At 36.5% G+C, this 288358-nt stretch overlaps 10 protein-coding genes and 1 long non-coding RNA gene across 28 annotated transcripts in view; 6 read left to right on the top strand and 5 right to left on the bottom strand.

Moving 5' to 3' along the window:
* dicer1 (dicer 1, ribonuclease type III) overlaps positions 1-11194 on the bottom strand; it is a 30372-nt gene extending 19178 nt beyond the window's left edge. Inside the window, exons 1-9 of one of the 4 annotated variants that reach the window (XM_052580495.1) lie at positions 11020-11194; positions 4419-4471; positions 3375-3478; positions 3005-3194; positions 1885-2038; positions 1669-1784; positions 1408-1542; positions 331-491; positions 1-152 (exon numbers count right to left, since the gene is read on the bottom strand). The exon at positions 1-152 is cut by the window's left edge and continues 17 nt beyond it. In XM_052580495.1, coding sequence (XP_052436455.1) covers positions 1-152; positions 331-491; positions 1408-1542; positions 1669-1784; positions 1885-2038; positions 3005-3154 — 868 coding nt within the window. In that variant the 5' untranslated portion in view covers positions 3155-3194; positions 3375-3478; positions 4419-4471; positions 11020-11194. Of the gene's footprint in view, positions 153-330; positions 492-1407; positions 1543-1668; positions 1785-1884; positions 2039-3004; positions 3195-3374; positions 3482-4418; positions 4472-10785; positions 10889-11019 lie in introns of those variants that run through there. The other 3 variants (XM_052580492.1, XM_052580493.1, XM_052580494.1) reach the window with 3 other exon arrangements.
* A 2340-nt stretch (positions 11195-13534) lies between these two features.
* Positions 13535-21131, top strand: kif11 (kinesin family member 11). The gene is made up of 23 exons (XM_052580986.1): positions 13535-13687; positions 13901-14027; positions 14557-14689; positions 14798-14895; positions 15082-15160; positions 15447-15632; positions 15749-15873; positions 15974-16064; positions 16164-16406; positions 16499-16594; positions 16719-16807; positions 17195-17282; positions 17408-17596; positions 17676-17883; positions 18012-18184; positions 18554-18679; positions 18759-18917; positions 19247-19386; positions 19461-19740; positions 19967-20189; positions 20301-20467; positions 20596-20706; positions 20871-21131. The coding sequence occupies exons 2-23, from the start codon at positions 13954-13956 to the stop codon at positions 20979-20981; spliced, it is 3189 nt and encodes a 1062-aa protein (XP_052436946.1). The 5' UTR covers positions 13535-13687; positions 13901-13953; the 3' UTR covers positions 20982-21131.
* Positions 21132-22058: 927 nt separating this feature from the next.
* slc22a15 (solute carrier family 22 member 15) lies at positions 22059-28966 on the top strand. The gene is made up of 12 exons (XM_052579748.1): positions 22059-22295; positions 22631-22777; positions 22970-23102; positions 23484-23648; positions 23734-23863; positions 25254-25475; positions 25581-25721; positions 25814-25896; positions 26694-26802; positions 27043-27115; positions 27336-27494; positions 28039-28966. Exons 1-12 carry the CDS (start codon positions 22212-22214, stop codon positions 28093-28095), a joined length of 1503 nt encoding a protein of 500 aa, XP_052435708.1. The 5' UTR covers positions 22059-22211; the 3' UTR covers positions 28096-28966.
* Positions 28967-35517: 6551 nt separating this feature from the next.
* LOC127976006 (cytochrome P450 26B1) lies at positions 35518-42353 on the bottom strand. Its single transcript, XM_052580102.1, has 7 exons — positions 42175-42353; positions 41124-41490; positions 39661-39885; positions 39179-39454; positions 38862-39017; positions 37658-38083; positions 35518-36874 (listed from the first exon to the last, which is right to left on the bottom strand). The coding sequence occupies exons 2-7, from the start codon at positions 41325-41327 to the stop codon at positions 36497-36499; spliced, it is 1665 nt and encodes a 554-aa protein (XP_052436062.1). The 5' UTR covers positions 41328-41490; positions 42175-42353; the 3' UTR covers positions 35518-36496.
* Positions 42354-81924: 39571 nt separating this feature from the next.
* Positions 81925-90675, bottom strand: reep3a (receptor accessory protein 3a). The gene is made up of 8 exons (XM_052580820.1): positions 90317-90675; positions 88030-88102; positions 87535-87611; positions 86736-86856; positions 86283-86396; positions 85211-85346; positions 83725-83861; positions 81925-83567 (listed from the first exon to the last, which is right to left on the bottom strand). Exons 1-8 carry the CDS (start codon positions 90346-90348, stop codon positions 83493-83495), a joined length of 765 nt encoding a protein of 254 aa, XP_052436780.1. The 5' UTR covers positions 90349-90675; the 3' UTR covers positions 81925-83492.
* Positions 90676-91806: 1131 nt separating this feature from the next.
* Positions 91807-135089, top strand: rgs7a (regulator of G protein signaling 7a). Of its 2 annotated transcripts, XM_052581219.1 has the most exons (18): positions 91810-91980; positions 92634-92756; positions 119436-119532; positions 121943-121993; positions 125541-125647; positions 126003-126054; positions 126670-126734; positions 127278-127354; positions 127791-127872; positions 128871-128945; positions 129292-129390; positions 130606-130667; positions 131580-131690; positions 131781-131906; positions 132030-132216; positions 132322-132411; positions 133380-133419; positions 134431-135089. In XM_052581219.1, exons 2-17 carry the CDS (start codon positions 92679-92681, stop codon positions 133398-133400), a joined length of 1380 nt encoding a protein of 459 aa, XP_052437179.1. In that variant the 5' UTR covers positions 91810-91980; positions 92634-92678; the 3' UTR covers positions 133401-133419; positions 134431-135089. The 2 variants fall into 2 exon arrangements, with proteins under 2 accessions (XP_052437178.1, XP_052437179.1); XM_052581218.1 differs by lacking the exons at positions 133380-133419; positions 134431-135089 and adding an exon at positions 133060-133371 and having other exon boundaries at positions 91807-91980.
* Positions 99849-103720, top strand: LOC127976634 (retinitis pigmentosa 1-like 1 protein). Of its 6 annotated transcripts, none has more exons than XM_052581217.1 (3): positions 99849-101046; positions 101935-102123; positions 102682-103720. In XM_052581217.1, exons 1-3 carry the CDS (start codon positions 100318-100320, stop codon positions 103120-103122), a joined length of 1359 nt encoding a protein of 452 aa, XP_052437177.1. In that variant the 5' UTR covers positions 99849-100317; the 3' UTR covers positions 103123-103720. The 6 variants fall into 6 exon arrangements, with proteins under 6 accessions (XP_052437177.1, XP_052437176.1, XP_052437175.1 ...); XM_052581216.1 differs by having other exon boundaries at positions 99849-101118; XM_052581215.1 differs by having other exon boundaries at positions 99849-101166.
* Positions 135090-136921: 1832 nt separating the features above from the next.
* Positions 136922-145939, top strand: grem2a (gremlin 2, DAN family BMP antagonist a). The gene is made up of 2 exons (XM_052580871.1): positions 136922-137584; positions 144741-145939. Exon 2 carries the CDS (start codon positions 144742-144744, stop codon positions 145324-145326), a length of 585 nt encoding a protein of 194 aa, XP_052436831.1. The 5' UTR covers positions 136922-137584; position 144741; the 3' UTR covers positions 145327-145939.
* Positions 145940-147048: 1109 nt separating this feature from the next.
* Positions 147049-186691, bottom strand: fmn2a (formin 2a). Its single transcript, XM_052580855.1, has 18 exons — positions 186650-186691; positions 183041-185168; positions 181215-181393; positions 175754-175864; positions 172718-173631; positions 172426-172570; positions 168365-168452; positions 161739-161800; positions 158064-158155; positions 157566-157695; positions 157283-157429; positions 155468-155527; positions 154713-154833; positions 152201-152293; positions 149466-149517; positions 148790-148939; positions 148562-148643; positions 147049-148451 (listed from the first exon to the last, which is right to left on the bottom strand). Exons 2-18 carry the CDS (start codon positions 185145-185147, stop codon positions 148425-148427), a joined length of 4560 nt encoding a protein of 1519 aa, XP_052436815.1. The 5' UTR covers positions 185148-185168; positions 186650-186691; the 3' UTR covers positions 147049-148424.
* A 209-nt stretch (positions 186692-186900) lies between these two features.
* Positions 186901-271734, bottom strand: chrm3a (cholinergic receptor, muscarinic 3a). Of its 4 annotated transcripts, XM_052580860.1 has the most exons (5): positions 271496-271734; positions 263558-263597; positions 253196-253307; positions 244358-244479; positions 186901-190662 (listed from the first exon to the last, which is right to left on the bottom strand). In XM_052580860.1, the coding sequence occupies exon 5, from the start codon at positions 190641-190643 to the stop codon at positions 188856-188858; it is 1788 nt and encodes a 595-aa protein (XP_052436820.1). In that variant the 5' UTR covers positions 190644-190662; positions 244358-244479; positions 253196-253307; positions 263558-263597; positions 271496-271734; the 3' UTR covers positions 186901-188855. The 4 variants fall into 4 exon arrangements, with proteins under 4 accessions (XP_052436820.1, XP_052436822.1, XP_052436819.1 ...); XM_052580862.1 differs by lacking the exon at positions 263558-263597 and having other exon boundaries at positions 253177-253307; XM_052580859.1 differs by lacking the exon at positions 263558-263597.
* LOC127976446 (uncharacterized) lies at positions 202974-207977 on the top strand. Of its 6 annotated transcripts, none has more exons than XR_008157792.1 (9): positions 202974-203076; positions 203171-203223; positions 203690-204032; positions 204217-204329; positions 205262-205370; positions 205518-205607; positions 205722-205785; positions 206083-206320; positions 206388-207977. It is a non-coding gene; the product is annotated as an uncharacterized LOC127976446 (long non-coding RNA). The 6 variants fall into 6 exon arrangements; XR_008157795.1 differs by having other exon boundaries at positions 203006-203076; positions 203171-203217; positions 203962-204032; XR_008157796.1 differs by having other exon boundaries at positions 203062-203076; positions 203962-204032.
* Positions 271735-288358: the final 16624 nt, after the last annotated feature.

Here is a 288358-nt window from a genome sequence, read left to right as displayed (position 1 = left end):
TGGGATCTCGATCTTCTCGATGAGCAGGTAAGTTGCAGTCATTAAGAAAATGAAGGGCTTCATCCAGCTCACTCAAAAGCCTCTCAGAGAGCCCACTCTTATCCTGATATAGCCCACAGTCCAAAACAACCTCACGAGGCTGGGACGCATACCTGGAAGTAAACACACATACAAAAAAAAAATCTATAATACATGATACTTAAAGGACAGATAAACATTTTTTCAGTCCTACTGTGTTAATTAGATACAGACAGTTTTACAAGGAAACAATTCTGTTCTCCAAGTTGCAATAAAAGCAGAAATACACCAGAGCTGAAATCAGAAACATACCGATCAAGCACAACAAGATCAGTGGCAGTTTCTGCACTGCTCTGCAGAATCTTCTCCAGGTTCTGAATCTTCTCCTCCAGATCACAAGGGTCACATTTGCCATTTAAAATGGAAGCAGTCAGACCCAAAATGCGAGGACAACCTGGACAACCCTCGCAAATCTGTAAACAAGACCGACTCTGTTTATTAAAGCATTATAACTAGGTATTCTCATCACCAACTACCTACAGTATGACAGCCATATTGAATTACAGTTGGACAAAGCACTCAAAACTGACAGCAGTGATCAATCATGAAAACAACCATGTAATCTGATTCATGTTTCCACCAAATATGTTTTGATATCATGAGAAAAAAACATTAATCTCAATGCATTATTGCATTGTTTCAACACAGCTCTAATTATAACTAATGTGTTATTAAACGTATCTTTCATAGTGATGGCCTCCATTTCATAAACTGGCTGGTTTTATGACTAAAATATAATATTCTCCTAAGAAAAGAGAAGTCAAAGCATCTGCATTCAGCCAGTCTTCAAAGTTAAAGGGACAAATTGACCAAAAAATTCTGTCATCATTTACTCATCTGCATGTTATTACGAACCTGTATGACTTTCTTTTTTCTGCACAAAATAAGATATTCTGAATAATGTTGGGAACCAACACTGAAGCCAATTGACTTTCATTGCATGGATACAAGTCTCAAAAATATCTTCTTTTATGTTCCACGGTCAAAAGTCATTCATTCAGATTTGGAGCGAGGGTTGAGTATATGACGACAGAATTTTTTTTTCTTGTGGGTGGACTATCTGTCTTACTCTGAACTTAGGATGTGCCACTAAGTGTTAGCCTTCAAAAATAAAAACATCCAGTTTTAATGGGTTTCAGATGAGCAACAATATCTCATCTGTGACTATGTTCAATCTCCAAGACTAAATACATGCCCATTAATACTATACTAATGGATCGACATCTTTTTAGCATCTCTGTGCAGTGACAGTTAGATGAGACCTCTCTTTACACTGATAGATGTGATTTCATAGCACCCGTTCAATGCTGTGAAAGACTGCAATTTCACCTTCATTATTTCCCGATAAGGATGGTCTGTGATTGCAAGGTGGCATTCGTCAAAAACCAGCAGGTTGATTTTTGATAGTGGCAAGACTCCATTTTTTAACACGTGCAGGAAGATGTGGCACGTCATGACCAGCACCTGAAAGAACAGACATTATGAAAAAAAAGAGAGATGAGGACGGGAGAACATGACACCTCATCAAATCGTTCAACAATTATATGAATAAATTCATAGGCTTATTAAATGGAACATCTATAATCACACCTGATTCTCTATCATCTCTCTGTTCCACATCTCCTCGGGCCATGATGTCATGTAGTCGCCCACATGGAGATCAGAGTGGGTTCTTACAGTAGAAGCTTGCTGAACCACAGATGATGCTGCAGTCAGGAAATATGAACAAAATATGTTTATGAAAAAAACATACAGAAAGAGTTTGATGATGTTTTAATGTTTTTATGTGACTCGACCATTCCTCACCTGCATTCACCAGGAAAACTGTTCTCTTTCCGTTCTCTCCACGGATTTGGTGGGAGAGTTCTTTGATTAGGAGTACTGCGATAAAGGTCTTCCCTGAGCCAGTATTTAAGCAGACTATAGTATTGTGTTCAAGAGCTGCTTCAAGAAGTTCAACCTGAAGGGAGAGTACAATTAGGTGAAACTATTCAAAATCAGCAAGAAGTTTTAAAAGTCTGGGGTCAGAAAGATTTTCAGCAAAGCTGCATTCATTTGATCAAAAGTGACAATAAAGACATTTTTTAATATAACCTTTCAATTAAATGCTGTTCTTTGAAACTTTTTTATTCATCAAAGATTCTTGAAATAAAATATAGAATGGATTCCACAAATATATTACGCACAACTGCTTTCAGCATTGATAATAAAAAATGCTTCTTGTGATTTCACTGCCAAATCGGCCTATAAGAATGATTTATGAAAGATCATGTGACAATGAAAAAGGAAATAATGGCTACTGAGAAAAATCAGCAGCACCAGGACAGGAATAAATTACATTTGGAATATATTAAAACTGTAATGAAATCAAAATCATATTTCACAGTCTTACTGATTTCATTGTATTTATGACCAAATAAATGTAGCCTTGTAAGCAGAAAAAAAATATTATACATTATTTAAAAAAAAAAAATAACATATAAATGATATGAATCGTAATACAAATGAATTGTGATTACTTTGATGCATGATTTTCATTTCATTTTCAATGAAACCTAAATGATGTTTAGATGTTTAGAAAAATGTCCAAGCTGCTCTTTTCCATACAATGAAATTAACAAAGTGAAGCACCTTCAAAAACATTGTAAAAACAGTCCATATAACCTGTGCACAATATTTCGAGCCTTCTAAAACAATAGCTTTGTGTGAGGAACATCAAAACATCTTCACACATCAGGTTACGTTGATCTTCAATGGATAACGGCTGAAAATTTCCATCTCTTCCTCACAAACAGCTATAGTATGTCTCCAGTATATTTGAAATATAGGCCATGAGCTGTACAGAGTATTTGTATGCTACTTTAATGGAGTTAAAATTACTCAGACTAGCTTAAATATCAGAGTCTAACCATTTCACAGGACTTGCCTGATATTTCCTCGGTGTGTATATGTTGTCATGTATAGCTTCCTGCTGCCACGGGAGACCGAAGAAGGGCCCCATGGGTGAGGAGGCAGGGGTCACCAGCTGTAGGCCAGCCATGCTTAGAGACTGTTTAAGCAGGGGACCTCCAGTCATCCAGTGTTTATCTCATTGCAGCATGGCCTTCTAATGCTCACTGCAAGAGACAGACCACATAACATCAGATCAGTAGGATGTCAGGAACAACAGCGCTAAAATCAACTATGTCACGTTGCTGTTACGTCTGGTGATATTTTGAGCGACATGTTATTTAGTTCTTGTTAGAGGCCATCTGGATCAGGTGGGTTACTGATTATAGATGAGAGTGTTTACTCACAGCGTGTACATTTCCCACCTAGCTGTGTGACCGGGCCGCACTTATTCTGGGCATCATTATCAGAGCTCTTAAAATCAGCTCATTCTTTTCCCCCTCGAGTCACTCTGCTGGGAAAAACAGACATACATTTACAATCTGCACAACTGTAAAGCAAAAATATTTAGAAGATTTTCCTGTATTTATCAAATTATGGAATTAAGCAGCTTATTACAATGATACAACAAAACATTTGTTGTAAGAAAATTTTACTTTTGGCATGAGGTTGGGTAAACATTTTATTCTGGTCGAAAACCATCCAACAAACGAACTGTTTGACATGTAAAATGACCAACAGTTTTGTTTTTACAAGTTATGTAAGGCTAATTTGACATTCAGATTTTGATTAAACAAACTTTGCCATATCTAATGATAACTTCTTCCTCAAAGCACTATTCATACTAATCATAATTTATATATGTGGAAGCAAAGTTCACCTAAAACTTAATTTAATCATTTAACAACGTAATAAAAAAAAAATACTACTTTTCAAGTGTGGGATCAGTAAGATTTTAAGAAAATGCAAAACCTTAGAGCTTTAAAAAATTCTTAAATGAAAAAAAATAAAGCAGCATAACTGGATTTTTCAGAAATCATTCTAATACGGTTATTTGGTCCTGAAGAAATATTTTTCAACTGCTTAAAATTTTAGAGGAAAGACATTTATTTTGAGAATACTTTAGTGCGCAGAAATTTTAAGTAACAGCACTTATTTAAAATACAAATCTTTGTAACATTATAAATGTCATCCTAAGTGAAAGTACTATTATTTTATTTTTATTACAAAAATTAAATAAAATAAAAACACTTACTGGTCCAAAATGTTTGAACAGTAGTGTATCTTCTAATAAACAGACAATGTTAACTCAATCTCATTAAACTCATTAATTTCTTACTTGCACTATAGAGTTTTTTAAGCATACATGTATATTTTCCATTGCTCTGACCAAATAACAGTCAACTAAACATACTGATCCTAAAGAGAGCAGAGAGAAAAGATCACAGTACCTTAATGCTGGAGATGGGGGGGAGGGGGCCGGAGACTATATTCTTTTAATAATCTGAAAATGGAGAGAGAGGAAACATAGCTTGAGATAATGGACATATCTCTGGCAAGGAGTGTACAGCTGAATTTGGATGACAACTGGCTTGTCAACACATTTTTGCCACTCAGGATCGAGTCCACACTCTCCTCCTGACCACCGCTGTTCGACACAGCTGCAACAAATCACCACAAGTCGTTTCAGCTCAAGTAACACAAGGCTTCATTTTCAGTGAGCGAAACACATTTGCTCTTGGTTAAAAATCTGCTCTTAGACTCCATGTTCGGGTTCATGAATGTCTAATGCAACCACATAGGTTATTTACTTTCAGATTTTAAAAACGCTGACATACATCTGTTTCGGTGAACGAAACATTCGATGTTAAATGCTTGACTGCAAAACAGCTGGCCAGGTCACAGCTGCCCGATTCGACTACGCTCAGGAGATTTCCAGTGTTGAAAATCAAGGCACAAGACAACTTGTTACTGGCACTTTATCTTAATTAGTGAGATCAATACCATCACAAAAAACGTTCCTACAGTAATTAAATCATCATAGAGCCATACAAAATAAAATCAATGAGATCTCATTCAAATAGTGTAGGACCTTCCAGAAACTGTCTTTTTAAGCTTCAACAACTAACTGTTCAATTAAATGAAAATCAACAATAAAAATTATCCACAAAAATATTAATAACTTGTGCACAAAATTGGAATATCGCATAAAATACTTGTGAATAAAGCATCGTTTTAATCCAGTGAGATAAAGAGAGAACAAAACCGTCACCACCTGATTAACTTGCAGTAAATATCAAGAAAATTCCAAATTTGCTGCAGTATAGTAGAAGGCACTGTATTTAACATTTTTTGTATAGACTGTTTCAACGACATCAACATAAACAAACATTACTACACGTGCGCGCTTTTGTGGACCTAACTTAACTTCAGGTAGACTCCCAAATAGAATCAATAACAACAGCCAAGTCTGTCTAGAGTAGATATTTTTTTGATAACAAACTAAATATGTTTGCTGCGTGGATCAGGCGGACTTAATGAAAATGCAAATTCATTGTTTGCCAGCAGGAGATGTTTTAAAGCATAGACATAAAGTGCAAGAAATAGAGGTTTCCCCAGTAACAGCTGTAAACAAAGCAGAGCTACGCTCACACGCGTGTCTTTATCAGGCATATAACATGCAAGTCCTCCTTCAGAAATACAGCGATATTAAAACACCCGTGCCTCGTTTTGATATTTAAACATAAATGTAAGGAATTCTTATTATTAAACGTGCAGTGCGTAACGTTACGTTACTCATGTTTATTTAACGAAGCCTTTTTGAAAATCGATCAGTTTTAAAATTGTGGCGAGTCTATAAAAATAAATAAATGTATGGGAAACACATCCCGCAGCACAACCACCTGAGCTCAACTTCAGTCTACTCATCACCTTGACTTTAACTGTGTTTGTAGATTGCACCGCAGCCAGACCGATATACACAACACAGACCGGAAGTTAACTTAGGTCCAGGCGTGTGCGCCCGATGAAACCGCCTATACAATAAAATTAGGAGCTTCAGAGCACACAGACAAAACAATGTCATCTTATTTTCGTAGCCTGCTGTTTAGGAACGCAGTTCTGGGTAGTGCTTCACGATTATGACAAATGTATGTATGGCTGCCTATGGAACTGGTTCTCTTGTATTTATTGATGATTGTGTCTGCTGACAAAAGCAGCAATATGAATTCGTGTTTCGGACAATATTATCTGCTCATATTCAGCCAAATGCTTCAGAACTAATTGGACGGCCCTTCACAGTGCAGATGGACAATGGAACGAAGCTTACTGCGAAAGCAACCAAAGAGTCCAAGTCCATTGTGGTGGTGCATCGAGCCAAAAATTAGAATTGTGTCGATGTCCCAATATTTATGGACCTGACTGTATATATATATATACACATACATACATACATACATACATACATACACACACACACCATTATAGACAATGGTTAATTTTGGTAAAGCCAGCAATTCTAAATTCAACTTAAGATCATTGACTATTTTCAATGTAGATTTACTGCTAAGAAGACTAGTAAAATTAATAGCTGTTATTTCAACTTAGCAGAACTACATCCACTTGGTCAAAATGGCATAGACATCTGTTAACCTCTAGCTACACTGTAGGCAAAACACCAGGCCAGACTGGCTGCATACCACTGACCCAGTCGAGTTTCAGAAAAAAAGGACTAGGTATGACCTGTACTGCCATGGGAATGACTCTGAATATAGCAGCAGCTATGATCCTGTGAGTACTGACTGTTTACTAGTAACATTCAGTCCAAGATAAAACAGCTAAAATCTCTCAAAATACATAGTGATTACTACAGCAGAAACATGCAGACAAGAAAGGTGAAAGTGCATGATGGAACAAAAACAGAGGCAAAATGAGCTGAACTTAAATATATCCAATCAGAGAAAAATCTATATATGAACCATCAATTTAGGAGACTTCATTACCAATAGGAATATATTCACTGACAAACATGACAAAAACCAGTTTAAATGTAATTCCACATGCAGGAGTACCAACATAAATGTGCCCAACACCTGATTTCCAACACCTCCTCCAAACCTGTCACATGAAAGGACCCCTCGGGCCAACTTATTCAGCAGAGCACCTGATTTGACCCTGGAAATAAAGGGCAGGTCTCTGTAACCCTTGTCTCACATGCACTCATAAATTCTCATCAATTATTCATTCTGCTTACTTTACTGTCACTTTATTTTGAAGAATGCCACTGGTTGATTCAGCGGGATATTGCATTTGCAGTGCATGTGTTTGCAAGTGTGAAATATTCTAATGAGATGCTGCAGTGAGCAATTTATGAACTTGGGGAACGGGTACACAACTTTGCCATTCATATGTCAGCAGCATAAACCTGATGGTAAGATTCAACTTCAGAATAAACCGGTCATGGAATAAGCACATATCAAATGGCATCAAACTTTATTTCGAGTTTGAAGACATATAACATAGTATGTTCTATTCTAATGGTTCGATCCACATTAAAAATAAATAAAAAAAGATTAAAAAGTTTCAAAAATGCTCATACTGCTATGCGGAAGACAATTTATGACACTTTTTTTTATATAAAATTTTTCCAGTCTAAAACAAATTGCAGCTTTTAATGACAAAGCATTTTTAAATCAATATTAATAACTGGTTTAAAAAGTGTGTATGTATGAAAGCAGCATGCATGTAGATATGTATGTGTGTGTGTTAAATATATATGTAGCTCAATTGGTAGAGCACTGCTTTATCAAGCGCAAGGTTGGGGGTTTGATTCCCCGGGGAACACATGATAGGTAGAAATTGATAGCCTGAATGCACTGTTAGTTGCTTTGGATAAGTAATCAACCTCACAACAAATATTAGTCAGTTTACATGTTAAAATAAACCATATTGTAAAGGTTTATCCTGCACATTATACTCAATCTGTTTCAGGACCATGATTTACATCAAAGTACTACAGTACCACCTAACTGTACCAGGATACACCCACAGTACTAAAAGAAAATGGCATTATAGTTTTGGGACATATAATCTGGAGTTCCTTGTCAACATTTAGTTCTACAATACATTTTGAAGTATCAGGGTCATAAAACAACCACGGTACTTTTTGTTAAGCGATATCATAATCACCAGTGTTGAGTACTCGAGACTCGGACTCGGTCTTGGACTCGGTCTCGAGACCGTATTTTAATGGTCTCGGTCTTGTCATGGACTCGTGTGCATTTTGACTCGGTATTGACTCGGACTCGAACATATTAGGAATCGGACTTATGCCCGAGTCCACTCGAGTCCCAATCAAAATATTTCATGATTATTACTGTATGTTAATGTTTATTTAAATTGATGTATGTTTGAGACATCCAATGACTGGTGATTTTCTTTTGACGTGAGACGTTAGGCCAGCGACACACTGGATGTGTGGCGCAAGTGCCTCAGCTGCGTGGCGTGTCTGTTTTTAATTCGGCTCCCATGTTAACAGGTTAGATCTTGCAGACTGCCTGCGTGAGACGCGCGGAAAACCCGTGCATGCTAGAAATAGAACCGACGCCTATTTTTCACGCGACACGCGTGCATGTTAGAAGCGTTTCCAGGCAAAAAAGTAAAATATGTTTATATGTCATTTTGTACACAAATACATATTAATTCATGACATTGTGATATTTGAAAGTCTATTCTATAGGTTGGCATAAATTCAGATATAAATGTAATTTAAAAAATAAATTAATAATGAACGATTTTCAAATATTGCACCTGTCAAACATACTCTATTGTGCTGTCAATACTGTTGACGGTGTCCTATCAGTAGGTTTGTAAAAAAATAAAAATAAAGTTGATATTGTTGTCATGAAGACAAGAGTCTGGTTTTTCGGCGGCCTCCCTCTATGTCTCCTACAGCCGCAGCAGCGCGCCAAGCGCCGCGTGCAGGCACGCTTCTGGTGTGTAAAGACACAGAAAACGCGAAGCAACCACCACGCTTCTGGCACGCAGCAGAGATGCCACGCAGCCAGTGTGTCACCGGCCTTAAGTTACCCTCCTGCCATCCGCCTGTAGTGATCCCGCTTTCCAGGAAGCCACATTGCTACATTATTTCTCTCAACTGTGTTATTTTTACAAAGTAGGACAAAATGGTCAAAGAAAAAAAAAACAAATATCGTTTAATAAACTTATATAATGAATACAGACACAGACAGACTGTCTCAACACTATTCATCTCCCCCCAAAAACATGTCTGACAGAATGCATTGAATTTATATGGCATTTCATCCAGCTTTCTTCCCCTGGCACATACACACTTTTGCATGAAATTTTCCTGGACAGTCAGTCGGCTCTTGTGTGTATGCCCTCCGTAACTAAAAAAAAACTTCGTCTAGTGTGTATTTTACCCTGCATTAAAATGCACCATCCAGGGAAATTAGCATTAGATTATCCGTTGCTGTTACAGAAAGTAATAAAATGGTAACTGTTGTCGGTCCCCGCTTCCTCTGCACCAGTAGAGAGAGTTTTTAGTCGGGGTGGATTGATCATGAGACCACATCGTGCTTGGTTGGGTAGCAGGATGGTCTCCTCACTTATTTTTTTGAAAGGTAATTATGCCCATCTGTAATCTTCACAACATCTAAAGTGCACATAATCCAAGACATTGTAAGGATATTAGCAGTCATTAGTTAAGCTTCAAGGTTAAAAGTTATGTAAAAGCTGTTACAGTTGAACATTTACAGGTATAGTGCTACAGTAATGTTACTTGTACTAGAAAGGTTATATGGATGTGTATAGTGGTACAACGATGTTATGTGAAAATGAGCACTTAATATTGACAAGTTACAATTCATAATACTAATAAAATTACCTTTACACCACAAACTATGTGGCCCTTTTACCCTTTATTGTTTCCACCAAACATTTTACATACTCTTGAAGATTTCTTTAGGTCTTGTCAAAGACCCAATCTCTCTGGTCTCGGTCTTGACTCGGACTCGACCCTTTCTGAACTCGGTCTTGACTCGGACTCGACCCTTTCTGGACTCGGTCTTGACTCGGACTCGACCCTCTCTGGACTCGATCTGGACTCGGACTCGAATGAGCTGGTCTCGACTACAACACTGATAATCACATTAATTTACCATAGTAATAAAGACACCTGTAGTTTTACTAAATGTCCAAATAGCATGGAATTAATTACCATGGTATGTCAGAAAAAAAATATAATCATAGATAATTGAAATGATAATTAATAAAGGATCTTAATGCAACACCACATTCACTATATTCTAAAATTTGAAAAAGCATAAAACCCTTTTAGTAATCCTTTGTGACACACAAGAAAAAAGAAATCACCCACATTTCAGACGCCAACCAGATGAGATGAGAACTTGATGAGATGTGAACAGATGAGAGCAACATATTTACTGTACTACACCAGAGACAATTTGACTACACCCATCATAACAATCACAGATGCATACAAAAAATTGTTATTCATTCATATCAGTTAGGCCTCATTGCGACCTTGGCCTTGAAAACCAGTAACACACCCGAGCCCCCCAAAAATCATCCATCTGTCGCTTTGCCAATCACAAACGTGTATCTTGCACTATGCTACTATTTGAGTACATAAATAACACATCACCCTGTCTAACACTGCCCTAATATTCAATACTAATCAGTCCATGTGAATCAGTCTCTCAGGGGCTAACAGACGCGTGTAGCTAAAAAGGCACCGTCATGCAATCAGAAATCACATTATGCATTGATTTAACTTACCTCACTTAAAACATCTTATAATAAACCCCACGTTGCATTTACACCGCCAGGGATTAAATGCACGAACCGTTTTCAACAAATGTACGCCTGACAGCTCGGTTTTTGGGGTGATAGTGGTTAGCATGCGAGCTCGCGTTAGCTTCGGTTGTTTTTTATTGATTATTTCAAAATCACGAGAGAAAAAACACAAGCGATCAGGGCGCAAGGAATTTGTAGATCGAAGTGTGTGCTCACCGATGGTGAATTGTTTTACTGGTCGTGTTGTGTTGAAGAGTGTCTCGTTAAACGGTGCGTTGCCCCTCTCTCCCCATTCCTTCCTGCTGCTGCTGTTGTTGTCAGGCCACTGCACGCGCGTGAAGCCTGCGACGACGAGGAACGCCAAAACGTGAGACCAGCTACTATGACACCACATCTAGTCCATAGCATTGATATTACTTTAAAATAAAAGTCTCCAGCGTTCGTTGACAGAAAGGGCACTTTTGGCCCCGTAAACCTTTGAGAAAAAGAAGCGTATTTCCTACACTCGTATGGAGGACCAAACCTGCAGAAATTCAAAAGAAAGAAAGAAAGAAAGAAAGAAAAAGAAATGTACGAACGAATAGACAGACAAATAAATAAATGTAATAATAAAAAAGTATTGTGATTAATATATAATTTAATAAAACAAAAATATATTGTATTTTATATTACATTTAATTGTACATTTGTTTTTGTTTTTATAAATTTCCCTTCATTTATCATGTTCTGCATTTAGTTTTTCATATGTATTTTATTTACTTTTACATTTAGTCATTTAGCAGATGCTTTTATCCAAAGAGACTTACAAATGAGGACAATGGAAGCAATCAAAATCACAAAAAAGCAATGATATGCAAGTGCTATAACAAGTCTCAGTTAGCCTAACACAGTACATGTAGCAAGGTTTTATTTTTTATTATAGAATAAATCATAAGAAAACAGACAGAACAGAAAAGGAATAGAGCAAGCATGTGTTAGAGGCCTTTTTTGATTTTGTTGATTGTAAAATAAATAAAAAGAGAGGAAACAGACAGAATACAAATATATATACAAATATATATATATATATATATATATATATATATATATATATATATATATATATATATATATAATTTTTTTTTTTTTTTTTAAAGAAAACAAGCAGTTAGTAAATGAATAGTGCAAGTCTAAATAGGGCATTTTTTTAAAGAATAGAATTAGAATAGAGAGTGCTAGAATTAGAGGGTCAAATAAAGATGGAAGAGATCGTGTTTTTAGCTGATTCTTGAAGATGGATTCAGATGCTTGGATTGAGTTGAGCAGGAGTTTTAAACTTTCATTTTTCCACTTATTTTTATATTTATTTACACTCACACTGTATTTAATTGTCTGCTGACATTGTCTTTTTTTTTCTATTTGATATACGATCATAAGAAAAAGTCTGTAATTAGTGTCATTCTTTCATCACAATTCCACAACATGTTTTTTTGTATTGTTTTTTAAACTAATCAAATAATATTTAATTTTCTTTGATTTCTTCTTTGGTTCACATAACACCTCAAGCATGTATTTTTAAATCACACCGTTTGTCTTCACTTTTAATAAAAGTGAATAGTTTTTAAACATCTACTTTTATGTTTTTAATATTTACTTTAATGTCTGGATCTAATACAAGGCAATAAAACAGTAACATATTTACACAGATGGCATTTAATAGCAAAAAATAAATTATAATAACATGATAACTTAGTTGAAATCTTTCTTTCTTTTTTTAAATTAAACCCTGTGTCATAAGTGCTCAAGCTAGTACAAAGTAAACAATAATGAAAAAAAAAAAAAAAAAAATTCTGCAACTAAGAATAAAAAGTACTGATATAAGAATTATAGAAAATTAAATTATGATATGTGATGATCATGAATACATTTACAAAGAGTATTTCTGAAGAAGGATATTTCCTTAAAATAAAATTGGTGTGAATAAACAAATCTTCATGCAGTTGATAAATAGATGACAAAGTTACAATTAATCATGCAAGACTACGGCTAGAAAAGGGCCTGAATATATTTATACAAATATGTATTTCCACTGTATGATCTGGTCTGCAGTCCAAGTACGATTAAAATAATACCAGTAGTTAAATGAAGGCCTAAAATGCCTAGCCCTGTTTACTAGAACACAAGTGAGTCATGGTTTCTTACCACCATCTACTGGTCATTATAGGAACTTCAGTCGTTTCAAGCAAAAGGCGGTGTCAGAAAAACAAACGTTATTTAAATCTCGATCACAAGTTCCTGCTTTGTTGTAATGAGAAGTGCAGTGAAGTAGGAAAATAATTTTAGAGCATATTAAAATGTGACATAAAACACCACATTTTAAAGCAATCATAATAAACATAGTACAAACATTCGTCTAACAAAAAAGACATTAACTATTATTAAATAAATATGAATTGGTTATGACTTGTTGTGAAATGTTCATTCTTTATCTTATTATTTTTTATTTATGCCTTGTATATTTCCATTTAAAAAGGCAGAATTGTTACGGCAGCTTTATTGAAAAATAAATGTACTACTGTTAAAAGCTATTTATTAATTAAACGTAATTTATTAATTCAATCTAGCTCTCGTGGTCTAGTACTATTTTAAAAACACTGCACTTTCCCGAGATGCATCCGTTCTAGCTCGTCTCCTTTAGACCAATCAGAAGCATGGTGAAAAAACCCTCTTCTCTGATTGGCTTAAAGCTATAGATGCGCAATTTTCAAAGTCAGCAACTGCGCTCGGAGAGACTCATCAGAGCGTACAGCTAATATAGTGCGTTCCAATAATCTGCGTTATTAGTGGGCTTTTAAACGACTTTGGCATCTTATTTGATCTGCTTTTAAAGGAGATCAGGTGAACGGTACGTGAGTTTGATCATTTTGTTCTTATTAGTTTGATTTTGTGATTTATTTTGGCTAAACGCCTTTTAGGCTAGACAATGCCATACTAATGTATCTGCGGGTGTTTGCAGTATATTTGTGTACGTTTATATCTTTTAAATGGCTCAATATTTATATAAAGGATTTCCGGTGTGACTTATGTTTACCTTTTTAAAACTTAATTTTATTTAAAGGTTACATTTAAAGGGCTTTTTCAGACCTGGAGCACAGAAGACGCTCCTTCAGCATGGCTTCATCACAGTTACCAGCAGTTAAAAAAGATGAAAAAGGCAGGAATATACAAGTGGTTGTACGATGCAGGTAAATGATACAGGCTTTATGTGTAACCGGTGACTGTATTTACATTGTTCGTAAGTAGTGTAACGTTAGTTGTGCCTCAATTGCGAATTTTGTATGTTGTGCTTTTTGTATGACCAATAACCAACCATATATTTATGGTTTTTATACTCCCAATTTAAAATCCTCTTTATTTATTAAATTCTACCCTACAAACAGAAGTTTTAATATTGTGTTTATTTATTATTGCTCTGAGGCCAAGAGTTTTATAACTGGCAGATTGCCGCACACGACACGATTTAAATACCAATTTATGTAACGTTAAGTTAATTGTTTGCTGGCTAAAACCATGGTTTGATCATTTGTACGTTATGTTTCAATTGCCTTTTCAATAATATGTTTTTTTTTTATATAGTTGCTGATGTTTTAGCTGAAAAGCCTAAAATAGGATGTTTATTTTTTTTTTCTAGTGTCTACTTTTGAAAATAAAACTGTGTTTATGATATGGAAATTAATATCGATACCATTCTCATATCTAATGTGCGATTTACAGACCTTTCAACACAGTGGAGCGGAAATCTGCCTCTCATACAGTTGTTGAATGTGACCAGAACCGAAAAGAGGTGTTAGTCCGTACTGGAGGCGCCACAGACAAAGCGGCAAGAAAAGCATACACTTTTGACATGGTGAGTGTTTGGCTTGTTTTCCACGCACATCCTGAGTATTAATGCCATTGAATTTTTTTTCAGTGTGTAGTAATGCTCATTAAATTTGTCACATTTCAATTGGTTTAGGTTTTTGGTCCTTCTGCCAAACAAATTGACGTTTATAGGAGTGTGGTTTGCCCCATATTAGATGAAGTTATCATGGGCTATAACTGTACTGTCTTTGCGTGAGTATCTGCATTTAAATGTCAAATCAATCAACTTTTATTTCCGAGTTTTTGGACCTTTTATTTGGTGTCAATTCTACATTTTAACTAAAGTTAGATTTTTGCCATTAGAATAGTTTAAAATCTGACATGGTATAAAAAACAACTTATGAATTAATATAGTGAATTATTTCTTATCGGTTTAAGATATGGACAAACTGGAACAGGGAAAACCTTCACAATGGAGGGCGAAAGATCACCCAATGAGGAGTTTACTTGGGAAGAGGTAATATTTGAGTCCAACGTTTAACATTTCTTGCACCAGTAACAATTTTAAGTCCTAATTTTTGACTCCCTCTGAATAAACTGCTTGTATTTACAACTTTACTTTTGAGGATAATGTCGTATGCTCTTGCATAGATTGCATTTGAAATTAAGAAATAACTACTTGTTTATTGAGGTTTTGCTCTAGGGCCACTATATAAATGCCATTATTTGCATGATATGATTTGTTCAGGAATTGATCAGGGGTATTCCCTCCTTCCTCATTTCTTTGATGGTTTCTCTTACAGGACCCTCTGGCTGGAATCATTCCCAGAACTCTTCATCAGATCTTTGAGAAACTGTCCAGTAATGGCACAGAGTTCTCCGTGAAGGTTTCTCTGCTGGAAATCTATAATGAGGAACTGTTTGACCTTCTCAGCCCTGCTCCGGATGTCACGGAGAGGCTACAACTGTTTGATGATCCCAGAAATAAAGTATGCTTTTTGTTTTGTTTCTGTAATGTAAAATACCTAAAATATCCATAGATGATTCCTTTGAAAAATGCCATGTGTTTGTTTGCAAAAAATAAGACATTCTGTATATCTGTCAGAGGGGTGTAACCATTAAAGGTCTGGAGGAGATCACTGTACACAATAAGAACGAGGTCTATCAGATCCTGGAGAGAGGAGCTGCAAAGAGAAAGACCGCCTCCACGCTCATGAATGCTTACTCCAGGTAACCCATGCTTCCCAGTTTAAATGGACAGAAGACTAAATGTATACCTTTGTGGTGTTTTAAGGTTTATAACTTCTCTCTTCTCCTTTTTTTCCACCAGTCGATCTCATTCAGTGTTCTCTGTGACTATTCACATGAAAGAGATCACGTTGGATGGAGAAGAGCTGGTTAAGATTGGAAAACTAAACTTGGTGAGTTAACTTTATTCAGACACTGCGTTTTAATCTAAAACTGGTTCAAAGTTCAGTGAAGTGTTTTTAAACCAGAAACTCCTGTTTTACTCCGTTTAGGTGGATCTTGCGGGTAGTGAAAACATTGGGCGATCTGGTGCCGTGGACAAGCGTGCACGTGAAGCTGGCAACATAAACCAGTCTTTGCTGACTTTGGGTCGTGTAATCAAGGCTCTTGTGGAGAGAGGGCCTCATGTACCCTACAGAGAGTCCAAACTCACTCGTATTCTGCAAGACTCACTGGGAGGACGTACCAAAACCTCCATTATCGCCACTGTGTCTCCTGCCTCCATCAATCTGGAGGTGTGGCTTGTGCTGCTAGACTTTGTGCTGTTTTTTTTTTTGCTTATTTTGTCCTTGTTTTTAGGAATATTGATTTAAAATTTTAATTGTAGGAAACTCTGAGCACCCTGGACTACGCTAACAGGGCCAAGAGTATCATGAATAAGCCAGAGGTCAACCAAAAACTCACCAAGAGAACTTTGATCAAGGCAAGTTTCTTTTATTGTTTGTACGTTTATACATTTTCATAGATTTCCTGAACTATATTCCCAATTTCTACTTGTGCATGCAGCATTGACCAAACGATTGATGTTTCTGAAATAAATGTTGTAGGAATACACAGAGGAGATTGAGCGACTGAAAAGAGATTTGGCTGCCACCCGTGACAAACACGGAGTGTACATCTCTGTTGATAACTATGAGTGAGTTCTGCATGTTTCTTTTATTTAAATTTTTTTTTATTCTCACCATGGCTGCATTTGTTTGATCAAAAAAAAGTTAAATATTATTAGAATTTAATGACTTTGTACATTTTAAAATGTAGTTTAGTCCTGTAATAATTTTTTTTAACTGCCATTACCTCAGTCGTTAATATTACGTGAATTGTACATTCTATTTTTTTTTTTTTTTTTAACTACGTACAGTTTTACTGTCACTTTAATGTCTTTGCTTAAATTCTTAAAACTGCTGCTGACAGGATTCATCAAATTAAAGGGTCAATATTTTCTTTAGAAAACATTATTTTCCTTCCTTGAATTGACTTATTTTTAGTTTGATTTGGAGGTGATAATTCAGAATTCTATTTACAGGAATATGAACAGTAAACTGATGTCTCAGGAAGAGCAGATTACTGAGTACACAGAGCGGATCGCTGCTGTGGAAGAGGAGCTCAAAAAGGTCAGCGTCTTTTGAATTGATCTACTTCTGCTTTTCTGTTTGTACAAGTCCTGCCAACTTCCACTTTTGAATGTGTGTGTGTTTGTGTGAGTGATGCATCTGATTAATTGTGCTTGTGTTGGCAGATTATGGACTTGTTTACAGACAGTAAGCAGAAGTTGGACCAGTGCACTGAGGACCTTCAGGACAAGAACCAGAGACTGGAGGAGACTCACAAGGACCTAACAGAGACCAGGCACCGCCTCACTCAAGAGGAGTTCATCTCTTCACAGCTCCAAAGCAATGGGTGTCAACTTTACAACACTGCTGACCAGGTCTGTGTATCAGATGTGGTGGTTGATGCAATTATAGGATAGTATGCACAAATCTGAACTCTCTCTCGCTCTCATCCAGCTGTTGAACACTGCTGAAGTCACCACTCAGGATGTTAGTGGTCTCCACGCCAAGCTGAAGAGGAAGACCGATGTGGAGCTTCATAACGGGGAGGTCCAGCAGAGCTTTGCCCAGCGCATGGAGAACAGCTACAACAGCATGCAGACCTCGCTGCAAGAGCAGAGCCATAAACATGCTGCTATGATTGACTATTACCGCTCTTCTGTGGGTAAGATGTGTTACGTGGCTTCACTCTCCAATTATAATCTGCTCGTTGGGGGGGGGGTTAAAATCACTTCCAGCTAGAAAGTATTTCCAGGAAAACAGTCATGTTAATGTCCATTTATGTCTGTGTAGGTGAGCTGCTGAATACAAACAGAACGGTGTTTAAGGAGACGCTAGGTGCTGTCTGTGAGTCTTACAGCAGTATTAAAGGGGCTGTGGGAGAAGGTGTGGAGCGCTGCAAGGAACGAGTGTTACACCAGGAGAAACTCTCTCAGGAGGCCCAGAATAGCATGCTGGAAATACTGGTAAGAACTCCGTGATTACAAATCGTGAAGGATTTGTTTGACAACCTTTTGATGTTGGTAAATGCTTCTTTTTTTTTTTTTTTTTTTCTTTTTTTTTTTGCATGCAGTCTTGAAACCATCAATGGTCGGTCTTTTCAAGGGTGTTAGATATGAGTAGTGGTTCCCAGTGTTTTTGATTCCAAGGCCCTCCATTACTTTCAAAAATATTCAAAGACTGCATAAACTTAGCTTTGTTTTCTAAACTAACTTTAAACTATGGTCCTACTCCTACTTCCATAAATAAAGTGATTAATCGTTTAAAGAGATAGTTCACTCAAAAAAATTAATTTAACATTAATGGTTTTTTATTCATTTAATTTTCTTCTCCAGGATGAACACAGACAGCATTTAGAGGAGATTTTGGTTGCCCAGGCGGTGCCAGGTATCAGATCTGTCATGGCCATGAACGATAATCTGAAGCAAACCCTTCACAGATACAACTCTCTGGCTGAGCAGGTATGTTTCAGAAGAATTGACATGTTCTTATGGCAGTTTGAGTATTTTGAGATTTGTTAAATTAAAATGTCTCTTACAGATGCAGGGTCTGAAAGCAGAGATGATGTCGTTTTTTGACTCTTATGTTGAATCGTTGGCCAGTATGCGAGAGTGCGCTGAGCAAGGCTTCAACACTCTGCGTGCCGAGCACGACAAGCTCAAGCAACAGATCAGCCAAGCTGGAAACAACCATCAGACAGTAAGTCTACTCCCACTGACAGTTTCTTGAATAGGAGGTTTGTGTTTAAACCAAGTGATCACATTTCTTTATACTGATTGCCTCAGATGTTCACAAGCTTTGTGGGTGATGTAAATGTCACCTATTGGCCTCAGGGAGGTTGGTTCTGTATATGTTGAATTTCTCAGCAGGCCTCAGAGTTTTAAAAAGATTTTCGTTTTCCAAACTAGACCAAGAAAAACACTTTTTAAACCTGAGAGAACTTGAAGAGAACATTTGGTCTCCTAACTTGCCTAAATCACTTTGACCACTAGAAGGCTCTAAAACTGCTAAATTGTTCCTTTCTGCAGCGTGTGGCGGAGCTGGTTCAGTGTTTGCAGAACCAAATGAATCTCTTGGCAGTGGACACTCAGACTGATTTTGAGGGTCTTGCACAGGCAGCATCTGCCCAGATTGTTCCACTAGAAACGCTACAGAGATCCATACAGAGGTGAGAGTGCATTCACAACAAATACCTTAAAGTTTTCTATAACAAAACTCTAACAAACTTCATCATTATTGCAGTAAATGCACTGTGTCTGAGGAGCACACTGTGTCTGTCCGTGCACGGCTGGGTTCCTCCGTGGATGGAGTTATAAGTGAGATGAATGGGGTGACTGAAGAGGGAGAGAGGACGCTGGAGGAATGTGCTGGTTACTGCAGACACCTGCAGACATCAGTGGACTCATTGGCTGAATTGGGACTCAAGTGGTGTCAAGATGCCAGAGGTTTAACTGAAAATAAAGCCCAGGAACAGTTCAAACTCATCAGGGAGACAGACGCAGCTGTGCAAGACCTGCTAAAGGTTAGTTTGAGCTTGTCCCAAAAATGCCCACATCTGCGGTCTTTTCACTTGACCACTTGTCTATTTGCATGGCAAATTTCCTGTGGTTGACAAGTGTTCAAGTGGGTGTGTAGACCTCAAGTGTCTTGCAATTTTGGGACTTGTGATTGAATATGCTTCGCCTTAATGGTGTGCATTAAATAAAGTGAGTTTTTATTTTTAATATTTACTGTTTATGTCCATGCAGTCTGTTGAAGAAAAGGGTGAGAAAGCTGTTAAAGACTGTGAAGCCCGTTTGAGTCACATGCAGCAGGAAGTCGAAGGAATCCTGGGTCGTGTGGAATTGCAGACAGGCAAAGATGATGCTACCTTGCAGGAGCACAAAGAGATCCTCTCCTCCATCAACACTCAGGCACTGGACACAGTACACAACTTCATCAGCTCAGAGCTGCGGCAAGATTTCCCAACAGGTACACATGAAGCTGTGAGGGAAATGTGGCATTTTGAATGGAGACACACCTCAAGAGCATGTAATCGGTCCATGTGTACTTGGCACTGATGTGATTTTTGTATTTTCGCAGGAACGACTCCTCAGCGGAAGGAGTATGTGTATCCACGCGTGCTGAACAAGCCGAGGAGTCGAGAGGAGCTAGAAGATGAGTTCAGAGCTCAGCAGGAGCATCTTCAGTGTGCACTGAGCCAGTGTGAGATTGTCATCGAGACAGAAGAGGAGAAACATCTCGACCAGGTATTACTATCATAAGTTTTGACCATCTATGTTCCAGAGCTAGTCAGTGGAAACACTGTCTGCTTTTAAATGTTAAGAAGCTGTAGATGCTCTTATGTGGACTGGTGTAACCTCTGTTCTGTTTTTAGGACTCTCTGGAGGATGAAGTCAGTGTTTCTAGCGATGGAAATATCATTGAACAGTCATGTGCTGATGAGAACCTGATGTGTTACGAAAACGGAAGGGTTCCCTTTTTCAAGGTGAGGCAATTTGGACCCATTTATTGTCATGCACAGGCTTGGCATATTTTCGATAATGTAGCAATGTTTTTCCCTCAAGCAAAATTGGCAGTTATTGACAATACTTTGTTCTTTTCTGTCTCCTTTTTATTTTTTTATTTTTTTTTATTTTTTGGTCTGATCAGAAGAAAAGCAAGAAGGAAAACTGCAATAAGTCACTGAACCGTTCAAAGGTGGAGAATGAAAGCACGTCTACGCCACCACGTTCTAAACTACCACTCAGGTGTCAGAACTAACAAATAATATTCTGGTTTTTATTCTTTCTATGTATGTCTTAAAGAGCATTGTTTTAACTGTTTGTCTTTTTAAATATGACTTGTCTTTGTATTTAGCTTTCATATATCTGTTTCCTCAGTCACAGTTCAATAATAAATGTTTTAACCTCAGGGTGTTTTTTTTTTTCTTCCCTTTCATGTTGTTGTTACTTTTTTGTTAATTTCACTAGAGTTTAGAGCTTGTTTTTGTGTTTAAGAGTTAAAAGAAAACGATCCACTCCATAAATGAACCAATATAAATATTTTAAAAGTATTGTTTTAAAATGTTTGTATAAAGTTTATTTTTTCTATCACATTAAGTTTGTTGACTGCAACATTAGTGATCTTAATAGATGTATGTTTTCCTCAAATTTAAGAGACATAAGGTTCTTTTTACAAGAAAATCATGTTTGCGGATTGCTGCATTTAATAAATAAATTAAAACTCAATAATTGTTGTAACCTTATTTTATGAAACTTTGTATAGTGTAAGAAATGCGTAATTCAAAGTTTTAAAAAAATCTGGTGTTTTAATCTGAGAAGCCAAGCATAAAATCATTAAATCCTATTGATTTATTTCACAAGAATCATTTAGCAGACGCTGTACAACGCAAATTAAAGTTATTTTAGATGTTTCTCTCTTTTACATTTACGATGTTTGAGGGTTGTTTTTTTTTGTTGTTGTTGTTCCTGAATTTGTGCACAAATTACCTTTTCAAATTTTGATTTGCGTGCACTAAGGCAGGCCTATCTCAGCTTAAATATGTGCTTTGTTCTGTACTGTACTGTCTGGATAGTAATTTACACCTGAATGATGACATTTATTATAATAATGAATGGATAGTCTTTAACAATAACCGTTGATTTGAAAATACAATGTATAAAAATGACATCACATTTAGGGACTTAATTTTTAGTCTAAAATTGTACAATTAAAAACAATGTAGTCACTAAAAGCGCTCGTGTTAATTTATTTTTCTACTAAGCGTTAATTCTTGAGGTCCAATCAAAGCAACGGTCTGTACCACGTGTTTGAATAACACAATCTAGCCCAATCAGGACCGCTCTGTACCACGTGGTTTCAATCCACGTCTGCGAAGCGAAGCAAGCCAGATCACAGCGGAACATCTGAAACCTCAGTTGTTTTCAAAGTCATTATTAAAAATGTAAATATACACACAAATGGAATGCAGTCGGATGATTTGAAACTGGAATGGATTTAGAGGAGGCTTACCAGGTGGTTGGAGAATTCGGTAGACACCAGAAGCGGATGGTCACCATCCTGGTTCTCCTACAGGTAACAGATGATAGATGCAAATCCATAAATACTGGGCAGACGTGTTTGGGTAGTTAAATTCCTTTATATTTCTGATCCCACAAGCCGGTAATCTATGCAAAATTTATATTTGATGGATCAAACCTTTTGAAGCCATTTCGTATTTGCATCTTATCTTCAGGCGATGTCTTTGCTTTAATTCGACCTTGCTTCAGTGAATCATTTACTTTAACGTGTGTTTACTTATGTCATTAGTTGTGGGTTTGCATTTTAAGACCCTGGAACTGATTTTGAACTGATTTGAGGGCAGATTGGAACCTAGATCATTAAACCTGAAATATTGTCTTGTTCTACAGATTTACATGGCATGTCAGACCATGCTCATCATTTTAGTGGGTGCTGTTCCAGAATATCACATAGATATACCGGTTACTGGACATCCGAATGATGATATAACACAAAGTGTGAAATTCACAGAGGACATCAGCTCAATCGTCACTGAGGTAAGAGACTGTCATCAGTTTAGCACATTAAACTTCTTTGTCTTAAACTTTGCTCATCATTTCAAATACAAATCACTCCTATACTTGATCTCAAATAAGAAAGAACTGTCTATTAATCTGTGTGTTTGGTCAGGACAACAGGTATGTGTGTAAATATTTAAATTGTGTGTTATTCTTGTCTTTTTATTGCAGTGGTACCTGATTAAGCATGAAGCCTACAAAGTAAACTTGGCTGGGTCTCTTTTCTTTGCTGGTGTGCTGATCGGAAATGTCCTGTTTGGGCCACTCTCTGATAAGATTGGCAGGAAGCCGGTTTTCCTTACTGGTAAGATGGAGCTGAACTGGTTTCTGTACTTTATAATAGTCTATGATAAAACCCTAATTCTGCAGTCTGGGTAAATGTTTCATTGTAGAATGTCATTTTAAATATAAAGTAGGAAATGTAAATATTGAAAATGTGTCAATTGATAAAATGTTTTATAGGGAGGGATTACATCATTGTAATATTTGCATACTGCTTTGTGATAGGTCTTATCATTTTTGCATCTATTTAATCAACTATAACTGTTTTACATGTGATTTTCATGCACAACCAGCTGAAAACCACAAGTAAAGAAACAGACAAACATGAGGCCTAAACCTTCCTAAAGCATCAGCTGAATGTGTTGCTGTTCTGGTGACCTCTATTTAAACTGTTCTCTCTCAGGTCTGTTTTTTGAGGTCTTGTTTGGGTACGGAACAGCATTAGCGCCAAGTTATGAGGTGTTTGCTGTGTCTCGGCTGCTGGTGGGAATTATGAACGGAGGAATGGCGTTGGTCTGCTTTGTTCTTACTCAGGAATATGTGGGAAAGTCCTACTGGGCTATGACAGGTACACATGAATTAAGATTTAAATCAGTTGTGTTGTTTACTTTCACACTAGTCATGTAAAGCTAACGTGATTGTCTGTGTTTCAGGGACCTTGACTAATATGACCTTTGCAGTGGGCATCACTCTGTTCGCTGCGTTGGGTTATTATGTTCAGCCGTGGAGGAACCTAGCAACTGCAGCCAACTGTCCGGGACTTTTGCTCTTCCTGTTCTGTGTGTAAGTGTTTAACTAACAGTGCTTTGTATAGCTGCACTTGGTGTTGCTTTTAGGATTTGTAAAAGTATATCTTGAACAGAAACAAAGTTTAGAAGAGTTTTTTTGTTTTGTTGTTGTTGTTGTTGTGTGTGTGTGTGTTCTGTTGGAGGAAGTGCAAAAAAAAAAAAAAATGATACACACTACCATTCAAAAGTATGTGGTTCTTAATATTTGTAAAAATGTTTGGAAGAAGTAAATTAAGTCAATGTTTTTGTTCTGTAATCTAAAAATATATTTATTCCTATGGTAGTGTAGCTGAAATTTCAGCAGCCGTTATTCCAGTCTTCAGTGTCACTCTCAACAAATGATCAAATATTTATTAAGAAATAGTTATCACTATCAGTGTTGAAAACAGCTGTGCTGCTTAATATTACTGTGGAATTGTGACATTGTTTGATGATTTATATCCTTTTAAATGTTGATTTATTGTTTATATACGTGACCTTGGAGCACAAAACCAGTCATAAGTAGCACAGGTATTATTTGTAGCAATAACCCAAAATACATTGTATCGATCAAAATTTATTATTTTCCTTTTATGCCAAAAATCATTAGATTATTGAGTAAAGATCATGTACCTTGAAGATATTTTGTACATTTTCTGCCATAAATATATAAAAACTTAATTTTTGATTAGTAATATGTATTGCCAAGGACATAATTTGCACAATTTTAAAGGCAATTTTCTCAATATTTTTATTATTATTATTATTTTTTTTTTTTTTGCACCTTCAGATTCCAGGTTTTCAAACAGCTGTATCTCGGCCAAATATTGTCCTTTTCCAACAAACCATGCATCAGTGGAAAGCTTATAAATTGACCCATTATGACTGGTTTTGTGGTCCAGGGTCTCTCTCACACACACACACACACACACACACACACACACACACACACACACACACACACACACACACATATGTATGTTTTTGGGTAAACATTAAAATGAACATTTCCTAAATTAACTATAAAGACTACATTTACATTTTACATTTTGCCCTTACAACAAATACTTTTGTACAAAAAAAAAAAAAACCTTATACAAATGTCATTGTCAGAAGGTAATTGTTTGCTTAATAGTCATAGAGCCAATACTTAGGCAAAGCAAGTTTAAGTCTGACTTGCATAATTTCTGATTTCATTCCCCTGCTTCCCAATCATTTTCTGTGATTTTTCTTGTATTCCTTTGAATAAATTGGGCAAAAAGCTCCAAGAAAAAAATGAAGCCTGTATCAAAAAATATTCCCCCTCAAAATGTTCAAATCATATTGGAATCTTGTCTAAAATGTCGCGAGGTCTCTTGAACTTGAGAAATAAGAAAATGTCTGTCAAATTTCCATGACTGTGGCAGGACTTTGCCAGAATCTCCACGCTGGCTTTATTCTCAAGGTCAGACGGAGAAGGCTGAAGACATCCTGAAGGATTTTGCTCTGAGGAACGGGAAAGGCAGAATTTCAGTGAAGCTCCGGCGGACCGTCAGCACCAGCGCTATGAAGGGATCCAGCCCTGGGGTTTTCCAGCTGGTCACACATCCCATACTGCGCTGGAGGACTGTGGTGCTCATGTATGTGTGGTGAGTAATATTTTCCAAAAGCTATGTTTATTTCACTCTTACAGTATTATGCCAAAGATCTGTGTATTTTAATATACTCATTCTGTCTGCATGTGTGTATTGCAGGTATGCGTGTAGCCTTGTGTATTATGGGTTGACCCTCAGTGCCAGTGAAGATAAAGGTAATCGTTACCTTACCGTTGCCATGTATGGTCTGGTGGAACTCCCTGCATACCCTCTCTGCATGTACTTCATTAACAAACAGTGGTAAATGCACTCGCACGATCAACTCACCACGCTGCAGTATCAGACTCTCACATTCTTAACCTAGTGTGTTTTTGGGGTTGTTTTGCTTTTAGGGCAGGCCGGAGGAAGTCTATGGCCAATTTTCTTGCATTTTCAGGCGTATCCTGTCTGCTCACAATGTTCGTACCTGTATCAGGTGATTATCTTTCCAAATACATTAGGCTTTGATGCCACTTGGTTTAATTGTAGTTTTTTATGCTTCGGGAATGATACGTTTTAGGTCCACACACACACACACACAATTGGTCAAAAGTTAAATAATTAACATTTAAAAATGTTTTTGAAAGAAGTGTCTTATGCTGCATTTATTTGAACAGTAAAAACGGTAATATTATGTAAATATAATTACAATTTAAAAGAACATTTTTTTATTATTATTAAACTGTGAAACGTAATTTATTCCTGTGATGGCAAAGCTGAATTTTCAGCAGCCGTATCTCCATTCTTCAAAGTCATATGATCTATTAGAAATCATTCTAATATGCTGATTTGGTGCCTAATTATTATATAAATCGACTCAAATTATTATTAATAATGATATTTATTATTATTCTGGAAGCCATGACACATTTATTTAAAGGTTCTTTGATGAATGAAAAAGTAAAAATGTATATATTATTATTTTTTCTTTTAAATAAAATATTTTGTAATTATATACATAAATATATTTACTGTCACTTTTGAATTTAATGTCATTGCTGAATAAAAAAATAGAATTTTCTCCCTTTTTTATTTTAAATCTTCTATGCCCCAGACATGTGCATCAAGGTTTCTACAAAAAATATTAAGTAGCACAACTGTTACCAACAAAAAAAAAAAACATAAAAAAAAAAGATCTGTTTTCAGTATTTTGACCTGTAGTGATAATATTCTTAAGCATACATGATGCATTTCTAATCTGGTTGTCTAAAGCCGGTTGTTTGCTTTCCCCAGGGTCCTTATTAAGTGTCACGTCACTGGCTCTAGTGGGAAAACTGATGGTCAGTGCTGCATTTAATATTGCGTATGTGTATACGTCAGAGCTCTACCCAACCGTGATCAGGTACAGCCATTGCTTTTGCTGCATATGTGATGTCTTTTCTACAATTGTCATTGCGTAAAACATGATTATTAAAATGTGTTTAATTGTATAAAATGTGTTTAATTCCTCACAGAATGAGATTCTGTACTTGAGCAAACAGCGCCCTCTAGTGTATGCTGTTATAAAATCACCGTACAACCCAGAAGTCCCTCACTGCATGTGCTGGGTGAATTCTAATGGAAGTGTGTTTGTGTGTGTTAGGAATGCAGGGCTGGGTGTGTGTTCCATGTCCTGTAGAGTTGGGGGAATTCTGGCACCGTTTGTGCCGAGTATGGTAAGTAGCTGTAACCTGTCTGACTTAAGAAAAGCCATTATTTTCTAAAAAATATTTTCTTGTGCGATTTTAATAATTATTAAATAATAAATATGTATTCTTAGATGTTATTAATACATTGTGAAAACGTTCTATAAAAATAATTAATATTTTAAATATATTTTATCAGCTTTGTTGTTATATTGATTGATTATGTACTGATTTATTGGTAATTATCCAGAAATCATTGCACACCTCCATGCCATTTATGGTGTTCTGTTTGAGTGGGATTTCCGCGGGCTGCCTGGGGCTTCTTCTGCCGGAGACACTTAATAAACCTGCTGCTGAAACCCTTGATGAACTGTCCAGCCCCACCTACCAGCGAATCTTACAGCCGCAGGTAAACATGAGCATGACAGAATCGTAATTTCAGAAGATTATTAAACTAATTACATAACTCCCTGGAATACTTACTTCTGGTTGGTTGATCATTGCATTCTGCCGCCAAATGTTTTTGAATAGATTCATGTCTCTTATATAACAGTCTTCTTACACTTATATTATGGATCTATATTGAATACATATTTCATCGAACCCGTGACTTTGACATTGGTATGCACCATGCTGTGCTGTTTGTGATGCAGGAATACATAATGAATAATGGTTGAATTCATAATTATTTATTGTAATTATTATAATAAGTGTATTGTAAATACAATTACAATAAAAACTGCAGTATAAATAAATTCAGATGAAATCCATGTTTCATGTGTCAAACAAACTTTTATATATATATATATATATATATATATATATATATATATATATATATATATATATATATATATAATTATTATTATAATATATATATATTTTTTTTTTCCTGCTGTAGAAGTATCCCAATGAGACCTTTTCTTCATAATGTATTTTTGTGTGTCTTATAGGTTCACCTTTTGGAAGAAAAGCATTTAATTGACCACAATGGGGCTGATAGTGATTGAGACCAAGACCTTGAAAACATTGTATTACACCTGTTTACATGCATTCCTTGACCATGGTCAGAATGTCGTGCCATATACTCACTCACTGAAAGACTAAAGGTGCCTTCCAGAAGAAATCTGTCTGCTCAAAGGATCAGTTCAGCAGATTTAACTGTCAGGACTAATTTAAAATAATGGAAAAAGGACCAGATTCTCATTTGTTAACTCTTTTCTCATAATGTCTGACAATTATGACGACTAATTTCATGTGTTTAATGCCATTTGTGTACAAATGTCTTATTTGACATTTCATTCACCAGAGTTTATATATTAGCATTCAACTAATAATCAGTAATGGCTGAAAATGTCAGTGATACTGAATCTTAATTTTAGGTTGTTTTAAAGAAATAGTTCACTCAAAAATTACATTTTTCATTTATTTACTATTTTAAATCTTACTGAAATATTTTTCTATTATACTCATATGCTGGTATTTTTTCTGTGCAACACACAAGTAGTTCGGTCATTGGACACTTGATTTGAAATTCAATAAATAATATCAGTGAATAAATTAGATTTAGGATTTATACTTTTATTTATTACTTTTTTTTTCTTTTTCTTTTTTTTTTTTTCTTTTTTTTTGGTGTTTTACCAAGAAAAAAAATATCAGCATGTTGATTTGAATCAACACTGGGGTGAATAATAGCATAAATAAAAACATTTTGGAGACCCCTTTTTTTTACCATTATTGATTGCTATTTTTCTCCACATGGTAAAGTGAAGTGTTAAACACATATATAAGTGTATATTTCTGTACAGTGCTCAACATGCATTTGTGTTTATCTTGAGAGTTAAGGGAAAGCTTTGAAATAAATGCCTTCTGTATATTGCGCATGAGCGTGTATGTCCGTTTGTCACCAGTAGATGGCACTGTGTTGAAGGCCACCGATCCCGAACTGAAGTCACCTTTGACCTGTTCAAGTCCTCGTGGAGATGATGTCAGCTGTGACGCAGGCGTGCAGTGCCCAGGTAAACCACAGGATTCAGAAGCTGGGAGTTTCAAAGAAGCTGGCAAAAAACATTCAACCACAAACCTGTTTTTCTTTTTTCTTTTTTGGTTTCCGTCTTTCTTTCCTTGCTGTAATCGCAGCCTGTGGCGCTGCATGTAGCTGACGGAACAGGTTGAGAGAGAGCAAGCATTAACTATAATAACTGTTTTCATTCTGTAAGTCTTCCTCCAAGGCCTGGCGGGCGTTATATCACCCTGCACAAGGAGATAAACAGCACAGAAGGTGTGGTCTCTTGGGTGCATCATACATACCCTGTACAACATTAAATTATCTTAATTTTTACATGATTATTATTTTAAATTCTGGATCAACATATTCTAAGGCTCAGTTCTGGTTAAAAAAGTGCGATCTAATCCTGCTTACATGAAAAAGGCCTGCTCGCAGGTTTTACGGACCTGTTGCTAAATACAGCAACTCCCAAGATCACCTTCGAAGAACCAAATGATCCAAGATCACGTCAAATCATCAACAATCAAATCCAGCTGAGTTAGCGACGTACGAAGAACGGACCCCTGCTTTCAGCTCATCACCACATTCAGAAAGCACAACAACTGTCACAGACCTGTAGCTACAGAAAATTAGTTCAGGTTCAATATCATGTCAGTATAATTGAGCGCGTTTAAATGCACGCACGTGGTCATGTAAACACGGTAACCCGTTTTCTTTTATCGGAGTAAGGTCACAAACGGTGTAAGCCAGGGGTCAGCAACATTTTTCTGCATGATGTAACATTTTTCTGGGTAACCTATCCACTGTGCCAACACCCCCAACCATTCCACCCCCTCCCCATTATACAGAATGCATTAACGCTTGAACTATTTGATTTTCATGCAAATAGTTTAAATTGTTTTTTAAACTTGAAAAAAAAATGAATAAAAGATATACACAGTGACCATACTGAACATCACTGTGTGTGTGTGTGACAAAGCCAATGCATTAAAACCGTTCAGTTTAATCACCGCTCTATATTAATGCGCTGCTTGATTGATGCGCGCGCATATTATATCTATCGTAAACGTATTGTGTAAAATTGACTAATATTAAATGATTTGCGGCTTTATCTAAACTGACGCTTCGCGCTCTGCTTCAGTGAACAGTAAACCCCTTCTACTTTGATTTGATTGGCCATCAGTCATTTTGACTTTGACGGTCGCCATCAGACCGCTGAGGTTTTGAACTGAGGGCCTAGAAGTCAGCGGTGGCGCGCGTATCCGTAAACTGAAGCAAGTTAATGCTCACACTTTAATAGTATTTATACCTGCTAACAAGTTATTACCTCAAAATGTATGTCAGTATGAAGTTTTCCGCTTGCATGGCAGCTAAGATCCCTCTGCATGCCACTGTTGGTATGCGTGCTGTATATTTTGCCGACTCCTGGTGTAAGCAAAAATCCAGACAAGGCAAAAGTTTTCCAGTAAATAATGAAGGAAATATACGACAAAAGCAAACTAGATCATGATAAAAGTGTTCTCATCTCGTGCAGTAGAAGAGGTTCTGTCAAAACACTGCATCTATAACTGCATGAGAGGATCATGGGACCTAGAAGTTTAAAGCAGACACGTTGAGAGCTTTATTCAACATCACTCATAGTGCGAACTACGGGGGGAGCTATGGGGAGCTCGGCTCCCCTTAATAAGACATGGGCTCCCCTGAAAACGAGAAATGTGAAATTTTGGGGATCCCAAAAAATATTGACAATATGAATATTTTGAAGTGCAATTTCAGTTGTGCAATGTGATCATGATGGATTATTAAGTGTAAAATAGCAAAAATATTATTCAATCATCTATGACGGCGATTAAAACCTAATTTACTTCAATAAAGATTACTATACATGCTATTCTTGTAATGAGCATCAATGTGTGGGGGCGCTGCGCTGCAAATTCCCCGTAAGTAGGCTACGCCATATATTCGTAGAAAAAAAATAAACGTTGGAGGCCATTTATCAATTAAGTCCTTAATTCATTCTGCAGTTATAGCATCATAGCAATGATAGCAATGGTAAAAAGAAAACAAGGCAGTTTAATTAATTTTGGTTTTATTAAGAAATTATGTAGTGATGACATTAATAGCATGGTTTTATTAAGAAATTATGTAGTGATGACATTAATAGCACGACTGATTCACTTGCTGCAAACACTTATTAGACCTCCCGCCGTGCGCCCACTGTGACAACCAAGAAGCTGAAGAAAAGTTATCTCTGGCTGTAGATGGTAATAGCTTGTCAGAGGCCGGTGTAGCCGTCGATTCTGTTCCCCTTGAAATGTCTGTTTCCCCTCGGGTTGCCAGGTCCGTGTAATAAACCCAACCATATAGTTAATCAAACATTTTCCCAAAGTACTAGCCTACATTCCGCGGATTTGGCAACACTCCCGCATGCAAACACACCGAACACACCTGGATGTAAGGAAAGCAAAAAGCGACACATTTCTTGCTACACTACAACATAGTAAAATGATTCTCACACTCTATTTTCTTATTCATCTTGCAGTTGTTCCGTTATTTTTGTCTTATGTTTTTACATTTCAAGTTGAAAAACCTCTCGTCTTAAATTTATTTTCAAGTTTAGGATTTAGGACGGTATTTTTAACTATTTGACTTGCCGTACATCCAGTCATGCTTCTTGCGCACGCTAGTTCTGATCGTACGTATAGTAACTCGGCAACTACGCAAGAATTGTAGTATGTTTGCCTAAAGGGGAACAGAATCGACTGCTACACCGGTCACTATCCTAACCCCTCTTGCTTCGAGTCCTCTCTCCCGTTAAACTGGAACAGCCGGCAGTGGAGAGACTGTAAGAACCGATATACATGGCTGTTTGTTAAAGATGGAAGCTTGAGGTGCATCTCTTGTAGGGATGCAAAAAACCTTATTCTGTCTGAAAAGTTACATTGGCACGCACTTGTTTGAGGAGTGGATTAATGGGGAAATAAGCAGCGCTGCTCAGAACAAGTTGCGAAAAAATATATATAAACACAGGCTTTTTGTGAGTGGCTGTTTGTTTGCTGTCTGACCTATCAATTTGTGTCGATAAAGTATATACATATACAGTAATGCATATACAGTTGTAGCTGTTATGTATCTTTGTAAGTCATTGTAAGTCCTTTTTTGAGCCACTCGTGTCGATAAAATATAGTAATAGTGCATACACTTGTAGCTGTCCTTATTTGAGGCACACGCAATCACCCCCCCCCCCCAAAAAAAAAGTGGGCTCCCCCAGAGGACACGGTAGCCTATAGCTCGAACACTGAACATCACAACTGGCAAACACGCAAATTATTATATTTTGACGTCACTAAAGGGGACTAACTTATTACTAAAGTCATGTAAACGCAGCTTACTTGCGTTTTCAGGTTACTGGTGTGCATCTAAACGTGGAAACCTGGTTATTTTAATAAGCTTATATTTATGAGTTATCAGTTTACTGGTGTGCATGTACGTGCTCATTTGTCTTTGTTCGTATAGGGGTGTGGGAAGAGTGTGTTCGAGAGGTGAGCCATCAACACAGGTATGAAGCCTGAGGAGGAAGCCAGATTTCTGGAAAATCATATATGACCTGAGACTGAACTCGCATGATCATTGCTGCAGGCCTACTGTACCGGTTCTGTCTGTAGAAATAAGCAAAAGAACCTGTGAAAATAATGTCTTAAGAATAAACGATGAAAGTAACAGAGATAAACAAAATAAATAAACATGTTATTTCATATCTCAGCATTTATTTTATTTTTAATAATCAAATATTGCCTTTTGTTATTATGCTATCTTACATATTTACATGTATTTCAAGACATAACAACAGTAACTATATAAATAATGTAAATATAATTAAGAGTATTGAAAAGTTACAACAACATAAAAAAAATCTTAGGATGTACTTCAAATATTAAATTAAAATATTTAAGATTAGAGATTTCCAACACTAATCCTGGATGGCCGCTTTCCTGCCTGATTGATCTCTAACCTTAATTAACACCTGAACCTGGTAATCAAGGCCTCCAAGGTCACTAGAACTTTCCACACAGGTGTGCTAGAAACGGTTGGAGCTAAACTACACAAGAACGCTTTGGGAGATTGGGAATCCCTGTCGTTTAGATCATCCATAATGTGCATTTTGCTTTCACGCAGCATTTTTTCCAGAAACTGAGTGATGATTCATGTGTCAAATGCTTGAATGGAAATGAAGGAATTAATTCAGAATATTATTTAGTAAAACATGCAGACGCAAACACATGTAATGCAATGTAAATGCCTGAAGTTAGCCAAGCTCTGAATGACATTTGAAAAGCTTCTTTATTATTATGTGACAGTATCACTACTAACCATCAGGTCTGATGACAGATTTGTGAATTGGGATGCCACTGTACTGTACTTGTAATCCCATTCGATTTTAGCTCTAAAAAGTGCATTTAACCATGAAAATCCACAGAGTTTTCCCTAAATTTTTGTAGACACTCAGTCGAGCTGAACCTATGCATTCATAAGCATTTTTGCTGCATCAAAAGCTTATGCAGATGTTCTGACAGTGGGTGTAGCAATATTAGTGCTTCTTTATTAAAGCATGTCAATCACTCTGTTACTGAACCCTGAAAACCCACCCAACTTCTGTATCTGTATCTGATGAATGACTTTAGAAATGCAGCACTGCCGTTTGCTGTGATTCACCCAAAGGCTGTGGGAAGAATTTCTGTATAACTCAAATTCAGTCAACTCGGGTCAACTGCAAGCCCCATCACAGTTAGCTGGATATGTTCCCTCATAGTTTCCCCGTGAATGAATATTACCTTTAAGAAAAGTACAGTAGGCAATAATGTGCACCTGAGCTGAGGATGATTATGTTCCAGAGAACAACAGGAAATAAAGTGATCTATAGCCTGTCACATCTGAAGTTGCAGTAAGCTGTAGGAGTCATGTGGAGGTGATATCCTCATTCTTACGAAGGCTGAATTGTCACCAGATACCGTTTCACTGTAATGGGATGCTTCGAGAGTGAGCGATCTATCTATCTGTCTGTAAATCGATCTATCTAATAATATATACACTGGATGATGAAAGGTGTGCAGCTGAGAAATGTCTATATAAATATGTGTGTACTCACCTTTGCCCTTGTTTTCTGAACTCTTGAGTACAGAGGGGTGGTGTGAGTACGTGTAGCTGAAGTGTGTGTGTGTGTGTGTGTGTTTGGGTCAGGAAGCATTTGTGCTGTGGGGTAATTACAGTGTAGACACCAGCTGCTGCTTCTGCATTCCAAAACACACCGATGCTGCCAACAGAAGTCATGACACATCACACACAGCTTCCACCACCATGACTGATCCCCGACAAACACTTCACATCTTACCTGTAGCTGCCGACGTTCATGCTTCAATGAGTTTATTTAGCTCAAAGATTATCTAGAATGTTGATTTTGACATCTAAACTCTTCACCAGCCCACATTTAGAGTAGGTTAGTTAGGATGGCTGATAGTAACCTTAGTAATGTGTTTGAGTCATTGGCACTTACAAATCATGCTGTTTATCCCGCTGGCTGTCAGATGATTGAAAGTGTGGCATTATGTATACACGCATACACAAAAAAAATAATCCGGTTCAGAAGTTCAGCTGAACTATGATCCTGCCTCAAGGGCATGATGGAACAATAAAGAGAGAAATGGGATGATCGTGCATGGATTTCAATGGAAAGTTGATTGTTAGATCAAACAAGCTGAAAGGGAAAGATAAGAGAGGCTGCATGTCTTCTGCAGGTGGATTCAGGCACAGCTCTGCTTTATTGAAACACCACGGTCTTGTCCTTCATGTTCTCTTAATGCTTGTTGAGAAAAAGGGAAACATTTACTCAGTAGAAACTGAAGTAACGTAGCAAAATTAGTTTTTTGTTTAAAAAACACCAGTGTATCACATATAGAGGCCTCATATTGTGAACAAGGCTGCATTTATGTGATCAAAAATGCAATAAAACAGTTAAATGTTATTATAATACAAAATTTTTTTCTAATGTTATTTAAAAAATGTATTTATTCCAGTGATGGCAAAGCTGAATTCTCAGAAGTCATTACTCCAATTGTCTGTTTCACATGATCATTCAGAACTCATACTGATTAAGAAACATTTATTTGCATTATTTCAGTGCTGAAAACAGTTGTGCTGCCAAAAGTTTTTGTGCAACTTTTTTCAGGATTCGTTGATGATTATAAAGTTTAAAAATGTTTATTTATAACATAATGTCTTTACTGTCACATTGGATCAGTTTAACGCATTATTGCTGAAAATAAGTATTCTTTTATATATATATACATATATTTTACTGACCTCAAACTTTTGAATGGGAGTGTAAATTATCTTGTTAAATTTTTACATGTAAAATACTGACCCCAAACATAATGCTCAACAAACTGCAAATAAACGCATCAAATATCTTTATTGAACAGAGACAACTTAAACACTATAACAGCTCCAAATACACATTTCAAAATAGATACCATAAAAGATATAAAATGAACATGAGCACTATTCAAAAAGACAAACACGTGAGCACATTAACTACAAGAAGTATTACACAAGTATTGAACATATACAACATGTATACACATATACTCCTAATTTGGAGAAAAAGTGCTGCTTGTTTTCTCCTTCCCTGTATTTAAACTGATCCCCCAGTTCACAGCGCAAGGGTCATTTTTCACAGCTTACATTCATGATAAACACAAATAACTATGCATTAGTCATCTATTTACATGGTTTAAAGCAATATGTAACTTCTGTAAGTACTAGAGCCGCAAGGACAGCATGTATAGATAACTAGTCATTTTAGTAGTACAGTGGCCTAGAAATTAGAAAGTGGCATAATATAAGTTTTTATTTAGTGAGCTATCCTATTCACTTGAGAAAAAAATATAAATAGAGCTTATTTGTGTTCCTACTTCATGTCATAAAACAAAAACAGGTTTTGTTTATATATCACATACAAGGCTGAGATGAAAGAATAAATGAATTTAAATGCATTTCTATTTTTATAGTTTTTTTTTTAAGTTTTCTTTTTCTTTTCTTTTTTTTTTTTGTGATTTCCTAATGCACATCACAATGGCTTGGCTAATCAAACCTAACAGACTTTTACACAGGTTTAAGTAACTTTTACATGCATTCTAGTGGATATGTACCTTTTCCACAAGTTCACTAAAAACAAGAGTTCAAGACCACATTATTTAATGAATGGGTCAGGTTCATCATTTCATCCATTTCCAGATGGTTTGCTTAACATAAACATTATAATGTTAACTGTATATGTTTCCCAAAAGCAGTTTGACATCTATGCATTGGCAATCTATGTGGTACAGTGTCTAAATGAAGCTTTTTGTCTAAATATGTGTGGATTCCCTCCGATTTCTCTCAACCCCGTGGGTTCTGTAGTTAAAAAACACATGCAATCCATTGACCGGATGCACAATTGGCACAGTCTGCATCCTTGGATATGTTTCTGTTGCCAAAGTGCACTCTACTGTGGCGAGCAACTCCACCGCAAGAGTTTTGAGCACAATCAAAGCGAGCTCCCGGCCGACGCACCTCCTCACACCACCTCCAAATGGAACATAACTGAAGCGTTCGGTTTTGCTCTCGTTTCGATCTGCGCAGAACCGGTCTGGGTCGAAGAGCTCTGGGTTCTGATATGCTTCTGCTGTCTCGTGCGTGTCACGGATGCTGTACATGACGCTCCAGCCCTTCGGGATCTGATAACCCTGCAAATGCACAACATACGAATGATTATGTTAGACAGCTTTTTGTGTAAAATTGTACATTTTTGAACATTTTTTCATCAGCAAAATCTATATTAGTATTATTATTGACATTATATCATGTTCATGATTTTATTATTAAAATATATATATATATTTTAAGTCTTATTAATGTTCCTAAAATAAATATAACTGACTATTTTTTTTTTCCTTTTTTTTCAACACCATTTTCAACGTCTGATAATAAAAAATGCACATTTTTTACCACTTTAATTATTATTAATTAATAATATTAATTATGATTTTATTTTTCCACACTATATTGTGATTTAATACTTTTATTATTAAAAATTATAATTTAATACATTTTTATGATGCAATAATTTAAATGTATATTTCTAAAATAAAATGTAAAATAATTTTTTATAACATTTTAGGGTTCAATTCACAAAAAAAGTATTATTCTGTATGAATATTAACACTATATTTATACATTCATTTGACATATTTCATAATGTAATAACTTTAATGTCGCACAAACATTTTTTTTTTTTTACCAACAACATCTGATTTAATATAATAATTATTATTATTATTCGCGCAGTATCGTGGTTTTATTATGTACAGTGTCACAAATGTTATAATATAGTAATTTCCATTTCTGATATAAAATGTTACTGAAAAAATTAACTAGCTTTTGCAGACAATGTATGAATGCACTATCCATAAAACTGTATTTTCATAAATTATTTTGCACAAAACAACAAAAGACAAAACAACACTTACATTTAATTCAAATGTTTGCAGGGCTGTCCTGTATCCACCAGACACTGGTGGGAGGAACCGAAGCACCTCTTTGACCACACAGTCCAGGTAAGAAAGTTGACTCAGTTTCTCCAAACTCAGGTAAGGGACGTGGATGCGAGAGCGATGCTTCTCTTCCTTGTCTCCTGCTTCAAAACACAGTGTTTTATTCGTCGCTGATCTTCCCTCACTGGTACTCTTCTCAGCAGCATCACTTTCCTCACTGACGACGTTCCCATGGCAATGAGAGCAGCAGTATCCGTGCACATCGCCGATCAGCCCCTCGCTTTCCAGCTCTGCTCTAGCACGCTCACTCACATCTGGATGACGCAGCAGCTGCAGGATGAGGGATGTTGATGCGCTGGCCGTAGTGGAGTGAGCAGCAAAGATTAACTCTACTGCAGTTTCCTGAAATGCATTTGCATTTAATTATTTTGCAAACATGAATCTAAATGAAACTGAAAGGCAAAATTTTTTAATGCAAAACAACTGAGATTAGCAATTTTTTTTGATTTGCTCCTATACACACTCGCTATTATTCGGAATTATATATATATATATATATATATATATATATATATATATATATATATATATATATATATATATATATATATATTTTTTTTTTTTTTTTTTTTATTATTATCAAAGCTGAAAACATATTTTTTGTGAAAAGCATTAAACATTTTTCAGAATTCTCTTATGAATAGAAAGTTCAGAAGAACAGCATTTATTGTAATATACATGTATTTGAAATACAAAATGCTATTTTGTATTTAAATACTTTTGGGAAAAGTCAAATGTATTTTGTATTTAAATACATTTAATCTTAGTATTTTTGTATACTTGTTGATACAGGAAATCAGCAGTCTAATAAAGAGGTTGATTGTCAAAAAATATTTTATGAATTTTGAAACTACAAAAATACTAAGATTAAATGTATTCAAAAACAAAATAGTATTTTGTATTTCAAATACATGTATTCAAAATACTGCCCATCACTGCCTTTCAGTGAACAGTTCTTAAAAGAGCCAAGTTTTTTATTTTATTAGTGTGAAGAATATTTGAATAATCTAAAGAACCTTTTTCCACTGTAAAGAACCTTTTGCGGAATAAAAAAAGTCTCATTAGAAACTCTATTTTTAAGAGTACACAATAAATTTGGATTCAGCCCTCTATGGTTTACCTTTAGCTCCTGCATTGTAAGCTCATAGTCATCTTCCTTCGCACTGCTCAGCATATAGTCAAAAGCATCACAATAATCGCTGGTTTGCTGCTTTTTCAGTTTCTCCTCTATGATCTTCTCCATGGCAGAGTGCAGAATCTCACGGGCCCTGATTCCCTACAACAAAACAAATAGACTATATTCATGAATAAAAGTTCTCCAAAGTAGATGAAATTTAGACAATCATCTATTCTAGTAATTTAGTTTGCTTGCTCAAGCTGTGAACCAGTGTGACTTTTGGCTTGTGGATGAAAGATCAGAATTGGACTCTTTCTCACCTTGCGCAGGCCGCTTATGGGGGTGTCAATAGGAAGAGAAAAGAGGTTGTTCATGAGCTGCTCAAAGGTTTTGGAGAGAGAAGTGATTTGCTGCTCCTCCAGACGCAGACCGAGCAGGATTCGCACTGCAATGCGGAAAGTGAGTGACTTGGCTGCGGTGTAAACATCCACAGACCCGGTCTCGGAGCACCACTTAGCAATTTCAGTCTTGATGACATCTTGAAGGCGTGTCAGATAGGCCTCCAGCGCCCCACGACTAAACACTTTTGCAAGGATCTAGAAAACAACATTTGATTGATCATAAGCTGAGCTAATCATTGCAATATAAATGGCTGAAAATAAAAGTTTTTTATTATTATTATAATTGTTTTTTTGTGAGCTTTCATCTTTACAGGGATATTTAGGAGAAATAAAACAATTAATGGATTAATTATTTCAATTTAAAAAGTCTTCCAGGGTGCATGTCTTTCAGATACACTTACTTTTCTCTTCCTCTTGTGCAGATCACCAACTGAGTTTACCAGAGTGTTGGGCCCCAGGATGATGCGTGTGCTCTGGGGCCACTGCGTGCACACCAGCGTGTGTTCACCCAGCAGAATCTTACGGATGTTTTCTGCACCGGTCACTCGGATGAGGGGTTTGCCCAAAAGATGAGTTTTAAAAACATTTCCGTGTTTCTCGCGTCTGGAGATGTGAAAGCTGGATCCCTGTTACAACACAAGAGTTTCATGTCAAACCTTTTAGATGCAATACCCCGAGTCCCCACTACTTCCCCAAGACTTTTCCAGTCATTTGTGACTATAAGGATTTTTTTATTTTTTTATTTCCATACTAAAAATATTTCCATACAAATTTCCCATACTATTTTCTAAACTTTCCAGGCCTACATATTGTAAGATTTATTTACATTATTGATCGATTGATTGATTGCATCTTCTGGGATGGATTAATCAGTTCTGCCACTCTGCATGAAATCAAGGTGAAAGCATCTGTTTTTACCACAGTGAAGAATTACACCCTTGTCAAGTTCACACATGCAGGGAATAATTCACCTTGTGGAGTTTGCTCATCAGGCCAGCAGAGGAACTGGCTCACATGCATGCATCATATTCCTTTGACAAAGCATTAAATATTGCACTAAATGTATTGCAAAAAATATTAGCTAAATATCATAAAATGTAACATAGATCACTCTAATCTACATAAATAACAACATAAAATAATTAATTTAGGCCCTAAATAAAATCTAAATAGCCAAAATGTGGTGATTTGCGATGGAATTCAATTTTTTCCTCATAAGTTAGCAAATGTCGTTTAATTCTTGCATAATTTTAACCGGAGGTTGCATGCATTGTTTTTAATAGCTACGTTTCACAAGTTAGATTGCACTAGCCTAAATGTTCATCCTCGTAAAGAAACCGACTTTGCGTACGGAGGTAACCATAGCAACACGTGCTTGATAGCTGTAAGGTGCATCGATAAAACATAAGTAGCCTAAAACCACTATAGATCTGCACAACATAGGCTATATCAGAAAAGGTTAGTATTCTGTTTAAAACGCATTGTTGATAGTTAAATGCGCTGGGGGCGCCAAAACATTTTTCGTAAAACGAATAAATAAAATTACTAGGCTAATTTTTATTATTTATTTATTTTTATGTATTTTTTATTTTATTTTTTGCAACGATGACCCCGCCGAAAAAAATTAGAGAACTAATTTTAACAGAATAAAAAAAAAGACTAAATCATAATTAGATTAGAATCGTGTTTATAGTATAAAATTACAATATGACGCATAGGGCTATGCTTATATATATTAGAACTCAAAATGTTACTTTTATGATCGAGGGAACATACTATGAAATCCATGATCGATAAATCATAAATAAGCGCAAAAGAATTGAGAGAAACCGAGTGGAATTCTATGTATATGCTCCAGTCTTACCTGGAAAAGCCAGTGAAAGGTTTCTCCTACCAGCGGCCAGCCCATAGAGCCCTGTGGGAGTGGGAGTTTACACGTCCGATCCCGGGTGATGCTCCACCTGAACTCCCACAGCAGCCGCGAAACCGCGAGCAACAGCAGAGCTGGTAAGACAGCACCAGCAGCCGCCAGAAACACGGACACGAGGCAGATATCGTGCCCGAACATCTCCAGCGTTGAACAAAGCCACAAAAAAAAAGAAAGAAAAGAAAGAAAGCAAAGAATCCACGTGTGGCTGTGCGTGTTGTTCCAGTGATGATTTCTTCTTGATGGAGCGCCTCCAAAAGTTGTGTAACACGCAAGAAGATCCCTTTACGCGCTCATTGGATATCTAGGAATGGAATAAGAATAGGACATTACACGGGTCTTTATGAAGAGAGGAGATCTATCGTGCTGTCATCCTCTCCAGCTTCCCAGAGAAGGACAAGAAGCTGTTAACTATTCCAAACAGTTTTACAAGTTGCATGCGCTGGCATGTCGTTCATCCGAGTTTATCCACCTTTTCTTGGGGTGCAACCCCTTCAACAGCCCTGCTCTCACCCACTCCGACTGTAAATCAGACTCCAACTGAACGTCAGATTATGAGAATTTGGGAAATTAGCATCCATTTTTGCTTAAAACAGAAGATCCCTCTGCTTATAAACACCTCCGAGTAAGTAAAACACATAAATCCCTAATAACATCATAATATAGAGTATTTAACATCAAACTAGCCTATATTAATTTTTCAGTTCCGTTCTGTTGATCCAATTTTTATTCTTATCTGAAGAACATAGTGAAACATTAAGAGATTTAAATCTCCGAGGTATGATACAAAATGACTCTTTATATGATGGTTCTTATAGCCTACCTTAAAATCAGTTAAAATACTTTTTTTTAAGGGTGTAACAAAAATCTGTCTCCCAGATAAATTGCTAAAACATGCAATCTGTAATCTAAAATAACATCATCTTAATAACAGAGCTAATGATGAATTTACAAGTGAATCAGAGACAGACAATGAATGTGTACTCACCTCAGGAAGAGTGTAAAGTCATAGTGAAGATATCCAGTGGAACTTCGAGAATCTCTTAGAACTATGTGTCTTCTGTGCATCTCGTGCGCTCGAGCTTTATAGGTATTGGCACATGTTGTGATCCACCTTAACCAGTGACGTGTGAGCAGTTTTCTCTAATAGTTGAAGAGGTCGTGGATAGATCACAGGGGATGGGAAACGTTTGAGATCGTAGGTTCCACAAAGAGAGAGAGAGAGAGAGAGAGAGAGAGAGAGAGAGAGAGAGAGAGAGATAGGGGTTTTACTTGGTTTACTTATTTCCTCAATGGAATTCCATTCGATCCACTTTTCATCATTTTCATGCATGTATTTTTAGGCAGTCGTTCAGTAGTGTCTACATCTAAAATGTTTCATGTAAAAAAAAATATTCTATTAATTATGTCAGATAGAATTATTTTCAGACCATCACAAATAACACGATTACATGTGTTTACAGAAGAGTTCCATGCTACAAAACGCGAGAAAAAAAAGCGTCTGTGGATTACTTCCAGAGGGCCAACTTTTAAAAATAATTGGCAAATCAGTAAGTTTCTTATCGCAGTCGGTTAACTTTCGTCTATGCGCAACATTTTTTATTTGATTTTGTTGCTCCGAGAACATTTAACTCATTTTTTAACTTATTTTTTAACATTTAACTAATGTTTTTGGAGTATGTTTGTGATGTTTAAATCTATAAAAATGTGTAGGCTAATTTGTATTATGTACTGTCCAATACAGACAACGATCATTGCTATAATCGTTCAAGCATTTCTCTTCTTGAATGTATAGGCCTATGTATGGCAGTGTGACTTTAAATCTCATTTTTAAATGTAAATCGCATTCTTAATTAGTCAGACTGCGCTAAATACACAGTCTAAAGGTTTACACTTTTTAGAAACTATAATCACCATGATGCGGCTCAATTTTTACTGAGATTCTTTCAAATTCTGTATATTATTAAGCTATTAGAATTTTAAAATTATGCCAGAATTCATTATCGCATGCTCTGGTATCTCTGGCTCCAATCGTCAAAGCTTGCCGATTTGTTTATTGTCATACACATATATATATATATATATATATATATATATATATATATATATATATATATATATATATATATATATATATATATATATATATATATATATATATATATATATATATATATATATGTGCGAGCAAATAGATAGCCTAATATATATATAAACTTATAGATACACACACACACACACACGCACACCCACACACACACACACACACACACAAAGAGTGCTTCCAAGTTGATAGTTTGCATTTGTTTTTCTTGAATAATTTCAGGTCAGAGTTAGAAAGGGCAGGAGATATAGAGGCACAGAAGACAACCATCCCTGTCTGGGTTGGTTGAACAAATCCCGTTATTAATTTTAACAACAGAGACTCAGAATACCAGCTAAAGCTCAAAGTCAGGTTAAAAACAGGCAGGGACTTGCCACATAGTCACACACTCATGGCCAGGTCTCCTCTCACATATATCTGCCATGTACATTAACATTAACATTAACATTCAGAGGCACTAAACACTCAAGGATCAGTGATTCATGAGAAATTAGTTTCATCTTAATGCATAGATTTACACCAGAGATTGAAAAATCTGTAGTTTTTACTGTTTTCATAATATCCAGATATATTTCTATTCATGTTCAGATAAGCACATGAAAGTCGATGATAATTCACCATTCTTATTCCACATGTGCCAAATACAAGATTAATCATTTGCAAAGCCAAAGGAACCCTGTGCCATTTTATATACATTTTATAGCAATTGTTGTTCTTCTCAGTTCTAATAAATACTTTGATCTTATTTTTTTTATGTTAAAGGTGTCATAAGTTGATGGATATTTTTCCATACATATCAATCTTACACAAATATATATATATAAAAATCTGACCACTTACCCATCAAGATGCCAAAGGATGACATCACCAAAACCACATCACAACTCCAGATAAATTAGAATGGAATTGTACCTGTGTGTGAATTTATCATAATTCACATGAAACCTGAAACTGTTGATGTTGACTAAGGCAATAATATAGTTTTGTTGATATTTCCTCTAGCTAAAACACACACAGAAAGAGTGTTGGCCTAAATGACAATGCTGATCTTTGATATCATAATTGTCTTTGACCAACTTCGTGTAATGACACACATTTTAGAGGATCATTTTGCAGTGGCTGTTTAGGTGATGTGCTGAAAATGTCCCTTTTTTTGTTCAGGCTTGCTCTTAATGACAGATATAACCTACTGTCTGCTTTCCACGCACACAAACACACACCTTTCTAAAATCTGTGTCTATTGTGCATATAGATAAAATCTCAAATTCTGTGACTATACTTTTAAAAGCGACAATTTATATTTCTTTTCACCTGGCAGATGGTAAAACACACTTATATTAAAGTAAATACCATAGGAATATCAAAGTATCAGAGAATCACACAGAATTGGGGGCTCTCTTTGCTAGCAAACAACCACCTAGCAACTACTCAAAATACCCTAGCAACCACATAGTAATGAATGAAAACTCAGAGTATCCCTGTAGCAACAGCCCACAACCCCAGTGATCATGACAGAAAGTTTGTCATTTAACCCTTGTGAAACCTTAAAGTTGACGTGAAATGTATTTTCTACAAACATATTATAGGTTTTATTGTGAATGATTGATCTGTGCAAAAACAAAAATTCTTAATCGAAATGTTATAATTCTCATTTTCTGCTCTAATCATTAAACCACATCTGTTTCTTACAATCAACTGCAAACTCGCATTCAGTCGAGGCTAAGTCTCCACCCTATATATATATATATATATATATATATATATATTTTTTTTTTTTTTTTTTTTTTTTTTTTGATGTACGTCACAATAAAGAAGAAATTAAGATCATTTGCTACTTCCATTTCATTGCAACTTCAAACCTGCAACTATTTCAGATTTTAGAAGTGAATACATGCTAATTTAATGTGTACACAAATAATTTCACTTTAGTTAAACCTTCAGTTTAGCTAGTTTCTAGTGATATTTTTCAGAAATTTTGATGGTGTTCAAGATAAACTCCAGTGAAATACAACTTCACTGATGTGGAATATTAGGAGCAAACCATATAGTGTTTCTGTGGAATCTAGAAGCGCACACACAAATTCTTACCAACACAGATACACGCAGAAGGAGACACACACAACTGCGTTTTAAGTGGTCACCTTATCCCTCGCTCTCTAATGCTGCTCAATCATCAGCTCCTGACCGCAGCTTCTGGACTCAGTGGAGGGGTCAGGGGGAGAGAAAGTGTCTCGGCCGATGATCAGAGGTACAGCCTCATCTGTCAACGGTACAAAAAACCCTTCCTGTTGGACACAGAGACACCCCTCAGTGTGAACAGGCTCCATCAGATGCTATAATAAAGGTGTATGATAACTAAACAGAATGCAGTGAGAGAATTATTAGGACTACAAAGCACTATTAATGAAAGATAACGAACACTGAAAAAGAAAGAAAGAGAGATGGGAAAACAACATTTCTTCACTTGCAGATATCTTTCAACACGGTAGTCCCCAATCACCCTTGTGTCTCTCTCACACACACAGAGACACAGATGCATACTCGTCTCCTGGATGTCCTGCTTTGATTCTTAAGGGTTTTTCCCTCCTCTCAGACGTTGTCTGTCATCACTGTGTGCGTTTGAGAGAAAGAGAGGGCATTATACCAAGAGGACTTGGTTGGATATACTGCTGGGTCCAAAGTCTTAATAAAGTCTACAGTTCTATGCAAATTTGTCAGTTTTCCTCATAAGCATAATAGTTTAAATTAGAGCTGAAAAAAAAACATGAATTTGAAACATCTTAGAATTTAGTCCCTCGTTTGCTTTAATGAAAGAAGCACTCAAACTCACAAGTTTGGGTAAAGACTGATGATCGTGTTCTCCAGTTTTATTTTAGATGATCCAAAATTCAGCTAACTGTCTGTACAGAGTCACATGATCAGTGGCACAAATATACATATTTTATTAGTGCAGGATCTGAAACATTATTATTCATTAAATGGCATAATGTTTCTTTGTTTTAAAATGTTTAAAAAAACTTTTTCAGGTTTCAGTTAGATTTCGAACCCCATACTTTTGAATCTCACTGTATTGTGAATTGAGTTGAGTTGAGGGAATTGAATTGAGTGAAGCACATTGAGCCCCTGGGGCCACGATGGAGGGTTTTAGATGTGTACCAACTTCTGACCACCCGACTGACTTCCTTATCTGTCAGAGGGGTGTGACGCTGAGCGGGTATCAGGTTCTGTTCTGGGTGTCGCTCCGTGACCTCACACGCTGACCCCTGAGGCCTACACTTCCTCCTGCCGCAATAGTGACACGGCAATAACAATACCGCGATTCATGTTTTTGCGAGAATGCTGAATAGTCGAAAGTTTGTTTATTCAAAATCAAGATAGTAAACTAAACCTAGATGAGCAGGTCTTGTATCACCCTGAAATGGTTCCCTTTGTGAAAATAACCAGCTGACTGTGCATCATTTTGCTAATTAGGCTAATTATCAAACAAGATAAATGGACATGACTTATGGCAGAAAATAATGTATTACATTTTTTTTTTTTTTACAAGAACAAGACAATAGAAAACTAGCATAGTTAAATAGGATAGTGGTTGCCTGGGATATCAGTTTAAATAAATTAAATAAAAAACAATAAATGTATATATTTAATATTACTACAATGACTAATAACTGTTTTCTATTTAAATATATTTTATAATTTAATGTATTCCTGTGAAGGCAAAGCTAAATTGTCAGTGTCTCATGATAAATCATCCTTACATGCTAATTTGGTGCTCAAGAAACATTTGAAAACAATTGTGCTGCTTAGTATTAGTACTAGTATTAGTATTAGTATTTGTGGAATTAACACATATGCATCCATTATAATGGAATTTCTAGAGATTTTAACACGAGGAAGACACTTCTCTTTTCCCGTGATCATAATGACATGGTCGCTGTGCTCCAGGATAGGATCTCCCTCTCTTCTCACAGTCTACAATGGCAATTTGAAGAGGCACCCTGTTTACATTCTTAGCCACCAACAATCTATATGTGTGTGTGTGTGTGTGTGAGCGAGAGGGAAAGATCCATTAGCCATGTGGAGCTCACCTCAGGCAGTGATTAAGAGGTCAAATGCACCTCAGTACAAAAAGGATAGACAGACAGAGGGATAGAAGAGAGGAAAGAGGAGGACAAAGACTTTAAAAGGCCCTCAAATGGTTTTTTAAAGCTTGCTTTCAAAAGGTGTTTCAGTAAAAAAAAAAAAAACTGAATCCATTAAAGCTATCTGTTGTCCGTCTACTCACCTGCTCTAGATGTGTCTTCAGGCCTAAGGGGTCAGAAAGGTTTTAGGCTGTGCGTATATGTTAGATTGGTGGTTCTCAACTGCTTTTTCTTCAGAACTGGATTCGGTGTGGTGTATTCATGGTTATTGGGGATGAAGGTATCTGATACGACCTGTAGCATTTGTTAAGCTTTTGCCTAGTTGAATGAATTAGCGCAATAGTCTAATTTGATGGAAAGGCTCTAAAAATCTAAAACAATCTAAATCGAATCTAGGTCTAAGTCTAAATCGAAATGCATAAACCCATTCCTTCATAAGCCCTCAATTCTAAGCTTACCTGCATCCTAATATTTAAAAAAATATATATTTTATTTTCAGAAAAGACCTATGACCTATGTATGTGTGTCAGAAAGAAGGGACTTGATTTATACTCCCAAGCAGATCAAATATCATAGCTTGACTTAAAAATGCGAAACACACATTTATATACACACACACACACACACACACTTATCATATATAAGAGGAAATACATTGTCGGAATGTCTAATGTTCCAGCTGTCTGAACATTCACCCTTAGCTACAGTAGGAGGTACCCAAGAATATATCACACAGACATATCTGCACAGACACACACTGTCTGGAATGTGTTTCTGACGGGTGTGAATTTGATGTCTGTCCAACCCACCTACACTCCAGCCTACTTTACCTATGCACCTCACTTTCTGTCCTTCTGTCTTTCTTTGTACAGATAGATTTACTGAAAGTTCAATCCAAACATGCAGGATGTTGGCTTAAAGCTGGTACTGAAATAATTAAATTGTAAAAGCGCAGAAGTTTCAAGTTTGAAAGTTATTCCATTATTGTTTAGTTTTTTTCACATTAAGGATGTAAAAATAATAGACAACAACATAGAAAATGAGTTTAGATTATATATGGATTTATGTACAAGAATACACATTATATATTCAGTAATTAAACCATATCTGTAATCTATGTAGATCACTTTTCTAGAGAAACTCATGGAAAGTTACTGTCTTGAAAGCAGGTAGAGTTTAAGAAGACATTAGAAAGGCAGGTTATTTTGACCCAGACATTTTTATGTTCTTCCTCCGACCAGAGGAAGTTGTCTGGATGACCAAAACGCCAATCACTCAACATCCCGCCTCCCCGCTGACAGGAGTTTCCTGTAGTGAATGACAGGCCTGGACTGCAATAAAGAACTCAGTTCAGTTAAACCCTCCAAATCATTTTAAAGTCTCTACTTGAAATGTAGAATATATTAAGAAGTGTAAAGTCCTCTGGTATTTCTCCAACAAGGTAATTGTTTAATTGCATGTCCGAAAAAAGGGCTTCAACACAACCAGTTATTGTTTTGACAGAAAATCTCTATTTAATTGAACACGCCCGAGATATCCTTTTTAAACATGACATCAGACAATATAACAGATTTACCTTATTAACAACCAACAGGCAAGTTAGCAAAACTTGCTAATGTTTACAGAATGACAGAATGACATTTAATTCATGGAAAAAATTTGGCCATTTTAAAGTGCCCTTATTGGCCTGAGAGAAAACTCAGTACTGGATTTGTAAAAGTCAGGAAGAAACCCATAGAAAGGTACACACACACATACACCCACACACACACACACACAAAACCCCCACCGTGGTTACCTTTAAGCCCTCTCCATGACCATCAATATGAAAGAGAAAAGGAAGGAAGTTTTTAAAGGAAAAGCAATGGGAGGGGGGACCGCAGCTCATTTTAAACCTCAGTCCTGGGCTGGCCTGACTTAATGAATATGTCGTTGTACTCTAATGGATTGAGTTAAAGGGGTCTGTGTGGCTTTACCCCCCTTTCTCTGTCACCTCTCCAACTGATCCCATTCATTCTAGCCTAGTGTAATCTAATCACAGCTAACTGGATTTATCTGCTGTCCTTTCACATTCAAACTCACATTACACACATGTGGCCCCCTGTTACAGAGACAGATGAATGAGCTTCTTCGGAATGAGAGTCAATCGAAGGCAGATCAGCATCTTGGATCTGAGGATGGAGAGCCGGTCCACATGGAGCTAATCCATCAGCCACATTCGGATGCTCTCTGTAAAATCCTTAAGTATGCTTTGACCGATCCATTATATTCACATTTGTGGCATAGAGATTGAACAAAGCAGAGAAAGAGGCACTTAGTTTAATTGATTCACAGACTGGTCAGCCTTGGGTTCCAATTAGAACCAAACCAGTGTTTTGCATTCTGATGACATCAGGAGAATGTTTTTCAAGTTCCACAAAAACTTTTTATTGTAGTCCTTATGCTACTTATTAGCAGTTCTTTAGAAAGATCCAGAAGCTGATATGCTCATTAGAAGAACCTGAATGAAGCATTATGTTCTAAAGAGCCCTATAGCAATATGTTTGTAAGATAAATAAATGAAAGATCAAATTTAAAAATACACATTACTGTTCAGAAGTTTAGGGTCAGTAAGATTTTTTCTATTTTATTATATTTTAAAAAGTAGTTTATTCATGTGATGGCCAGGTTGGATTTTGAGCAGGCATTACTTCAGTCTTCAGTGTCACATGATCCTTCAGATATGATTCTAATATGCTGATTTGGTGCTCAAGAAACATTTCTTATTATTATCAATGTTGAAAACAGCTGAACAAAAGAAAATAAGTTAAATCTTTATGACCACAAAGTTTTCCATCGTAGTTCAATTCAATTCAAGTTTATTTGTATAGCACTTTTAACAATACCGATCATTGCAAGGCAGCTTTACTGAAAATATTAAAGTTTCTACATTATATTTAGGAGTATATTATTAGTCGTGACAATTATCGCATAAATGTATAGTTAGTATCACACAGCTATAGTTACAAATTACAAACAGATGGTGAAAACTAAAAACTGCAATGATTATATTATTATGGTAGAGTATATTACATTTTATATTTTAAATCCAAATAAATATATAAGATCACTGTAATCTAAAATCTTAAATAAAAAAAAATCCAGACATTGCATTGACATATGATCTTCTCCAAACTGTCAGATATCAGCTATTTTTTTTTTTTTGTAAACCGCCAGCTCAGTTTAGACTACATCTGCCATATCTATTCTAACGGCTGACCTAAGTTTCACAGTGCTGAGTGAATGTTATTCTGAAAGGAAGACTCCACTCCCTGTCTGTCAGTGCATGAGATTCCCGGTACTCTCCTTAGCTACCAAACCTTTAGCAGCACAGATAGGTCAGGCTCTCAAAAAACCCTGCTGACTCAGGTGCCCTATTCAGACAGAAGCTCAAAAGCTTTTTAAAAACCGACAAAACAATTACTGCAAGAAATACATTTAAAAGAGAAACACTCAATGGGGGGTCCCCCACACACCCATTCAACACATTCCTCTCACTCACACTTACTTTCTTTTTGGTTAAAGGATTAATTTGCTGCACAATATAAATTCTGTCATTATTTACTCACCCTCACAATGTTACCAACCTGTATGACTTTATTTATTCTGTAAAACAGAAAGAGGAAAATATTAATGACAAAGTGAAATTCTTCAAACTTTAAAAAAGGATCAATAAAAACACGTTTTCTGAAACTGAATGCGCGATAACTCTCTGTGACAAACATCATCCCTGATAATCTTTCCTTCAACTGCATTGTTTACTGTTTTGAATGGAAAACTGAATCAAAACTCAAGAAACAGATCAATCTGAATGAATCATTCAGACTAGATTCGTGAACTGGATAAACCAATGTTTTAAAAATATCTGCAGATTCATTCAAAATCCAGACATTTTCAGTAGTCAATAGTGTAGTGATATAAAGAGAAGTCAATCTCAAACCAATCGGCTTTTTCTAAATGCACCGACTTTGTGTGACCAACTTAAACCTTTAGGGAAATCTGGAAACACTTTCACCATTACACAAAATTCAATATTGCATGGATTCCAATGGAAATGATTGGATTTGACACATAAAAATGTGCAGAATAACATGGCCAGACATAATGAACACTTCAGTTTCAGTGAATAGCAGCTTTAAATTTGTTTTATTTGCCCCACAAAGCTATTTTGTGACTTCATAAGATTTGGAATATAGATCATGAGTCATATGGACCAATTATATGATACCTTTAAGGTTTATTTATTTTTTTTGGGATCAATTTTTTATTTCTTTTTCAAAGAAAGGGTCATATACAATTGTATAACAATTTCTTCTACAAAATATACCATACAAAAATGACCCTCTAAACCCCTCCAATCACCCACCCCACCCAGCCCCCCAGCGGTCCCCAAGTCCAACAAAAAAAATAAAAAAATAAATATGCAATCAAAAACAATTTGCCTACAAAATTTAAAGAAGAGAAAATAAATAAAATAAATAAATAAAATAAAATGCAATATAAATAATAGATACTCCAAAATTAAAAACTTTTTTACAAATAAAATATGAAATAAATAAATAAATACATACAAAAATAGAGGCAATCTACAATATGATAACCTTAGGCTAAACAAAGTACCACATAAATCATGTTAAACATTCAAAATATACCCCACGTTCATTTCTACTAAACTTGAAGTTTTTCTGTTAAATCCTTTGCAACTACTTTCCATGCCTCAATGGTTGAGGCTCTAGCCTTATTTATTCTGGCTGTTGAGAGTTCTAACATTACTATTTCATGAAACTGAAGTAGCCAGTGTCGCACAGATAAAGTATGAGGAGGGAGCCATCTTTGTGCAATTATCTTTTTGGCCGATGTTAGTCCTGCCAACCAGATCTTTCTTTGTAGTTCAGTGAAACCTAAACTGGAATCATCATTTAGAAGAAGCACTACTGGTTGCACTGGTATATCTTTTCCTATCATATCAGACAATATTGAAGAAATCCTTTCCCAGAACTCATAAACTTTCTCACATTCCCACACCATATGCATAAATGTTCCCACTTGTTGGTAGGTACAGAAATTGCAATGGGGACTTAGAGATAGTTTAACGAGAAAACGTTTCTTTGGTGTCCAGTACAATCTATGACAGAATTTGTAATGAATTAATTGGTGGTTTGGATTTTTTGATGCACCGAATATATTCCCCCATACAGTCTCCCAATCAATCTGGTCAACAGACAACTCCCTTACCCAAATAGTATGCAATGGCAGTTGTTTTACCTTAACTTCAAGAAGGCGAGAATAGATAGCTGACACTACATTTTGTTGAGAAAAATTAAAGAACCAACTGTGAACAGGATGTGTTTCGAGAGCTAAGCCCCAAGGGACTCCGTATGCTCTGAGTGCCGAACGCAATTGCAAGAATAAAAAGAAGGATGATGCAGGTACGTTAAATGATACAGCTATATTTTGAAAACTAAGCATACCATTATCATCCCATATGTCAGCAAGAGTCCTTATTCCTTGCTTCGACCACTGTTCTGATGTGAATGGTTCAGAACCACATTTAATATTCCTATTGCGCCACAAAGGAGTCTGCAGATGCCATTTGTTATCATAGCTTAATAATTTCTCCACTGTTTTAAAAGTGTTAATTGTGTTCGTTATGATGGGGCCAAATGATTGTTTGCAGTACTTTAAAGAGAGTCCAGAAAAAAGTACATCTTCAAGTCTAATTGGTTTGACAATTGCTTCTTCTATTTCTCTACAGGGTGTGGGAATCATAGTGTTAAACCATGTCTTGACTGCACGTAGTTGGAAGGCTTTATGATATAACTCAAAATTTGGCAAAGAGAGACCTCCCTTCATTTTAGTACGTTGTAATGTAGCCAATTTTAACTTTGGTTGTTTGCCATTCCAAAGAAAAGTGCGAATTAAAGAGTCAAGATTTTTCCACCATTTTGATGAAGGTGGCAATGGAATCATGGCACTAAGAAAGTTAACCCTAGGTAAAATATTCATCTTCACAGTTGAGACTCTGGATTGCAGTGATGCAGGAAGTGTTCTCCATCTGTCAATATCTGTTTTAAGCTTTTGAAAAACTTTGTCGTAATTTATATGTACAATTTCTTTTAAATCAGACTGAATAAGAATCCCTAGGTAAGTTATCTGATTTGTAATTTGGATATCTGTTTTTATCTGCATACTCTGAGCTTTTTTGTTTAATGGTAAAAGAGATGATTTGGACCAATTGATCCTATATCCAGAAAATTTCCCAAAACAGTTAAATATTTCCAGTATGTTTTGGATTGTGCCGAAATCTGAAAAATACAATAAAATGTCATCTGCATAGAGAGATATGGCATGCTGGGTACCCTTAATTGAGATGGAACAAATTTGGTCTTGTCTTATTTTTTGAGCTAAAGGCTCCAGGGATAATGCAAATAACATTGGTGAGAGGGGGCATCCTTGCCTTGTTCCTCTTAAGATATCAAATGGTTGGGAGTGTAGGCCATTTGTTGCTATGCTTGCTGATGGATTGTTATAAATTATTTGTACCATATTAATAAATTTCTTATCAAAACCAAATTTATCTAGCACCTCCCATAAGTAATCCCAATTTAATCTATCAAAAGCTTTATCCGCATCTAAGGATAAAACTGCATAAGGGGACTTTTTATCTTTACTTTCATTAATTATATGTAGCAACCGACGTATATTATCTGCAGCTGAACGATGTGGAATAAAGCCAGATTGATCACTATGAACTAATTTACCAATATATTTTTCAAGGCGTCTAGCTAATACCCTAGCATATACTTTTAAATCTGAGTTTATTAAAGAGATTGGTCTAAAATTGAAACATTTAGTATGATCTTTGCCTTTTTTTGGAATTAAAGAGATTAGAGCTGTATTCATTTGTTTTTCAAAATGGCCATTTTGGATTGCCATGTTTATTGCTGCAAGCATAATTGGTCCTAATATATCCCAAAAATGTAAAATTATTTCTGGAGGGATCCCATCTGGCCCAGGTGATTTTCCCTTCTTTGCTGTTTTCAACGCTGCATACAGCTCCACAAGTGTTATAGGTTGGCTCATTTGCTGAGCTTCACTTTGCGTTAATTGTGGTAGATCAAGGTCTTGTAGAAATTTATAACATTCAACCATATCTGCACTGTCCTTAGGTTGATACAGATCTTTAAAATGTTCTACAAAAGTTTTATTTATCTCTCTAGGATTGGTTACTAAACCTTTTGTAGGTGAATCAATGGTATCAATTATAGCTCTAGCTTCACTTTGTCTGAGTTGTAAGGCCAATAACTTGCTGGGTCTTGGCCCATTAAAATAATAGTTTTGTCTAACTCTATGCATAATAAATTCAGCCTTTCTTCGAAGCAAATCATTTAACTTGGACCTGGAACTCTTTAATGCACTTTCAACTGATTTTGAGAATTTCTTCTTCAACTCTGTTTCTTTGGAGAGGCAGATTTGTTCTAATTCTTCAATTTGTGCTTTTCTTACTTTATTTAAATGAGATGAAAAGGAGATAACAAAATCTCTGATAAAACCTTTTGTAGCCATCCATACCATCATGTGATTATCCACACTGTTAAGATTTATATTCAAAAATTCTTTTAACTTGTTTCGAAAATCCATTAAAAACCCAGAGTCTTGTAGAAGAGTTGTATTAAATTGCCATCTTGGAGATCTATCGTGTGAGCAATAACTAAATTTTGTCAGCAGTGGATTGTGGTCAGATATTACTGCAGGTAGAATTGTAACGCCCTCAAAACACATCCTAAATTCACGAGAACATAGAATATAATCTATTCTAGAATATGTCTGATGCCTCGCAGAAAAAAAAGTATAATCTCTAATCGATGGATTCTGAACACGCCATACATCTATGAGGTTAAAGGTTTCCAGAAAAGACTTAAATTTTTTTGATGTTATCTCTTGTGATTTAGTAAATATAGTGGTGGATTTATCAAGCATCAAATCTGCAAGTGCATTCATGTCTCCTCCAATAATGAGTGCATAATCACTTAAAATCAGCAACTGATTTGTTAACCACTGAAAAAAATTAACATCAAAAACTGCTGGTGCATAGACAGAGACAAAAGCTATTTCCTTTCCTTGAATATTTGTGCAGAAATAGCTCAACCTACCAGATTTATCGTTACTACATTTTTTAATCACAAGGGGCAAACTCCGTTTAATGAGTATAAGAGATCCTTTTGTTTTTGTGCCATCACTGCATGAGGCGACAACTTTATAATATTTATTTTGCATACGAGGAACGTCAGTTGCTTTTAAATGAGATTCTTGTACTAAAGCCACATCTACACAGTGTCTACGCAAACTATCCAGAAACTTTGTTCTCTTTATGGCACTATTTAAGCCTCTAATGTTGACGGATAAAACGGAGATATTAACCATTATCAAATAGACTGTAAACTTGAACTATATTGAAGGTCAAATAATGAACCGTTTTAAACATGACTTCTTTGATTGCACATTTCGTTACCAACATAAATAAATAAATATATGGCTGGACGAAACTCCCCCCTCCCACCCTCCCCCGACCGCTGGTAACTCCCCCGTTTGTGTATCTGATCCGTGACGATATCATACGTTCCACTGATCTGAGACTCAACCGCTCCCTCCCATGTGTAAACAAACAAACTCTTATGTTAAACACTTCAAAAACTCTAATGTCCATCTGGAACCAAAAAAAGTAACCTTGACGTTAAAACCTGAACGCCACAATTAGAAACAATAGGCTAATAACCTTAAAGACGTAACAATATTTGAAACTTGTCAGTTTCATCCATAGTAACACGGAATGTCCTAACAAAACACAGTTCCATGAACAGCCCTACCAGTAATGATGTCAGGTTAATTATCGTTTCAATTCTTGTCCATTTCGTATGGATTAACATCGGCGAAAGTCAGCTGCCGCCTTGCCCGCGAATCATCCGTGATCTGCAGTCGAAATTCCTCTGCTTCTTTTGGCGAAGAGAAGGACAGTTTCTCCCCGTTGTGCGTAACCCGCAGAATGGCTGGGTAAATCAGAAACGATTGGATTCCTGCTGCTCGCAACTCCTTCCGTGTATCAGCAAAGCTTTTCCGTTTTTGCGAGGTGCAGGCACTGTAGTCGGCGAAGAATTTTAGCTGTTTCCCACCATCCAGAATTGGTCCCTTCTTGCTCACCTCTCTGGCCCCGTCTAAGATAGCCTGACGGTCTTGATATCTCAACACTTTAAAGATCATAGTGCGGCCTGTCTCCGTGGACTTCTGCTGTCCGTAGATGCGATGGGCTCGTTCGATCTCTATCGGCCTGTTTGAGAGCGAGGGGATCCATTTTGGAAGCATTTCCTGGATAAAACGTATCGCATCACCTCCCTCACGGTTCGGTGAAAGGCCAACAATTCGGACGTTATTACGTCTTTCTCGATCTTCCAGTTCTGCCAGCTTTACTTGAAGCTTAGATACATCCGTTTTGCATCCGACGACATCTTGTTTCAGGCCTCTCGTCTCACGCTGAACATAATCCACCTTGTCGATAAGCCCACGCACAACTGTCATCTGTGAGTGAAATTCCGCCGTTAGGGACTGCATGCACTGTGTCACATCTTTCATCGCAATATGTACCGCGTTCCGAACAACTTCTTCCAACGTATCTTGTTGTTTCGTCAGTGCTAGCGCAATGACGTCCGTCATGTCTTCGCTGCAAGTCGAAGATTTCATTCGTTTCCCGGTCGGGGTTTTCGCAGGCGAGGATGCAGCTTTCTTATTACCATTCATCTTGTTGAAAGGTATATTTAGAATGCTCACTTTGATTACTTTAACCTGTTAAATATCAAAGAATGAGGGAGCTTGCTAGGAGCTCTAAAGATCTGCAGCCATCACGTACGAGGCGTCACGTGATCTAAGGTTTATTTATTTATTAAATGTTTTTTGTTTATCAACTTAGAGCTTGACAAACCCATTCACTTTCATTATATTTCAAAGACTGGCCGTATTCTTCATCAAAATCACCTTTTGTGTTTAATGTAAGATATAAGACTTATGGGTTTGGAATGACATTAGTGTGAGTAAATTATTTTGGTAGAACTTTTCCTTTGAAGAAGAAAGAATAGGCTATAATTTGAGGATAGAGAGAGTGAGGGCATGTAAGAGTTCAGAGAGCATTACACAACTTCTTTTCCCTGGTTAAATGGCATACAGTCTTAGAGTGTTGCAGGCCAGCTTTTATTCTCTGTGTCAGTGTCACTCAGTATGATTTATGGCAGTTATTCAGACTCAGGGAACTCCCAGACTGAGAAATATGACTACCGCTGGCTAACTACTTTAGCATCGACGTACCAAGCACCTGGTGCATTGACAGGGCAAAGTACAGAAAGGAGGGGGTCTCTCAATACACCATCAATCCTCATAGTCAAGCTGTCAATCACACTCCATTGGGGGGCAGATGGAGGGCGGGCTTTTTTCAGCTGGGGGTCGACTGGAGGGCCCAGGCCCAGAACCGCCTGATTAAAAATGATTGACACCTTAGTGGAGGGTTAAAGGGTGCATTGGTGACCTTGTGTGTGTGTGTTTTAGGTCTCAATATGGTACGATATACACCTGTCAATCTCGCAAGCGAACAATGACCAGCAGGAACATCTTTAAGTTTCTTTTCGGCTCTGACACACATGCACACAACTGCAGGCGATCAAAAGCGCTCTCTACTCCACCCATCCACAGCCATCAATGATTATGTGTAAATGAACACGCAGTGTTTCTGTGTGTACGCGCACCTGTGAGAGTATCACTAGCATTGCCAAAGGTGTCAAACCCTATAGACATGTCTAGTGCCCTATTCAACGGAAGGCCACTCAGGTGAGAAACTATACCTATCACCTGCACTGCTTCATAATGAACAAGACCTGATGTATATCTCCTCTCAACTAAAAAGTTCTCACGAACTGTCCGCGAGAGGCCCGCTATCAGTTAGACAGGTGTGCCGGGGTGTGCCAGCATTTAATGCCCGACTGTCTCAATGGTTAAGCCTCCGGCTCAGACTATACAGTCTTCATCAGGCGTTACTAGGGTTAAGGTCATAGCAATACGTGTGTTTGTTTACAGAAGCTGTATGCTATGATTACACTCACCATGCTAGTTATAAATGAGCATAACAGAAGGGAAACTGCAGCATTGTGTGTAATACACTGATTCATACAGGCTTATTGGTGATGATTTGATGGATACTAACCCTGTAAAGCCTACTGTATCCTATTTGATACACACATTTCTAAAGCCTCTAAACCGTCCACATGATCAAAACTTTGAAACAGTATAGCTTGACTATGTAAAAACACTGCATCTCTATGCATATAATCATATATCAGTAAGATCTTAGACCTAAGAATGTTAATGTTAGACTTAAGATTGTTAGAAAGGGTTTATTGAAATTGTGTGCACTACAAAACAGTACCTTAAGCTCATTCTGGTCTTATCAGTGAGATGAAACTTCTGTTGGTACTGGAGCAGCAGGGGGTTCATTATAATCCCAGATAAACTGCTACATGCTCATTAGGCTAACCAAACTGAAGGGAATTTAACCCTCCTGACTTAATCTGTGATGAGTGTGAAAGTATGTGTTGTCTGTTAGAATTGGATTAGAAATTGAGCTTGTGTAAAGAGAGACGTTTGACAGAATTTAAGTGGCACCGCTTCTGTTTGCTGTAAGACTGTGATGGAGGGAGCGAGAGAGAGAAAGAAAGAGGAGCCTGAGCTCGAGACTAAAGGCCTGGTCATGTCACAAGAGTGATGGTCAGATAGATGTGGCTTGGTGAATAGTTTTAAAATAATCAGGCCAATATAGGTTTTTAGAAAAAAAAAATGGAATTTAGATTCAAACTAATAGATCTGAAGTAACGTTAATTATATAAATATACACTGAAGTTCAGTAGTAGCAAGGATGCAATAAAGGCATATATTATGTATTTTTAAATGCTTTCCACAAAACTATTAAGCAGCACATCAGTTTTCAGCATTAATAATAATTACTATTATAAATAATGTTTTTTGAGCACCAAATGATTATATTACAATGATTTCTGCAGGATCATGTGAGACTGAAGACTGAAGTATTTGCTGCTGAAAATTTTAAACTGTAATAATAAATGCAATAATAGTTCACAGTTTTACTCTTTTTACTGTATTTTTGGTCAAATAAATGCTGCCTTGGTGAGAATAAGAGATTCCTTTCTAAACAACTTCTGAATAGTGTTAACCAAAAACAATTTAGGTAGTTGGGTCAGTGATTTTTTATTTTATTTTATTTTTTTGCAGCCCATTATATATATATATATATATATATATATATATATATATTTTTTTTTTTTTTTTTTTTTAAGAAAAAAAAAAGAGCATCTAATGTTCAATATGACATCATTGAACCCCGATTTCTTTCCATTTCTATCAATCTCCAACATATACATCCATTGGAAAACAATCATTAAATGTGTAACATCGACAGAATTAACCTCATCAATCTTTCCTTATCATTCATTTCTCTGTCCTCACCCCAATAACCCTTGCCCCCTTGACCCCGGTTCCTTGCTTGGCATCTCTCTCTTAACAACAGTTATCCTCAAGTCATCAAAACGAAGGTTCCTTACATCAGCAGGGCTTGAGTAAAACCTACCAGAGCGACAAATATACATGCTCACCCAGAAAACACTGACAAAGACACCCAACACAGCTTGCTTCACTACATTATGCTTAGATTTTTTATTTATTTATTTATTTATTGGTCAGAAAGGTATATACATACATTAAAAAAAAAAAATACAAATATGGCGCAACTATTTGGCAACTGTTGCATCATTGGTATTAACACATGGCTGAGCATATGTTGCTAAAATAAACTGTGACAACAAAGATCTAGTGAGACAGAATCAAGCTGTGATTTAACAACACCTTTGATGATTATATTAGATATGCTGTATACACAACGCCCACAGGCGAACAGTCCACCCACACGCACACGCATTAAGCTCCAGACAGTGTTGTCATTTGGCACAGTACCAGTGTTTCCAGAGCTTTGTGGTCGACTGAATTTCAAAAACATCCTCACCCACTCCCCTCCTTCCCTGTGCGTACCTGACTCTAACCTCTGCTCTCACTAAAGACGCCACTGCCTTTAATTACACTAATTACAAGCAGTTACACGACACTACCCATGCCTGCCCCAAGGCCTGTTTCCTTCTACCACTGCACTGTGCGATTCTGACGATCTTCTCTTACAGACCCATGTCATGATGGTAATTAGTCTCCGATGAGTGTGAACTTGACGCTCAGAGTTTATGACCTCAGGAACAACAGAAGATAATGGCGTATTCTGGTGAGGGCTGACTATTTAAACAGTGCACTTGTCACGGACTGTTTGTGTAAGTTTGAATGAAAACACGATTGCGGAACTGCTGTCACTGGGACGGTTGTTGTGCTGTACGGATCTGGATTTCAAAAGGGTGGAGGATGACGTCTGACAGGATTATTTTCACAACCAATTATCTATTGCAGATGATGTGGTCTGACAACTAATGAACTGTTTTAGGGAAATTTTCTAGACTGTTATTTTTCGCGTTGGTTTATCTGTATCTCAAACTGTTATTCATGACACCGCCAGTCAAATTACCTGGAAAAGCATGTTGTTTTATGCAGTGCTTCTTCTATGTAATCTGCAGCATCCTTCAGCAGAGTTAAAGCTAAGCGTGCTTATCTTGTCTTAACATGGCAGGAGTTGAGTGAGCTGATCACCATTTTCTGAGGGGTTTCTCACCCACAGCTGTAGTTAAGGGGCTTCTGGTCTCAGTCATGGTAAATATTTACTGAGGGTTAATTGGTTGGTCATTGTGGAGGGTGGGATTGTGGGATTGATTCTCATTCAGATCTGTGTGATTGTCTAAGTGTGCACCGCGGCCTGTAGGGAGCTCCACAGGAATAGCTGATGTCTTGACTTCTGCATAGATAAAATCTGCTGATACAGACACAACCCCCCCCCAAACCCCCAACCCCCAACCCTCATTTAATGCAATTAAACATTTGCAAAATTAGCTTAATCGGTCAACTGAACTGTTTTTAGGACAAAAGGTTGTGGTCAAAGATGGAAAGAAGAGAATAGAGATAACTAATCAATCTATAAGGGTTAACTATAGTTGTCATAAGCATAAACATGAAGCAATTTAAATCAGCAAGACATAAAACAATGCTATATCAGCAACTATAATTCTAAGCAAATAAGTTAATATTTATATACAAATAAATACATTATATTATTAAATAAAATAAAAATTATATATAAAAATATAATATATATATATATATATATATATATATATATATATTAAATTTAATAATAATATATATATAATGGCATGTAGTATAAATAAATTGTGTTCATTTACTAATACTACAATATACAACATATATACATAAAATATTTATTTAGGAGTTAAAAAAAATGTAAAAACAAAAAAACAAAATCTAGTTTGTCTCTGTCTCTCTTTTGCAAGAACTGCAGAACCATCTATATATTATATTCTATAAATAAAAATGTTTTACCTTACCTTTTTAGGATTACCATCAATGCATTGTTAAGTATCCTAAAGGTGATATAACACAATATTTGTGGTAATACTCAACAAAACTTTGCACCACCTCACAAGACAGCACAAGAATCACTCTTCTCCAGGCATGAGCTAGCACGCTGAGGCTGCTAGGATCGAGCTTCCATAGAACACCACAAGAACATTTAGACAACAGACATTTCACCATCCAACTGATGTTTACTCAATATATAGCTGATGTCTTTCTGTTGAGAAATATGTTTACACTCAGGAGAAGTATGAGATTAAAAATAAAAGGTTGTTTTGAAAATTACAAATATGCTAAAACAATTTTCCTTGTGTGCATGTTAGATTATGAAAGTTCTTTGGCAAAGAGGATGATGTGTATATACACATAGATGCAGTCAAGACATGCAGAAGATGTCAAATAACATGACTCAGGATCAGGAATGTCCGGAATGGAATACTAGCGTACAGCTAACTGTTCAATATCCAATAGATACTGCCAACTCATATTTAAAGAATAGTATGTAAAACATCATTCTACATTGTGTAACAAACATTTAAAAAAAGTCACATGACCGCAGCGTGTTTTATTCAGTAAATTACATGATGTTTTCATCTCAGAAATAAACAAAATAATTTAGTAAAATCCAGAAGTCGAATCTTGGCAGGCCAATTAAATGGCTTATATTCTGGTTTATATATCCCAAAGGAAATTGAAACCAAGTGCTTTGCACATGTTCTTAAATGTAGCATATTTGTTAAATGTTTTATTCAGAATTGAACCACAATTAACAACTTACTTAACACTTACACCTTAAAACTTTAGTGATAAGATGTTTGAAATGGCCATCTGGGGGCAAATAAGCATAACTCTGTGTTCTGTTTGTTAAATAAAACCGAGATACATAAAGTGTCATTTATAAATATTTTGGAATTAGACCCATATGTTCTTTGGCCTCTGATGTACTACTGTACTGCATAGCCTGTTTGTAACTAAATCTGAAAGAAGAGGTTTTAAAAGAGAAATGCTAAAAATTGCATTTCTTTGTTTTAGTAAAATAAGTAGCGATAAACACACTTTAATGCTGGGAAATTTATTCAGTATAGATCATTATGGTTACAAACAAGTTGTAATGTGCTTCTTTGTTTATTTACATATTCTGCTTCAGAAAGCATTCAGACAGAAATATGAATATATTCTTAAAATAAATGCATCTTAAGCTAGTTCACTAGGCTGATCACTGAAGCAACAGCATCTTTTGCCTTGACGTTTGTTTATTTTTTCTTAAAATGCACTTATTTTTATGCAAACCATAAACTTATTGTTTTTGTATATTGTGTGTATAATGTGTATTATGGCTTGATGTTAGTTTGTATAGATGTTTTTTATACATTTGACATTTAAGCATTATGATTTACACGTCTGTCTGAATGATCTCTCTGTGAACATTGAAATTTTTTTGTGTCTCTACTTCCTAGATCCCCATTACCGTCTTGTTTGGAAAATACTGGATTTGAGCCATCATCACTGCCTTAGCCGTATGTAATTAGTGAGAGGTCAGAGGTCAGTCTGATCTCAGCTAGTCTTGATGGGGGTTAGACTGCACCTATTCTGAGTGCGCTTAGTTAGACTGAGATGACGGACATCTGTCCCACCCTGTGGCTTTAGTTATGAAATTGTGGAGGGGGCAGCTGGGGACAAACACTTTATATATATGTAAAAATCCTGCATGTCCTGCAGATTCTTCAGTTTTCCAGCATCCTTTGCATATTTGAACCCTTTCCATCAGTGACTGTATGATTTTGAGATTTATTATATTCACACTGAAGACAATTAAGGGACTCAAACACAACTTTTGATAAAGGTTTAAACATTCACTGATGCTCCACATAGAAACAAGATGCATTAAGAGCTGGCGGTAAAAACTTTTTGGATTTAAAGATCAAGGTAAATTGTAGTTAATTTGTTTTCTGGGAAACGTGCAAGTATCTTCCATTGCTTCCAGAGGGCAGTACTAAATGGAATATATATATATATAAAAATTTGGACATCATCCTGTTTGAAAGTTTTCACCCCCTGGCTCTTAATACATAATGTTTCCTTCTGGAGCATCAGTGAACGTTTGAAACTTTTTTAATGGTTGTATTTGAGTCCCTCAATTGTCCTCATTGTGAAAAGAAATCCAAAATCATATAGTCACTGCTGGAAAGTTAACCCCATTCATTTAACCCCATTCAAACTTTTGAGGGTTATTTTAATTATTTCAGCTATTTTTATTTTGTCTTGTGGACTAAATGTAAACATCTTTTATGTGAAATATCATACCCAGGACAGCACTAAATAAAAATAACATGCATTTTGTATGATCTTTCTGATTTTGTTAAAATTACTAACATTTTCTCAGATTCTGCAAGGGGTTCACAAACTTTCAAGTGGCCCTGTATATATATATATATATATATATATATATATATATATATATATATATATATATATATATATATATATATATATATATATATATATATATATATATATATATATATAGTGATGTTAAAAGATCACTCTTGTTTGTATTATATAAAGTGTCATATTTGAATAATACCAATTGATTAAATATGTGTAATAGTGTAATTTATATGTTACTTACATAATCTGTTTTACTTGAATAATAACACACACACACACACACACGTATATTTATATTTATTTCAGGTATACTATTGTGATTTTCAAAGATTTACACACACCTAAAATTAGATTTAATAATTTTTTTATTATTATTGTTTACCTCGGTTCTTATATAAAGTATACCTAAATCTAAATCTTTAACACATCTGATTGCCGACTGTGAAGCCCTACTGAATTGTTGAATTGACTTTGCCTCCTTATTTAAACATACACTTATTGGACATAGCAAACACACACCTCTTGTCTCTCTAGCATTACACAACAGGGAAGCATGTTAGATCAGACTAATTACCTGGTGCCGAAAGATACAGAATTGCCTCAGGATGCAACATATATGCACACAAACAGACACTCGAAGGCTTTGCCTTTGCAGATATTTGGCATGAAAGAAGCATGCACAGAAATGAGGTAATTTGGCAGAGCACAGACAGGTCAGATGTGGGAACGTTTATCCTCAAACGTGATTTAATCCCAGTACCACACACAGACACAGAAAGCAGGCCCCTATGCCATTATGTGTGTGAGTTTGTTAGCATCAGTGCATGAGTGTGCATTAATATGTATAGAATGTGAACATCCTGAATAGCATGTAAGCTTCTCTTTGAGCACAAACCAAACGGGGCACTGAAGTGTGTGATAGGTCAGATGCCACACTGAGAGACTGAGTGAAAACGTGCCACAGAGAGAATGAAAGAATAAAAAAAGGAGAGGTGGGGGATTTGGAGTGTGATATATAAAGAAAGAAAAGGCGAAAAGAATGTCCTCTCAAATCTCAGATGTTCTGTTCCGCACTGTTGCACTCACGCACTAGTGTTGTGTACCAGGTGTTGAGGAACCGTATACCGGGTTTAGGGAGGTAACCGTACTGACTGCAGTTTACCCTGGTGGTCTCAAATGGGTCTTTTCACCTAGTAGCAGGTGGTCAGAAAGCATATAATAGTTACAAAGGAAGGACTAAGTTAAAAATGGCATGCCTTAGACCAGTAGTGTAAAGCTTGAGTTTGCTAAACAGTTAAATTAGTTCAAATAAACATCATCGGAATGAAGTATGCTGAAGCAACCTCATAGAAAACACTAAAAGAACAGCTTAGCAACTGCATATGTGCTAAAATACGCCTTAGCAACTGCATATAAATGAGCAAACACACTAAGAAAGCCTCTGAAACTGCACAAAATATGCAAAAACACTCAAAACACCTTTGCAACTGAAGAGAAATGTGGAAAAACATTAAGATAACTCTAGCAACTGCACAGAAATGTGAAATAATAGTCAGAATACCTTAGCACTGTTCTACGTCTTCTTAGCCCTGTGTTCTATGTGGTTGCTAGATATGAAGGGTATGAAAACATTAGTGAATCAATTGATTACATTTTCACCTTCACTGTGAAATAGTCGCAATAATATCCAAATACTTGGCAATCAGAAGAAGCACTTTATCAGTGTTGCTTATATTAAACATTTGTGAAACCGCCAATTACTTTCTGTCACAACAGATATATAGCCTTGAACTTCTGTCTCTCTTTTTTTTTTTCTCCAGCAGACGACTCAGATTCTATTTCAAGTTAAAACAATAGCTGCCTGTGGTGGTAATCTAAATTGAATCTGCACTGAGCCTCCTTTGACCTCTGTTGGATCAGACTCGCTAAGCGTTAAGCAAGAGTTCATCACCTCATACACACGTCTCTCAACCTGTCAACTCTGCAGAGACATTGAGGAATTATTTACGTTGGGAAAAAGCCCATATGAGAGAGAGAGAGTGTGTGTGAGTGTTAGAGACTGAAGTTTAAAGGAAAACAAGGAAGGAGAAAGGAGATGAATAACAGGAGTGAATGACAGAAAGAACGGAAAGGAAGGAAACACCAGGAAAGTTGAATGAAGGACCAGGCAAGGGTCAAAAAGTTGGCATATGTTAAATCTAACTGAAATCTAAGACTTCTGTGCACACACACACACACACACACACACATACACTTTAGCAATGTCATGCATCTATAAAACAATAATAATAACAATAGCTCTAACATTATTATTATTTTTTTTTAACGAAGACAGAAATGCCACTCATTCAAATTAAATTTAATAGATTTACAATAAAACATTAGTTTAGTAAATAATAATAATAATATATATTTTCTTTGAATTTTATTTATTTTTAATTCCACTTCTTTACATTAAAGTTATATACATTTAGGAACAATTTCAGTTCACTTCTAAATGGCTAAGAAAATACACTAGATTGGACTGATGAATTTCTGACAGTGTTTTAGGAAAACATATTTAACTACACTAATCCTGCAGCTAAATTAACAAAGACACAGATTATAGTTTGTTTTTGAAAATTGGAAAAAATTTGAGGTTCCATGCACTCAGACTGAACGAGCGTGACATGCTGTCTTTAAGGCAGGGAAACATTCATTCGGTAAAATTATGTGGTAAATAGAAAAAGATTCATGGCTTGGTGGTGAAAGAAAGAGTGATGGGGGAGAAAGGTAGAAAAGAGGTGCTGTGAGAGATAAAGGGAATGATGGGAGTGAGATCAGAGGGGATTTTTCCTCCACTTGGGTGAAACAGACATGCACTGCCTGAAGGCCTGTTGATTAAAGCAGTCTTGCTGTCTCTGCCTCTGTCTGTCTGTCTCTCAGTTTCTCCATCTGCAGGTCTAATTAAAACACATTTGAGGTTCATCCAGTTCTCGAGATGGAATGGGAAAGAGATGTAAAAAATCTAGGGCTGATACTATCAGGATAGTTAATCTCAAAATGACAATTCTGGCATCATTTACTCACCCTCATGTTGTTCCAGAACTTTCTGTATACTATGCAACACAAATGCAAACAAATACAACTATACAGGTTCAGAATGACATGAGGTTGAGTAAATGATGACAGAATATTCATTTCAGGGTGAACTGGCCCTTTAAGGTAAACATATTTCATCTTTCAACTCTTAACAGTTTCAAATTTTCTAATTTAAGGCAAGACAACCCAGGCAACATAAGGTTTAAAAAATTAACCAATATATAAACCATTCTTCCACGGGTGATTGATCACACTAAATTTTTGTAGTTTTAGTTAATGTTTATATAACTACTTACCTAATTAAATAAGCACTAATTTTCATAATTGGCTAAAGCCAGGTTATTTAATAATAACTTAAAAATAGTAACTTAGGTAATTATTTTTTTGACATATTAGAGTCATATGTTTTTACAAAGGGGATTTTGGATATTTCTTTTTATCACCCCATCATAAAATAATGTAAACAGCCAGAAAATAAATAAATAAAATAAAATAATCACCTTGTTTTTAGATAAAATGTTAAATGAATCTGGCAACTGATAAATGAACAAACCCCTCTGAGTATAAGACCTTAAATCAGATAGGAATAAATCTGTAAAGACTTATTTTAGTATTGAGATTTAGTATAATTGATATTTTGAAATAATTTTAATTTTTACATTTTCTGATTCAATTTTAGTTATTTAAATTTTGTTGTGTAATTTTGTAATTTTTATCCATTCTTCGTTCTTTTCATTCATTCATTCTTTTTTAATATGTCTATATATTTAATTATTCTTTTTAAATTTAAGTTTTGGTTTTAATTATTTTAGTACATTAAGATGAAAACCACAAAAATCATTGGCATAGCAACTAGCTGAAGTAAAATAATTTAATTTTCAGTTAAAGTTTATTTCAAGTAAAAAAAAAATACATATAATAATAATTTTATACATACATATATATATATATATATATATATATATATATATATATATATATATATATATATATATATATATATATATATATAGTAATAACCCTGATAATTACTACAAAACTGGAGATTTTTGTCTCAGTGCATGAGAAAATAACTAAATAAATCTGAGAAATATGTATTAGTCTGAAATTGACCAGTGCATTAAAAAAAAAAAGTTTTTGCCTTAACCTTAAATGTACAACAGCATTGATAAAGCTATTATCATTTAAAATATATAATACAAGTCATGCAAATCTATGACCAAAGAAAGCATATTAAAATCACAACAGTCGCAAGCGTAATGGTAAAAACAGGTTTCCCTTTGAATACTTGAGCTCAGTGTGTTTTTGCTGCTGGGGGTGAGTGTGCGGTCACTCTAATTAGGAGCTGGTCTTAAGAACACAGGATTACACTTGCTCCATCCTATAGGCTTATGTCTGCAAAAAAGGACAGAGAGAGAGAGAGAGAGAAAGAACGAGAGCAAGCAAGTCTCCAACTGCTAAACTTCAGTCTAGCCTTGCTATGTTGAGCTCAAAGCCTTAATCAAAGGCAGAGATTATGCGGCCCACTGACCCGCTAGAGTACAATAGAAAACAAGGACAGGGTCAACTTTATTATAACTGTCTGAGGCCTCCTCGCCTCTTTGAGAATCGGGTCATAGAGAATGAAGTTCTTTTTCTTTTCCTGAATGAACTTTTTTAGTCTTTTATATGGTATTAATCTTCGCATATGATAATGAGAAACAAAATTGTGACTTTGGAAAACAGCGTGAGCTCCAGGAAACTGCAGTCATTCGATATCACGACAAATATATTCACATTGTTAACCAGTAAAATGTATATATAGCATAAGTCAATTTTCTGTTTTAAATTTTTTTTTTTGTCTGTGTTTTTCACAACCACACAAATTAATAATAATAATAAAAAACATCTACAACCATTCTGACCTATGTTCATCTGATGAAATATCTTTTCAAACAAAACTTTCTATAGACAAAAAATTCCATAAAACAGTTCTTAGTTGTGAAATGAATGTGATCTAGGATTGTAAAGACTGTAAGTTTCTCCATCACAGTTTCGTTTTCATCAGTGTTAAATTCAGTATGACATCTAATCAGAGAAAGGTGTTGTGAATGTTTATTTATACATATAAAAAGCAGAAATTGCATTTCTTAGCACAGTTGTGCTCTGAGATTAACCTTCGCTTTGTTTGAAACTGCCTTTGACAGAACATGGAAAGTCCCAAAGAATTCTGCCTTCCAGCTGTAAAGCATACACCACATTATTACAAAGAGAAACAGGAAGATTTCAACCTTATTTGTCCTTTGATAACATGATAATAGGGTCAGTTTAATATTTCAGATAGGAAATGTAAATTGTTCATTGCTGCCACGATTACAATAAATTTTGAAAATAAACAACAAATCAATCATGCAGTAAAATCAAGAGAATGACAGGAATTATTATCTTTCTGTGTGTATAACCAAATAATTTTGGTTAATTTAAATTAAATTAATATTTTTCTTCGGCAAGAATGCATTCAATACATCAAAGATTAATTCTTAAAAAAGTACATTTCATGTAAATTATGTTCTATTGAAATTTGCATTCATTAAATAATCACAGTTAAATGTATCACAGTTTCCACAGTTTTTCTTTTTGGCCTGCTATCAAGTATATTGTGATTGGCCGAATACCGGAGCGACGAGTAATAAACATAAAAAATTGTGTTATACAAATCTTCCCACATAGTGACGTAGAGATGTGTGGGCGTGTAAGAACTTCTATAAGTCTTAACTTTTATAAAGAATATCTTTTTGCATTTGAGGCTTTAGTCTTTGCAACTTTACAGATCTTCTTTATGCACCAAGAGCTTGTAACACTCCAAAAAAGAAAGGAACATTTTAAAATCGCATCACATGACCCTTTAAATAATGATTCAACACTGGACTCCTCTTTGATGTCAAGAGGGTTTTATATTGAGGAACTCTGTCATTGTGCAGACTTAGCGAAGAATGTTTCAACATGTTTCAACTGACTAACCACCATTCAGAGCTGAATTCTGCTATGAGCGACCGTGAGCTAGAGCTTTCAAGTTGAGATGTGTTAAGGTGTGTGTGTTTGTGTTTTGAAAGTATTGCACAGTCATTTGTGAATAGCAAACCACAATACCCTGTGACACATGCCACACCCATGCTTGAAAGTATGAGAGGAATTTCCTTTATTCCTGGCCAGGAATTTTAATTTGCAGTTGTCCTTAAATCCCCTCTTTTCCTGTAGTTGATAAACTATATTTGCATTTATATTTACATAATCTGAAAGTTTCCAAAAAGTGTTTGGCTTCTTAAGCCAGACTTAAAGGAACAGTTCACTCAAAAATGAAAAATTGCTCAAAATGAACGGACCATGAAGCCATTCAAGATTTAGATGGGAGAAATTGTGCGTTACATTATTTGCTCACCAATGGATCCACTACATTGAATGGGTGCTGTCACAATGTGAGTCCAAACAGCTGATAACACAATCACAATAATCCATGAGTAATCCACATAGCACCAATCCATAAATGTCTTGTGAATCCATTAAAGTTCCATATGATCGGTGCTTGATCTGTGCATATTTCACTCCTGATTCAGACAAGATGAATTATTATGGATAGAGGACTCTTATTTCAGCAGGTCTGTTCAAAATTAAAATGCCCATATTATGGGTAATGAAAGGTTTATATTTTTTTAGGGAATCCCCAACAACATCTAGACATGCATGCAAAGTCAAAAAAGACTTTAATTTGTCTTATAATATGCATTTATTTTTTCACTTTACTTGCTCAACGACCTCCAAACAATTCACTTCTTTGCGTGATGCTAATCTGCGGTGATTGGCCCGACTTGTCTCATTTCCATTTCATCATGCCTGTAATGCATGATATAGCAGTGTTTGTGACTGCAGTGCTGCTTTGTGTACAGCGTTAGAGGGAACCCGCTACTTTAGCTACTAAAGAATGAATTTGCATTTTAATTCAGACCAATGCTAATGTTTCATGTTGACATCAACATGAAAAAAGCTTGGGATTCGTTTTAAAAATGACTCGTTTCAATGATTCAGAGTAGACTCTTTCGTTTGAGAGACAACAACTTTATACAAGGTGCACTTTCAGATATCAAACTTTGCAGGATGTTTCCATTCACTTAGAGCTGTGTTACACACTGCATGAAAGATAATTTTCAAAAAACCATAATTGGGGTGAAAACATTTAGTATGTTGAAATGTACATAGTCTCTGCACAGAAAAATGCAGAGATCTAGGACCGATCAAGTGAATACATCCCAAAACAGTTCTAAACAAACATTTTGGTGGATTTTTGATGTGAGAGGATGATAGGGGATGGACTTTTTTACTGGAGGAAACATTATTTTGGATGATAGACATTATTTTGGCCAGAAGGAACAGTTTAAAGTTAAAATACTTAAATTATTATTTTATATATTCACACACACAAACACACACACACACACGCACGCACGCACACACACACACACACATATGCATGCAGCTTTTCACTTCACAAGGCATTAATGAATGGATTACCTGTCGATTATTGTGATACTCTAAGCAGCTGTTGGACTCTCATTCTGACGGCACCCATTCACTACGGTGGATCCATTGGGTCAGCAAGTAATGTTAAATTTCTGGAAGTCTGTTTTGATGATTAAACAAACTCATCTACAGTCTATCTTGAATTGCTTGAGGTGTAAATGACTCCTTTAACACATGACTCCATCGTACTAGACAAAACCATAGCACAAGCATAATTTTCACAAAAAGAGGTTTTTTCAAATTATAAAACAATTAATAGATTGTTCACAATTAGAAATGTTCTGCCTTTCAAATGCTAGTGGATCATGTCCATAGTTAACGTGATGAACTACACCTGTGGTTATTCTGATTGTGTTAACTTCACACATCCATTAGACCTGTCTGCTATACCTGTGTGTATGGAAATGTGCGGACTGTGATAGTAACAGACACAGTGCGGCTAATTGCCTCCATTACAGTGTGGCAATGTGACAGCTGCTGAGGAAGGCCACACAAGGTCAATTGTGCCCTGTTGGAATGGCTGCACTCTTCCCTGATCTGCCACAATAGATTTAACAGACAGTGATGAAAGGGGACAGGTCTTTCAGTGAGAGTTCAGTATGTACCCTATGCACATGGACCCTCAGTCCCAAGCCAAAAACACATTTACTGTAATCTCACTGTCTGTCCTTTTGACGTCAGTTGTTTATGGATGGAGTCACTCAAGGTGCTGGATAATAGTGGCTTTGTCGCTGCTTAATGGTCAAATTATGCCTGAAGGGGTGAGAAAATATGCTAGAAGACACAAAGGCCAAATGTACAGGACCAGTGTCAAAAACAATGACTGTCAGAAGTTAACAGAATATTTTTATCTTGTTTAAAATTAAAATTGAATTATGCTGCAGATCTTCTCTAAGGACTTCAGTCAATTGATTGATGTGATTTAACATTATGTCATTATAAAAAAATGTATGTTAACCCCAGTAGCCCACTTTAATAAAATAACATTTTCATTAATGCAAAGAATGAATAATTCTTGGGGGGGAAATGCAGTAAAAAGAGTTATATTGTAAAATAAAATAAAACATCTTTTTCTATTTGAATAAATGTAATAACATTTAATTATTGTGATGGCAAAGCTTAATTCTACATGCTACATTTTTTCTTTGATGAACGAAGTTCAAAAGAACGGAATGTATTTGAAATCTAAATCTTTTTTAACGTTACAACTATCTTTACTGAAACATTTGATAAATATAATGTATTCTTGCCCCCCAAAAGTTTTATTTTTATTTATTTATTTATAAACTTGTATTATCTTACTAAAACTTTGATTCATGCATTGATTCATAATTGTGTCTGGACAGGGTGAGTTACATGATTGTATTTAAGAATTTGGTAGGGAAAATGTACTTAATTGTTATTAATATTACAGTAAAAAAAAATCATATTTGTTGTTCAAGCAAATAATAATCTCGATTTTTTGTTCTTTCGGGTGAAAAACATATTTCCATACGACATTCAAGTGCAAGGAAAACAATGTATCAAGCGCTGACATTTTAAATAATTTTTATGCACAGCACAACAACTAATTTACACAAAATGTAAATGCAGCAACAGTACCAGTGATCTAAAGATCTGGATTACACTTTATTTTAAGGTCTCTTTGTTATGGTGTTATTATACATTTAAGTACTGAGTAATATCAATTAACTACATTTACTTAATATATGGTAAGGCTTAGGATTGGGGTTTGGTTTAGGGTAACTTGCATGCAATTATGCATAATTTATTGTTATTATAATAGTAACATGTAACGTGTAACAAGGAAACCTCAAAACAAAGTGTTACCAAAATTTAAATAAACAGTCCTAAGAACTTTTTCTCCACCAATACCCATATACACACCCTGTCAAGTTCAACTGCAAGTTCAGCTCAACAGTTGCTCCTGTCACCTTAAATTACTGAGCTCATACAATGGCATGAGAGACAAAAAGAAAGAGTGCCAAAGGAAACTGACAGACTGATAACAGCCCTAAATCACTGTTAGCAGACAGTCTTCACCAGCCCTGTGACTGACACTAGCTCACAAAACAACTCCAGACAGCACCGAGCCAATGGGGCAGTGTTCATCGCCGTAATTATATCATGCCTGAGGAAGGCTGAGACACAGAGCCATGCAAATTCAGATTAAACCTGCAGCGGCGGGGGCCAGTGTGTGTGTTTGTGTGTAAGGGACAAGACCTTTTGATCATTTGGGGCGCTTGGAGGGTGTGCTAATCACTCCTGACAGGCCCATTCCGACAGATTCAGCGACAAACTTCTCGATTTTGCTCTGGTTTTTGAACTCTACTCTGCCCTGCGGGAACTTGTCAAGCAATCTGATGTCAATGACCCAATTGTCCACTGGGCCCTTTCGGGTAACCCCAATGAGGTCCATGCCCCATCTATTGTCTGCGAATGAACTCTAGCGCTGATTGCATTTTCTGGTAATTAAGCTTGTTCTTTCTCCCCACTCTTTCTTTCATCGCGGGGCACCGTTCGGTGGGTTCGCATTAGCGAACAGGGTTCAGCGCAGTGTCACTTGCGTGATCGCACAGGTGCTGTGTTTTCCCACCGTACCATGCCGCTCATTAGGTCATTGTGATGACGGAAGCTCATTTTGTTTAATTGAATTCTCATTAGTGCTGCTGCAAAAGACCGGCCGCTGACCTCGTTGTTCCCCGGGGCACCAAGCTTGTTATATGCATATCCTTTTGCATAGGGTTTAATCATGTTGTGAATAAACCTACGTGCAGGAATTAACGGCTGCTGGTGTAAAGGGAGCTAAAGATACGTTCATACGCATGTGTCGGTGTTATTGCACTCATAAACACATATATAGTACTGCAATAGACATGATTCTTTGCCAAAAACGCAGCTTGACTTTCTCAGAGTCACTTCTGATCACCAAGGTTTAGGAGACAGGAGCCACCAAAACCCACACGTATACTAAATATACATAAGCATGTGCCTTTCAAGGCTCCAAGAATATCCTTGATGGTAGTGTTCTCTTCCAAATATGTCCCAGGACACATTATTTCTGAAAAATGAACTCGACCATGGGACGCCACCCCAGTGATCTGTCAGGCACCTATTCAAACACCATACTTACTCTTTTTCTGCGGATGAATATGAATGTGTGGTGACAATAGCATTTGCTCCCCTGGAAGTGCTCATGTTTTATTGTTTTACACCTTTGAACCACAGAGAATTTCATATGACTCTTTTGATACTGAAACTGAACATTTTCTATTATTTAAAAGCTACAGCAGGGCCTTGATGATTTTTGTTTATTTGATTCAAACCAGTTTAGTTTGTCTGCATGAACCTTGGACTTTTAAATTTGGTTTGAAATTAAATGAAAGAAATATTATTTTTACTTTCATTTTGAAAGATAAGATCAGATTAAATTTTTTTAACCATTCATTGTGTGATGGCTTGTTACAAGATAACTACATCAAAATAAGCATCCAAAGTATTAACCTGTGCTATTTATGCTGTTGTCTGCAACAAAAATAATTAGATATGGATACTAAGCAAATAAAAATGCGGAAGCTTTAGACAAAATCGTAAAAATAAATAAATTAGTACATAAATAAAATACATGAATGAATGGATAAATAAATAAATAAAGTTAAATAAAGAAAAAACTAAGAAATAAAGAAAAAATACCTTTTATTCAGAGGCTCAATATGAGAAGAAAATGTGCTAACTGCATATTTATATGGACAAAAAGTAAGATGAAACTAATAGTGTGTATCTTCATAAATGCATAAAAGACTAATTACAAAAGAATCCTACTGTATCAGTTGTCAATCTATATCTCGCAATAATGTCTTCGTAAAGATCAAGGCTTATACGCCTATCTGGCTTTTTAATCTTTTTTGGTAACCCTTTATAATAATAATAACAATAATAATAATAATAATAATAATAATAATAAATTATATATATATATATATATATATATATATATATATATATATATATATATATATATATATATATATATATATATATATATATATATATATATATATATATACATATGTAAATACACCGTGGCATGCGAAAGTTTGGGAACCCCTAGCATAATCTGTGAAAATGTGAGTAATTTTAACAAAATAAGAGAGATCATACTAAATGAATGTTATTTTTAATTTAGTACTGTCTTGAGTAAGATATTGTACATTAAAGATGTTTGCATATAGTTCACAGTTTTCCAGCATCTTTGCATATTTGAACCCTTTCCAGCAGTGACTGTATGATTTTGAGATCCATATTTTACACTGAGGACAACTGAGGCACTCAAACACAACTATTTAAAAAGATTCAAACATTCACTGATGCTCCAGAAGGAAACAAGATGCATTAAGAGCTGGGGGTGAAAACTTTTGGAATTTGAAGATCAAGGTAAATTGTACATACCGGTAATTTGTTTTCTGGGAAACATACAAGTATCTTCTGCTGCTTATGAAGGGCAGAACTAAATGGAAAATTTTATTTCAACAAAATAAGAAAAAAATGGACATCTTCATTCTGTTAAAAAAGTTTTCTAAATTTCAGCAATTTTTTTTGTCTTGTGGACTAAATGTAAACATTTTTAATGTACAATATCTTACTCAGGACAGTACTAAATAAAAAATAACATGCATTTAGTATGATCTCTCTTATTTTGTTAAAATTATTCACATTTTCACAGATTCCGCAAGGGGTTCCAAAACTTTCGCATGCCACTATATATATATATATATATATATATATATATATATATATATATATATATATATATAAATGAGAAATAATGTGCTTGTTAATGATTACTAATAAATGTATGATAATAAACATGACCTAATAGTTAACATTTCATGTAAAAAATGCTTACAAATAATTAATATGATCATGCACATCTTGAAAATCTACAAATGATTTTAACAGATGTTATACAATGATTAAAAGCTTTTTTTGATGTACAACACCAGTGTTCAGGTGTGTTGAGCTGTGATATGGGTAGGGTTAGGGACAGGTTTGGTGGTTTATGGGTAGGTTTAAGGTTGGGTAGTGGTCAACAAGTGTACAGGGGTCAATTTGATTACTATAAGGGAACACAATTCAATATGTTTTCTTGAAAATGGGTTTGTTTCCCCTCCTGTTGATGTATGACTCAAGGAATATTCTGTTTAATGATACACAATAGTATACTAATTTAAGGGTTGAGGTAATATGTTTTGCACTCAAATTACCATGTGTGATAGTCTTTACCAAGCATTTAGCTAAACTTAACTTACAATCCTTTTCATAAACAGTGCTAAATAAGCTCAAATCCAGTGCCAAGAAATATAGTAAAAACGTAGTAAATGTTTATAAACATTTACAAATTATTGGGTACTGCAAAAACATGAACAAATGATTCATAAATGATTTGTAAAGTGAAAATAAGGTGAATTCTAGTCATTTGGGACACTTTTGCCATCAAAATGACTGCTCGTGAAGGTACTAATAATAATTAGTAAATGTTTATAATCATTTACAATTGATGAATAGTTTCCACTTAAGATTGGGTACTGCAAAAACGTTAACAAATTATTAATAAATGATTTAAGATAGTAGAATTCAACACAACAAACAAAGACCAAATATATGACCTTTACTGACTGTATATGAGCTAATGAATGTGAAAATTAGCATTAGCTAATATTTGAACTGACATTTAATGACATTCGTTAGCATTTAAAATACATCAGCAAATAAGCTTGTAAATATTGTATAATTTCTGTAAAAATAATTTGTAGATTTTTTAAACGCATTGAAAGTTTAATGACATTTGTAAACATTAACTAATGATCCGGTAAGCATTATATAATGATTGTTAACGATTAAGCTTTAAATCATTGTAAACCATTTGTCAAAATCATTTGAAGATTCTTTTTTTTTTAATTTTTTTTTTAATTTTTTTTTATATAAATCAATGATCATATGAATTGGAAGTTTAATGACATTTGTAAGCATTTCCATTTACATAAAGAAAAGATCTGTTAATCATTTGGTAATGTTTAATAAGTTCATTCAATAAGCTCATAGATAAGCTTATAGATATGTGAATATATATTAAGTAATGATTAGTTAAACATTTGTTAATGATTTATTAATGAAAGGTATTATAGTGTTACCCCCTAATCAAAGTTCATTTTAATTTAAATGATCAGTCCATATCACATTGCAGAAGTCATTTCTAATATGAAAAATGCTCAAGCTGAGTCAATATAAAGTATAAAAGTCCACTACGATCAATATATTTTAAAAGTCACCATACATAGAAAAGTTCATTTTTTCAGTCTTTTTATTTTGTGGTCTTGTCTTCACACTTGCTGCCTGCCTCTTACATTGCTAACCCACTCCAGGTGGAGTGGCGCTGGCGCCCTAGAGAGATAGTTGGGAATTGCAAAGGGGGCAAGAGGTGTCAGATCCTGAAAAGAGAACGAGAGGAACCCGATAGTGGCTGGGTGCTGGAGGTCTGGACCGGGGCAGAAGGGTCTGGGGCTCCGGGTATTGAAGGCAGGATTATTGGGGACAGGCTGAGGAGAGATGAGGGCAGAGAGCAGTCTGACCCAGCGGGAGAGAGAGAGAAACAGAGAGAGAGAGAAAGAAAGAAAGAGTGGGTGAGATGGGGGTTAAAAACTCAAAGAGAGACTAAGGAAAGGATTGAGACTCAAGGAATGCTGGAGAAACCACAAGGTCAAAACAAGAAAAATCTATGAATGAAAGAAAGAATCTAAAGAATTAAAGAAAGAAATACAGAAAAAATAATGACTGTATCAGCCACCCTTTTAATGAAATGAAAAACAATAGTGTATATTGCTGTTTTAGGAATATTTGATTCTGATTAGTCATTCGTGACATTCAGTGGTTAGACTTTTTGTGAAATGATCTCGAAACTGTTCCTGCAACCAATTTCATGGTTGTGATAGTTTTGTGTCTCTTGTATGACTGTGCTGTCTTTCTTTTACATAATGAAAGTATTTACAATTAATCTTTCACATCAATTTTACATTTATTTGGTAAACACCCATGTAATCAGTGAGGAATTATGTATAGTCATCTGGTAATTATCACCAAATAAACTCCTTTGAGGTGATATCAGATTTTTTATACATCATAATAACATGGTTTATTTTGAAATAATTCTGATTAATTCAAATTTTTTAATGCAATCAAATAAATCATGTTTTTTTTTCAACTTACTATTTATCAATAAATCCTGAAAATCACACAAAAGATAAGATACTTCTTTCAAAAACAAGAAATTGTACTGACCCCAAGCTGTTAAATGGTAGCGTTACTCTTTAAAGACACACATGTTATTGTTTTGGGATTAAACAAACTTTACCCGTTCATCAGTGATGTCACTTCTACACATCAGTGCTCATGAAAACACAATTGCACAATTACTGTACGTCAATACGCAGTATTACCTCCACTGCAGTTTAAGCCCTACAATAACACACAATGAAATATCAAATTGATAGAGATCATTGCAAATGTCCAATGGGCCTTCAAGGCATGTTCCGGGTTCAATCCAAGTTAAGCTATGTACACTATCTGTGACATTTGTAAAAACATGCAAACAAATTGTATTGTTTGGCAATGCATTTAAAATGTATTTGGTATTATGTTCATTGTTAGCTTTTAAAGGAACAAACAAGCAACACTTTAAACATTATAATTGCTAAGATGTAACTAGTGTAATTAAATTGCATTCAATTAAATGCACAACTGATTAAATCAAAGCATGTTCATTATTCATTTATATACTATTATAGTTTTTAATATTTTTATTACCCTTTTTATACCTTTTATTATAGATTTTTAGATTACATTTCATAGAATTTTGTATTAATTTGGTGCTTTCGTCTTTATATATTTAGTTAGTTTTATAGTTCACTTTTAGTTCTGGTTTATTTCCAGTTAGTAATTCAGATTCATTTACAAATATTTTTTTTACTTACAAATCATTTATGAATAGCAAAAAAAAAAAAAAAAAAAAAAAAAATCATTAGTTTTAGTCTCCAATAATAAGTTTGTCCTACTATAACAGGACATCTCACTAATAAAAATACAAGTTTGTATAACTTTACAGTTGAAATAATACACACATTTGTATGGAAGAATAAATAAAAGCAACAGACTACACATTTAAGTTATTTATTTATTTATTTATTTTTAATGCAGTTTTTGTATGCAACAGAGGCTGTCTATAGAGCATGTTTAGTTGTCCAAGAAAAAGAAAGAAAAAATAGAATGTTTCAGATATACATGGTTGTGGAACAACAGATAGTTTCACTCTCTCACTGATGTCTCTGCAAACACACACTCATATTCCAGGAGGAATTGACCTCCTGACAGATGAACCTATTTCTCTTTCATTCTCTCCCTTATTCTCTCGTCCTTTTCCTCTTCTCTTCCCCTCTTTTCTCTGATAGCGTCCGAGAAACAGGACGTGTCCAAACTAAAGTGCTGAAAGAGTTGGACACATCCTGTGACAGAGACCTCAATGAAACAACTGCTGTTGGACCACACACACACACACACACACACACACACACACACACACACAGAGAGAGAGCTACCTCAGTCTTTGCATTTATCAGTGGACATGAACACGGAAATCACTGTCGAGTCTTATTGTAAAATATTTTCATTGTCATTCAAGTTAAAATAAATATAACTATAGCATTAAAACAGGGTGTTGTTTTCAGCACAACACGTGGCAGCTTGTTGTTAATATCTTTCTTATTTATAGCCTAAAGACATAAATATTCAAATCAGGTGATTCCTCGTAAAGGTTAAACACATATTCACGCACATGCACAAGTGCCCACACACACACACACACACACACACACACACACACACGGTCTCTAAAGGCACCTTTCAGATGCACACACTCAACATCTCACTGTTAATCTAAAAGTGAAGCAAATCCCGTTCTGTTTTGCATGCTGAACCTTAAGCAATAAGAAACTGCTGAGAAAGACTATTGTAAAAAATTTTTTTGGGGGTTAAACCTTTTAAATTATGCACCTTTGCAGATGTACTAAACTACAAATGTTGGTAAATTAATATGCTTGCCAAACCAAAGAGTGACGTTGAAAAACATAACGTGACTGCCTCTAGTGGTCAGTGGAGGAACTGCAATATGACGGACAAACATGAACTAGGTGCTATTAAGAACGTGGCAATACATAAAACATTTATTTTATTAACAAACAGACCTAGAAGAGCTTATGACTAAAATGACTAATTGGTGTATGTACTGCTAATTTATGTCATAATCTGTATACACACAATGTTCCTGTAAAAAAAAAATTTTAAGTGAATTTCAACAAGCTTTTCCCTTCAATTTGTTAAGAAGTACAGGATAATAATAAAAAAATTTGAAAAATTGAAAAATTTCACGCTCACTTTACAGCACTCATAAAGAGCAATATCTTGCCCATGAAATAGCTTAAAGCATAAAAACCAAGAAAAAATACATTTTCTTTAAAGAAATGTCTACCTGCCCCTAACATTTTTTCCACATTTATGACTTTTCCAGGCCTTTCAAAATTCCCTGATATTCTGAGTCAAAGAAAATAAACTTTGTTTTTAACCTTATTACTGGTTTAAATCCAGTTCCTAACACATTCAACGCCGTTGTTGGTCACACATCTGCATACATATCCCTAATCAACAGGTTTCCTCTATCACACAAGACAAACTAACAAACCGAATCCTCAGAGGCTTTTCCCACACATTTATCTGTCCAACACACACACACAAAGGAAAAATCATCCCATTGTTTACACAAGTACAGTACAAACGGTCTTCTGTCAACTAGTCAGATTCACTCTTGAATCTGTCACGCTTAGGATGCCTTATCCTGGCATGCTTTGCAAAGATAAAGCTGGAGTGTTTTGGTCATGATATGCTAATTACTGCATGCTGTTATTTAAATTAGAGAAGGCTTAAAAACGTTACAATGATAGACTAAGTACACAAACCAACATGATTAAAATGAAGATACATCACTCTGAAATGGATTGCACAAAATGTTTTTAAAAATACAATCCCAAGGCATTCAAACTTAAGAAATGTATTTTAAAACCACTGTTACTTAAAAACTATTTAAGATTACAGTTACACGATTTCATGACAGATTATAAAGTTAAAGGCATAGTTCACACAAAAATTTACCCATTTACTCTTCATGTCATTCCTGTATGAATGGAACATTACATTTTATTCTAAATCTTCCTTTTACATGATAGTTCCGAAATAAACCAATGGTGTCAACATGCACAGTTTCCGAACTTTCAGTAGTCCATTTTAGAATTTCAAAGATTATGAGTCAATTATCTGTTAACTTCACTAAAGAGAAAATGGAATATTGAACTTGAGAAAAATGGCTTCAGTGTTTTTTGTTGTTGTTTGTTTTTTGCATTTTAAGTGATGTACTGTCAAATAAAGCATGTTCATGACACTTTATCTGTCATTTTGGAGTATACTTGACAGGCCGAATCCTTATTCACTTTAAATTATATGCAAAAGAGCGTACAGGATATTTTTTTAAAATATGCCTTTTGCATTCCTTACAAAAAAAGAAAAAAAAAGAAAAAAAGAATATGGGTTTGGAATGACACATGGGTGAATAAATGATGAAAGAACTATAATTCTGTGTGAACTATAGAAATGTAAACATTAACAAGCTGAAACACCCAAGCATACACAGAACCCTGTTAACATGCACTATTTAAGTCAGTTTTTTCCCCTGCTCCATTTAATTACAGGCTGAAGAGCGCACACTACAGAAACCTTGACTTTGACTGCCCTGTAGAGGGAGAGCGAGGCCATCAGGGATATATCTGAGTTTCTTGTATCCACATTATGCTAATAAGAGATGTCTCTACAAAGGCATGTTCATTTCAAGTTACAGATCAGATGCACTCAGATCCACTTTTAAATGACATTTTTAGTACATTCTTAGTCTCCCTGTACTCATATTAGGCTTTGGTATTTTTATTTTTTTCTGAACAAATAATGCTGCATCCAATATTCTCTATTCATCATTCTGCATCATTGCCACTTGTACTTTAGTATTTGACATCTGTAAATCACTTTGGAAAAAGCATCCACTAAATGAATAAATGTAAAAGTCATTGTTCATGCTGTAAATCTGTTTGTAGTTTTGTGTTTAGTGCTGCTTTGAAAGAGCATTAGCATTAATCCGAAGTTTAGGATTAAACAGTTTTAAACCGAGGATTAGACTGCAGTTTTGATGCTGATCCCATGTGGGTTTGTAATGGACAATCAAGGATGGTCGAAAGTGGATGATGTAATCAACTGCCGCCTTCTGGGTTTCAGCTTCAGAGAGCCATAGCGAGGCTTTAAAAACAATACAACATCAATTCACAGTTAATTTTCAGGAAGTACTACAGCGGGGTCAGAAATTCTGAGACCACCGGAGAAAATGTTTGTATTTTATATTCTGCTTTGCATTATGATACAATTGAACATAAAATGTTTGCATGTGCAAATGTACCTCTTTACGTGCAGCTTTGGCACGGGTGAGTTTCACACTCTGAGATCTTCGCAGACCCTTTTGCACTGACGCCTCGTCTTCGGAGAATACTCCATCTGTTTCCTCCTCGTGCCCCTCCTCTGCTTGTTTATCTGGCTCTGTTGGAGCAGATGCACAGAGGAAGCAATAAAGATCTCAAACAAGAGGAACTGAACCTTGAAGGATTAGTTTACCCCAAAAATATCAATTCTCTCATCATTTACCCACCCTCACGTCGCACCAAAACCAAAAATGACCAAAAATGAAATTTTCCATACAATCACGAATGGATTCTGAAGCTTTCATGCCTCATAAAAGGATGCACAAGTGCAATGAAAATGATTGGAATAGAGTGGAAAAAGTTGCATGGAGCTAATTCATCATCTGGCTTCCTTCCATTGTAGGTTAATTTTTTTTTTTTTTGTCCTTGAAAGAAAGTAATATTTTTAGTTTTAGTTTTGTATACATGTATTGCTTGAGCAGCCGAACTTTCCACCAGGATTGCTTTACTATACTTGTTCTACCACTAGAGGGAGACATAATAATTATTTTCTGATGACAGACAATGTGCTCTGTGTGTCCTTGAGGTTTAAAAAGCTAATTTTAAATCTTGTTGCAGATCATTTGTTTCTTTAGTTTTATTTAGTTAAATCAGTATGTAATAATTATTCAGAATAACATAATCATTGATCATTATGTAATCAGCTATGATGTCAATAAAGGAAAAGTAGACCCACAAATTAAAAAAATGTGCTAAAATGTACTCATCCCAGGCCACCCAAGATTTTTTTTTTTTCACCTGAACATATTTGGAGAAATTTAGCACTACATCACTTGCTTCATATTACCGCAATGAATGGGTGCCATCAGAATGAGTGCAGTTGATAAAACATTAAAGTAATCCACAAATTACGCAAGTAATCCACAAGCTGTGTGTTTGCAATAAATCCATCATTGAGATTTTTTTTTTAACCATATTACTTCTCAGTCCTCTATCCATAATAATAATAATCCATAATAATGCTTTCTTCAGTGAAAAAGTCATCGTGTCTGAATCAGAAGAGAAATATGCATGGATCATGCAACGTTTACAAGCAAAAACAAATATACTGGTGGATTTGAATGTGAGAGGACAACAGGGCAGCATTAATATGGATTCTGGATGCATATTTTGGGCAGAAGTGACAGTTTAAAGTTAAAAGGTCTTTATGATAGATTAGTTTCTTACAAACACACAGCTGTTCAGTTCACAAGATGTAAACAGATGGACTGGATTACTTGATTATTATAATGTTTTATAAGCTGTTTGGACTCCTTTCCCAGCAGAGAATGCATTGGAGAGCAAGTGATATAATGCTAGATTTCTCCAAATCCATTTTGATGAAGAAACATCTTGAAAGTACATTTCCAGGATTTGTATTTTTTATTTTTGGGTGAGCTAATCCTTTAATGCATGTCCAGTACTCACCAGAATCGGCAGCGCTAGGGTTAGCAGGCTGGAGGGCCCGTCGGCTGGGGTTTGAGAACACTGATTGTTCAGGGGGTAACTGCGTCAAGTCTGGAATACTGAAACTCCTCAGACGTTCACTGATGGCACCCTGTCCCTGTGACATGAGTCATGTGGTCAGCTAACATGGTGCACTTAGTAAACAGAATTCAAGAACCAAAAAAAGCTGTGGCTACCTTTATAATACACAAAGACATATTTTATTTAACTTCCCAGTTAATGATGTGTTGGCGACAGGTTAAAGCAGATTGAAAAAGACAGCAAGTTACCTGAGCTAGGTGCAGCAGCTACTGCTGGAGATTAGTTTAGCATGTAGACAGAAAGAGAAAGAAAACAGGAAGATTTGAACTAGACTTTTACATTTTCTAAAGAAAACGTTAAGTGGTGCATGTCTATGCTATTCTTGTTTCTAGATAAGAATCAAGATAAGAACAGTAGACCTAAGCGGAACCAGAAGAGGCTTATCAGAAACAGAAGAGCACTAGTGATTTAGATCTTTTTTTAGGAACCAGACATGGCCAGACAGCAAATGTGATTTTAAAAAAGCAGTCAAGAGAACAAGAGAGGTTGTAGTGAAGAGCACATGTGATTTTTGCAGTGCATTTTTGTGTACCGTAATAACATGCTGTATATTTTTAAGGTCTTCTTTGTGGGTATGGTGTGCATTAGCAGAATGATACAAGTTTCCAAAAAATGATTTCTGGATGATCAAGTATCTAGTCATTACTGTATTTTTATTGTCATTTTTTATCAAGCCTTTGTGATCATTTAACTAAAAAAAGTTCTTTAATATGTTTTTTAAAATCTGGTATACCCTTTCATATCCATATTTTTATTTTACCTTTATAACAGCATACCAGAAATGAGAGAAAACAATGAATCACAAAAAAGATGTAATGTATCAATGCAAAACAATGTTTCTGCTTATGTGGAATGAAAGCTGACCAAATCAGCTTAGTTAGCTAGGTTAGCTCAAATGCCTAGTATAAACAGTGCATGAGTGTACAAATGAGCACATGTGTCCGTGCAGTACCTTCACAGCAGCGGTGACAGCAGCTGCAGCCGCAATCGTGAGACCTTGACGTCCGAAATTCACCATGGTCTCGTAACTCCTCTCTCTGGCCTGAACGATATAATCATCAATCTCCTGAAAAACAGAATGTGCAACAGTCAATAGATCTATCCTTTAAGTCCACCCTTAACCTCCAACTAGGAGTTGTTTGACAACAAATAATTACAGAGGGCCGGGAACAAAATACGCAAGTGCAGTTAAACAAACGATGCAGTTTATTGTTAGTTCATAATGGTCATGTTATCGACACATCCAACTAACCCAATCCGTCCGTCTGTTTATCTCTTAACTTAATTTATGTAAACATTGATTATGTAATCCTCTCGATTCCATAATACGTTGCAGTATGGCTATGTGTTCACTGTCAGTGAACGCCTATTCCCAGGGAAACTGATGATGTGTTTAGGTCATTACCCTCTCCTTGGATGCCAGCATAGGGTGTAGGAACTTCCTGTAGAGGACACTGGCTCCTCTGGTGTAGGGAGACAGCAACCAAAAGACAAAAGCCATTTTCAGTTCGTAGTAAACTGGAAACCTGAAACAATCAAGTGCAATCAATGTGAAAACAAAGGGATGATGGAAGACACAAGAATAAATGTAATTTATGCATTCTCTATGATTTTACAGGCTTGGTGGATCGATATTCAGTCAAATTCAATTCAATAATTTACCAGAATATTTGAACACATTTTACAAATATTTTTGAAATATTGTTATAATTTACCAGAATATTTGAACACATTTTTAAAATATTTTTGATATATTGTTATATTTCATTATTATTAATATTTCATAATTTTTTCTTTAAAAAAAATCCCCATTACAGAATAAAAGAGTCAATTAACATCATTTTTTTTTTTTTATTACAATGCCCTTTTTTCAGAACTACTACACTGCATACTACGCAAATAAAATTGATCTAATTTAGGAAAATCAGATCCAGAAAAATAAGCAGAGCTGATCTTATCTTTTTTTTTTTTCTTTTTTGAATGTCACGAAACTAATGAAACTTTAACCGAACTGAAACTGAACTTAACAGACTGGTTCCTCTAACTGGCCTGAGGAAAACAAATGGAGCTCAACATCTGCTAGACAGTGAAAAGACATAAAATGGAGAACAATGGCAAAATGTTAATAAAACCACTTGATGCATAATTACTCCATGCAATCCATTATTTATTTGCCCCTTTCCAGACTGTGTGTATATATTTACCAAGCCAAAGAAAGGTCTGTGATGGTCTCCACCACTGTGTAAAGAGCAAACACAATCCAATACATCATCCATCGCACCTGTCAAACCACAAACGCAAACAAAAAATGCCTGTTAGAGATATAGAAGTGCTACTTACAAAAACTTACCATGTACGTAGTACTATAACATTCACTTTATGATATACATCAAAGAGCAATGGTATCACATCACTGTACCATGGTACAGTCACAGTATTTTTGTAAGGAAAGAAAAGGTTGGACACAAACCACAAACAGGACACAAATGGTGGAAGAACAGTATTAAATTGCTCAACAGCTCAGGGTTTTGTTACTGACAGACTCTGTCAGATACAAAGAGTAACCAGGATAAACAGATAGTTTAGCTGAAGCTCTCCATCTATTCTGACCATTAACATTCTCTAAACTCAAAAAGATGTGAAGAATCAGTAGAACATGGACAAAGATATGCATGTGCATTTATGAATGGCGTACTCACATATTCTTTGACATTCTTGGATTTGACGGCTTTAAAAGAGTAGTATGCAGGATACAGCGTTCCAAACAAAAGACTGGGATAAAACACACACATACATACAGTTCACATAAGACATGATTTATATTAAAAAATATCATGCTTTTGTTATAGGTTGGCCAACAGTTCAGTGCCCAACCAATCAAAATTCAGATACACTGATATAAAAATGGAAGACATACAAATTTATCTATATAGGTTATATCGGGACAATATTATAAACTTTTTAATTTATTTTTGCATTTGGATTATCTTTGCCTTCATCTAACACTTAAGTCTTTAAAAAGACTAATAATTAAAATTGTATATAAACGTATTAACAGTGTTAAATGTAATTTTGAGCAAATCTTTAAGTTAATATCCTTTTTTCCTACTCTAGATAACTAAATTAACTTTTAGCATTCAAATTGATCTTAGTTTTAAGTGCTTTATTTTAAATGCATTTAGACAAAATGTTGCAAAATTCTGTCATTTATCAATTATCGGCCATTACATGAAAATTATTAGCCATGTAACAATAAAACAATTATCAGCTTATCTTATCAACCATAATTTGATTATCAGTGGATTCCTATGCACAATCTTATATTTGATGGCAATACAGATACTGAAATCCCGTTGTTAGAATTTTTTCTTTTTTTCAAAGAGGTGTTCAATTCAGTACATACACACAGTAAATTCACCACCTTCACTGTAACTGGCTTATGTTTTCCTGATCCATTTATTTTTGAGCTGTGGGAACGACATCACTGCCTGATACAGTCTAAAGTTATGTGTGGTCATGGGTGTGTGTGTGTGTGTGGTGAGGGACTGTTGGATGGATTCCATTTATTGCATAACGTTTCTCCACTCTAAAACATCTCTACCATAAAGCAAAATAAGTGCTGAAGTCAAGAGCAGAGGCCATCTCTTAACTTAAAACACTAAAACTGCTTGTAATTAAACAGCTGCAGCATCACCAAGTCACTATTTCCAAAAACAGCCTGCCTTGCTTTTACAACTAGTCCAAAGAAAGTGTTTAATCGTCGAATGCTGTGAGAACACATTAGAGTCACAATGGTTTAGTCATGCATCTCCTATTACGCTGTTCTCTAGGAGAACTCGTGAGGGTAAAAAAAAGAAGGGAAAGAATTACGAATGAATGTGTGTGTGTGTGTGTGTGAGTGATGTTACTGCACATCTCTAAAGCAGCTAGGCCTTGCTTGTCGAAAGTGAATAATTCATCATTTCAACTTACAATAAGAACACAAGAGGCGTTTCAAAAGACCTTTAGACTTTGAAACTGACTATAACCTACTATATATAAATGTATTTCTATCAGTGACAACCATAGACTCTTATCTCTTATATTGTCAGTACACTAAAGATAAACAAACCCACAGCAAACAGCAACTAGTGAGATGAGGCACAGTATGTGCTTTTCTGTGCTGACCTTTTCTGCAAAGAAAGGGACACACCTACTGTAACATTACGGTCTAGCAGGAAAACAGCAGTTCCTCTCTGGCAGACAGGGACTTTGAATAAAACAGGTCTCCAGCCAAAAACATGATGAATTTCCTGCTCTACATCACTACGTCAGCAAAACTGACGTATGTTTTTTCTTTTTTTCTTCTGCATAATTTGTGAATTTTTATTGTGGCTGACAATGATTCAGAGGTTCCTAAACTTTCGTACCAGTGAATTTCCAAGATTTTCCATTACTTTTCCTATGATTTGTGATTTGTGCACTCACAAAAACAGTGGTTTCCAGCTTACTAAATACTTCAGTTCTGAGCATAACAATACATTTATATTGACTGTAAACATTTACATGACCTTTTAAAATAGTATTAATTTCTATTACTATTCTAGGCCTGAAAATTAAGATTTTATTATTCAAATTCTTTCCAGAATTTCCAAGACAGTGGGAACCTTGTTAAAAGTTAAAATATATAAAATAAGAATAATGCATAAATTTAGTAACTGTAACAGTGTCATTTATTATATTGGGGGGGAAATTATAACATTACCTTTTGCATTTTTTTTCTTTTTAACCCCGACCAACAACAAATAAACTACACCTTGTTTTATGTACTTATAATATTGTTTTGTATTGTAAGATTGTAGATGTAGAGACAGTACAGTGGTAGAGGTACAGTGTGTGCATAGATGTTATCTGTATTAACTAAATGCGCAGTCAGCAGATTTTTTTAATGTAACGTTAGCGATACTTTAAGCACAAAAATACAAATTGTTTTCAGTAAATACTCACACGATGACCCTAGATATAATCCAAGACACCATCTTCCAACCTGTTGCACTTTTAAGTTAAGAGGTTCGATGCAGGTCCAGTCCAGAGGCATAAACTATTCAAATAAACTACAACTAATAATAACTAATAGCTGTGTCGCTTCTCCAACCGCTAAAACCCAACCACTGAGTTCCTTTTTTTAACGCATGCTTCCTGATATCCACAAGTTTGCAAGATGACATCGTTATTCGACGGATAACCACTGGTTTCAGCTGTTGTCTTCTCGCTACATGATCTTCCGTTGTTTTTAAAAATGTATGTATTGTTTTCCTCTTCGCCTGTCCTTTTCGTTCTAGGGACGATGTCGGTCACCTTTGATTGATGGCACGACTGGCCACTGATTGGACAAAGACTCTGGTTTGTCCCGCCTTCTGCGTTTACTGATTGGACTACTGACTCGGTCACAGGGCGGAGCAGCTCATCGCTTGCAATGCATGCTGTTTGCGTACTAGGACAGGAATGATTGAGTTTGAAACAGGTCATTTGGAAACGTTTTTTATTTGAAGATGTAAAATGCTCGATGTTCAGTGGATTGGTGCACAAAAACATTTTATATATTTTTTTGGTTCTGGAGAGAAATCAAATATATTTCATTATTGCAATAATGTAGGCTAGTTATATAATAGATGGTAGCTGTAAATGCAACATTGTATCGTCCTGAGAAAAAAAAAATTGATGATAATAATTTCTAAACACTCCATATCATGTGGTCCAGTAGAGTTGGTTGACCATTTATTATTTGTATTAACTCTATGCATTGTTATTGCAAAACCTGAGATTCAGGTCTCAGCCCTGAAATTTTAGGGAGTAATTATAGTAGTGTATATATAAAACAAGTGGACATTTCAGAGTTCACTTATTTAAAATATAAATTTTGAGCAAGATTATTTTTATTTTAAATTTTTTGTCTGTTAATGCCACCTGGAGACAGACATTTCCCATAGATTTTATCACTCTCCCAATAGCTGTCATAAATAACTAACTAACTATTTAAAAAAAAAAAACTATTTAAACTATTTACCAATGTTTAAAATAATAACAGCTTTCCTGTAGCTCAAACAGTAGAGCATGGAGCTAACAATACCAAGATCATGGTTTCAGGTAAACAAGAAAACTGATCAAATGTAAGATGTTTTTGACAACTGAAGTGTCTGCAAATTGTAAATAATAATATAATATTTGTATGTTTTAATAAAATAGTAGTTCAATCGTTTACTATTTTAAGTAATACAAATTATATTTTAAAATAAATGTTTTAATTAACACAAATTATTAACTAGGCGATGCAATATTTTATGCTATATTATTATTATTAATATCTAGTGACATAATTAAAAATAATTACGTTATTTACAAGACAAAAATGCCAAATCCCTGAACGAAAAGCACACCCTCCTCTTTTGTGTAGACTCCAGGATTGGTTCAAGGTTGGATGCGCGTGCCCTTGTCGCTGGCGCGTGCCCCGTCCTTCAGCAGAATCTCTGCGCGCGATAACGCGTCAGCATCAAGCAAAGGTTCACTAATATTTCCAATGAATGATACGTCTGATAGCTGACGAACTGCAGGAGCTTGATCCACTCTGGCATCGCGGATCCATATATCAGGGGGAGACGGGCGAGTTTGAGGTGAGAGTGAACAGAAGTGATGCTTTATGATTGTGATGTGCATTTTATTGGTGATGCCAGGTTTCTGAGGACTCGTGCAAGGGCTGCAGTTCCGCCTGAGGAGCTGTCTGTGGTTCTGAAAGGATCGGGTGGCTGTGCAAGACTGCATTTTTGGTAACACGAAAATTAGCTTCCTGCTCCCGTTTCTGGCGGGTTGAAGCAAAAAAAGAAAGCGAATCTCGCTTGACACATTATAAAGCGTTCGCATGCATGACATACGGGTGCAGCGCGAGGTGGAACAGTGTATGCATTCAATTGGCTGTCCCACCGATATTACAAACTGAAAAGTGTGTCTGATCTGTGATCTACTGTCATCAGATTTTCAGCGTTTACTTGATTAACCGGTTCCTTTTAACCTTGAGAGAAAATCCTTGACTGATTTTAAAACAGCCAAATATGATTGTAATCCAAATGATAGCTATGCATTTTGGTTTTCTCTAAAGTATCGTTGATAAAGCATGGTTGTAATTACAAATAACACAATTAGGTGGGGATTATTATGAAGACATTTCTGCATTGTTGTAGCATATTTGTATATCATGCAAGTTTTGATGTTTTAAGTAACGAGAAGTATCATTGTGTGTTTGTTTGTGTGCCTTGCTTCTCCCTATCAGGTGCATATATCCACTGGAGTAGCTGTTTTGCAGAGTTTTTGAACCATGGCGAAGAACAACAGCCTCCATCCAAACAGCAATGGAGAGACGGACGACTCACCAAACATGCTGGTTTACAGAAAGGTAGGATTTTGAAAAAATAAGATGGTTTTGCTTTGGGAAATGTAATGTGGGTTGGGGGTGGGGGTAATAAAGGGGCTATTTGTCACACTTTTTGTTTATTTTTTTGAAAGTCAGTTTCCGTATGGACACAAATATTAAAGGGGGGGGGGGGGGGGGGGGGGGGGGTGAAATGCTCGTTTTCACTCAATAAGATATTAATCTTGAGTACCTATAGAGTAGTACTGCATCCTTCATAACTACAAAAAGTCTTTAGTTTTATTATATTCATAAGAGAAAGATAGTCTGTACCGATTTTTCCCGGAAAAACACGACCGGCTGGAGGCGTGACTTGTGGGCGGAGCTAAATAATCACGAGCGCCAGTAGGCTTTTGCGTTGAGAGCATTTGGAAGTTGTGACATTACCTATCCAAAACAAACCATGGCTAACAGTCAGATTCAGCCGTTTATTTATGATCCAGAATCAGATCCAGAGGCTGAAACTGAATGAGAGCAGCAGCAGCAACGACTCGCTCCGAGTGGGGCTCGAACCCGGGTCTCAGGCATGGGAGGCGGACGCACTAACAATGAGGCAGACATATTTTAAGCAGTTTTACTCACCGCCTGCGGTTCCAACACACGATCGTGACCCTTTTTCGTTGGGATTGCATCATCCTTAAGAAATAAACGATACGCAAATCCGTCTTCAAACTGGGCCTTGTTTGTAAAACAAGCATCTTCGAAACGCAGGGAACAAACAAAAACACTTCCATAACTCCGTTGATGCTCTGTAAAAATAAACTCCATCCACTGGTCCCTTAATGCTGTGCAGGGTTATCTTGCCCTGGCAACCAAAAACACACTTCTTTTGTGACATTTCGCGACGCTCTAGCTATGATCAGTGAATGCCTCTGCTATACGGAGCACGCGCTTTTCCGGCAGAAGTGCGTCAGGACCCATATAAGGAAATTCCGCTCCATCTAACGTCACACATAGCCATACTCGAAAAAAACTTTCCGAAACTTGTGACAAACCGGAAGGAGTATTTTGGGAACAAAAATACTCCTTCAAACGTACAACTTAATTTTTGAAACTTTGTTCATGTTTAGCATGGGAATCCAACTCTTTAACAGTGTAAAAAACTCAGTATGCATGAAATAGCATTTCACCCCCCCTTTAAGAGCTTTTTGTAAAAAAGAAAAAAAGAAAGAGTTTGCTACCACACATTAGCCTTTTGTGACTATATGCAGGAGTAAGTTGTCATGATAGGAATAGCATTACATTTAATCTTTTGCCTTTTTGACAACTTTCCCTTGTGACATTGAGTCCCTATGGGTATTTTCTTGAGGAGCAACAGGAATGGAAGAGCTTGTGTTTTGAAAAAGGAGATAGATACATCAAAACGTTTTGGACCTTTCTTACTCTCCATCTTTCTTATGATTGGTAATTTGCTCATCACTGCTTGAGTCAAAGTCATTTGTATTGCTGATTGGGAACTGAAGTCTGTCATTTTGGCTGAGAGCCACTAATGTTACCACTCATCCTATGGAGACTCAAAAAAGAAACATGAATTTTTCATGAAGCCATTATCACATATTTAAAGACTTGTGTGGCAAATTACAGTTTGAGTCATGGTCAGTCGTCGTATCATTAATTAGTTGCCTGCTTAGATGAGTTCTGGTGATGAATCAGGTAGGCCTATCTTAGTTCTTCTCTGTGATGAATTCATAATTCTAGTTTGTATGCTGACATTAGGACTTGTTGATCTATTGAATATTTATTAAGCATTTGTGATGATTTTGCCTAGCAAATTAATCAACATTGTGAAAATGCAGTTTTTATTTGTACATTTGTTTTCTTAAAGTGTACTATAAGCAGCATTTCTCAGTATCGTTTAAATATTTTTAATAAAAATTTCAAATGGATAGTTTCAATAAAACTCAGAATAAAAATTTAGAGATTTGTGCAAAATTATGAGTTTTGCTGCCAGATGGTGTAGACACGACATCTACCAGCAGGCACTAACAAGGCCACATTAACCAGCCAAACCTTGACCCAACCCTCTGATACAGCAAAGACTTGCGACCCAGAACCTGTGCGATCACGACTACTATTTCCTCTGTTCTGTACCAGCTTGCCCTTCCGTCTCTCCTCAGCATGTTCAATTTCAATCTGTTCCCTCAGGTGATGCTGAAATATGTTGTCAGAACATGGCAGTCAGATATAGTTTGGAGACAGTGAATCATTCATCTATCAGATGCTGCAGAATCTTCCTGCAGGACTCTATTTTTCTTCCTTCTTTCAATTCATTTCCTTCACCCTTCAGTTGATTTTCTTCCACGCTGCTTCAGTTCTATTAGGTGTGCTGTACTGTGGAGGTGCATGAGCGAGCGATGCTCTGCAGTCAGAGATACTGTGGCTCTTCTCTTCACATCACAAGAAATTAACTCACCTAAATCAGAACTGATAACTACTGGTCAGCCCCTTATCACAGGCTTTTCTAACAGATCACAAAAAGCTGAATAGATTTATGAAGGACCTTAGGCAGAATGGTGCCACTTTTCCCGAAAGCATCGCAACTGTAAGTTGATTGTAAAAAGGCTGCGCAAATCATCATAGAATTACGGGCTGTTTCCCAGAAGCATTGTAAATTAAGTAGATCTTGAAAATCTTAGATTTAAAAGTCCTTGGGAGTAACTGTAAAGAGGCAGACTTATACAGTTACTTTTCAGACATATTTACACTTGATTCAGTATAAAAGTGACTTCTAATTATATATATATATATATATATGATATAGATCATTTTATATATAAATACTAAATTATATATACTGTATATAGACAGTATGTCAAAAACAGACATACTGCCCTAGACTGATCATAAACTATTGAGAGAAAAAAATATACTGTAAGTGTGTTGTGCTACAATAGGAGTATGGTGCATAAATTTGTTTCAGTTCAGTTTGAACAGATGGAATTTCTAGGCTTGGTTGCCCATTCATGAGTTTGCATTTATTTGGAAAAAGAGAGAAATACTGTATATAATGAAGAATTTTGTGTAAAATTGGCTTGGAAATGTTAAATCATAAAGTGCACTCTGTGTGATTGGCCAACAGTAATCAATAAAAAGCATGCATGCAAAAACCGCCGTTTAAAGGTAAAAGGCTGTAACTTAGATTTTTGTCGAAAATGAGTTATTAAAATTTTTGGGACATTTAAGACATCCTTTATCATGTGTATAAGTATCTTGAGTCAGTTTGGTTGTTTTTCCAAGAAAATAATGGGTTGTCTCAAACGTAACTTGGAAAAGCCTCGGGGGAAACCAAGGCAGAACAGCGTATAACACTACTTACTACTCTTTCACTTTGTTTGGAACGCTAAAATTGAGTTACAGTGTTCTGACTTTGTTTAGCCACACGTCAATATGAAGTTACGGTGCCAGTTTGGAGCTATACGGTGTTCTGCTTTTTTTTTTTTTTTTTTTTTTTACTGTTCATTAAAGTCTGCTGCATTTTAATTATGGTGTAGACATACATTTTTGTATACTGTATACATTGTATACTGAAACAGCTCCATATAACAAAGCACTGTAAAGACTAGATACCTTGACAGCAATACGTAATTGTGAATAACTTTTAAAGATTTTTTTTCTTTTTGTAATGCAGATTATACACCAGGCTGTCACTTTTAGTTGGATGCGTGTGTACAAAAATGTCATAGCTAGCATGATTAATCATAAAATCAGTAGCCTTCTAACAGTTCACAATTAAATCCATATCCTACCTTTTCTTGTAACCCAGTAAAATCAATCCATGGCGATGAACATAATGTGGACGTTACTGCCTTTTGCCTTGGTGTGACTTCTCATGTTTTACTCACGAGATTAAATGTTTAAATTCAGAGTACATTAACTTTGAAATAGTGTTTTTTTTAGTGTAGATAATTTTCATTACTAAAACATCTAATTGTTAGATTTCCAGAGTCCTACCTAAAATTAAAAATTTAAAGTAATTTTTCTCAGTTTCACACTGAAGAGAGTTAAGGTCTTTTGTCTTTGTAGGGCAGAATAAACTACAACTGTAAGACTGTTGAAATGTACGAGTGTAATTCTCAGTGGTCTACTTGATTAATTCCTCAGTTGATGATAAATTCTTATTAGTTTTCTACTGTTGGAAGTGTAGCATGTCATCAAGCAAAATGCCAGCAATATTTTTTTTCTTTCAATAAGCTTTCAATCCACATTTTAAATGTGAACACCATTAAACTGGTTTGCAGTACATTGCTCAACATGACATCCGTCAACATTGTAAAGAGGTAAAAGTCACAGGACCTAAACCTGAGCCTTGTGGGACTCCTTTTAATCCTGCAATACTTTCCAATTTTAGTGTAACTTAATGAAAGAAAATAATGGTGGGAAATCAATGACACTCTCTAAATTATTCAGCAACCTTTTAATACTTAATTTAAAGTTTTTACCATTTTTTTTCTTTATACACCCTTTTCGCACTCAGCACCTAACACAATTCTGAAATTAAATCACATTTTTGAGCTGTCCTTTTTGGTTTTGTATTATGAGGAAAAGGCAGATACAAGTCCAGAGACTGGGGAGACAGAATACTAAATCAAAAAGTGTTTCCTGTTGTCTGCTACATAGGGCCCCTCGATATGATAGACTTTTATTTATTTATTATTTATTTATCTGTATGAAAACAATGAAAACAGCATTTTATATATGTACTTTAATTAGACATTTGCAGTGAGATTTCTAAAATCTCAATTACTTTTTTATTGTTTTAAAAACACAAAAAGGGTATTCACTGTTGAGTCTTTTCTTAGCCATTTCAATTATGTTTCAAGAATATGGAAGTATACTGTATAGTGGCTGTCAAGGGCTCTGCAGAGTTAATCCAAAATGTTTCTTCATTTTCCATGGGCAAAACAAGTGACATGCACACTCGTAGCTATATATATATATATATATATATATATATATATATATATATATATATATATATATATATATATATATATATATATATATTGAGACACACCCATGCAAATGTATAGGCTCATAAATATAAACTCACATACATATTGTGGTGCTACTAAGGCTATTGTTTATAGCCCAAGGGCAGCATACATTTCTTGTATTAAAGAAGCTCAGAAAATACAGTTCTTTTTTTCTAGGAAAAGGAGCTTTAGACTTTCCAGCTATCACACTGTGTTGAAAATGCCCAGTCACACAAACTGCTGCTGGTGAATATAAAAATCTCTTTTAGCTGATGGAGACACCAATCTGTTCCAACATGTCCATCTCCACTTCTGCCTTCTTATGCATAATTCATATCTAGACCAGCATGCCTCTCTTTTTATCAAGCTGTACACCCTTTGTTGAGGGACTACTACAGTATCTTGGCCAAACCCAGCATAGAACAGCTCCATTTTTTATGCGGGCCTTCATAAAGTATGTGAAACAGGGTTGACTTAATCAAGTGTTGAATGGCTTGTCTTTTCTTATCCCTTCTTCTTGATTTGAGGATTGCACATCCTTCATTGGTGGTCCGTGACCCTGAGTGGAGTTGCCATCGGTGACAGACTATTATGACTCATCGTGTGCTATCTTAACGCTCTTCCGGCTGTTACGTCTGTATGGTTTTAAGAGTGGTAACATATGTGCTGTTAGCGGGGGTTGTAGTGGGAATGAGATAGAAATGAGGAATTGTCTCTTGGAGGAATTTTTAGACTTAAAACCATGTTGCGTGACTGACACTTAAGCGGATGTGCCAGCTTCTCTTATTATCACACTTAACGTCATATGCTCTTATAGGTCTTAGTTGATGTTTTTTGTACTGTGTGTGTGCTTGCTTGACACACTCGTGTGCATGTCCTTTCTCACAGCCAAGCATGCATATACATATTTTTAATGCAGTATTTATGGATCAGATTTACATATGCACGACCATTCAAAAGTTTGGGTTGGTAAGATTTGTTTGTATTTTTCAAATAAGTCTTTTAGGCTGTATTTATTTAAAAAAATACAGTGAAATATGATAACAGTTGAACGGATCTGCTTTTTGTATTTATATATTTTAAAATAAAATGTATACCTTGGCAAAGCTGGATTTTTAGCAGCCATTACTTCAGTCTTCAGTATCCTTCAGAAATCTGTTTTAGTGCTCAAAAGATATTTCTTATTATTATAAATGTTCATAGCAGTTGTTCTGCATAATGATTTAGTATACACTCTAATACATTTCTTTCAGGATTCTTTGATGACAATAAAGCATTTAAAAAATAGAAATCTTCTGAAATATTATGGCTTTACTACCATAATCAATTTTGATCAATTAAATATGTCATTGCAAAATAAAAATCTTACTGGCCCCAAAATTTTGAACTTTAGTAAATGCATAATTTTTGAATTAAATTTTAATGCATGCATTTTTTATGCATTATAAGAGCCAGAAAATAGACCATTGTCAACATAGGTACTCAGATTAGTTTTGCTGTGATGCATTGAAGAATTTGTTCAACCATGTCAATCAAGTCATACGACAGACTAATATAGTGCAAGATTGACTTATCTATAATATTTTTAGCAGGTGTGCTTTAAAGGGTGTGACTGTAGAGATGCAACTTTTCACAGAGCGTTGTGCCAAATGCAGTGAATCACTGACGACAGTTAACTCTGCCTGAGAAGTTGCATCTTATGTTTAATTTAATTAACTTTAAAGCCCTGCCACTACAACCATTACAGCACCACTTTTCCAATAAGTAGACCACTTTCAATAAATTTTAAGACAATTACTGTCAGCCTGACTCGTTGATTATGAAAATATATATTTTTACATCCCTGTTGAGTACCTGTTGTTTTTTTTTAGTCTACAAAAATATAAAGATACAAAGTAATACATATTTCCAAAATTTCTGTCTGGAGGTCTGGAAAATTATATGTTTTATTTATTCAATTAACGTGAAGCTGCTTCTCTTGTCTGCTGGAGTGGAGAGGGCAGAGCATGAGTGAGGCTTTCATTTCTTTCTCTGTGGGAGCCAAGCAGCAGACTTGAGTGGCATTATGGGATTGACAGCAGAGTGGAGCAAGTGGTGAGATCATGTCACAGTGTCTGGGTTGTTGTTCCCCGGGGTTCCACTAGATGTCCTCCTTCTCACGGTGCCTGTCCCAGATCACTTCCTGTTCCCTTATATGGTCACCTTCCTCCTTGTTACCTGATTGATTGTTCACCCCACCTGTCTCCTGTTTCCCAATTATCCTTCTGTGTATAAATACCCAGTCTGTCTTAGTCTATGTCACGGAGTCCTTGTCTGATGTCATTGTGTTTCAGGTCCATCAGTCTTGCTTTGTCTTACCCTATGTGTCTCATTCTCTCGTTCCACCAGACTTCCTCTACCTTTCCGTTCTTCCGAGTTCCCCGTTTCATCCGGTTCCCTTTTTGTTTGATTTGTCTCTCATGACTGTTTATTTTGTATTTACCCCTCTGTTTAAATAAAACCCTTACCTGCATTTGGATCTACCCTCTCTTTGTGTTTTTCCCCAATACCTATCGTGACAGAAGGACTCCGTCATGCCTAGATCCAGCGGTGTGGGATTTCGAATCGGTTCCCCAGCCACCATGGAGGAACGGAGGGGGAGATACCAGAACTTAATCACCCTTCATCAAGAGGGAAGTGAGGTGGGTGGCCTGGCGCAATTGTTTTGGACTATGGCAGTCGGGCTAGGTTACAATGATGCAGCACTAAAGGATTTATTTAATAATTGCCTGGATGATCCTTTACCTTCATGGGAGATGAAGGGGTTAGAGATACTGGACTTTTGGGGGTTTACCAATTACCTGCACCATCGTGCCCAGTGGAATGCAACAACCACACCAGAGTGTCCAGACAAGGCTGCCAGCTCAGCCCCACAGCACAAGATGGGCGCCAGCCCAACCCCACAGCACAAGATGGCCGCCAACCTAGCGTCACAGCCCAAGATGGCCGCCAGCCCAGCACCACAGCACAAGATGGCCGACTCAACGCCACCGACTCCCCATCGTAGAGGGCGGAGGAGGAGACAGGCAGCTGCTGTTCCCGAGGCGGAGCCCGAGGCAGTTCCCGAGGCGGTGCCCGAGGCTGTTCCCGAGGCGGTGCGCGATGCAGTTCCCGAGGCGGTGCTCGATGCAGTTCCCGAGGCGGTGCTCGATGCAGTTTCCGAGGCGGTGCCCGATGCAGTTTCCGAGGCGGTGCTCGATGCAGTTCCCGAGGCGGTGCCCGATGCAGTTTCCGAGGCGGTGCCCGATGCAGTTCCCGAGGCGGTGCCCGATGCTGTTCCCGAGGCGGAGCCCGATGCTGTTCCCGAGGCGGAGCCCGATGCTGTTCCCGAGGCGGTGCCCGATGCAGTTCCCGAGGCGGTGCCCGATGCAGTTCCCGAGGCGGTGCCCGATGCTGTTTCCGAGGCGGTGCCCGATGCAGTTCCCGAGGCGGTGCCCGATGCAGTTCCCGAGGCGAAGCCCGATGCAGTTCCCGATGCAGTTCCCGAGGCGGTGCCCGATGCTGTTTCCGAGGCGGAGCCCGATGCAGTTCCCGAGGCGGTGCTCGATGCAGTTCCCGAGGCGGTGCTCGATGCAGTTCCCGAGGCGGTGCCCGATGCAGTTTCCGAGGCGGTGCCCGATGCTGTTCCCGAGGCGGTGCCCGATGCTGTTCCCGAGGCGGAGCCGGATGCTGTTCCCGAGGCGGAGCCCGATGCAGTTCCCGAGGCGGTGCCCGATGCTGTTCCCGAGGCCGAGGCCGATGCAGTTCCCGAGGCGAAGCCCGATGCGGTTCCCGATGCTGTTTCCGAGGCGGTGCCCGATGCAGTTCCCGAGGCGGAGCCCGATGCAGTTCCCGAGGCGGAGCCCGATGCAGTTCCCGAGGCGGTGCCCGAGGCAGTTCCCGAGGCGGTGCCCGATACTGTTTCCGAGGCGGTACCCGATGCAGTTCCCGAGGCGAAGCCTGATGCAGTTCACGATGCAGTTCCCGAGGCGGTGCCCGATGCTGTTTCCGAGGCGGTGCCCTATGCAGTTCCCGAGGCGGAGCCCGACGCAGTTCCCGAGGCGGAGCCCGACGCAGTTCCCGAGGCGGTGCTCGATGCAGTTCCCGAGGCGGTGCTCGATGCAGTTCCCGAGGCGGTGCCCGATGCAGTTCCCGAGGCGGTGCCCGAGGAGGAGCCCGATGCTGTTCCCGAGGCGGAGCCCGATGCTGTTCCCGAGGCGGAGCCCGATGCTGTTCCCGAGGCGGTGCCCGATGCTGTTCCCGAGGCGGTGCCCGATGCTGTTTCCGAGGCGGTGCCCGATGCAGTTCCCGAGGCGGAGCCCGATGCAGTTCCCGAGGCGGAGCCCGATGCAGTTCCCGAGGTGGTGCCCGATGCTGTTTCCGAGGCGGTGCCCGATGCAGTTCCCGAGGCGGAGCCCGATGCTGTTTCCGAGGCGGAGCCCGATGCAGTTCCCGAGGCGGAGCCCGATGCAGTTCCCGAGGCGGAGCCCGATGCAGTTCCCGAGGCGGAGCCCGATGCAGTTCCCGAGGCGGAGCCCGATGCAGTTCCCGAGGCGGAGCCCGATGCAGTTCCCGAGGCGGTGCCCGATGCTGTTTCCGAGGCGGTGCCCGATGCAGTTCCCGAGGCGGGGCCCGATGCAGTTCCCGAGGCGAAGCCCGATGCAGTTCCCGATGCAGTTCCCGAGGCGGAGCCCGATGCTGTTTCCGAGGCGGAGCCCGATGCAGTTCCCGAGGCGGTGCTCGATGCAGTTCCCGAGGCGGTGCTCGATGCAGTTCCCGAGGCGGTGCCCGATGCAGTTCCCGAGGCGGAGCCCGATGCTGTTCCCGAGGCGGAGCCCGATGCAGTTCCCGAGGCGGTGCCCGATGCTGTTCCCGAGGCCGAGGTCGTTCCCGAGGCGGAGCCCGATGCAGTTCCCGAGGCGGAGCCCGATGCAGTTCCCGAGGCGGAGCCCGATGCAGTTCCCGAGGCGGAGCCCGATGCTGTTCCCGAGGCGGTGCCCGAGGTTGTTCCCGAGGCGGTGCCCGATGTTGTTCCCGAGGCGGTGTCCGTTACAGTTCCCGAGGCGGTGACCACAAGGCCGTGGTGGTCTTCGGCTCCGCCCTGGGAGACTCTGGCGGTGACCACGAGGACGTGGTGGTCATCCGCTCCGCCCTGGGGGACTCTGGCGGTGACCACGAGGACGTGGTGGTCGTCCGCTCCACCCTGGGGGACTCTGGTGATGACCATGAGGACGTGGTGGTCTTCTGCTCCGACCTGGTGGACTCCGGCCTCGACCACAGAGACGTGGTGGTCTTCCGCTCCGCCCTGGAGGGCTCTGGCCTTGACCACACGGCTGTGGTGGTCATCTGCTCCGTCCTAGTGGACGCCTCAACATGTCCTTCATGGACTTATGTTTTGTGTTTTTTGAGTTCTGTTTCTGTCTGTTCTCGTTAGTTTAGTCTGGCCCTCCGTCCCTCCCCCTGAGCCTCCACCTGTCCGCCTCCCTCCTGGTCTCTGTGTCATGTTTTGTCTTTAAGCGTCTGGTAGCCGCTCCGTAGAGGGGGGGTACTGTCACAGTGTCTGGGTTGTTGTTCCCCGGGGTTCCACTAGATGTCCTCCTTCTCACGGTGCCTGTCCCAGATCACTTCCTGTTCCCTTATATGGTCACCTTCCTCCTTGTTACCTGATTGATTGTTCACCCCACCTGTCTCCTGTTTCCCAATTATCCTTCTGTGTATAAATACCCAGTCTGTCTTAGTCTATGTCACGGAGTCCTTGTCTGATGTCATTGTGTTTCAGGTCCATCAGTCTTGCTTTGTCTTACCCTATGTGTCTCATTCTCTCGTTCCACCAGACTTCCTCTACCTTTCCGTTCTTCCGAGTTCCCCGTTTCATCCGGTTCCCTTTTTGTTTGATTTGTCTCTCATGACTGTTTATTTTGTATTTACCCCTCTGTTTAAATAAAACCCTTACCTGCATTTGGATCTACCCTCTCTTTGTGTTTTTCCCCAATACCTATCGTGACAGATCATCAATAAGTTGGAAAATGTGCAATTTGAGAGGGGAAAATCATTGGTAGGCAGCCAATTGCTGTGAGGTAAAGATGTCTGTCATAAATAATCAGCTTTGAGTTTCTTGTGGATTCAGTGCTTAAATCGCAACTTTTTTATATTGCTATAAATATTTCAGTATAGCTGAGCTGTGACTGTGTTAATGAGACTTTATTAAAATTAACTAATTTATTAAATTGACACTTCAAGAATTTGGGAAGTTAGCAGTTGTGCTAAATGTAATCATTCTCATACAGTAGGATCCAAAAATCAATTTAAGAATATAAAGTTTAAAACATTATGTCTAAATGTCTTATTTCTGCTTTAATGAAAGCAAAATATGAGCTGCATGATCTCAGCATGTTTTGCACAAATGTGCTTATTTGACTAGTGAACTTTTGTTTTGACAACAAAGATGTTGTCCCAGGAACATGTCTCACTTGGTAAAATCAGGTTCTGCGAACATGCCTTACCCTTAATATTCATTAGAGTGAGTATAGACCTGTTTTACTGATAGTACTGATCTGTGTTTGTTAGAGTTGTGTCCATTTTAAGGATCATAGATGTCCTAACAGTGCTGTCAGCGGGAAGGTCTGACTGCATCCGTATCATATCGAGTGTCAGCCAGACAGAAGACTTCAATATCCATAAATGAGTCTTTGCTTCTTAACACAGAGACAATCAGATGGGCACGTCATTCAATTAAGTCTCTTCTGTTGTTGTAGCCCTCAGGAGGAAAATAGACAGTTGTTTATATGACTAGATTTATGGCAGCTTGATCCAAAATGAAAATCATGTAACCCTGGAAAGTTAGAGCAAAGCTTTTGATTTCTTAATTGAGTGATGTGTATTCATGTGTTTATTTCCCTATGTATTTTGTGAAGTGAAACAGACCTAATCTAGTCATATGAACAAAAATGTTGGCTCGGTGATGTCAGTTGACCTATCTATACATTTTATAATTATTATAATCTATCTGTCTGTCTGTCTGTCCATACATTGTATTTATTTATTTATTTAGATTTATTTATTTTTGATTATTGATCATTTATTTATTTAGTCTGTGAAATCCGACCTTGAAATATGGATTCATTTCTTCATTTATTTTATGGATGGACTTACTCTTTTATTGAAACTTGAATATATTCAATATTAAGATATGATTGTTAAGTAATGCTTGGGAAGATATTTCTACATCTGAACTTAATTGGTCTCTAAGGTGTCATTTAATGTGCATAAGTTTTCATCCAAAAGGCTATTATGACTACAGTAGTCAATCACATTCATTCATCTTGTGAAGTGTTTGAAAAGGTGACCTGTAGGTTAACCACAACAGGGAGCCATTTAAAGCAACTTGGATAATTTTTAATGCACCAAAGCAATTTATTCATCCACAGTAATCATATAAATAAGATTTGTTCTTTGCATACACTCAAGCAGTCTCTGAGGGCTTTTCCAGTTTATGCTGCATATGATGTACTCATTTCCTAATGCTTTAGCACAGAATCGTTATATAACATACTGTTTTTTCCTCAGCATCTTGAAAATTAGGCGTACCTTGCAACTTCATTGGCCAGCTCATCTTGAACACATGTATCAGGCTGTTCAGCCCGTTGCACATGTCTCCCTTTCCTTTCTTTCTTATCACCTCCACAGGGACATTCAATCCTGTTTCTCACATATTAAAGCTCTTATATGAAACGGAAGTCTCCAGTCACCTGCTCTCCCTCCCTCAGTTCACTCTCTTCATTCATGTTTTTCATTCTGCCCTCTCCATCTGATCTCACTGCCATCACTGCTGCTAATCATTTTTTTTTCCCGCTTGATCACAAGCCTCTGATGTTCTCAACTGGTTTTGCTCCAGAATCTTTTACATTTTTTACATTAGGTATTATATGTTGAACCAAAACGGTACCAATATTATTGTCTATTGTCTATTATTGCTTTCTAAATGCCCAGTGCATTTTAATGGTTCTATGCTCTCGAGAGGTTTCACCTTAGACTTCCTGCAAGTGAACCTGTATTTAATGCACTTTGGGTTGTGTTTTCTTTTACTTTGTGTAGTTTTTGGGATATCATGCATCCTTTCCATGTTGACTAGCATCTAGCAATTGGCTAGCATCTGTGACAGATTAATTTAAACCAAAATAGCATCGAGATTGAGTAGACATGAATCTTTTTACATCAGTAACATATTTTATTCTTCAAAAGTTGTTAGAAATGTTTCTTTTTCCATCTTATGCACAATTTTATGGTTATTTGGATTTAATTTTTGCTTTTAACAATGTTTATTATGTACTGTATATAACATTTGCCATATTTTATATAATGCAGTGTTATATAGTGTTAAATCTAATATACAATGCAATATAGTGCAAATTTATGCAACTGTATATTAATGCATTATCTCTATTTTATCTATCAGTTTCCACCTGCCCAGCCAGTTAATCAGTTTTTTTTTTTCAGATTGTATTTATATGCTTTTATGAATGCTTTTATTGGAAAGTACAATGTATATTATACCGTGAACATATTGGGAGGGTGAAGAAATTGGAATGGGACTGGACAAGATTCAGGCTTAAACAAAACATCCCTACCAGAGCACTAAGACTCCTATGTGTACCGAGGTTTGAATTTTCAGTGATTTTTATTGTATTTTAGGCATTAAAGGCAAAGTGAAGATGATATAAAGCAAAAGGCAAGCACATTGACATTTCTAGTCTGTCTCCATTATCCTTGTTCTTCATCATTTCCTTCCCTTTGCTTTGATCTATCTCTCCACCCTCTTCTCTTATTTCTAGACTTTTATCCTTCCTGCAGAACAGCCTGGCTTTTCCATCTTCTCACTATCATCTTTAAATTTGAAATTTTTATCCTCACATTTCTCTTTCTCCGCCATTTCCTTTATATGCCACTGTGTTTTCTTCAACATACTGAGATCCTGCCTATGATCAGCTCTTCCTGTGTTGGCAGTACAACATGAAGAAAAGCTGAGTTGTCAGGCAGGAGATGAAATGACTCACTGCCACACTGTTGAGTGTGGAGAGCCGTTAGCACGTTATTGCACTGCTGACTGGGGTTTGGATTAATTAATTTCACTGCCGATTTCTCAGTGCACCTTTTAATGTATGGTTATGAGAGTCTCTAATAATTTCAAAGCGAAGATGAAAGTCAGCATCACCTTACGTTTTGTTTTGAGACAGAACTACAAAGTATCTGAACTGCTGCTCTGCTAGTCCAGTTTCAGCGTGCCACGATGTGGATTTTTTTTCTCTAGTCCAAACTATTTATTCAGTGAATTGCTAGTTGGCTTGGCTTTGTTAGCCTGTGCTAGTAGAGGTCATAACTACCACATCATTTGGACCCAAAAACATATTTTGCCATTAAAAACATAAAAAAGAAGTAAATATCAGTCTATTAAGAATTTATTTATTTATTAATTTTTTGGGCATATTGTACATTGCTAATATTTCACAATGGAGCACTGGTTTAGGATCCAATGAGATAATGTTTTACCATAAATAAAATTTAAAGCATGAACATACAAATTTGATGTGATTATATTCGGATAATATTGATCTTTACAAAATATGCATTCCAGATGCCATTTGTTAAATTATATTGCTGTTTTTCTATTGTCATTGGTTCAATGTCAATCCAATATCTGTATGTCCTAATATTAAAAAAGTTTTTTTTTTTTTTTTTTTTCATAGCACTGTACGTGCATATGTTTAAATTGAATAAACAAATAAAATGCAGACAGAAGCAATCTTTCAGTCTACTTGGATGCAATGTGAAATTCAATGCAAAGACAATTCATTGATCCAACAGTCCTTGCAGACTGGAAACTTCAACTACACACATGATTTGTAGAACTTACAAGTTGCATTAATCGACTCTTCATGTCCAGTGGTGCAGTTTTGTATTTCTCAGATGGCTGTGTTCCACTTACCATATTGCATTAATTGTTTATCATTTTAAAATGACATCTTTGTCTCTAGTTAAAGCTCTTTCAGGTCACTGAAATATGTCTGCAAAATGTGTAAACAGGCTCATGTTTTGCAGGCATGCATGACTTTCCCACCTTCATTGTGCCATATTTAAAATCTTATATTTTATATTTCTGTGTCTGCTACTAGTGGAGATATTATTTAGAACATGAATCCCAAATGTGTGAACCTGCATTGACGGAGACAACTTGCAGCTGTGGTGTCTTACTGGAGGAGACATGCGAGCCGAGTGTTTCATTATCGGTTTGGTTGCTTTGAGGGTAACTCTCACAGCATTGCAATGAATGCTGCCCCATACATCACACACCAAGCCTCCAGAGAGAGAGCTGGCGAGAACAGCAAAAACGGAAAAAGAAACAGACAGAAGAAGGAGGTGAGGGGACGCTTATTGCTTCAATTGATTGTTCTCTCCACAGCTACAGACCTACACTTTCTTCCAGTTTCCACAGCTTAAAATCCACAGTAATGTAAATGTCCCCCAAGCCCTGCCTGTCTGCACTGATACTTCTTGTTCTGTGATGAGGATTCCTGAGTAACCTCAGGAAATCTCATCATCTTACCTCTCCCTCCTCTATCGATTTTAGCTCCTAGAGCATCCGCTAACTGACAGCCTGTTCTGGACTTTTTCTGGAGTGTATGCTCGGTGTCTCTGACACCTTTGTTGAGAAACAGCAGGTGTGCTAAGAGAAGGGAAAGAGCATATGTGAAAATGTTGAATCACATGAAACCTGTCATCAAACCTGTCAAAGTATTACATCATATTTTAAATTCTATAATATATATATAGATTAATATTTTCATGAAAATCATATTTTGTTGGCACTGTCCCAGATATGATGGTTCCCTGTGTGTTTTGTTTTGTTTTTTTTGTTTGTTTTGGACTTTTCCACTTACCCTGATTTAGTTGTATGGAGTGTCTATTCATACTAAGTGCAAATAGGCCACCATGTTGGCAGAGGCTACTTACACTAACTCCACCCACCAGTTTGTGATTGGGGTAGTCAGCAGTACAAAAGATACTTACAGTATCACACATCAGCTCCAGAGGTGTGGATGTTAAAGCATGTACCGCAGTCTTTTTGACGCAATCGACCCGAGTTCGAAACCGACTCTTGCCAATCTTAGTTTTCTCCCTTTTCAAATCTCATATCACATCGGAAAGGCATTTATTTTCAATAAAAATGGAGCAAATAATCAAAAAGTTGAAAATTACGTATCGGGTAGGTTTAGGGGGGTCTTTATTGTCCCAATAAAGTGGCATCCATTTATTAATTTGAATGAACATTATAATTCACACTCATTACGTTATTATTGCATACTTTTTTTATAATGTACTAAAATACTGAGGTGTAGATAATTGCCATTATTTGTGATAAGCAGCATAAATAGCTGAAATTTCTGCAATTTTAACATAGTGTAAATAGAATCTGTAGCTATTCTCACAGTGTAAATAGCATACCGCTTAAAAATACTGATATTTTCAAATAGCCGCTGCCTTTTGTTTTGTTTTGTGTTCTGTATTTTTTTTTTCTTCGTTTTGTTGTATCTTTTTGTTTGTACTCATTTTATTTTGTATTAATTGGTCTGAAATCTTCAGCTTTTTTCTTTGTGGCCCCCCTGGGGTTCCCCGGACTCTAGTTTGACAACCCCTGCTTTAAGTGACTGACTCATTACATTTGGCTCATTACAATTACTGCAGGCGTACCTACAAATCGCTATAATATTTCATTTCTTTCGGGCTTGATAATTTGAAAGCTTTTATGTGGCTGCTACACACTGTGCAACTTTGCTAAATGTGTGCGGTTCACAGGATTTGTCTCAAGGCCAGTGGATGGATAGTGTTTAATGACAGTGTTGTGGCTTATTAAACACCTCCAGAACAGCCTAACAGAGAGCAGGTCATTTGTATGCATTTCATCTGGTCTCCCTTCTTTTCAACAAGCACTGGATGAAAGTAATAAGGCGTTCTTTCGCTGCTACAGTGAGTGGTCAAGGTCTTTAGTCTATAACTGCTATCATTTATTAATGCTAACATGTTGAAAGTGGAAATGGCTCTACACATACTGGCTGTACTAGTATATTAATAAATCATAATTTTCATCATAATAATTATTCTCAGTTGGTGTAAGCTTAAAGCTTATCACAAAGGCATTCGGCTAGGGAAGACAAAGTCTCATAATGCCTTGTTGTTATTCAAGACACATGTGTGAATACGAAGGGCCAGAGGTTTTGGGCTTCTGCTTTTTTTTTTTTATTATAAAATACCCCAAAATTTGCCTGTTTTTTCCCCATTCCTCCTTCTTGACATTATTTATCTGCTCATTTTCTCCCTGTGTTTACCTGGTTTGTCATAGAAGGACACATTTTAACCCAGAGTTCAAATTGTTCCAATTTTAAACTTTAGTGACGCCACTGGGAAATTATTTGGCTTCAGAATAAGCTTACTACTGTGAATCATTTGAACACTTCTTTGCTCATGTGTTCAGAAAATGTGCTTTAAAATGTTGCCTTAAACCATTTTTTACATATTAGCAAACATACCCATGGCCAAAAAAAAAAAAAAAAAAAAAAAAAAAAGGAACAGATCGTTCAAGCTATCTAACATATATATATATATATATATATATATATATATATATATATATATATATATATATATATATATATATATATATATATATATATGTGTGTATATGTTAGATAGTTTGAACGATCTGTTCCTAACCTTAAACCTGTAGTAGCAAGTGTAATACAGTATGAACACAATAAGTACATTGTAGTTATTTTTTGATTTAATGGCACTTAATATGAAGTGGAACCAAAAAGAAAAAAAAAAACCTCTTTGACAGATCTAATCCACTGTTATACATATTGTTCTAGTGTCCAAAGCTATGTGGTTTTGAGGTTTTTAGTGGTATTGTCGTGATCATTCTCAAATGCTGAATGTCAGTGAAGTGCCGTGGAGAAATACACAAAAGCAGGTTATTATGAGCCATATTTATTTCAACACTCTAAATTAGTGTGCATGTGAGTTTGTGTGTGTTTGTATTTGTGTGTGTGTTTTGTAGAATTGTTTGGTAAAAGGCAGCAGGTGGGTGGTCGGATTCATTTTCTGCGGAATCGTACTCTTCCAGAGCTGAGTCAGAACACCCACTAAAATCCCTCCCACACATGCTCTCATAGAAACACACACACACATGCAATCACAGAAAAACGCAAATTCACAAGCACATGCACACAAAAATACGTAAAATAGAGAGCGAGGAAGGGATGAATAGGGCTGCCCTTCAAGTCTGTCTGCGCTTGGCCTTAATTCTTAGCACACGGTTCCACCTCCAGAGATGATGATTATTTCAGCCAAACATATTACATAAAACCTGTTACAAATTTTGTTATAACTAATTAGATTGAAGCTGAGAGCAGGAGCTCTTTACTGGAGCGCTGAACACTTTCAGTGGTGTGATACTGTATATCACCAGTACGGTCGAAATGAGGAGGTGTGTGTGAAAACTACAGATGAAGTGAGATAATTGGCTAATTGTTGAGTATTGCATCCTTGTTTGCTTGTATTGCTGTATTTCCTCATTGTTCACTGTATGTGTGACAGAAAGGCTTTTGTGGTACCACCACTACATAATTAGATGGTATTTTAATATACAGGTTCCCATGGTATTTTGCACCTTAGCATTGCAAATACATGCTATTTTCCCTATTCATCATTTTAGAACAAAAAGATGAGGATGCAAGAAAAACTACTTAGGGTGATGTTACCAGATGGTAGCGCTGTGTTAACTGATACTGAGGGATTGACATATTAAGATTCAATACCATGATGTTTGTGTTACTTTATTTGGCATTTTACCATCTTACATTTAGACAAAAACATGGAGTTGTTGTGGTACACATCCACAAAACATGGTACTACCATAGTACAACGTCTAAAGTTGATACCATGGCTTTTTTTTTTTTCTTTTTTTTGTAAATGACTCCTAGCCATTCACCTGTTTAGCATTTTGGAGCAAGTCAAAGATGTTGAGGAAAATGACCTGAGTGATTGTTCTAGATGTTAATTACATGGTATTTTATTTGGTACTGTATGATTACCATGTTGAAATACCATGATATATTTCTGATAATTTGTGTTGCCATCTGAAATTTTGAAAATGTACAGTATCCTTGCAAAAAATCACTCTGGTGCTAACATTAAACAGTGCTGGTATCAGTTAGCAATACCATGGCACTTTGATATATAACATGGTACTGATAATGTATGTATTTACCATGGTATTTCTGCATGCAAGGCACATCCAATAACTCGATGCTAGATGTACCATGGTAGTTTTTGATACTTTTTTTTATTCCTACCATGTGTAAAATGTGTACAAATTCCAAAATTAATATCATCATGCTTTTTTGGAAGTGAAACATCACCATTTACCTGTTCAGCATTTTTAGTTCAAAGAGAAGGACGCCGTCAGATAAAACTCCCTGACAGAAGCTTGTGTTTGTGTGTGTTTGTTTGTGTGTGTGGGAGAGAGAGAGAGAGAGAGAGAGAGTTATACAGTGGCACCCTTTAAAGGGCATCCTCAAGCTGTGTGTGTGGGTGAAGCATTAGCTTACTAAATATGATTTATATTATGCATAATGGAGAATGCACTACAGTTTTTGGGATGGTCTGTGGAAAGAGCGTATGTGTGTATAGCATGAGCATGGATGTGCTTTTTTGTGTGCACGCATTTGTGCATGTGAGAAGAAAGGGTTGCACAACACTACACTGGAAGGATAGGGGTCACATAAACAGTCTGATTTTAGCTCGCAGGCGAGTTTAACACTGAATTAATGTCCTCCTACCTATTTGATAGCGAGTGTGTGATTTGTTTGTTTTGTGCACATTTGTGTTCTCATGACAGAATGTGTGGCCTTTTTGTGTGTGAGCGTACGGCATGTGTGAGTGCGTGAATCAGTGTGTGTGTGTGTGTGTGTGTGTGAGCAGGACTGGAGCAAAACTTCAAAGCCACTGAATCGGTTGGAAACTTTAGGTATGTGTGTGTGTGTGTCATCTCACTTAGCAGATAGTGTGCTCTCTTATGCTGAAAACCACATCATGTTCTCAGTGAATAACTGAGCAGTACTCTCTCTGATGTTGAATATTCAATCATGTGTAATGCTGTATTGAATATTCATGTGATTTTTTTCTGTGAAAGGGCACTCATACCTGTGGTCTCTGCTCTCAAGCAGATGGAAGACGAAAGATGGAAGGCCAAATATAGAGAGTAAGGTTGTATATTTGCTGTAAATTGCTGAAGGGCAAGCTTATTGTAAAAGGACATAAAGCATCTGAAATATATTTCAGATATTCTTTACATTATACTAGACTGTGGCAGACAAATCAATCAATCAATAGATGTTGTAAACACTTTAGAAATAATAATTTGTTTATATCCAATTCATTGAACGTAAGCCTCTCAATGGATGTCTGTTCGAGGCAGACATTTAGTAAGTTTCATCTTCTGCTGCTTCAGCATTAGTGCTGTGTTTTAAAGTGGTTCGACTTTGAAAGACCCCTGCACTATGTTTTGCCCGGTCCAGTGTAAACGACTCCTGACTCATTCTGTGCCACTTAGTTTGGTGAAGTGCACTGCCTGTGGTAGCGACCGGGTCTTTGTAAGATTTTAAGTGGTACTTCAAGCTTGAACTGCATGTTCAGGTGGAGATGGTGCACAATAAATAGCACAAATACATTATTTGAAGGTGAGCATTGTGCACACTATACATCGACAGATTAATTGAGTATCAGGCATTTCCATCTGTTTGGGTTTGTTTTTTTTTTGTTTTTTTGAGCTGAAATGTTTCAGTCTTTGCCCTACTATTTAGCTACTGAATATTAAAGCTGTGCCGTGAAAATTTAGCCACTCTATTGCCCTTCTTAAAACATAAAATTGCAAGTTATGTCAGCACCGATATCCTCGTGGTTAGTGTAGCGATGTATAATGCATCTGTACTTGTGGCAACAGGAGTTCGATTCCAGTGTCTTTGCTGATCCTGCTTCTCTCTCTCTTTGCCTGAAACTTTCATGTCATTTCTGTCCTATCCAATAAAGCAAAATCTGTCAGTTTTGACACTTTCCCATGGTTAACATTAATCATGAAATAATCAAATATATACTCCCTCAATGGATTTGGATTTGGATTTATATATATATAAATGCAGTAATGTGGCTTTAATCATTTAAGTTTTTTTTATGGATTTTATGTACTTTAAAAATATATAATGTAGAAAATCACTTACCCCACATGACCTTTAGCCAAAGGAACGACCTTTAAAACTTTTTTTTCTTTTTTTCTGGAAAGTTCATGACCTAAAGTCCTTTTAAAAAGTTCAAACAAAATGATTAAATAGTTTATTTCTGTTTAACTTATCATTTAGCTATCAAAAGAAAACACAAAGACAACACATTTATTTATTTTACATTAAATTGCACTCACTTATGGAAAAATATCATGCATATTTTCATGCTCCCATTAACTACGAAATTAAACGAATTGCAAATAGTAATTATACAGTCACATATTTCAAAAATGATTTAAAAAACATTTTATCTATATACACCACTGTATAAAAATGTGAGTTGGTACGATTTTTTTATTATTTGATAAATGTTCAGTGAAAACAGAAATATTGTGAAATATTATGACAATATAATTTGTTTTTTTTTAAATATGTTTTAAAATGCAGTTTACATGACATTTAACTGAATATTCAGCATCATTACTCTAGTCTTCAGTGTCACATGATCCTTCAAAAATCATTCTAATATGCTGATTCACAATTTTTTATCAGGGTTGAAAAAGTTGTTCTGTTAATGAATAGGAAGTTCAATAGAATAGTGTTTATTTTGAAATAGAAAATTGCAACATTTATTAATATCTTCACTGTCACCAATAATCCAATCAAAGGATCCTTGCTGAATACAAATAATAATTTCTTTAAAAAAATAAATGAATAATCTTACTGACCCTTTGAACGGTAGAGTAAGTACACAACAATTTGACTATTTACCATCTTAAAGCGAGTGACAGTGTCTGCCACCGCTGCTGGAGAATGACTCATATGGAAGAACATCTTGTTTATTGTTCTTGTCTGTTTTCCTTTCTCTAACTTGTCTTACACATACACTTAAAGACATCTAAATCGCTCTCTTTCTGTCTCTAACCAGGCTGACATATGTATATGATGTCATCATCACCCTGGTTGCCTAGGAAACAGAAAAGGGGGAGGTTGCAAAATTAGAGACAGGGTGAGAGGGATGGGGTGGGGGGGTGAGCAGAAGAGATCTAAAATTCATGTCATTCCTGCAATAACCTTGTCTACGTCCGACCACTAAGACTTCCTCTCTTCTCTGATGCAAAATAATCATGAAAAGACACTTGTGCTGTCACCAGCGCTCTACACTCCTGCTGTCTGCTACAGAGAGAGAGAGAGAGAAGTGATGTCACATGGGATATCAGAGCTCAGGGTTGCAGGGTTAAACATAGAGGAGGTGTGATTATGTGTGTGAGTGTTTGTGTGTGTGTGTGTGTGTGTGTGTGTCTCTATTAATTAGCTGGTATGGAAGATTTTGGATGAACCCTTTTGTTGTTGTTGTTTGTAAGTGCTCACTTGTGCTTGATGAATAAGGATGCTTTGATGTGATCCCCATTTGATATATTGGCTGTGATATTAGAGATACTTGGCTTTCCATCCGGATTTTCTATTCTATATTTCGAGTTGCCATAGTTATGTTATTAGCGCACAATAACAAAGAAGTATCATGGCATTACAATTATATTGATTATTATTATTTTTTTATTATTAATTCTTTATTCTCACCAATGATTAATTTATTTGATCAAAATACAGCATATTTTATTTTATTTTATTATTTTTATTTTATTAATTCCTTATTCTCACCAAGGATTAATTTATTTGATCAAAATACAGCAAAACGGTGACACTGTGAAACCTAAAAAAAAAAAAAAAACATTTTGTTGCTTTCAACGTTCACAAAACAAAACAAAAAAATATTATTATCAATTATCAGTCACGCTACTTAATAGAACCCGATACCTGAAACTGATCTAACATAAGTTTTAGGTTTATAATAAAATGTTTAAACTGGAAAGTAAATAAAATCTCTTGATTTTTCTTGTTTTGTACTGGAGGCATGACAAATGAAAATACACTGAAGAGTAAAACCAGACGAATGCTGAGTAGTTGAGATTAGATCCAAAATAAACGTTGAAATGCCTTCATATAGAACATGGGGAGGCAATTACTTTGGTATGCAAGGATTGTTAATATAATATATTTCAAAATTTGTCAGTAATGAGGACAGGACACAGACTGCCACGAGTCAGTGACAAAGCTTAAGTCATTTAGTATATGAATAATTTAACTGGCCATAACTTCCAAGTGTGTGAAGTGGTACATACTGTATATTGCTGGGACTGTGACATGAAGCTACAGTCTGCTCAAATACACTGCAAACAAAAATAATGCATTTATAGTCAGGATTACTGCATTCAGTTGCTCTTTAAACCATTTCTGATTCTGGTGTGAATTTACACATTTTATTAATAGATTTGTTTCTATTATTTAGCCAACACTTTAGCCTCAGAATCTGGTGTGATTTTTTATTTTTATTTTTTTTTAATTTAGCCAGCATTTTCACCTGAAGGTTTATTAATGTGTTTAATGTGTACTTCAATGATCAGAAAATAACAAAAAATGTTTTGCAGTGCACACGGTGTGCTTTGGTCTTTGACTCAATTTGCATTTGATATCTCTCTTCTGGGCAACTGATCTTATTGGCTTTTATCAGTCTGTTCAGTGATTGGCTGCAGCCACAGATGTGTGATCCCTGGAGATATACTGCCAGAGGACATTTTGTTTTGAGTGAAGTGTCTGTGTGAATGTTTCAGGTATGCTGCTTGTTAAATTAGAACTATCAATTAATCATGCACACTGACCACTGTATGCACACACTGTATATTCCTTAATCAGAGATTTTCCTGTAGAAAGCTTGAGCTATCTTCATGTTTACCACATTCAATTCACCATCAACACAGCCCACTGGTTACTACAGTCAATTAATAATTAGGTATTAAAAAAACTCTCTTGTAATACAAGTCTATTTAATGCTATACTGTAATTCTGATCTAGTAGTCAGTAAGAATTTTTCAAATATTTTTAAAAGAAGTATCTCTGATGTTCATCAAGACTGCATTTATTGATTAAAACTGTAATATTGTGAAATATTATTACAATTTTAAATACTTGTTTTCTATTTGAATTAAAAAATAAAATAAAAAATAATTTATTCCTGTGATTGTAAAGGGATTTTAGAAGCCATTACTCCAGTATTCAAATACACGAAATATGTTTATTTGATGCCCAAGCAACATTCCCTATTATTATCATCACTGTTGTGCTATGGTTGTGCTGCTTAATATTTTGTGGAAACCATGATTCCTTGTTTTAGATTCTTTGATGAATATGACGTTTAAAAGAACAGCATCTTTTTTAAAATATAATATTCTTTGTAATATTATAAATGCATTTTACTGTCATATGTGAAAAAATTACTGTCATCTTGAAAAAGAAAAAAAAAGTAAGGGAACAATTCTCACTATTAACTAGTTGCATATTGGCTGTTTTTATAAAGCCCATATTCTGTATGACTATTTTCTAATCCTACCCAATACCTAAAGTTAACAACTACCTTACTAACTATTATTAATCAGCAAATTAGGAGTTTATTAATGCAAAAGTCGTAGTTTATGGTCAGTAGTGTATATTTTATATTACTAAGTAGATTTTGTCAGCAGATATTTGCATGTATGATTAATTAGATGAATTAATCCTTATATTGTGTTTAAATAAAAGCCTTTTTTTTTTATTCACAAAAGCAACACCAGAATGTGACTTAAATAAACGATTCATTTTACTGGTCGCTGGTATGCCTGCCACCTCCACTGAAGTTAATTTTAGTTCAATCGGGAGTTAAAGTCAAGAGTTTAAATTTACCCATGAATCTCTGTGTCGGTTTAAAAGAATTCCAGGCCACAGATTGGCTGCAATAGTACATCTGATGCCAGTGAGGCTTTTGGGACTTCATATCATCACACACCATTGCACCATACAGCTGAGATGTGCTTATCTTTATCTCTCTCTCTCTTCCTCTTTCTCTCTAAAATGCTTCTATTACAGTCCTGAATGTGAGTGGAATGCTTAGATCCCTCATTACCTTAAATTAGCACTTCAGTGTTTGCTGCCCGGTCTGCATTGTCGACAAAGTGTATGTGCAATTCTCCCTCCCTCAGTGAGTGCGTGTGCACAGTAGGTGGTTAGTAACTGCCATCAGAAACATTTCATCTCTAGATATTAAAAAAGAAAGCTATTTCTGGAGTTATAAGAACGGTTTTCAAGGGAATTTAACAAGGTTTTCTGTTAGGATTCTCTCCAAAGGCTTTCCAGCCTGAAGAAACACTCCGCATCAGTGCAGCGCCCACTGATGTAATTTTGCATGTTTACTGGGCCTCCCCTTGAGGAAACAGCAACAACTCACTCACTCTCTCAATCTATCTAAACACTCACGGTACAAGCTCGTATACCTTCACAAAACGTTATGCATGTATCTACACACACACACCTCCATATGTCAGGTATCTCCAGGGCACATACTGTTGACCTGATTTCGATGTGGTCTTACACTGGAATGATGTCACTGGCAGCTGTGAAGTACTCGGTCACATGTCCAGAGTGTGAGTTCCCTGGCGGCGCTGCTCGCCTCGTTAACTCAGACACTCGGAGCATCTCTGAGAGCAGTCCAAATGTCAGCGGATCAATGAGTGGGTGACGTGATCGGTCCCACTCTGCTCTAGGTTTCTCTTTATCTAATAAATAGGGCTGTTATATTCAATGACTTCATTTACTGATGGATGAGTGGATCCTTCTGACGAGCCTCCTGTGGGCTGTCATCTCAGGTCTCTGTGGCCTCTTTGTTTACTTTCATTGGCTGTATTACTCAGGATGTTTGAGTCCTGATTGGATGTTTAATTCATTTATGTGTTCATGCATAAATTAATTCATGAAGTGTGATATCTAGCAAACAATTCTTATATTATATTATATTATATTATATTATATTATATTATATTATATTATATTATATTATATTATATTATATTATATTATATTATATTATATTATATTATATTATATTATATTATATTATATTATATTATAGCCAGTACATGAGACCATGATTTATTTCAATTAATTAATTAATTTATTTATTTTTGAAGTGTTAAATCTATTATATTATATTATATTATATTATATTATATTATATTATATTATATTATATTATATTATATTATATTATATTATATTAAAGGTATAAAGAAAGGTTTTTGTTTCATTAGATGCAATTAAAATTTGCATTGAAAATATTATTAAAAAATAAATAAAAAAATGTTTTTCCACCTCATGGAATATTGACACAAATTTTTATCCTTATTTCTGTCCCTTGTTGCAGGAGAATACCATGCACATATGTTTTCATTACTTCCGTCTTTCTCTCTCTTGTTCAGATGGAGGATGTGATTGCCAGGATGCAGGATGAAAAAAACGGCATACCTATCCGTACGGTGAAGAGTTTCCTATCCAAGATTCCCAGTGTCTTCTCTGGTAATTCCCCTACATCTGTTTTATATACACTGCTGGCGCTGAGAAAGCAGGATTCAGCAGGAGCCAGTGCCCCACAGCAAGTCTGTGGACCAGCACAACGAAAACTCGGCCAGAACTCTGTAGTGCAGCGCCAGTACCAGAGCTCTTCATCTACTGATCTGTGTTGATAGCCTGTTCTCTGTCAAAGTTCTCTGGCCTGCATTGCTCTGGTGGAGGAGCACAATGAATTCTGGGTACAAAGATCAGGGTTTAAATTTGGTTGTTCAGGAGATTTGACTCATTATAGTTATTCTAACAACCGGAAACAGCCGTTATAAAGATAGCTAATGGAATATTCTTACTTAATTTCAAGCTAATGTTTTCGGACCACATCAGTGGCGTGCTGTCATTTGCCGCAAACCATAATTATATAGTTAATTTTGAGTTGAAATTATTGTTTGTGGTATTCTATCTGTGGTCCATAACCAAGAATATCGATTTAACATCTTTTAAAGAAAACTAGAGAAAAAGAAAGAAATTATTATATCCATTATTCATTTAAATAGAATAATTAGAATGTTTAATCTTTGGATAATGGAGAATGATTGGATAATGATTGCACTATTTACATATCAGAAGAGTGCAAATGTTATACTCCTGTACATGCCATAATCCATTTTAGAAGGGCAGGATTAGGAATGAAAAGGCAAGAGAGAAATTCTCAGAAGAATATTCTTTCGTTCCTCTGACTGCGGTCCCCCGGAGGATTCATTAAAAGGCCAGCTTCAAGCTCTAACACCCCAGTCTCCGCCTCTCTATGTTTTAAAAAGTCTCTCAAGCTCTTGGCTTCTGCTGTCTCTGGGGACACACCTCTCATTGCTGATTGGCTGAGACAATAGCGACGTTGTGCATATTTTGTGAATACTGGATTTGATTCGTTTGTTACAGGGTATCTCGGAAACATTTTACTCAGAAGAACCTGTTGACAGTTTATTAATTTTGCAGTGACCAGGTTGAAAACAAAATACTTGAATGCAAATCCTCTAAATTAAATTAAACAGCCTTTTTATTCACTGTAAAATGGTTAGTTATACTTATAGGAATAGCTGAAATTTGCTGTAAATATGCTCACCCTCAACCTATCCAAGATATAGATGAATTTTTTTCTTCATCAGAACAGATTTTGAGAAAATCACTCGCTCACCAATGGATCCTCTCTGCAGTCAATGGGTGCCGTCAGAATGAGAATCCAAATAACTGATAAAAACTTCCCAATAATCCACAAGTCATCCACATGACAATCCATCAATTAACAAATAAACAATTACTTCTGGGTTATTGTGAAGATTTTATTAACTGTTTGAACTCTTATTCTAATGGCACCCATTCACTGCAGAGGTTCTATTGGTGAGCAAGTGATGTGCTAAATAGTGCTAAATTACTCCAGATCTTATCAGGTGAAGGAACAAACTTCTCTATTTCTTGGATGGCCTAAGGGTGAGCAAATTTTAAGTTTATTTTTTTTTGGGTGAACTATTCATTGAAAGGTGAAGATTTTCATATCAATCTTCCAGAAGTGTACTCTGAATATTAAGCTTTAATAATTATATAATAATCACACTTCACTTTTAAAACAGTGCTCCGACATACATTTTTGCCCTTTTACAGAGACTTTCTGAGACTTTTCCCATAATTTATATAGAGATGTGTACCTTACTCTAGGCATTCGTTTATTGTAGGTGGATAGTTCATGGTGTTGACTTCTTGGTTGCTCCAAGAGTCAGACAGAAATGGGACAAACAAAGGGGTTTAGGGGCGCAGGGATGAAGATTATACCATTCTGTTAATCCATGAAATACTGCAGCAGAGTTCTGCCAGACTCAGATCCTCTTTGGAGCATCCAGGACTGCTTTGCTTACCTTTAATAAAATGTATACAGTTCTGCTGCTTAGCAAGAGAGATAGACAAGGATTAGTGTGAGAAAATGTAGAGAGAAAAACTAAAGGAAGAACTGTAATTATAGGAAGTGGTGGACAAAAAGAATGGATCTAGTGGAGATGAAGAATAAAAGATAAAGCTTAGCTAAAGTAGACAACGTCAAAATGAAAACAATATCTTAGAAAATACATCTGTTGACACAAAGACTAAAAAACAGCAGTTCTGTCAGTTAATTGAAAGTTAATTGAAAGCATTTCTTACCATCCACGAAACAGCATTTTGCTGATTTTATTTTTATTAAATTCTAAAATGAATGAATGAATGTTTAAATAAATAAGAAAACACTTAAGTCACATTTCATGTTTTCCTTAGTAGACCCTGCTGAGACTTGATTCACAGTTTTTCTAGTAGCCAATTTGTCCTTTATCTCTTTAAAAAGAGATACATTATCTCCTTAGATTTTGAGCAGCAACCTTCTTTTCTTCTTTTCCAGGTTCAGACATTGTGCAGTGGCTGCTGAAGAATCTATGTATCGAGGATCAAGGTGACCCAGCCTTTTCTGTTCTTTAACCCTCAAAGACTGAGACATTCGTCCGCGGCTAAAAATAACTATTGTTCTTAAATGTTTATTAATGTTTTTAATTATTTAAGGGCTCCTTAGTATACATGATAATGTCATCACATTTTGACAACACAGATTCGTTAGAAGAAACAAATGCGTTTCATTACTCTGAGCCAAACAGGAATGATTGTTGATGCTTAGTCCCACCACCGTGCCCAAAATGGATCAGTCCTTAGGCGATGTCCTGGTAAAATTGATTCCGATGTAGCATACAGCCAGCTGATGGATCGATTATGTATAATTTAAATAATTCTTATATAGTTCATAAAGATTATTTTCACTGTTTTTTTTCTGTTGCACTCATATTTATATTACTCATATATTTCTCACTCAGTTTGTGTGTAGTTTGTGAATCAGTTGTCAATTTTTGTTGCAGAAGACAATTTGTGAAATAGTTTTCACTAAATAGCTGCACGGTTTGTGATTGTTGTTGTTCATACTCAGTTTAAAAATGTATTTGTCTGAAAATGTTTACTCTTTACTCCCTAAATGTTTTTTTGGACACATCTATATTGTTAGTAAACTAAATAGACCTTTTTTTTCACTTAAAAGCTCTTATAACAATATTTTAATAAATGTCTATAACTTGCTTGGGGAATGTTATATCTAGACCAAATTTTATTTGGAAGTGTAAAACACCCAGATGCAATTTTCTAAAGAAAAAAACTTCAGGAGTTTCTGTTGAAGTATACATAAAAAAACACCCAATTGTTGCTTGTGTTTTTCTAAAAGGGGTCATATAAGGGTTGCTAAAAAGAACATTACTTTGTGTATTTGGTGTAATGCAATGTGTTTATGCGGTTTAAGGTTAAAAAAAAATATATATTATTTTCCACATACTGTACATTATTGTTGCTCCTCTATGCCCCGCCTTCTGAAAAGCTCATCGTTCTGTAAAGCGAGGTGTATGCTGATTGTCCAGCTTTCAAGTGTTTTGTGATTGGCGAATATCTTCAGCGTATGATCGAAATGTTACGCCCCTTAAAGAGTTAGTTCACCCAAGAATGAAAATTAGCCCTTACATAACTCACCTTGAAGTCATCCTAGGTGTATAGGACTTTCTTCTTTCATGCAGATCCAGTTAGATTTATTTTAAAAATTGTCTTGATCTTTCAAGCTGTTTGATGCCACTCAGCAGGTCATGACGTTTAATAAAAAATTCGTCCATTAAAAAAAAGTGTCTCACACGGCTCTAGGGGGTAAATAAAAGCCTTCTGTAGCGAATTGATGCATTTTTGTAAGAAAAATATCCATATTAAAAACTTCCTAGCTTTAGCAAAGGAAAACCAGTCTCCTCTTGGCTTATATCGAAAACCTAGGGCTGGACGATTATGGCCTAAAATCAAAACCTCGATTAATTGAACATTTTACCTCGATTACGATTAATGAATGATGATTTTGTGTCTGTGTCTGGGTTTTTTTTTTTTTTTTTTTTTTTTTTTTTGCCCTCATAGTTCACTGACAAGGTTTGTGCTGTAGCTGGGGTTAGCGGGGCCCCGGTTCAGGTTGTACCAGTGGGGCCTGTTTGAAAGTGTTTCAATTGTATGTTCGTTCTGTTTATTTGTTTGTGCTATTTACACAGTGTTTAAGTTTAAGTTTGTAAGTGTCCAGGTACAGAAACAAAATAATTAAAAGTAAAATTGCATCATTTGACCCCTTTAAAATTCTGGAAATTCATTAATTCTTAGAGAAAACAAAAGGAAAATTGTGTCTTTAAATTAGCTAGACTGAAACTTAGAGTTCTCCTGTTTAAAATGATATATGAAAGTTGATGCTGACTGCTGGAACAGGTCTTAAAAAACTAAGAAAATGCAGGTCAGGTGCCTCAAAAGTGTTCTAGGTCTTTAAGGGTTAACTAAAAATACTGCAGCTGTGATCTGCATAGATTACAAATATACTGTTGTTTTGATTCATTCAAATGCACTCTTTTTATAAAAGTCAAAATCATAGCTTCAGCTGACAGGATAATATATTCAGGACTTGCATATTCATAATTATAAGTTGGCAAACAGCTAATGTCAGCATCTCCTGTTACTCCTTTAATTGAAGAAGAGGAGGGGAGGAGAACATTTTGCAGTAACACACAGCAGATAGTTGTTGAAAGAGAAGATTATGTTTCCCAAAGGCTTGTTCTAACTGCTGGATCACTTTCGCACATCTGCGTCCTCAGCAACAAGAATGGAGAAACTCCTTTGAAAATGTAGCTCGCCAAGCAATGCACTGCAACACTGAATTTTTTTTTATTGGTGTAGAAACAATTTAAACTCCCAAATTGCTAGTAAAGTTCACAATAAAATTACAAATAATAAGTAACACTTTGAATTAAATATGAATAAAATGTTGACATTAATTTAGTGTGAAATGAAGTATTTTAGTGTCAATTAGTAGTCAAGCTACTCTTCTAAAAAGAAAATGATATTATTAAAATATATTTGTTCTTAACCCATGTATTGTTGCATCTAATTGCAACTAATGTATTTTTGCTGTGGCACAGATACTAGTGAAGATGGAGAAGGTTTTGAGGAAGAAGCAAAGAAGTGTTTTTTTACACAGCAATGAGATTCGATTGGTTTCTGAGTATGGTGTATATGCCTCTACTTTAGATTTCCTCTGGCAGATTTGACAGGTGTGTGTGAGTAAGTGTGTGATGGGGGCTCTTCTCAGACAGGAAAAGAGCAACCAGATAAGTGCACTGAACCTCTCAGTATACCCAATAGACTGTGCCTGAAACAAAGGAGAGATAAAAAGTAAGAACTTTAAAAAAGTTTCTCTCTGTTCAGTTTGCTACACTGCTGATTAGAGGGATTTACCTTGTGAACATGCCTGGTGGGAAGCTCTCATCAAAACAACAACAGCTGCAAAAGCATACTGCTCCCTTGAAAGCAAAAGGATATTAATTTGTAATCAGCACAGACACATGCTCTAACGTGCACACTCAGTAAACACTGTATTGTAAAACTTTAATAGATAATAATTTATTGATGCTTAACTCCCTCTGCTATGGGTTCTGCAGTTCTGCTGGTTGTAGTAGAATGTTTTTTCAATGCTTCCTGTGGTAGATACAGTAGATGTTTATCTGGTCATACAGTATTTCTTGGAATATAATTTAAAATTCTTAAAGGATATCAGATTAGAATTAAAAAAAAAAAATTCATATATATAGAGGCATTACATTTTGCATGCATTGAAAAGAAAATGTATCTTCCTCAGTATTTTTGTTTTGCAAAACAAATATTGTGTCTTTTAAAATAATGAATTAAAAATGAGAATGTTTGGAAATTGTATTTTGCAATTCTTCTTCTTTTTTTTTTGAATCACAGTCAGTGTTTCTGAAATTCTGCTCAAATTTCATATCCCTTGTTTTGTACATTTCATTTAAGAGCAGAATTATAATAATAATCATGGCATAAAGAGTTGGGTTGTCACTTCATACTTGGACTTCTTAAAATCCCTTTATTTGTTCCTGTAGTGGAGGCTCTTCATCTGGGCACACTGATGGCGGCTCACGGCTACTTCTTCCCCATCTCCGACCATGTGCTCACTCTAAAAGACGATGGCACATTCTACAGATTTCAGGTCAGTCGTTTTGCTGATTTGAAGAGCAAATTACAGAGTGAACATTTGGAAACACTTTAAAATACAGCATCCATGCTAAATGTATTGCAAGTTATTAAAGTTAATTATATAGAAGCCAAATAACATGTAATACAGTAGCTAGCTCAGATACTGTGCGCTCCATCAAATAATTACACATTAAGTTCATGTTGTTCATTAGAATTAATCAGTACTTTATAATGTAAATATATAATAATCACTGTAACCAATGTAAAATGTGACTAAATCTTCATTAAAAACAACTGCAAGTGCCTTATTTATTATTGTATATGAGCTTTAAAAGTATTCTATCATATTTTACTCTTTCATCTTTCAGACTCCATATTTTTGGCCCTCAAACTGCTGGGAGCCCGAGAACACTGACTACGGTGAGTTTTGTGCGGGATCTGTTATCTGTGTCTTACTGAGAACGGTCTCGTCTATATGAACATATATTTAATGAAATCCTCCAGATGGCTGGAGATCAGCTGGATCATGGAATGCTAGGTGTGTGTGAGCTTTAATATAAACACAACCAAATTAAATCCTTCCAGCTGGATTGTGTGTATGCGTTTGTTGTCACTAAACAAAACCTGATCCTTCATCTTCAACATTATATCTAGGTTTTCAGGAGAACTGTACTTGTACCATGTACACTGTATTTTAATCTCATTCATTTTCATTGGTATTTATAGTTAAAATGTGGTTGCAGTAAGGGCATTTTTGTGCAGTATTATATACTTGAGAAACACATACCGACAAAAACAATTGCAATCACCGTGTTATGATTGTGTGCATGAGTGTGCCTTAGGTTAGGTAAATTATGCTTGCTCTAAATTCAGCAATCAGAACAATGCAACGCTCAGGTGTGATTCGGTACAAGCTGGTGTGAAATATGTTAAATAATTACTAAATATTTTAGTACAACTCATTTGAAAGCCCTGAGGGCTGCTGAGTTGTGTGTGAGCAGTGTTTTTTACACACCTCTCGGCATCTTTCTGCAGCTGTGTACTTGTGCAAAAGAACAATGCAGAACAAAGCACGTCTGGAACTTGCTGATTATGAAGCTGTAAGTAATCCTCTCTTTGTTTCTCCCTCCTCTCTCTCTCTTAATTGTAACAATGCACGTCTCAGGTTTTGTACTTCAGACATTATTAGATAGAAGATATTTGAAAGATAATAAGGTGATGACAATCTTTAAAAAGAAAGTCGGCCTAATCCAAGCTGAGCTTTAAATGTCAGGCTTTGTGTGCATAATCCATGTTAGTTCTTCGGAACTGACTGGTCTTATGCCTCATAGATCTGAGGTTATGCAGCAGTTTGTGAGTGGAAACATATTAGTTAAGGATGATTTTGGCAATGCTCTGCTCAGATCATTGCGGCCTATGATCAGTCAGTTCCAAAAACAATAAAAAAGCACAAAATTATCCAATTTTGGGGAAGTTATTATACTGACCTCAAGGCAAGTTTCGTTTTTTTGGAGAAAAAGAAACCCCTCTATGGGTAAAAATGACTGGTACACAACATTAAACAGATGGCTTCCTTATCTACAAAAAAGCTTTTAGTTTTTTAAGGGTTGGTCATCGAAAAATGTTCTTCTGTTCTCTTTCAGGAGAGTTTAGCTCGATTACAGCGTGCATTTGCCAGGAAATGGGAGTTTATATTTATGCAAGCAGAGGCTCAAGCAAAGTAAGTATCGTTGAGTCTTTCATATATTGTGATCAGATCATGTTTATTTTTTATTTAGTTTTTTGCATTTGTAAAAGCCAGCCACCCAGTCAGAAGAAAGGAAAGTGACTATAAGTCAGAATTTAAAAAAATTATGAGCAGTTCTTTTAAAATATCTAACAGGCTGTTGGTTGTCCTTATGTTGTCTGTGCTAATGGATTTTAAAAGTCTCTTGGACATAAATTGTGCGGTAAAATTGTTTTTGGATTGCAAATAACTTCTGCTGTTGTTCCAAGTAATTCAAGGGCATTCTGTGAGCGCTATAGTGCCTCTGAGTGCCAAAACATTAGGCAGCTTTATGACTTTTCAGCTCAGTTGCATGGTTCATTGAATGTTTGCTTTTTCTTTTAAAAGTTAAATATTTTAATTGCTTTGGCTTGGTGTTCTGTCTGTACAGAGTCGATAAGAAAAGAGACAAAATTGAGAGGAAAATTCTGGACAGTCAGGAGAGGGCTTTCTGGGATGTGCACAGACCAGTGGTGAGTAAATGTCTGTGGAAAGTCTGTGGAAGAACAATGCAGCTATTCTCTTTTCTTCTTCACAATTATTCTTTGTTGTTCTCAAGTGTTTGAAGTTGTTCCCTCACGGAAGAATGACATAATAGTGTTGAAGCCCCCCTGAGTTAATGGAATTGCCTGTGTGCTTCAAGAATGGCTGGCTATCATAAAACTGAAACACACATTTCCTTAGACAATATTCTACCAAGTAAAAAGTGAAAATATGCGTTTGTCCCCTAAAGAGCTATTCCTACCTGATCTATCATTTTTATATTTCTATAAGTCTAAAGCTATTGCTGTTTTTACCCATAGTTTTATTACAAGTGCAACAGAAACATAACTTAAGCTACCATGCAATTTCATAAAATTTCTATGTTAAATAGTCATTAAACAATATGTTTTACAGCATTATTATTATTGCACCAGTCCTTGTGGTTTTGGGTGTCTATATGTGTGAATCACCTGGTGTGTATTGCTTTATGATTTGTTAGTCTATGAGCTGTTTGTTTTGAAGGAAGCAGCAATTTCTCCCTTAATTACACCAAGCTGATCCTTCTCATTAGCAATTTCATGCTAGCTTGGCTTGATCTTTTTATGTGCAATAGCTAGATGCTGCAGTTTTGGTCCATATTTAGCCAGTACAGGTTCAAATGGGGTTTATTGCAGAACTCTAAGTGTCTTGAGGCTGTTTTCATTCTGTCTCCAACATACATTAGAGGCCTGGATCTAAAGTTCATCCTATACTGGAGAGTGTAAACATTGAGTCTAACCAGCAGGACACCATTTAATTGACAACTCCATGCCTTTTTTAAAATATCATCTCAGTTTCCCAAAACAGGAGGGAGTATGCTGGTTAGGTGCACTGCGTCAGGTGGTTTACAGTCAAAGCAACACGGATGCATGGCAACCATAAACTATAAGTCATCTAGAGAATTGACAGCTATATTGACAAAGTGTGTATATATATATATATGTTTCAGCCAGGGTGTGTGAACACAACTGAAGTGGACATAAAGAAATCATCCAGAATGAAGAACCCTCACAAAACAAGAAAGGTAACACAAAAGCCACTAGCACAGCAGGAAATCCAGCATTTAATCAAATTACTCAAGGTTTTAATATCCTAAACCATGTGATTAATCACTGCAGCAGTAATTCCACTCATTATAACATTGAGCGTTTGCATTCGATGAATCAATCAACCACTGAGCCAATCCGAATACTGAATCAGTCTTAAAACAATCCACCAATCACAAAATCCTACCAATCCAAAAATGGGTCACTTCAGCAATCATGAAGCTGAATCACTGATGCAATCACACAGAAATCTCCTCTCACATATCTGAGCCTGTTTTAAATCGATGTAAATATGGTAATAAATGATTCTGATGATTTTCACAGTCTGTGTACGGCCTTCAGAATGACATTCGCAGCCATAGCCCCACCCACACACCCGCCCCTGAGGCCAAGCAACCAACCGAAGAAGAGCTTCGGGATCAGGTAAGACCTGATTGTATGGGCAGAGTATTTGTCACATATACAGGTACAGTTGGTGTATTGGGAGTTGGTGTTTATGTGGACAGTTGAGAGGTCCAAAAGTACAGAGCCTCAGACAAGATGGGGGGAAATATACCATAGCCATAAACTAAGAATTCATTCCCATTCATTTGTTATATTGTAAAATCATGACCACTTTGTTCTAATTCATTCCCTTGTTTTAGTTGAATTGTGACCATGATTAAGCTACATTAAAATTAAGAAACAGAATAGTAAAACATAATCCATAATTGAACTAAAACGATGGAACATATTAGTTCAGTGTGGCTTTAATTTAACTTAATTGAAAGAATGAATTCTTGACCATGACATAAAATACTTGTTGAAAATAACACCCTTAGGCCATCAAAGATGTAGATGGGTTTGTTTCTTCATCAGAAGAGATCTGGAGAAATTAGGCAATACATCACTTGCTCAACAATAGATCCTCTGGAGTGAATGGGTGCCGTCCGAATAAGAATCCAAACAACTGATACTGAAACATTACAATAGTTCACATGGCTGCATTTTTGTAATTACATTTTTAACTTTAAATTGTTACTTGCCTTAAGTCCATAATTTCACTTTCTCCAGTGAAAAAAGTTATTTCTGAATTAGGAGAGAAATATGCAAGCCGTTTTACAAGCAGTTATAAGTAAATATGTTGGTGGATCGTTGGTGGTTGTCAGTGACAACATTGGTTGGACTATTAAAACAATAATGATTCATTTATTTCAAACACTCAGCTTTTCACATCACAAAACATTAATTGATGGCCTTGAGTTATGTGGAATATGGTGATGTTTTTATCAGTTTGACCTCTCCTTTTAATGGTACCCATTCACTGCAGTCCATTGGTGAGCAAGTGAAAAAATGTTTTTGGGTGAATTACTGTATTCTTTTTAATTGTTTGTGGGAATTTTTTCTAATTCATGGCCACAATATCTATTTTTCTGTAAAAAAAAAAAAGTGGTCAAAATATCTGAAACCCTACAGAGCTGACCAGCCTAACCAGTTTGTCCAGCTTGGATGACCAGCTGACTATTGCTGGCTATTTTTTGGCAGCTGCGTTGAAAACTACCAAGTTTAGTTCATCCATGGTTACATTTGCCATCAGTTTTCACACACACACATTCCCACATACACTCACCTTGACTATTACTAATATTGTCTTTCCAGATCAAGTTTGGGCAAGCACAGTTAGACCGACATCGATTGAAAATGTCCAAAGTTGCAGAAAGGTAAGTCAGAGAGAGAGAGAGAGTTTGTGCTGTGATCGATTCACAGGTCTTCATTATTCTACAGTGCTTAAACATTTTCTTATCGACCTCTTTAATGGTCTGTGTAGATATTACTCGTGCTGACAAACATGTTTCTGTTTCTCGTCCTCAAATTTACTCCCTCTGTGAGATCAATGGCTCTATTAGAATGCCACAACATCTTGAAGATTTTAGTGCAATGTATATTGAAACCAACTTGCAACAATGACTTGCAGATCAAAATATAAAATGTGCAACAGTGTTGGAGGTAACTACTTAAAAGCAATGTGTTTAGATATAATTAGATCACATAATGTTTTCTTAAATGTACGCTGTAATATCTTATATATGTAATGTAACCTGTCTAATCATTTTGTGTACTAATATTTAATAATAAAATATATAAAAAAATAAAAACCTAAATTGACTAAAACTGCCCTTCCCCATGCTAGGATTTTATGTATGTTGTTGCATTATGTATAAAGTCACTTATAAGCATAACACATTTGCATACAGTGTAATAGTTTTGTATTGTTTTATAAAATGTATAATAAAAATTCAGAAGCAATATATTATTGCATGCAGGGGACAAACACTTGTCCAAAAATACCACTTTCAAAAAAAACAAAAAACTATATATATATATATATATATATATATATATATATATATATATATATATATATATATATATATAATTTGCTTTGCTTTTTAGTGGCACAACAAATGTAAACTCAATTTAATTTTATTTATTGGTTACATTTTAATAGAAATTGAGTCACATGTTTAGTATGAATATGTAAATGCTATAGTGCTATTTTACTAATAAATATCATCCTTTTTCTCTTCTTTCCTCTTTTTATCCCTTACTTTGTTTTTGTGGTTTCCTTGTAGTTTGCTGAGTTATACTGAACAGTATTCAGACTATGACCCCTTCCTGTGTACTCCTGATCCATCAAACCCCTGGATATCAGATGACACAACGCTCTGGGAGATGGAGGCCAGGTCTGTTTCAGACACACACAGTGAATATTATCATTGTATTACAGAGAAACGTGTACTTTAATGTATAATATGTTGTGTATGTATGAACAGTAAGGAACCAGGTCAGACTAGAGTTAGACGCTGGGGTTTTGGAATCGATGAGGTTTTGAAAGATCAAGTGGGGAGAGAGCAGTTCCTCAAGTTCCTGGAGTCGGAATTTAGCTCTGAAAACCTCAGGTACACCTTCACTTCCCCTTTATGCCCCCTGCTGGCGGGTGAAGAGTACTACAAAACCGCCAGATCCACTGAGCAACTAATTTTTCATTCTTAATTAATTTTCTGTTGTTATCCAAATCTCAGATTCTGGCTGGCGGTGCAGGAGTTAAAGAAGAGGCCAATCCGTGAGGTGCCAACACGGGTGCAGGAGATCTGGGAGGAGTTTTTGGCTTCTGGAGCCCCCAGTGCCATCAATGTTGACTCGAAGAGCTACGACAAAACCACACAGAACATCAAAGACCCCGGACGATATGCTTTTGAGGATGCACAGGTGAGGAGCTTAGAGCAGCTACACGTATTATTGTTTTTCAATGAAACCAAGCCATGCAATTTAGTTTATAAACATGCAAATGAACTGTAAATGTGTGTGTCCCAGGAACACATCTATAAGCTGATGAAGAGTGACTCCTACAGCCGTTTTATTAGATCCAGTGCCTACCAGGAGCTTCTGCAGGCTAAGAAAAAGGTAAGACATTTGAAGCAATTTGACATATTTGACTGGGGGCTCAACTCGAATACATTAAAAGTGCCCTGATACAGACATACTACTGTTTAGAAGTTCGGGGTCAGTAAAATTGTAAATCTATTTTTAAAGGAGTCTCACAATTTTTTTTTTAAATTTTTTTAAAATACAGTAATATTGTGAAATATTATTACAATTTAAAGTAACATTTCTATTTTAATATTTAGAAATTTAATTTTATCCTCTGATAGGAATTTTCAGAATCCTAAAAATCCTGTTCTTTTTTTTTTTTTTTTACTTTTGAAAGTAGTGTATGTGAAGTTATATTCCAATAAAGCTTTAAATTAATCATATATATAAAAGTATTTGATGAGAGAAACCCCAAATCTTGCACATTATTTTTGTAAATCATTGAACTTCGAACTCAGTGTATTGTTTGTTTGTTTTATTTGTATTGTATTGAACAGGTTATTAGAGCCGTGTTCTTATGGCCCTTATTGAAAATAGCTAAACTTTAAAAAAAATGTGCAAGAACACACTTTCTACAATAACTAATTCAAATTGACACAAATAGATGGGCATATTAATTATACTTAAAAACCTGCAGCATGCTGTAGTCCCTTTTTTGACTCTTCATCTCGTTGACTAAAGTTGGGAAGCATACAGGATCGCAGAACCTCATTTGAAAAGTTCACTCGTAATGTGGTAAGTGGTAGTGGCCCCGCCCCCTCAATGATGGCTTACCTGACCAATCAGACAGCAGCTCTGGTCAGATGAAGCTTGTCTGGTGCTTTGTCCCGTCCCCAAACCTTTTTAATGTCTTGTTAAATCATGTTGTCATGACAGTTCCAACAGGCATAACTTGTGTTTACTTGTGGTTTGTCATTCTCTGCATGACTTTGCATTTTGGTCTATTGCTGCAACAGCTGCCAAAATCTGTACCTGTTCACTTTTCTCTATCTTGTCCACAGAAAAGTAAGAACTTGTTTTGAAGGAAGGCATTGCTTTCAGGTAACCCTGCTTTTCCTTACGTGTATGTGTAGCTCCTGTTCATGTTTGTTTAAATAGTTGAGTATACATGTTATGTTTCTGCTGAAGGAATAGATCACCCAAAAATGACAATAGAGATTTTTTTCTTCCATACAAGACAAATGGAGATGTTTGGCAGAATGTCCAAGCTGTTGTTTTCCATAAAATTAAAGTGAATGAGGAGATTGAGCTTCAAAAATAACAAAGCATCATAAGTAATCCGTATGACTAAGAAATTCCAGGTCTGTTTAATACTGTACTCTACCAGTTTTTTTTTTCTTCATACCAAGGTTTCCACAAAAATATTAAGCAGCACAACTGTTTTCAACAGTGCTAATAATAAAAAAGCTTTCTTTTGAAATCACAAGAATAAATAAGTAATTTTAAATAGTAAAAAAATATTTTAGAATTTTACTGAATTCACATCAAATAAAAGCCTGGTGAGCAAAAGAGACATTTAAAAACATAAGTCTTATTACTGTTTGACAACTTTTGGCTGGTGATGTATCAAAATAGTAAATTTTATTTTAAGTAAATGCTTCTTAAAATGTAATAATATTTCATAATGTTACTGTTTTTACTGTATTTCTGATCAAATAAATCCAGCCTTGGAGAGCATACAAGACTTAAAAAAAAAAAAAAGATTCCTATCAAAATATGGAACAGATATGGATACAAATACTGTATGAAACAGACCAAAATATAATATTTAATTTATTATATTTTCATAATAACATGACAGTGCATAAATGTTAAGAGTTTTCATTTTTGGGTGGACTTTCCGTGTAATGCAACCCCTCTGAAATTCAAGTTGTTTGTTTTGTGTGTGCTGTCATGAGGTGTCAGGGTTAAAATAACCCTCCTGTAAGGATACAGATTTATGTAAATGACCGAAATCACTGAAATGAGTCATTTTATGATGTTTCGTTACTTCCAATTTCCATTTTAAATAATTTGTCTTTCTCTTTGTTTCTTATTTCTCTTGTATTGCAGGGAAAATCTCTGATATCAAAGAGGCTGCCTGCTGTCGTCCAATCTTGCTGAGCCTCAAACAATTCACCAAGGATGAGGACGCTGTCATCTTCATCTCTGTCGTCTGATTGGTCCAGATCCCAAATACCCTGGCCTGGGCAACAGACCGAATCACATGCATGTCCAAGAAACTGAATTTTTACATCAGTTTCTTCTTGCTACTTGCTAGTTTCAGCCTTTAAAGACAGTTAGACATGGACTTCTAATATTTGGGAAATGCAGCAATGTCTTTCAAAAGAGGAAATCTTCTTCTGTCTGTCAGGACTGTCTCCAACTGTAGACCAATCAAATGATGTCAAAACCAGAAAATGTAAAGTCATAACCACAGTTAAATATAACAACGTAGGCACATTGTGTAAAATCAAGAAGCTTTAGACACAGAGATGATCTCTTCCTACTCACCTTTCATCTCTTTTTGCATTGATTTTATTGCACTATAAAGGATTTAGCACACGTTTGCTTTTCGCACATGTGAAGTCGCATGGGATATATCTGAAAGCGACTTGTCTTGCAATCTGTCTCGTCGGTTCTTTGTTGGCTCCCTCCGTTTATTTTTTTATACCATGTGTAAACACTTTTACTTGAAGATGTATTAAAGTCGGTCCTTTATCTGAAAGTCATGCACTGATTTCCCTTTCACTTTATAACCTGTTCTACTGTTTATGACTAGTCAGAGCTGTCACGCAGTGGTAGAGCAAAGGAACACAGGTGTGAGTTGTGTACTCATCCCATTTGTTCTATCACTTTCCAGTCTCTTTCTGAATTTAGGTGATGCTTGTTGGCGATTTTATTATTCATTATATTTACATACACAGGGATCAGAGAGCAGGACTTGATTTGAAGTAAAAAAAAAAAAAAAAAAAAAAAAAATATATATATATATATATATATATATATATATATAATTAAATCTTTTTAAGTAATAATAATTATTATTTTAATATTAAAAAAAAATTAAAATAATAATTGTTAAAAAAGACGTTGAATTGCTGTCTTTAGACTTTTTTTTTAACATTTGTTTTTAATTTTAGCTACTTTGATCTTCATATAAAAAATTTTTAAATAACAAGGTTTTTATTTATTTTATTTGTTTTACTTTACATTTTTATACTAGCAGCTTTGACTTCATATGCCACATATGGTGAAGTTGTGGCTTAGTGGTTAGAGAGTTTGACTCCTAACCCTAAGGTTGTGGATTCGAGTCTCGGGTCGGCAATACCATGACTTAGGAGCCCTTGACCAAAGCACTGAACCCCAACTGCTCCCCGGGCGCCACATCATAAATGGCTGCCCACTGCTCTGTGTTTGTGTTCACTACTGTGTGTGCACTAGGTTAAATGCAGATCACAAATTCTGAGTATGGGAGTCACTTTCACGTAATAATTTCGAATTTGTTACTTTTTTCCCTCTTTTTTTCTTCTTTTTTTTTCAGGTGTTAACTCAAATGAATGAATGAAAGATTTAATACACTTAATACACACATATTAATAATGGAAAAATGCTTACATGTTGTAGCCTGCCCAAATACTGACCATAGCGTTTTTAACCACTAGAGGGCAATGACTCCATCCACCAGGTCTTTTTCTTTAAGAGGCTTTGAGTGACTGTTGGAGTTTGATTATTTGGTCAGTTTGGTGAGAACAGCATGAAATCTTGAGGTCCTGAGTCCGGACTAATCCATCCAACACTAACAGTGAGCTCTGAACAGAACAGTCTAGTTTGCTGCTATCAATACAGTGAGGAATTTAACATGAAATCTGAGTATTTCTGAGTATTTCAGTAACTTTAATCAGTTACTTCAGTTACTTTAATGACGTAACATTAATTTCAACCAGGATTTTTGTGTATATGTGTGTTCGTCCAATATGTAAAATGCTGTTTTGGGTGTCTTCACTAGTTATTCAGTTATGTTTGTGAGTGTGCGTTTGAGAGAGAACAATTAACAAGAGAGGGATGTTATTCTTATTGTGGTCAAATGGAGATGAGTTCAAAACCACACAAACAACAGAATGGGAGAACGATAGACAGAATAAGCAAAGAAAACAAAAGGAGAATAGTCAGTACTGTGTAAAATCCCAAGCCAAATTAAGATTTATGGCACAGAAATTTCAACTTAAAATGATAAACTGTTGAGTGGAAGATTAATGATTTTGCATCTGAAAGCTTTTGTCTTTTTTAGGCCACATAACACATCTGCTTTGTCTTGCCTTGATGTGCTGTCAAACTTGTTTATAAAACCATTTTGTATTTGGAAAGACACTCGAGAAAAACCTTCAGGCGGGACCTCAATAAAGCCACAGTGAAAATTTCCAAAATGTTCCAGAAACCAAGCCCACACATTTTTTGATCAAACCAATATAAATATGCTGAAAATGGTCATCTGGATCAAACCCATGGGTGTATTGAATATTTTCTATATTTACCAAGATGTTTCACTGAACACTGAGTATGTTAACTGCAGCAGTCAAGAGGGACGGGGTTAAACCAGGGATGCAAACTTGAGTGCTGCAGTTCAGGGAGCGAGAGAGGCAGAGAAACTGAGGAGAGAGAGAAAGAGAGACAATATGTTTTCAGGACTGGTTGATTAACAGTGGGCTTCTGGGGGAGGTATCAGCGAGTGCTAGACCAAAAGAGAGGGAGGGAGAGAAAGAGAGATGTAGATGAATCTCTCTGTAACTTGTGTGCAACTGATGATTTTCCTTCTGCTCTCTTCACACTCACACACTTCTCTTTGGAGAGCCACTGGGATGTGACAGCAAATCAGAGAGAAGATGATTCAAAGACTCACTGGGAAATACTCAGTGAAACAGAATGCGAGCTGGATGCCACATAAATGAGTGAAACTGGGGAACTATGAGCCATAGAGCGTGACTGCTTCAGTTTGGCCTCTGCAGAGCTGGACTCAACAGGAAAGACTGGAGGAGAAGAACACGGCACAATCTTCAGGAGGGCTTTGATAGAGATTTCGTACTTCTGATGGATATCCACGCTGCTTCTCTACATCTGGAGCTCTGAGGCTTGGCCGATCTCTGACCTGCTGCTTGACCTTTGACCTCTGAGTGACCTCTAAAGGAATCACAGCAATAAAGCGTGACTCAGAACTCCAGATCTACAGGTACTCTCTAAAAGGAAGATTATTTGATGACTTCATTATTTCTATTAAGAATCTAGTATAAACACTCCTGGGTCCCATATATGCCAGTGAAGATCTTCTATTTTTAAGAGTGTTAAAAAACTTTGTGTGGTTCTTTAATTCTTCATGAAACCTTAAAAAAGAGGGGTCTAATTGGCACTTGAGAAGGTTCTGTTGCTGTAACAAGCCAAAGAACCCTGGTGCTTTTTAGAACAATTTCTATAGTGCTTTGTAAGTAGTTCTTTATGATCTAACTATGATGTAATTAAACCAATACTGTTAATCGTAGGGAACTGCTATTGAGAGCAGGGATGGAGAGAGTGAATCTGACAGTGAATGTTTGATTATGTGGACATGTGCATGAGAGAATGTGTGAGGTTCTGTGACAGTACTGGCATCAGTCCTGCTTGTGTGTGTCAGTTTGTGGCTGAAATGCATGATTGGCATTATAAAGAAGTGAATGGAAACTGATCAGCCGCAACTCAGTTCAAAGTGGTGACTGCCCCTCAGAGCGCATTAAACTGAGCGGATTTGAGCCTGACAGCCTTTGAGTTTCCCAGTGACCTTCTAATTCCCCACCACTCCGTTATTAACCAGTGCTATTGAAATTAATGGTAATGTATGTGCCTATGATTTAGGGCTAGAGTATAGGTACAATTATGATTAGGGTAGGGTATGGTTAGGGTTAATGTTATGGAAGGTTTATGCTGTTATAATAAGACTAGGTTAGGATTCATTTGTTGTAACTGTAATTATCCTACATTAACAAGAGTAGATGTGAAATACTTGAGAATGGTAGACTTGATTGCGTGTTTGAGCTGAAGTCAGACTCAAAGCATTATGTGACGACAGCCATCAGAGAATTCAGTCACTGATATAGTTGAACTGTTCAACCACACTTCAAACCTCAGCTATGTATTGTAACAAGAGTCTGACCCAACCGTCTCAAACCACAGATATTCCATCTACTCTCTCTGATACAGATACCCATAGACCACATGGTGACAAATCACACTCTGGAAACACTTCTTACTGTATCCTTAGCTGAAATCTAATCTAGATTCATCTGGAGTTTGCAAACCTCCCTGTACAATCTTACTTATCCTAAATGTGCTTTGGCTTTTTGTTGCTGGCCACTTGTCTGTAGTCTCCAGTACAATGTAAGGGTAACATTCATGTTCTTGTGCTCAGCACTCCATGTTCTCTGTAAAACATCCTGTTTGTTGTGATGTGGAATAACAAAGGAAAACAGACAACTGTTGGATTTTCCTTCATTCTTTTTGGATTGACTATATATAGATGTTTTAAAAAACAACTGGAAGTGGAAATTATATTTTTGACAGCCTGTCATGTGGTGGAGTTTAATTTGTGCTGCCATTTCTAGGTGTTTACTCAGGAATGCACCTGGAAACTGGTGGGCGGAACCTCTCATTATCGTAATCTTTCCAATATTTTCTATATAGAGATACGTGCCCACTGGTCACTAAAGTTGTTAACTTTACATTAAAAATACACTTAAAATACAGACATTTGCACAGTATGTTCAAATTACACAATGTTTAAGGAACAAAAAAAAAATCAGAGAATTAATAGGTTTAGACTTGGCTTCAGGGCAGATGTAGTCTTGACATGTTTAAAAAGCATTAAAATGTTTCTGAAATCAGAAATGACACCTTCTGCGATTGTGAGTTTTTGTGTGATAATGGCTCGTCATCTGGATTTGAATGAAAAAAAAAAACATGTTAGAGCCTTCCATGTTTCAGAACTGTAATGTTGAAGTAATTTGTGTTTAATTAAAATACTTTTTTATAAACCCAGCTTAACACAGAGACAACTCGATGCAATCAAAACATTGTTCCATTTGACCAACCAATAGCAAAAGGGAACGTGCTTGAGGAAATTAGTTTGAATGCAGTCAGTAAATGTGTCTGTATGTTGCATAAGTATTCTGTAAAGACATTGTCTTGTGGCAGAGGGAGGTACATAATTGCTGTGATGATAACTCCTGTCAAATTCATAATTTTGTGGCGCCGGTTAGTGTTTATGTGTGCGATGATGTTTGTGTTTTTTAATGTGTGCATGGGTGTGAGATAGAGAGAGATTCAGGGTTTGACATGTGGCTTCGTGTGACTGTTGTTTTGGGTTGGAGATGTTGTGGAAGTGTGAGGGAAGGTTTTGACAGTGGTTGGTCAAATGCTGGTATCACTGGCTGTGCATGCTGGCTTCTGCTCAATGAGAGATGCTGGTACTTGTGGTTTGGTTGTTTTACGCTACACTGATTCTCTTACATCAGTCATTCGGCTCAAACTGTTTTTAGCAGCTGTGTTCTGTGGGAACAAGCTCTGCAATAAATTGTCAATTTGAAATAGCTGTTTTGGGTGAGACAAACAAAAAACAATCAGGAAATTAGAAAAGGGATTCATTTATCTTATCATGTTATTTATTTATTGTTTATTCTTTTGTTTATGTCATATGCATTATTGGAATTTTATTCCATTAGTACCAGTGCCACGTTAAATACTGCCAGGATTGTGCAAAGTGTAAAAATATGGACTGGGACACGGGTGCGCTATCCTGTTCCTATAGGGCTAATGTCCTGCAGAGTTTAGTTCCAAACTAGATCCAGCACACTTGCCTAGACATTTCTAGTGAGTTTAGAGACCTTTATTTGCTGGTTCAAATTATAATTAGGAATAGAACTAAACCCTGCAGGACAGTAGCCATCCAGGAACAGGTTTAGACACCCCTGGACTAGACCCTTTTGTCACATCGTAGCTTGTTGGTAGGACTGTCTCCTCAGGGAGTGTCTCAGAAAATCCCAGGTTTAATTTCCATCTGAGCATTTCTGCTTAGAGTTTGCACATTCTCCACAATCCAGTTCTCCCATGACCCCACACTAGATTTGGAGAATAGATGGAATAGACACACACACACACACACACACCCACCCATTTGTGTTCATTCATTCATAATACGCACTTAAAGGGGGGGGGTGAAATGCTCGTTTTCACTCAATATCCTGTTAATCTTGAGTACCTATAGAGTAGTACTGCATCCTTCATAACTCCAAAAAGTCTTTATTTTTATTATATTTATAAGAGAAAGATAGTCTGTACCGATTTTTCCGGGAAAAACACGAGCGCCTAGAGGCGTGACGTGTGGGCGGAGCTAAAGAATCACGAGCGCGAGTAGGCTTTTGAGTTGAGAGCATGTGGAAGCTGTGACACAGATCCAGAGGCTGAAATTTAACAAGAGCAGCATCAGCAAAGGCGGTATGCTATGTGGTATGTACTGAAACTGTATATATTTGCTTAGCGGTTTTGGAAAATGACTAAGTTCCACTTTATGTCGTCTTTTTTTTTTTTTTTTAAGCTGTACATGTGGAAAGTGCAGTTTGATGACAACATCGCATGTTGTTTACTTGATGTGCTTACGCGCTGATAGCTAAGTTAACAACACAGAGATATTTGAAGCAGTTTTACTCACCGCATGTGGTTCCAACAACACAATCGTGACCCTTTTCCGTTGGGACTGCATTATCCTTAAGAAATAAACGATGTGCAATCCGAAATGCAGGGAACAAACAAAAACACTTGCACAACTCCGTTGATGCTCTGTAAAAATAAACTCCATCCACTGGTCCCTTAATGCTGTTTCTCTTTTGGTAATCTGTGCAGGGTTGTCTTGCCCTGGCAACCAAAAACAGACTTCTTTTCTGACTTTTCGCGACGCTCTCGTTCTGATCAGGCTGTGCTCAGCCTCTCAGTGCTCTGCTATACGGGAGCGCGCTCTTCCGGCAGAAGTGCCTTAGGACCCATATAAGGAAATTCCGCTCCATCTAACGTCACACAGAGCCATACTCGAAAAAAACTTTCCGAAACTTGTGACAAACCGGAAGAGTTTTTTTTGGAACAAAAATACTCCTTCAAACGTACAACTTAATTTTTGAAACTTTGTCCATGTTTAGCATGGGAATCCAACTCTTTAACAGTGTAAAAAACTCAGTATGCATGAAATAGCATTTCACCCCCCCTTTAATACATAATACAACTTAAATTGTTATAATGCTAAATGCTATGCTTATTTCATGTTGACTATTGAATTAACTGTTTGTAAAGTGTTGCCACATAATTCAAGGTAAAGAAAATTAACTGCATATTTATTTAATATAATCATAATCCTTTATTAATTATGCAGTGTATACTGGGAAACCCCATAACATTACTGTAGTAAAAAACAAACAGAGACAAAAAAAAAAAAAAAAGGTTCAATCAAAAGGTTTTGCTATATAATACATTACAATAATGTGTATACATATTAGTACAAAAACCTGCAGTTAAAGGTCCAGTAACCTCAGTTAAGTTTGTGCTGTAAATTCACATATTTTTTTTACAGTGTGGATGATCTGTCCTTGACTTGCTCACATACACAGGCAGATGGGAAAGAGATAGAAGGGTTTGTGTTTTTTTTTTCTTTTTTTTTTTTCAAATGTTCCAACTAGACACTGTCTTTATCTCCAAACCACAATTTTTCTCAGGGGAGATTTATAGCTGCTCTGTCTGTGTATGTCTCTGTGTGTGATTCACTCTCTCAATCTGAAATGTGTTTCAGTTATAGACAAGAGCTAGGTGGTGTGTTTGTGTATGTATGTCACAGTCCACTGAGTCACTGTCACATCCTGGCATTCCCTGTCTCTTCACACATAATATGAGCTACCAGTAAAACTGAGCCTTCTATTCAGCCTGTGGTCATCTGAAGGAGAGAAACCCAAAACTGCTAAACTTTCCACATCCTGATCTAATAATGTTCACATGGTGCTCTCCCCACTGTTTACATGTCCCCTGCATATCTCACCACCGGCATAAGCAAAGCCCTCATTATTTAACCCTGTCTCAGCAGACACATAAAGGCCACTTCCTCATAACCTCATGGCTTCTGTAGTGTTCCCTTTTGATGGGCGGCCCTGTTTATTTGCATGAGCATTCTGGGACTGGTGTAAAAGTAAACAGCATTAATGGCTGCCGGCGACACTGACGGAGGGAGATACGGATGATTAATCCATTCCCTTCTGCCACCGTGTGAGTCACAGTTAACTGTAGCCAATTCTCCCCAGTAACCCAGATTTATACAGCTTAAAGGGACAGTTAACCCAAAATATAACAGTTTTTTTTACTGTTCCTTGTGTTTCGAAAAATGTATTCTGACTTAAACTGTTCTAATCTATCTTTTACATTCAGTTACAAAGAATCGGGGCTGGAGCTTTCAAGATTCAAAAAGGAACAAAAGCACCATATATGTCTTAAAAGTACTGTATTTGATGTCTTCTTAAGTCATAGTTTTATGTGAACAGTTTGAAAGAACAGTTTGTTCGTGAATCATAGCTCTTGAATATTTGCAGAGAAAAACGTCTTAAAAGTACAATCTGTTTCTCTCATAAAGCCATATTATGGCTTCAGAAGATTTTGAATGTGGTGCTTTGAATCATTTTTCAAGTTTGAATGCTTCATTCCTGAAAGTCATACAAAAATTTGAAATGATGTGAGGATTAGTAAATTATACATTTAAATTTTTGTATTAACTATTTCCATAGAAAAACAAATCAAAAGGCATCTGTGCATGTATGGTCTTTTAGATAAAGTTAAAAAATTTCTTGAATATCGCTCAACATTTCTTTTTTTATCATGTGAAAGAATGTAATAGTTATTTATGTAACTTTCTGGTGTTGTTTAGCTCCAGGCTTTCTGTGAGCTCTTCTGGTTGGTTGGTCCTGAAAAACATTTAAAAATCCTTTAAGAAAGCCTCTGGGACATAAAAAACAAGCTAAAGACTGTCTTTTAAATAGATGAAATACAACTGTGCCTTATTCCCAATCTACCTAGCAGAGAAGATGAAAGAGGCTGTTGGCAATGAGAGGAGAGTGAACATGAATGAAACAGACAATGCCTGTGGTTGTAGAGTATCACAAATGTCAGACTCAGAGGTTATCAGAGGGTTATCTAAAGCAAAACTGACAGAGGGCGCCATGATAAACAAGATTGAGAGTTCAGACCAAAGACAGGGTTCAACTTTATCAGCATTACATAAGAACTGCTGCTTTTTAAGAATTGACAAAGTGCTGTAAAACTGCAGTTGTCCATCTATTCATCTGCCACAGAGTACCAAGTTATCACCATGGTTGTACAGATATGTCATGATAAGCTGTGGATACTGTATGTACCATGTTAACACCTTATAATAATCATTTTCGGTACCTTGGAACTTGCAATATTTGATACCATCACATTTCGTGAGTGAATTTAATTAAGTTATACAAGTTTTTACAAGTAATGAGCAAAAGACTGAGAACCGTGTTTTTACTCACAACAGTTAAAAATTTTTAAGAATGTGCGCCGTAAAAAGTGCCTTCATGCCTGATTCCATAATATTTAATCACAACCTTAGGAAACTTCATTAAAAGAAGAATGAATCTTAATAGTCAGTTCTTTTTGGTGTGAGATGTCGTTAAATCTGGGCAGGGGAATTCCATTTCCCAGGAAGCTTAGCACCGGGTTCTTATGTAGTAATTAATTTTGGTCAGTTAAATGTTACTAAATGCATGTTTAGAACAAAATAGGCCTAAAAAATAGATGTGTGTTTCTGTGTTATATTTTGTTATGCTGGTTTTGGAAAAGTATTTGGATTTTTGTTGGGGTGGTGGGTTGTTTACTATGATGGCGTTTTGTAGGGGGGATTACTACACAGCTTTTATTTTATTTTCTTCTTTTTTTCTGTTTCTGGTTTTGTTGGTTAGTTTTTTTGTTAGTGTTTCATGTGGTGAGTGAATCAAAATAAGGGCTATGCAAATTGGCTAACAGTCTTCTTTCTTTCTTTCTTTCTTTTTGAATAGTAGTAAAATGACTGGTTGCTTTTTTTTTTTCATGTGGTAAGCGAATCAAAATTATTAACCATTATTGCAAATTAACCATTCTTGTCTGATTTTCTTTTGTCTGAGTTAATGCTGATTAGGTGAATAAAACTCAAGAGTTTGCAAACTGGACACAATTCATAGTATAATGACAGACTATTCCTTTGACAATGCATACATTTGAATCCCTAACAGAAGCACTAAAGTTTCTCTCTATTTTGAATCTTTTCTCAGAATGTTCTGGAAGCTGGCAATACCTGCCATTTTGGCATGGACCCTTTTTGCATCGACAGAGACCAAGAAGCCACGGCCCCAGGGTTCCATCCCCTCCCCTTACAAGCTAAAAGGCAACGATTTGTCATCACCATCCCACACACTAGCGTCACTGCCCCAGCACACATCAGCACGACGACAGAAGGGCAAACACGACATGCTGTCGTCTAGTCATGAGGCCCTAGTGGTCACCGAGAGGAAGTACCTGAAGAGCGACTGGTGCAAAACCCAGCCGTTACGTCAAACAGTGAGCCTGGAGGGGTGCCTGAGCCGAACCATCATCAACAGGTTCTGCTACGGCCAGTGTAACTCATTCTACATCCCCCGCCACCTGATGTCTCAAACCTCACATCGAAGTCGAAAAACAGCATCCATGCCAGACCACAACACTTCATTCCAGTCCTGTGCTTTCTGTCGGCCCAGCCGAATAACTACGGTCACCATACGGCTTCACTGTCCTGGGCTCCAGCCGCCGTACCGGCAACGGAAAGTGCAGCGAATCAAGCAGTGCAAATGTGTGTCTGTTAACGTCAATGCTGCATACTGAGAAGGCACACAAATGAAACAATGCCTAAAAATCCTAAGAACCTGCCAAAGACAACAGCTAATCAGAAGACTGGCCACCTTCATTATGTCTGGACTGTACCACAGTATGCTACCCGGGAATGCTTAATAGCTGCCGAGCAGCAATGGAACACAAAGCTGCATTTTTCTTTTTCTTTTTTGTGAAATATAAAAAGGCTGAGAGTACAATTACAAAATACATACAAGACTTAAACAGTAAATAACATTCATGTGTTTTAAATGAACAGTCTTTGACCTTTGACCTCTTGAAAGCTTTTCTTAAACAAAACATGGAGCGTCTGTATTCCAGTGACATCCTGCTTTACCTCAGCAATGCTGATCCTCTATAGAGTGCAACAGTCAGGGTTCCGGAAGTAAAAATCCCATGCTTTTTCTCCATTGGGAAATTGATTTAACTCATTTTAATTGATAACTTACAAACCTTTAGAGACAGACCTGATGTTGCAAATAGATGGTATATGCCTCTGCTGAAGCCATAAACCTGTATTATACTCATTTTTGTAAATAATTGTTAAATGTATGACCTCCTGAAGAAAAACTACATTACTCATTATTCTGCAAAAAAAAAAAAACAATCAGAAAAGAGCTGCCCACTGTGAATTGTGTAATAGCCAGTCTCCATACACTCTTAAGCTACTTAAAAATGTATATATAGATAGATGCATATTTTACAAAAAACTAAATATATAATTTCTATATATAATCAACATCTTTAAATCGATAGTTTTATATTTATACATAGTTTTAATTTTGATTACGTCATTGCGATTGTAATTCTTTTTCTCATTAAAATTAAGTGCTTGTAGATTTGTCTTTTTCAATTAATTTTTTCTTTTTTTTTTCATTTTGTAATGTTGTGATTCACTTCTTAGCTACTGGTTTAACTATTTGACAAAAAATGTTTTAAAAATCCAATAAAAATGAATTGGAGAAATACTTTCGGAATCAAGGCTGCTGAAATATTGGGAGGGCACTGTTGCACTCTGTTCCTCTTGATACTTGAGAACAGTCGAAGCGGTCTGACCACCATCTATCTTCACCATCTTGTCTTACCTACCCAGCCGTTGTAAATATCAGCGCTAATGAAGGACAGGAGAAGACATGAAAGGATGCTTGGTGACTGTGGACCTTATCGACAGGAAATTAAGAGTTATATTTTGACTACGAACAGGCTGTCAGTTGGGGATAAACTATATTTTGACTTGACGCTGCCATTAGCTTTGCTGCATCTGATGGAAATAATGCCGCTGGTTTCAGTTCATCCATTCTGGGCTGACTTTGATCAAGCCTGTAGAGAGTTTGAGCCTTCCCATTGTTATGATGAGTCATGTGCACAACATAAACTGAGATTCATAATGGTTTAAACTTAAATCTTTACCTTAAAGTCTTACAGGCACGTTTGCATTAATGACAATATTTAACAAAATAGCAAAACATGTGTAGATAAAGGAAATTATATGACAAAGCAATCATAGAAAATCTATGTCTATATGTAAAATATGTAATAAACATGTCTTCTAAAAATAAATCTATTATTTCACATTACAATACATATTTTCTATGCACGTTTGTTTGTACGTTTTCTCCAAAAGGAAATGGAAATTATTTAAACGGCTTCTGCTTCAGTTCTTCTTTTCCCTAATGCAACACACAGAGAATAGCACAGCAATGATCACGCATGGGCTATAAAGCTGTCAGCTTCTTTAATTGAAAATACATTTAGGTAAATTAAAGGTTATTGAACTACTGACAACAGCTGTACACATACAACAAAGAATGGTATAAGTCATAAATCATAATATTTGCATATATTTCTCAACAACTGTTCATTAAACACCTTACAGTTGGAACAGAGAAACTCACAACATATCACTCAATTCTATGTCAATTTCATAGGCTGAAGTATATAAACAGCTATAGATGAAACTATGGACGCAGAATATTATCAAATTTCCATTTAAAGAATAAGATGGCCGTGGCTCTTCATATAGGAATCACCAAAACACACATTTTATGACTTTACACAGGTCACATAGTCAGATATTATATCCGAGATTGCCATTTCTTTATGCATTGAGTTATTCCAATTTCTTAAATGTCATTGCCTGTTCAGCATAAACAAACATCATTTAGAAGCATATTGTTTAATTAGTCTACCTGTATGAAATCTACTATTTATCTGTCATAGTTCATAAAATATTATGGCTTTCACCTACAAATAAGAATGCTATTTTATGATAATTAAATGCACAGGTTACTTTAGATCATTCGGTACTTTCTTGACAGAAGATATGAAAATAAATATGCAGATTTTGTGTGTAATTATCAATGTATACTAAATATTCAGTTTGCTTTTGTAAAATAGTGGCTAGTTTCAATCTATGGCTTTGAATTACTCCTACAGCAATATGCTTTTTTTTTTTTATTTAACCTTTTCTTTACTGCTTTATATAGCTGTTTGTGTACACGATCTGCAAAATTCATGTCATGCCAAAGGGAGTTAATCTCTCTAACAGAAAACACTTGCCTGAAATGCCTCGTTTGATGTCCTGCCATTATTTCATGACTTAGCTTGTCATCATGATATACATTTGCATAATGCACACAGACTGGCTTGCCTTGGCCCACCCTCAAAGAACAATTAGCATGGCCTTCCAATGACAATGCCATAGCTGTAGCTGAAAACTGTAAAGATAAATTTCTGACATGCTGTAAGCGGTTGACCACCAGACCAAGATCAGATTTAGCTTTTTGGAATGGCAGGCTTTAAATAGATAGAAAGTAAAAGAGAGAGGGTTTTAGGCAGAGAGTGAAAATAGTGGTGCCACAGCAATGCATGATCAAAATGTGTTCTAGTATGCTGATTTGTTTTTATTGTTGTTGTTGAAAATGATCATAATATGGCCTTTGATTGTCTTCATATAAATTCTGGCCATGTCTATGTATTAAAATAATGCAAACATTCTCATGGATATTATTATACTGAAGTAACTGTTAAGTAGAAAACAAAGAAAGAACTGGGCAAACAAGGAGTTTTGTTGGATTCAGTACAGCAGAAATTCACATCTTCTGTCCCAGCTTGGCTTTCTGAGTGAGAAGAAAGTGAAACACATCATGGTTGCAATTGGAGTTTACACTGTTAAAGAGTCCATTACTCATTGCTTGTAATGTGAATCAAGGGATTTTTAAATACTTACTATTCCTGATGCATGTTTAGGTTTTATGTTGTAGGTAGCCTTCTCTCGTGCTTGTTTAAAAGTCTCTTCTGCAGCTTTCAAACTAAAAAAATATGCAAATTTCATTCAATGAATTGCAATGACACTATTGTCTTTTAGAGCTGCTTTACAACTTTATAGAAATAAAGGTGTCTTGAAGTGAAGACAATCAGACAAACAAAATAGCAACAGAGGCATAATATTCCTCACCGCTCCTGCAATAGGCATTTATTCTCTCTCTTCCAGAGCTCCTTAAAATCTGACGAAAACTCGTGCCACACTGTGAAGAATGTGTTTGGTGAAACCTCCTTCTCTCCCGCCTTAGGCTTGACTGAGAAAAACACGCTCAGCTCCAGAAAACTGGAAAGCATTCAAAGAAAAGCATGACACTATGAACAAAATATTACAAAATAAGATTAGAACGTTTACACTGAGGAATTGTGAAATTGATCGGCTTTCTTCAAGCATGTGAAATGTGAAATTTTAGCTTATAAAAATAATGCTCTTACATTAAGAACGACAAGTGTAATTTATTTTCGCCCACAGCAATCTTAAGACTAGTACTTGGAAGAAATGGCAACATTCAGACAATGAACACAAAGACCTTTAGAATTAACTGACGTGTCATATTTGCTCTTTTTTCCAGTCTAAGAGCCAAGGTTTTGAAAAACAGCCACTTTTAAAGAAGACAAACTGTCAATCAATCTCAGCGAACTTGCACTATTAGTAATCCACAAGTGAGGGAAAATCACACAGAAATAAGAGAGATAGAGAGGTGGATGCTAATGCACAAACAGACACACACCCTCAGAGGAGACATAACCAATATGACACAATAATAAGTGAACAAGAGACTTGGCACGGTTAACACTGTAAGACAACTTACATCCTCTGCGTGCCAGCGAGCTGTTTTTCCTGGAGCTCCAGCTCTGCTTTGGCTGTGGGCATAAAAATAGGACATTGTACATGTGACACAGACTTTTATACTTTTAAAATATGTTTATGTTTTGCTTGTCACTGAATGACATGGGTTATCAGGAAAAGTTTTGTTCCAGGAGATTTGTTCCAGTTTTAAAACAAACAGACTCCCATTTCAGTCATAGTGAGAGATGTGAGATTGCACATACAGTACACGTCTCTGTAAATCTTCGCAGGTTACGATCTTCATGACAAACATAAACCCTCGAAAATCAGATTACACGTAAGCAAGTTGTAATCCGCTGACATAAAATATCAAGGAGGAAATCATTGTAAAATCATATTTGCTAAAACTCTCAGCATGAACATTTGATGAGGCGTTTGACTGCAGACAGAGAAGACGGTCTCTTAAGTCATTACCGCGGTAATGTCAGTGTCACTTCATTAACTTATGCATGGAGAGTCTCCTGTGATCCTCTGATAAATTCAATGACTATTTGGGTATTCGTACACATTTTCATACCACTCACCACTACAATTCTGTGCAACCAGAGAATCCCCAAAACACAGATTATTTCAGTTCACACCTCATAGACCCAGCATTTTATGACTTAAAACGTTGTTCAAAGCATTTGTGCTTCAAAAAAGCATTACATTTGTTATCGGTAGTGGTGATAGCTGAGGCACCCATAACTATTACTATTATATATTGTACCTGCTACCATGGTAAATGGATTATCACATTGCTTCTCAGTGTGCAGGGAAGTGGAAATAGTACAGCATTAAAAAAAAATGGTATGAGAAGACGGAGCGTAGACCAAACAGCACAGAGACGGTCTCTATCTCTCACACACATACACAGGCCTGTCTCTCGCAGTTTTTCTTCCTCTCTTCCTTTCTGTAGTTAATTTCATGCTCTGAAAAATAAACAGTAGTGGTTGAAGCGCTGGAGCCAGAGACTGTTACTCTCCTGGAGTTTCAAAATCATACAAATAACAAAAAATAAGACCAATCTTTTTTTTTTTTTTTAATCCCTGTTCTGTCTGTTTCTCTAACTGGAGGCAGTGTGGAGGGTTGAAGGGGGTCTTTCCGTGGTCATGTCACCCATCTGAGAGCTCAGTGAAGGAGACCCATGAGTCTCCAGATCAAAGGGGTAGAGATGAGGAGGGGGCCGTTCAGCGAGGACCCCACCCTGCCGCCAGAGCACATGTGGGTTTTGTTACAAGGACCAATTTGAATACAAAGAAAGAGAGACGGCAATGCATTTAGCATTTGTTTAAGCCTGTAGTGAAACAGAGAATGAAAAATAGAAAAACGTTTCAGCTAACTCCAAATTGAGCGATGGAAAAAGAGGTTACGCCATGGCAATTGAAGATGATTGGAGTGCGAAAGATGAAAAGAGGCCAATGAATTGTTGACAAGAGTAAAGTGCCGAAAGAAACAGTCTTCAGTGCTATAGACAGATCAGGCAGGTTGACTCAGACACACTTAGAGGAAATAAACCAGAGAACAGACACCATATCAAACAGAGATGGATTGAAGCAGAGATGGAGAATAGAGAAGGTAAATAAACAAGAAGGAAAGCAACTATAATAAAACAATTGCCGGATCATTCGGCTCGCCTTCATCACATAAACAAAAGACTGAAAGGGTTGAATTAGCGATTAACGTGTTGGGGTGGAACGTGGATGAAATTATTGACATTAATGAAATTAAGGACTCTCAATTTTCATGCCGCTAGCTTTACATAAATAATGTTGGACCAACTGGGTCTGGGTCAGGTCAGATGTATTTCCCAGAATTCTTGTTGACTCCCAGAGGTAGTCACAGAGCCTCTGTCACATTTATTTCTCAGCACCTCATCTCTCCTCTCACACAGGGTCACTGTACTTCCATCCCAGCATTATTATGACTTTAATTGTTTCCCAGGGTGACGTCTGTAAAAGAATATTTGCATGGCTCCTCTGTATGTAATGTGTATTTGGACGAGGGAGTGATGTAATTTTATTAATATAGGCAATGACACACAATAGGGCACACTATCTGGAGTATATATCGTGATATTAAAAAGTACAGGCATTTTCATCGGATGACTTGAATAGCCATATTTGAAAAGACTGAATCATTTTACAATGATTCTGTTGGCAAGTGCATTTGCATAGATTTTTTTCTTTTTTTAAAGCTTGTTTTTGTTGAGTGTGAACAACCCTGTATAAACAAATGATGAACAATTTTGGAAAAACTTGACAACTGAATGTTCACATTTGGGTTTACTTTTTACAAGAACCAACTCAAACCTTTTTCAGTAACCATAAAGTGAATCTTTCTAAGAAATTCTCCTTCCACTTGAGTTTTGACAGGTTACATTCCCACTGTTTTTAATAACTGACTATAAAATAACAATGTTATTTTAATTGTTAGTATTATTAAATATTATTTATTTTATTATTTGTTAATAAGTAATGTATAAAAAATATTACTGTATGTAAAAAAAAAAAAAAAAAAAAAGAATTTAAAAACAATATCAATATTTGGCTCCAGTAATACTTTTCTTAAGGCTAATACTACTTTTTGTTTAAATCCATGAGATGCAAAATGAAAATTCCTTTCGGAGTGGCAATAAAATCAGAAACTAACATAACATTCCCATGTGAAACAGTAACCTCTAACATGTTTGCAATGGATTTTTGTTTTATTTTTTACCTCTAGTGAGAAATTCTTCCATTTTGTCCTTAAAGGGCTGCAGGTTCTCCTCAGACGAGACATTACACACCTTTTCTGTTTCTGCTGAACAGGCTGAAAATAGAGAGCAGGAACACAGATATGAGAAAGAAACAAAAAAAAATGATTAATGGAACAGAAGAACAGTTTATTTTAAGCAGTGAAAACATCTCATGTCAGCCTATAAAACTACTATTCAAATAAGTAACCTTTAAAAGACTCATTGTAGTGATTCTTGGGCAAGTCAGCCAGATATCTTAAAAAGACTAGCACAGCGATGGCCCCACCAGATGGCTAAACTTCTCTCAACCAGTCTTCACTGATTAAACTGTCAGGACCAGCACAAGCATTTCAACTAGCAAGTCCATGCTAGTTGAAATGCTTGTGCTGGTCCTGACAGTTTAATCAGTGAAGACTGGTTGAGAGAAGTTTATTAGCAGGTTAGCATGTTACAGTACATTCCTCCTGCTTCCACTTCACATATGTATCACTTCAGAGAAAAATGTGCAATCTGTGACCTGTGCTAACAGATGCTAATGAATCCCATTTCATGAACCTTTCCTTCGCTTCTGTTCGCTGTACACCTGGAGTTTTACAACAGCCCGACAGGCTTCACCGCGTCACACTCCATTACTAAAGTAGGTGATGGATCACAGCATAGCATGGCAATCAGCACAATACAAACACACACATGCTAATGTCCCAGCCAGCTGGATCAAGGGCTCTGTGAAAGCAAGAACCTGCGGGGTCGCCCGCGTAACTCTATGCCCCTTCCAGCTGTCAGTGTCGCACATCTGCTTTAGCGCTTAGCTTAGCTTGCTAATGTAGTGATGATCCATTTATTGTATGAGCCTGGCGTAAGAGAGAAGCCATGCTTATTGGGCCACAGGGAGATTTTAGGGATGTGAACAGTTGAGTATTCAGAGAAACATTGCCAGAGAAGAAATATTTGCCTGCGTTAAACAAACGTAAGCTTAATCTGTTTAGCAGGTGTACGCCAAAACGATTTAGCTAAGCATACAAGCTCTGGAAAAGTACATTTACAATTTATCAACCACATGTATAGTGGGCCTAACTAATAAGCTTTTGAAAGATTAACAATGCAAATCGCCAACTAGGGACTCTAGTGAAGGCACGCGAAAATATGGCTAACAGCAGGGGCGAAGCTAATAGGCTGTATAGCAATGCATCAAACCTACCATCCTTCAATTGAAATTTCCATAAGCCAAATGCAAATCCATCTGTTATGTTTGACTGCTTCGAGTGGAACTAAAAGGGCTTGGACACTATTATCTGTGCGTGGTAGACAATCTCACTCTGGATAAGTGATTGATTGTAAAAGTGTTTTTTTGTAATTTGACCACATCAACATCCACAAGTGTTTTTTTTTAAGCATCTGAACAATCCAAACACACCGACAGTGGAATGTGAGTATTTCCAGATTTGTGTGTGTGTGTGTGTTTTTGAGTTGGCAATGAAAATGTTTGCAGGGATTTAAACTCGGCTTTGAGCATGTAATCGGATTCTTACACCTCATTCACACCATCGTGCACTTGTCGTACAACCTTTGACTTGCGGCACAAAGCTGAACCAATCTCACTAACCTTCTGAAGACCCTGATAAACTGCTTTACTGGTCAGGGAGCAAAGTGAGTACTTACAAGGCAGTGCAATCCTTTTACCTGCCTGCTAGTTTCTTTTAAAAAACACAAGAATATATGGCATTTCCTACTAATAGGACACAAAAGAGAATCTGAAATTCATTTATAGATTAATTAATTTTTTTTCACAGATGTCAAGTGAAAACATGTCTTAACCTTTAAAAAATGTGGACTTTCAAACAAAAATATGAATGGATTTATTTTGAAAACATGATTTTTTTTATTCCTATTACCAGAATGTCTAAATGTTATATAAAACTATCAAACTAAATTGAAAGAATTTGCTGTATTTATTTGATCCAAGGCTACATTTATTTGATGAAATGTACATTAATTGTGATCCTTCAGAAATCATTCTATGTTGATTGTCATTTGTGCTGCTTAACCCCCCCCCCCCCACACCTCAAATTAAGCTTAGAATAACACAATTTACAGAATAGTACTGATCACTTTTGATCAACTTAATATATATTTTATATATCTGATCAATAAAATACTTTTGAATGGTAATGTAAAAATAATGCATAAGGACAGTTCACCTGCAGAAACCTGTAGTTAAGTGCTTTAGGCCTGTCAAAACAGGTTAGACCCCTAGGAAAAGTGCTGAAATGACCCATTTTTCTCATTTATTTACATGCTGGGGCCTTTTAAAAAAACACATTTGCAGTATTGATCATTGTGGCAGCCAGCTGGGGGCTCAATAAAAATAGCCATTTGAAAGTCAATGAGCCTTCTAAAGCAGAACACGGGTCATTTGCACTGGTGTATACAAACTAAACATTTCTGTGGGTATTAATTTATTTGCTTTTGCGTTTGCGTGTGTCCACATCTCACCATTCAGATTTTTCCGTAGCTTGCGTAGGTCACATTGAAAATCCTCAAACTTCATCTGTGAAGCCTGAAACAGATCCTGAGGCTCTGGAAGTGGGTACACGCATGTTTCTTTACCTGCATCCTGACACACAAACAATGGAAAATCTTAAGTGCAATCATACCAAAAAAAAAAATAAAAAAAAAAAAAAAAAAAACAGGATGTTGTGTTTATGCGATCATAACTGTAGCAATGGTTGATTAGAAAAATAATTGAATGTGAATTCTTCAAATAGTTTGGTGTGTAAAGATCATTATGATTCCAAAACCATGAAAACATCAAACACAACAAATCAATCTCAATAACAGTCTGTCTGTTGGAGATCAGAGCCATTTGCATGCATACGCACAAGCACACACACACACACACACACACACACATGCTCTCTCCTTTTATTTGCCTGAATGTTAAAAGCACTTCAACAACCTGTTGATCATATTTAGTCAATTTGGACACAACCTCTTAATCACAACATCTGGACTGACTGCTGACGGTATTTACAATACAGTGCTTTTAATCTACGTCCAAAAAGGCCATCAAGCAATCAAAGGCCTCTGCTCATTCAGAGCGGCCATTTGTCTATATGGTGAGGGGAAAGGCAAATCAAAGTGATGAAACCAAAAACAAAGCCACTTTTTTGTCTACCATGAAGGGTGATTCTAAGGGACCTGGGGGTCTGTTAGTCAAACCAGTGAAATAAACAGTTGGCCAAACCTACCTCATCAAAGTGTCGCAGATAGTAAGCAACTATGTAGGACAGGAGGCTCTGAGAACTATCCTGATGGAGCGAGAGGAGGAGGAGACGAGAGGTGGAAATAAACACAGGAGAATAATCATTTTTCATGTTTTGGGATTGTATACACTCACTTAACTCAAAGCGTTTGGGAATAAGATGCCAGACCTGGTGGCTTGAAAAGGCGCTCACTCTCATGCACATGTGTGCAGACACACAGACTGCATGGGATGTGGATATAGACTACTGCCTTGGCATAATAAAGTATAAACCGCTCATTTTGAGCCAGAATGGGTTCTTTATGACCCGGTCAGTGGGGTCACAAGACCATCAAAGTACTGTTTGCAAATTTCTGTGCAGGTTCTGTCTAAGGTTTATGCTATTTCAGTGCTGGTCTATGTGGTGGATCTGACATTTGGCATCATTTACTTGCCATCATGCCATTGAAAACATGTATGACCTTCTGTGTAAGGCAAAATAAGATATCTTGGAAAATATTATTAAATTCATGTATTCTGTAGGTTTTTTAACTTGTACAAATCATCCTGTTATGCTGTTTGTCAACTTGTATTTGATAGCCTGAATGCACTGTAAGTCGCTTTGGATAAAAGCGTCTGCTAAATGCATAAATTTAAATTTAAATTGATAGTTCACCCAATTCTGTAATTAATTACTCACTCTAATGTCATTCCAAACCCTTAAGACCTTCATTCATCTTCAGAACGCAAATTAAGATATTTTGGATAAAATCCAGGAACTTTATGACAGTCCATAGACAGAACTACCACGTTCCAGAAAGATAATAATGACTTAATGAAAAAAGGTCCATGTGACATTAGTGTTTCAATAAAAAATGTATTAAGGTACGAGAATACTTTTTATGTGCAAAGAAAACAAAACTAATGACTAATTGCCTTTTTCCCAAGGTAATCAACCTCATGAAATGTTCCCGACATTAAGCAATAACAATGTTCAATAACCTTATATTTATTTGTTTAAACCTCCATCCTAGTATATCCCTGCATCTTCTCATTCTATTCTATACCATTCTATCATCTATAGCACAACTGTTCATACAATTGATTTATTTTTCAATTTATTTTTCAATATTTTTCAATTAATTTATATTTACATAAGTTTTGGTTTTGACATTTCGATTGTCTGTGTTGTTGTTGTTGTCTCAGTGTCCTGGACGCTTATGTCATTAAAACAAATTCCTTGTAAGAGCAAGCATACTTGGCACTAAAGCTCTTTATGATTCTGATTTATTCAGCAATTTCTTCTCTTCTTTGTAAGTCAAGCTCTCAGAATTCATCAAAAACTATCTTAATTTGTGTTCCAAAGATGAACAAAGGTCTTACTGGTTTGGAACGACATGAGGGTGAGTAATTAATGACAGAATTTTCATTTTTGGGGAACCATTCTTTTAAAATATTATTTGAATTTATTATCATAATCATTAACACACTGGTTTGGATTTTTTTTTTACTGTTCATAAGCATTTTGTTTTTTTAATCTATAGCAACTGATGAATCTGAAGTCTCGCAAATTCATATTAAATAGCTTACTTCCATTTTGCAAAATGGAAAAATAAAATGATAGTCAACAGAGTGCAATGTCAGGACCCCATTGACTTTCACTGTATGGTCAAAACAGACAGAAACATTATTTTGTGTCCCACAGAAGAAAGTAAGTCATACAGGTTTGGGATGACATAAGGATGAATAAATGATGACATAATTTTCATTTTAGTGTGGACAATCCCTTTAAACTAGTGATAGGGATCTCATTTATACTCACACTGCTCTTGACATCTTTTAACTTGGGTAGGATGTCTAGGGAAAATCCGTCTGCCTGTCCTCTGCTCCGGTTGCCCCCGTTCATAATGTTCCCAAATGCAAGAACCAAACCTAGAACCTGCAGGACGGCTTGACTTGATTTTAGAGCCTTTAAACAGAAGAGGAAGCGAGGGAGTGAAACAGATGTTTTCTTCACTGCTTTCTAGTTGAACTTTTAACTTGAAATATGACAATGGTGAAGCTGTCAGTGGAATCTGACTAGTGTGCTTCACATTCTCTCTCACCGTACAGACTCTCAGCAGTGTTTCAAGCTTGCGCTGAACTGATGTAACACATTCTGTGAAGGTGGACTGGAAGAGAATACAGAAAACCCGCTCTGAGAACTGAGGAACCTCTGACAACTGCAGCAAAAACCTACCAGAGAGAGGGGACGAAATGAATGACGCAAGGAAAATACAACAGGCAGACAGACAGACAGACAGACAGACAGACAGACAGATAGACAGACAGATAGACAGACAGATAGATATATAGATAGATAGAGAGACAGACAGACAGAGACAGTCAGACAGACAGACAGACAGACAGATAGATATATAGAGAGACAGACAGAGACAGTCAGACAGACAGACAGACAGACAGACAGACAGACAGACAGACAGACAGACAGACAGACAGATAGATAGATAGATAGATAGATAGATAGATAGATAGATAGATAGATAGATAGATAGATAGATAGATAGATAGATAGATAGATAGATAGATAGATAGATAGATACTGTTCAGGCTTGTCCAGTGGTTTTGCATTTTCTTTATCTTTTGAAGACTTGATATGTTTCTCAATCTGATCCATCTCTTCTTTCTGAGCTCTCTGTTAAAAAGAAAATCAGAATGAAAGTACACTCAAGAGAGGAAAATGTGATTTCATTTTGGGAAAATACACTCATATTCTCCTTATAAAGCATTTTATAACTATCTAATAGTTATATAAACTCTAATGTTCGGGAGTGTATTTGTTAGTGTGTGTGTGTGTGTGTGTTGCTTTATGATCGTTCTGGTCTTTGTATGATGCAAAAAACTAAGTATGATCCACACTTCAGACTTTGCTTGAGTCAGACAGTGAAAAAGAGAATAGAGAGAACAAGCGGGAGAGAGGAAAGGGGGATATACTATGTGTGTGTGTGTGTGTGTGTGTGTGAGAGGGGGTGTTCTGTGGTTTTGGTTGAAGGAGTCAGAGACAGCGTGGAGTCTTGCACACTAAAGAGAAACAACCTCAACATTTAAACTCAACAACATCGCCTCAAGCTACAGCGAGAATGGGTGGGTGGGTTGGAGGAAAAACAGAGGGATGGAAGGAAAGATAGTTTTCAGCAGAAACTTACTACACATATTCCACACACACATCACTTCATGTCTCTTTATTAGTTAATGCTCCGCTGTGACTTTTGGCTCTCTAGTGGTTGAAAAATAAAACTGCAGGCATCCTAGCGGAAGAACATTATTTTGGTTGTGATTCGGCTTTGCACGAATGTATGTGGTTGGACAGGGGTTGAAAAAAAAATGTTGTTTGTTTGTTTTTTGTTTTTACAACTGATGATTACTGGATATTTACCATTCTGAATGATTTATAATACATTTTTGCCATTTGTTGTGACAACCCAACTTCACAATACATACAGCCAGAGCTACTTTTCTCTATTTACAAATGTGACACACACACAGGTTTTTGTATGCAGTTTCCCACAAAATCTGTCCTGACACCTCTAAAAAATTGTATCAAATCAAAGGTTTATCAAAGTGTATTTGTTCATACTATTATTTTTAATAAAAAATAAAAAAAAAAAAATAAAAAACTGAGTGGCTTTAAATACAACTATTGCACTTTGTATAATATTCATATTTTTTATTTTGTTTGTAAATACAACAGGGTTGCCAACTTTCAAGTTTAGTTGGGAGTGAGATTTTGATCTTGATTCAATGTCAATACATGTGTATATATTGTGGGGCATACAAATCTTCTGTTAAATGCAGTTGAATGCCTTTTTTCCCCACTATTTTAAACTTTGGGTTAAATTCAGTATTTGCTTGTTTCCATTAATATTCACTTGTACTTATATGAGTATAATTTAAAAACGATGTAATTGATTAACTTTTTAAACTTTAATCATGTTTAATCATGTCTTATATTTATTCAAATGCAAAACTTAAAAATAAGCAAGCAGGTATAACCTTCAATACTCTTGGGAAACTAAACGAGTAGATACAGTACGTTTATTAAAGCGTAAAGCATGGCATTACAAAAAACAAAACAAAAAAACAATCGACCACAAAATGACATTGGAATTCATCAAGCTGCATCGGAAAACGCTGTGAACGCGTTTAGTGTGAGGGACTCTGAATATCATGTGTAATCTGTGTAGCCCGTGACGTCACGCTCTTCCATAAAACAGATTACACATGATATTCAGAGTCGCTCACGCTAAACGCGTTCCCCATAACGTTTTCCGACGCAGCTTGAGTTCCCGAAGAGGAACCATAATGTTGCCCCTCCATCTCTCTCCAGAATAAAATGATACAGTAAATGTCATCGATGTACTAATCAATGCTGTATGCTGTAATGTTTACCAAAAGTTGTTGCAAATAACTGTATAATGAAGCTGTCATCTATCCTGCTTAAACCCGTTCAAATGTATTGACGGCGCTGGTTTGTTTGTCTGGATCCATTAAACCACATGACCGCATGGTGGCGACGCCGGCGAGATCAAAGCTTGTCACAACTCTGATTTTCAATGGCTCTGGCTTTAACTAAGGCGCTACAATGAATTACCCTACATTAAAGGGTAAGTTCACCCAAATATAAAAATTATGTAATTAATTACTTACCCTAATGTCGTTTCAAACCTATAAGACCTTTGTTTATCTCCGGAACACAAATTAAGATATTTCTGGATGGAATATGATTGACTTTATTCAACAATTTGTCTCCTCCGCATCACTCTGCCATCCACTGGACCTATATGCTGTTCTGTGTCAGATGCGTCACACCAGAACTGTTTCCTACATTGTGATTTGATCTGAACGGAGACAAATGTTGAATTAAGTCGTTTTTTTTTTTCCCTTCGTATTATTGAGAATGACTTTTTTTATTATTGAGAATTGAGACTTTGTTTTATATCAAAAGCAGGGTTGCCACTTGGGCTGGAGATAACAGAGAACCACTTTCACTAGTATTCTGCGTGATAAATGTATAATTTATGCCATGCAGTGATTTTTACTTGTATGTATCAGAGAATCTTTAAGGAGGCAGCTGTTGTTCATGAAATAATTTGCAGCTTTACTGGCAAACTACAATTCCTGTTCATCAATGTGAGAACCAGACCAGTTATGAACCTAATCATACTTGATTTAATTAAATTAGTTGGTCAGCACTCCAACTCGTGTCCGAGGCTCGGTTCAAAACGCATAGTGTGAGTAGTCCACCCTTACATGGGCAGAGTAAGAGCATGAGACAGAGCCTGAACGCGTGAGAGCTGGCAACCCTGATATAAATTACATTTTCAAGTTTCATGAACAACTATATATAAATATGAAAGCTATTATAAAATGTTATGTGTTCTCAAAATGATACATGGAGCAAAATCACAAGAAAAGTGTCAACATATGAAGTGTTTTGGAATAATTATCATACATGTGTGGGGAACTTTTCGACATCTTGTAGGTCTTAAGATGATGTGTGGCTATGATGCCCTGTCTTTATCTCCTCATAATGACATGTGGCACACAATCGCATACAGAAAACATGTAAAGGAGCTCTAGAGTGCTGACAGCAAGATTTATGACTGTTTCAGCAATGCACATGGCGATCACAGTGTGCAAACTCATCAGCACCCACACACTTAAAGAATGAAAGAAAATAGCAGCCAGTCGTCTAAGAGTGAGTCAAAGATCTTCCAAGAAAGAGGTTTGATTTATGTTGCCACGTCTAACTGACGTAGTCTGTAACTGCCAATAAGTTACATAAGCTACAAATCTCAAAGCTCAGTCTTTTTTCACAGTTTTTGAACTGTCCTTTTTTTTATTCTTTGAGGGAGAAAACCTCATCTTCTTCATTTGTCTTCCTGTTTGTCATCAGTTGCATGTCATCGTGTTCCTCTCTCTCTTTCCCTCAGACAGTGACACGCACCCCGGCTCCATGGTAAACCTTACTCATTCCAGCGGTGTTTGTGGCCTGCATGTTTGTTTTGGTATTTAACACACATTTCCGTAGCTCTCTTTTGGAGCGGACCGAGTTGAGGCAAAGCTCCAAGATCTAAGGGTATATCCTGTCCAGTTCTGAGAGTTTTAACAGTTTAGAGATATGATAAATGATCACTTATTCATACTTCATAAGAAATGTCAGGATTCATCACATTTGCTTATCTGGACTGTCACGTCTTGTCATGTTGTGGACTTACGTTTTCATACAGCGCCTGGAGCGTCTCCAGATCCACCACGGTGCAGTCCATGTTCAAGATGGCTGTCAGACAGAGAGAAGAAAAATCCATCAATGATTGACCAATCAGGACTCAAGATCTATTCAAATGATTTCTCAGGCAAAGATCGGTGCTGCTGAGAAAAATTTGAAATTTTTTCCAAAGGAGTAAAATGCCAAATCACATTTTTCCAATAATACCAAAATTAATAGTAATTCTTAATTTACATAATAATAATAATATTTATTTTAATTATATAGATAACTCAAGACTGGAGTTATGGAAACTAACAAAAATAAATTACACTCTAAAATGCATTAAAACATTAAAACTAAAAACTAAAACATGGTTCAATAGTAACACACAGGACAATACAAACTAACTGTGACAAAAAAATGACAAAAAAATAAATAAAAAAAAATAAAAAAAAATAAAAACTCTTTAACCATGGGCATTGGTGATGATATAATCTAACAATCAAAAAAAAAAAAAAAAAAAAACTTTACTCAGTACAAAACATTTATTTGTTTTTAGATAATAAAAGCATTTGATTCTCTAGCAGGCCTGTTGTTGAGCTGGCTAGACAGAACACTTTTTCTGTGCTTAATAGAGCTATTATTGGATAACTTTTGTGTGTTCAGTCATTTGGGGAATTGAGAAATTGATCATTGGCGCGTTCCATAAACCGCACAAGAAAGAATAACAAAAACATCCATATCTTGCCAATGCACAGACATAGAAAATGGAGACAGACAGCAAAGCATTACTCCCGTTACAGATGAAAGAAATCAAAGAGCGCTACTACAGCCTTAAAAGAGCTGGGGAGAAGAAACACATGACAAGAGCGAAAGAGGAGACGAGAAGGAGAGTGAAAAAAGAATGCACAATCTATGACTGGGTAATTTAACCTGTCATCAACCTGACAACAGCATCCCACCAGATTGACACCCCAACCACCACATACACAAATAACAGCAGCGTAATCCCCACACCCCCACAACAAAGTCTCCAAACAAAGAATTTGTCTCTTGATGTCCAGGGATTTGCGCTGTGTTTCCCCAAACAACTGATGCAATTGTGGCCTTGCTTTATTCTGAGGGAGAGACATTTTGAAAGCTTCAAAGGTTTGTTGAAAAAAACCAAGCACAACAAAGTTTTCATACTGTATGGTCATAGTCTCTGAATTAGATGAACCAAAGAATTACAAATTTGAATTTGTGGTTTGCATTGATTTTTTTGACTTTGTATGTAGCAGACACTGAGGTAAAGTTAGATATGTTTAGCATTTATTATAATTTATCTAACCATACATAGACATTTTTATAACAATAATTATTTTATATGATTTGATAATAATAAATTTCATATAATTATTATTATAAAGACATTAATTCTAAATAGGTGTTCAAGCATGTGTTTTTCAACAATAATTATTACTGTTATTGATTATTATTTTTATTATTATAAAACAGACATTTGAATTCAAAAGATTGTCACACTACACTGCCGGAAACACGTAGCCGAGAATAATCGAAAGAGTCTTTATTAATCCAACACAGGGGAAAATCCAACATGGAGAACGGGAGGAAGACACACATACTTGACTGGTAGACCTGACCTGAAATGACATTGCTTATAAAAGAAAGGCTAACAAGGGAACTAAGGAGACACACCTGGGAACTAATCAGCAATCAAAGAGACAGAGAAACTGGGTCACAGCGGAAAAAAAACACACACAGAAAAGTCCTTGTCCTAGTTCTGACATTTCGGCCCCTCCCAGAAGGTGCGTCCTTGCACCCCAGGCAACAACAGGAGGAGGCATAGGTGGGAGCTTGGGAGGAGGCTCTGGTGAAGGACAGACCCACAGGAGGGGGCCGGCAGACAGAGACCATGGAGGGAGGACGATGGAGGGAGAGGAGACAGGAGGAGCAGAGCAGGACCCAGGCCACAGCCATAACAGCAGCCCAAGGTGAAGCCGACGGTGAAAGGATCGATGGAAGAGGAATGGCCAACAACTCCAGGGGGCCGACCTACAGCAGTGGAGGAAGACGGAGACGGAGAGCCATGAGCCAGGGGGGATGCCGAGGATCCGGGGGGCCAGGGTGGAGTCAAGGGCTAAGGCGGAGTGGGAGATCAAGAGATCCGCAGCGGAGCCAGAGCGTCTGAGGACCAAGGTGGAGCTGGTGGGAGGAAGGAGCCCAATGGAGAGGGTAGGATGGAGCGACTAGGCGCAGTCAGTGGAGAGGGAGCACGGTGGATCTGATGGATCGATGGTTGACGGTGGAGGCGAGAGATCTAGGAGCCGAGGTGGAGCCACTGGGACTATGGGCCAAGGCGGAGTCCGGGCCTGAGCCTAGAGGCAGAGATGAGGGAGACTCTGACCACGGCAACGCTGGAGGATGGCAGTCACGTGGGGCTCACACTGCATAGTTGGCGGGCTGAGGGGCCCACCATCAATGGAGGAGGCAGGAACGGGTGGGAGGGTGGTCATTTTGGTGGAGCGGCCACTGGAGGGCAAATTCTAGGAGCAGGGACTGGAGGACACTTTCTAGGAGCAGGCACTGGAGGATCGGAAGCCCCCTCAGGGCTAGAGGAAACCAAGGATGAAGGAGGACTGGACGGGACCAGTGTGGTGGGCTCTGTAGCCGGCTCTCACACCTGGTCTGACGGGTTGGGCTCTGGCTCTCCATTATCAGTGGGCTTAGGCGTATGCTCTGTACCATGGGGAGATGGTAGGCTGGGCTCTGGGTCGGGAGTGGATCCTCCATGGAGCAGATGGTAAGAGGCAACCCGTTTCTCACCAGAGTACACTCCACAATGACAGCGAATTCCTCCCGAGGACCATCATTGGACGACAACGCTCTGCACTCGGCGTTCAGGCTTGCGTCATAGAAAGTGCAGAGCATGTCATCCGGTTAGCTGGTGATGTGAACAAACAACAGGAACTGTCTGCTATGGTCCTCGAGAGATCTTTATGTATGGAACTGGTAGACCCAACAAAAACTGAGCTGAAAGGACATTGCTTATAAAGACAGGGTAACGAGGGAGCTAAGGAGACTCACCTGGGAACTAATCAACAATCAAGGAGAGACAGAAACTGGGTCACAGGGGAAAAAACACACACAGAAAAGTCCATAGTTCTGACAAAGATGTGTTTAGCATTAAAAATTAGTTTGATAGTAATTTCTAAATATAATATATCTTCAAAGAACTAAATAACACTGAATTAATTTGGGCCAGCAGCATACATAATATTAATGATAATAATAATAATAATAATAATAATAATAATAATAATAATAATAATAATAATAATAATAATAATAATAATAATATATTAGCCCATTCAGAGATCTTTTGTTGTGATATAAACAGAAAGGCTCAGTGGAAATTATAGTAGGAGAGTCTGAGTAAAAATTCTCACATATCTGAAACAATAAACGCAATTATACATTTTACACCCCAATGACTATAATCACGTGAAATTCATTCACTCTTACTGTTATATAGCTCATCATTTAGATGACAGTTTTATCCAAATAACACCTATTACAGGAGGAATCCCCCTGGAGCAACCTTGGGTTAAGTGAACAATGGTAGCTTATGGATCTGGCTTGAACTTTATTTCTGTAACTGCTCTTGTTACATTTTTCATAGGCCAAACATTTTTCTCCAAGCAGTTTCATAGTTCCTAGGAGGTTTACAGTGTTCAGTTCATGCCAAGCTTCCATAATTACTATCTTCCAAACGTACACAACCAGACAAAGGAAAATACACATCGAATGCTACCATGTTTGCAATTCCTCAGCTGTATGGACGCACACCACCTTCTCTCTCTAAACACTGCTAAGGATAAAACAGCACAATGTTTGGCTAACAAAGAGAAGAGAAGGAAGGATTTTATATTAGAACACGATTGTGCACATATGTTTTCTGGTTGCTTTCTTTGTGATTGCTGCCATGATTCAGAATGTTTCCACAAAACAATGTCCTGTGACAGTTCAGAAGACCCAAACAGACGGCGCAGCAGAACAACTGAGTGTGAGTCACTGAAGGAACATAACAAACAAATCGTCCGGAGGGGGTCGGCGTCACACGCTGATGAATCCAGTCTCACACACGCACAAACTCTGAGCTGACTTGTGAAACTTTGAGACTGTTATGGGTAGAAATCAAAGGCCTGTCACCAAGTGTGTTTGTGCAAGAGCTGCCTGTGCTCTAGTCAATCATGCAGGAGTGTTTTTCAGGCTCAAACATCAGATCTTATGAAAACCAGCTGAGGGAAACAAGAAAGTTGGCACAAAGGGAGCGATTCAGTGAGAATCCACCAAGGAGTTGCACTAGATTAGGTTTAGTTTCCTTAATAATCTTGAGAAGAGTGTTTTTAATGTTGTTTGATGGCTGATAATTGAATAATGAAAGAAAAGAGAGACAGACAGGCAACATCTTCTCTACTGACTGTAATAAATGCTTCATAACTTTGCTTGAACCTTTAAACTCTGCAATTAAACCAATTCATGAAATTCTTTCCTAGCTCCTCAAAGGGCCTGATCCAGGTCAGTGTGGTGAAGCGTGATGTTGAGGAATGTATTGATTCTGGGTAAATAGCTCTGTCAGAAAAACTGTTTGTTTCTATTTGGTGGTTTACTCTGCAATGGGCGGAATTGCAGCAAGACCCAATAAGACTCGGCCAGTGCTGAATTGTGGGTACTGAGCTGCATAATAGATGGGGACTGTGCCCATAAATTCTCAAAGAGCCAGTAAAAATTTCTTCAAATGCCGGCAGTTTAAAGACTAACTGAGGATGTGTGTGCATGTGTGCGTGTGTGTAATATTAGGTATCCGTTCACATAATGTGATGTGGTTTTTAAAACTGCATCCAGCTTTGCTGATTCATTAAAATGAAGAAAGAAAAATAGAATTTAACAAAGGATTGTTGTTACAGTGGATTACACTGGAGGGAAATTATGCATGAAAAAAATGTTACTGAAAGAAAACAGAATACAGCTTGTCCTGCGCCTGTTAACCAGTGAATGGCTAAAAAGTACACAATTCTAAAAATACAATGCTGAAGAATACACTGTTTATCCATTATGATACTAAAAAAAATATTGGTTCCATTTTTTCTAAGAAATCAAACTGAATCAAACAACGTGGCAGTGGTGTTCCTGAATGAATCAATGAATCACAACAAATCGTTTGATTAAAGGATTCAGTGACTCTAATAATTAGATTCACTCATCTAATCTGTAATTTGTTGCAAACTTCTGGCTCATGAATGTAACCTTTAAAATTGTCATAATGAAATATATTAATATATAATACATGGATAGGTCTCCTTTACTCTTTTTTGCATGCATAAAAACATATAATGTATATAAAAATAACTTTGCTTTCTTACGTTTCTGGGTCTTGTTATCTAATGTATGATTAAAAGTAAACGCTACTAAAATATATTGTTGAGGAATTCTCAGTTTTTCCATCCTAGAACAATACTAAGAAGTAACCATTTTTTGGTTCCATGTTTGATATGAAATCACGAACAAATCAGTGAATCACAATTAATCTTTTGAATAAAAGACTCACTCATAAAGACTAGTTTAATTCCTGAACGAATCAGTGTTTTTGAATTAATCAATTTGATTGAATGAATATCATCATTTTTTTATTTTATTTTATTTTTTGTTGTTACAAGTAACTCACAAATAAAGACTAATTCCTGAACGAATCAGTGTGTTTGAATGAATTAATTGAATGAATGACTATAATCATTTACTCTTTTTGCTTTTTACAAGTAAGTTTGTTTAATTTAGCTCAAGAAAAGCACAGCTCATCTGAGATATATGGACAAAAAAAAAAGGGACAAGGGATGTGTGTAGACAATATGAAGATATATATGTGATACAATCAACACTTCTAAAAAATCTTCTACTTTTACCAATTACTGTATGTGTCGTAGTGTTTTGGCTTTTCCCTATGCATTCTATTACAGTGACTCCTTCGTCAACTCACAAAATCCACAATCAAGGGTTCTGGATAGCTCGTGGTGCTGAGAGACAGATCTAACATTCCCGAACCTGTGATGAGAAGAAATGGCTTTACTTCCTTTTTTTCTCGATTCAAGGGGATGAATTACCAGGTAGAGTGATGACAGCAATAAGAGGGATAGACAGAGACAAATTAGAGAGAAAAGGACCCACAAGACAGATGAGGAAATATATTCAGTAGAGAAACAGGACATTGAAGCCTTATGCAAAAGCAGAGTAGAACAGTAACTATAAGAAAACAATAGAACACAACCAGAAAGATGATGCGGCTCTAATCATCACATCCATTAAGATCTACGGTATCAACCTATTCTTGAACCCTGAAATGCAACCAACCCCTCTCCCTCCAGTTTTCAAACACAATCAGTAATTGTATAAACAGCACCGAACAATGACTCTTAACTGGCTCTGACATCATATTTCCCCCCTTAGAGAAGTCACGTGCAGACAGGAGGCTGAGCAGAATCTCTCAAAGGAGTAGTAGGTCTCCTTATAATAGATACGAAAACGCACTATCAAGACTCTAATGAACAATAATAATAATTAAATGAATAAGCTCACCATTCTTAATATCTTTCATATCTAAATGAAGACTGGACATCAGAATCCCCACCGCTTGGGAACGTTTGTTACTCAGCAGCTTGACAACCTGAGAGAGAGAGAGAGAGAGAGAGAGAGGGTATATGTTGTTACTGTTATAAAACATCAGCCACTTTTTATTTAGTATTATTTAAACGCAGTTTACCCTGAATATTATTGCTGGTGACAAAAATACATAAACACAGTATTTCTTCTGGGTGCCCTCATAAATTAAATAGCACACAGAGGTACTTTGCCTAATAAGGACAGCAAAAACAGAGCCAAAATATGAGTATTTATGACTGTTTCCTCATATGGTATTATGGAGAGGTCTTCGTCTCTTTCTTTCATCCACAGCATCTATTAAAATAACTTTACTTTCTCCAGTTTCTGGCTCTGCCAAGGAACACCACAGTAATTATGCAAATGACAGACCTGTCTAGTCATATTAAACCCAGCACGATTTTGACACTTTCAGGCAGCCCCTTCAAATCAGGCATTTCCAAACACGTGGTGGATGCATGCATGTGATACCTCACATAATCAATCTTTTCATACTGCAAAAATAAAAATAATAATTCTTCTTTATTTTTGCCTTTTTGTATGAAATATATATATATATATATATATATATATATATATATATATATATATATATATATATATATATATATATATATATAAAACAATATAAATACAATATATTAAGTCTTGCTTTCTTTAAAAAAAAAGAAAGAACATGTATGCTTTATCAGTGGCTTAAGAAAAATTATCTTATTTTAGACTTTATCTTAGACTTATTTATTTATTAATTTTTTGAAAACAAGTCATTTTACTCAAGTAAATATATCTTGTTTAATTGATGTTTAGAGGTTTTGTACTCAAAAGCAAGATAAAAATACTAAGTAAAAAAAAAAAGAAACCTTGGGCCCTCTACTAGTTTTCCTGTAGTTTTCCCCATATACATTGAGTGCCATCGCAAACATCTTTTTTTTATGACCGCCTGTTAACAACATGCTAATTCTGATTGTTGGAAAGAATTTGAAATCGTGAAAACCTTCTAGTACAGGCCACACTTGAAAGCGCGATGGCGGCCCAGTGTGATCATCAGAAAGCCTCTGGCTCTCATTATCTCCACAGGCCTCATGACCACTAAACACAGCGCGACTGCAGAGTCCTGTGCTACGTTAATGATGTGGGAAACACACTAATGCTTGTGATGAGCTGGATCTCAAATCAGACGCTTACCGACCAATGACAATTGATTCCATACTTTGGCAAGATTTCGGTGGGAAGCGTGGATATCGCTGTATAAGGGAGTATGGCGGTTCGGCGGTCAAACAGTAACTACCAGCTAAAGGACCAGATAACTACTGCCAGAGCAATGGGCCGTAAAATGAATATGATTCATAAAATTAACATGATTATGTGGGCTCAAATGAAGCATCGGGCAGTTGTTTTTAATTTATACATCTAATGCACATGAATTATAAGGGGATTTGATTATATTAGCAATTTAATTTTGAGTGATCTGTGCAAACTGTAAGACTAAAGCAACTGTTCTGTGAATAATTCTGAAGAGATTATCTAATGTACTCTCTCTATCTCTCTCTCTCTCTTTCTCTCTATCTCTCTCTCTCTCTCCCCCTCTTTTGCTTACACACACACACACACACACACACACACATATAAAGTGTGGCATGACCACACTAGGCTGACTGGAGTCGCTGGGCTGGCTGGTGGTTTGAGGGTTGTGGGTTTTAACTCAATACAGACTGCCCCCCCAATTCCTCAGATCTTACAGACCACAGAGAGAAAGAGAGAGAGAGAGAGAGAGAGAGAGAGAGAGAGAGAGAGAGTACACAGAAAACTTTCAAAAGTCTCAGAATTTCTCAATATTTACATGTTTAAAAAATGTTTGTTATTTATCCTATTTGTAGACAATACCACTGTGTGTTCTCAAAACTTGTTCATATTATTATGGTACCAATACAAATATACTGTATACTCTACATATAAGACTGTTCAAAGTCTCATGTTTACCAAGGCTGCATTTATTTGATCAAAATTAACAATTTAAAATATATTTTTTTCTATTTTTAATTATTTGAAAATATAATTTATTCCTGTAAATTTTCAGTGGCCATCACTTCAGTTTTCAATATCACATTTTCCATCCAAACTCATTTTAATATGCTGATTTGTTGCTCTAGAAACAATTCTTATTATTAATAATGTTGAAAACAGCTGTGCTGCTTAATATTTCTGTGGAAATCGTGATACTTTATTTCCAGAATTATTTAATTAATAGAAAGTTTAAAAGAACTTAAAGGGTTAGTTCACCCAAAAATGAAAATTATGTCATTAGTGACTCACCCTCATGTCGTTCCAAACCATTAAGACCTCTGTTCATCTTCAGAACACAGTTTAAGATATTTTAGATTTAGTCCGAGAGCTTTCTGTCCCTCCATTGAAAATGTTTGTACGGTATACTGTCCATGACCAGAAAGGTAATAAAAACATCATCAAAGTAGTCCATGTGACATCAGAGGGTCAGCTAGAATTTGTTGAAGCATCGAAAATACATTATGGTCCAAAAATAACAAAAAACACGACTTTATTCAGCATTATCTTCTCCTCCGTACATTTTCAATGGAGGGACAGAAAGCTCTTGGACTAAATCTAAAATATCTTAAAGTGTGATCTGAAGATGAACGGAGGTCTCACTGGTTTGGAACGACATGAGGGTGAGTCATTAATGACATAATTTTCATTTTTGGGTGAAGTAACCCTTTAATGTCTTTTTAAAAAAATTGCATCTAACCCTGAATACTGCACAGAATATCCGTAAATAACTCATAATTGAAGAACACAGCTGCAGGACCATTAAATTAGTTTGTGTGATGCAGTTTGTTATGTGCTTGTTGTATAGCTGTGGGTTGTTATCAGAAATCTGCATGACTCCAGACGAAGGAACCACAAAACTCTTACCAGTGACTAATTTTCACACCACTACCAGAGAGGAAGAGAGAGAGCGAGATTAGGTTCAGATGTGAAAGATGGTAAACTGTCTTATCAAAGAGTCTCATAGTCACACTTTGTCTGAGGAAACATTAAAGGGATAGTTCACCCCAAAATTGAAATGTGATGTTTATCAGCTTACCCCCAGGGCGTCCAAGATTTAGGTGACTTTGTTTCTTCAGGAGAACACAAACAAAGAGTTTTAACTCAAACCTTTGCTATCTGTCAGTCATATAATGGAAGTGGATCGGAATCATGGCTTTGAGAGTAAAAAAAAAAAAACATAAACAAACAAAACTAAATTAAACTCTGCAGCTCTTGATGATACATGGATGTGTAAAGACACAAAATAATTGGTCTGTGCAAGAAACTGAACTGTATTTATATATATTTTTTACCTCTGCGAAGAAGACAACACATCAGGTGCTGGCTGTTGAAAACGTGCTCAGGACAGTTCGAACATTGCAGTGAAAATCAGAGTTAAAAATACTATATAAATACTGTTCAGTTACTTGCACAGACCGATCGTTTAGTGTCTTTACACATCAGTGTATCATCACGAGCCGCAGGGTTTAGTTTAAGTTTTTTCTTTACTCTCAGAGCCGTGATTCCCATCCACTTTCATTACATGACTGACAGATTGCAACAGTTTGAGTTAAAAATCTTCTTTTGTGTTCTACTGAAGAAACAAAGTCACCTACATCTTGGATGCCCTGGGGGTAAGCAGATAAATATAACATTTTTATTTTTGGGTGAACTATCCCTTTAAGTAAAGCTTATAACATTTAAAGAAGGGCTGTAAGGCTCTGATTCACAAGCTGTGCATGGGAAATCAGTGTTAAGAGTTAGTTTTGTGTGTGGTGAGGTGAGAGCCTGGGCAGAGCTAAGGAAAGACAATCAGGAATGTTGTCCTGGGAGCTGAGATGACAGGGGTCTACTAAGTTCTGCTACTTTTTGGGACATCCAAAAAGGTCCTGGACCCAGTGTTTTTAATCAGTGGGAGTATAGTAAAGTCCTCTTACCTGTTTGGCCTTGGATTTTGTTATGGTATCTGAGATAGGTTTCTTCTTTTCCTTGACTGCACTTTTGGCAAACAGCTCCACAAATTCGTCAAAGTCTACTGAAGGCTCTTGAACCTTTTCCCACACCAGGTCACTTTTGGCATCCCTATGAGCGAGGGAAATAAAAATATCAGTTTGTCTTATCACATGTGTGATCATAATCAAGCCTTGGCTGACTTTAAATAAGGTGAAACAAGCATTCAGTATACACACTGCAAAAACATGCAGCATTCAGTCAATGAGACATGATTACTTTTTGGCATTTAGCTGAAGCCGTGTCCAGTAGAGTGGTTTCATGGGCCGTGGAGGTTCGATGACAGCCTTCAGGGGGACGGACTCCTGAGTCATGCTAGACGGCACCAACCCCATGAAGGGTGGAGGGGGACCGAAGGGTGGTGGTGGCCCAAAACCAGGTGGAGGAGGGGGTGGTGGGGGTCCACAGCCAGGAGGTGGAGGAGGAGGGGGTGGGGCCATACCTGGGAGTGGAGGTGGAGGAGGTGGAGCCATGCCCACAGATGCAAGTGGAGGAACAATACCTGGGAGCGGAGGCGGTGGAGGGGGCAGAGCCATAATTTGGAGTGGAGGTTGTGGAGAGGAAGAAGCTGTACCCGTGAGTGGAAGATGGGGCAGACCCATACCTGGAAGTGGAGGTGGAGGGGGTGGGGGTGGAGGAGTACCCAGGAAAGGCAGATGGATCTGAATCGCATCTGGGAGTGGAGGTGGAAGAGGTGGAGGAACTGATGCATCTTGTTTTGAAGGTGTTGGGAAACCTGAAACAACAGGAAGTAGTGATGGTGCAGGGGAAGGGATTTTCTGTGTTCTTTGGCAGCTACAGGTATTGGGCAATCCCACTGGTGAAGTAGCGGTGTCACTTAATTTGGGAAAATGTGATTGGTCTGATAAAGGCACTGGAAGTTTAAAGGCTTCCTCGACAGGTGAGGTCTGAATGGCTGAATGAACTCGTTGTTTATTTACTTTAGTCTGTTTAATGGCTTGATTGAAGCCACCCACTTCTCGATCCCTTTTTCCAAGCTTTGTGCCAACCAGAACATTGTCTTTTTCCATATCTGAGATTTTCACAAGTAATTCTTCAATTGTTCGCTCTAGCTCCTGAATGGAAATGGACGTTTCTTCCGGAACGATTCCAGATTGCCCCGTGGATCCATCCTGTCGAGAGCAGGAAACAGAAAAGAGAGACTTCATATCTTTAAAAAGAAACAGCAGCATGGAATGAAAAACACAGACACCTCCTGTCACATGCGATCGTACTAGCATGAGTTAGTGCCTTGTTTCAGCGGATGTTAGTTTCCCCTTTGAGACCCAGTTTTCTGAGGAATGGTATGAGTGAGTATGTGTTTGTGAGTAAGGGGCCGTGTTTCTTAATAACACAGACCAGGCACGCATGTGGCGTCCCACAAGTCAATAAAAGCACTTTGGCTGATCGGGAAAATGTAGCAGTGCTTCCTGGATGAAGGGAAGAGAGAGAACCCAGGGAAAATGAATGAACCACCACAGTCAGCATGTAAAAATCAGCACACAACACACAAAGGATGCACTTGGCAAAAACACAAACACGGTGATAAACACACACACAACACAACTTTGTCACGCACACATACAATCTGGCAGCGAGGGTCAAGGAAGTCCAACAAGTCTAGACTCCAGAAGTTGTCTCTGAGGACTCCTAAAAGGCGAGCCGCAGAGTCTCTGGGAATGAAGAGGGAAGGGTTTGTGCTTTTCTATTACACAGCTTCAAACGGCTTCAAAGAGCTTGTGTGGGTCTGTGTGAAGGGTTGGGGGGAACGGAGAACATATCACACACATGGAGTCTGGTTTCATGTTGGGCCCTGTCAGACTGACATGGGTTTGGGGGGGCACTTTCATTCACAAAACCCTCTTCTACAGCCAGGGAGGCTTGGAAAACTTTGGCTCTAAACTTCATAGGCCATAATATATGTTAAATATTACAAGTATCACTGTAAAAAAGACATGTTCTGCACAAATGTCAACACAAGAACTGGAGGGCAGTAAAGCCAGTTCCAATTGCGATGGAGTCTGCATTCCTAATCACATTAAAGTATATTCCTACCAGAAACATGAGGAATAAGATGTAACATAAGGTGTTGCGTGTGTGCTTTGAACAATGGAATGCAAGCGGCCATTTATCATTTCAGAATTCAAACACTGTGGATCTTAATACGCAATGGCAGGCACTGCGCCTGCTGGACAGATGTTTAGATCAGGTTAAATGCTGTTAGGATGCTGTTTACAGAGGGTCTCATAGCAACGCTAAAGAGATGTATGGCTTTCGAAGTGCTAAAATCCTTTCTTAGCAATGGAAGGGTGTTGAACCTGAGGGAGAATGATTTAAAACTAGCTAAGTGTTTACACTCACAAACATGCATATCCATGGACGATACAGAAAAGCAAATGCATGTTTTATTACACATAGGTCCAACAAAAATGTGCATGGGTGCAGCAATGAAATCAGATGGTAATACCAAGGTATTTAACATGGCACTGAATCATTACCATATTCATACACAATGTTGTTCATATTGTACTGCAAGGTCCTTCAGACAATAACATGATTTTACCATATTACATTGAAAAAAAAAAATAATACATGGTATTATTAGGCTACGATGTCACCATGTTCAAAAAATAAGTACCATCAGTACCATTTCCAAAAACTAAAAATTAATTAATAATAAACAAAATACATTTTGAAGTTGATATTTAACACGGTACTGAATTATTACTGTATTCATACACTATACATTTTAAATGGTAATCAAATATACTTTAAACAAATATCAAAGTTTTATCACATATAACATTTCCAATAGCACAGTATTAATATGATTACATTCAAAAATATCAAAAATACAATACCACCAAAATGCATAAATCATGGCACTGGCATTGAGCATTTTTGTTACTCATACAGTATAGAAGGTACTAGGGTGTCACCATGGTACAGTGATGGTATACAGTATTAGATGGCAATACTAAGGTACTTTGAGATAAACCATAGTGCTGAAATTCATGTACCATGATATTTATAGTACTTCATTATAATTCCAAGATGTTTAGTAAGTAGGATGAAATTAACTTTGGACATAGCAATATATTTTTCTAAATGTAAGATTCTATGGATTTCTTAGAATAACCATATACAATATATGGCAATCATTCAGTACCATAATAAACATCAGATATCATAAAAAGGCAATAATAGTAGATCAGTTCCTTCTTTGGATATATAAAACTATATATGTTCACATACTTGCAGCTGTGTGGAAATGGGGGACGGACTTGGAGGCGACATTGTTTGGAGCTGCCCAGGTGTTCTGATCTCATTCTGTCCCATTGGAGCCCAGGTATACAGCTGCTCCTTCTGGATTTGTGAAAGAAGCAGAGCTGGAATTAAAACAGCTGATTCTGGCAATGCATGTTTTACACTGCATACAAGAATCTAAAATTAGCTTTCTGTTCCTGGAGCTGCTTTTCTGATTAGACAGCAAGCAAAGTGTAGAATTTTGTGGCAGCGCTGAGTGAAGGACGACCTCTGCTGGCAGACTGAGAGAAGAACAGCACAACTGACCAGGGCAGAAAGAATACATGGCATTTGTCTTATACATATTGAAATGTTGTTCCCGAGGCTGTCCATTCACAAAAGTTGGGTTTTGCTTAAGCATGCAGCGAACAGAGTTGCCCCGCATGTCTGTACAAGCTGGATATAACAGGTTTGACTGTTAAACAGTACACATTTTCCTGATTAATAAATATATATGTGTAGAAACCAGATTCCAAAAAAAGCTGGGACACTGATTGTGAGTAAAAAAGGAATGGAATAATTTACAAATCTAATAAACTTATATTTTATTCACAATAGAATTTGACAACATATCAAATGTTGAAAGTGAGACATTTTGAAATGTCATGCCAAATATTGACTCATTTTGTATTTCATGAGAGCTACACATTCCGAAAAATTTGGGACTGGGTGCAATAAGAGTCTGGAAAAGTTAAATGTACATATAAGGAGCAGCTGGAGGACCAATATGCTACTTATTAGGTCAATTGACAACGTGAAATGAGTATAAAAAGAGCCTCTCAGAGTGTCAGTGTCTCTCAGAAGTCAAGATGGGCAGAGGATCACTAATTCCCCCAATGCCGTCGCGAATAATAGTGGAGCAATATCAGAAAGGAGTTTCTCAGAGAAAAATTGCAAAGAGTTTGAAGTTATCATCATCAACAGTGCATAATATCATCCAAAGATTTAGAGAATCTGGAACAATCTCTGTACGTTAGGGTCAAGGCTAGAAAACCATATTGGATGCCCGTGATCTTAGGGCCCTTAGACAGCACTGCATAACATACAGGAACGCTACTGTAATGGAAATCACAACATGGCCTCAGGAATACTTCCAGAAAACATTGTCGGTGAACACAATGCACTGTGCCATTCCCCGTTGCCAGCTATAACTCTATCAAAAAAGAGTTTTAGCTGGCAAAAAAGAAGCATGATCCATATCTAAACATGATCCAGAAGCGCAGGTGTTTTCTGTGGGCCAAGGCTCGTTTAAAATGGGCTGTGGCAATGTGGAAAACTGTTCTGTGGTCATACGGACTAAAGAGGAAAAGGACAACCCAAGCTGTTATCAGCGCTCCGTTCAGAAGCTAGCATATCTGATGGTATGGGGTTGCATGAGTATGTGTGGCATGGGCAGCTTACACATCTGGAAAGGCACCATCAGTGCTGAAAGGTATATCCAAGTTCTAGAACAACATATGCTCCCATCCAGACGTTGTCATGGAAAGACCTTGCATTTTCCAACATGACAATGCCAGACCGCATACTGCATCAATTACAACATCATGGCTGCGTAGAAGAAGGATCCGGGTACTGTAATGGCCAGCCTGCAGTACAGATCTTTCACCCATAGAAAACATCTGACACATCATAAAAGGAAGATGTGACAAAGAAGACCTAAAGTGATGGGACATTTAGCCAAGTATGGTGACCCATACTCAGCATTTAACCCATCCAAAGTATACACACACAAAGCATGAACACACACCCAGAGCAGTGGGAAGCCATTTATGCTGCGGAGCAAGGGGAGTAGTTGGGGGTTCAGTGCCTTGCTCAATGGCACCTAAGTCATGGTATAGCCAGCCTGAGACTCGAACCCACAACCCTATAGTTAGGAGTCAAACTCTAGACCACTAGACCACAACTTCCCCTTATGACGGTTGAGCAACTAGATGCCTGTATTAGACAAGAAAGAGTCAACATTCCTATTCCTAAACTTGAGCAACTTGTCTCCTCAGTCCCCAGACGTTTGCAGACTGTTATAAAAAGAAGAGGGGATGCCACACAGTGGTAAACATGGCCTTGTCCCAACTTTTTAGAGATGTGTTGAAATTATACATTTTCTCAGTTTAAACATTTTATATGTTATCTATGTTGTATTTTCTGAATAAAATATTGAAATTTGAAACTTCCACATCATTGCATTATGTTTTTTTTTTTTTTTTTTTTTTTTTTTTTTAATTTGTACAGTGTCCAAACTTTTTTGGAATCAGGTTTGTGTGTGTACATTTTTTTACATGCAAAATGTGTATATCTGAGTGCATCTGTATGTGTTCATACAGTGTGTTATATAGTACAGTATACTCTGATAATGGCTCTACCTGTCAATCATTAGTCTGCCCTATTCAAAACACCATTGTGCATTTTTGCTCTGACACACAAAGATTCTTACTGGCTAGAGACCTACATTTATTACATCATACCTGTGTGTTTCTGACAAATATTTGAACAAAATTATGAAATCTGACTCTAGACAACAGTCAGATATTTGGCAAAGTGAATAGTGGCAATAATGCTGCTACTATACTGTCCTCGTGAAATCACAGTGTTAAGTCATGTTCTGCCATCTACCAGCACAACAAGGTTTTTGTGAAGTTATTTCAGTCACTTAGCAGCAGTGCTTGTTAAAGGGATAGTTCACCCAGACATGAAGATTCTGTCATCATTCTTTCTTTAGAAACCTGTTCAAATGTCTGAGCTGCTCTTTGCCAAACAATGAAACGGAATGGTAATAGCAATATTTAAATTAAACTTAAATTGTAGTCTGTTCCTCACATAAAGCTATCATATGACTTCAGAAGTCTTGGAATAAAGTGCACAAGTAATATAGAATACTTTAAAGTTGCCTTTAATGTGTTGTTTTGTCCTTTTTTAAACATTATGACTGCTGATTGGACAAGGTCAAGAGAAACACTTGTCTGAACAGATTCAGAGAAATAAAACTGCTCAAGGTTTAGAATAATAATAAAGAGTGGTAATTAAACTAATTAACAGAATAGTGTTTTTGTGAATTTAAGTATCTTTGGAATAATGCTTTGGGACAGAATTATATTTTTATTCAAATCTTCATTGTGAACGATGCTTAAAGGGATAGTTCACATAAAAATGACAATTCAGTCATTAATTACTTACCTTCATGTCGTTCCAAACCCATAAGACCTTTTTTACATCTTCAGAACACATATTAAAATATTTTCTGATGAAATGAGAGCTTTCTGACCCTGCATAGACAGCAATGCAACTGACACGATTGACTCATGGACTATTTAGGGAAGTCGTGGCCTAATGGTTAGAGGGTTGGACTCCCAATCGAAGGGTTGTGGGTTCTAGTCTCGGGCTGGACGGAATTGTGGGTGGGGGGAGTGCATGTACAGTTCTCTCTTCACCTTCAATACCATGACTTAGGCACGTCCTGATTTTGCCAAGTTCGATGTGTTCCTAGGTCAACATATTTTGTTGACCCTGGAACAACATTTTACTCCAAAAATATATTCTTAACCATATCCCTACACCTAAACCTAACCTTAACCATGAGTAATCCCTAAAATCAGAGGAAATGATAGATGAATGACACTGATGTACAAGCACCAAACACTGATTTTAAGCGTAAACTTCACAAAATCTAAAAACTGGTTCTTCAAATCTGATTGGTTAATCACAATGTTGTTCCAGGGTCAACAACGATGTTGTCCCAGGAACATGTCTCACTTGGTAAAATCAGGTTCTGCATGACTTAGGTGTCCTTGAGCAAGGCATCGAACCCCCAACTGCTCCCCGGGCGCCGCAGCATAAATGGCTGCCCACTGCTCCGGGTGTGTGCTCACAGTGTGTGTGTGTGTGTGTGTGTTCACTGCTCTGTGTGTGTGCATTTCGGATGGGTTAAATGCAGAGCACAAATTCTGAGTATGGGTCACCATAATTGGCTGAATGTCACTTCACTTTCACTTTATTTTAATGATGTCCTTACTATCTTTCTGGGTCTTGAACATGTCAGTTGCATTGCTGTCTCGAAGGGTCAGAAATCTCACAACAAAAATACAAAAAGTACATCCACAATAGCTTAATTTGTGTTCAGAAGATGAACGTAAGTGGTGCAAGTTTGGAATGACATTTCCATTTTGGATAAACTGTCCCTTGAGAATTATATAATGAGAATTATATGATTCCTGTGTCATATACCATATACAGTAGACAGGTGATAGCAAAATATAGAAAACATGTAGGAATAAAATACACAGCCATCTGGATAGAAACGAATAATGAATCTGATCTTTGCTACATTCAGAGATGAATACAAAGATGGAGCAGCACCAGAGGGCATGTGACCCATCTTACATAACTTGGTCAGATGGCTTATGCATGCAGATGTGTCCATTTAAGCATGCCTAAGCACCGGATACACATATTTACACATGTTTGTGAATGTGCGCTGTACTTGGTCTAAAAATATGCTGCATACTCACACAACATAAATATGTTTGTTCACACTGTTAAAGCAGGTTAAGTGTGTATGTGTGTGATGACGTAGAAAGGGGGAAGGGAAAGTCGCAGAAGCAGTGTTAAATGTTTATCTGTGCAGACACAAATCTGCTTTGGCTGGTGAAGCGAAAGAGAAAAAGAGAAAGAGTCCTTCTATTCAGGTCACATCGGGCTGAGCACAAAAGCATGAAAACATTGTTGCATGTTTTAGCATATCAATCTAACATAACTGCATTACAACATGCCTTGTGTGCTGAAACAGAATAATCTCACAATTTTATCATGCGTGAGATAATAAATACATAATGTGCATCTCTTTCTCTGTCTCAAACAACAGCCTAAAGTTGCCCTGCTGCTGAGCTCATCTCACATCTGCTCAGGCAGAGTCAACTCTGTGGGTTGTTCAACAAAGTGATATAAAATGTGTGAAATTTGGCACATTTTTAGTAACACTCATCAACAGCTTTCCGTTTCTTCCTCATGCAATCTAGTGCTGAGCTTGAAGACTTAATATCTGTGCTTATTATGTATGGGTTCAAATTTTATTTCAACATTATAATTATAGTGTGTATATGTCTGATAGAGAATTATATTAATTGAAATAATGTATGATTGAAATGTTCAGTCGTACAGACTAATTTATTTTAAAACCTAAACCTAAACATTTCGGTGGCTACCAGCAACAGTTTGGTTACCGGCATTCTTCAAAATATTTTCTTTTGTGTTCAACAGAAGAGTTAATGATGACAGAATGATCATTTGGGGTTTCCCTATATACTGTAAGATAAAAAATAAGCTCCTCAGATGCTTTCATTTTAAAAAATTATGCTTTATGAAGTTGTGCATGATAAAATATTAAAGAGACAATTATTACATACTGAGATGGTCATACATTGAAAATGGGCTTATCTGTAACATCACTTCCTGTGGGTGGTTCCTTGATGCAGTCACTGAAAGGCTGTAGAATCCCCAAAGCCAGAATATGGGAACAGAATCTTTCAACATCCCGTTCAGCAGTGCCATGTTCAGAATAACCCCACTGTACAAGACACCTCTCGAACAGAGAGCGACCTGTTAGAGAGTGAAATTGAAAAGATTATAATTAAATATTCTATTTCTAATTCTATATGACTGCTGAGGTCTACTTATCAGTAAATATATATATATATATATATATATATATATATATATATATATATATATATATATATATATATATATATATATATATATATATATATATATATATTTTTTTTTTTTTTTTTTTTCTCTGACCCTGACTTGAGTGTCTGGATGCAGTGATGCTTCGAATCAGCAAAACAAATAAAGTGGAAATTGTGGAGCTTTTGTCTTCATTATTTATTTCACATCAGAATCAAGTAGAGCCTTTTCATTTGGTCAACTGATGTGTGTGTGTGTGCTCGTTTCTGAATTAATTATTTCTCCATCCCAAGCATGCATACTCTTGAACTTCCTCTCTCTCATTTATCAGATGGACATGATAGCTGATCCCGAGTCTTCCATCATGGCCTGGTAAATTGACCGATTTCTGTGTAACATCGATAAGAAAAAAAAAAAAAAAACTCTTCCTACAAAACATGACTCTAATTTTCTTATTACATTCTCTGTCATGTGCTGTCTGAATTTGGATGTAAAATTACTAATAAATAACTTTATGCTTTCTCAGCTCACAACTGTCTCAGATTAATTTGACCTAGAAATAAAGTTAGCAATCCTGCTAAGGCTTGCAGGAATAACTAATTGTTGAATTTGATCAATTTTTTACTTTCAACCCTTCAATAATTTTGTTTGAAGCATCAAGTAAATGCATGCACTATATAAAACCAGCATGCATATTTGAAACTTGATGCAAATTAATGTGTCTAAGAGTAAAGTAGAAATTCCTAATTCTACCTACCTCCTCTACATGGCCATTACCCTCTACATTACCCCACCTAAAGTTGTTTGTAAAATACAACACCTTTAGTGTTAATCAGAAAGCATTAAAACAACTATATAACTACATGTACTTTTATTTTAGCTAGATATTCAGAGCACAAATGTGCCTTTGAGTTTCCAAGACATTAACCTTTGGCTGAATAAGCACTTGATGCTTCAGTGTCTTCAAGGCTTAGTAAAAACATTTAGATATGGATGATAGCTTATGAAATCAAGACAGGATCCAAATAGCCCCTAATTGTCTCCATATCTCCCTTTTTTATCTTTATCTATTCCTTCGTATCTGATTTGTCCTGCTGTAACCTTCATTGTCAGGAGCAGTCACTATGTATGACTGTGTATTTGAGTGACTTTCTGTGGCACTCTGATTCAGTGAGGCAGAAGCCCTAGCTTTCTTAGCCAGTAGCTAATGTGTGTTTCTGTGGGATTGTGGCTATGTGTGTAGTGTGCATTTTTCAGAGCCAGATTTTATGTTTTTTGACTGCTCACTAAACCTTGAGGGTAGTGAACCAGATTAAAGAATGGAAAAATAATACAAGGGATTTATACCATGTCTTGGCAACCATCTCTTAAGACATGGAATTACACATCTTAAAAGTTCATGGAATCAGTCATTTAAAAACATGAACTTCTGTAACAGTGATTATGTGTCTCTAAGATAAGTTCCAGTGTTTTTTTTTTATTGTTCTAGACATCAGTTCTCTTTGATTATAAGTGTGAACATTGATATTTAATCAGTCAAAATGCACAATGGCTTACCTGAAAACACATCTGGAAAGGCAGATGGTGTTTGCCTGGATCTGAGGGTTTGGAAGCCATGATCAACAAGCTCTGACTGATCATGTATGGCTTCACACCATTCTTCATGACAACCCACCGGACCTGCAATGCTACAGGACCGTTGTCTCTGTGTTCTCCAGCTTCCTGCTCTGTATGACCCCTGAACTGAGCCCAGCTCTAAGCCGACCCTGCGAGGACACATTGGGCTAAGGGACGGAGTGGTCAATGGAGATATTATAGGTGATGTAAGCTGTCTGGTGGTTGTTTTAACATAAGAAGTGTGTACTGTAGGATAAGGTTTAACCCCGAGGTTAGCGCTGGAAGTTCTACGTGGTCTTGACCCTAAGCCTAAAAAGTTCTCAGATGACCACTGTGTGATGGACGCGCCACTGCTTTTCCTTCTCTGTTGGTGAGAATACTCACAATCTACCTCCTCTACATGACCATCACCCTCTACGTTCAGCTCTACACTACTAATGCTCTTCTGTGGGACGAAAATTACCCGTCTGATTTTGGACATTGAGCTGGTCTGATTTCTTGAATTGAGGCCGACTTCTAGGCTTTGAGTCAGGCTATTGCTATCGTAATGACACTCTTCAAGAGGAGATGATAGAGATGAACTCTCCAGGATCTCCTCGGCACTCTCATAGGAGGTGGATGTTGCTGTAGTATCTTGAAAACTGTAGTTACTGGTAGATGTGGTAACAGCTGTGGTATCCTGGGCACTACTTGTGTCAGTGGTACTATCCTGAATGCAATAGTCAATGGCAAAACTGCTCAAACGTTCAGCTTTATTTGCAACATCAGTCACTTCACCACCTGCTTCTGCCTTTAGTGTGGTTATAATCACCCCTTCTACTGTGTCCCCACTATATTTAAGATCTTGTTCTTTGCTGATAGATGCAGATACACCTTCTACCTTCTCTGGTTCACCCATACAAGCAAGACTACTACAAGTAAGACCCTGAGTGACCTCAGTCTGGCCATCAGACCCTACTTGTCCACTACAGTTTTGCCCCTCAGAAATTCCCTCCATCTGCTGCTGTTGTCCGATAATCCTCTGGATATCCGACAGCAGATCTTGAGCCTCAGCGGCTGAGTGGTAGCTGTAGAGGTCTGTATCTGACCCTGATCCCTCAGTCTCTCTCTCAGCATCATCTTCTGTCGTGTCCAGAGTTGACTGCCTGCTTTCAGCCGTGAGTTGCTTACTATCAGGCGTGAGACCCTCCAGCTCATCACCCGATATTCCACCATTGCTGCTGCCGTTAGCATCCATGCTGTTAATCCTAATCCCATCGTCCAGTACATCCTCTTTGGACAACCCTTTCCGGGAGAGGCCCTTTCTGATACGGATGTTGGAAAATACAGAACCTCTGGAGCCTTCCGATTTGGATTTCTTCTTGCCCGAGTCGTCTGACAATTTACTTTTCTTAATCTTCTTGAGATGTTCATGGTCTCGGTCCTCAGTGCTTGCCCCATTCCCAGCACCTTCCACTCCTGTTGTGACAGTGGTCTTCTTCTGCTTGGCCTCCTGGTTTCCCATGCTCCTCAGAAGGCGAACACCTTTAGCGATCAGGCCATGCTGGGAACGTGTGTGATAAGACTGACTTTCTCGTTCTCTTGTCTGCTCTCTCTTCTCTCCTCTCTCCCTCTCCGTGCTCCCTTGCACTTTCTCCCTCTCCCTCTCTAATCCCTCTCTCTCTCTCTTCACCATCGGCAGCAGCTGCTTTGATGATGCAGGCTGTGACGCAATAGCCGAGGACTGCTTGAGAGACAGCTCCCCCTGCCTCCCGGTCTCTTTCATTTTCTCTTGCTCATCTATTTGCTCTACTAAGTCACATAACGGGCTGCTGGAAGAGCGGACCAACTGAGCATGTGCAGTGTGGCCCTGTGAGGGTGACAACAGCTGTTGCTTCTGATGTAATTCTGAATGTTGTTGCTGGAATAATAACTGCTGCTGTTGTCTTCTGATGAGATTTGTCAGGCTGCTCTTCCTCCGTTCTTTCACTCTCTCTCTGAAGGGAGAGGAGTGGAAACTCTCTCGCAGGACAGGTAACTGCATCTCTATGGTCTGAATGGTTTGCATATTGATTCTTGCTATACTGACCTGAGAGGAGGATACAAATTGATTAAAACTGAGCTGAATAAACAACAGAATAAGAAGTGGAATTATTTTTAAATTACATATTCTATTTTTGTATTATGCCCCAAAAAAGATTTTCCACTTTCTATGGAAAACAAGAAGTTGGTTAACTTTTCTGTTTGTTTTGCAATAGGAAAGTAAATTAGATGTTACTTCCAAAAACAATCACTTTAATCAACAATTTCTTCTCTTCCTTGTCAGTCTTCAGTGCACATTCACGAGAGACACAACGACCCACATGTGTAAATTTTTCTGCTTTTATACAAGGCACAGAGGATTTGACAATGTCCTTACTAACATTCTGGGTCTTGAACTTGTCAGAAGTGATGCTGTATATGCAGTACCAGAAAGCTCTCAAATTTCATAAAAAATATCTTAATTTGTGACCCTAGACTACAAAATCATGGGGTAATTTTATTTTTAGATTTTATGAGACTTTTTAAATCAGTTTGTTAGTATAGTTTATAGTACAATTAGGATATGACTATTTGAAAATCTGGAATCTTGAGGGTGCAAAAATAAAAATTAAATAAAAATTCAAAACATTAAAAAAAAAAATCACTTTTAAAGTTGTCCAAATGCAGTTCTTAGCAATGCATATTACTCATTAAAAACTAAGTTTTGATATATTAACAGTAGGAAATGTACACAATATCCTCATGCAGCATGATCTTTACTTGAAATCCTAATGATTTTTGGCATAGAAAAATCTATAATTTTGACCCATACAGTGTATTTTTGGCGACTGCTACAAAAATACCCATGCTACTTACGAGGTAAGAAGGTAACAAAATTAAGTTTTTTTTTATACCCCTTTTTGTGTGTGTGTGTGTGTGTGTGTGTGTGTGAGAGAGAGAGAGAGAGAGAGAGAGAGAGAGACAGTATGCCAGCAGCATCATGTGAGCTTATGTACTGATCTCATAAACTGATGTACGACTGTGGCCAACAGGCCTGAAGTCAGAGTTATCCTCCAGATTTTGGCATCAGAAACATACCCAGTGAGCTTTCAACCGATTTATACAACATTCATTTTAATCCAGTACACAGATATCGATGCCTACAGAAATTATTTTTTATATCAATAAAAGATTAAGACTAAACTAAATTTCAGAACCATATAGTTAAGTCTATGGAAGAGAAAGAAAATTTCAAAATATCTAGAAAATATTCCTGCATTTATTTAAAGCAAGTTCAACATGACCTTCATTACAAATGAAATGTTTTCCTCAAGGCATGAAACTACTGATGTCTTGTCACATACAGATACATCTCTCTATTCCTCACAACTCTCAGTGGTGTAAGAGGTCTGATTTACTGCTGTATGATTAGTCTCTAGAAGGTCACTGCTAATCCAAATTGATCTGAACAGGACCAAGAATGAACAGGAGACCTGTCAAACTATACAGAAAAGCATAAAGAGAGAAGTTCAGAAATAAAGTACATACTTGCCTGGATGGAGTCTCTAGTAAACTGAGGGAACAAGTAAGTGTTTGTGATATTCGCTGGGCTGCTCCTCTTCCTCAATCACATGAATGCTGTCATCACATGGTTTCTCTTCCTATTACATGCCACCAGTAGCAATTTATGCATCTTCTTTCATACACACACACAGTGTTAGGGCTTTATGACTTAACAATACAAACCGACATGCAAGTTTCCACAAACATATTTTTTTGTTATTTAAAAAGAGCACCGGTTCATTTTAAGATGTTACATTTATTTTGAGAAACAATCGGAGGATAAAAATGCATTTTGCACTGGGCTGTATTTTTGTAACATCCAACAGTTATCACAAATCTGACAGTAACTCTATAATTCAATTCTAACTTCTACACAGCCAATTTGGAACAAAACGACAGCACAGCCACAAACAACATACCGCACAGAAGCTCAATTTTAACTTTGATCTTACAAGGCCTTACAAAACATACAGCCATCGTTTGCAATGTAAAACATAAAAACATATCAAAAGGTTTGTGTTTATTTAATACAAATGGCGGGTAAGTTACAAATCAGGCAATTATTCATAATATTTCTTCAAAACACTAGTGTTGGAACAGAATGGCAAGTTTAAAATTGTTGTTATTTCGAATAAAGCTTTAATTTTTGTGAAGAATGTTATTTAACTGCGTGTTTGAAAAGGGAAATTCCATAAATATTTTAAATGCAATTTCCAGCAAAGAATGATAATAAACTTTATTACTGTTATTAATTACATTATTTGAGATATGATGGAAATCCACATATACATGATGTGTTGGATATTGACCACTGATTGATGACCTCTGTTGGATATTTCCTCTTGAAAAAAAAAAGGCATATGCTGTTTACGTTTGTTTTGACGCTGGGATGTTAGTTTATGCTGGTCCTTTCGCTGGTTTATGCTGGTCCTTTGCTGGTTTGTGCTGGTCCTTTCGCTGGTTTATGCTGATCTTTTGCCAGCACATGACCAGCTTAAACCAGCAAAGGATCAGCATTAACCAGCGAAAGGACCAGCACAAACCAGCAAAGGACCAACATAAACCAGCAAAGGACCAGCATAAACAAGCATCCCAGCGTCAAAACAAACCTAACCAGCATATCCTCTTTTTTTTCAGCAGGGTTGTTTGTAGGCAAATTAAATTAACTGTTTTAAGTGATTTTTATTTCTCTACAGTGCCAAAGGAGCCCATAGTTGAAAAAAGACACAATAGATCTGTATTTTGTGTGCTTTTTATAAAGCAAATCTGCAGCTGCTTTGGGAAACTAAATTGGCCTGTTATGTTAAAGCCTGGCATTCCCAAACATTTGGTTGTAAATGGAATTATGTTCCAATGCACTAATATAAAAATCTAAATGTCCATTAAACAGTTAAAAACATTCTTTAGGTTCCATAAATGATTTCACAGCTAGCCCAGTATATTCAGTGCACAATCTTAAAGTCCAAACATAAGGCATTCCAAAATATACAAACATAATGTGCACCGAAAACCTACATAATAGCTATTAAAATACTTGTAGCAAAACAAATGTAAACAACCACGCTTTATACAAGAGCAGCTTACGGAAGTGCTGTTTATGAATAGAACACTTACACTTACCGAGACAGCAAAGACACTGAACCTCTGTGTGGCACATTTTCACAGAAATCAGCACAGTTCACTTAGAAAAAGAAATATCTTCACTGTAAATACTTTGATATACATCACCTTATTTAAAAATCACATTTTAGTTTCTGTTTTACTGACAAAAACGAGATATTTAATATTCAACCCCAAAATAGTCAAACAAGTAATTGAGAGCATCACATCCAATCAGCTCTTTGAGGTTCAAAATACAGTCTCCTTTCAAATGTCCTTTTTATATGTCGCTGCTGAACTCCTGAAAGTTGGCACTGCTGATTTAGTAAAAGGCATATAAAAGTCCACCGGAAGTTCTGATGGCCACTGCACTTGCTTTGTTGTGCTTCAGTATCACTGAAACTCTTTGTACACTAAACCACAGTGTCTTAAAATTTTACAATATAGTGACCCGAAATCCTAAGTGACTGACGTCTACACTTCTACGTTGAGACTCACACATTAAAGCTTCATTATATAGTACAGATACTTGAGGAATCACCCTTTGAAACTTACATTTTAGCATTAGCAAGTTAGCTTTGCCACCAGGTTGCTATGTGGAGTCTGTAGGTATGCTCCTGTGAAATCTCACAGCCTGTCTTTGTGGAAAGCTTGGCTTGCTTTTTTTCTGGTCCCAGCGACAAAGCAGGATCATCTTGAAAGTGGTACGAAAAGTCTTGTTGCAAAGGGCATAGCACATAGGATTTACTGTACTGTTAACGTAGCATAGCCAATAGCCTAGTGCCCAGAGGTTCTCAGGTATGCAGCCATTACAGAAGGTGTTTACTAGCACCATAATGTTATAAGGTGTCCACGTAATAATGAAAGCGAAAAGGATGGCGCTTAAAGTTTGCGCCGCTTTCTTTTCTTTTATTAGCGACATACGCTTCCGCTTGGTGATTTGCGTCCTTGCACGAGCTGCGAAACGCTTTGCTAGGACTGCCTCTTTGAAAGTTATAGGCGCTGAGGGGGATTTAACAGTGGTGTTGGTTCCATCAATGTTTGGATCCATTGACGGTTGTATGGCAGACACTGAGTGAACTTTACTCATGCTTCCAACAAACCTCTTGTTCCCGTTGGTGATGGAGCGGGTGATGCTGCCATCCCTGCCGTCATTCTCCACAGGGGACCGTAATGGATCTTCCTCAGTGTCCAAATCCTCACAAGAAGTGACCTGGGAGTTTACAGCTGCCTTCATGCCAGGCAGACTGAGAACAATGGAGAATATCGCCCGCGTGGTGGATGGCGCGCTCTCGTCGTCGTCAGATGAGCCCGAGTGGTCAGCTGACAGTCCAGCGTCGTTGTTATTCCAGCTGTCGCTGCTGCTCTGATCTGCCTCCCGGTGCGGCCCACCTTTATCCCTGCCACCCGCCTTCCACCCCCAGCAGTGGAATCGGCCACTCAGGCCATGAAGGGAGCTTTGTTTGTGGCCAGGTTGGCCTAGTTCGAAGCTGCTGCAGCTTCTAGAGCTCCCCCCAGTGGCACGGAGATGGAAGCGCGGTCGCTCGACGCCTCCGAACCTTCCAACCGAGCCTTGTAATCCTGCAAGTTCCCGAGAACGGTTCTCTGTCTCTTTGTATATTCGCCAGTACAGAACACTCATTATCGTCACCGGCAGGTAGAAAGCTGCCATTGCAGTGCAAAATGTAATAATAGGCTCTGAGAGAAATTGAATGTAGCATTTATCCATTGGAACGGTTCTTTCTCCTACAAAATACTGCCAGAACAAAATGGCAGGAGCCCAAAGTATGAGCGACACAAACCACGCCAGGCCAATCATCACTCCTGCCCGCCTGGTGGTGCGTTTGGCACGGTACGTCAGAGGCCTTGTGATGGAGAAATACCGGTCAAAGCTAATGACCAGCAGATTCATGACAGATGCATTGCTGGCTACGTAGTCTATTGCTAGCCAGAGGTCACATGCCCAGTTTCCCATTGCCCAGTGGCCCATGACAATGTAGGTAGTGTACAGGTTCATAGAGATGACCCCAATGATGAGATCTGCCACGGCTAAACTTAGTAGGAAGTAATTGTTAACTGTTTTGAGCTGGCGGTTGACCTTAAACGACACCATGACCAAGATGTTGCCGATAATAGTAATAAGGGAAAGCAGTCCTGTAAACACAACAATGAGAATGACCTGCCAGAGTGAATGGCCGCCCAGAGGATCATAGGATTGACCATCAACCTCGACATTACTCCCATTGAGCTTGAAAACATCACTGAGGTTGATGAGGCTTGTGTTCTGGAGCAATGGCCATGGAGTGGATGCCGGGTAGATTCCCACTTCCAGGGCGTTGGATGGTGAGTACAGGCCCAACTCTGTGCTGTTGGAGTCCATCGTGCAGGCCGGGCATATTCTGAGGAAAGAGAGCAAAATAATCAATTTATGTTTATTCGTTTCACATTTATGTCAAATGTTTGCAGTGAAACTTTAAAGTAACTACTAACTCTATGTATAATGTAGGAGTGTTTTCTAAGTGAAGATCTCTGTTTCTTTATATCTACACTAGAGGGCGATGTTGATCTATTAAATGAGACAAGTATTAAATCTTAGTTTGGAAGGATGTTTTCAAATATAGCATAACAAATATAATGTGAATCATGCTGCATCCAAATATGTGGATGTTGAAGCACCAGATCGTTTCCTATGAATAAATAAACAAATAAACATTCATTAATTTGTTCTAAGCCTTTAAAAACCGCTGTATTCTTTAATATTGAAGTAAAATATTAATATAAAAACAAATCTGAAAATTACTGAATAGGTTGCATATAAAAATAACAAATTCACTCTTTTATTAATACATAGAGTTCTCAAATTCCTAGCCATTGTTGTTGTTGTGTTCCTCATGTATAATGTTATAAGGAACTTGTAGTAATGCTCCTTATTGTTACACTGCATTATTGCTAAAATGCTTGCAAGTGTACATTTTATATTAGTAAAATTGGGGGGAAATTCGGGCAAGATTTTGAGTTTGCATTCTTGAAAATGTTTAGTCTTGGTTGCCTATTGCAATTTGAAAATTCTCATTAAATCTGTATAAAAGACTCATAGGCGGTATTTCATAATCTGTGTTATTCAGTCATTATTGATATTTCATAATTGTTCTATGGAGCATTACTGAAATTACTTTTGTCCCACATGGTTTGACTCATAAATCAATACAGCCTTTCTCATAGAAAGTTTCCCAAGAGCCATCAAAACTTCAAACAAGTTCATCAAAAAGCTACTTGGTGAATTATTAGTTCAAATATGAATAATTGTTATAAGAACAATTTTAATAATATTAATGATGCAAAGAAAATTCTTTATAAGAAATAAAATAATACATCTCAAATGTTTTCATATGTGACCCTGGATCACAAAACCAGTCTTAAGTGTCAAAAATTTTCAAAATTGAATAAATAAGCTTTCCATTGATGTATGGTTTGTTAGGATATGACAACTATTTGAATATCTGGAATCTGAGGGTGCAAAAAAAAAAAATCGCCTAGTTCTTGGCAATGCATATTACTAATCAGAAATGAAGTTTTGATATATTTACGGTAAGAAAACTACAAAATATCTTCATGGAACATTATCTTTACTTAACATCCTAATGATTTTGGCATAAAATAAATATCGATTATTTTGACAAATAATTTTTTTTATACTATTGCTACAAATATACCCATGCTACTTATGATTGGTTCCCCTTCAGGAACTCGAGCTGCGTGGAACGCCCCCAGCAAGACCCTGTACAGAAGCATGTGTAAAATCAGTCAAACAGAAAAGTGAGACGTCACGAGTGGGGTGATGTAAGCAACCAGGATGCATAAGGGCACATCGGCCGTTCCATGACAGCTCTTGTGATTACGGAGCAACCCCTGTGGTTGAATCTGTCCGAATTACGAGACAAGGACAGAATCTTCCTGCTGGATGCGCCGCTATCACCTTCTGTCCTCTTCAGCGGCACAGTCAATACTGTCGGCGAGAGGTTTCAGGAGGCAAAGAAGCAAGAGGCTTCATTACAGCACTTCCTCCCTCATCGTTCCCAGGTCTTTGGGACTGCTGAGCGGGAGACTGAGGCCAGTACAGCGCACCAAGGTGCCCTCGTGGGACCTGGCGGTGGTTCTTGGAGGCTTTTTGCAATGCTCCTTTCCAACCCACGAAAGATGTTTCTGACAAGCCCCTCACACCAAAGACATTCTTCCTCCTTGTTATTACTTCGCTGAAGAGGATAGGGCATCTTCTGGCACTCGCAGTGTTGTGCCTGGGGTTCGCACCAGGCATGGTTAGGGCGTTTCTTTACCCAAGACCCGGGTATGTCCCTAAGGTGCCCACCTATTCGCCAGGTCCCATAGTACTACAGGCCTTCTGTCCTCCCCCCTTCCAGGAAGCCGGCCAGGAAAAGACTCAATCTGCTCTGTCCAGGTCGAGTATATCAGTGGGTGTGGGCCTCCAGGATATTTGTGCTGTGGCACATTTGTCTGGTTTTACAGTTTGGACCTGACACCAACCCCGGCGTCCCAAATTCTCTTTGTCTTGATGTGCTTGCCAGACACAGATCAGACAGGGACTTACTCGTATGGCGCAGTCTGTATTCTTGTTCCCAAAGTTTCCTGAACGGGAATGTCTCAAGGTTAAGTATGTAATCATGGTTCCCCGAAGGGAATGAGATGCTGCGTCTCCCTGCATCCCTGCAGGAGCTCGTTTCCACAGAAGCTAACGTGCGTTTGCAGGATGAACCTTTATGCTTCCTAGTTGCTCATGTCACCCCGCTTGTAGCGTCTCGCTTCTCCATTGGACTGATTTCACACATGCTTCAGCATGGGGTCTCGCTGGGGGCATTCCTAAAGTGTTCGATGCAGCCTCTCTTTTCCTTCTGGGAACCATGGATTTTTGGTCCATGGTCACACTTGTTGATGAAAGAGTATCAGAGCCTTACCGACAGACTTATACACACACAACTCAGACACACACACACACACACACACAAAGGTTTGGAAACAATAATCTAGAGCAAAATTTTAAGAGCCTAGGTTTATAACAGATATTAAGTTATATCTAAACGACCTTACAATAAACTGTATGTAAATATTAACTGCTGTCTCCATTAAATCTGAATACAATTTATGCTAAAACTAGTTTATAGGCAAAAGCTCTGCCTGTACCAACAACTAGCAGATCAAACATTTTCAAAATAGCTATTGCTTTCCAGTTAAAAGCACATCCAGCTTTTATGTATATGACAGTCTCTGGGCTAGCAGGCACATGAACAGCAGAAAAAAAAAATTAACATCAAGAAAGATGAAAGATGGTTGAAGTGTTTCTTTACTTTGATTCTGTAAGAGGAAGTTGTTGCAGAGTTTTCCCAGAATGCCTCACACAAACGCACAGTTAATCTCATTGATGGAGGCAGAGAATAGAATGTAACTGGCTCATGGCCAAGGACGGCTGAATGTCTCATCTCTTCAGATAAAAATGATATCTAGTTCTTGACCAGAAGTTGCACACAAATACACACAAACACATCTTGCTTCTGGGAGTTTGGGTTGGGGGGTGGTTGGGGGGAGTGGCAAGATTGCCACTTCATCCTTATGAAGTGGCAATCTAATTTCAGAAATAAGTCAAAAGGGCTGCTGACTGCTGCTCTAAAAGGAAGGCTGACAATCATACAGCATCATTCAGCAGAACAGGCCTACATTACTAAATATAGTCATAAACTTTAAAGGGGAAAGATTTTGAACTGAGAACATCTGTCACTCTTTCAGTAACTCTTCTTCATCTTGATAAGGCAGCAGGATGCGAGGAGGAAGACAAAGATGAGAGTGAAAAGTAGGTGAGAGGCAAGATTAGGGAATGACAACCTGATCACATAATAATAAGTTATAATCAAAGTTGCAAAAAAAGCATACATAAAAATACCAGACATATATGAATATTTAAAAAAAGAGAAATTAACAAATGTATATGACTACTGTTGCACAAGCGCGCGCGCACACACACACAAACCAAAGAGTCAGAGGTAATAAGCTATTGGATTAAATCTCAGTTCTCCCACAAGAGAAACGAACGAATAATTACTTTACAACAGGCAGAGCAAGAATACATATATACTGTAGACACTGTTTAAAACTGAGAGAACAAAGCTGTCAAAGAGAACCTGATTTGTTAAAATATTATACATTACTAAAACCTGCATATATTGCTGTAATCAGTCTAACATGCTGATTTAGTGCTCAATAAACATTTCTTAATATTAACGTCAATGATGAACGCGTCATTTTCTTTTCATAGTTACTCAAAAATTTTGACTGGTAGTGTATATGGATAACTTTCAAAGAAAATAAGTACAAATCGGCAAAAATTGGCTTAAACACAAGTTAACCGATAACAACAGCTTAAAGGGTTAGTTCACCCCAAAATCTAAATTGTCATTAATAACTCACCCTCATGTCATTCCAAACCAGTGAGACCTCCGTTCATCTTCGGGACACAGTTTAAGATATTTTAGATTTAGTCCGAGAGCTCTCAGTCCCTCCATTGAAACCAAATCAAACTGAATCATTTAAAACGGTTCGCGTCTCCAATTCGCATTAATCACCAAATGACTTAAGCTGTTAACTTTTTTAATGTGGATGACACTCCCTCTGAGTTAAAACAAACCAATATCCCGGAGTAATTCATGTACTCAAACAGTACACTGACTGAACTGCTGTGAAGAGAAAACTGAAGATGAACACCGAGCCAAGCCAGATAACAAACAAAAGATTGAATCGTTCTCAAGTCAAGAACCGTTTCTGTCAGATTCAAGAACCGAGGAGCTGATGATACTGCGCATATGTGATTCAGCGTGAAGCAGAATGACAGAGCGTCTGAACCGAACTGATTCTGAACTGTCTGAACTGATTGATTCTGAACTGATTCTGTGCTAGTGTTATGAGCACGGGTAAACCGAAGGCTTGAATCAAGGGCAATCATTGCAAATGACGTCATTACGTCAAGCGCAAAAGAACTGGTGAACCGTTTTCTTCAACTGGTTTATTGAAACCGATGCAACCGGTTCTTGACTCAAGAACGAGTCAATCTTACGTTCATTATCGGTGTTCATATTCAGTTTTCTCTTCACAGCAGTTCAGTCAGTGTACTGTTTGAGTACATGAATTACTCCGGGATATTGGTTTGTTTTAACTCAGAGGGAGTGTCAGCCACATTAAAAAAAGTTAAAAGCTTAAGTCATTTGTGGATAAATGCTTATTGGAGACGTGAACCATTTCAAATGATTCAGTTCGATTTGGTGTACTGGTTCAAGAAGATCCGGTTACATAGAGTGATTCGTTCGCGAACCGGATATCACAAACTGCTTTGTTTTGAACTCGCTCACAATAGACCCGGAAGAGAAGACAATGCTGAATAAAGTCGTAGTTTTTGCTATTTTTGGACCAAAATGTATTTTCGATGCTTCAAAAATATTCTAACTGACCCTCTGATGTCACATGGACTAATTTTATTTTTTTCTTACCTTTCTGGACATGGACAGTAGACCTTACACACAGTTTCAATGGAGGGACTGAGAGCTCTCGGACTAAATCTAAAATATCTTAAACTGTGTTCCGAAGATGAATGGAGGTCTTACACATATGGAACGACATTAGGGTGAGATATTAATGACATAATTTAGATTTTTGGGTGAACTAACCCTTTAATTCAGTACACAATTTTGTACAGCAATGCTTCTGTTTGTCTAATATTGCTTAACCTCTATACTGTATATCAATGTGGAATACATGTTTAGCAGATAAAAAATTAGAGATACTATATCTCAATGTTTAAAATCAGCATTGTGAAAAGAGATATCAGTGTTTAACTAAACAGTTTCAGTTTCGACTAAGATGAACCATGTTCAGAGATGTTCTACACACACCTGCACATCACGTTCGTATAAAACAGCAAGGATAATATTGTCTAATTTAAGTTAAATACTATATTAGAACAATTGTTTTATTGTTATTATGTCAGATTAAAAAAAAAACACAAATTTTTAGAATTCAATGTGGCAAAGGTGTAGCAGCTTAAAGCTCCACTGTTTCAGAGTTTGGAGTGTGAATTGTGAATAAAATGTGAATAAAAATTCAAATTGTGTGTAAATCTTTAAAGCTTGACTGCTTACAGCTTTAGATTATGCAGTCTGTTTAATTTTTAAAGGAGATAGCAGACATGTTACATAAAAAATAGACTGATTAGTGTTTAAACAGACTTTGTAGGTAAAAACTGAAAAACGCGCATTCAATGCAATAAACAAAACCTCAAAGAGAGTTTGATGTTAAATACAGGCTTCATGTTCATTCATCTGAGTGAGATATCAATAGCAGAGAGGGAATCAAGCAACAAAAGATGAAGTCAAAGAAAAATCTAATTGGCGTTGGGCTCTGATTCGGGCCCCTGCGCTCCTGCGTTCAGCTCTGTGATTTTATCCTATTAGGGTTGTGCTATGACCTGAAACAAACACACAAGCTCAGATGAAGGATAGCAAACACATTCAGTACAAAACTAGTGACACGCATAGACATAATTCCATTAAGTCGTGGTATTTGGGAATTGTCTTAATTTTTGGCTGATCCGCAAACAGCAGCTGATGAGCGGGCTGTTGTCATGGTGACCGGGGAGGATGTGGAGGCAAGTGTGAAGGCCACACGAAGGCAAATGAGGTTAGTGCCAACTGTTTGCACATACATACACACACCTATAGTTGATTTAATCTGTGAAACTGTAATGTGATTCAAATGTAAAGATGTCAGAGGGCAGGTGAAGAGAAACAGATTTCCATTTTTAAGTGGTCCTTTTTTACAGCGGCATGTGCTCGCACACACAGACACACACAGCATGAAGCCTTTGATAACACACCTGAGAATCAAACGAACATCTGGAGTTATAAGCATGACTTCAAACGTACTGTACATCAAACATAGTTTTGTGTGTAAAAACACTCTCCTTCGTTTTTAAAGAATTCTTTGCCAGTCTGATGATGCCATAAAAATACAGCAATACTTAATATTCCGAAGTGAGATAACGGATTGAAAAACACAGTGACTGCTTTTGTTTTCATAGTCATCTATGGGAAAACATTATTTTATCATGAAAACAGACAGGCATGTTTGGTGCTGTCCCCCCTGGTGTGGTAGTTAAGTGTGAGGAGAGTTTGTGTAGTAAGAGCACTGTGTGTGTGTGTGTGTGTGTGTGTTGGGTATTTTGATGTTAGTCATGTGCTGTGAATGAGGATTTCTGAAGAATGATGGTTAAATGTCAACCATTCTTTTCCAGAGTTTGAGGGAGATCTGTGATTACCTCACACGGCCTTTAACCGACAGAAATGTCAGCGGTGAATGCATGCAGAACCTTGATCAATATGCCCGATTCGAATTGGAATTAATCACTGGCATGGGTACAATTATAGACGGGAAGCCATAATTATCTCACAGTATCTCAAAACGACAGTCAGAGGAGATCAGTGAAGCATGAGAGACTGCTCTCTAACAGATTATTTACTGATCTCTTATGATTAAAAGTGATGGCGAGGGATTCGTCCCCGAGCAACTTCCTTCTCCTTATTTTACCTCTGCATATCATCCTCTGACATTCTACCCATCATTTTTTTAGTCCTTTTCAGTTCAGTGGAAGGCGAAATGTGAAATATCACCAGAGCATTAAATAAAGTATATAAATAACTTCAAACAAAAACAAAAATCATTTTAGAATTTTTATGTAACTTGTTTCATAAAAAATAATGAGGAGCGATACATAAAAAGTAGTGGAGTAAAAAGTACAATGTTATGACTTGGAATGTTGTGAAGTAAAAGCTTCTCAAAATAAAAATACTCCAGTAAAGTTAAGATACTGGAAAACTGTACTTAAATACAGTAACGAAGTAACAATGCTTCGTTACAGTCCCCAACTGAAATGTATTCACTATACCTGGACTGATACTGGACTGTCTATCTGGTCTCTTGTTTTTCTTACATCTCTAATAACACTGTCCTTATCCGCTCTTCTAGTAGTGTTTACTACCTGTTCCTGGCATTTCTAGTAGTGTCTCCTGACTATGTTTGGTCAAACGTTCTGGTTGGCTGGATATCAGGAAGCTGTAATTCTCTGCTCCATCTGTTCTCAGTTGAAACACCTCAGTTGTGCCTCAAAGCCAGGTCACCTGAGAAATGTTTGTATACAACGCTAGAGATAAACAGGTTTTCTGTGAAGCCAAAGCAATTTGGTGACCTTATTACTGTCTAGATGAAAATGCCAGTCAGAATAAAATATGTTACATCAGCACTCAATATGAGACAGGGGTCCTCTGTAGGGTTAGATTGTTTCATCAGCATGATGGGCTAATTTACACCCTTTACCTCTGCATGAACAACAACCTGACATCACGAATTAGAGTGGCTGATAAGGTGAGGGTGAGATACTGTACAGTATGTGCTACACACCCAGGCACATGAAAGGTTCTCATATAGAACAGAAAATGTGTTCCTTTATCCAGTCATCGACAGTGCATCTGTATCGACCCACCCCGCTGTAAGTAATGCCTTAATCTCAGGCAGGCTAAAGAATCTATCACAGACTCTGACAAGATCCACATCCCCGGGGCAGCAGCACATCCTCTGTCTGTGCGATTGGCCAGCGTTTAATTCGTCTGCTTTGAAAAGCAAGAACTGCTGCGCTACAGAAGGATTTGGGATCGCACGTCTTCAAAATATCTTCAGGTTACCATAGAAATGGTCCAAGGCAATGATAAGTGTTGTTTATTTGGGCAGGGGTTTTGCATTACCATTATCTAAGTCCAGAGATTTTGAATTATCCATCAAAATGAAAAGTTTCAAACCTACTAAAAATATATATCTTTTTTATTAATCCAGAACTTTTAGGTTATAATATAATTTAATATAATATAATTGGTATTTAGAATTATACCATAATATAGTATTTATACAGTACATTATATACATAATTAAAACTATAAAAAAGTGTTTAAACAATACACAAACAATTTACAGACAAACATATAAGCTACAGTATTAGTGAAACACAACTGCATTTATTCTACCTATGCCATATTTGTTTATTTTTTATTTTAAAATAACAATCCAACAATTTAATGGCATTTTCAGCCACAAAAATTATAAAGGTTTATGACTGAATGAAATGTTTCATATACCAAATCCAAGCATTTTACACAATTTCAAATCTGAATTAGAATCAAAACATTAAACTTAAAATCATGCTAAATACAACTAAAAAAAAGTTACAGTTTATATAACAGGAAAAATATATAATTCTAGATAAATAAATTATAAAAAATAAAATGAAAAAACATCGACGTGCTGAATCAAATTTTAACTGATGTAACTGGACTTAAATTATTCATCCAAACAAACTGATTCACTAGAATGAATCAGAATTTCCAGAGCTGCATATGTAAAAAAAGAGGACATTTTAGGAGAGATCACATTTACAAAAGTATTTTTTCAACCGATGTGTGACTGAAAATAACAAATCTGATGTGGCATCATTATTTATTGTTATTTACTCACAACACTAATTCCCTAGATATCATGCTAAGAGAAACCCACATGCTTGAATCTCGAATCGAGACTGCTAGAGACTAAATAGCAACCTTTTTAACCTCTCGTCTCTACTCCTTCAAGGTTGGACCAACAGTTCAACAGCCTATTATTGAAGCACTAGAGCTGTGCTTCGGAGTATTACCCCAGCCTCCAGGAGCACCCGGAGGAATGCTTACACTAGCAGAGATAGAGATAAACATGGCCACTGTAGCGCAGACATTCAAAAACAATATCTTACTTTACCTGTACTGTTTTTACTAGATCTGCAGCCACATGACTACAACAGGAATTCCTGTTAATCTACCTTATGTTATTGTTAGCTTGTGCATGTAATTTAGTGTATGCCATTGCAAAAGCTGCCCTTAATAATGGTGAGCAGTGGAAACATATGCCACCCTTTGTGTTGTGCACTAAATGGAAACATCTGAGAACATGGACACAGATGCACATTTGAGAACATGCTTGAGTGCAAATAGTGTGCAGAGTTTCAAAAAACATGTCTGCATGCATAGCTTTGTGTGAGAGGGCTAGATTAACTAAAATCTCTTCAGTGAGTGGTTGCAATGCAGACTGATTCAAAGGCTCATGGGATTTCTTTGATTCCTGTGAAGAGAGTTTAGGTGGGGGTAAAATACAGCCCACCATGCAACTACATTCATTGCCAGCACTGCCACAAAAAAGAATCTCCTCCTAGTTACAATTAACGCTTTAAAATGCTGAAAGTGTACTTGTCTACATATTTTTTTGGAAATATGCCTATTTATAATGCTCTACTCCATCATTTGATGAATTATTGCTGCCAAGACCATTAGAAGTACATAAACTTTACTTAGAAATAAAACTATATTTGCCTGCTTTACATGTATTAATGTCATGACAATGAGTTTTGTTAGCCATAAAAGAAAGTCCATCACTTTAAATATTCACAGTACAGCATTACATCAACTAGCAGTTAAAAGTTTGGAATATTTAAAATTAAAAAAGATTTTTTTTTTTTTGAAAGAAGTCTGACTGATTACCAATATATCTTATGATATCTGTTGTTCATAACATTAAAATAAAACTACCGTCATAACAATCATCCTTATCTTAAACACATTCTGACCATGCCATTCTGTAAACTTCCTCCACAATGTGTGTCTATGAATGCTCTCCATATCTGTATGTTGCGCAGTGATAATCAGGCCTTACATGGCAGCCTGAGGCAGGACTCCTGCACAGACCTGTCTGAGAAAAGAAGCACACTCAGTCTCCCGTGTAAACACAACAGCAGGAGAGGAATGCTCAAGCTGAGAGTAAGAGAGGGCTTAGTGTAGGACATCAGCTTAGGGACGTCCATCGGTGCAGCTTAAATCAACAGCATGTTAGAGCTGAGAGGAACATAGACTTGTGTATGGGTCATAAATGTATTGATATGGAAGGATGATTGTGGTCTTGTTTACACCTGGTATTAACATCCATCTCGGGGGATCGAAAATGGTCACCCGAAACGCATTGCTGTTTGCACCTGGTAATAACATGCAGTTCAAACGTGTCTCCTGTGACTACTTGTAATCAGATTTTGAGGCTCCCTCTGTTCTCATAACTACTGTACATACATTGCGCTCAACATCAGTGTGTTACAGTTTAAAGCACCAAAAAGGTGTGCACCATTTCTCATATATAGTATCTAACCACAAATAAAATGATTAATGCTGAAGTGGAATTCTCACTCATTTTAGTCAATCTACATACAGTATGTGTTTTTACCAAATTTTGGCGTTATTTCCAAAATGCAATCCTGTTTTGTAAATGGTGCTTGATCTGCATATTATTTCTCTGCTGATATAGATGAGACGACTATATGCACTAGAGAAACAACAATAAGGACAGAGGACTGGTTAGCTGGTTTGAAAAAAATATCTTGATGGATTTATTACAAACATGAAGCTTTTTGCTTCATAAGTCGTGGATTACTTGTGGATTATTGTGATGTTTTTACCAGCTGTTTGGACTCTCATTTTGATGGCACCCATTCACTGCAGAGGATCCATTGCTGAGCAAATGACGTAATGCTAACTTTCCACAGTTGTTTTTTTTTTTCCAATGAATAAACTAACTAATCAACTTCGAATGGCATAATTGTACATTTTCAGCACAATTTTCATTTTTGACTCAAAAATCATGTCTATGTTATTTTCATAGTCAATGTGAACTGGAAAACTATGTAATAGCAATACACTTAATGAATGAATTAATTAATATAAAAATAAAGTTTTAGATGAGTCCTAATGAGCATGAAAATGTAAATAAATGAAGTAATATTATGTCCCTGCCCACGTAAGGCCGAATGTGGTCAAGTGCTTGTTTAGTGGCTTATATGCATGCACAATCGTAGTGATCCACCTGCATTCACTTGATGAATGAAGTAAACACATACAGCATTGTACTTGAGAGCTTGGGTAAAGGAAAACAACTGACATCTGATTCCTTGTAAGAATGTATTATTCCCTGCGAGTTCAGTGCAATTATTTTCCAGAGAAGCAAACTCATCTCCTTTGGATATGTCTCTGTATATTACATTGACTCCTGGGTTGGAGCAAAATGAATGTTCCCTTTTCACTTTCATCCGACCATAACCCTGCAGCCAAAATTGCATTAAATATTCTTTTTATATCTTCACCTTCGGAGGGCAGTCCCTTGTAATTGCCTGGCTGTACTGTATGCCAATAAATAACTAATAAAACACACACACACAGACACACACACACACACACACACACACACACACACACACATCCCCTGATTTCTGTTCATGCTGAAACAGATCCTGGGAGAAACCCATTCTGTATTCATTACAATGACATCGTGAGGACATGCCTGGAATTTAGTATGCTCGAAAAACATAATCTGGGAAAAACAGTTCAGTTTTTTCCTGCAGCGTACAAAATTTATCTACAAGCGATGTGTACACTGAGAGTGTACAGTATATTGGCAAACAAGATGCCTGAGGCGGCCATGAATATTTAAGAGCTTTTGAATTTAGAAACAGCAACGTGAATCATTGCTTTCTCCATTACTTCCAACAAGTCCTCCAACTCATACGACCGTATGGGTCGTTTGTCACTATCCATAAATACGACCCACACGAGCGTTCTCTAAATTAGCGCCCCTATTGGCAACAGGAGGTATGATAAATGAACTTTCGCCTAAATGCATTGTGGGTTTATTTTAACATGTTTGCTATTTGCGTTTTGAATTGTTTGATTTAAACTCTCCCAGATGTTCGTGGATTTTGATGATATGGATTTTAGATGACTTCGAGACATGTACAGGTAAGGTTTTCTCCCGTCTCATAAAGTAGTCGATCGTTTATGAATAATATGAGTTTTTATTTTCAAATCGATACTGGACACTGTATGTCCTATTAAACCAGTTTGACGTTCAAATCATTTAATCGAAATCTGCAGCTTTATAAAGTTAGTTTTCATTGTGATATTCGTTTGAAATTCGCCTGTGGTGGAAAGAGGTCATGTAAAAGTCGCGCATTTACCATGTTTTTACCATAGTAACATGTCGCTGAAGCATGTCACGTGTTATAAAACCTCAGTAACCACAACTCAATGTATCTCCCGTCATAACTGTAGTTTTACTTTGGTATTTGTAGTATAAACACGTTACCATGCTTTTCACCACAGTAACTGTGCTTATTGTGTACTCTTTAGTTAAGTAACACATTTGCCATGCCTTTAATACCTTTTTGTAATGTAATTGTGATTCAGTGTTTTTTTTTCTTTTCAGTTTTGCAGTTTCTTCATATCACATACATCTCCAGCTCCTACAACAACATTCAGTGTCCAGCAGCTCTTTATGATGCTCTCTCTCTCTCTCTCTCTCTCTTTCTCTCTCTCTCTCTCTCTCTCTCTCTCTCTCTCTCTCATTTTCCTTTCCTATTTTTCTGAACTGTAATTCATAAATAAGTCACACATATTTTTCTTTCTTTCTTTCTCTTGTTCATCATGGCATATTTTCACAGCTCAGAATCAGATTTTGATCAGTTCTTGTATTAACAGGGAACTTGTACTCGAAGCTCAACTTGAAGAAGTTTCCAGTGAAGATGAAGTCCTTCAAAGGTTCGACACAGGTAATGTTGAAGATATGTAGTTATAACTGATTTACTTTAATTAATTTATCCTTACTTTATGTTAATAACCTTCCTTATAGTCCTTCCTTTCAAATATTTTGTTCACAGATCATTTCTAACACACTGTCTAAACATGTATGTATTAAAACAACAACAACAACTTGTTACTTTTTCTTTATTCCAGCTGAAAAGGAAGACCATGGGCCTGTCAAACCTTGTTTGTGGAGAGGGATGAATTTGACCATCTTGTGTGTTTACGGAGAAGACCAAAAGCTGCTAAGGCAGATATTTCCAGAGGTACGTCTGTGTTGATCTGAGCACCTCGACAGAACTTTACTGCAGTTACATTTTGCACCGAATTTTATGTTTTTTACTTTTTTAAATACCTCACGACCCCATCAGTACAAACCCTGTGCTATGTCAAAGTATTAATAATTCAAACAATTTCAGCAAATTCATATGATATTGTACAAGCGTACTCTCCAGCTTTTCCTCCTGCTGTCATTGACCATCGCCTCAGCTCTCATGCAGACTGTGTCCATTTTAAGTAGTCAGAGCGTTATATCCTAAAGTTTATATTGAGTCCACTGTATTCTTTATTAGCACCGTCTTAACCCGTTCTAACAGTACATGATATCTGTCCGCACCTCACAGTCTGCCTTTATTTCCATGTTGATTTTAATTGAACACGTCTGTTTAAAAGCAAGTCAGGAAATGCTGTGTAACTTGTCATGTGACACATCAGATCTTCAGTTAATTTGGCCAAATTAGATCATTTAAGGCTGTTCACACCAAGAATAGTAACTACAATAACTATTTTAGCATCCACACCAACATCAACCAATGATAAAGTTATGTTTATTAATATACACACTTCATGCGACTATGATGTCTGCCACTTTAAATGATCAAGCTTTTGAAATGTGCATTTTGATTGGCTGTTTAATGTTCATCAGCTGGAAAATATATTCCACTGATGTTGTTCCTCTGTGTCATTAAGTATGGACTCATCCTTGGTATGAAGAGGTCTTTAAACTGCTTACAACAATCCTGCTGCATGTTATAGTGTAGAAAATAATTGAGAATAATATAGCTTGAAGATACAGTTTTCTTCCCTCTCATTTTGTTAAACTCAAACGCAAGATTTTGCCTTTCTTTGCTTGTTTGTCTTCATCTTAGTCCTTTACTCTCTCCCCTCACTCACACATTCTCTCTTGCTCTGTTGTAAGGTACAAACAGAGCGGATGGTTGCATGATGGCCTCTTTCAGGTTTGTCAACTGAATGTCTACTAGTGTGGCTCAGCAAGTTCCTGTCATGATCAGCCCTCTCCAAGAAAGGTTTGTAGAAAATTGTAATCAATATTCATTTAATCCTCTAACCTGAATCTTTTGGTGAATTTACTTAATTATATCTGTCTTAATTCATATGTTTAACCAGCAATAGTAATTAAACATGGGGTTAATAGACATATTTTTGTTTTACAGCTGAAGAGCAAAAACACAAAGAACATCAGTCCTGTTGGGGATGAGGAATGAACATGGCTCTATTGTGCCCAAACAGAAAAGAGTGAAAAGGTGCTCATCCCCATTGATGTGTCTGTATTCAAGCAATGCATTAGTACAGCATATGATGTTGATCTCTATTCAAGTCAGCAATTATCATTTTTCACATATACATCTTTTTATAAGTCCTAGAATGAACAAATCATCAGGGCATCATTTCTGGAATTTGGGCAGAAAATGACTGAATATGGTGAGTACTGACACCTGCACCTGTATTCACCAAAACTATTTTTCTTATGGACTTACAGTTTTTGAAGGAGGATGAAGTCAGTTGATGGAGAAATGAAGAACGAGATGTGTTGTATATGAAGACTTCAGATGCAAAAGCCTTTAAGTTCTGTATGAAATGTTCTTCTAAGAAGAATTTTAGAAGAAAACTTCAGGTGGAACTTAGATGCCTTTGCATCTGAAGTCTTCATATGTACTATGAGTTTTCAATACATAACTGATTTGTTATGACTGTTTTTATTATTTTCTACTTGTACAGAAAGACTGCAGTAGAAGGAAAGCTGGTACTGAGAACATTTGTCTTCACTCCAGACTAAAGAGAAGCGGGTCTGAGGCCAGAGATGGAGGAGTCAATGGTCACCAAATGCAGCGCTGCAGCCTGAAACTGTGAAGACTGAATTCCCAAACAGCTCTGTGACCGCACAGATGTTACGGCCATAAAAGAAACTTCACAACTGAGAGCCCATACCTCCAACAACCTTCAACAGGAATCAATGGTATGTCCATTACAACAATTCTAAATAATAATAATATATAATTGACACAATGATTTTGTCTCTCCAGGACATCTACGCAAGGTTTTTCTTTTGTTGAGGACCGTCAGAGACTCCAGCCACACGAGCCATGGATTGCTCTCAACATCACCATCAGACAGACATTATCACAGAACCAGCACCAGCAGACTGCAAAACAAGTTCCTTCAACAGGCAATCAGACTGAACTGAACTCGTACCAGTAACACCACACACACACACACACACACACACACACACACACACACACACACACACACACACATACACACACCAGCAGCCTCATACTGTGTGCACTGCACTCTATCAGCTACACTGACTGGACTCTGACTCACTATTATTCTGCAACCTGATATTCTGTTTGCACTAATTCATACTGTACTGAAAGTGAAAGTGACGTGACATACAGTCAAGTATGGTGACCCATACTCAGAATTTGTGCTCTGCATTTAACCCATCCGAAGTGCACACACACAGAGCAGTGAACACACACACACTGTGAACACACACCCGGAGCAGTGGGCAGAGGTATATCTACAGTATACAGTGATTGTTGTTAATTGCTTTCATTTTGTTCTCTCTGTATAGTATAGTATTGCACTATATTTTCTACCTGTATTGAGCTCTTATGTATACGGTTTATATTTTTGATACTGTATATGTGTTGCAAATATATTCAGTACTTGTCATGCTGCAGTTTGCAGAAAAGCATTTTACCACCTGTATACTTGCATTCATGGTATTGTGATAATAAAATGATTTGATTTGAATTGGTCACATGACTTGTTCATCAGTTGTATTGTTGTGCTGGATAACAATTGCAAATTGTTTATGACATTGAAGAAGATCATGATAGAGACATGGATTTGAAGAAAACCAGGAGAGCTCTGATGATGAGAAGGAAACTGGATGTGATTCTTTGGTGCTCAAGACATTTCACCATGCCTTCATCTGGGTTTCTTCATCTGATTAAAATAAAATGGTTTTAATGTAACCCATTTTTATTTCACTTGAATATAATTTGTCTTAATATGCTTCTTTATCTGTCTTTATGCTGCATCCTAGTAAAATATTGCGTATGGTGTTGGATAATCAAGTATGGTGAATATTCTGTACTAGAGATGGTTTTTTGGTAGATACACCATTTAATTTTGTAAACAACACATATAATCACCATGGTTGTTTTGATGAAGACATGAACATTTAGTAATATTAATGAAATTCAGTTAGATGAAGAGCTGCATTAGAAGAGACTGCATGGACTTCATGCACAACTGAAGGTGATGAATCAAGGAAAGATCAACATGAATCCTGTACTGTATTATAATGAAGATGTTCATGCACATTACTGATGTCTAGCTCCTGAGCAGGACAAAGATGAGACATTCTTTACAGAGATTTATGAATTAGGTATTTTATATTATGATTCTTTAAATTGCATGAATTGTATGGAACCATAAACTGCACACTGTCACACATTGTCTTACTGAATGACACATTGGCCTTGTCTGATGAAATGTCAGAATATGTATTTGTTGTCTTTGTTTACTATTAGCACTGTATTATTGCTCTTGATCTTATGAAATAAATTGAGCTCTTTCCAAATGGGCACTTATGTTGATTTTCTGGTGTCTTAATTCTAAGATAACTATGACTTCCAACTTACATAATGGTATGCTTTTGAAAAGACAACCTACAAAATGTGTCTCAACAGTTTGTTGCCAATGATGAGAATAGAGCTGTGCATTTTTTTCCTGCCCTTCCATCCCCAGGGGCCCAGTAGAGTCCCCTTGAAGAGCAAAACAATTAACATTCCAAATGGCTGTAAATCAAAATCTGATTATAGTTTCAAAAAGAAAATTGGTAGGACAACTCATTATGCTATGTTTACTAAATAATGTTTGGCACAGCTTTCAAACATTCATAGAAAAGTGCTATACATGTGTTTATAAAAGTACTCTTAGTAAAATAAAAAATGTCAGCCTGCCTCTCACATATGTCATATAACTTTGCACAATAAACATGCTTAGATATCCCTTTGTTTAAAAAAAGAAGTATTTTTCACAATTTCATTATTAAACATTTTAAACTACATTGCCCATAAGCCTTAGCCATTCTATCGATGGAAAGTGAAAGTCATGGCGCTGTTTTTTGTAGTTCAATTAAGTTATGTTCAGGTTTAAGGTTAGGATCTCGGTAAAGAGGTAATTTCACAAAATATAGCAATGCACCATTGTTAACTGAAGGTACTATTGACGTAATAATTACAGCAAAATTTACTTTGCAACATTAAACGTTTTTTAATTTGGGCTAAAAGAAAGTCCAGTCACAGCGAGTCCTCGAGTGCCAAGTGGATTTCAAAGCCAATGAAAATCCAGTTGAGCAGAAGCGACACCCTTACTTGTCCATATACGGCCATTCATGACAGGCTTTTCCGGGTTCTTGTGGTGAATTTATTTTCACCCACTAAATATAAAACTAAAATGACGGATTTGCATTGTGGGGTAAACCTGATTCAGCAATAGATTTGTTGATTACAGTTATTTATTTTCAAACAAGGGCCTCATATTTGCGATTATACACATTCTTTACCCTAATATTAATGTACAATATTTAAGCTCAACATTTTTGCATATACTGTATGAAAAAATAATATTATATTTATATATTTATAGTGTATTAAATGTATACATTTAATCACTTGTGTGTTTTTTGGAGATGTATTTACAATCTTGCAATTTTTAGCTCTACCAGTTAAACTACAGAAAAAAAGGAAAATAATAATAAAAATAAATAAATAAATACAATTTAAAAAACACAGGGATAATTTTTTTTTAGTAATTTCCATATCAGTGTTTATTGATATGTCAAACTTTTCAGACAAACAATGCAAATAACACCATTCTTTCTCTCTAGTTTGTCACTATGAAGAAATAAAAACAAAAAAATAATATATTATTGTGAAATATAACAACTTTTAAAAATTACTGATTGATAAAGTAACTAATAGGTACAGACAGAATTATGTAATAGAAAATCCCTTTAAAACTAAATTGGCTAATATAAAAATATATATATAAAATAAAAAAAATGAATAAATAAATAAAAATTGTCAATTTGTTTGCAGAGAAGTTTATAAAATGCCAAATAATATTTTTACAAACCAGGAGTTGCAAGGCACCAGCTGAAATCATATTCTTTTCTTTCATTTAAAAGTGATTAACTAATTAGAAAAATATTGTTAAGACTAATATTTCACATGATTACCTCTTAATCTCCTGTAATCACTGATCGCTTCTGTTGTGAACATATGCAAGACAAACTAAAACGGTTATTAATAATTATATTTTATAAATCATTTTCAGCTGGAAAATGCATTTCTATCATTAAATGACCTTAAAGGTCACACACACACACACACACATATACATATACATATACATATACATATATATATATATATATATATATATATATATATATATATATATATATATATATATATATATATATATATATATATATATATATATGGCATATAGAATACAGTAGGTGGGATGGTGATAGTGACAGGAGTGTTCACAGTAGAGATGGGAGTGTTGACTAGAGGAGAAATAATACAAGTAGACATGCTAACGACTGAGAGCAGATGTGCCACACAAGAGAGAGTGATGTGGATGCTTTTGGAAGGGCTGCTATTGTGGAGAGCTGATGGAGAAGGACTCAGTAATCTGTCAGAAATCCTGCAAGACAGGAAAAAATTGAATTTATAACATGATGAATAATTAAAACATTGACAACAAATGAAAGTGACGTGACATACAGCCAAGTATGGTGACCCATACTTAGAATTCTTGTTCTGCATTTAACCCATCCAAAGTGCACACACACAGCAGTGAACACACACACACGGAGCAGTGGGGATCATTTATGTTACGGTGCCCGGTGAGCAGTTGGGGGCAGCGCAAAAAAAGTCGTATTGCCGGGCCGAGACTCAAACCCACAACTTTATGGTTAAGAGTCAAACTTTCTAAGCACTAAGCCACGACTTCCCCCTAGCAACGGGCTAGTGGTTAAAGACAACATAACTGCAGCGTGTATAATAATAAACAGAACTTTATAATTTGTTGGTAGCGATGCTAAAATAGTCATTATAGTTATTGTTCTTGTTGTAAACACCTTTAAATGATCTAATTTGGTCAAATAAATTGGGGACCTGGGGCCGGTTGCATAAACTGCTTAAACTAATCTTTAAAAAAGTTAGCCATATAATTTGATTTACTCTAGACTTGTCATAATTGTTTAAAGTCAGTTACAAAAACATAGATTGGTCCAATTTTACTAAGAAATATGATTATCTCTTGGTTAACTGCTAGTTGGTCACAGTCTTAACATAATAGCTATGTTTACGCAACCGGCCCCTTTTGTGTCACATGACAAGTTACACAGCATTTCCTGACACAGTCTGCATGAGAGCTGAGGCGATGGTCAATGACAGCAGGAGGAAAAGCTGGAGAGTACGCTTGTACAATATCATATGAATTTGCTGAAATTGTTTGAATTATTAATACTTTGACATAGCACAGGGTTTGTACTGATGGGGTCGTGAGGTATTTAAAAAAGTAAAAAACATAAAATTCGGTGCAAAATGTAACTGCAGTAAAGTTCTGTCGAGGTGCTCAGATCAACACAGACGTACCTCTGGAAATATCTGCCTTAGCAGCTTTTGGTCTTCTCCGTAAACACACAAGATGGTCAAATTCATCCCTCTCCACAAACAAGGTTTGACAGGCCCATGGTCTTCCTTTTCAGCTGGAATAAAGAAAAAGTAACAAGTTGTTGTTGTTGTTTTAATACATACATGTTTAGACAGTGTGTTAGAAATGATCTGTGAACAAAATATTTGAAAGGAAGGACTATAAGGAAGGTTATTAACATAAAGTAAGGATAAATTAATTAAAGTAAATCAGTTATAACTACATATCTTCAACATTACCTGTGTCGAACCTTTGAAGGACTTCATCTTCACTGGAAACTTCTTCAAGTTGAGCTTCGAGTACAAGTTCCCTGTTAATACAAGAACTGATCAAAATCTGATTCTGAGCTGTGAAAATATGCCATGATGAACAAGAGAAAGAAAGAAAAATATGTGTGACTTATTTATGAATTACAGTTCAGAAAAATAGGAAACGAAAATGAGAGAGAGAGAGAGAGAGAGAGAGTGAGAGAGAAAGAGAGAGAGAGAGAGAGAGAGAGAGAGCATCATAAAGAGCTGCTGGACACTGAATGTTGTTGTAGGAGCTGGAGATGTATGTGATATGAAGAAACTGCAAAACTGAAAAAAAAAAAAACACTGAATCACAATTACATTACAAAAAGGTATTAAAGGCATGGCATTGTGGTTAATGATTTTTAACTACAAATACCACAGTAAAACAGTTATCATGGTAAAAAAAAAAATATGGTAAGTGTTGTGGTCACTGGTCATTTCAGATTCGTTGCGATTGCCACACATTCGTTCACTGGCATTCACAACATATTTGTAAAGAAAACGTCAAACTGCACTTACTTTGACATTAATTGCAGACAATCAGAACAGTACCTTAAAAAATAAACCATAAAATAAAATAGTTTACAAACCTGGACAACAACGCATGGTAAGATGTTGGGTCACGCCTCCTTTTTTTGGGTGGTAACGATGGTAACGACAGTCAAAGGTCATTTGATGACGACACACCCGACAAACGAGACTGTCGTAATACGGCCGCTAGAGGGCGCTTGATTTTAAAACGTAATAATAGGTCGTAATATGCTGCTTGCACAAACGACCTATGTGGTCGTTTTTAAGAGGAGGACAGTCTCATTACTTCAGTTGGATGAGGGGTCTTATCAGGGACAGATCCATAATCACTGATACCTGGCTGTCTGAAACTGTATGTTTCATTACTCACAGATGCACACAAGAATGTCTTGGCAAAAATAAAAAGAGAATGGATAAAAAGGCAGTATTTACACAGATAAACAATATTGACCTGTAAAGCCACATACAAGAGGAAAGTGTAGAATTTTCTGGAAGCATGGATGCTAGAGAAGGCAAGCTTGATGATAGATTAGTTGTGCTGGTGTATTCTTGTTAGGCACTTAATGAATGCTCTTGGTCATACTGTGAATGATGTTCATCATGTTATTTCTAATAGAATACAATTGTCATTGTAAGTTTTAATCAAAAAAACTCACTCTTTCTCTAAAATGACTTTTCTTTTACTTCTAAGGTCACTTACGCTTTCTGGGCCGGAAATCTACTCACCCTCAGGCCATCCAAGATATAGAAGAGTTTTTTTCTTCATCAGAACAGATTTGGAGAGATGTAACATTGCATTGCAGGTCGTCACATCACTTTACTTTTGGAGTTCCCACTCAACTACAGTATCAGGAGGCAGATCGCTGCACATTTGCATAAAGTCAACAGTCATTTCAGTTCAAAGTCGCCAACAGTCGCTGCTACTCATGTCATCTCACATCATATATTCTCTTCATAAATGAATTCATTCCAGTTGCTTTGTCACTTCTGAGATCATTTCCCTGTTTATAATTTCCAAATGGTTCAGTTGGCGCCATCTCAACTGCCACTGAAGAGGTTACAAAAAAATGAAGATCTGGACCCAGGAGTTGGCTTAACCAAATGTATGTTTCAGATTTTATTAAACGTGAAGTATGTAATATCTTTGAAGCCAAATATTTCTTCTATTCCAGTTATTCTAATACGCAGAGACATAAGTACTCCATTCCTAGGCTGATTTCCCAGATAACTGTAAACACTGTAGCTCAGTGGTGCTTTCAAAACACCGCTGTTTGTTTTAGGATCCAGGCCAAACTGACACAGCAACACTGTCCTAACCAATGGCATGACATTAGGGTGGAGCTACCAGTTCGTTTGACCGAATGGGAAATGAGGCGCGTGTTCATGTTTAAAAAACAACACTTATTTAGGCAGCTCTGTACGGTGCATAAACGACACCCTTCACTTTTGAATTTGGCAGTGGAACTACAAGTGTAACTTTTAACAATGGCGAATGTCTACTCTATGCATCATTTCAGCACAGTTAGATGCTAAGAGAAGTGCACATATTATAGTGAACACAGAGCAGAAGACATCCGCTGACAGCTACTCAAAAACAAGTGTGTCACTACAATAACACGCAGTACATCATTCTCTTTGCTGCATGTTTTTTATTCCAGAAAGTCAGGTGAACTTATAATATCTCTGGTGAAATCACCAAACTCAAAAGTGCACTAATATAGCAGTGTTGGGGAAATAACAAACCAAAGTAAAAATAACTACATCTTTCAGTATAGTATCATGACAGCAGCTCAGTTTTTATAGTAACAAGCTTTAGTTACTGTACATAAGTCAGTAGTAAAGTCCCCAGCAATATTTATGTTGAAAAATAACAATGAAAATAACGAAAGCTGCTTGCTTAAACTCATTGGGAAGAATTGAGACATATACAATTGATTTTAGTGAATCGACTCTTAGTGCTTAGTGATTTAAGTGCATGGTTCATGTTAATAAATGATTCATTGAAGTCCATGCACACAGTCAAAATGTTTAGTTTAATGCTGCCATTTAAAAGTAACTTCCCAAGCATTGCCACGCTTACATTACATTATTGCAAATGAAACAGCTAAGGACGCAGATGCCTGCCAAATACTCTAAGGAGAAAGACGAGAAGAGAACGAGAGCCAGAGAAAAACACAGAAGGTGTTCCTATTACTGAGAACATGCACACCACAGTTTCCCCTCAAGTGTGAATCAATTCAATATTAAATTGTATACAAATTTAATGTGGACTGTGAGAGGTACAGAGCTCTGATCCCAAACCAGCAATAATAATTCCTCATCTCTGAAGTGCTCCCTAGAGATACCTTAAATCTACAAACCTGAGCAAATGAACTCTCGGCTACTTAAAATGTGTTTTTATGCTTGCACTTCCCCGTGGAGAGCATTATCTTAAGGCTATTATGTATTTCTCTCACTACTGTAATGTGATGATAACTAGCAGGGGCTTCCATGGGGAGATGGTTGAGTTATCTTGAGTGCCTGACAGGGAGCTGATAGTGTTTATGACTATGGTTTGTGGTCCTGAATTCCCAACACATTCACAACAAAAATCAAATACCTCACACCAGGTTTTTAAGCTTCAGCTATGGCTTATAGTGATAAAACATACAGCTTATGCTGCTGAGTACTGATAGCTGTCTAAAACAATATATGGATGGTCTATCTATAAAGCAAAAAGCATCAAAGGAAACTTTAAAGGAAACTCATGAGGAACTGGACGTGTGATATTGCTTTGCTGAATTGTTCCATGCAGTAAATGGGTTTCATACAAAAGATGACAATCATTGACTGACAGCCATAAAATATGGAATATCTGGACCATAAAGTCGTCAAACTATGAGTAAGACTAATAAGCTCTTGTCAAACATCAAAGGCGGGAAATATCTCTCAGGAAATATTTAGCAGCACTTAAGAAAAATGCTTTGAAACGACATGCACAGTTAAATGGCACTGATCTGGCGCCATACATTAAATGATTCAGAAAGGGCCACTTCATATTTGCATGAAGTATTTAACACAAATTATTAGGCAAAGCATTTCAGATTCAAACATTCTAATCATATATAATCATGGCCTTTTTCTGAAATGATTCCTGAAGGACCATGTGACACTGAGGACTGTAGCAATGACTGCTTGAAATTTAGCTTTACCATAACAGGAATAAAATAAATGTTAATATATGTTAAAAAAATAGTTATTTTAAACTGTAATAATATTTTAGAGCATTATTGTTTTAACTACATATTCGTGTTTTAAATGAAACATTTGTGAAATGTACCAAAACAACTGAGAAAAACTGTAAAGCGAACAGTGATAATCGTGGATGTGACAGTGGGACATCTTGTCCTGTAGCCTGGTTATAAAGATGAGTGTCTCTCAGCAGTGAAGTCCATGCCAGCTAAGATTTTGAAAGCCTTAGTTATCTGAAACAGAGAAGACGACAACCAAAAGGTGCACAGTAATATGCTCATTCTTATAATGGGGAGGGAGGGAGGGTTGCGAGCCATTGAGCATGCTTACCGAGCAGTGGTGCCAGGTATATATGTCCCGTGTCTAATAGGAGAGTGGTTGTGATTGGAGCGATTTGACAGCTGAATGCATCAGCTGGTCACAGCCTTGCCTCCGTGGCCTGACTGAACTAAAGCTGTGCTCGATTTGTACGAGTTGTTTTGAGAAATGCACTTACTGGTTTGCAAATGTCAAGGATGATTCGAGAAATGTACCAAAGTGACTGAGAAATACTGTAAATGCAGTATCCATTTTTTCTGGTGCTAGCCACTAAAATGTTCTACTCAAAATGAGGGAAATTATAATTTTTTTTTTAAGAATTCAATTTGTTTGATGGAGCTGACATATCTGGGTTGGAACAACAACAAAAAACAAAACAAACAAAAAAGCATATTTAAAAAAAAAAAATCTGACCTGAAAATCTGATGCAGATATATTACTCAATGAAGACCTTCAGGATGAAGGTTTAAAGTTTTCATAAATATCTTGCAGAAAACATACTGTAGGACACACCTGAAAAACAACATGCTTGTGATCAGAAGTCATTTTAAGGTACAAAATTTTTGAAAAGCTAATAGTTGTGGGAATTTTTTTTTTCCCCACATGTCTCAAGAACTGCTGAAGTGATGGAGATGTTTAATAACATCCGAGGGAAGACAGTTTGCAAAGTAGAGCAGGAAGGGCATGTCATGGCACAATGTAATAATTAAGCAAGAATAAAAAAACTACAACAATGGGAAGCTAGAAATCATTCCGGCGGAATTATGTTCCACCTCCTCAACCAACTTTTCAATCTACACGTCGGCCTGACAAATTACTCTCTCACCAGCTCTATACTGATTACAGCCTGATTACAGTCTGATGAGGAATACACAACTGCCAAATACAATAACAGGGTGCAGACATATGCCTATCAGGACTTAATTTGGGAGCCATCTGGCAGAGGCGGTTAACCTTCTGAGAATGATGAAGGATGGGGTATCCAAACTTTACAGAGAGTCCAATCCCACAGTAATCCTAATGACACTGAATTCTGTCCTCTAGCTAATGAAAAAAATCTTCAGGCACAGCTCAAATGCAGGCTCAACTAGCCTGCAGTTTTTAAGCCAAGTATAAGGAATCGTGCTGGACTTTGTGTGGGGCTTGCAACTCAAAGAAACCTGAACCCAGAAAAATGATATGTCGCTTCCCAAACCCCCAAGGCACTGATGGACCTAAAAATGGAAAAGCTCTTGAACTGAGCGAGCCAATCGGTGTCATTCAGCCCAGACACTAGAGTTGAGGCTCAAGCACCGCGAGCCAATTTGGAATGCGATGGATCAATAATTCTGTCAGGGAAACGGACGAATAGGGAGGGGAGGGATACAGAACAAGGGCATGGAGTCTTTCAAAGATGTTGGAAAAAATATTCCCCCAAGTTTGCATATCTCTCTTTACTTCCGAAAGTTCCAAAATTAATCAAAAATTAAAAGTGCAATATGTAACAAAAAAATAAATAGAAATGATCATCTCAAACATGACTTGTATTGCAAAATGAAGTACACAGAACACAAATCTGAATGAAAGAGGTACGTGATTTGTTGATTTTAAAGTGCATTTCCCACACACTGGTAGTTTCGATTATGTGCACAATAAATGCCACTATAATTATTTGTTTACATTTTTTATACTTTTTATATTTCCATTCCTGTTCTGTTCTGAAAAGTTTGGGGATTTAACCTGAATGTGTTGTAATGTCGTGTAAAAATAAAGGAATTACAAAACGAAAATATTACTATTGTTTTTTTTTTTTGAGGTGATAAATAAATGAATTAATGATTGAACGAATGAACAAACAAACAAATTAATGAAAGTACAATCAAGCTGTCACAATCACCAGCTGGAGTGCCCATAAACTCCAATAGAGGGCACTCAACCCAAGACTCTGGCATTTTTGTGTCCATTCCCTTTTTCCCTCATTCCTGGGACACACACACACACACACACACACACACACACAAACACATATAAGCAGCACAGTCACTCTCAGTCTTTGCAAAGTCTTGTTTAGTTCTGTCTGGCATTTCCGAGGGTTTTCCCTGTGTTCGTTCCTTTCGTGTCTGATCTTGGATTGTGTATACCGACTGTGATTCTCTGCTGCCTGCCCCGACCTCTGCTTGTTACTGGTTCTGATTTTTGATATCCCCTTACATACCTGAAACTGTCCTCTGATCATTGCCTGTTCGACCATTCTGTTAATAAAGTACTGCATATGGATCTGAACGTCTCTGACTCCATGTTACACAAGCAATCAAATACAATTCGCATTCAATACAAATATTGTATTTGTATTGTATTGTATATTGTTTTGTATTGAACCAAAAACTGCTAAAGTAATTATCCCATGAAAGAAGTAAGTTTCTTGAGTAAAGAAGTAACTTTTAGGCTGAAATAAAGATATATTATTCCTACTAATGAAATTCTGCTCCACTGTAATAATGAATGTATTATACCTCTACTACAGCACTTAATTGGGAAAAGAGCACATGTTGCAGTGTCAGTGCAGAAAGCTTATTCCCAGTTTCAGTCGAGGAAGTACAGAGCAGTGAACCATTCAGGCTGATCAAAGTAGAGCTGCATTCACAACAAATCACATTTAACCGAGTGTATAACGATTGCTAATCTAAATGTTTCTTCCTGTGGAAAACTCCATGGACCATAGACAGGTAATTGCTGGAGACACATCATAAATACTACAGAGCGCAGACAAAACCCAGAAGCCTCAGGTATGTCATTTAAACAAATGTGTTCCTCTTAATTGATCTCTTCAAGGCATTTTTCTGTTACTAGTCTGAAAGTGAGAGAACCCCATTTTTAAATAAACCATTTATATTTATTTTACTAACATATGCAGTGTGGCTAAGTAGCCTACTGTAGTTCAAGGTATTTTATGCTAGAATCAGCTCTGTCATTGTGTGCGGGCATGTTTTGAGGGTGCATGAGGCTGTACATGGGCTGTGACCTTGTTCGATCCGCCTAAAAAACAGGCATCCTGGGACGGAACGAATGTAGCAGTGTGAACGCACCACATCAACAGTTAATGTTTCTGGAAGAAATATTAGAGGGGAGGGAAGCGCTGTACAGGAACTTGGCATAACCAGTTCTTGGTTTGGATGGGTGTAGATTCATAAAACATACACCAACATGCAAAGATGGAATTTATGCCTCATGTTAATGAAAAATAATAAACAAGGAACACCAAGAATGATTTAATTTAACCACAGCAGCATGACAAAATAGCATCAGTCTACATCACCACCCAATTACATTTCTATTTCAGAAATGTTTTTTTTTTCTTTTTCGTGGTATCCAAAAGCATTCCATAATGCTGATGACATGTAATCATTTACTTTCATTTACCAATGTTCCTCATTAAGGAACCAAGAGGAATAGGACATCTTAAATTTCAAATCGTCAAATCCATAACCCAAACAATACAATCAGAAGGCCTACTCATGCCAAGGGGCCAAAGTCAGCTTGGTCATCATGGCCAAGTTTGCCTCTAATGGTACAGCAACATCAGTCTCCATTAAAAGCTGTTCAAAAATAGCAGTGTATTTCAAAAAAAATAAAATATAGATTTTTTTTAATAAATAAATTATATGAAGGAATATATCCTTATCAAATCAGCTGTTGAATATATAATTACCTCTGCCATCATCTAACAATTAATTACATCATGTTATGACATCTTATACGATTTTAGTTGTTTAGTTGTTGTGTGTTTTTTATTTATTTATGTAGAGAGGGAAAAAAACTGTATAGACTGTAATACTGGGTACAACATGAAAATAATTACTGTTTATCACATTGGTCAGAATTTTTATATTGGTTCATCCCTACTCAAAGTAAATGTTTTGCAACTGAGATAATACCAAGTATGAAACAAACATCTGAAACACATTATACTATTCACACCAGGATCAAAAAGAAATTCACACACTTTAATGTGAGAGACGCCATCTGGCATTATAGATTTCACATGCGTTGGTGCAAAATACACACCATCTGATAATACAAAATTCAGACACAACAGTCTTGTCTTTATACCAGGAGAGTGACAATTTTCCATCTCCCAGTGTACACCGTGTGCAAGATTCCCCGATCTGTCAGCTCAACCTTCAGATATGTAGGAGGAAGCTGATTTTAATCATTTCCGAGCTGATCTAGAAGAATGACAGCCTGATGTGCGCTACCTGTAGCTACATGCAAGCAGGATGTATGAGTTCTCATTCCACCAGTCATGTGCTAGTGTTCTCCCATCCACAGCATCTATTGATCATCTTTGGTTCCAACTAGAGAAGTGAAAGTCAAAGATGACATAAAACCAGAGGGGAATATCTGTGTAGTGGAGTGGGAGCAGAAGTGGATTTGTTAAAAAAATATGGATAGCGAAAAGCATAACTTCAGGCTTGATTATAGCCATGATCAAAGTCATCTTAGGCCAGTCACCTCATATCTATACCTCTATGAAACAGCACGTCTGCCAATTATTCTGTAAAATCAAAGGCTCAGATGGAAGAGAACACACAGAGATAGCGATTAATTCACAGAAAGGAGCTACGATCAGACTTAAAATTGGCTTAATTCTCCAGAACAGCCTTGCTTCTATTATTAGGGCCAAATTAATAATTCACTATTTGACTTCCCCCTCCATCAGTGTATCCCATGCACCCTCTGACAGCACCAGAGAAAGCTCTGAATAAAACATGGTAATGTAATTTGTTCTCATGTTAATGTCTTAAAATGTCTCAATCACGATCTGTCTTGAGCGTCGCATTGACATCTGTGTCCTTCAGCTGTCCAACAAACAGGAAGTGTTGATCACTATAAATGAGACTGGCCATGCTGCCCGGATAAAAAAAAAAAAAAACATAGATTGAGTCGATTGGCTGTTGCCAATGCGATCATCCATAAAATTTGACTGACAGCATTAATTTTCGTCTCGCAATTAGCACCTTGCATTGTTTCCCCATCAACTATTAAAATCTCATTAGGCAACAGTTCATGCGTAAGTAAAAGCGGTTGACATTTCAGAACATGGTGTACGCTTAGAGCATACAGAAAGTGAGTTGTTTGAACATAACCTTAAAAAAAAAAGGTTAGTTTGTTATAATAAACTCTTGCTTTAAAACAAAGCCATACCTTTTTTTTCTCCTCCATCCATTTAAGTCCAATGTTAACAAGTCCGATAAGACACTACAACCCCAATCACGGTATGAGATGTCACATTGCTTTAATAAGCGTTTCTAAAACATGCTCTGTTTGGCCCGCATGGTTATTTCTGCTCTCCTGACCTTTAACGGGTCTAAAGGTAGTATCTAATGAGTTTGGCTCCATGCAAATGTAACATGAGGTGTGTCAGGTTTAGTGTGATGCTCAGTCATCAGGCTGGGCAATGAATAATAGAGCGGGGAAGATTTAAACAAGGCTGATGCTCAGCAATTTAAAAGCATCACTTACACCACTGTAGAAAAGCAAAGACCGCGCATGCAATGTGAGAGATATTTTGTTTGAATCCTTGAAAGCATGAGCCAAAACGTAACGTGCTAGGGAGCTTAATCTCCTGTGTATGCGCTTCAAGGTGTCTATTTTAATGAAGCACGCAGATCTTAGTGAAATTGGCTATTTTCATTTTTCTATATGCAATCATCGACAATTAATATTATCTCCTTTAGATTTTGACCTTACATGACTTCAAATTATATTGTTTGATGATACTTTGTAAAATTCTGATTAGTTCTTTAGATGTTTGCTACAAAGTCACTGAAATGTGTGAGGTATTAAAAATACTGTTATTGCAAAAGATGTATGTATATATATATATACTGCAAAATAGTCCTATTTCAAATAAATTCTGATATTGTTGAACACTCTTTATTACAGTAAGTGGTAAAAAAGGCATCACTGTTTTCACAAAATTATTAAGCAGCACAGCTATTAATGAAAATAAAATAATAAACTATTAAAAAAAGTTTCTTGAGCACCAAATCCTATTAGCATGATTTCTGAAAAATGAAAACTGAAGAATGAAGTAATGGATGCTAGACATTCAGAGGAATAAATGACATTTAAAGAAAAATAAGGAAAAAGGAAAATTAGAAGCAGTATCTTAAAAGTAGGAAACAATTTCTTAAATTACTAAACTACACTATTACTGTTTAACTGTATTTATTTTTTTATATATTTATTTATATACTGCCCTTTAAAATATTAATTATTGATGTATGTAGTCATACTGTATGTAATATAAAATTAATTGAAGAATTAATAAACAGATTAACAGATTATAAAAATAATCATTAGTTAATAACTGTCCATAACTTTACATTTTCACTTATCTAAATTGTATCTTTTTACAACTAGCCTACCTACGCAGCAGTTCCTCTCTGAAGATGAGGACTGCAAGTTTAATGGCTCTGATCGTCTCTGACGAGTCACCTGTGTCCATGCTATTAAAAACCTAATTTCCAAATCAGCTCTAAAGTGTCCTCCCTCTTTACCTCTTAAAGAAAAACTCACGCCGCATTGACTCACCAGTGGGGTCTTACATTGACTTATGGTAGTCTCGTAGGTACAATCTGTAATAATAGAAAAATCACAGCTGCTAAGGGGCTAAAAATATGAAAAGACATTTAAACTGTGATTCTGTGTTATTGAACTACTCATATGAACTTTCTAACATTAATACTGTTGTTAAAGATGGAGGTTAAATCATGTATACAATGTCAGTTTGAATGAGGTTCAGATACTTGGCCTTTGCACTCAGACTATTATGGCTTTTCAGCACTGGTCCTTATGGGAAATGAAGTGCACATTGCAGCCATCAATCCTTATGAATATGAAATCAACATGACCTCAGTGGCCAAGGGGACTGCTAACTGGAGAACAGCATAACTTACACAGCAACCTACAGTACAGTAAAAAGGAGACTCCAAGGGCTATTTGATGGATGTGCTCTCTGGTCAGATAGGCCTTCTGAACCTAAGAAAGCCTGAGCTAGCCGCTCATAGGAGGAGAGAACAACTGCAGAACTGAATAAACAGCACACTTGAGTGACGAAGGTAACTCAATGTACTTGGGCTATTCCTGTTCTGCAGTACCTTGTGAACTCTTTAACTTATAAAAAATTAATACCCCCGTGTTGTAATTTAGGGAAGTATTTCTATAAAAGGGTATACTTTAGCAGACCTTCACAAATATGCTCTGCTTAAGCTCAGGCACATAAACTTTATTCATTTAAACTTGATTATTTACACAATGGCAAGAAAATGTTTCTATCAGCCCTAATAGGATAAAACCAAAAGGATGGAAGTCAATCATTTCTCAGTGAGGGATTAAGAGTTAGCTTACATAAAGTCAATTTTGGGTAGTTTTTTAATCATTATTCTATTTTTATACGATTTTAAAGGCTCATGCACATTTTCTACAAAACAGGATGGAATATTTTTAAAGTGAGAACCGAATAATGCATCAAATAATACTATATCAAATACTTTAAGATGCAGTTTTCACCAAAAAAAAAATGCAAATAGATAATAATAATAATAATAATAATAATAATAATAATAATAATCTATAACATAATAAACAATTAAAACACTATAGAAAACAAAATATCTAGAATATTTTTTTCATAAATTATCTTATCATGTACAAATCTAAAAGTTTATTACAACTCGCTGTTTTAGTGAACTAAGGTATTTTGAGCTTTTACATTAGGAACTAGCAATATACTGTATGAAGAAATAAGCACTCATCAGATAACTCATTTAAAGAAAAATAAATATATATGATATAAATAATATGTATAATGATAAAATAATAACAGCTTTAAAATTGTATATTTACATAGTTAAATGATATACTCAGGGTGTGATTTGACGCCTCTGGTCTATGCATCCCTGCCTATCCCTGGTGGGGGATAAAAACATCCCACAAACCCGCTTTGACATCCCGATCAGAATCAAATGATTCGCGATACACACTTTGAAGTCCCAATCTGAATCACATGATTTGCGATACATGCTTTGAAGTCCCGATCTGAATCAAATGATTCGTGATACGCGATCCGATTGGAGCACTTCAAAATAGTGAATCATTTTGTTATGCAGTGGTTTAACTGATTTGGAGTTTCAAAAAGCTGTTGTGTTCTTGCTCGGTTTCATTATATTTTGTTGTTTGAATAACCATGGGCATCAAATCATTACAATTAATAGGCCTACATAGGCCAACAATATTTTTATTAAACTGACATCACACTAAATAAAGTTTCCATCGTATTAAAAAAGAAAAGAACATAAACATTTTCAAAAGCAAGGATCAATAAACAATATCAGTTTATATGTTAACCTCATTCCAACTGGTAACATATGGACAAGTGAGCAACTATGGCATTTCGGTGTTTATAGGGCCTTTCGCACCGCAGGAACCTTTTCATAGTACCAGAACTAATTGTGGAAATACCCACTTTTGGGCGTTTTCGCACTGCTGGAACTAGGTGCGATTTTTGTACCAAACTGCCTTTTTCGAGAACCAAATTAGCTCCTATTTCGGAGCAGGGTCTAACCAGCTCAACTGGTACTAACCGTGACATAAGTAGACATTGATTGGCCAGACTCATTCGAAAACACCCTCACCCGCCATGATCTAAAACGCTGTGTAACATACTGTAAACATTGTGTCAACTTACAGTATTTCGCAAGTATGATGAACAGCAATAAACATACAGACACTGAAGTGCAGGCACTTGTAGAAAATGTAGCACTGCCAGTTGTCGTTGGAGATTCTTAATCCTCGTTTTCGTTCTTTCAATCACTTTATGTATACGTCGACATTCTTTGTACATTATTTTGAAACCCGAGAGACACAACAAAAACACAGCTCCAATCACAGTGTCCTCCATCCTCCTGTTGTTAACGTTGTTCCTCTTTGTTTTCATTGTTGAACGCCGTGCACAAATTACATTGCTGTCGGCCGGCTTATGTCACTTCCTAGTAAACACTTTCGGTGCGAATACTACCCTTTAAATGGTACTGGGAAATAGTTTGCGCAAAATCATACCAGTAGCCTACTTTAGTACTGTATATTTAGTTCTGGAATTAAAGTGGTGCGAAAGGCCCTAATCAACAATACAGCTGGGTATCAAGAATTGGTTCTTAATTAGACTTTCTCCTATACCAGCAAATATAAAACTGTAGGAGGTGCACCTTGGGCGAAGCTAAAGACTGATGAGCATTTGTGCCGATTGCCAACAAAAAACAGACTCTGCTCCATCTTTCAGTATCAAACAATGCACAAATACTACATCGAACTGCCAACAAACACCCTTTCAAAACTCTGTTGCTGCCCCGGAAAAACAAACTGCATCCACTCTTTATATAACGCTGGGACTTTGGTTCTTTGGGAAGCTGAACAAAGTTATCTTTCCTTTACAACCAAAAACACACTTCTTTGGAGACATTCTTGCCGAGCATGTCATGTGCAGTGCAGCCGGATGAAGCGCATAGTTTGGGCGCGATCCCGCTCTCGCTCTGGTCGGTGTGTGCGCAGGCGCGCTCTTCCGTAAGAAGTACCCATATAAGGAGTTACACCCTCGTTTACGTGATGAAGAGCCACAATCGAAAAAAAATTCACAAACTTGTACAAACCCGGAAGTAAGATTTTTGACATGGAAATACTCTGTCATACGTCAAAATAGTTTTTTGAAACTTTGTCCATGCTTAGCATTAGAATCCAACTCTTTAACAGTGTAAACAACTATGAATGCATAAAACAGCATTGTACCCCCCTTTAAACAACGCTGAGGTGTCTTGAGTTATTGCTTGACATGAGACGATCTGTGGGGGTAATATCAAACACAGCATCAATGTGACACCCAGATGGGCTTCTTGTAGTGTCTACTATAAACACCATTCCTCCCTTCACAGTCAGCTGATATTTCAGCAATGATTAATCATTACTGCCCTGTGGGAACTAGCCATCATCTGAGGAAAATAGATGGGCCGGTTGTTAAAGAATATGAAAATACATTAAAATATGCATTAGCACACTGTGAGGCAAAGAACTCGCCTGCAGTCAGGAGCTGTGTAAAAATATATGTTATTTTTCCATGTAGTGACAAAATGTATATAGTACTTGCAAAGTTTCTTTTTTTTCTTTTTTCTTTTTTTTTTGGAGCTTGACAGGCCATGGTAACTGTTTTTGTAAAGATCTATTTTTCACAGAAAAAAAGTACATTTGTAATGACATTTGGAGTAAACATAATTTCTGAGGGAACTATTCCTTTAATTACAGAATTATTAGGAAATATCGAGCTTATTACTTTTCAGATTTAAAATGACATTTCAATGAGTTTCAAGAAAGTTTTGGACTATGAAGACTTTGCCATGAAGGTACAAGATCCTTGACTCCCCCGCTGGCCCTGAGGTCTTCACATTCTCCATTCCCCAAAATCCTCATTAAAACGTTTACACATGACTGCACACATCTCACCACCTACGCATTTCAAATAAAGATCAATCGATTGGAAAAACACTTGAAATTTGACATGGTTTTAACCATATATTAATGTTTGGGTTGTATTTATATGTTGCTGGCTCCTTAATGTTTGCGAAAATCTACATTACCACTCAGAAGTTTGGGGTTGGCAAATATTTTTTTAGTTTTACTAGTTTTAGTTTTTTTGTTTGTTTGTGTGTTTTATTTGTTTATTTATTTTTTGGTGATGGCAAAGCTGAAACAGCTTTTTATCTGTCATGATTCTGTGATGAACAGAAAGGTCATAAGGACAGCATTTATTTGAAATTTAAATATTTTTATAACATTATAAATATCTTCACTGACACTTTTGATCAGTTTAATGCATCCTTGCTAAATAAAAGCATTAATCTCTTTACAAAAGAAAAATACTAAACCAAACTTTTGAAGAGTAGTGCATATAATTTGAATGCGTTCAAATTGTCTTTCTTTTTTTACTCTCTCTAGACCCACTCTCTCAAATGAACCCCAAAAAAAAAAAAAAGGCAAAGGCTTTAAGACAGACTGAAATATGGTGGCAGCTCATTACGATTCACCCTGAACTCCCTACATCATGCAGAAAAAAAATCTAATGGTAATTGTACATTACATATTTCCCGCATCAATTTAAATTTTTCAATTAGTGAAATATTGTTTCCACTAAACCCAACATTATGAAGTGCCTGACTCTTCTTTCATGGTGTCTTTTTCTTTCCATCACTCTGCATTAATAAGAATCTGAATCTGTTGTTTCCTGTCAGCACAAAGAGAGTGAGCTACAGAGAGTGAGAAAGCAATATGCTGCGGTCCTCGAAAACTGTAGGAAAGAGTCCTACTCAGACACATTCCTTCAAAGGATTTCCTTATTATATGGTGAATGAAGTGTATTAATAATAGAATATGACATTTCATCACTCCAAATCCTTTTATTAAATATTGACATTAGTCAGAGCCAACAGGACTAACTGAAGGTGAATACACATGTCTAAAAGATCTGTTTCATGTTCAACAGATTCAGGAGAGAGACATTATCAATTATAGAAGTTACTTTTTTCTTAAGTCCTCATTATGTTTTGTATAATACTGAAACAAACAAAAAAAAGCTTCACACTGGCAAGTGTCAGTGTACAGCACTAACAGGCTTTGTCTTCCTCAAAGCTTGGCAAATCCAGCTTATCTCGGTTTCTAGTGGGTTTTAGATGGTGAAACTTAATCATTGCTATAAGCTAGTCAAAGCTAGTTTACAGTGTGTCCTTACCATGAACAACGTAGTATGTTTTAATTAGGAAAGCAATGCAACAATATTACAATTTTGATGGATGTAAATATAAGCCAGTAGTTATTTTCATGCCATTGCCAATTTTTTTTTTAAATCAGTACAACACCAAATTTGAATATACAGTATGAAATATGGATACTTTTTTTAAGACTTGCTCAAGAGTTACAACAAAGTCAACAGAGCAAATAATAATAAATAAAAAAAATCCATTAATTCAATAGGAATGTCTGCCATCTATCTTGTTCTCCTATTCCCTATTGAACACTGTTCCAAAAAAATAAATATGCAAACACTTAACATAACACCAGCCTCTGACCTCTGCTCATCATCAACAGGGAGCCGAGGTTTATTGATGAACATGATTGATGGATTAAACAGTGACATGCTGGCAGATGCTTCGAACGCTTTAATGGAACTGCGACAGTTGTGTCAATCAAGTAATGAGGCAAATCAACATTGAGAGCATCACAGAATCATGATTAGAAGGCGTCTGTGAGGTCTAGCCTGAGTAACGAATGCTAATGCTAACTGTCCCTCAAAACAGTGTAAAAGTCACATACAGCTAACAAGATAAAAGATTGGCCTGTGGGGCATGTTTCAATGCAATGACAAATGATTACTCAGATCTTCAACTTTGTTATGGTAAGTTTCAATTCATAATAGGTTAACCAAAGGTTAATAACATTTCACAAAAACATTTTTGTTTTGAACTGTATTTGCATAATTCAGTCGAATTTTGTGAATTGTGTCCTATTTTAAAACAATGCAGACAGCATGTGCAATCAAAAATACAATAAAAAAAATATCAACCAGTGCAACTGTTTAAAAAAAAAATTACTAACAATAAGAAATGTTTCTCGGCTGCTTAAAATTCAGCTTTGACATAAAATGACTAAATTACATTTGAAATTGTAAAAATATTAAAGGGAAAAAATTTAATGTCTGAAACACTGCTTTTAACTCCCATATTTAATAAAGGGCAATGTTTCGACCCTGCTTGGTCTTCTTCAGGCCAAATGTTAAAAATATCTCACAATGTTACTGTTTTTTTTATTATTTATTTTTAAATAAAAGCAGCTTTAGTGAGCATAAAAGACTTCTTACCGACCCCGAAACCTTTGAACCGTAGTTAAAATAAGACCAGCCTCAGAGTACAGAGGTTTTCAGATATTGTGCCTGTTTATTTTTATACCGAGACTAGCAAACAACTTGAAATGTATGCCAAAAGCCTTTAAAGACTTTTAGTGAAAGCAAGATTAAAGCTCATCTGGCTCCCTTTCAGGCCTCCAGTGAACACATTCTACACCACATTGGACATAGTACGGCTTTCAGGGACACAATCTTCAGCTCTGCTGGAGATATTACTCTCAGAGTGCCGTACAATATGCTCTGTTTCAGATGCTGTCTGGTAGGGTGCCAGAGATGAAACGCTCACAAGCCATCAGTATACATCTAAATGACACTGGGACCTACTTCAGCCAGGCAGGCACATACATCATGATGGGTGATCTGTCAATAGCCAGAGCCACAGTTTAGACATGAGCATCAGATTTATTAATATGAGCCCGAGCTAAACAGTGGGGTCGTAGAAATGGCTCATAGTCTTGAGATTAATAACTTGAGAGAGACTGTCCTCAATGGAATGATATAGATGTGCCACTGAGCAAATGAACTGTTATTAATCAGTTTTTTGTCAGACATGATCAATATTCAATGAATACCGAGGATAGAACTGAATACGATGATACCGCTGGCTTTCAGACTAGTTCAGACCTCACAGACTATTTTGAGAAGTCTGAAATAACAGTGGAAGTGTGAAATTGGACAAAAAAGAGAGAAAAGGTAAAGCTTCATACAGATCAGAGCTGCATCAATGTTATCTAGTTCAAAGCTACTGGTGTAATTCACTAAAGGAATGAATGCGCAGGAATATACTGACAGATTGTTGCAATCTGTGTAAAGGAGAAACGCTATGAAAAAAGACTTTTAAGAGACTGTTAAATTACCAGACATGATTGATTGCCAGTGCTGACTTTAGCCATTCCTACTTAATGGAAAGATTCAAACAACAAACAGGGTTACTAAGCAGGAATGCTCCACACTCGTAAGTGTTTTATATCCATCCTCTTTACCCAGAGACATATGACCATGCTCGACATTTACTGCCAGGGATTCTAAATTACCCACGGTGCTGTTCTATAGGACAGGCACCCAACCTATGGGTGACAGAAGAGGACAGTTTTCATTTTTAGTAGATTATGGAGGATGAATTCAAAGAGGTGCAAACAGAATCAGCACACTTGTTTTTGTACGTTTTGTCAGGCTCACAGTAAATCACATCTGCCCTTAAAAATAAACACATAAGGTCAGAGGCATTGCTAAATCCTGTTTAGTGATGGCAGCAACCTTATCTTACTTTTTGTTTTCTGTTAGATTCTCGCATTTGTCGTAAACAGTGGCTGCCGTTCAGCAGTCCCGAGATCTGGCGGAAATCTGATTGGCTGGCTTCTATTCAAAATAAAAAGACTGGAAACCAGCTCCTTATTTTGGGAGAGAAATTCCAATCAAGAATTGTTAATTGTATAATTTTCACATTTGCATGTGTTACTTTGTTGTACACTGATCTGATAGCTCAGTATAAGTTATTCAACATTTAGATCATGTTAATCATGGTTGTACATTTCATAATAATAATAATAATAATAATAATAATAATAATAATAATAATAATAACAATAATAATAATAATAATAATAATAATAATAATTTAATAAAATAATAATATAGTTTAAATACAAAATGCTGGTCAGAATATAAAAACAGTGAAATGCAACAAATGAATGAAAATGGAAGCAATAATAATAATAATAATAATAATAATACTAACAATAATCATTTTTATTTCTAAAGTACAAAATACAGCTCAAGGTAAACAGGTCAGAATATAAAAACATTGAAATGCAACAGATTAAAGAAGATGGAAATAATAGTAATAATAATAATGGTAAATATTTAAATCAAATTATTTTTTTTATTATTATTATTATTATTATTATTATTATTCAGTTTAAGCATACATACACAAAAATTTTTTCAAGATTTTTTATAATATTCATTGTTGTTACTTTTCTCAACGTTTGCCTAATATTAATGGGTTCCAGATTTTTGGGACATAATGACTGATATCATACTGATATGATATCATTTAAATTATAGTATGTCAAAACAAAAGCATAAGAGGACCTTAAACTACCAGTTGGATCATGTCTTCTCAGCGGGTGGCTAACGTGTTCCAGATTTTATTACAATAGTCACAATTTACTACATGACGATTAATAAAACTAAATGAAACAAACTACATTGTTTTGACTGTTTTGTTTTGATAGTGGTCACAAATGCTTGGTCTACAATTTGATCTTGGTTCTGGCAAAGCACAAGAATGTCTGGAATTGCTCTATTACTCATGCACGGATGTCTCCTCGATGTATTTGTCAGGTGTTTGGCCAGTATTTGACGGTCAGTTTCACATTTCCTGTTTCAGATCTTCACACTTGATTCCAAGAATGGAGATACAGTATACTGCTTTATAACGCATCATGCCTCTAGAATGTTCTTTAAAGCTTTTCTCCTAAAATTTACAATTCACACTCTCTCTGACTTATGAAAGGGATCTGATTCTTTTCCAAATAAACACATGCAGCAGCTGCGGCAGAAACGTTCTGTTTTGTTCCTTCTCAAAAGACTGATGATTGATTCTGTGCAGTATTCACTGCAGGTGTGAAGTATTTATCAGGCTGCATGACGATGTAAAGCCAAAGAATCTGGCACACACAGAACCTCTGTGGTCCACTATAACAGACGATCACTCACTCTCTCACTCCTCCACCTCTCCTGCTTGACATTAACCAGCTGTATTTTTCTTCTCCTTATTTGGCTCTTAATTGAGAGAAAAAATGAACTCTTCAGTTTGAAGTAAGTAAGAAAAAGAAACTCTTGTATGGTCAATTAGGAACCCAAACTGCCCAGAACACTTTGTAGGATGAAACAGATTTGCCAAAGTTTGGCATCCAGTTTGAAAGGTGCTCATTAGCAGGTTAACAGGAATATTCATGTTTCTTTCTGTTTACTTCATAGGTATTGTAAGTAAGATGTATTTAGTTTATGCTGCAAATAATTAGCCAGTCATGAAGACTGTAAATAACACTTCCTGTACAAAGTTTAGCCAGAATTACTTAATGTAGGTCATTTGCAGTAATTCATTAGAATTGCACAAAACCTAGCCATTTTAATGGGAATTGCAGCAATGAATATTTTTGGTGTGAGTAGAATAGCTTTGCATCTTTATTTCATCATTTTTCATTGTATTTTGTCACATCATTTTCCACTTTCTTTAACCTGTGTAATTTCAAAGAGCAACAGTAAATAACTACACCTTAACTTGCAAGTTGACCAAAGTTTAGAAATTATATCAAATTCATCTGTTTGCATTTTCTAAAATAACTCCGATCATATAAAGTGATTGTTGCTGTAGACCTCTACAACCAAACAAACAAATGGTTAGCTGTGGGATTTGGGCATCTATGTTCACACACACACACACACACACTTCCTGAAGACATTGGATCTCTGACCACACAAACGCTGACAATCACAACACAGAGCTTTTGCTGATGGGAGACTTCCTCAGCCATGAGTGGGGCTATTCCTGGGTCTATCAAACCCAGACAACCAGGAGTGCTGTAATGACTCTGCCCTTAGGAAATTACGAGCCATTCCTCAAAGTGCTGAAAGATGCACTCAGAGCTAGAATGCTCTTTTCTTTCATTCATTTACTCTGATGATCGACTCTAGAGTCTGTCAACACTGCACAGGTTAGCAAATTTCACAGTCAGGGCTGAACAGGCAACTTGATTAGGCTGAGATACAAGAGAAATTATGAGCTATGTTTGTAAAAAAAAAAAAAAAAAAATTACAACAGAAGAGAAGACTTGTTGTACGAACCACCTTTATGGTGCTTTTCTATCATTTTTGCAACTTGACTCTAGACATTGAGTCAAATTATGACATAATTTTAAAAAAAAATTCAAAAAGGGAGAAAGAGTAAATACAGCTCTGTGTTTCACAGACATCAAAAGAGCAAGAAATTAATAACATTACCTCAGCATAGAAAACTTGCCAATCATTTATGTAATATGTATCAAGAGCATTGGGTTTCTCGAGGAAAATAAAATCAAATTAAACTTTGAAAACAAAGAGTGATAGAAGCTCTTGCTGGACAAAGTTTATCCGATTTGTTTTTTATAAAAACATAGGCAGCCTTTAGTCAGGACAAAGTGAAAGCATTTGTCAACGAAGAGAAGAGATGACACAAAGAGAAGACCAACAAATGAGTTCTTCTCAAAGATTCTTATTACAACTGTCAGCTTTGTGTGGAAAACAGATTGAATTATGAGTTAATAAAAAAACTTAATAAAATAGGTTTGAGATAATGAATTGGACTGATTCGGATCTCAGTTCTCTTACACAATGATCTGGACACTAACAGGTCAATGAGAAAGAACACAGCCTGTGAATAATGACTTAAATTTCATATGATTTCAGAAGACTTGGAATATAGCGAAAAAGCTGTACAGTCCACTTTTATGACAGGTTTATTATGCTTTTGCATCTTTTATGAGCTTAAAAGCTCCTAGTTTACTGTATTACAACTGTATGTAAAAGAACAAGAACATTCGTTTTCAGAGAAGTCCCACAAGTTTGGAATGACATTTAAATTTTCAATTAAATATATTTGTAATTATTTATTTCAAATGTATAACAAAGCCAAAATCAAACGAAGAAACAAGTTCTAAACAAATACAAATTCCTCTCTTCTTTTTTGCCTTGTCCTGTCCATTATATTTTGGTAACCTAGGGTGTACTTCACAGTTCACACTGCTAGCTTATCTTGATTTTAATCAGGCACACACAGAGAGCCATAAGCCTAACATGCTCCAACACCTCAAATCTCCTCGGCTCATAATATCCCAAACAGAAGTCCAGACTTTACACGGCAGGTAAAAAAAATAAAAAAGTTTAGCAATGAAGACACCCGCGCATCCACTAAAAGCCTGCCAGGAATAAAAATGAGCACATACACATTTCGAAGGAGTGGAGAAGGAAAATAAATAAATTGATATTGCAAATAAACGGGTCCTTGTATGAAACCCTTAATTAGTTCTGAATGCATAAACAGTTCCAGCAAGATGAAATGGACTGCTGAGAGACCTGGCTGCTGAAAGAATAAGAACTGCCACATGTTTAAACTCAAACACTAACAACTTTATGAGCAACGAAAATACATTTGAGGAATTATTTTACAAACTAGGTAAACTGATCTGATATAAACCAAGAGAAAAAGATGTTGAGAGGTTCTCTGAAGCTGAGAAGCCAGTCATAGTGTGCAGGACAAGTGACAAAACATAGATGAAGAGGACTTAATTTCAGTTCTCCAAGGAATCAAATCATGCCTTTTCACCCTTGCTTATTATGCTATTCAAAGTTTTTGTTTTTAATAAATATTTCCAGCCTATCTGACCCTTACAATTACAAATACATTATCAGGACACAAAACAAAGAAATTTAAATGGATACAGGGAGTGGATATGAAGTCATGAACAACAAATCTTTTGGCAAACATTTGCATATCATTATAGTGTTCGGAGATCATTTCGATTACATTTTTAGTATTAAAACCAACATGACGGGCAAATTATGACTCTTGAAAAGTAGTCATGTTTTCAGATTTCTGACTTTAGGAAATCCAAGAATTTTGGAGTGAAGCTCTGTTTCAAAATATGGACCTGTTGGCCTGGGAAAGGAGTTTTAAGCTCTGAAAGTAACTGTGTTTTCATAGTAAATGAACTCTTTTATCTCAAAAGATCAAGGAAATTCAGTTTCACATGATATAACTCCCCTTTAACGACATAAGCCCTGCAGTGAAATGCAAATTCCCTTTATAAAATCCTGGTAAACACAAGAGTTATTCCTTTTTTCTGCAGCCCACGCCAGCTTAGGTCTCTATCCCTTTAAGTAGGAAATATTATGACTGACGGGGTATGTAAATTTGGGTGATCCCACTGGGGAGAGATCTGGTACCCGTGGGCTTTACAGCGCCACATTAACATTCATAGACCTGGATGCCAGGGGTGTGTACCAGCTGCCTACAGACGCTTACGGCCTTTTGCTCTGCCACTCAAATGCCAATCTGTTACTGGGCAGAGGTGGAAATTTCAGGCTGATCTGAGATCAGCAACCCTGTCTAACTCAGATATGTGATGAGGCCGTAAAGCTGATCTGGGTTCAGGTACACAAGGGAATGTCTCCTAATTTCACCTGTCAATAGTGCAAAAGGACAAAACATGGGTAAGTAATTAGGACTATGGCTTCTTTCCCAAGACGATTTCTCCTCAGTGCCGCAGGGAAGGTTAATGTGAAGAAAAGTCTGGCCATGAGAGATTACAGAGGGCGAATAAAAAGGCAGAATGAACAAATAAACATTTACAGTACAAATAATGTATTGTTTTGCTCTTAAAAAGAAAGAATAACAAAACTGTTAAGCATATTTGAGACCTGGCCCGTTTTCCTTTTGATTTTGGCAAATTCAACTGGACTAAAGCTGTTTTGGAATGTGAAGCTACTCCACACACATGTTGGGAACATGTCCAAGTGCACCAGAGCATGACACAAGTTTGGAGGGACGCCACAGAGGTATCGACCCACCATACGCAGAAATCATTCAAACAACTGATAATGACTTCTCTAAAGGTGCGGTTTTGTGTTAAATTACTTTCCAGTGGCCATTCACCAAACTGATGACCTTTGACCTCCTAGGTTAACGAATAATGCTCTTAGATCAGGGCTGATGCCTGACCCAATTTTTTCTTTTTACGTTCTTCTCCCCTATAACATTGAGTCAGGACTCCATGGAGATTACCATCGGACAGGTGATGACACACAGCTCTTTTCTGTATGAGGTCTTCTTTGTGTCATGTTTCTGGTCAGTGGACAAAAGTATCTAATCTCGGGCCACTGATAAGGTGACGAGTACAATGGATTGGACATCTCGCTAAGGAAAATGCCTTTATATTTTGGCTTTGTTCCTCTTATTGGTGGTATTGTACAGTTTTGGTCTGGCAATCACACAAATACCGACACTGAATGAGATTAAGGCCCTCAGGACGTGTGGAACATAGCAGCTGAGCGAGTGAGGTGTAAATGCTTACTTTTTAATATCTTATGGGGTAAAATGTGCAGTGAGCAAGAGAGAGAAAAAATCCTTAAGGGCTAGTTCACCATAAAAAAAAAACAATTCTGTCATTATTTACTCACCCTTATGTTGTTTCAAACCCATCCAACTTTCTTTCTTCTGAAAAAGACGTTTAGCAAGAGTACTGAGCTGTTCTTTTCCATACAATGAAAGTGAGGGACATTTTTTTTTTGGTTTTATGATTAAAGTGATTTTAATCATTAATGAACTATATTCCAGGTCTTCTGAAATCAGACAATTGCTTAATGTGATATTATTATTTGTGCCATTCTTTATTCTCACCATTCACCATCACTGCATGGAAAAGAACAGCTTGGAAAGTTTGGGGTGACATAACATCATACAGTGATAAGATAATAAAGAATGGAAATGACAGTGGAAAAACTTTTTGCATGGACAAACATGTCCAGACCACTTCATCAATTTGTATTTATAATATAATATAATATAATATAATATAATATAATATAATATAATATAATATAATATAATATAATATAATATAATATAATACAATATAATATACAAAGAATAAGAACTGTATTTTATGCCCATTGATCATAAAACCTTCATTTATTTGATAAAAAATACAGCACAAACACTAAAATTGTGAAACATTATTTAAATATCTAAGGATAACCTAATTAATATTAAGCCATCAGCATTAAGTAATGCCATAACCAGCACGTCAAATAGCACACACACTTCAATATTTGTTTTGGTGCCATTGTCCTCGCCACTTATTAACACAAAGTGACGCTCATAATTGAAGAGTAAGTCCATCCCACATGCATTGCTAATTCTGGCATAGATTAGCATAGCCTGTAAAGAATTGATGTGATCACTAAAACAGGCTATACTAATTAAAGCCAGAATCATCAATTAAGATCTTCAGGATTTTAAAGGTTTCCTTCCAAAAGGCAGCACTGTAAATGAAAAGCATTAGTTTTCATCAGAAAGTTTTTTGAACGAAAGCAAAAGTTGAGAGATGACGATACTGTATAATGACGTGTTTAAACTGCAGTCATAACACACCTTTGGGGGGCTGTTATTTACATCATATGATTTACAGTGTAATAATATCCCTTTTTCAGATGGCAGTGCAGATCCACAATTCATCCCTGTGCCACATTGCCATATTTTCTCAGATGACTGTTTCTCAAAAAAACAACTGTTTTTCAAAAGTCACAGCTCTCACAAAGATGAATGTCTGACTAACCCTTTCCGAGCCATCACATCATCATGAGTAAAAACATAAATATGTGGAGTTCTTGGAAATCTAAGATGAATGTGAAAAGAGGGGTCCCCTGAAGAGGGTCTTTTCATCACACTAAACATCTTCTCAGTGAATTATCCTCTTCACAATATGCAACCTCCGCCTGCTGCATCCATTATTTATGCTGAATGATGCATGACTCTGGATAAACAGATAAGCTCATAGCTGCTATTTGTCACATATAAAAATGTTCAGAAAATTCACAAAGAATTAATCACAGATGTTCATTTGCACACACTGGATGCATTGTTTTTATTGCCCAATTTATTGAAAGAAGTGTAATGGCACAAATGCAAAGAGTAATTCTGGTGCATGGTGCAATATCTGACCTTTCTGGCCATTTTTTGTGCTAGGTTGAGAAAAATGCAGCAGACTACCAATATATGGCATACTTTACTGGGACTGTAAGACATCTAGAAACATGCCTGGAAATATCTACACTTCTGGATATATGCATGCTTATAATGCTTTTCTCTATCAATTGATCATTATTTGATGAATCACAATTAACAGGAAATGTACAAATAAAATAAAATGGGTTTTGCATATAATGTTTAATCTGTAATGACTCAAATTTACATATAAAGGAGGTGTGTTTGCACTGAATAATAATGAATTACAATAATAAACACTTACTGTGTTCTACCACTGCATTCACACCTTGTTAAATTGGACTGGAAATGTTTGGCTTGACATCAAGTCTCCAAGATTACTTAAACTTTAAAAAAAGGCCTTGATTAAGCAGGGAAAGTTAATGTTGTTGTGGTCAGGATTAATGAACTGAAGAGCAGTCATTATGGCTGGGAGACATTTAATGTCGGTCAGAGGTATTTAGAAGGAAACAATGATATTTCTACTCCATTCTAGTTGCCATTATGGTCTTAGTTCACATTAGCATAATGCGATAATTGTCTGGCTTCCACTGTGGTCTCTTCCTTTCTGTCATTAGGCTAATTACAACTAGTCTGTCGCTCCATGACAACAAGTTGATTTAGACAGCTTATGGCATTTTATGATAGATTTAACGATAATAAGGTTAAATTGAAGTTGTTACCTTGGAAAGCGCTATAACAATGCTTCATCACTGTCAAAGCATATTAAGCAAGGCTTGACCGATTCGTATAAAATTACCCTGAAATTAAGACAAATCACTTACAGTCAATCAGTTTTAGATAAACTGTCATAACACATCATAAGAAGAATACAATGAAATACCAGAGGTATTTAAAATGCTTATTAAAAACATGAGTTGCACTCAAGCCAAACCAAGGTTGAAAACAATTGAAAGCACAATATATAATGAGATTGAATTGCAGCGAGTGTGAAGCATCTGTTTATGAGTGGTTGTTGTGGGGACAAACATTCAGCAATTAATTTAATATAAACCGAAATGAGAGAATGAGTCATTTAGTACAGCATTATTGACGAAAATGCCAAAATAAACTGTCTCCCAGAGTAAGATTAGATTGAATTTATTCCAATTACTACTTCGGGATAAAAAAAAAAAAATTACGTGACATACAGGTTACCCATACTCAGAATTCATGCTCTGCATTTAACCCATCCAAAGTGCACACACACAGCATTGAACACATACACACCATGAACACACACCCAGAGCAGTGGCAGCCATTTATGCTGCGGTGTCCGGGGAGCAGTAGGGGGTTTCGTGCTTTGCTCAAGGGCACTTAAGTCGTGGTATTGCCATCCCGAGACTCGAATCCACAACCCTAGGGTTAAGAGTCAAACTCTCTAACCACTAGGCCACGACTTCCCCTGGTGCCAAAAAGTAATAACTTTACTAGCTCACTGCACGATTTTATCAAGAAAAGAAAGAAGTGAATTGAAGTTTTTGCCATCATGCCATCATCTCTGCTTTTCTATCCACTTGTATACTTTAAGAGAAATAACAGAAACTCCATCTTTCACTGAACCGATGTAGGACGTGGATGGATCGAGTGCATTTTTCTCAGTGAACCTCTGTGATATTTGCACAGAGTAAAGGCTTTTCATTCTCAAGCAGTGACCTGAAACGGTCTCTTTCAGCAGTTGTGTCTTTCACTGTGTCAGTTGTCAAGAATATGGTATTTTCTGTTATTAATATTATATTACAAGGACAGGGATCCTCCGTCTGTCAGATGGGACTGATGCAGGGTTTGCACTATAAGAACTGAAAGCAGTAACACATAAAAAAAAATAAAAAAAAACTTAATACCGTTATCCAGCAAGGACACGTTTGAAACACACTGCTCCATGCTTGTCAATTCTCCTGAAACAATCCAACATCAGCTCAACTGACCTGTTCGTTTACCCTAAGAATGAAATGAACCAAGAGACCCCGGATGAAATGTTTGATCCCTTTTAACTAACTCAAACCGCAGTATCTGCTCAAAATTTGATAAGTCACAATGCCTGTGCTCTGTGAAATCCTGCTATCTCACATCTCAGATGATCAAAAGGGAAAGCATCTAGGGGGAGATTCGGTCTGTCAAATTGTGCTCTGCGATCTCTGACAAAGTGTTTCAACTTAATTACCAAATACTGCAGCTGTTTGACAAAACAGAAAGACAAAAACTTCAGTGAAGGGAGGAGGAAGGAGTGACGTCAAACAAAGGTTAAATAAAATGGTTTAGACTTAAACGGAGTGAGAAAGAGCAGCATGAAACTGGTGTAGTTTGAGTGATGGATTTATTGAACAAACTTGAAAAACATCACACAAAAAAAGGCCTTATGTTAAAGATTTTATGACACACACACACACACACACAATTTTTTCACCAGCACTATAACACCTGCCATGGTGTGTGCACAATGACAGTCCAGATGAACTGAGAGTGTGAATAGAGAAAAAAGGATATAAAGAGAGAGAGAGAGACACGTGGACATTGAAATCCATCCAAGTGGATGAAAAGATAGCAGGTGCAGGTGAAAGCACCTGTGAAGATGAAGAATTTACCTCTGGAGGCAAAACATGAGCTTATTCAGAGCAGATCCTATTCTATGCCTCAAGAAACTTCAATTATTATGAGACACACACATGCACGTACCATTATCTGTCTGTCTGTCTCTCATTTCAAACGAATAATCTAACTTCGCCTTCCACCATCTGTTCAGTGAGTCGTCGTAGAATATTCAAATGAGCTTTTCAAAGTTTGCTGGATGGTGTTGCACAACTGTGATGGTGTGACCTTTCTTTCATGTCATTCATTTAATTGCATTATTAGTCCATATATATATATATATATATATATATATATATATATATATATATATATATGTGGACTAATAATGAACCACGTATATATATACAAAATTCTAGCAATAATCAAACATTGAACTAGATATACACAATGTAAAATAATAAAAATCAACTAATTTTAGCAGATATTGGCTTGTAGTTATTGCTAAACCTAAATACTTAATACTTCATAAATAAATAAAAAATGATTACATTTAGCTGTTTAATGAAATATATTTTTGGTCAAATAGACTTACGTTGAAGAAGGAACCTGGGCCATATCTGAACTACAAAAAAAAAAAAAAAAAACACTTTGGCTAAGCACGTATGGGTTATACCAGTAAACAACCACCTCAAACAATCATAAAATAAAAATAAAACCACACATCATTGGCAACATTGTGGTGATGAGCGCCACTGACTCATTTTCACCGAATATGTAAAAATCTGGTCTACCATGATATACAGTACAGCACTATTAAACACTGATAAATGAGACTTGATCTTTGCAATAGGCAGAATTACCGTTAGATAATCCAAGCGTTTGGAGGCATTTAGTGGCGTCAAGTCAACACAATTTTTCAGCACACTGTGTTCAATGCTATTTACTCATGCAGGCCGGCAGTTCAATGTGATTACTCCCGCTCTGTTAGAAACGCATTCCTGGCATACACTCTGCGCTGCAGTTCCTGTCGAAGCCAAAAGACAGAGTGTAGCAAGCGTGACTGACATAGATAAACCAATATTATTCCCCTCTTTCCATAATTACCCATTTCAACAGTGATGATCATTTTTTATGGACTCATGGTAGTGGTGGCAGAATGCGTGTGTTTGTGTGTGTGTGTGTGTAGTAACGCAATGTCTTTGGGGATAAACTTTCTCCGTGTCATGTTTAGGAGGATGCTATGATGTGATTGGCTGAGAAGCATGAGGTTCAATAGTGAATGTGGCCTTGGGCCAGTGGGGAAAAACTATGGCATTATGCATGCTTTTCTGTGATAAAGTTGGTTACGACTGAACCCAATCAACCAGAGAGAGTCAAATGAGTTTTCAGCTTCTCAGAAAACTTGGAATTCAGATGGCAGCTGTTTAACACGATCAGTCAGGGGAACAATGTAACACAGAGAATGACAGGGAATAACACACCATACACAGAGTATGATTAGCTACTTAAACATGCATGTTTCTAAATTATGAAAACTATTAAGTATTCTACATGGTGAAACCTCTAATGTTGACTTTTAAAAGGAACAGTTCACTCCCAACAATTCTACATTCCTTTGTGTTGTTTCACAGATTGTGATTGTCAAATTTCAGTTAAAATTAAAATAATTCACTGAAAATAAAAGCTAATTCAAATACCGTAATAGTACATAAAAACATGCAGAAAAAGGAAAGTCATATAAGTTTGGAACAATATAAGGGAGAGAACTTTTTTTTTCAATGAACTATTCATTTAAATTCAGTTCTATATGTCATGTTTGCAGATAACATGTTCAAACTCACATATATTCAGCCTCTCACACTTAAACTTTCCTCTATGATGCGATAGTGTGACAGGCAGGTACAATACCCTGCAGCCTGTACAAGCAGCCAATTAAATCCCATCGCAGACTCGTTCGCCCATCAACGGCTCACCACCCTCTTTCTTTTTTGCTCTATTGCACTTCTCCCCTCGTCGCAATCCATCTTTTCCTCTCAGCACTGGACACTCTCTACCTCCCTCCAGTCTTCCCCTTTCAGAGTGTTAATTAATCCCTGATAGTGGAGGAACCAACACACACACACACACACACACACACCTGGAGAATCCAGACAGATGCGGGGGAGGTCTGTGTATATCAAGTGAGAACGTGCTCAAATGGCAGAGCCTCCTTTCAGATATGAAAAGCAATGCTGGGGGTTTTTCTCTCCGTGCTGTCAGTAACTGGAGGCAAAAGAGGCACAACTTACATCAGCCTTAATCCTACAGAAAACCTGATACATGTCAGTCTTATCTGTTTGAAACACAGGGCATCTTTGCAGAAAGTGTTACAAATTTTGGGGGGAAATTAATAAATAAAGCAATATCAACAATATTGTGAAGCATTAGTACTATTTAAAATATCTGTTTTCTATTTTCATATCCTCTTAAAATAGATATATTCCTGTGGTGTCAAATGCAGCCATTCAAAAAAATTTTTTAATTATTATTATTTATATTTCTTATTATTATTCATGTTTAATATTTAAAAGGACAGCGTTTTTGATAAATTTTATATTGTAACAGACCCATCAGAGATATTCAAATACATCACTCAGCCCTGACTGACAGTCTGACTGTTTTCTATAAACCTGGCCTAGGCTCACTGCTTATAAATCAATACATTCATATTCTGCATTACTTGTATGCCATTTATTTTTTGAGTGACACTACACTGAATGCATCTTGACAGACCCCTGATTTGTCTGTGAATACACAGACTGCACTGGTCATTTAAATTCATAAACAAGCAATTCATCCAAATCAAATGTGTACATAACACAACCTCTCTAAAACTGATTTGGATCTAATCAAAATGAGCAAAATGATCTGGCTGAATCTTTCAGCTGGTCACCAGAAGAGGATTAGAGATGTTGAGAAAGTGTCCCCTTTTATTCTATACCCTAATCATGTTTCCTAAAAGCTGATCGGGGAAAGAACAGGAAGCTGCTTACAAAGTCAATGGGTGTCCTTTTATCCTGACTAACCAACCACAAATAATCAACACAATTTCAGTCCAATACTGTCTAATTCTCCACTTGCAGGACAACACAAAACTGATAATATGGAAGGACGTGACACGGTTTTGCTATCAGCGACTGTTTATAAAAATCCCTGATTTACTGTTTGAGTGTATCAAGTAAATACCATTTATCTGAGTGAGTCAAACACACATCAACACTGAAAAAACACCAAGAAACAGACTTTAAATATCAGGCTGCAATATTCTTACACTACCATACTAAACTTCAACAGCTTAGCTAACAGTATTATGGTCATGAACTGCAGTAATATTTCTTTTAAGTGCCTTGAAGTAGCAAATACCACAGGACATGAATATGGTAATCTTGTAATGCGATGATATTTATCAAAGTATGATCTAATACCATTCCTGAAACATAGCCACTGTCATTTTTAGGTAGCAAAAGGCTATTTTAATGATGAGCGATCCATATCCATCATAAATCTCATCTATTACTATCATCCAGCACACAAACACACACATATGTCGCTCAATGTAAAGTCATGCACCTCAGATGGTGTTAATGCTGGGTCGATTTTGATGTTCATGTTCAGTGATTATGGTGAGAGATCGAAACGTTTCATTCTCCTGATGTGACAGGACCATAATTAAGCTCCAAAGATTTCAGTGTCAAGCTGCTAACTGGCACACCCACGCAGAAAGACAGAGAGAGAGACCTTTCTGACAGGGAAAGCAATCTTTACTTTGGATTTCAACACAAAACACGTTCAAGTTACCGGATGCTTCTCCTGAGCACCTCAGAACCAGGTATGGACACAAAGAGATAGCACAGTGGCACCAAAGAGTATTTACACACACAATCATTTTGACAAATGCACACTAGTGTTCAAAAGTTTGGGGTCAGTATGATTTTTTTATTCATTCATTATTTTTTGTTGAAATAAATTAATGGTTTTATTTGCCAAGGACTGATTAGGATTAGAATGATTCAATTGTATTTTAATTTTTATAATAATAATAATAATAATATTTTAGATGTGTCAAAAACATCTCACTTGACCTCAAACTCTTGAAAGGTTATGTGTATAAATTTTCTCTCAGCATTTTTACCATTTAAATACATTAAAGAACTTAATATATATTTTTTTTTAATGTAAAGAAACACAAAGTGAGATTTAAGAACATGAAGATTAAATTATTCTACAAAAAGTCTCCCGCACTGACATTTCCTTCAATCGAACGCATGTGACCTTTAATGGCCCTTCACTCGTAATCAGCAAAAAGAGAGTTGTCTGAACTCAGACAGACAGTTATATTCATAATCATTATTCCCTATCAAAATTCATCTCACTGCCATTTTCAAAGACTTACCTAAGCTGCAATTTCAAGACAGAGGAATAAACTGCAGCAAGAAAAAATGAGCTAAAAAATAAAGAAGGGAACAAAAACTGCCTTTCAATATATGGGCATTAATTCTGGTCACTCACCCTGTAGAGCTTGGATTGGGGCAGAGAGGTCACCTTCTGACAGGAGGGTTTAGGTTTATCACGACCTGAGACTTCGGTTGGCATGGAGACAGGACATCAGTCAGGTTCACAATGCCCCGGACCTGCGGGCACAAAAACAAATACAGTCAGACCTGTTTGATCCCAAAAAGAATCAGTCTGAAGTAGCACTCTCCTATCTATATTCAGACATTCCCATCAACAAATGAATAATTCAACTTTGATCTGTAAAAAGCGTCATAAGTGTGATTTTAGCTGCCACTGGCTGAACTCTTGACAAGAACTCAAACTTTAACACGTCTGAAATAACTTGCTCCATCCAAAGCTTATAAACAAGTATTGTCATGGGCTGCTGTTGGATTCAATCCTTGAACCGCTGAAGCTACAGAACGAGTCGAGGGATACAGTCAGCGTCTCAAAGCATCTTGAAAGATTTCCAAACCATCTGCCTTCATGTGACAGTTCCCTGAATACACATAAGCCATGCTTGTTGTTTCAATAGGCCACTAAGAGCAGTGATGTTACTCTTTTAAATCTGATAGGCTGGCTTTTACACTATTTTTTGGACTCAGGGTGCACAATTTTCTCACTTTGTTTGCAATGTTTACACGTACCAGTCTCATACAATTTAACTAGCACTAAATGTTAGATATTTAAGAGTTCTTTTTGAAAAACATGATAGCAAACTACTTTAAATATCCAATACATTATTATACTATATATCCTATACTTAATAGATTATCCTCTTTTGACCATAACTAAATGATACTTAAATCTTTGTATTGAAACAAATGTGTAAATTAACAATGTGTACTCATTCTCTGCATTATCTGCACCCAGACTTCTCCATGTAATTGTCAGCCAAAGAATTCCGGGTGACTCAGAACACATACGTTTTGTCAAAATTATAGGTAGAAAAATTTTGTATTCCCATCTATGGACAGCTGGATCAGCAAAGGAGCAGTGCAAAAATCAAAAGTGCATTATACAGTAGTTTTTGGACAAACATGAAGGCAACAGCCTGGTTATATATCTGGTCTCAAATGATTATTTAAGTTTCTTCTTCATAGACAGTCAAGTTTTATTAAAAGCCCATTATGCCAACAGTGAATTCCCCCTTAAATCACTCATTGAGGAGAAACACAGAATAGCATATTAGATTGACTAATGCCACAGCCAGTGCTCAGTCTTCAAAAGGTAGTTGCTTGTTTAAATAAATCTAAATTTCCATATCAATCCCTAAAACCTGCTGGTCTCAAATCAGAGACTGCTAATATCTGGTGTAGACAGGATTGCTTAATATGAGTTTACAGAGAATTTTATACATTGCAACTTTTGACCTTGCATTAAAACAGCTCATTATTACACAAAGGCACTGAATCACATTTCTTTGGATATTAAAACATACTCAAAACTCCTAAGCTTCAAACACTATAATGTGTTATGTTAATATGTGGGCAGATTATGTAGTAATGTAGATGGTTATATCATCATTCAGCAAATGCAGGGCAACTGTGAAAGCAGCTCGCAGCAGGAAATACAGCACAATTTTGGTAAAAAAAAAAAAAAAAAAAGGAATACATACAACCCCATTGGATCTTACAGCAAGAATTGATGAGGGGATGTGAAATCAGGGAAATTTAATATGCACCGCAATATCAGACAAATACTGGTCCTCATTAGATGGCATTAGTATCATTTGTGATTGAGTATGATCAACAGTGAAGGGATGGCAGGTAGAAATGAGTTTTTATTAAAGGAAATCCACACTTATCCAATCAGCTCATAGATATAAGCAACATAAAAGTAAAAAATAAAACATACAAAAATAAAAACAAAAAATAAGAAAACTTTTATATGTATGCCTGCAGTGTGATAACACAGAGAAAGACAGACAGACAGACAGACAGACAGACAGATAGACAGATAGATAGATAGATAGATAGATAGATAGATAGATAGATAGATAGATAGATAGATAGATAGATAGATAGATAGATAGATAGATAGATAGATAGATAGATAGATAGATGTATTAATGAGAATTCATTAACAATGAAATGGTTTTAAATAATAAAGATCGAGAATGAGGGAGAACAGAAAGAGGCAGAGAAAGAATACATCAGCTATCAAGTCTCTTAATATGCAAAATGTATGAGTATCTCCCCCTTGTTTAAGACCCTGTCTGAGCCAAACAATAGACCACCACAGCGCTGAAAAAGAACCACTGGAAATAATTTATACAACCTAACAAAGACAGTTCCTCCATAATGACAGAAGCATCCACTGGGTTAAAATTTGTGCAGTATGGGTCTATTCATACAGCTGCCTTAATAATGCCCACAAATTGAATTGATTATGATGTGACAGAAATAACGAATTGCTATCCTCTTTGTGTTTTGTAACAGCGTAAGGGGCGAAACATTGTAAATCTGTGAAGACCAAAAATACCTTGTCTTGTTAACTTTTTTACATTTAACCTGACTTACACAAGCTGTCAGTCATGCATTTCTTAAACTTTCAAAGGTCCATGCATCCTGTTTTTAATATAGAGAGAATAATAACACACATTATCATCTATGCTTCTCTTATTTAAGCGTTTGATAGTCTGTTTTATTCTAGTGAATTTCAACCTAGAAGTGGCATAACAAGTCATTCTAGAGAATCATTTATTCTAGATGGTTTTCTCTCCAAAAGGCCATTGGAAAGTCTGTTTCACACTTGTGAATCGTTCACCCTGCAGTAGTCAAACGTTTCGATCTGCAGTAGACTATCCCTGGATAGTAATATATATTCTAGTGAATCAGCCTGTCATATGATTCATGTAAATAAGAAGGAGTCACCAATTCTATGAACTATGTTTTTGACTTGGTTTTGTAAATTAGGGTGTTTAATTCTGTTTTATCACTTCACCAATGCTATTTTTACAACACTGCGAGTCTCTCTTGTTTCTTAAAAGGACTTCAGTTTTCATGTAGCCTACATCTTGTTGCTAGACTGACTGTACATTATTGGATTTCTTTTCTAAGCTGAACAAAAGATAATATACAGGTAAAAACTGTTAAAGAATGTCCACTTAAATCAGTATTTCATATAGATATTTATGTGTTGAACAGTGTGTGGGTGTCCTGCCAGTGTTTATTTTGCGATGATGATGGCTGACTGCTCATTAGTTAATCTGCATAGAATGTGATTAGTTTGTTTAAAATGTTAAGTAGACTGACATAATTGAAAGTGAACCAATATTGCACAATATTTTTGCCAGGTGTAAAATCTTCAGCATCTGAGGCAGAACTTACAGCCTTTTTGTGAAGTATGAGCAAGAAACAAATGAGTTTATCAAGGTACGACAGAATTAATTCCTTCTTTCCATCTGGTTGTACTTTTTCATGAGATGAACCTGGGATGCAACAGGGTTTCTGACAAATTACTTGGGACACACGATTTCTGTTCATGTCAGAAACGAACAAAAATCTGCTACAATATGGAGTCCAACAAACTGAGCATGACACCATAAACTGAGCCAGTGAATGAACGAATCGAAGCGGGTATGTGTGTCACCTCATTATTTAGAGTGTCCTGTGTGTCCTTGTTATTTACACTACAAGACAAAGCGTCAATTCTAATAGTCTAATAGTCAAGGGAGAGATGAGATTGTGTGTTTTGTATTGTGGGCCTCTTAGGTAAGAAGCATCTGTTTTTAAAGTAAATACACATTGGGCTACCTAAAATGCATAAATGTCACTGCATTACATGACATTTGTGGAATTAATTTTACAGAAACATTTTTTGAAGGAAAAGTCTTTATGGTCATTGACAGAGTTCAAACAAAGATCCATAAAGCCTTATACGAGACAAACCCCACCTCTTCTTATACCATTCAAATGAAACAGTGCACACATAGCCCACCCACTAAATTTCCAGGATGAACTGGTATGTTCTATCAAAACACATTTCCAAATCTTGTCAGAACCTGGCAAATATCCTATCATAACCACTTTGATGAGCACAAGGCTTAGTCTAAAGCATTCACTGATCTTAAATCTAATGCAGATGTTATTTCTGACAATTTCTAGATTTAAAATAACTGATGGAGGTTATCACTTAAACCTGCTGGGTTTGTATGTACCTTTTCCATGAGACTACTATTTGTTTGTAAATGTAGTGCATTTAACAAGGGTTCATAAAGATTCATTTAAAAGAAACATTCTGAAAAAAAAGGTTTTTCTGTTGAAATGAAGGGATGAAGAACCATAAAGAACCTTTAACATCCATGGAACCTTTCCACTGCAATGTTCTTTGTACTGTACTATGAAAAGCATGATTCTTTTAAGAACTCAAACTGATTCTTCTATGGCATCACTGCAAAAAAAAAAAAAAAAAAAAAAAAAAATCCTTTGTGGATTCTTAAAAGAATTATAGTATATTCTATTCCAGAAACGGTCCTGTTACAGCATGTTCTAAACAGGTACAATGCAACAAAATTACTAAAAGCTTGTTTATCTGTATCATATACACCACAAGTCAGCGAAATAAAATCTCATTTATATGGAACATAACAAACTGGGCAAGGTTAATTTTAGCTGTGAAAACACTGGATATTGTAAGACAAATGCCTCAAGTTTCACAAGGAAAACCATAAAAGGACTCATTGACACACAATTTTGAATGGTTATGATTTTGCTGCACCCCACAGTATTTTTGGTTTTAGTATTGGAAAAATGCTCATCGTATCACGACTGGTTAGGACACTGTGAAACTGCTGAGATCTTAGGAATATTACAGCAACCTGGAAATCACAATCAGTTAATTAATCTAAATGAAAAAACTTGCTGACTACAAAGAGCACTAACAAAATTGCAAATTGTTATCCAAACCTACAAGTCTGCCCTGCTAATTCACTGGTTTGAAAACCAAAGGAGGCTCAAAAATACATAATGAAAGTGTCCTTAGACTGTGTGTGCCAGCTTTTTATTACTTGTTTATTACTTGTTGATTTATTACTTGTGCAGTTTTAGTTTAATGTGAGCATGTCTCTGGTCTTTTTTGGTTGTCAAAGCTCATTCAACTGACCCTTTCACAACCCAGAGTCTGTGCCAAATGAAACATGGCTCATATCATGGGTGAAGTTGTATGTTCCTCCTCATATGATTTTGTTCAAAGTGCCATTCATGACTAATTGACACAACAATCATGGTGGAATCTGAGTAATGCTTTATCATAACAAACACAGAGCAGTTCTGGTCTATAAAACTGTGACACTTCTTTATACCAGAGCCAGCTATAGTATACATTAAACATAATATCAGCATTATCTTTAAAGCATCATGGATGAGAGAATAAGACCTGTGTGAGACAACAGGCACAACATGTTCAGTGAATGTGGCTCAAATGTGACTAAGTACATTCATTAAGTGGCCTCTGGCATGCACTTGTGTTAAAAACAGCTATTGTTTATGTGCATGTTCCAGTGATGGAGGAGAAAAGCGTGCAGAAGTCTTCCTTGTTTGGTCAACTGGCATAAGCACAGCTTATTACAAATGTAACGCTGGGGAAAGCTTTGCCATCTTTTGGTGGGCATGATGTGTGTATGTACGAATTTAGAAGCTGATTGGGAATTCTGATTGCTGCTCCAGGGTAAGGTTGCCCATAAATGCTGATCAGATTCCTCTTGCGAAATTCAGTGGCTAAAGGAAAACTTCAGCCTACATCATTTGCTGCATGCATGCGTTGATAAAAATGTCTTCATATTTGAAGTGACAATACATTTTTAAACAAAATTTTAAATCTGTGTCATTTGATGATTAAAATATTTATTCAATTATGATTTCATTTTAAAAATGTTTTAAATGTAAGAATTTTAAACTTTCTTTTTAAATAAGATTCATTTCCGGATTTAAATCATTATGCAACAAACCTTCAGTTAACCTCAATTGGAAATTAATTGTGAAGAAGACACTCTCATCTGGACTGGATCCCAGCTTTCTAAAACCTAAAAAATAACTTAGAACACTAAGAATGTGTCCCTGAGCAAGAAACCTAACCCCCAGTTGCTCCAGAGGCGTGCGACCTCTGCAACGTGATCTCATGAGAATACGTGTGTATTTTTACGTTAAATGTAGTTCTACCACACGTACATTTACTTACGTTTTCATGCACATAAAAACGTACAACTTAGATGTATTTATAGTAGTAAAACGTACAAATACTTACGTGTTAGTAGCTAAAAAAACTTAAATAATCTAACGTAAAGTGTGAATTTATATGAATTCCCATGTATTAATATTAAAATCGTGCCTTTAATGATTTAAATCTGTTGTATTTAATTGTCGTATCAATAAATGTTTTTATTGAATTTATTGAAGCAGTTTACTCATCTACTTAATAGGAAATAACATTTCTGTGCATGCTGCAAACCATAGATACACAAAATCACAGCATAAAATTACAAATCACATCCATTTTATTTGTTTGCTGTACTCCATATCTTTAGAATCCAGATGTTTGCAAGGAACATATCCATATCAATCGATCTTCATCTTCTTTCTCAGCAACAGCGTCCGTCACAGTCAAAGCCCGTGCTCGTTATGATTCGAATTTGAAAATAGCGCCAGTGCGCCACAGGAACGTTACAACATGGTTGACGGCACATATATCGACCTCTCATTGGTTCTCACATAATTCGTCATAGATTGCGACATGTCGCAATTCAGTTGATAGACATCATAGACAGTAAAAGAAATGGACACAGCGACCCCATTGGAACTCAATTGAGACAAGTGAAGCCCATTTTTAGCGTTTTTTAGCACTTCCGTTTCTGACGCGCAGACTCAAACGAAGCTTGATGACGTCAGCAACCTGTCTGACAGATGTAAATCTTCTAGTGGCTGTGCGTGCAAACTGCCATCGTTAATCTTGCAGAGACGGCGAGCTTGAGCGGGGAGTTCTTTGTCGTGAGTGAGCAGGAGTAAGTATTCTGATTAATTATTTTGTATAGTATTTTAAAATGTAACGCCAGTACGCCATATTAAGTTAATTGCCTGCGAGCTTCTCCTCCTGTCTGTACGGTAATGCGGCAGAGAGTCAAGTGGTTATGACGCAATCGTTAGCCTATTTTTTACAAAAACTGTTTATACGGGGCCATAATGTAACATAGAAGGTAATGGAGCCCTTTATACATTGTCGTGTAGCTTTCGAAATAAATAATGGACAAACGGAGTCTTTAAACGCCTCAGATGTAAAGTAATTCGCTGTCAAAGTGACGCCAAAATGAATGGGAGTCAATGGGAATGCTAATGCAATTGAAGTTCTGCTAAAAGATGGCAGCCCCCACCCGGCTTCAACTTCCGGTCGAGTTCCTTGCCGCCTGATAGACATTTGAAATCAGCACTGCGCCAGTTCAGCTTCACAGAGAGAAGACAGATTCATAATTTAACGGATTAATAAATTAAATTCTGCTCGGTACCCTATAAAAACTATTACCTCCAGAGAGGACTGCGACTGGAACTCATTATCTTTGAACTACTTTTGGTACCACTTTTGATATTTTCGCAAAAAATAAATGATTAACATTATGTTTGTTTGTCTGTTATTTGTTTATTAATAACAGTAACATTATGTAGTTTTAAGAAATGGTTATGGGTAGGTTTAGGGGTAGGTGTAGGATTATCGTTAGTGGCTCAAAATAACGTTTTAATGTTATATTTTTACTAAAATTGTGTTTTATGTTTTATTCTTTTAACATTCTGTATAAAATGGGTAGGTTTAGGTTCAGGTGATGTGTAGGGATCTTACATTTATTTAAAAAAATTATAAAAAGAGAAAATATACATAAATATAAAAAAAAAAATTAATCAGATACGCATTGAAAAGCAGCTTCATGAGCAAATTTCTATGGATAACTGACTGGTCATAGAACACGCTCTATCTGTACGTATTTGAGGTTGTTTTTACGTACATTTCTATACGTATCGAACCTGTAATTACGTCCAGATAATACGTAAATGACACTGCAAATATGTATTGATATATGTATATGTATATATACGTATTGGACAGCTTTTAATTTACGTCTAAATATGTACGTTTTCATTGTGAGATCAGGCTGACCTCTGACATATATAGCAATTGTAAGTCGCTTTGGATAAATGTTTTGTATTTTTTGTTTTTTTGTTTAGTTTTAGTTATTGGGGGGGGAGGGGTTCTATTTTAGTTCAGTTTCAGTTTATTAACTGGAGGAAACACTTCTCATTTTTATTTACAGTAAATTTAGTTTTTTTTTTTTTTTGTAATCTAATATTAATTATATAATCTATTATTTCTATATCTTTTTATTTCAATTGAAAAAAAAAATGTGTTTTAGTTAACCACAACAACACTGCTGTGTCTAGCTATCTGGATAATAATCAAGACCTCCCATCCACTGTGAGTGAGTTTGTGGTAATGCTAAAGGACAGGCCGTTTATATGTGAGTGGCGTTTTGACTAATAGGGCAGTGAGAAGACACTAGTAGGTCATGAGTCTCCAGTCTTGGAATGGAAAATAGGTAAAGGGTGCCAGATGAGAACTGAAGCTCCTGCAGTTAGAGTACAAGCTGTGTACGCTCTCATGAGAATGACTTTAAGCACATATAAACAGCTTCACACGACCTGGGGTTACTTCAGTCAATAAACATGTCACCTGCAACTAGCTGATGATGACCTTGTACGAATGTTCCCTGCACTTCCTAAAGTTTATTATTGAAAAAAAGTCCTATTTTCAGTCATCCATGAATATTAGCCTAAAAGCCCCTTGAGATTTACCCTTGAGAGGTGAGCTCACCAGAGTGTAGACAGGTTTTCTCGAGAATGTTTCCTGAAGCTGACAGTGCTGTTCACCGCAGGCAGAGGTGTATGCAGCCGTCTCCTGCCTCGCCGTGTTTATGTTTCTGCTCCTGCAGGGACCATAGCAATAAGACAGATGATATAAGTGTCACTGTCTGTTTCAGGCAGGATAAATCAGACAGAGATTTCTCCTTATGAGAAACGAGAGGAAACACAGAGACAACGATGTGTGCCTACAACTGGGTGAATACATTTTCATATTTTCCATTAGGATACGCTCGTATAATTCAGTAAAAAAAACTATGGCACAGTCTTGCTGTTGCTTTGTATTAAATATAAATAATTATTAATAATTGAGTTTATATATATATATAATTTCTCCATTGATTAATTGCACTGTACGAAAAGACATTGTAGAAAAACTGAGGTAGAGTAATTGTCTCCTAGCTCAAAGAAGTTTATGGAGATTTCATTTAACCCTAATACACAACACAATACAAAGTGTAATATTGTAATATATATTTTTAATTGCTTTATATTAATAAAGTACATTAAAACATATATGTTCTGGCTTTTTTACAGTATGGTTTTTAAATGTAAAATGTTTAAAATATTTGAATGTTTTAAATACACTTCATAAGAATGTTTTCATAATAGTGTTATATTTTTTCTTTGCATAAATGAACCTTATTGTATTGCTTTTAGAATTTACAAAAATTAAGATGTATTCTGTCTTAATCTGACATTTATAGGTATTATTTGTCAACAATAACATAAGAAGAAGAAAAAATCCGACTGTACACAATCTTTTGTCCTTGCAGACTTGTTTTGTGGGTTTATGAATATTGATGTGGATGCACTGATTAATGCTTGCAGGAAATCATAAAAAATTCAACATCTGCTGTTCAGCATTGCAAGAAATGCCAAGTGTCACTTGCTCTGACAGAAATCGTTACGTTGAAAAAGTCCAAAAAATAAGAGCATGTTTATAATTGTACACAAACTCAACACAGTCACACCTCCACACAAACAAATACGATCAAAGTGTGCCTCTGACAGAGTTACTTCGACAAACATGGAATCTTTTCAGGCATATCTCCCATTGAATTTATTCTCCTCCCCTTGAATGCGGATGTCAGAATGACAGACTGTTGACAGCCCTAAATAAACGGCACATAAAAATATGGAGCACGCTCTGTTTGCTCACTCACAGTCCTGGTCCCCCAAGCCGCTCTCAGCACAAGGCCAGCATTTAGAAATCATTCCAGGCTGAATGCTGCAATGCATTAACATGCATTTGGAGTAATGACCATTTGTATGTGAGAAAGCATAGGAACACCCCATAATATAAAACACTTAAAGCCCTAGATGTCATCAAGCATCTCACCTGATGAATCAAACGTTTCTTGGTGAGTCATGCAGAAAGGTTTTGCAAGTCTGCCCTTTGATTCAGGCATGAGTTTAATGAGGTAATACTACAGCAATACCTGCTAACCGCAGTCATTAGATGACACATATTACTGATGCAAAATCATTTAAATTAGGCAATGCTGGAGTGTTTTTAAATACACTAAAACATTTGCCATGCAGCTTAATAAATGAATAAGCAGTCACTGAGAAAGCGATTTTAAGGATCACCCTGAAACCAGCAGAGTAGAAATGTGCAGCTTTAAACACTTATTTAAATTCTTTCATACAGTACATTAATGTGTGTTTCATCATTATGCAATATTGATGTAAATCCTGTCAGTAGGTTTTGCTCGAGTCGAACTCTTCAACAATATGTACCAATAATTTTTTGATTATATTTCCATTTAATCATGAAAACTTTATTTCTGAATGTTCTCTGCACATTCAAAACATCCAGTTAGTTAAATGTTTAAATAACATTTCTTGGTTATGTGAATGTTAAATACAAGATTAACAGTGCTCCATTTTATTATTTAGCAAACATCATGAAAATGTAACTTTTTTGAAGTTCTTTAAACCACCTGAAATTAGTTGGTAACATTTAAAAAATGTTAGACAAACGTCTAACTAAAATGTTTCAGAAAAACATTTTGAGAATGTTATCAATGCCCAAATAACTTTGAGAGAACCTTACCAGCATGTTAGCCATAGTTCTAAGTAGTGCTAATTTCTTGTTGTTAGTTGACAAGCTTTTCTCCCATGACACAAAAGAGACGACAGTAAGGTCAATAAACTAAAAATGCAACAATTTCAACATGCTATATTGATGAGACTAAAAAGTATTTAAAAAATAAAAACTATACAAAAATCATAAAATAAAAAAAAACAAGTGCCATTCAAATTCAGTTGCCATTGAGCCAGTCTGTGTTCTTTGTCATGAGATCTCAACTATTTTGTCTGCAACTGTATTTCCTGAATAAATACACTTACTCAACCGCTGTTGTTTCAATAGAGACACATTATTGCAATTTGAAATTACAATTAGGAATATTACTGTTATAATATTTAGATTTTACCAGTTTTAATTTCTCATGTAGACAGAGAGAGACAACCCTTTAGGACTAGCTGTAAGAGAACTAAATTATTTCGCCAAACAATGATCTTGGGAAATCTGTAGAGCTATATCACCTGTTACCGTGTTTATCAACCCAGTCTTGTTTATAAAACTAAAATGAATTTAAATGAATGCTCTCACTTCTCTTCACATCTTTTTACCAATGACCTTAACGGTAAACTCCTGACCACTCCAGTAATGAGGGTTAACTCACACTGGGGTGTGTGTGTGTCCTTAATAAACTCTAAGTGGATTGGACAGATAGTTGACTCCACGCTGTGACACCTCAGGGGTCATGAAGGGAACCAGAGGAAGGAATGAAGGGGAAAATTTCAGGAAAAACCAAAAGATCCAATAACTGGGAAATCTAATGATTTATGATTCTTGAGGTTGCTGGCAACTAAGAGCTTTTTAAGTCACCTACTGTTTCACATTAACTGCATTAAACTAACCAATCCCCAAATCAAATGTCTAATCAATCAATGTTCAGCCACAAGCTATTGGATCAATATGTCAGTCAATTCCTTTATATTTTGTTCAGAAACATTGCTATTCACATTTTGGATACCAAAGTGAAAACACAAAGGGACTTAAAACCAATTGTTTTATATAACAAAGTGGCATTTAAAGTATTTAGTACAAGCACAAGACTGTACATTTTAACATTTTACAAAATTAGGTTTTTATGAGTAATCAAAGTGTGAAACCAAGTTATTATTTAAAATGAAGACCAAACATATTAAAATTTCTGTGGAACATTATTGTTAACAAAATGAACTACACTGGTGGTTATTCGGACATCTGTAGGAATTTTAGGGGGAGTGAATTGTATTATTACAATTCAAAACAATTATATCTATTCAATGTATTTAAAAATAATTAAATTAATTGATTTCTAGATTAGCAAAGCGGAATTTTCAGCTGACATTACTTGAGTCTTTTCGGTGTCACATGATCCTTTAGAAATAATTATTATAAGCTGATTTGGTGCTTAAGAAACATTTTATTATTGGTGATGAAAAGAGTTCAAAAGAACAGCATTTAATTGAAACAGAAATCTTTGTAACATTATAAAAGTCTTTATTGTCTCTTTTGATCAATGCACCCTTTCTGAATAAAAATAAATAAATAAATAATCTCTCTTCAACAAAAAAAAAAACTTACCACAAACTTTTAAACAGTATGTAATGATATAAATCCACATTCCAGGAAATACATCAACTACACACAAATAATTAAATATTTCTTTACCTTGAGTTCTTTTTTTAATATACGTGTTTGATAAAGTATTTTTCCTCTGATGGACTGAAATCCCAGTCTTGGAGTGATTCGTGAGGTGAAAAAGTGTTTGGATGTTCTTTAGTATTTAAAACATGTAGAGAGAATGTAAATACACAGACATGAGAGTGTTCCATACATGGACAGAGGAACTTGATAGTGTATATAAGAGAGGAAATGGGGCTACTAATGTCAGCTAGGATGATATCTGCTAGACTATATTAAATCCAAGCCAAAGTGCTCAGAGGTAAACAATTTCTGACACTAATTAAAGACTCTGTTCTGACTATATGCCTCACTGAACCTATTAGTGTGTATGTGTGTGTGTGTAGATCTATAGGTATGTGCCTCAATATATGAGCTAAATCAACCATCACTGATGTGGACTTCAGAATATAGACGATAAGAAGCTTCTGTTCTTTATGTCACATAGTTTCACACTAAAAGGTCAAGTTTACGGGGATATAGCTCACCTAATATTAAAACAAAAATCAAGTTCTCAAGTTTAAAAAAGGATTAGAGTAGTGAAAAGTTAAAAAGTGTTTATTGCATCACTGGCTTTAAACGTTAAAACTCTTTTTTGTAAATATACACTATCCCATACAACCAAAGAGCACTGAGATTTCATACCCCATGCAGCACTTCTTGATGCACTCAGTGCCTCACTGAACAGAACAATTTGTTCTTTCGGTCATCACTACACTGTTCTTCTCATTAATTGAATATGGCACATGAGCCAAATGTACCAATTGTATAATTTATTTACGGTGCTTTTGTGACCTTTTTTGAAGCAGGAACTCTTCAAAACTGAGAATTACTAATTTTGTGTTCAATTGAAAGTCATAGAGGTTTTCAACAACATAAAGATGAGTAAATGATGATAACGTTTACCCTTTTGAGTCAGCTGTCCCATTAAGCATGTAATTTCAAGCTTGTTTGGCCATATTAGAAAAATATACAAGTATGTAAACAAAACCAATGCCACAAGCTACAGACGCACAACAAATCTCACAAAGTTCAGTCCCAGAAACTGGCAGTGTCACACTTTTACAAACATACAGTAACTCTACTTTGTATATCAAATCATGCTGATATCCAAAAACTAGCAAACATTTTATAAAAAAAAAAATGCCCTTAATCTGAATATTTAAATGTTTTGAGGAAATAAATAGATAATAAAAAAAAAAAATATTTAGTGCCATCTGTTGAAGCTGAAAACTTTGATATAGAGCTAAATCAATAATGACTTTGAAGGCAGTTTTCTTACCATATAAATGTCATTTCATCATTTGATATTATCACAATGTACCTGCATTACGGTTTCAAGGTCATGGATTAAAAAATAAAAACATGTTGCTAGATACTTCTGGTATGAGAGATAAAAATTGAGCTTTCAGAGCAATGGTTCTGGATAAAGAACAGCTGGTTTAAACCTCAATTTTGGACAAGCTTATCCATTTTAAATTTTACATAGTGGCATGACCATTTTTCACGCTCTTTCTGGCTCATTGAGTCATTTTTCAACTGCTGTCACTTTAAGAAACACCCCTTTATATGTATAATTGGCAAAAGCATTATGCTCAGGTACAAACACACACACACAAGCTTGAAACCAGCAATATGTTTGTACCTCAAAATATCAAGTCCTCTTCTTTGTACTGCAAAATCCTTTATATGGAGTGATTCGTTTCGGTATTAATTTTATAGTGTATAGTCATTGTGAGGCAACATGTTCCCCACTAACACTCCTGAGAACATGCTGCTCTGTGTGGTCTCTGAGAAAAAAAAAAGTTGTGTTGACTCTGGATCGAGTTTAGACAGCAGGACCCTCAAACTAATTAACCGAGCATCTGATCACAGAGGGGACATTGGAAATATGAGACAAATTAAAACAGAGACAAAACAAAAAAGACAAGATACACAGATAAGAAGTGTGTCAGGCAGAGAATAAAAACTGGATATACAGAAAGCAAATGACAAAGAGAGCGAGCGATTGAGAGAGAGAGAGAGAGAGAGAGAGAGAGAATGAGAATGAGCATCAGTCATCGGGTGCAGACAGGTTTGACTTTGATTGACAACTATTAAAGCAGATTCCTTCCTATATCCGACGGGAATGCAAGGAAACATAGAAGCCTTTCTAAAGTGGCCTTTTCCAAAATACACGTCTGTACTCCTACACAGACATGTTGTGTGTGGTCTTGGTAGTTATCTTAAACTGAAAAATACTGAATATATATATATATATATATATATATATATATATATATATATATATAAAATTACAGCAAATAATGTCAGAACTCCCTTGAAACAATATATGTATGTATATATATATATATATATATATATATACACACACACACACACACACAATGCATTACTGTATTAAAAGCAGTGTAGTATGTGTAGTAGAGTATAAGAGAAGAGACTGACTGAGCGAGTGTTATTAAATGCATCTGATCCAGCATTCATTCTTCAGACCAATATCATATTCTCAATAAAACATCAATTTGACTGAACAATAGGCTCGTGCTATCTTTTCATCTGTTAAGAGTAATACCTGCATTTCTTTGCTGCAAAGAAAATATTTACTGGAAAACAAGAAAAATACAGATGCTTCTCAATATATTAGAATGTCAAGGAAAAGTTAATTTATTTCAGTAATTAAACTCAAATTGTGAAACTCATGTATTAAATTAATTTAATGCACACAGACCGAAGTCTTTGGTTCTTTTAATTGTGATGATTTTGACTCACATTTAACAAAAACCCACTAATTCACGATCTCAACAAATTAGAATATTTTATATAACCAGTAAAAATAAAAAAATAAAATGAAAAAAATAGTTGATTGTTGTTCTTCTAGAAAATTTTGTAATTTACTGTACTTGGTAGGGGCTCCTTTCGCTTTAACTACTGCCTCAATTCGGCGTAACATGGAGGTGATTTGTTTGTGGCACTGCTGAGGTGGTGTGAAAGCCCAGGTTTCTTTGACAGTGGCCTTCAGCTCATCTGCTTTGTTTGGTCTCTTGTTCTCATTTTCCTCTTGACAATACCCCATAGATTCTCAATGGGGTTCAGGTCTGGTGAGTTTGCTGGCCAGTCAAGCACACCAACACTATGGTCATTTAACCAACTTTGAATTGAATTGAATTGAATTTATTTAATACATGAGTTTCACAATTTGAGTTGAATTACTGAAATAAATTAACTAACTTTTCCTTGACAAATGATAACAAAATGCAACGTTGTGAAATGCTTTAATGTTATTAATAAGCAAACACTTGTTTACAGCTAAAAATTACAGCAAATTATGTCAGAATAACTCCCTTGAAACAAGCCTTCAAAGTCACTGTAAGGTAATAATTGCACTAAATTGCATCACAGCTGCATTTCCAAAAAGAAAAGCATAATTTTGGGTTTTCTGCAGCATATTTTAAAGCTAACCGTGCTTGCTTAAACCCTCCACCGAGGCCTAGACTAAATCTCTGTGTTGTGTTTTCCTTGCGTAGTCTTGAGGCAGAACGAAAGTCTAATTTGCTGGAGATGGTTGTGGTCTGCTGGAGACAGCACTGAATGAATGGCTCATTAACTCCTGCATAAGCACTCAGCGAGCTTGTGATGGTGGAAAATGAATTTATGCAGTCTTCTGCCAGACATAACATCAAACTCATAGCAAACTGGGGAAAATCATGAGGGGGGAAAAGGGAGGGAGGAAGGAAGCTGGAAAGAAAAAGAGAGGGAAAGAGACTGTAAGTGGAAAGTCTGACCTAGGAGTCTTGCCTCAAATAAGTGACATTCTTAAAAGTTGCTGAAATGTAAGTCACAGATCCCCTGGTCACGCTGTCCAGCATCAACAGCAAAAACGGACCGCTCATTCTTCTTTCGGACAGATGAACCGGCCTGTGGTTCCCCCCATGAGAGGTGTGTGGCGTCATGAGGGAGATGACGTAACCAGAATGAATTTTACAGCACATTAGCTGAAGCAGTGTATGTGTCTGGCCACTAAAGCAAGTTTCTAGCTTAGTTAGCAGCGCTCTGGAGCTGAGCGATGCATTTCGAACATTGGATTTGAGGTTAATTACCTGGCAAATAACATTTAGTCATAGTTGATGGAATAGTTACTTTGGAATTATGTATAATCAATTTTCAAAAACGGTTGAAACAGTGCCTCACTGTCAACAAAAAAGTGCCAAAATATTGGTTTATAATTGTAATTTAATGTTAGACATACTTAAAGCAATTAATGATCAAATATCGTTCGCAGTGCCAGAATGATATAATAATCATGAGAATTCCAATTACAGAATCAGTTTTTATCCTCCAAACTATGTATTAATTCATTGCTGAATTAACTAAAGAGGACGGTTGAAGAAATATTCTTTTTTGAATACTAGTTTGATACTGTTATATAAAGACTTGTAACTTGAACAACCCAATAAAAGTGAAACTTCATACTAAGGCCTCATATTTGTATTCATCAAAACTCTGAAACACCCATTGTGTTATCAAGAATGATACAGTCGATGATAATGTAATGTCGTAAACCTTATTTACAAATTTGTCTTTGAATAAATCTTCCAGTAGTTTAATATCTCAACAGTGATGGCAGGCAAATATCGTACACTTTATATTCAAGAAAACAAATTCGCAATCAGCTTTGACTGTATTTGCATATCTTGATTATTTTCTTCACTATTAAAAATAAATGGCTCAATGAATTGTGAAATATTTTGTGAATTAATCTGAATTTAATTTAGGTTGTTTTCGAGTTCACCGTTTTGCATCCGTCTGCGTTGCAAATTGTATTGTGTCAATTTTTTTTGCAGTGCAAACCGAAACAGCAACTGAATTTTCTACACATTTTTTTTTAATTGACTGAATCGACCTCGACCAATGTAGTGCTGTAACTAACCCTACAACAGAACTCAAAAGTTTAGCAGGGTAAATGAAATGGACAGATGATGTATGACTGGTCTCCAAAGGCAGGCAAAGGTCTGTGAAATGAATGGTGTTGAATTGGGGAGGACTCCCACTGTTCCAACATTATCTGTGTTGATTTGGGGTTATGATGTCTGAACACTTCAATCACTCCATGTTTGTTCATCTCAGTGAGTGGGGGAGGGATGTATAGAGATGGTGACAGCACACGTTAAAATGAAGATTAAGATTGCAGACCAAGGCTAAGATTATGTTAAGAGAGACAGCAGTCCAGCTCTGACTGATTAACTGGAAAGTCATATTTTGTTTTAATGACCTTAATAGATCTTTTACTAATGATGTGGCAGGGAGACAGTCCAGAGGAAATACCTGTACGTGTACTGCATCCAGTATGAACAAATTAGGAATGAACTCTGCTCTTTTTTTGGAACTCTCTGCCAATATAAAAGATCTTACATTCTAAAACTCAGAAATTATCATTTTCTTTTTAAATAATTTAACCCTTTTCCACTAGCGCATGAAAAAAAATATTTTTTTTGTATATATATATATATATATATATATATATATATATATATATATATATATATATATATATATATATATATATATGCCAATGGAAAGCATGACTTTAAAAGGCCCATCATTTTTAGATGTGACACAGGGTCAATTACCCAGGACACAGATTACGTCTCGACTTGGATTAAAAAATTCACAATTCTCAAAATCGTATTTGACAGAATAATCCAGGGCAAAGATTAAGATGTGTCTAGGCAACCAGAACTTCTCATGTTGTGAATCCTTGAGACCTGAAAATTCACCTTGCCAGGGAATATTCTGATGCCGATTTGCCTCTATTGTAAACAGAATCCAAGTGATCCAGACATCCTTTTATTATGATGTGCGCATTCACAGTGTTTCCATGGAAATGTCAAAGGTAGGGATTTGGAATATTTCCAAATTGAAGGACCTGACTCATACTTTATCTATTTGTTGATGTCCCTAAATATAATTTAGGGTGCATTAATTATATCTGCTAAAACCATGGCTTCTCATATGTTAATAATCAGCCATGGAAGACCCAAGGTCATCATCCTTCATGAGCTGCTTTTTTCCTTCCTCCAAGCAAAACTACAAGAAGAAAAGTGACATCAGGAAGAAAAAAAAAGATTAATTGCTCTCCTGACCACAAACAAGCTGAAACAGGCTTGATATTACCATCCTGAAAAATGCCATCAATATACAAATATATTAATAAATAATGACAAATCATTAAAAGTTCATGAACAGAGCATAATAGTAGTGTCTTCTGACTGCTAAATTTGAATCCCAGAAGCATAATTATGATCGCAGAAGGGGATGAAAGAAAGAAAAGAACAAAAGAAATCATCACATAAATAGCAAATGCATAAAATATTTAAATAATGGACAGAGAGATGAATATAAGGCTAAGTTCAGAAAACAAACCCAATCTACTGTTTAATGCATACTGTGCTAAATAATGACTACTGTTTTTTAATTAAACATAATGCATATTGCAACAATAAACAGTTCAAACAGTTAGTATACACTGTAATCACATAACCTCATTACTTGCAAGATCAAATGTCCACTTACCACTTTTAATAGCAACTATAGTGAAAAGTGACATGAAAGGCTGTTGAAAGAAAAAGAAAATCAAAAAATTTTTTTATTTGGTCCCTCTATATAAATAAATATGTATAAATTAATAAATTATTAAAATAATTCTGCCATGGGCAATTTTCCATACTATCATGAAATATTAGACTTTTTTTTTTTCTTCTTGCAAACATTTTTTTTTTTTTTTTTTATCAGAACACACGCCTAATTTTCCACAGCCTTCACTGGAGAAAAATGCTTTTTTGGAACAAAATGATGTTGAGTAAATAATTTTTGGGTGAATTATCCCTGTAACTTAACAAAACAGTTTTGAGGTTTTACCCTGACAAAATAAATATTTATTAACGCCTAGTTTAATGAAGAACGTTGCATTGGTGCATTGGCTCCACCGACAATCAACAGGATTTGGAGAGCCGGAAAATTAGTTTACAGCTCTGTGACAAAGCTGTTAAAATTGAACACAACAAGAGAAAGCAAACCAGACCTTCCACAGTTGGTGGCAACACACAGTGTAGTTTAAGGGCACACAAAATGACTATACCCATACAGAAGGAAACCACTCAGCATGCTACAAATTCTCACTAGAGCGATTGCTAACAAAAGAATAGCTTTGATTTTGTGCTCAACTTGTTATTCAAAACAAAATGTATTTGCGTTAGACAGGTAAAAGTAGAGAAAAAGATGTCAATGTAATGTTTTCCGAAGAAGGGAGCAACCAAATGATACTTGCTCTGAGGTGACATCTATTGAAAAAGGTAAGACCTCCACAAAAACGCTCCAGTTCACAGAAACGACACCTTGTCAATGTTCATTCCTTTATTCACTAGGCATTTTTCCCCAAGGGTCCCCTGTGGAGGCCTTCTTGGTGAAGTCTTTCATGTTTTCTAGAGTGTTCCTGCACCTCACAGCCTTGCGCAGTGAGGGGGCGGGGGTCACTTTCTCTGTCGGGCTGCTTACAAAGCTTGGTTTACTCTTGGGAGCCCTCAGGGATATAGCACTACAGTCCGAACAGTAAATAATATATTAGAAGCAAATTCTGTCAATTTCATCTTAATTCCAATGTTGGCTGGTCTGCCTCTGCCTCTGCCATGCAAGATTCAGCCTAGACACGAGTTACTTATATAATATGTCACATATCGAAAGTATATTGGTGCTGTGGGCTTCTATTTAGAGCAAGTGCACTTTGTTGCAATCTTATTTGAAGGGAAGTTGTAAATAATTCTCCTGCTGCACAATGGCGTCTGAGTTGTTGAGATGTCTGAAGTAATTACAGCATATTTATAATGGACAATACACGCCTGGACCTCGTCTCACTTTGCTTTGTTTGCGTTTTTGGAGGCTTCTGAATGTCAACTTAGACTTGGGTGCTCTATTCCTATAAGGCGAGCAGCTTACTAACCAAATTTTCCATCGATTGTTGGTTATACAATGGATGAGTTCTGAAAGCTCTGCCAATGCAAGTCCTGTTTCCAATTTGAATGGCTCCCGCTACTCTTTTCTGTGGGAGAACAATGATCAGGTTGGACTTTTTCTGTGGTTGGCTCTTATGGCTTTGGCAGTGAACAATGACCTCCAATGAGCTCTTTCTAATTCACACTAAAGAACTACCAAACCACACAAATTCAAAGACGCAGCAAGATACCAATTTTGTCCATGGTGCTTGTGCAACCGAGATTTTTTCTGTAGTGTGGATAAAGCTGCTATCACTAATGTTTGCTGAATAAAATGCTTTACACGTCTTACACATCTGCAAATATAGACTAAAGTATCTTACATAAAGTTGGTTGATGAATGAGAGCTTACATGCTGACAGCATTTCAAGCATTTCCATTGTGGTATCGGTAAATGATGCTGCATCAATGCCATTAGGCATCAGTATGCATTGAAGTTTATAGCAGCCATTACAACTAGCACACAATGACAACAACAAACAACCTGTTATAAACTGTGTTATAATAATTATACTAGCTTTTCTGCAGTACAGTATTACAAAGTACTGAGTAATTAAGAGTGTCAAGAGTTTCTATTTAAAATGTGTTTATATCACTAAGCATTGTAGCCAATCAAAGACATAAATGTGTGAATAAAATGGTCAATCAGAGGCATTTAAAACAACTTAATACCACTCGAAACATTGTTCTGCTCGCTTCCTTTCAGTATGACCAACGAAGTGTGAACAGTATATAAATAACTGGAGTTTTTTCAAGGGTGAGCTTGTGCTGAACTAAAGTGACTGACAGCTTCAGAGATTATAAAATGGGAGCTCTCTTTGATCGCTATCTGTTTTTGACAAATTCAAGGTTTAGGAAGTGATAACCTTATTTAATTTTTAATAGATAATACAAATAATTAATTAGTATTACTGTGACTGTTTTGTGCTATTCACCTTTGCTAAAATATGTTACTTCGTACACTCTTCATATCACAGTCATGCCATCCCACCTGAAAAAAATACTGTAGTAATTTCTAGTAAATACTATAGTATATTTGAACCACTATAGTAAAGTGTATGATACTGTATATATTATAGTATTTACAACACTTTGTTAATGAATGCCACAGCATACTGTATTATTAAGTAAACTGATAAATTGTAATAAAAACTGTAGTATACTTTATTTTTTATCTACAGTAAACTGGAGTATATCGTAGTATAATATACCCTATAGTTGTAGATAACATAGTAGTACAGTATTGGGTAAAGTAATTTGTTTATATTACTATAATTGTTACAACAAATTAATTAACGTACTTTACTATATCATGGTTCAAAAACACTGTAGTATTTACTATAAATTACTATAGTATTTTTTCATGTGTGAAGAAAACAGAAAATGTACTTGCAATTGCTGTCCTGCCACAAAACGTGAGACCAAGATGTGTTTTAGATCAAACCATATAATCATTAGTGAATGCAACGTGAATGCATCTGTCAATGGTGATATATTTTCCTAAATAAAATGATCCTGCCTGAAGAATTGTGTGAAAACCTTTATCTGATTTTACACATCCACAGGAAAGAAAATTTAGTGTTTTCCTACATTTCAGTGTGGATGAGAAAGTTTTCGAAAATTCTTAAAAACGCTAGTTTGGATGGAAGGTGTTTTGAAACGAAAATGCAGTTTTCAAATGTATCTAGTGTACCCTAAAACATTCAAGTGGAGTCATGTCTTGGGAAATAGAAAGAATTTAGTAACAAGAGTCAGAAGGTGCAACATTCCCTGCCATAAATGATTTGGTCTGAATTATAAAAAATGAACAGTAGCTACTACCAAGAACCAAATACTATAAAAAAAAATTTTTTTTTAAATTTAAAAACTAGGATGTTTATATAAGACAAATTATAGACACTGCGTAAAACTTAAATCACAGACTAAAGAAAGACCCCTACTAACAACAGGCCCTCAGGGTGGTCAATCATTGTGTCTACAGAAGCAGCTTGATTGACAACCCTGATTGATTGTTTTTGTGTTAGCTTGACCACTTGTGTAATAAAACCTTTAAAAACACTGCAGATTAATTCTGAAGCCACTTTACTTTTCTTCTGTCATTCAGTGCTATTTTTACTGTAAATAGACTTTAAATTAAAAGCCTTTATTTACTATGTCAACTATAAATTCAGCGTCCACATTCACTTTGTATAGAAGAAAATCATCTTAGGTGGAAGATGAAGAGCTACCATTGGATGAGAGTCACATAGCTTATGACTGGATCATGTCTGGATTACATTTGTCAGAAGAACACTTAATAAGGGATTATAAACCAGCAATCTAGAGTGCTAATGGGGATTGTGTCAGGGTAACTGCCTCAGTACCGCTATAAGCTACACATTGGTATAACCGAGTTCACCCATTCAATGCATAAATCCAAACTTGTTACACAGGAGAATGATAGACTTTGAAAACACGTGAACTCATCTTCCTTGGGTTGTGAACTCAATTTCTGACAAAGGTCAAATCAATAATATTTGGTGACACAGGTGGAAGATATTACCTCCCAAGGATAATAATGACTTGCATTGCATTGCGAATTGCATCACTGTTCAATGAAGTCCAACCAAGTTCTCTCTGGCAATGAAAAACAGAGACATCTTGATCTCAGATGACTAAATTAAACCAATGCATCAAAGAAAACTGGTCTCTTATCAATGAGCTGTCTTAAAGGCTTTTAAAGCAGTGCAATACAGCATATTCTGGGGAGTCACATACATGAGGAAGTTGAAAATGGAAAAGATAGGCTTCAAATAAATGAATTTGTTTCCATGTGCAATGATCCACTACTAAGAATGATAAAGTGAAACACAAATATTAAATGGTACTCAGAAGTTATGTAACAGCAAATGTCTTCAACCAAGTTAGCACTGCAGGGTACTAACTAAATCCAAATCAAGGGTAAGTCTGTCCAAACTCATTGGTCCAGGTGCTTTGGATATTTATCACAGGGATCTGACCATGAAAACACACTAGGTGCTGCAATGAGTGATAGACTACAAACTGAAGTTTTCATATAGCCTTCAGGCTAGATAGTGGAACAGATATTCACAGCCAGAAGCAACATATAGATAGATTGAGTCCATTTATTTCCGTAATTCTACCAGCCACCCAAACACAGCACTGGACAGGCTTTTGTAAACATAATTATCCCTGTATTCTTGGAAATGTCTTTAAAGCATGATAGACATCTAGTCACATTCCAAGGTGAGGACATGTAGTCCAGCTTGGCAGTGTTTGCTTCAGGCACCACATTCAGCCATTTGACATTGGGGAGGTCTGAGAAGACTACGGAAGCCAAGATAGGTCAAACAAGCACTGCTACAATGGAATACCAAATGTGTTTGGTTTTGTTTTATTGCACATCAATGTGACCCTGACTGGTCTTGTCACACCTTGATTGATTTAATCCATTAATTTACGTCATTCCGCCTGAAGACTTTCACAAAGGATAATGGCATTCGACTAACATAACCATTCAATTAACACATTAGGCTAATCAACAATATTTCGATCCATTTAAAAAACTTTTAGCGCTGTAGAGTTGACCATTTTGACTTCCCTCTAGACAAAAAAAAATAATAATAAAATCGTGATGCTGACATTGTTTTTCTTGTGTGATGTTCTTTAGAGGTGTATCTTTTAATAGCCTTAGCAGACTAGTGAAGCATACACACATTGCAAAATCATTTTAAAATTATGTTTGCCTAATGATAACAAGTTAATGAGGCATGACTGACAGGAGAAAAGACAGGTGGGTACTTTATGGATGTGGATGTTTGTTCTTCCTGTGTTACATTTAACGGTTTCAGAAGTTTTTAAAGAAAAAGCACGTAGGTGGACAGACAGACAGACAGACAGACAGACACACAGATAGATAGATAGATAGATAGATAGATAGATAGATAGATAGATAGATAGATAGATAGATAGATAGATAGATAGATAGATAGATAGATAGATAGATAGATAGATAGATAGATAGATAGATAGATAGATAGATAGATCTAACACAATACCTCATGAGGCTGTAAAAGCATGTTGTGCAGCATACGTGTGTGAGAAAGAAAGTTACCAACAGGAAAGATAATGTATGTGTGTGTGTGTTGTTGTTGTTGTATGTATGTATGGAGCGAGTGTATGAGCGTGTGGAGGTTATGAGACTGAGGAGAGACAGAAAGTACAAAGAAAAGAAAAGAATGAGGAAAAACTGACTTTGTAAGAAAGACAGGGCGGCCTAAATTTTCAAGGATCACTTCACTTAGAAGGTGTTTTAAATCCTTTCATATAAGGACATAGCGCACTCCACCGCATCTTTCTTCCCTCCTTCCTTTAATCTGATCCTCCGGCAAATTCTCTCACGCAGACATAGACACACACAATCTGAAACTCTTTTTCCAAAGACAGGAATGGACACTGTGTTCTTTGCTGCCATGTCCACACTATTAAGGGCCAAACAGTGCAGATAAGACCTAATGCATTAAACATGAGCTGCTCTTATAACTATTTGACACGAGCACGCCGTCTGTCTGTGGACACCTGTGAGTTAAAAGGACTGGCCGAATCAAAATGCATTAAACATTTTGTGCCCTTTGGTTATTGGCCCTTGCATTATTGAATGAAAGGCTCTTCTGTAAAACAATGTCAAAAGTGATTACCTTATAAAATACTAGCTGAATCTTATTATATATTTAGGGGAGACCTGGGCTTGTCACACTTGGAATTATTCATAAATGTCAAATATTTTTATAGGATAAGTTGTTATGTGTTTCATGGTGTACTTTCACACAGTTAACTAATTACAAATTATGCATGCATGCATGCAAAAAAAGTATATATATTTATATGTGTGTGTGTTCAATACATACAATTTATACACTATGCATAATGGCACATTACTTGTTGATAGTGCAGACTAACTCTAGAGGGGGAATACATTGATTGACATCTCATTGACTGACATATCATTAATGTCGGAACATTTCTTGACTACACCCCCACCCTCCGTTTCCATCAGTTTCATCGTCTTAAAGATTCCGACCTGTGCGCAAAGTCGCGTGCGAACTTTCACAACATTTAAGGGATGTTTCCGATTCAGTTCACCCTGTCACGCTTTCGGATTTCCCGAAATAAACAAAATATCTGCGGATGAGCACTTCTGGCACACTGGTTATTATAACACATCACTCATCGCTTCTCCCCCGCGAGATGGTTCATCAGAACACAGTTGCGCGTGCTCTGCTCACCATTAAGGCAAATCACAATAAAGGTCGCAAAATAGTCAAAATCTGTCTCTCAATTAATTAAACATCTACATACGCTTTAAACACTGAAACAATCGTCGTGCGTCAATCAATAATTTAGCTAAGGTTTTGCACAGTGCTGCGCGAAATAAAAATAAAAAAATTCCTAACAAAGTTATATAGCCTACTCAACGGAAAAAGATGCAATGTGAAAAGAAAGTAAGATAGGCTTATATGCTATTTCATATTTCTATATTTATTAAATATATAAAGCACACAGGATAACATGGTGCTCATCATCATCATTGCTAATGTTATACTTTGATATAGCTTACTATATTCATTTACCAAAGTAGCAAAATACTTCATATAAAAATAATGGTTATAGTACGATGCCTCTGTTTGCTGCTTTAAATGTATTTGTGTACTGAAACTGTTTTACATGCAGTCTTTCATAAGCTGTACATGCATGTGTTGAAAATAAACACCTTCTTCGTCGCTAAATCTGTAGGATTTTTGAAGGTTCGATTTCAATTGATTGCATGCAAATATCTACTTTATTCAGCGGTCATGTTGCTCCGTGTTCAGTACAGTTCTGTCAGTTGACAAACGATTCAGTGCGCCAGTGAGTCGAACAAATGATTCACACCGTTATGCGAACCCGCTTGATCGGTTCATTAAAAGAACCGATTCAAAAGATCCATTCGCGATTAGGGCATCGCTAGCTCCGAGTCCAAACAGCGGACAGCAAACACGGGGCAAGATTTGATTTGTGTAATACTTGCAGAGAAATATTTTAGAAAGCAGTCCGCTATTTTATCAGCAAGATGGTTTTATCTACTGAAAAGACTCGTTAATTAAAAAATAATAATAAAACCCTTCCATTAGCCTACTAAGAAATGTTAAATGGCTTGCAATACGATAAACTACCCTACGCTATTTTTGTAAACAATAAGGAAAGATTATATTCGAATTGATTATATAGCCTATTATGAAATAAATTCAGTCAATTCCAGAAAGATATTCTAACAGTGTGATTAAATTGCACAATTGTAAGTTCCCTGAAACATTATTGAAACTGTAAAATACTACAACACCTTTACTGTGCATGCAGAGCTTAATTTATTAATTATTTACGCTATTAATTTAATGTAATTCTTAACGTTATTAACACTGCTTACCTTATTAGCTAGAGTTCACTGAAAGGTAAAGATGCTCAGAGGAAATAACTTGTTCTTGCCACTCCTCTGCATTTTGGTAGATCCACTAAAAGCGCGTTGTTCCTCCCCAGGAATGCACGGCTTGTCCTTGAGCGTCCGTTGCGGTCTGGATATTTGAGTGTCGGTTCCCCGTATCGCCCTGGTCACTAATTGCCAGGCCACTGGAATCTCCCGGAGCGCACGAGAGGAAGGCTTCTCCCTGCGCGTGAGCGTGATTGGCTAGAGTGTCTGTGACGCACCAGCAGGTGGCAGAGCGTTCATATATAAGAGCCATTCAGAACGCCCCAACACGTTCACAAACTGCACAGTGCTTTTAAAGATGACTGTCTGCAAAAAAAATACAATTTTAGCTTTATCAACAGCAATGATATCTTGGATATATATGACAACCTTTCCCTTTTATGTAAAAAGTATAAATAAAAAGTAAATATTTTGGACACACACACAATTAATCAAACTGCAAAAATAGGGAACATACAAAATATTGTTTTGGCCAAGATAACATTTAGATTACATTTAAAACAATGATATCATTAAAAATATGTGGCAATATATTTTACAATACATACATACATGCAAACGCACACACACACACACACACACACACACACACACACACACACACACACACACACACGCACACACACACACACACACACACAAGTCTTTCATTCTTTAACTGATTTGTCAAACCAGCACATTCCTATAATTATGCTCTATTTATTTATTTATTTTCATCTCAGGCTTAGACCAGCCTTTTTTAAAAAGAGATTTTAAATTAGTTTGTTTCTGATCTCTCATTCGCATTATGAAAAATAAGAACTAATTACCCTGCATACTCAAAGAACAGCTGTAAAAGGGTGGTTTTAATGATGCCCAATTAAATGAATGTTCCACTGTTTGTCTTTTGTATTCAGAGCATGTTGGAGATTAGAAACACATGGATCCCTGCAGTTTAAGTAGTGTTAAATGTAATGTTTACACGAATGTGCAGCTGGCTTATCCCTGATTTAATGTGAATAAATATGCCTAGAAGGAAATTGAATGCAAAAAGAGCTTATAGAGAAGGTAATGGCTTATTGTGATTAGTTTACTATGGGGTATTACACTGTTTGAAGTGATCCCTTCCATAAACCATAAAAATGTTAGACTGAACTCCCAAATAAAACCAGGAGCTGTAATTATATTTCTTTGAATATACCATTTTATGCATTTTCTATTTGTTATTTGTGAGTCGGTGATACTGAACAAACCTGTCCAAGGCACAATGTTTTTATTAATTTCAGAAAGTGAACGTCTGGATATCTGGATCGCAGATAAAGATTCAAAGTCAATTCCACTGTCTACAATTCTAATCATTATTCACCTCAGGGAGAAATCCAAAGGAAAAGTTGGAGGAAGAGGGGTGTGAGCAGAGCAACAATGTGCAGAAAAAGTAGAAACAGAACAGACTTTGGGATTATTGACAAGAGAAGAAGTAGAAAGGAAGAAAATCAAACTCAAAAGTCAGACTGTGATAACTGTATATCAGTGTCCTCTTTCTTTCCATGTCTAGCTCTTTGGGACTAATTATGTCAGAAACCGATGCCTTTCCAGGAAATTGAATGTCTTTTCACCTACAGCTTGGCAAACTCTGTTGTCATAAATGACTTACAGTGTCATTGCAAGTCCATATCAACAAACGCTTTCCCTGACAACTTAACCACCAGACCATCTCCACAGTGAAAGGCTGATCTACATATAAAACAGATCACCACCTGTATACCCACGCTGTCATTAAAGCTAGTAAAACACAGATGCACCCTAAAGATAGTTTCAATTAATTAGGCTGTAGATCATCGTGTCTGGCTCAATACATCAGGAGTAGCCATGGAAGGAGGGCTTAGTAGAAACAAACTACTATACAAACTTCCTGCTAGTCCTACTACTACATGATTGGCTCCTGTTTCACTCACAAATAAAAGGAGTGTCTTCATTGGCTGCAAGTGATGCCCTATTCCGGTTGCCCTTCCATTTAGTCTTGATATATATAGTAGGTGTTTCAGGTTATCTTTTGCTTTTTATTATTCCTGTAGCTCAACCAGTGGATCATGGAACTGTGTGAAGTTTATGCATTTGATTTGCTGGAGCACAAAATATACTGTGATCAAGTGTGTAACTTGAATGCCCTGCCACTTTGGATAAAATAGTCTGTCAAATGCACACATGCAATTTGCATGTAAATGCTTTTCTCACAAAACCACTAATGGAAGTAAAAAATACAAGAGATATAATTAAACTGACAGACCTACAGCATAAACAGACCACACACACACACACACACACACACACAAAAAATAAGTTGGTAATGCAGTGAGAAATTGTAAACATTTTAACATTTGAAATAAGTGAAAAAAAGTGTCCTCCAAGAGAAAGTTCAAATTCATGCATATTTAATACTATTTATAATTATCATAATAATAAAATGTAAGTAATAATAATGCTAAAACTTAAAAAGATTAAGTGCATCATCATGTATATTCATATTGTCATATCTCCACTAAATATTTGGGTATATTACTATTTATATTGTCAATGATCACAAATAATTAAAAGTCAAATATGTGATATGATATACAGTGTCCTTAAAATCAGATTTTCAATGCATTCTAAATTATTGTCACTGTATTGAAAATGATTGTGCTCACAGAAGGGTAAAAGCCACTGACTTGCAATGGTAAATCTGTATGTGCCACTGAATAGAATTTCTTCAAAATGAACGATGGAAGTGCTCCGCTTTGATCTGCAATTATTTTACTTGCAATAGCTTTCTCTTTTCTCTACATCTTTCGCTTAGCATGAAGATTTTTTCTTTTTTATTACCGTAAAAAAAGAAGATTTTCTCCTTGAACTCAGGCTGCGTCAGAGTACAGCAGAAAAGTTATTTGATGAAGTGTTCTCAATCACAGAGGAAATAATCAGAATGATTATTGACCAGAATCTCTCATATACTGAAATGATAGAAATGCTATTATTAGAATGAGCTATTACTCCTGCGGTCACTTACACTGTCTGTATGGTTGATTGGTGCAAATCCTGCCTGATTTCATATTATTCAAGGCAGTCTGAATTATAATGGTCTCACAAGCTATTTACAAGAGTCCCACACTCACATTATGTTTAGCGAAATCAATCATCTTAAACGTGTCCATTTGCCTGTCTCTCTCCTGCCTCCCACAAGCTGCTCCTGGCCTTGTTGTCAATGGTTTAATCAACAATAATTTGATCATAGACTGTTTTCATCATGAACTATTGAATTAAGGTGTACATTATCACTTGCATCTGTAGGAAAGATATCTAAAGCAAAGAAAAAACCATGGAGAGAATTAAATTAGCTTCTCTGTCTGTGACTTTTTGGACATTGTGTGCAGAGATGGGCCAATTGTGATTCAGATCAGTGAAACTGAAATTATTGATGATTTTAATTGAACTCCAATAAAATATTCACAGCAAATTACATACTTTGCATTCAAACCCATAGTGTGCTTTAATACAGTCTGAATTGGAGACCATTAAACTTTTTTTAATGCAGCAGCCCATCAAGAGCAGTTGTATATGAAATAGTTAATTCTGAAGTACATGGGAGATAGATGGTTTTGTAATTTTCTTGCTAGGAAATTCTCAGTGGTTATTGCAAATGCATTGCATCTGCTTAACAGATGTTTGATAGAGTCATCTCCATTTTCTGAAGTCACCTACATGAACAAACACGTGCACATGGATGCACAAATGTGAAGACTTGCATGCGTATGCATATATTTGCGGCCCCACAAACACAGGCATAATCAGAGACAAACTCAAGTCCCTATAATTACCTGCTCCATCTCAGAGTCTCTCTAGAATATCAAGGAGATCCAGCTGCATCAACACGGACTCACTGCATTGGACTATGGGTAATGGTCCAGGATAATGGTTCATTTTTCTCATGTAGTGGCATTTTGAGACTCTAAGGAATTAACTCCCGGATCACATTCACCTTTTGCCATCAGTTAAATTTTTCTCACTTGTGCACTCCGGAAATTCAATTAAACTGAAAATGGATGAATTGTCATAATGGGAAAATATTTGCGTTTTTAATCTAAATTTTGCTCCACGTCTTGAAAGAGAGAAAAAAAAAAACCTGAATTCGCATTAACTTCAAAAGTATCTCTGCAGTGTGCCATTAATTTGCCTGAATTCTGGTAAAGACATCCAGGAAGGATCATGCAGAAGGAAGCTGAAGGTCTTGTTTGGACAGAAGATGTTAAAGCAGAGGACAAGCTGTGAGCAGGTGGATATATGTGTGCTTGTATGAATGCATGTGTGTGTGCGCGAACGCTTTGTCCTGTCTTACCTTCCCGGGCACACATCTGGGTTTGTGTGTTGTTCTCATATTAGTATTCTGTAAAGGCATTGGCGTATTGCAAGAGCAGACTAATTCTCTTTGTAATGGAGAATAAGGCATAGCTGATGGAGTGGGAGAGGCCTCTGATCTGATTAATGTCTCAAAGAGCCCCTTTTGCTATCATGATGATGCTGTTTTCGTATGGTCAGAGTCTTCATATAAAGAAGTAACAGATGAGACCGAAATTAATATAATAGAAAGGAAGATTGGTGAAGAACAGTAGGTCAGTCACAGGTAGAACAATCTCTTAAATTACCATGACAACAGAAAGCGTTATTATTAGATTGGGAATTTGGTCAAACTTAAAATATAGACACATCAACGACTGTATGTGGACGGATGGATTTGAGCAACCTGAATAAGTGATCCTGAATAGCACATCTTCTTTCAGTCGATGTTGACCAAAGTTGACTGTATATTATCTTGATTATTTCAAGGAGAATTTCCAAATATCAGCTGGTTGATTTGATTCAATTTTATATATATATGTTTAACTATTTTACCAAAGATTTGACAGCTGGATTGGCGCGACTAACCAATCAGAATTCACCTTTCGCAAAGACCCGCCCTCCTTCATTACTGTTGCTACAGTATGTCCAACAAGCCACGCGGCTATCACACCACACATCATCTTCTCATGCAGTGAAAAACACATCGTGGAGCTAAGAGAAAACAATTCGTTTTATAGTGTTTTGGCACTCTCATCTTTGCAAATGAAACCTAGGCCCCAGATTTGTGGTTAGCACGATCCTATTTGATTACACTGAACACGCTGCTGTTGTCTTTCTGTGTGGTTTCCACCCAGGCAAGATTTAATTGCAATCAGGGTTTGTTTTGCAGGGTAGGGAGTCAGAAACTAAACCCTTTGTTCCACTCTGTTTTGCCCAGAGCTGAACACTGCTACTGAAGTGTGTCTGCATGAGAGAGACAGAGAGATTGTGTCACTGTATATTTTAGCATATCACGCTGACGATAATAAATAAACATACTGCAAATGGTTAAGAGCCTCTATTCTATATAGATTTCTATAACAGCTAGCATATGAAGTGTTATATAAAAGAACAATGATGCTCCAAAAACTGCAAATGCACAAAAATATCTTGCTTTTATCCAGTCACCATCTGATACGCACTGAATGAGATCAGAAGCAGTCACAGGCTCTCCACAGGCTTTATTTTTTATAACAAAGAAATGATTCCCATAGCACAAACCTACAAAAGGATTGTGACTCTGGTGCCGAAGATCTCTATTTATATGGAAATAGTCAGGAAGACATTACCGTCATCACTGACACATCAGCTGCAAACCAAAACAAGAAAATAATTGGATTGGCTGCAAACGCTTGGTGCTATTTGAACTTTTGAGGCAATAAAGATTAGAACAGGCCAAGCTTTAAAAAAAAAAATCAAGCCCGAAATGTTATCAAGTAAAGTTAATTGAATCTAAAAAGGAAGAATCCATATCGGAAATGATATCTTTGAATGTAAAATGTTTATAAATGTCCTGTGGACCCACCTGCAAACTCCAAAATTACTGTCACTTTCAGTGGTGTGATATCCGTGGACAGATCTGGGTTTTACGCTTACTGTATGTGCCAAGACAGGTTTTTGACAGATGGAGCGTTCAGAGCATCACTTCAGGTGCCAGTGCCTCCATGCACACAAACTGGGACACACAGTGGTCTCAAACTGAGGTTGAGATGAAGCAGCCCTTTTATTTGTCTCACAGCTGTTAGAAAAATACATAATCAGGGCATTTGGTTTGCACATACACAGACCACCCCTTCTAAAATACCAGCTTAGACCACCATGAATATCATTCCAGTCCAGACTGGTCTACAGCTGGTCTTCCATCTTCAGTTTGACAGCTTGTGTAATATCTCAAAATGTAATATCTGCTAAAAAGTAAATCTAAAACAAAATAAGGGTCAAACACAGGTAAATGTATGTCGATGTAACCACAAATACTGAAAACTCCATGCTCTGTTGCCTTTTCACATCAAAATCCACTGGCATATTTGTTTAGAACTGTTTAGAACTGTTTGCTCTCATAAATGGTGCTTCATCTGTGTATATTTCTCTCCTGATTCAGATGAGACAACTTTTTCATCAGAGAAAGAAATATACAAGATATTATTTGATGGACTGGAATTGTGAGGATTACTTGCGGATTATTGTAATGTTTTTAGCAGCTGTTAGGACTCTCACTCTGACGGCACCCATTCACTGCAGAGGAACCCATGGTGACTCTCACTCTGACGGCACCCATTCACTGCAGAGTATCCATTGGTGACTCTCACTCTGACGGCACCCATTCACTGCAGAGTATCCATTGGTGACTCTCACTCTGACAGCACCCATTCACTGCAGAGTATCCATTGGTGACTCTCACTCTGACGGCACCCATTCACTGCAGAGTATCCATTGGTGACTCTCACTCTGACGGCACCCATTCACTGCAGAGTATCCATTGGTGAGCAAGTGATGTACTGCTAAATTTATCCAAATCTTTACAGACGAAGAAACAAACTCGTCAACATCTTGGATAATTTTTAGGTGAAATATTCCTAAAAGTGTTTATTTCCTTCTGCGACCTTTTGTACAATCACTTAACCACAGCAAACCTTTATGAATAAATAACCATTTCAATTACTACCTCACTGGATGGGAAGATAGAAAAGGTCAACGGTGGACACTATCAAAGCAATCAATGATACTGAAATGTATACAAGCATTTAAAGACTTGCTAATATCACTGCTTGCACACACACAATCAAACACTCCCATTGTGTGTCCTGGCATCAAGAATCACTTGTTTCAGCCCAAAGGAAACATTTACCCACGTAATTAGTGTATCTAATCAACTTGTTTTTCAGACTTGAGAAATAAACAGCTGTTTGCATTGGCAGCGAATGGGCATAAATATTTAAAAAATGAGAGACATTTGCTACTCTGACCATTATAGTTGCTTCTTGATTTACAGTTATTAAGCAATACGTTTTCCAAAACAGATTTAGGTCAGGAAATTAGTCCGAACCACTTCCTGAAATTGTCTACACATTTAAAATCTGATCTCATAAACCATCTGAATATCCCAAATTGCAGTTTATCATTTCGACTGTGGTTGACCGTGACAAACAGCGTTTAGTGGTAAACCAAGACACCTCTGATATTTGGTTGCTGATCTCATAAACCATCTGAATATCCCAAATTGCAGTTTATCATTTCGACTGTGGTTGACCGTGACAAACAGCGTTTAGTGGTAAACCAAGACACCTCTGATATTTGGTTGCGGGAGGGAAGCTGCTGAGCTTGAATAGGTTATAATCATGATGTGCTAAATATAAATTCCTAATAAAGACGAATTGGCTCGCTGACTGGTGTTTGTTTTCTGATCCTGACGTATGCTGGCCGAGGCCAGACGACAGGTTTTATTTTACACATCTGCTGGACAGGTGGGGAGTTTGTGGGCTGATATTGAGAAATGAGGGTGTCATCAATATCCTTGAGCAGAGATATGAGAAAACACACACACACATAAAGGTACTGCTGAAACATAAAGGTGATCTGTGAACACAGCTAAAGCAGATAGGATGGAACACAAAGACAACACACTAACACACACACATGTTGCACTAAGGTAGAAGATAGAGTTATATTCCTGTTGCTATAAATAAAAGCTCATTGACCAACCTTTTTCACACCCTCACCTTAACTAATACTTTTATAGCTGAAGTCATTTGTTCTGTCTGGCTTTTTCTCCTCTCCATCCGCTCACTCTCTATCTTCGAAGGTCATTTTCACTCGCATTCTATTTTCTGTTCTTTCAGCCAGCCTCTTTCAACATCTTTCTTCACCATCCTATAGTGTCCACATTTCTTTTTTCTTTATTCCTTGAATTTGTCTGAAAAAATAAGTTGACACAGACACACTCTTTAAGTTATTTAAAGGTATCATGTTATATGAACTTATTTTAGGAATTGAGATATGTTAAATATGAACTGGTCTGGACTTTGGCATGCATATCATTGCAAATGGTAGGTTTAGGGGTGTGGGTTAGGTACATATTATATGTGTGCAAAAATGCTTATCATGTGCACACCAACAAAGTGCATATCATATTCACGCAAAAACTGGATATTATATGCATGTCAAAAATCTAACAGCACAAATAGCATGTAAATTACAAATACATATATTTTTTAGGGCTCAAGCCCGAAGGGGCGAAGAGCCCTATTGTTCTTCTAAGGATTATTAGGGCCCGAGCCAATGGGCGCAGGGCCCTATTGTTCCCCTAAGGATTATTAGGGCTCAAGCCCAAAGGGCGAGAGGCCTATTGTTTTCCTTAGGATTATTTTTTATTATTATTATTATTATTATTATTAGGGCTCAAGCCTGTAGGGCGAGAGCCCTATTGTTTTCCTTAGGATTATTTGTTATTATTATTAGGGCTCAAGCCTGGAGGGCGAGAGCCCTATTGTTTTCCTTAGGATTATTTGTTATTATTATTATTATTTATTATTATTATTTTTCTTCAAGGTTTCGGGGGCTTTTGGGGCCCTTAACATGCTTAAAAAGTCTTGAAAATTGGCACACACATTGGAACCTGCGGCCATTAGGGCCGGGCAGAGACTGATACACGGGCGTGGCAAAGGGGCTCTACAGCGCCCCCTGGAATATGGAGGGCCATATATCATACATACTTGCACGTAGACGTACGAAACTCGGTACACATATAGAACTCATCAATACAAACAACTTTCGTATTGCATATCATAGGCTCCGCCCAACAGGAAGTTGGCTATTTGGGGTTTATTATTCATATTTGTCGTCAAAGTTGTGGGGGCTTTTGGGGTCCTTAACATACTCAAAAACTCTTGAAAATTTGCGCACAATTTGGAATCTGTGGCCTTTAGGAGCCTGCAGAGGCTGGGACACGGGCGTGGCACAGGGGCTCTACAGCGCCCCCTGGAACACAGTCATAAATGTTGATGTATAGCTCACACATACTTGCACGTATTAATATGAAACTCAGTACACATATAGATCTTATCGTGCCGAACAACTTGCGTATTGCATGTCATAGGCTCCGCCCAACAGGAAGTCAGCTATTTAGAGTTATGTAAAAAGCGCATGCTCTGGAATTTGAAATACTTGTCATAGGTTTTTTACTCGATTGCCGCCAAACTCGGTCAACATGATCTCAAGACACTGGGGATGAAAAATTGCCAGGGGATGTTTGATATCTCAAACGGTTTGCTCGTGGCGAGGCGTTGAAATTATGGCGAGAAATGAGAAACAGGAAGTGTCTAATACCATCCACATACATTTCCTGATTTTAATCAAACTTCATCAGATTATTCTTTGTAGGATGTCGATCGCATATATGTGACTATTAGGAGTCAAAGTTATAGCGCCACCAACTGGCAGCAGGAAGTGTGTCATTTTCAAAATGCTTTGTATTCAGCATCTTATTTTTACTCGATTTGCTTCAAACTTCATCAGAATAATGTTAAAACACAGCCTATATTAATCTGCTAGGGGGATATTGATATCTAAAAATATCGTTGCCGTGGCAACATGTCAAACTTGAATACTTCTCAGGTGATTTTAAGGCATATAAAATTCTTAGAATTTCATGAAATTCAGAACACATATCAGTATTTATGATAACTAGACACTGGCAAAAGTTCATAAGAGGGCGTGGAAGAGGCACTCTATAGCGCCACCTTTTGTCAAAAGTGGGGGGGTTAGTTTTAGCTACAGACACCAAACTCGGTACAAAAATTGTTCTTATCAAGACGGACAACTTTCTAATTCACAGTCATCAGCTACGATCAACAGGAAGTCAGCTATTTTGATTTGAATGTGGATTTTTTTTACATTTAGCTGTGAATTAATGCATACTGCTCAGAGGAGAGTAACACTATACACACCAAACTTTGTCTACATGATGCCAAAACATTTTAAACAACTTAAATTGCCAAAGGATTTTGGATAGCTTGAACGGTTTTGTCGTGGTGATTTTTTTAAATGACAGTAAAAATGGAATTATTAATTGTCCTGCATTTTTAAATTCCAAACACTTCAAAACCTTTTTTCATACAGAAAAAAAGTCATTCTGAGTAAATATGGATAGTTTCACGACTTTACAACACTGTATGGATAACAGAAAATTAAAAAACTGTCAGACATCTCATCTCACTCTGTCCATCTGTTTGAGTATTATGTGCTGAGACTTACATTGTCTGAGAGAAAATGCGCCCCTACAGGTGCAATTCCTGAAAGGGAAATTCGACTGAAAGGGAGGAGACTCTCTTTTAGTTTCATTTTTAAATCGGTTAAAATACAAATAAATACTTAGATTTAATTCACACTGACAAGCTAAACCAACATATATGATTATTACCAGGTCAGGGCTCATTAATAATTGATGTGTGGTCAGTGATACGTGAGAAACACGAGAGATGAATCACGCTCTGAGCAGGAGCGTGTGGAATGATGAGCTCAGAAAAAAACGAGTTTATTCTTGTTTTATAGCTTTTAAAATTAAAATATTAAAGCGATATTACACAATTCACCAATTAGAACACACCAGGAGCTAAATTCAGATGTTTTTGAACTGTTTGTGTGAAAATGAAATATTCGCGGCTGCCTATCTGAAATCACCGCTCCGATCAGCGCGCACAGTGTCACAAGTTCAAAACAAACGAATTTATTCTTGTTTAAGAGCTTTTTCAAATAAAATATTGTCATAAATGCACACAATACACCCATTATAACACAACACGAGCTAAATGCAGGTGTTTGTGACCCGTTTAAGTGTGCAAGACTATTTGAAAGCGCGACTGGCAGAATAACGTATCTCTCGAGCTGCAGGATTCTGCCTTTCGTCGTAAGAACGAACACATCACGGACAAGATTATTTCAAAATACATAATAGCTTGGCGAATATAAACGAAAACAGCCACGTAGACATAAACTGTTGAGAAATAAATCTGAAGTGGATCTACTGGATTTGAATAATAAGTGACCGCATATACCAGCTGCTTCTGTCTTCAATTTTAATCTACATATAAAAAGGAAACTCATTCATCTTGGCGGCTTTTTTAATGTGTGTACGTATTTATTTATTATTTTGCTCTAACAAGAATTAATCTATATTTAATTAAATCAATTACATTTGATTTTACATTTGATTTGTCCATTTCTGCATCTAAACGCCTAAAAACCTAAAACATGCTCTATTATACTATTGTTAGCAATTTCTTTATCGTCCAATTTATCTGGTGTACACACTTTTATTTTCATAATAAACTTGTTTCTTAGATTATACACAGTTACAGTGGTCTATAATAAATATTAACAGGTTTTATTCAAGCTGTTTAGAATGATTGCAGTAGGCTAATTTGTTTTTATGTAAATCCCAAAAAATAAATGAAATAAATAAAAAACATTGGAAAACAATAACTGTTGTACTTTTTTATACATTTTGTATAATTTCATAGTTTATGCATTATAGTTATAAAAACAAATAAATTTAGCCACTCACATAGAAATCTTAGGCCTTATCCTTTTCTGACAGTTTTAGGTTTTTTTTAAAAATCCTAAAAAACCTTATTTGTGCTGCAGATAATAATTTCAAACTCATTTGATACTGACCTCTGACATCCTGTGACATGATATTTATTTGAATTGACATAATCTCATGGATGTAACAGTAAATCTGTTCAGCTCACAGATCAAGACTAAGCTGTAATGCAAGCAGAACTTTCACAAATGCTTGTAGGTCAATAAAATCATTACAAAACACTTACAAATCATTTAAGGGATTTGATAACACTGTAAAATAATATCTAATTTGTTAACATTAGCAAATGCATTGATAACACTTTATAATAACTGCACTCATTAGTAAATAGTCAGTTCATGCTTTATAAAGCCTTGTCCCAATATTAATAGTCATTAGTAAGCAGTTTATAAATACAGCTATAAATAGCTTGTTCTTGGTTTTATAAGCACATTTATTAAAAAGGAGAGTAAAGGGTCAGTTATCTTCCTATGAAAAATAAAAAAATTAAAATAAACAAACAACAACACAGATTGATACAGAACTCAGAAATGTTATTGTGGATTTATGATAAACTCAGCCTTTAAATGAATTCATTCTCCTCCAAGAAGACACAAGTAGTTCACACCAAACTGTTTTAACATGAAGCCATATACTGAAGATGTTAAATTGCGAATGGGTTTAGGATACCTTAAATGGTGTGGCCATAGCGATTTATTAAAGTAACATAAAAAAATACAATAGTTATTTTACTATATCTTTAAAATTTTTAATTCCAACTCTTCATAATTTTTTATATACGTAGAAGTCATCATTTGAAGGAAGCACAGAAAGTTTCATAGCTTTATCATTTTCAAGAGCCAGCATAAAATTAAAACTATCATAACATATAAATCAAGCTTGCAATTCTGAATACCAATAATGGCCACCAGATGGTGCCATAGGATTACTTTTAAATAATTATTGTAGAAACAAGTATGATTTAAATCATTTATAGAAATCTTTCAAAGAAAAATAATATGTATTTTATGTATTTTACTGATAAAATAACCCTCACATAATTAGAATAACAAGCTGAAGTATTGTGAACTGTATATTAAGAATAATTCTTTATAGGCTTTATGGACAGATACGTTTTGAGTGACTCTTGAAGGATCAGCACCACATCCTCTTTTACCACTGTTTAAAGAATGTACCTTACAGTACAGGTGCGGATGAATTTTGAATAGCTTGAATGGTTTTGTCATGGTGATTTTTTGAAATAACAGTAAAAAAGTAACCAGTAAATGTCTTTTATTTTTTTTAAGTGCAGCTTCTAAACACTTCAAAAAATATACACATAGAAGACAAGTCATTCTGAGGAAATATGCATAGTTTCATGACTATACAACACTATATGGATGATAGAAAATTAAAAAACTATCATACATCTGATGTCACTCTGTCCCTCTGTCACTGTGGGTAATGTGTGTGTGTGTGTGTGTGTGTGTGTGTGTGTGTGTGTGTGCGTGTGCGTGTGTGTGTGTGTGTGAATTAGGTGTGAAACTATCAGGGAGCATTTAGTCTCCAGCGCCAACATTTTACAGAACTGCCACTTTCCTGGAGTCTCAGAATTACAATGTGTCAGGTTCTGAGAGATCTAAGATTCCAAAAAATGATTTAATTAGAATACCATGAAGTATTGTGAAATACTATATATTAAGACTTTATATATAGGCTTTATGAACAGATTAGAGTGACTCGTGAAGGACCAGCACCACCTCCTCTTGTCCGATGGTTTGAGGAATATATCTTCCAGAATCCGGGATTAAGATTTAGGAGCTCATTTTTATTCCACCTCCTTTCCAGAAAAGTCTGTCTTGCAGAATTGACTAAAAATTAATCTTCACATTAATTCCTAATTATTTTGCAATTCTTTTTGTCAGTTCTTCTTGACCTGTTTTTTTTTTCTTCTTCTTTTCTGACCTCATGACCCAGTCAGCATTTTTGTACAATGGTCAAGTCTTAACTTATCCATTTCTGTATTGCATTTGTGTTTGATATTTCTCATGGGTATTTCATAATTTTCGACTTTGAGTTAAAATAGTTTGAGTTAAAACTCTTTTTTTAGTGGATTTCATCTGTAAAAGAAAACATGCCTAATAATTCTGCACATGAATATAAGGAGTTTTTCTCTTCCAGCTTTCCTGGACTATTGTATAACACTCATAAATGATTAAATAAAAAATAATGGTAGTTATTAAGATTGATATGGTTTGGAATTGGTAAAATGTGCTTGGAAAAAAATCACAAAACAATGTTTTAATGTTTAAGTTTGGAATATTAACTGACATGAATGAATGCTATATAAATATTGTACATGTTAACATAATGTTTATAAATGAAATCTTATTGTAAAGTGTTACTAAATATATATATATATATATATATATATATATATATATATATATATATATATATATATATATATATATATATATATATATATACATATATATATATTGTTCTGTGAATGTGATTTTAAAGTCTAGATGATTCGGATTAACCATTTAACTGCCATATCCTTTAAAACCTCACTGCCAGAGGGATATTGTGAATGCATGTGCCCGCTGGGCACAGTTTACCTGATGCCACCGGGGTGGCGATGGCATTGGTGGCTTGAGCCCGCCATCGCTGCTTGCAGCTATATTTAGGGCCCGAGCCAATGGGCGCAGGGCCCTATTGTTCCCCTAAGGATTATTCTTATTATTTTTATTTTTTTTTTAACCTTCCGGGGGTTTTTGGGGGCCTTAACATACTCAAAAACTCTTGAAAATTGGCATACACATTGGAATCTGCGGCCATCAGGTCGCCGCAGAGACTGGAACCCGGGCGTGGCACAGGGGCTCTACAGCGCCCCCTGGAAAACCGTCAGAAAATCCTGAACCATAGCTCACACATACTTGCATGTATTTATATGAAACTCAGTACACTTATAGATCTCATTGAGCCGAACAACTTTCACGCTCTATGTCATAGGCTCCGCCCAACAGGAAGTCAGCTATTCAGGGCTGTTTAAAAAAAGCATGCTCTGGAATTTGAAATACTCCTCTGAGGTTTTCCACCCGTTCGCCACAAAACTTGGTGAACATGATCTCAAGACATTGAGGATGAAAAATTGCGAGGGGATTTTTGATATCTCGAACGGTTCGCCCATGGTGAGGCGTTGAATTTAGGGCACAAAATTTGAAACAGGAAGTGCCTAATAACATCACCATAAATTTCCTGAGTTTCATTAAACTTCCATCGGTTTGTTCATTGTAATATGTTGCTCGCATAAATGTAACTATAAGGTGTCAAAGTTACAGCGCCACCAACTGGCAGCAGGAAGTGTGTCATTTTCTAAATTATTTTAATTCAGCGTCTTATTTTTACTCGATTTGCTTCAAACTTCATCAGAATAATGACAAAACACAGCTGATGTAAATCTGTTGTGGGTATACTGATATCTAATATAGTGTTGCCATGGCAACGTGTCAAACTTGAATATTCTGTTATGGTGATTTTGAGGCAGACAACAAGCTCAGATTTACATTAAACTCAGAACACATATCAGTATTAATGATATCTAGACAATGGCATAAGCTTTTAAAAGGACGTGATGGAGGCACTCTACAGCGCCACCTTTTGTCAAAAGTGGGGGGGTTAGTTTTAGCTACAGACACCAAACTTGGTACATAAATTGTTCTTTTCAAGACGGACAATTTTCTAATTCACAGTCATAAGCTACGACCAACAGGAAGTCAGCTATTTTGATTTGAATATGTATTTTTGGGCAAATTCGGCTGTGAATTAATGCATACTCCTCACAGGGGAAGTGCACTGTACACACCAAACTTTGTCTACATGTTGAAAAAACATTGAGGAACTTAAATTGCGAATGGATTTTGGATAGCTTGAACGGTTTTGCCGTGGTGATTTTTTGAAATAACAGTAAAAAGGGAAACATTAATTGTCTAGTATTTTTAAATTGCAGCTTCCAAATATTTCAAAACCATTTTTCATTTAGAGAACATGCGATTCTGAGGAAATATGCATAGTTTCATGACTTTACAACACTGTAAGATTAAAATAAAATTATACAACTGTCAGACATCTGATCTCACTCTCTGGCATTCTCTCTGTGTGAGGGAAAGGAGGGGGAGGGGGAGTGGTGCTTGAGGGCCTGCCTGACAGAGAGAGAGAGAGAGTTAACATCTCTTTAATCATCAGAAAAAAACTGTAATTGTGTGTTGTTGATTTTTTTCATCCTTACAGCTTAAGAAATCTCTCTATCATTTTCTATCATTTTTAGGGACGAAAAAAACCTAGTACAATTTGTAGGGCTCATACAAAATGATTTTATATAATTAGGTTAAGAATTATGTAAATTGCAAAATAAAAAACGATTTTAAAAATACATACACGATGGCTTGTATATATTTTTTTGTTCTGATAATAGTTTTAAACATTTGATACTGACCTATGACAGACATTCTGTGACATGACATGACATGACCTGAATTTACACAATATTGCTGATTTAACAGTAAAACAGTTCAGCACACAGATAAAGACTAAGCTGTTATGCAGGCAAACATATTTTACAAATGCTTATAGATCAATAAAATCGTTAAAAATGCTTTTTCACAAAGTGCATAATAATAAGTCACGTTGATATTCTGATGACATTTTTTTTCCAAGCACATTTTACCAATTTAAATCACATCAATCTCAATAAATTCTATAGATTTGGTATTTCATGATTTATGAGTGATATATATAATTGTCCTCGAAGGCTGGAAGTGTAAAGC

The sequence above is a fragment of the Carassius gibelio genome, chromosome B17 (genome assembly GCF_023724105.1).
Source record: "Carassius gibelio isolate Cgi1373 ecotype wild population from Czech Republic chromosome B17, carGib1.2-hapl.c, whole genome shotgun sequence".
NCBI classification, from domain to species: Eukaryota; Metazoa; Chordata; class Actinopteri; order Cypriniformes; family Cyprinidae; genus Carassius; species Carassius gibelio.
The sequence above is the reverse complement of the archived record's forward strand: the minus strand, read 5'-3'. Positions and strand labels throughout refer to the sequence as shown.

Coding starts and splice junctions, on each gene's coding strand:
- kif11 (XM_052580986.1), top strand. CDS start 13,954: ATGGCTTCATCACAGTTACCAGCAGTTAAAAAAGATGAAAAAGGCAGG. Junction 14,896..15,081: donor TATAACTGTACTGTCTTTGC/GTGAGTATCTGC, acceptor TATCGGTTTAAG/ATATGGACAAACTGGAACAG. Junction 15,633..15,748: donor TTGATGATCCCAGAAATAAA/GTATGCTTTTTG, acceptor TATATCTGTCAG/AGGGGTGTAACCATTAAAGG.
- slc22a15 (XM_052579748.1), top strand. CDS start 22,212: ATGGATTTAGAGGAGGCTTACCAGGTGGTTGGAGAATTCGGTAGACAC. Junction 22,296..22,630: donor CCATCCTGGTTCTCCTACAG/GTAACAGATGAT, acceptor CTTGTTCTACAG/ATTTACATGGCATGTCAGAC. Junction 27,116..27,335: donor CACCGTTTGTGCCGAGTATG/GTAAGTAGCTGT, acceptor GTAATTATCCAG/AAATCATTGCACACCTCCAT.
- LOC127976006 (XM_052580102.1), bottom strand. CDS start 41,327: ATGTTCGGGCACGATATCTGCCTCGTGTCCGTGTTTCTGGCGGCTGCT. Junction 39,886..41,123: donor CCTTTCACTGGCTTTTCCAG/GTAAGACTGGAG, acceptor GTGTTGTAACAG/GGATCCAGCTTTCACATCTC. Junction 38,084..38,861: donor TTACAATGCAGGAGCTAAAG/GTAAACCATAGA, acceptor AATGCATTTCAG/GAAACTGCAGTAGAGTTAAT.
- reep3a (XM_052580820.1), bottom strand. CDS start 90,348: ATGGTGTCTTGGATTATATCTAGGGTCATCGT. Junction 87,612..88,029: donor CCAAGAATGTCAAAGAATAT/GTGAGTACGCCA, acceptor GTGGTTTGACAG/GTGCGATGGATGATGTATTG. Junction 83,862..85,210: donor CCCTAGCGCTGCCGATTCTG/GTGAGTACTGGA, acceptor CTGCTCCAACAG/AGCCAGATAAACAAGCAGAG.
- rgs7a (XM_052581218.1), top strand. CDS start 92,679: ATGGCGAAGAACAACAGCCTCCATCCAAACAGCAATGGAGAGACGGAC. Junction 127,873..128,870: donor GGGATGTGCACAGACCAGTG/GTGAGTAAATGT, acceptor TATATGTTTCAG/CCAGGGTGTGTGAACACAAC. Junction 128,946..129,291: donor ACCCTCACAAAACAAGAAAG/GTAACACAAAAG, acceptor TGATTTTCACAG/TCTGTGTACGGCCTTCAGAA.
- LOC127976634 (XM_052581212.1), top strand. CDS start 100,318: ATGCCTAGATCCAGCGGTGTGGGATTTCGAATCGGTTCCCCAGCCACC. Junction 101,371..101,934: donor TCGATGCAGTTCCCGAGGCG/GTGCCCGATGCA, acceptor GTGCCCGAGGAG/GAGCCCGATGCTGTTCCCGA. Junction 102,124..102,681: donor AGCCCGATGCAGTTCCCGAG/GTGGTGCCCGAT, acceptor GCAGTTCCCGAG/GCGGAGCCCGATGCAGTTCC.
- grem2a (XM_052580871.1), top strand. CDS start 144,742: ATGTTCTGGAAGCTGGCAATACCTGCCATTTTGGCATGGACCCTTTTT.
- fmn2a (XM_052580855.1), bottom strand. CDS start 185,147: ATGCAAACCATTCAGACCATAGAGATGCAGTTACCTGTCCTGCGAGAG. Junction 157,430..157,565: donor CACTGCTGAGAGTCTGTACG/GTGAGAGAGAAT, acceptor TTCTGTTTAAAG/GCTCTAAAATCAAGTCAAGC. Junction 148,452..148,561: donor CTAAACATGCATCAGGAATA/GTAAGTATTTAA, acceptor CTTCTCACTCAG/AAAGCCAAGCTGGGACAGAA.
- chrm3a (XM_052580860.1), bottom strand. CDS start 190,643: ATGGACTCCAACAGCACAGAGTTGGGCCTGTACTCACCATCCAACGCC.